This window comes from Phyllostomus discolor, chromosome 10, assembly GCF_004126475.2.
Source record: "Phyllostomus discolor isolate MPI-MPIP mPhyDis1 chromosome 10, mPhyDis1.pri.v3, whole genome shotgun sequence".
NCBI classification, from domain to species: domain Eukaryota; kingdom Metazoa; phylum Chordata; class Mammalia; order Chiroptera; family Phyllostomidae; genus Phyllostomus; species Phyllostomus discolor.
In genome coordinates, this window is record NC_040912.2 from 63,103,984 (window position 1) to 63,392,341 (window position 288,358).

The window sequence follows — 288,358 nt, forward strand, 5'->3', positions numbered from 1 at the left end:
ATATATACAATAGAATATTACTCAACCATTAAAAAGAGTGGAATCTTACCATTTGTGAGAACACTGATGTACCTAGAGGGTATTATGCTAAATGAAATAGGTCAGACAGAGAAAGACAGATACCATATGATTTCACTTACATGTGGAATCTAAAAAAAAAAAAAAATAAGCGAACAAAACAGAAACAAACTAATAGATACAGACACCAAATTGATAGTTGGCAGTGGTTGGGGGAATGGGCAAAGAAAAAGAAGGGATTAAGGTGTACAAACTGGTAGATATAAAAATAATCACAAGGATATAAAGTACAGCATAGGGGATATAGTCAATAATAGTGTAATAACTATGTATAGTGTCAGATGGGTACAACATTTATATAACTTCGTAACTATTATAAAGGACTAAGCACTACGTTGTATAGCTGAAACTAATATTGTATGTCAACTAAAAGTTTTTCCTTTTTATCCTGTTGTTCAAGTATAATTGTCTCCATTTTTTAAAATACACACACTATATGTATATATATATATATATATATATATATATACACACGTATATATACATATATATGTGATAATCATGAAATAAATAAACTTCCCACTTTTCCAATGAGGAGATTCAATTAAAGACTTTTGTTGGTCAGTTTGAACATACAGATACTTAGAGACTCAGGTTAGGTAGTCAAATGTCTTATTATAATATTTAAGATAATTATTTATTTGCCCACATTTACAAATGTATATTATATTAAAATAATAGAGTAATTATGAATATTGCTTTATTTATCTCTACTTTCATACATGTAATTTTTCATTTTTTTATATCCATCTTTGACCTTAATCTCTTGGTCATGACTAGAGAAAGTTTTAAAGTTTGTTTAACAATTTTTTCCATAAAATATATTTTTTACATTTATCTACAATTGTTTGTAATATAACATTATTTTTTAATTTTTGTATTATTGACCCTGGAAGCTATGTCCCAATAGATAAGACCCTTGAACTTAACATTAGAATATATTTTTATTGTTGCCTTGATTTCCAAACTATAATGTACACCATTATTTTTAACTTAATTCAACACCTAATGGGGAATAAAACTGCTAAATTTCTGTTCCTTCTTTTATAACAATCCCACCAGTTAACTTCACTGATTCTAAATCCAATAAAGCAAATTGCCAAACAGAACACTATGATCAAAATAAGATAACTGGGGAAGCACCTATAATATGAGATACTTTGTAAATGCTCAAATGTAAATCAACTAATTCTCTCCTTTTGAAAGATAATAGGAGATGAGAATCTTCTTATATTCGGATATGCACAGTGTATTCTTCCAAATAATTTAATTATTCAAGTATTATTTCACCTTCCTAATTATTGCCAAGATGACTTATTTCAAATTTTGCTTAAATATGTATATTTATATATATTTATATAGAATATTATGTTGATTATGCTGTTATAGTTGCCCCATTTTTTTTTGTCCATTTTATCCCCCTCCACCTTGCACCCTCCCTAACTCCAGCATTCCCCTGCCTTAGTTCATGTCCCCGGGTTGTACATATAAGTTCTTTGGCTTCTCCATTTCCTATACTATTCTTAACTTCCTCCTCTCTATTTTGTGCCTACCAATTATGCTTCTTATTCCCTGTACATTTTTTCCCCATTCTCTGCCCTCCTTTTCCCCACTGATAACCCTCCATGTGATATCTATTTCTGTTTCCGTTCTATTGTTTAAATAGATATATTATATATAATATATATTTAATATGCAATACACTATATGTATTATATTATGATAACATATTATAATAATAAAATATAATTATTATAATATGTTATATTAGTATATATTATAATATAATATAATAGATGGTATAATGAAAAATATATCATTGTAAATATATTTGTTATAAATAAAATTATAAATATATTTATATATTTGTAATTATATGTTATTATAATTATATATAAATATATAAAATATTGTATGCACATTATAATTACATATAATTATAATTATATAAATATAGCTATATATTATAAATAATAATACATTTAGTATAGTTAATAAATAATACATCATTATAATGTATTATATATTAGAATATGTAATATAATATAGATTAAATACATAAGTGGAACCTAATCAACAAATAAACAAGCAAACTATAATCAGAGACATTGAATTTAAGAACAATCTGACAGTAATCAGAGGGGAGGTGGGAGGAGATGATGGGGGGAAAGGGGCAAGGGATTTCAGGAACAGCTATAAAGGACACATGGACATAACAAAGGGGAGGTGGAATCAGGGGAGAGAGGGGGCTGCTGGTGTGGAGGGGGAGTGGTGGAGGAAAATGCAAACAACTGTACTTGAACAACAATAAAAATTTTAAGAAATGTTTAAATAGATATATATTAAATAAATAACAAATACATTCTTATATTCAATACTCAAAAGGTATTGAAGACATATGGTAAATGTTTTCATTTTTTCTCATCTGCCCCTCATTCAGTTTCCCATCTTGAAAGTTGCCAATATTTGGGTATTTTTTTCAGAAATATTATATATATATATATATATATATATATATATATATATATCAATGTCTGTGTATATTACTTTCTTTTTAAAATATTAACTGTCACAGTCTGTGCATATTAGTTTATACCTGACACTTTACTAACATTATATTTTGGAAATAATTCCTTTTTATAGGTTGTTTACAATACTTTGTTCTTATAAATGCTACTGCAACTAAAAATAAAGGACAACTTTCTTTTACCTGTATTGTTTTGCAAATAAGTATATATACCTATAGCATAAATTTGTGGAGGTTCAATCCTGTACTGAAAGGTAAGAACACTTGAAAATTTGAGAGAAGTTGGCATAATAACTTTTTTCCCAATAAACATTTCCATAAAATTTTATTGCCTTTCCCCCCTCCATAGAAGATAAAGGTTTTTGAAGGATTAAGTGGTAGAAGTTATGTTATTAATAAAACAAAATGCTGTATACTTTAGTTACAGAGTTGAAATTGGAATTCATGAACCAGAAAAAATACAACCATGTCTCTGAATATTTAATACTTAAGAAATAGCTAGAAGTTATAAGACAGCCATGAGATGGTCAACAGGTGCAATGAGCATTGGCTAATAGGCTTTTAGTCAATAGTTTATATAGAGTGAGAATTAATAACTTGAATATATGAGTCAAAAAGTGACTGAAGTATCAGGGGCAGATAATCGACACTGTCCATACTTCAAATCTTACTTCATCATTCAGTATAATTTTATAGTTTTCATGTAGATGACATTATGTTTTGTCATTGATACAATTTCTTAAGGACTTACCAAAACAATATCTAAGTGCATAGATTCAAATTGGCTAATGCATGAAAAAAATAGAAACATCATTAATCAGAATACTATTTACATCATCAGTTTGACTATCATAATTCCTGCTGCTAAAGGTAAGCTGCTTCAGCCCTGGCTGGTATAGCTCAGTGGATTGAGCATGGGCTGCGAACCAGAGCATCACAGGTTCGATTCCTAGTCAGGGAACATGCCTGGGTTGCAGGCCACGGCCCTCAGCAACTGCACATTGATGTTTCTCTCTCTCTCTCTCTCTTTCTCCCTCCCTTCCCTCTCTAAAAATAAATAAATAAAATCTTTTAAAAATAAACAAATAAATAAATAAAGGTAAGCTGCTTCAATTTATACAAGTTTGGGGGGTTTTCTTAATATTATAGTTTAATACCATAGCTCATATATTATAATATACTGATAACTGCAATCAAGTAATAGAAACTTAGACACTACTTACTTTTGTTTTCTTTTCAAGTACTATATAAAGTAAATTTTGAACAATTAATTTTTAATAATTCTTCCTGTTTTGAATATTTAGCTCCATGTTGTGGAATAAATTTTACATACAATAATATGCATATTTTCATTTAATTAATAAATTTAAATTGATCTTTTAAGTCTGTCACCATATACAAAGTACTTAAATAGTTTAGGACTTTTTTCTAGTCAAAATGGTCTCTATGTATGGAGAAAGGGGATAGAGGGAGTAACCATGCTCTTTGGATGTTGAACAAAGAACCAGTTAACTAACTGACTTATTCATCCTTTATCAAATAGTACAATACATCATTTCAAATCATGTGCACTTTAAAACCATATCTTCTGATTATAATAGTAATAACACTCCAGTTATTTAAGGAATACACACATGATCAAAAAAAGCATAAATCCCATGCAGTCTCACCCAACACATGCACTATTGAGCAGTCTGAGTATCATGGTAAATCTCTAGTCCTTCACTTTTTACCTATCTGAGAAAGACTTTGGTCCTGCTGTTGGTCAGAAGTAAATGTACTTCTGGCCAGAAGTAAATGCTGGACAGAAAAATACACATCACAGATCTCTGTGATCAGAATGAACAAAAAGAGGACAGGTGATGGCTGCTAAAGAAATTCCTCAACCATCTTGCTACAGATGACACAGACAAAAAGCCTCTGTTGGCATGGTTAGTCTATTGAGAACTCTCTTATCCTTGGCTCTAAGCTTGACCCTTTACCTTTATTTCCTTATTCTTCTTAGGTATCATCCTCTGTTAGACCAAAATCTCTGTTCTTTTTGTTCTATCTTTGATATTTTATTTTTCCTCTTTTATATAAAATCTGCTTATTACTTTTTCTTCTGTGAGTGGGCTCTGCCTAGCCATATACAGCTAAAAATGCAGCTTCTGCCTCTGGTTACTTGGCTAAATCTCAGCTTAACCCACTGCCTCTGATTTTGTCATTTTGACACCTCCAATTGGCCAGGGCTAAGCTCTGATTGGGCAAAACATTCTGAACATTCTAGAAAGCAGGAAAGTCTTAATAATCCTGGCTGTATGTATTTGGAGGTAATTTAACCAACAAATTGCTATAGGGATATTGGATAAAAACAAAATTCTGTCAAAAATCTTGTTTTTTTAAACTTAAAATATTCTTCAGATAATTCCTTAGTTTAAAGTGCTCTAAATTAATAAATATATTGGTCAATCACATTATTTTCATGCAGCAGAAGTCATAGTCATCAAGATATGGAATAGTTACATGAAACTAAGTTCTGCAGAAAAATAAAGTATTTTGAATATGTTTAATAAATATGTAGAAAATGTGAGACTTGAACTTGAAAAAACAAAATGTAGGAATGCTTTTATACCAATCAAATCAAAATTAAGTGTTCTCAAACTTTGTCTTTCCTCTTCTCTTTGATGAAATTCTACTAGGTTAGGTATTCCACTATGAATAAGAGGACATTGTAAACATTCAGGGGACTGACCTACTAGATAAGTTTTCCCTTTGCTGTTTGGTCCAGAGTCCATGAAAAATCAATGTTCTCTTCTCAGATAACATGCTTATTTTTATCTACATGAAACTCATTAATCTCCTTCCAATTTGGTATTTCCTTCTTCATTCCACTATCGTTCTCAAGGTAACAAATGATATTTTCATAAGTATGGCTAGTGATCAATATAGACAAGCTCTGCTCATTGATCTGCAGAAGACCTTTGATCTGGAAAATCACCAATTATGGCTGTTTAAAGTACATTCAATTGGATTAGATACAACAAAAAAGAACTGGTATCTACAGTGTTCTTTAATAGTTTTAAAACCTAGAAAGACACAAAGTTAAATATAAGGCCTCTTAAAAGATAAGGGTTAATTTTCATTCCTTCAATTTTAGATGAAGATTATCCAGCACATTCTACTTTATTTCTGAATTTTTATGGCTATGTAATGTGACACTCTTAAAAGAGACATCCCAGGTATAAGGTAATTGATGCTTTGCAGTGATTTTTCTGACAACCTTCAAATCCTAATTAATAAAAATAGACTCAGCTTAAATATTGATAGGCTAAGCATTAGTCTTATTTTAACGGGGATTTCTGGTCCCAGCAAATTAAGTCTTTAATGGTATGCAGGCTTCTTGGTTGATGATCTACTACATTTTTAGTGTTAATTTATGATTATTTTTATTGTCAGGCTATGACCAAATTTCAATTAGAAATGAGAATGTGAATTGTTTCTTGACTACATGAAACTATTCCACAAAGTACAATCTATATTACTTAATGTACAATGGTCTACACTACTTTAAGGACTAAAAATTATGAAATATGCAAAGATAAAAAAGGTAGAGAGCCCAATTGTGTATTTCTTTCTAGCTCATTTGTATCTCAGTGAAGTTCTAAATTCTGGTAAAGATCTAAAGTTCTAAAAGCTACCTAACTTGTGGTTTACAGCACAAGTTATAGAACAGAGAGACCTGGATTCACATCCCAACTCAACTCAACTCACTTACTTTGCTATCTATGCAACTTGAAAGATTATTCAATCTTTTTTCTTCTAGTTTCCTTGTGCATAATAATAACACCTATTTCATAGATTGTGAGTTTCAGAGAAATTAATACTTAATAACAATCTTAATATTTATAATTCTTTTAAATACTATTTTTATTTAATATTATTTAATAGTTATTTAATATTTTTATTTATTATTATTGATTGTGCTATTACAGTTGTCCCATTTTGCCCCCCTTCACTCCCCTTTGTCCTGCACACCCCCTCCCACCCACATCCCCCCCTTTAGTTCATGTCCCTGGGTCATACATAAAAGTTCTTTGGCTTCTACATTTTCTATACAGTTCTTACCCTCCCCTTTCTATTTTCTACCTACCCTCTATGCTACTTATTCTCTGTTCCTTTCCCCCCTCCCCCTCCCACTCCCCTGTTGATAAACCTCTATGTGATCTCCATTTCTGTGGTTCTGTTCCTGTTCTAGTTGTTTGCTTAGTTTGCTTTTGTTTTTGTTTTAGGTGTGGTTGTTAATAAATGTGAGTTTGGTTGTTTATATTTTTTTATCTTCTTTTTCTTAGAAAATTCCTTTAACATTTCATATAATAAGGGCTTGGTGATGATGAACTTTAACTTGACCTTATCTGGGAAGCACTTTATCTTCCCTTCCATTCTAAATGAATGGTTTGCTGGATAGAGTAATCTTGGGTGTAGGTCCTTGCCTTTCATGACTTAAAATACTTCTTTCCAGCCCCTTCTTGCCTGCAAGGTCTCTTTTGAGAAGTCAACTGACAGCCTTATGGGAACTCCTTTGTAGATACTTTCTCCTTTTCTCTTGCTGCTTCTAGGATCCTCTCCTTAATTTTAATCTTGAGCAATGTAATTATGATGTGCCTTGGTGTGTTCCTCCTTGTGTCCAACTTCTTTGATACTCTGAATTTCCTGGACTTCCCAGAAGTCTATTTCCTTTGCCAGATTGGGGAAGTTCCCCATTGTTTGTTCAAATAAATTTTCCACTTGTTGCTCTTCCTCTTTTCCTTCTGGCACCCCTATAATTCAGATGTTGGAATGTTTAAAGATGTCCTGGAGGTTCCTAAGCCTCTCCTCAGTTTTTTGAATTCTTGTTTCCTCATTATTTTCTAGTTGGGTGTTTCTTTCTTTCTTCTGGTCCACACCATTGATTTGAGACCCAGTTTCCTTCCCATCACTATTGGTTCCCTGTACATTTTCCTTTATTTCACTTAGCATGCCCTTCATTTTTTCATCTAATTTGAGACCAAATTCAGCCAATTCTGTGAGCATCCTTATTATCAGTGTTTTGAACTGTGCATCTGATAGGTTGGCTATCTCTTAGTCTCTTAGTTGTATTTTCTGCAGAACTTTGATCTGTTCTTCCATTTGGGCCATTTTTTTTTGTCTTGTCATGCCTGTTACGTATGAGGGGTGGAGGCTTAGGTGTTCACCAGGGCAGGGCAACCCAAGTCGCTGGGTTGTGAAGCTATATGTGGGGGAGGGGTCCGAGAGGGAACAATGGTGCTTGCTCCGCTCTCTGCCGGATTTTAATCACGTCGCCTGCTTCCCACAAGCAAACTGGGCCCTTCTGGTGCTGATTCCCAAGTAAGTGGGTTTGTGTACGTTCTAGGACCCTGTGGGTCTCTCTGATGAACTCTCCTGTGAGTCTGGGAGTTTCTCCCACTTCCTTAACCCCCACAGGTGTTTTCAATCAGTGGTTTGAGGCTTTATTTCCCCATGCTGGGTTGTGTGGTCCATCCCGCTCCCCAGTTGTTCTTCCATGTTTATTTGCGTGCCAGTGTGGGAATCCCCAGTCTGCAATCCACTGCCTCGCCAGTCCACCCACTGCTGCCTTGAAGGCCAGCTACAGCCTTGTACACCCTGCTCCACTATCTGCCAGCTCACTGGGTCTGCCAGCTGCCGCCTTGCTGGGAGTCCTCTCTGCCCTGCTGCCTGTCTCACCCCTCCTACCGGTCTGGGTGAATATGTCTTCTTTAACTCCTTGGTTGTTGGATTTCCATACAGTTCGATTTTCTGTCAGTTCTGGTTGTTTTGGTTTTTAAATCATTGTTGTCCTTATTTTGGTTGTGTGAGGAGATACACTGTGTCTACCTATGCCTCCATTTTGGCTGGAAGTCCTCTATAATTCTTATTTATTATGCAACTACTATATGATAAGTAATGTTCTATACATTTAAAATTATTTAATACAGCAACAACCCTATGAATTATGCACTCTTTTTCCATTTTATAGTCAAAGAAATAATTATAGAGAATTTAAAGCTATAAGCTAAAAGTCAAACTGGTAAATTGTTGGGTATTAAATATAAGTAGTCTAATTTCAGAGTGTTCCCTCTTCTACTACACTCATACAAAACATTTAGCATGGAAACTAGCACATAATAAGGTCTTAATAAATGTAACTGCATGTTAACATATGTAAATAATAACTATTCCAAATTCCAGAAACTATTTAATTTTTAGATGTAAAGAAAAATAATATCATCCCTAGCCTTAAAATAGTTGCTTTTTTGTATAAGAAAGAAGAACATGGTAGCAAATTCCAAAAGTCCATATCTCTCATTAAAATGTTTACTGTGAACTAATTTGTGAGGCAGATAAATTGCCTTTGATGCTCTTATTCACCTCTATCAATATTCACATTTTCTATTGCAGTTCTGTTCCCCCTAAATACTTGCCTTCTTTCTAATCTTTCCCTTTGACTAGAGATCAGATATTTTTTGATAAAGTGTTAAGAGATACTATATATTTTTTTCATCCTAAGCATTCATTAATCTCTTTTTTTAAATTTCATACAAACTTCATTCAGAAAGAATATCCTCTCCCACTCTCTTAGTTTCTCATCTATCTAGCTGTGTTGACTACTCTATGCTCCAGGGGTAACTTCAACATGCCAGAGCAGACATAACACGTGGACCAGTGAGAGGTTTGAGAATGGGGAATTGGAATGTGAGCTAATCATAGCCAATGAGATTGTGCTTGAATATCTGGAAACAAATAAGTTTGTTTTTCTTTTTTACTAGCCTTGAAGATGTGGGAACATAAAATTTAGAGCTGCTATGCCATGAGTAACCATCAAAAGGTACGTTTCTGAGTTGGAGTCAGTGTAGAAGAAATAGGGACAGATAAACTGGTCCTGGCGGTGTCATTTAAGCCCCTGCCTCAAGCTCTGTTTAGCGTTAGTTCTTATATACATTTTCATTATGTGATCCAATAAGTTTTCCTTATGCTTAAGCCAGTTAAAATTTCTTTCACTTCCAAGTCAAAGAGTTTTAACTGAGACAGTTTCTTTATGCTATAATAAAAAATATTTAACATTCAAAAAGATGAAGTTAGTAGTGTATAGATTTTTGGGGAGTGCATGTTGGAGCCTTATAGGACAATTGTGAAGGTAGCAATACTAATAAAATGAACTAATCCATTTCTCCATCTTTCATTTGGTCAGAATTTTTTTCAAGAATATCTTCATATCAGTAAGTCATCCTCAGAGTTTCTGCAGGCTTCTTGTTTTTGTTCCCTGGGGTTCAGTGGTAGTAAAAGAAGCACAGTTTTATACTTGGAGAGTTTATATCTTGCTCATTCTCAGGCTTACACTTTTAAGGGAGTATCTTTAAAGTATACCAAATGTTCCTTTTGATGCTATTGGCTACCCATTATCTGGAAAACTTCATGCCTTTAAGACTAGATAGTTTTCTTCCTGGCTATATTCCCTGGGCCTAGAACATAAGAAGATTAAAATATTCTGCAACTGTTTTAGGACATATGTGGGCAGATACAGAAAGATAATAAAAATGCCAAGAGAAGACTAAAAACCATTTACTGAGGACTGCAGAGAAAAGGGATGGGAAGAATCTAGGTTCTTACTGACAGCATATGGCTAATAAATTAACATAGAACTGCTCAACCACTGGACTTTTGATTCTGTGGATGCAGTAGACATTTTGACAGTGTTTTTATTTTGACTACCCCAAAATTCAATCCCCTTCCTCTACTAGGACATCCTTATCCTTATTAGGTAGTGCCACCCCTACGTTATAAAACAATAGTTGCCAGATACTTACTTTTCCATTTTCCCTGCAGTTCAGGCATAGGAATACAAACTAGATCCTGAGCCCAATTCTAATACGAGCCAATGACATTAAAGAGCACAAACCATGAGGAAGCACTTCAAGCAAGGGTAATGGAACTAGCAGTAGATATATCCACTTTTCCAGAGACAGCAGTATCCCAGGTTCAGCAAACTTTTTATTATTAGTAAAAGTTATATACCTTTCATGCACAGGGGTGATGACAGTGGTGTCTTCATGGGACGGGCTTTACAAGATAATTTTAGTTTTGTTCTTGGTTATATAACCCCCATCCCTGTTTTTCTGATCAACCTAGAGATTTTAAGTCATCCATTTAAGATTTTAAATCAGCTGAATTGATTTCTATTACCCATGACTCAGAACCTTGTGTGATACAGAGAGATAAAGCATTCATTAAAGTTCTTTTAAAAATGTGCCCTGGGCTGGTGTAGCTCAGTGGATTCAGCGCGGGCTGTGAACCAAAGTGTCGCAGGTTTGATTCCTAGTCAGGGTACATGCCTGGGTTGCAGACCATGACCCCCAGCAACCACACATTGATGTTTCTCTCTCTCTTTCTCCCTCCTTCCCTCTCTAAAAATAAATAAATAAAATCTTTTAAAAATGTTAAGCAGTTGGCTTCCTGCTGTTTTTGCAACTAAATAAATTTTTCAAAATTTTCAACTAATGTATTGAGAACCATGATTCTCTGATATCTTCAAGGCACATGCTGTTGTAGTTACGAAGAATCGAAGGTAGAAATCCAGATTAGGGAATCAAACTTTTTAGTTTTGATAGTAAAAATAAATAGGTGATAAATAGATAGACAGATTATGATTTTTTTTCCACACAGATGGTCACCAGGTTTACTTACACAATGGTATCTTAGGAAGAAATCTTAATATAGTTTTTATACAATGGAAGAGCTATGTATTATTACCTTTTTTCAAAGCCTTATCTAAGAAAGGCTAAATGCTCTTGGTTATAGCATGTCTTTAATGAGTTATTTTATTTTATTCTAATTTTGAGGTACTGCACTCTGAGACTTAACCAGCAGCTAAAACTGAGTATTGAAATCCTACTGTGATTTTCAGTTGATCAGAAAACACACTGAGCTCCCACAAAATGACTTATTTTTCTATGTTTATAACACAGAAGTGAGTGAACCCAGGATAAATAATATTTTCTGTTCTCTCTTAATTATTAGAATACAGAGCTAGCCCTGGCTGGCGTAGCTCAGTGGATTGAGTGTAGGCTGCGAACCAGTGTCGCAGGTTTGATTCCCAGTCGTGGTACATGCCTGGGTTGCAGGCCATGACCCCCAGCAACCACACATTGATGTTTCTCTCTCTCTCTATCTCCCTCCCTTACATCTCTAAGAATAAATAAATAAAATCTTAAAAAAAAGAATGCAGAGCTTGGGTTTAACAATGACACTGCACAGCTGATGCAACACTAGAGGACTAAGGGCAAGGACTTACGCATCAGTGAAAAAGACAGCACTTGCCATACTCTTCACACTTAAAATTGCACTGCTGTTTTTCCTGAGCCTCACAATTCAAGCTCAGACACTTTTTGTTAATACAACCCCCTTTTCTGATACAGAGGTACTCTATTTGTCTTATCTTACTCTTTTCTATATTGTAATTCACTTGCCTTGGTCATGTGGCTTAGAAATGAAGTGATATATATATATATCTATATATATATTTATATATATAGATATATATATACACCCACACTTCATATATATATATATATACTTCATATATGTATACATATACATATATATATTCACCTTTCAGCATTATGCCCACACACAGGCTTCTGTCTGGTATTTTATAACAAAAGATGCCACTGGATACTCAGGTAACTTTTTCTGTCCTTCATTGGATGTAGCTCATTGTTTTCACTGTAAAAAATAATTTCTAGACTACATTTCTCCAAATTCAAAACTATACAATTTTGCAAATGGAAAGTTCCTTTTGAAATGTGTAGGGACCTTATATCTGCATATGAAATAGTACTTGGAACCATCTTGCCTTATTTTCCCCCTTGTGACTTGCTATAATTTCAGAAGTATTACTTATACTTGTAAGTTAAGATACTTACTAATTTTCACAGGAAAACTACAGTTTCTTGTGAAATGTTTTTTATAGTTATTATTATAATAATTATTATTATAAAATTGAAGTTTAGAATTTCCTTCTTCATTGTCACTGTTTTATAACATAATTTCTATCACTATTCAGTACCTAAGAAAATCCCAGAAAAAATGGTAACTACAGTAATGTAAAATGAAGAAAAGATCTTGCTTTTCCTTAGAGCTGATTTTAAATGCATCATTGACAATATCACAGTCATTCACAGTACTACACTTTATTCAGGTGGCAGGTACTATTGCAAACGCAGAGCTCATCTGAGGGCTTCTTTTTTTTCCCTTTTCCTTTCTTTCAGTATCACAAAACTCTTCTATTCCACTAAAACAATGAATTAGAAAAAATATGAAAACAGCCTGAAGATGCCTATTTTGTTCTTTAACATATAATACTTCTATTGAGGGTTTGAAATAGAATATATTCAAGTGTCAGATGTATGGAATTGGACTACCATCCCTTTGAAAAGTTATATATTTTTCATTACTCTTCTGTCTATACAGAGATAAGTTCTTAAGATAAAATAGTTATGATGTTAGAAAGCACATTTATAAAATATTTCTTTTGATTCTAAAAATTCATTTTTAAAAGTTTAAATATAAATTATAGTTTATACATATATACAGCACACATGCATAATAAAGGCATGGGAATTATGTACCACATATTTAGAAAAGTAAGAAATAAAATAGTGCTCCTTTATTTAACATTTTAATGCAAAAGACAAAAGAGCAAGTTATTACTTTATTACATAAAAATTGTATTATCTAGTACAAGGGGTTGGCAAACTGAGGCCCACAGCCATGCCTCTGGTGTTTGCAAATGCACTTTTATTGAAGCACAGCCACGTCCATTCATTTACATATTGTTTATGGCTGCATCCCCCCACAATGGCAGAATTAAGTCATCGCAATAGAGACTAAAAGGTCTACAAACCCTAAACTATTTATCTGACCATTTAAAGAAAGAGTTTGCTGACCTTTCATCTAACATGTATATTTGTAAATGAACATTCCCCAAATTAAGAGGTTGAATGTGGTAGCTGTCACATTTTCTAGTAGTAAATTATAAATATATCTTTTGGGGGCTTTTCCTAGTTACTGAATAGTAAAAGAACTTATCTTAGAGAGCAGTGTCAATAAAAAAGAAAATTCTGAACTTCAATTTTGTAATTATTATTATCATGTTAATAACTAATAAACAGGCATGAGACTCAGGAACTAGAGCCAATGTGTAAAAGAGAAACATTATATCTCAGAATGCCTCAGCCATAGTATAAACCTCCACCACTTGAGATCTACTGTAGGAAATGTTCTATTAGACATTGAAGGAGTTAGTTATTCATCATCCCTACAATCTTAGTTCATACACTAGAGAGCACAAAGTGTCAGCCATTAACCCCAAAAACGTATTCTAATGTAAAAAGGCAACAAGACCTGTGCAAACTAATGGGAGGTCTACAGACTATTCTTTCTTGAAACTGTCTTTTTCTGAAGGGATGAATCCAAAGAACCAGGAGAAAGTATTTTCAATTAGCCTGCTTTTTGCTTTTCTACTTTGGTTTGATTCTGTTTATCCCATGAATTTTTTTAATTAATCAAGAGTTTAACACCACACCATTAAAATAATCTTTTGGTATTTAGCTCTTATGCAAATAGTGATGTAACCCCTTAAAAAACTAGCTCCATATATTTGCTTTTCTGTCACTGATTATTTGATATATAATCACTAATTATTTCCATCTCTTTACATACAATATTTTAAACTTCATGTCTTGGAATTGTTCATATATATTTTCCTAATAGTCACTGATCTCCATATGGGCTACTTAATAGTTATTGAGGAATAGAGTCATTCTTTTTTAAAGAAATTCTCCTTCTATTAGGCCTCTATATCTCCAATGAAAGCATTAAATTTGCAAAAATATGATATTGCTATTTTCAATATGTAACAGTCTTTTATGGTTAAAAATCTAATCTCTGTGTTTCTTTAACCTCATAACCTTATACCTCAACTTTGAGTCTGTGCTCCATTTAAAAATGCAAATGTTATTTAGTGCATATAAGAAAGTTCATCTCTGTTTGAAAATTGCATATAAATAACTCCAGAGGACTGGAAAGAAGCCTAGGCTAGAGTCATTGCATAAGGATTAGATCTGTATTACATTAAGCTCAGAAAGAGGGAATTTCATGAATTAACATATAGAGAACTAGTGAGGAGGTTTGAGCTACAATTTATAAACAATAGAGTCGTTAGCCAGTAAATGAAGCTATGTTGAAAAATATTTTCTTCACTATTGTCTTGATGAATTTCAAGTATCATACTAGTTATTCAGTATCAATATAGTCAAGTGATTAAAACAAAATGAAGTTTCTGCTTCTGCTCTGTAATACTGAGAAAGCTGATGACTTGAATCTAGGGTCTAATATTCATCCTGTTACAATTCTCCTGAAATGACCAAAGAAATATAAAAACAGCTACTAATCTGCATCAGTTGAAGGCACAAAGAGTTATCATTTCCATCATCAGAAGTAGCTATGGGTTTATGCCAAATTTGGTGCAGTGGAAATGACAAGGCACCAAGGCCGGCTCAAAACCCACCTCTAGATAAAGGGGTTCAGACTCTCAGGAAGTAATCAGATGTGCTGGCAGACCCATGACACCTTTTTAATTGGAAACATAATCATCGGAGGTAAAGATTATTGATAGGCAATGTGAGCATTTCAATGTGGGATCATTTTTATTATTTCAGATAATGAACATTTCAAATTAGGTGTTTGGGGGTGGGCCCAGCATTTCTTTGTTTTCCCAACAGAAATAATAATAATGATGGTAATAATAATAATAATAAATTTTATAGAGAGTTTTTCACATGACACATACTTTCCTAAATTCTTCATAGGAATTATCACACTTAATTCTCCCAGTTATCAATTTCATAAGTAAGTAAACTAAGGTACAGAAAGTTTAAGTCTGAGTAATTTATCCAAGATCAAATAATAAGTGAAGGAAACAAGATTTGTACTCTGGAAATCTGATTCGAGATGACACCTTTAGATATGGCCCTGTAGAGTCAACAGTGCCATCACCTATCTTGGCTTCTCAATAATACACAAGAAATGCCAATGGATATGCAATGGCTAGGTTTGCCAGATGTAGCAAACAAAGTATGGGATGCCCATAAAAAAGCAGTCTCACAATATCCCTGACTCTGGAGATTGGGCAGAAAGACCAGAGCACTTCATTCTGGTCTACCAGCTTCATCAAATAAAGAAGAAACTGCATAAAAGACTACTTCCTCTTCTGAAAAGTTCTGTATTTGAGTTTGTCCTTCACTTCTCTCTGGAAGCAAGGTTTTTATACTACTAATGTATGTTTGCATTTACCAGCCCTCCAGCTGAATATTTCACAGCAGAAATCTAAGAACAACTGAGAAAGTAATGTGGGGACCCAAAAAGATAAACTACGTTTATTGGCAGACTGCCAGCTGGATTTATCTCTCTTCTTTCAAGAATAAGTTAATACATAAACATCTAAGTGAAAATTGTAAAGAAATTCTGCAATATGAAAGACAGTATTCATTCAGAAGTGTTTACTTTTATTTTTTTAATCTAGAGAAAGTAGAAATAAGTGTTTGATAGTATCTACTTTTTAAACTATCAAAAATTCAATAAAACCAAGCATTAGTTGATCTCCTACTATGGGTGTGACATGCTCTGGTGCTATGAACTGAAACAAAGTCTGTGCCACCAAAAAAAATTTTTGTTAACTGTAATTGAAAAATTAAGACTTATTTAAAAATCTTTGTATAATATACAGATAATGTATTATAGAATCATATACCTGAAACTTATATAATTTTATTAAACAATGTCACCCCAATAAACTCAATAAAAAATTAAAAAATAAAATTAAAAAAACATAGTATAATACAAAAATCTTTGTAAAATAAACTTCCAGTAAAATAAATGAAATGTTAGGTACTGATGATTGTTGTGGAATGAATGAATCAATCGATTGATCAGTCAACCAAGCAAAAAATGAACAAGTAACTATACAGAAAGAATGAATTGGCATCCTATTTTCATTCCCAACTTATCTACAGCACCTGGAAAGCTGTAAACAACATTTCCTATACTCTTTTACAGCTTAAATTCTGAATAGCATTGGGTAACATTTAAAGTAAAAAATGTGGCAGTTGCCTCAATTCTACTGAAGCCAAGTCCATGCTATATATTGACAATAGCATTAATAGACAGTGTCTAGTGTCTGGTAAATATTTTTATAGATGTTGAGAGGCAGGGTGTGGTGTGTTTATTTTCTTTAACAGTTCTATGAACTACATGAGACCTTATACTATATCTCTTTGCCTTTAACTATCTGGAGTGTTATTCCATTCTCCACCCTTTACTAAGAGGAACAGATCACTTGTAGAACAAACACTTTTAGAAAATGGCAATATGGGATTGGTTTCCTAAACTAGTTGCATTTGAATGCAACAATGATCTCGTTAGCCTTTGATGGTAGGTAAATAGTGGCAAATAATTACTTAAATCATCACCATCATCAAAGGAAAGTTTGAGTCTCTGTTGCTGGTTGTGGGATTCATCAAACTAACAGACAGAAGCGTTATCAAGATGGCCCAGTCAGCAATTGGGACAGGTTGATTATATTGGATCTCCCCTATATGGAAGTGAAGGTGTGTGTAAAGTCTAGTGAATGCACTTGACTTAATATTTTAATTTTATTTTTCAACTATAGCTTACATTCAATATTATTTTGTATTAATTTCAGGTATACAGTGCAGTGTTTAGACAAACACTTTACAAAGTGCCCCCCCCCCAATATTTCTAATACCCACCTAGTACCATACACAGTTATTATAATATTATTGACTAAAATCCATATCCTGTACTTCACATCCCCATGACTATTTTGAAACTACTAATTCATACTTTTTAATCCTTCAATTTTTCCAGCTAGTCCCTCAACCCCTCTAATCTCTCACAACTATCAGTCTGTTCTCTGTATCTATGAGTCTGCTTCAGGTTTGTTTGTTCCTTTATTTTGTTCTATAGATTCCACATATAAGTGAAATCATATGGTATTTGTACATTTCCAAATGACTTATTATACTTAGCACAATACCCCCTAGGTCCATTCATGCTGTGCAAAAGGTAAAATCCCATTATTTTTTCATTCATTTTTATGGTCAAGTAATATTCCATTGTATATATGTACCACTTACTTCTCCTTTAATCAATCATCTACTGGTGGGCACCTTGGTAGCTTCTATATCTTGACTGTTGTAAATAAGGCTATGATGAATATAGAAGTGCATATTCCTTCAAATTAGATTTATTTTTTATTTCTTTAGATATATACCCAGTAGTAGAATCACTGCGTCATGAGGCAATACCATTTTTAATTTTTTGAGGAAACTTTGTATTGTTTTTCATAGTGGCTGCACCGATCTGCATTACCACCAGCAGTGCACAAGATTTCCCTTTCTCCAGTCCTTGCCAGCACTTGTTGCTTGTTGATTTATTGATGATAACCATTCTGAAAAGTGAGAGATGATATTTCATTGTGGTTTTAATTTGCATTTTTCTGATGATTAGTGATGCAGAGTATCTTTGCAGATGCCTACTGAGCATCTGTATGTCCTCTTTGGCTAAGTGTCTATTCAGGTCCTCTGCTCATTTTTAATTGAAGTGTTTGAATTTTGGTATTGAGTTGTATGAGATCTTTATAAATTTTGGACATTAAATCCTTATGGGATGTATTGGCAAATATATTTCCCCAGTCAACAGATTGTTTTTCCATTTGTTGATGATTTCCTTTGCTGTGCAAAAACCTTTTAGTTTAATGTAGTCCCAATTTTTATTTTTTCTTTTGTTTCTTGCCCAAAGAGCTATATCAGAAAAAAAATAGCTGAGAGAAATGTTCAAGATTTTAGTGCCTATATTTCTTTTAGGAGTTTTATGGTTTTGAGCTTTTCATTTAAGTCTTTAATACATTTTGATATAAGGAAGTGGCCTAGTTCCATTTTTTGCATGTATCTGCTCATTTTTCCCATCACCATTTATTGATTAGTCTGTCTTTACCCTGTTGTATATTTTTGCATCCTTTTTCATAGATTAATTGAACATGTAGGTGTGGGTTATTTCTGGGCTCTCTATTTGGTTTCATTGATCTGTGCATCTGTATTTATGCCAGTACCACATTGTTTTGATTAGTATAGCTTTGTAATACAGTTTGATACTAGGTTGTATAATACTTCCCACATTGTTCTTCTTTTTTAAGATTGTTGTAACTCTATAGGGTTTTTTGTGTGTCCACACAAATATTTGAATTATTTATTCTAGTTATGTGAAAAAGCACATTAGTATTTTGGTAGGAATCCCATTTAAGTTGTAGATTGCTTTGGGTAGTATAGACATTATAATAATGTTAATTTTTCCTATCCATGAGCACAGTACATGCTCCATTTATTTACATCTTCTTTGATTTTTTTTCTTTAATGTCTTAAAATTTTCTGAGTACGAGTCTTTTACCTCCTCAGTTAAATTTATTCCTGGGTATTTTTAGATGCAATTGTAAATGAAATTGTTTTCTTAGTGTCACTTTTTGGTAGTTGTGAATAAGATGCAACAGATTTCTGAGTATTTATTTTGCATCTTGCTATTTTACTGAATTCATTTATCAGTTCTAGTATTATTTGTTTGAATATTTAAGATTTTCTATATGAAATATCATGTCCTTTGCAAATATCATAGCCTTTGTTTTAAAGTTTATTTTGTGTGATAAAAATATTGAAACCCAAGCTTTTTTTATTTATATTTATGTAAAATAGATATTTTTATCTCTTTACTTTTAGTCAGTGTTTGTATTTCAATCTAAGGTGCTATCTTGTAGATAGTGTATATACAGTCTTGTTTTCTTACCTATTCAACTTCCCTATTTTTTTTATTGGAGTATTTAATCCATTTATATTTAATGTGCTTACTGATAGTTATGTATTTGGTGCCATTTTATTCTTTACAACTATATTACTACTTTTCTCTTTCTACTTCTTAAAGAAGTTCCTTTACCATTTCTTTTCATGAACTCCTGTAGTTATTTCTTGTCTAGAAAGGTCTTTTTTCACCTTCAATTTTAAATAATAGCCTTATTGTGTAGGGTAGTCTTGGTTATGACTCCAGTGTGGTCAATGTTGGACATTGTCTGTGACCAGCCCTGGGCTACCTTTTCAAAGCTACAAAGCCATCCATAGTATGTAGCTGCCTTTGCTGGGCTCCTGTGTGCATGTCAGTGGCCAAGCTATGCACCAAGGCTGGCTTCCACCAACATTGATTCCAAGCCAAGTCAGCAAAAAGCCCAAGGCATCCTGAGATCTACTTTAGCCTGCCAGTTTCCTGTTAGGCTCAATCCCTGAAAGTGCCTCTGTTGGTAAGTGATTTGTGTGAGGTAGGTTCTCAGTGAGTTGTCAGGAGGCACTAGTGGTATTCACCAAGTTGGTATAAATTTAAGCTCGATACCAGTGCTGGATCTGAGGCTATTCAGCAAATGTTTTAGGGCATACCATGGCAAGACACCACCCACCTGGGGCCCAGGTGAGACTGGGTCTCAGAGAGTCTTTAGGATGAGGCCCAAACAGACCAATATTTGGTCATGTGAAGGGAGGGCTCTGCACAGAAATCATGGTGTCAGTTGGGCATACAAGGGGAAAATAGCCTTATCTTAAAGCCACACAATTCAATCTCTTTTGACTTCTGCCTGGACCTCCTTAAGAGCCTTTCAAGAAAGTCCACACTTGGGGTCCAGGCTGAAGGCAGCCAGATGATTCCTCTGTTGTGAAAAAATTATGCAAAGCAGGGCCACTAGAAATTAGGAGGGTGGAGCTAATGGATTGTGCAGTAGGGAAGTGGTGTCAGGCCTGTACTGAGATGGAGAAAATGGCCCCACCTCAAAGCCACACAACTCAGTTTCTGACACCCCTTGAAACTTCCTTGCCTTCCTCAAGATCCCTCCAAGAAAGTCTACACCACAAACCCTGGGAGTTGACTCCTCAACTCCATGTGAGCTCTGCAGGGTGGGGCAACATGTACTCAGGAGGATGGGACTAGTGCATTCTCCCAGTCTGGGGGGAGTGCTTGACCCAGGAAAGATAGCAACAATGGGTGGCATAGGAGAAAATTCATCACAGGAATCCTGGAAGATGACCCTCCAGTTCTCTTCCTGGAGCCACAAAACCAGTCTTTGCTCTGCACAACTGTTGTCTGCTTCAAGCTGCTCTCCTTCTCTCACAGCCTGAGGTGAGTAGCCAAAACAAGATTTTGTGCACTGCCCTTCTGTCTTCCATCTCCCCTTGGCAGACAGAATCCCTGCTGATTTTCAAACTAGATATTATATGGGTTATTTTTCCTGGCTCTGATATCCCAGACAGGGGACCGCAGAGTAGAGTTGAGAATTCTCTCTCTAAGGGAGTCTTTGCCACTGAGATACACTTCCAGTTTCTCAGTTGCCACATGTGGCTGCAAGGTCAGCTTTTTTTTGTATCTCTGCCCTTCTTACAAGTCTTGGTGTAGCTTCTGTAGATCCTTCCTTTAAGACCTATGTTGAGCTAGTCTTCAGTTGGTTATTCAGGTTGATTGATCTATAATTTAGCTGCAATTTCCTGGGAGGAGGTGTGTGTAAATTCTACCTACTCCACTGCCATCTTGGAATCCCTCTGTACTCAATAAATTTGGTTGTGGATTTGCCTGCACTGCCTACTTTGTAAAACAACATTTTTGGACTCACTAAAGAATTTATTTCTATCATGGTATTACCACACAACACAACTGACTGACTATAAAATTCATTATATGAAGGAAATAGGAGAGACAGTGGGTTTACTCCCAATGAGTACATTATTTCTTAGCATGTACTCAGAAATAATGGGCCTTTTGTAAAGGTAGTATAGACTATTAAACACTGTAAGTCAATACCTTTCTTGGGAAGGATGTTTCCCTACATGATGATATATGTTTTCAGCTAGCATATGATATGTAGGTCTTTTTTCTTTCAGTTGGAACACACTGGTCTAAGCATGAAGAAACAAAAATGCTAATGCAACACTTCTTTTAGTACATTTAATGACCCACTTACAGTATTTTTGTTTCTCATTTCTATAACTTTGCTTCTGATGGTTTAGAGGTCTTGATACTCAAGAGATAAATACTTCCACCAGTAATACATCAACAGTTTTTGAATTGAAAGTTGAACCTGCCACCTTTCAATATTGAGCTACTCATGCCATTAGACCAACATACAGAAAAATGTTTTTTTGTCTTCTCTGGAGTTATTGATCCTAAAAATTAAAGGGAAATAGGTTTGCTGTTTTCATGTGGGTTATGAAGAAACATGTTTACTACTAAGAAAATACTCTAGAACATAAAACAAATCTGTCAGGTTCATTTAAATGATTTAATAGAATGGCACACAGGTTCAATAAAGACTTAGAAACCATAGTTGTGAAGGTTTGAGTCACTTCATCAGGTAAATAATCCCAACTCATTTGACATGCTGCCCAAAATATCCCAGGAAAGGGTTTTGAAAGGAAAGAGGTTATAAATAATAATTATGACCTTGTGATTAATTACAAAGGTAAGTACTAAAATAGCTATGCGTATTGTCTTCCATGTGTACTTACCTCTATAGCATTTTTTAAAGATTTTATTTATTATTTATTTTTAGAGAGGGAAGGGAGGGAGGGGTAGAGAGAGAGAGAGAGAGTGAGAGAGAGAGAGAGAAACATCAATGTGCGGTTGCTGGGGGTTATGGCCTGCAACCCAGGAATGTACCCTGGCTGGGAATCGAATCTGGGACACTTTGGTTCCCAGCCTGCGCTCAATCCACTGAGTTACGCCAGCCAGGGCTTATAGCATTTTTAATAAACAACTTATTTTACTCTTAATTTTCTCCTGTCATTTTATATGTGGCATGTTAGTGTTAGTTTACTTTGCAATTTTGTCCATAAGTTAAAGAATATGAAGTTGGAGCAATAATCGAACAAAAGAAGAAATAAACATCACTGATTTGTAAATATGGTAACTGATGAGATTTTAGATCTCTTTTCTTAGAGAGAAGATGAAAGAATTATTTGTACATTGAAAACTGCATCATTGCAGGTATTATTGCAAACTGCTTTATTGCAATTATATTGCTGCCATCTGAAAAATTATTTTGGAAAGAAGGATTTCAATGAAGTTGAGTAGCCAAGGTGGTAAATTGAGGTAGATATGATGGCTTGGTACTCAACATCCATCTAGATGCTTCTCGAGGCAGCTTCCAATATTGAAGATGCTAGAAAACTACACACACACACACACACACACACACACATTTTTTTTCAAGATCTTGCTACAGCATGGATGTCAGATACAGTATGATGAAATCTTGAAGGTGGAAGTGAAGCAAAAGATTTTTTTGTTTCTGAGGTTCCGGCCAAGATGGAGGCATAGGTAGAAACCCTTCACTTCCTCGCACAACCAAAAGGAGGATAACAACCAATCTAAAATCAATAAACAACCAAAAGCGCCAGAGAATTAAACGGCATGGAACTCTGACAACCAAGAAATTAAAAAATCAACCAGAACAACCAGCCTGGTAAGATAGACTGCTAGGGCTGACTCAAAAACTATAGTGAGGTGGCTGAGGGGTGGGGCTGGCTGCCCAGCTCAGCAGAACTGCACGAGAGGGACTGATTTAAGGGGAAAACTGAGACTCAGAGCTGACAGTGGGCTAAGGCTGGGATTGCCACTGCAGGAGATACTTCCAGTCTGACATGAGAGTCTGTTGGAAAATGAGCTAGAGATGAGCAGGCAAGCCAAGCTGTTCCCTCTCTGGCCCCTACCCCACAGGCAGGGCAGCAAAGAGAGTTGTCCTGCCCAGGTGAATACCTAAGGCCCTGCACCTTACAACTTATCAGGTGTGCCAAGACAAAGAAATAGGGTCCAAATGAAAGAACACAGCAAAACCTCAGAACTAAGTGATGAGGAGATTGCCAACCTATCTGATAGAGAATTTAAAGCTCTGGTAATCAAAATGCTCACAGAACTGATTGAGCTTGGTAAAATGAAAGAACAAATGAAAGATACCCAAAATAAAATAAAACAAAATAATCAGGGAACCAATAGTGACCAGAAGGAAACCAGATTTAAAGCAATGATTTGGGACAAAAGGATGAGATAAACATTCAACTGGATCAGGAAGAAGAAATAAGACTCCAAAAAAATGAAAAGAGGTTGAGGATTCTCTGGGACAACCTGAAAAGTTCCAATATCTGAATTATAGGAATTCCAGAAGGGCAAGAACAACAGCAAGAAATTGAAAACTTATTTGAACAAATAATGAAAGAAAACTTCTCCAATCTGGGGAAGGATATAGACTTCCAGGAAGTCTAGGAAGCCCAGAGAGTCCCAAAGAAGTTGGACCCAAAGAGGAACACACCAAGGCACATCATCATTAAGTTACCCAGTATTAAAGACAAAGAAAAAATTGTAAAAGCAGCAAGAGAAAAGGAGACAGTTATTTACAAAGGAGACAGTTACCATAAGGCTATCAGCTGATTTCTCAAAAGAAATCTTACAGGCAAGAAGGGGCTGGAAAGAAGTATTCCAAGTCATTAAAGGCAAGGACCTATATTCAAGATTACTCTATCCAGCAAACCATTCATTTAGAATGGAAGGGCAGATGGAGTGCTTCCCAGATAAGGTCAAGTTAAAGGAGTTCATTATCACCAAGCCATTATTATATGAAACATTAAAGAGACTTATCTAAGAAAAAAAATAAAAAATATGAACAATAAAATGACAACAAACACAACCATTAATGAATGAAACTAAAAGAAAAGAAAAACAATGAAAACAAAAACTAAGCAAACAACCAGAACAGAACAGAATCAGAGAAGTGGACATCACAAAGAGGGAGTTCAGTGGGGAGGGGGAAGGGAGAGATGGGGGGAATAGTACAGGGATGAAGAAGTATTAGTAGGCATAAAATAGATAGGGAAAGACAAAAATGGTATAGGAAACACAGGACTCAAAGAACTTATATGTATAACCCATGGACATGAACTAAGGGGGTGGGGAATGCTGGAAGGTTGGGGGTAGAGTAGATGGGAGATAAAGGGAGAAGGAAAATTTGGGAAAACTGTAATAGCATAATCAATAAAAATACTTAAAAAAAGAATCTGCAGTTTAGGCTGGGTGGTGTGGCTCAGAGAGTTGAGTGCCAGCCTGTGAAGTGAAAGGTCACCAGTTCCATTCCCAGTCAGGGCACATGCATGGGTTGCAGGGCAGTTCTCCAGTTGAGGGTGTGTGAGAGGCAACAGATCTATGTATCTCTCAAACATCAATGTTTCTTTCCCTCTTTTTCCCTCTCTCTTAAGGTAAATAAATAATTGAAATTTAATATTTAAAAAAGGGATTTTTCTGTTTCTATTAAGAACCATGATCAAAGAAGTATGTGATTTCTTTTCTGATGTACCATTAATAAAGATCCCAGTGCCAGGTCACCAAATTCATGGATGTCAAGACAGGATTGTGGCAACTGTTTTGCTATACAACATGCATAGTATTGATTTGGAATGGATAGCAAGGTGATTTTCTTTCTTTTTTTTTAATTTTATTTTAGTGTAGACCAAATTATTCTTTTTCTTTTCTTTTTTTTAAATTATTTCATTGTTGTTAAATTACAGTTGTCTGCATTTCCACCCCACCACTACCTCCACCCCAGCCAAACCCACCTCGCTCCCTTGCTTCTATCACCCCCCTTGGTTTTATCCATGTGTCCTTTATAGTAGTTCCTAAAAACCCTCCCCCCATTGTTCCCTCCCTCCTCACCTCTGGCTCTTGTTAAACTGTTCTTAATTTCAGTGTCTCTGGTTATATTTTGTTTGCTTTTTTTCTTTTATTGATTATGTTCCCGTTGAAGGTGAGATCATATGGTATTTCTTCCTCACTGCCTGGCTTATTTCACTTAGCATAATGCTCTCCAGTTCCATCCATGCTCTTGCAAAGGGTAGGAGCTCCTTCTTTCTCTCTGCTGTGTAGTATTCCACTGTGTAAATGTACCACAGTTTTTTGATCCACTCATTTACTAATGGGCACTTAGGCTGCTTCCAGCAACTACCTATCATAAATTGTGCTACTATAAATGTTGGGGTGCATAGGTTCTTTTGTATTGGTGTTTCAGGGCTTTTAGAATATAATCCCAGCAGTAGAATTGCTGGTTCAAAAGGCAGTTCCATTTTTAGATTTCTGAGGAAATCCCATACTGTTTTATACAGTGGCTGCACCAGTCTGCATTCCCACCAACAGTGCACTAGGGCTCCCTTTTCTCCACATCCTCTCCAACACTTGTTTGTTGAATTTTTTATGATGGTCATTCTGACTGGTGTGAGGGGGTATCTCATAGTAGTTTTAATTTGCATCTCTCTGATGACTAGTGTTGTTCAGCATGTTTTCCTATGTCTTGGAGCCCTCTTTATGTCCTCCTTGGAGAATTGTCTGTTCAAGATTTTCTCCAATTTTTTAATTGGGATTTTTGTCTTCCTGAAGTGCAGTCATGTGAGTTCTTTATATATTTTGGAGATCAAACCCTTGTCTGAGGTATCATTGGCAAATACGTTTTCCCATATAGGTGGTTCTCTTTTCATTTTGCTGTAGTTTCTTTAGCCATGCAAAAGCTTTTTAATTTGATGAAGTCCCATTTGTTTATTCTTTCCTTTGTGTCACTTGCTTTAGGGGACATATCAGTGAAGATGTTGCTGTGTGGAATGTTTGAGATTTTCCTGCTGATGTTTTCCTCTCAGGCTTTTATGATGTTACACTTATATTTAAGTCTTTTATCCACTTTGAATTTATTTTTGTTTATGGCATAAGTTGGTGATCGAGTTTCATTTTTTTGGATGTAGCTGTCCAGTTCTCCCAACACGATTTGTTGAAGAGGTTATTTTTGCTCCATTTTATGCTGCTGCCCCCTTTGTCAAATATTAATTGACCGTAGAGACTTGGGCTTATTTCTGGGCTCTCTGTTCTGTTCCACTGGTCTATGTATTTGTTCTTATGCCAGCACCAGGCTGTTTTGATTACAATGACCTTGTAATACAGTTTGATATCAGGTATTGTGATTCCTCCTACTTTGTTCTTAAGATTGCTGCTCCTATTTGGGGTTGTTTATGGTTCCATATAAATTTCTGAAATGTTTAGTCTATATCTGTGAAATATGTCATTGGTGCTTAATAGGGATTGTGTTGAATCTATAAATGACTTTGGGTATTATGGATATTTTGATGGTGTTAATTCTTCTAATCCATGAGCATGGTACATGCTTCCATTTGCTTGTGTCCTTCTTAATTTCTTTCTTCAATGTTGTATAGTTTTCTGAGTACAGGTCTTTTACTTCCTTAGTTAGGTGTATTCCTAGGTACTTTATTTTTCTTGTTGCTATATCAAATGGGAATTTTTCCTGAATTCTGTTTCTGATGTTCCATTGTTGGTGTACAAAATACCTTAAATTTCTGAATATTAACTTTGTACCCCATTGTTTTGCCAAATTCATGTATTAGGTCAAGTTTTTTGGTAGAGTCTGTAGAGTTGTCTGTGTACACTATTGTGTCATCTGCAGACAATGACAGTTTTACTTTGTCCTTTCAATTTGCATGCCTTTTATTTCTTTTTCTTGTCTGATTGCTGTGTCTAGGACTTCCAATACTATGTTGAATAAGAGTGGTAAAAACATGCATCCTTGTTTTGCTCCTGATCTTAGTGGGAAAGCTCTAAGTTTTTGCCCATTGAGTATGATGTTGGCTGTAAGTCTCTCTCATATGGTCTTTATTATGTTGAGGAATGCTCCCTCTATTCCTACTTTACTAAGTGTTTTTATCATAAATGGGTACTGAACCTTATCAAATGCTGTTTCTGTCTCTATTGATATGATCATGTGATTTATGTCTTTCGTTTTATTTATTTGATGTATTACGTTTATTGATTTCTGAATATCGTACCACCCTTGCATCCCTGGGATGAATCCCACTTGATCATGGTGTATGATCTTTTAACATATTGCTGGATGTGGTTTGCTAATATTTTGTTGAGCATTTTAGTGTCTATGTTCATTAGTGATATTGGCCTTAAATTTTCTTTCTTTGTTATGTCTTTATCTGGTTTTGGGATTAGGATGATGCTGGCTTCATAAAAAGAGTTTGGGAGTCTTCCATCTTAGATTTTTTGGAATAATCTGTGAAGAATGGGGGTCCACTCTATCTTAAATGCTTTGTAAAATTCTCCTGTGAAACCATCTGGTCCAGGGCTTTTCTGTGTTGGATGCTTTTGATTACTGTTTCAATTTCATCTGCTGTTATTGGTCTGTTCAGGCTTTCTGCTTCTTCTTCATTCAGTTTTGGAAGATTATATTTTTCTAGAAATTTGTCCATTTCACCTAGGTTTTCAAATTTCTCGACATATAGTTCTTTGTAGTAAGTTCTTACAATCCTTTGTGTTTCCGTGGTATTAGTTGTAATCTCTCCTCTTTCATTTGTGATTATGTTTATTTTGGTCCTCGCTCTTTTTTCCTTGAGGAGTCTGCTTAAAGGCTTGTTGATTTTGTTTATCTTTTCAAAGAACCAGCTCCTGGATGTTTTGATCTTTAGAATTGTGCTTTTATACTCTATGTCATTTAACTCTGCTCTGATCTTGATTATTTCCTTCCTTCTACTTGCTCTGGGCTGTCTTTGTTTTTGTTTCTCAAATTCTTGTAAGCATAGGGTTAGGTTTTTTATTTGAAATGTTTCTGTTCATTTTAGGTATCCCTGAACTTCTCCATATCTCTATGACCTTCTGTCTCAGGTTTGCCTTTGATCTTTCCCATAAGTTTTGAATTGTTGTGACTTCATTTTGATTTGTTTCCAGAAACTTTTTAATTTCTTCCTTTATCTGATTTTGACCCATTCATTGTTTAATAGTAAGCTCTTCAATCTCTATAAGTTTGAGTGTCTTGGGTTTTTTTCTTGATGTGGGTTTCTAGTTTCATTCCCTTGTGGTGAAAGAAAATGCTTTATATAATTTCAATTTTCTTGAATTTGTTGAGGCTTGTTTTCTGTCCTATCATGTGGTCTGTCTGAAAATGTTCTATGTGCATTTGAAAAGAATGTGTATTTTGCTTCTTTGGGATGAAGGACCCATATATATCAGTTTCATCTAGGGCATTGTTCCATGCCAGAATATCTTTGTTGATATTTTGTTTGGAAGATCTGTCCACTTTTGACAATGGGGTGTTAAAATCCCCCATTGTAATTGTTTGCTGTCAATATCTTTCCAGAAGTACTCCAAGAATTTCTTTATGTATTTGGGTGATCCTATGTTGGGTGCATATATATTTACAATGTTTGTGTCTTCTTGATGGATTATTCCCTTGAATATTATGAAGTGACCTTCTGGGTCTCTTTTTGTGGCTCTTTTTTGAAGTCTATTTTGTCTTATGAGTCCTGCTTCCCTGTTTTTTTTTTTTTTCCTATCCATTTGCTTGGAATATTTGTTTCCAGCCCTTCACTTTCAGTCTGCATAGGTCTTTCGTCCTGAGGTGGGTCTCTTGTAGGCAGCATATGTGTGGGTCATGATTTCTTATCCATTCCTCTATTCTATGTCTTTTGATTAGTGCATTTAATCCATTTACATTTAAGTTTAGTATTGCTGGGTACTCATCCCTTGCCATTTTTTTCATATCTATGTGCCTCTCTCTCTCTCTTTCTCTCTCTCTCTCTCTCACACACACACACACACACACACACACAGTTTTTCTTCCTATTCTTAAAGCAGACCCTTTAGCACCTCTTGCAGAGCTTGTTTGGAAGAGGTATATTCTTTAAGGCTTCCTTGGTACAGGAAGCTCCTTATTTGGCCTTCCATTTTAATGGAGAGCCTTGCTGGATACAGTAGTCTTGGTTGCAGGTCTCTGGTTTTCATTACTTGGAATATTTCTTGCCATTCCCTTCTGCCTTGAAGCATTTCCATTGAGAAGTCAGCTGCCAGTCTTATTAGGGCTCCCTTGTATGTTACTTCCTATTTTTCCCTTGCTACCTTCAGTTTCTCTCTGCCTTGGAGTTTTACCATTTTAATTATGATGTGCCTTGAAGTGGGCCTTTTTGGGTTCCTCTTGATTGGGACTCTCTGTGTTTCCTGGATTTATGTGACTTTTTCTGGCATGAAATTAGAGAAGTTTTATATCATTACTTTTTCAAACAGGTTTTCTATCCCTTACTGTTCTTCTCCTTCTGGTATCCCTATTATATGGATACTATTCTGTTTCATGTTTCCCTGCATTTCCCTTAACCCCTCTTCATTGTTTCTGAGCCTCTCTTCCTTTTTTTGCTCTTTCTGGGTGTTTTTTCTTACCTTGTCCTCCAGCTTGCTGATCTGATGATACTCTGCTTCATCTAGCCTGCTTTTGATTCCTTCTACTGTGTTCATAAGTTCAGAAATTGTATTCTTCATTTCCTCCTGGCCCTTGTTGATAGTTTCTATTTCCTTTTTCATGTTAATATAGTTTACAATTAGTTCATTGCAGTCCCCCTGTAGTTTTTGGTAATTCTCTGTGAGCTCATTGAGCTTCCTTATAACCATTGCTTTGAACTCAATATCTGATAGTTGACTTTCCTCTGTGTCATTTAGCATTCTTTCTGAGGCTTCCTCTTTTCCTTTCATTTGGGGATTGTCTCTTTGTCTTCCCATTGTTTGTGAGATGCTCCTTGTTAGCCTCTGCTTCTTCAATTGATCTGTTCTGACTGCCTGGGTTTATGGTGTGAACTTCTATGGTAGAATACCTGTGAGATTCAGTGGTACAGCCTCCTTGATCTGCTGAGTTCGCTGGTCTTGGGCTGTCATTTATGTTGGCTCTTTGTATGTCTTTGGGTTTTGATTGTTTTGCAGTCTTTCTTTGGTGGGTCCTTCCCTCCAGCTGGTTAAATGAGGGTCACTTCATCCACCACATCTTATATTCTGTTGTGCAAGTGTGGACAGGTTGTGTTGAAACTGCTTCTTCTGTGTGTACAGGTTTTAAGGCTTCCCTCTTGCTCTTGCTCTGTTTTTTGTTCTAGGTAATTTCTCTGCCATTTAGTTGTATTTCCAGATTGATCCTGGATTGAGGTTAGTGTGGCTTCCACTCCCTCTTTCACATTCTTCTGTTGTCATCTGTGGTGGTTCCTTTGTTGGTGGATCTCCTTTTGCAGTAGGTATACTGGTGTTCACAGCTCCCACATACTCTTTTTTATGATCAGTTGGAGGGGGAAGGCAAAATGGTTTAAGGCAATGGGAGTGTATTCTATAATATTTAAAGTATCAACCCCTGGAGAAAAGATAGGAGATCCTTTGTATATGTATAGTGTTAACCATCACATTTCACCAAACTAGCTACTTTTTAGAAAGGCTGAAAAAAAGATAAGACTCTTATTGTGGGAGAGAAGGATTGTGAGTTAGATCTAGAACACAGTAAGCTTGTGGGAGGTCAGATGATGAGGTAACGTGAGAGTAAAGGTTAAAAAATAGTTGTAGTGTGTGAGAGAATAGAGTTAACCACAATAGTAATAACGTTCTGGAAACAGTGAAGTGAGCTAAGATATGGGAGGGGTGCTGTCTGGTATTTACAACTGTATGGAACAGCAATTATGTACAATAGTAATGGAGTAACAACCATATGACAGAATCAATGTGATCTGAATAACAATAATAGGAAGTACAGGACCTAGAGTAGTGTGCTATTGGAACACAAGTGAATTGAAAGATGGAAAAGTAATAATATACGGAAAGAGAAAACAAGGGAAACCAGTCAAACAATGAAAATTAACAAACCAAGCAAAGAAGATAAACAGAAAGAAGAGAAATACAAAAATACTAATAAAACAAAAGATGTAAGAATAATGAAAAAAATAATAATGCAAATAAACAATAACTTGCAAATTCTCTGGAGTAACCAAGTGAAATTTGTCTAACTGTCTCAGTTGTTGGAATGACCCCTTTGGGTCCTACTCTGGTCCTTTCAGAACTCTAGGTTTTATTGCCTCACTTGTGGGGAAAAAAGGAAGGAAAGAAGAAAGAATAAAAAAGGAAAGAAAGAAAGAAGGAATAAAAAAGAAAGAGGGAAAGAAAGGAAGAAGGAATTTTTTTAATTTAAAATAAGAGCCTCCTGTTGGTTTCAAACTGGCCAAGCCAGTTCTGCTGCTCTTCCTGGCTGCAGCAGTCTGAGAGGTGATTGGTTTTGCTGTTCTCCCTTCCTGAGCCACACTCTTTGTAAGTTCCTAGCCTCCAGTCCATTCGTCTGTTCACTGCTGGGCCCCTAGTGCCTTCTGCACCCAGCATAAGCCTTCAGTCCACCAGTTGCGCTGTCCTTGAGATGCACCAATTAGGAGCAACTCACACACCACCTTCTTGCTCTTTGCTGTCCTAGATGCTAGGGACTCTCAGAGTCCCTTCAGGGTAGTTCAGCCCCCACCCCACCCCACTGAGTTAAGTCTTTCTGGGGATTGCTGACTCCCTGAGGCCTGCAGGTCTCCTCTGTGGGGGCATCCCTGCCTTCCTCTTAGAGAACCAGTCACCCTACAGGGCAGCGGGGCCAGAGTGGCTGCCACTGCATATGCAGGCACATGTCTCCTCTGCTGCTTCCTGCAGGGCCCAGGAGCTGGGTGTGGGGTGCCTCTAGGTGGTACAATTGGACACACTCCATCCTGGGATTGCAGGTGTGAGCACTCAGCCTCTGCTACTGGGGGGGTATGGGCAGTCACCAGGCCTTGGGGCCACATGTGTGCCGTCCTCAAGGCTATGGGTGTGAGTACTCAGCCTCCACTGCTGGGGCAGGACCGACAGCCACTGGTTCAAGGTTTTGGGTGCACACTGTCCCCGGGGCTGCGGCCATGAGCACACAGCCTCCACAGCCATAGCCGGAGTGCAGCCACTGCAGCCAGGCAGGGGTAGGGGTGCAGGAGGCACAAGGGGGTGATGGTGGGGTGCTGCTGCTGTGGGAAAATTCCAGAAACAGCCAGTAAGTGCTTCTTTTTCTCCTTTTCTTTTTGAAAAATTTCTCCTTTTCAAACCTGCTGCTCCAAACAAACACCTGTCCTCTCACACAGTCCAACTCTCCAACCAGCCTGGGGACCTGTTGGTCAGGGTTCATCATGGCCCAACTTTTCCCAGCAGCGTCCATGGTCTCAGTGGGTGCACACTGCCCCTGTGTATTTGCCACTTCATCCTTATTTGCCCCCTGTGACTTCAAGCATCCAGGTCCCTCCTGGTGCTGCTCAAGCCTTGTTTGGCAGAGGAGGGAGCTGTTGACCTGGCTCTCTCCCAAGAAACCTGCAGCAGACCCTGGTGGGTGCCAGGCTTGGAGCTGCAGATGCCCTGGTCCCTGAATTAGTCCCAGGGACCTTATTGTGCTGAAGCAATCTCTTTACCATCTGATTTTTCCACATCCTCTACAATTTTTGCTCTCAAATCTTTATATATGCTAGGATACCATTGGCTGTTCACTCTGTTCCCCAGAATATCGGCTAGGTGTTTCACCCATGAGCAGGTGGAGGTGGACTCCACTCCCACCTATCTCACCATCTTGTTTCCACAAGGTGATTTTCTGATGGTGGTTCTTTAGTGATTGATCACAGGGGTTTCAGATTATTGTAGTGTCTGCACAGTTCTGGAGCCTACAGCAGCTATGTTTCACATTACAAAATGGCTTTCTGATCAAAGAGGAAGTATCATCTCCCTGGCAACTAGGTTTTGCAGTGTGACTATAGGACTCAATTCTAAAATTTCAACCTACAATTTCTTTCTTGAGATATTCTGGCAGTTCAGTAAGCCATGCACCCTGCAATACCTTCATTTCCATGTAACCTAAGTAGACTAAAATCTGTTTTCTAAGTCAGCAACCAAAACATACAAAAGACGTGACCACAAAGATCAAGATGAAAAGAAAGGAAGCATTACAACAGACTGAAAAAAGGTATGTATAGAAAATTAGGATTGTAAGCTTAAAGTGAATTTTGAAAATGTAAATTGTCATTAAATGTAGTAAACTTTAAAAGCAGATACTGCAGAAAATTGAACAAGGATGTGCCAGACAAATAGGGAAAAGACTAAGACATTAAAATGATAAAAAAAACATGCTTATGCTACATGCACGTGTGAACACAGTAAATAAGTGGATGTTACATGTTACAAAAAACGAAATAAGAACTAAAATGAGGCAGTAATTATTATAATGGGTGAATCAGGAAACAAACTGATAAAAGCAAACAAATCAGAAAACTATAGTACTGCATGTATAGAACACAAGATCTTTGGAGATTCAGGTAAAATATCCTGATGGCATGTTATAATTTAAAGGTAAATAAACATTATTCAGACATCAAATTTCAAACAAAAATAATCTCTCCAATACCTCAAAATGAATAAATGACAGTTTTCATGAGAAGACAGAAATTATTTCACTTTATAACATCTAGTAACAATGCATGAAAAAATATATATAAAAATTTTGAAGAAAAATATTTTGAGCTAAAGTGTGTGAAGTCAATAAAAATAGCTTTTGATATGTAAGACCTCAGAAAGTATGCCACACATAGACCCTCCTGAAAGCAATTATTTAGAAGCCATTAACTAAATTAATTGATACTTTCTTGTATAATGTTTTAATTCCTTTAGCAATTTTTAAGCTACATATTTTCAGTTATTTTCTTAGTGGGTCCTCTAGGTTTTCTAACATACACTTAATTTGTCTTCTTTATATCTACATGAACTTAATTCCAGAGTGATATAAAAATATTACTTTTCTTTAGCTCTATTACCTCTCACTGTTTGTGTTGTTATTATTATACATTTCATGTTTATATATACTATAGACACAACAAATATTATAATATTTATTACTTTATATATATTTTTTATTAAAAAGTGAGTGAAAAATGAAGAGCAAGCACATACTTTTAGTTGGTACATGAGCCTTCTGGTTCTTTCCATTTGACCTGAAGACTCAAGTTATTGTTTGGAACCATTTTTTTTATTTTACAACTTTGTCCTTTCTTTTTTTTTTTTTTTTTTTAAGATTTTATTTATTTATTTTTAGAGAGGGAAGGGAGGGAGGGAGGGGGAGAGAGAGAGAGAGAGAGAGAGAGAAACATCAATGTGCGGCTGCTGGGGGTTCTGGCCTGCAACCCAGGAATGTACCCTGGCTGGGAATCAAACCTGGGACACTTTGGTTCCCAGCCCGTGCTCAATCCACTGAGCTACGCCAGCCAGGGTCTACAACTTTGTCCTTTCAAACAAGTTGCACTGTTATTGTTAACTATATTACATTTTTATATGTTTTAGGTTCACTAATAAAATTACATAAATATTTTTATGAAGTTTTCAAATTAGAAGAATAAATATTTGCTTAAAAATATCTAATTATTGACCTTTACTGGTGTTTTTTCAGTGTGTGGACTTAGAATATTATTAAATGAGAAATTATTACAATATATGGAATACACCCAAGTTTGCATTTATAAATAAGAAAATTTTGAAGAAAATGTGCCAAATTTTGTTTTTTATGTATCATTTCAAATTCTTTTCATCATTTTTATTTATACTTTAATATATTTCTCATTTATATAAAAATAAATGTGTTATTTTGAATTATACACATGTGCTGTATTACAGAGATTCTAAGGTGGTGATTTTTTTCAATGCCTTTAATTTTTTCTGAATATCCCATTCTGCTCACTTAATGCAGGACCACTGGAAAAAGCTGCAAAGTCTCAAGGCCGTAGTAGAATGTGTACTGGACTCCACAAAAATTTCATTCTTTATAATCATACCAGCCAAAGAATTTTCTTTCATAGAGAAAATTGTTGCATGTTAACAAGAAAAAAATGTTTTCTAAATAGTATGACAATGGGAGAACAATTTAAATTGAGATAAAGTGTGCTCTTTTATAAGCAGAATTTGAAAACTTTCCCTTCTCATTCTTGGTTTTTAGTCATAATGAAGGCTTATTTGTATAAAAGAAAAATCAAAACAAGTTAAATAGTTGTGACAGTTAAGCTAGCAGTTCCATGCATAAATGCCTAAAGGATATTAAGGAAACCAACCAAAACTATTTCATTGTGCTACTCTCTGAGGCTTCCTCACTTCTCCTCCTAGGAAGAGAAATAAATGCAACTGAATATCACAACTTAATAGGAAATAGAAATGTTCAAACTACTCCATGTCCCATGTCCACTTTAGTTTTTTGAATGATATTTTAAACTCTTACCTTGCATTCAATTTTCTCCCCGTTTTTAAAAAAATCAGCTTTCTTGTAGCACAATTTACATTTAATAAAATTAACTCATTTTAAGTTCTATGACTTTTCAAGTATATTTTATTGATTGTGCTATTACAGTTGTCCCATCTTTTTTCTCACCTTTATTCCCCTCCACCTTTCATGCCACTCCCACCAGCATTGCCCTTCTTAGCTCATGTCCATGGGTCATACATATAAGTTATTTGGCTTCTCCTTTTCCTGTAATGTTCTTAACCTCCCCCTGTCTATTTTGTACCTACCAATTATGCTTCTTATTCTCTGGACATTCATCCACACTCCTCCCCTTCCCCCTCTCCACTGATAACTCTCCATGTGATCTCCATTTCTGTGAATCTGTTCCTGTTCTAGCTGTTTGCTTAGTTTGAAGGGGCTGGAAAGAAGTATTCCAAGTCATGAAAGGCAAGGACCTACATCCAAGATTACTCTGCCCAGCAAAGCTATCATTTAGACTAGAAGGGCAATAAAGTGCTTCCCAGATAAGGTCAAGTTAAAGGAGTTCCTCATCCCTAAGCTCTTATATATTAAATGTTAAAGGGACTTACCTAAGAAAAAGAAGATCAAAACTATGAACAGTAAAATGACAACAAGCTCACAACTATCAACAACTGAACCTAAAAATCAAAATCAATTTCTCTTTTTGAGGTTCTAGTATGTTTTCAATCCATATAGTTATTACCTTCATGCCATTTTCTTTTTAAGATTTTATTTATTTATTTATTTATTTAGAGAGAAGGGAAGGGAGGGAGAAAGAGAGGAGAGAAACATTAATGTGTGGTTGCCTCTCATGCATCCCCTACTGAGGACCTGACCTGCAACCTAGGCATGTGCCCTGACTGGGAATCAAACCAGCGACTCTTTGGTTCACAGGCCTGTGCTCAATCCACTGAGCTACACCAGTCAGGGCACCTTCAGGCTTTTTAAACAAGTCTTACTTGTGGATAAACTTTTTATTATTATTTAATTATTTTATATAGAGAGAAAGGGGGAGAGAGAGGGGAGCGCTGATTTACTGTTCCACTTATTTATGCATTCATTAGTTGATTCTTGTATGTGCCCTGATGAGAGATTGAACCCACAACCTTGGCATGTGGGCATGACACTAACCAACTGAGCTAAACAGCAGGGTGTGGATAAACTTTTTAAACTTATCGTGTCTTCATTCATTTTTTAAATACATTATTATAATTGTGTTCCAACAAAGACAGGTTAGTAAAACTTAACTACCTCAATGTTTTTTTTTCACTTTTTTGATGGTTTTTGTATGCAACTTAGTTAAATAGTAAGCTAACCATGATACTTAGACCTCAAATTACAGCACTGTTAACTAGAGGCTACATTTGCTATAGTAACAATTGGGGAGCTATTTAAGTTAATGTAAGTATAATATATGCCTAATTATGGGCTCTATTTTTTTTTATTTACTTATTCTTAGAGAGGGAAAGAGAGGGAGAGAAACATCAATGTGTGGATGCCTCTCAAGTGCCCTCTACTGGGGATCTGGCCCACAACCCAGGCCTGTGCCCTCACTGGGAATCCAACCAGCAACCCTTTGGTTCACAGGCTAGTGCTCAATCCACTGAGCCACACCAGGCAGGGGTTATGGGCTCTATTTTTAAGAAAAAGGACATTGGTAAATGAAAATCTAGAATCTCTCTTCAGATATGAAGGAAAATTAGGCAACTTTAAAGAGATAGTAAATGGGGTGAAATTAAGTATTTTAATTTGTAATATATTAATTTAGTACCAGGGAATAACTTCATTGTGCCCTGATTACTGGCATAGGGGGGATGTGTATGTTCTCCTTTATAACTCTGTATTAATGAAATTGAAGATTGTGTGCTTTATGCAATGTCTGTTATGCAACACTGTGAAAGTTAGCTGGAAGTCTTATAATGCTGAATGAAGAAAAAAGGGAAACAAAGTTTTCTCCACGTTTTAAAAACCAGAGGTATTTTTTAGAAGTCATGTATGAAATAAACTGCCTATAAGTGAATGACTGCAATGCCACTTCAGTTTTTAGTGATAGAGGGATCTGTTTAAAATGCTCCAACATAAAAAATAAATCAGCTTTAATTAAGTGGTAAAGTAGCATTCTTTGATCGAAATGGGTGAGTTTCTGGCATTTCAATGACAAATATGTATGAAAAGAGTCGTATCAGCAGGGAAACCAAAATTGTTGAGGGCTAATCACTGTTAGGGTATGTTTTTGTATTTTCAAGTTTTAGTATTCTTTCATTTTTGACATTCATTTAAAGTTCTGAAGAGTATTTTGATATTGTACTTGATTCATCATCATTTTTGAAATTTCAAACTTCTTATGGAATATTTCTAAATAAGCTTTTAAAATAAGGCAGCTATCTACATGGTTGCATTATTAACTAATATGTATTTTATAAAATTTAAACATCTCTGAATGAATCAGAGCAATGCTCTATTTCTTTAGAGCAATACAACCATTTTTATAGGCATTTAGGCATTTTTCCTTCAGGTTTTTGTTTCCTATTACTGAATTCTGGACTAGAAGTGATATAGATAGTATCTGAACCTAGTGATATTTTTCCTGTGACAAATTTTACAAATATTTTCTGTCATTCCTGATAGATTCCCCAGCTCTTTTAGTTGGCACTACTTCCTGCTTGGAGTCAACACATTCTATTATCCCTCTTTCCCTAAAAGCACAAAGTTCAATTATTTTCAATGACTTAATTTTAAGTATATGTATTTTTAAGTGAAGGAAATGGTAGACAATTAAAATATAACTTCTGGTGTAAGAGGCAGCATTGGCAACAGAATGGAGCACTGGTCTAAGATATGCAAATATCTTATCTGAGTTCTATTTTTTAGAAAGTGGGGGTTCAACCACCCTGCATGCTCAAAAGACCTCTTGGCCTTTCTTTTATGCCCCTCCACCAATGTAGTATGTTTCAAAAGAAACCAATTATTGGGTTAAATCATCATCGTCTGGAAGAAACGCTAACATTTTAAGACCAGCACCAACATGTCTACTCATCACTGCATAGACAATTATGAGGGCTAGCCAAAATGTATATGTAATATTTTTTATTAATTTTATTGCAGTGGCATTGCTTAATAAAATTATATAGGTTTCAAGTGTACAATTCTATACTACCTCATCTGTATATTGCATTGTGTGTTCTTTGCCCAAAATTAAATCTCCTTCTGTCAGCATATATTTGACCTCCTTTGTCCTTTACTACCTTGCCTCACCTCAATTCCCTCTGGTAACCACCATACTGTTGTCTTTGTCTATGAGTTTTTCTATGTTTGTTTGCCCTTTGTTGCTTTCATATTTATGTATCACATATAAGTGAAATCCTCTAGTTCTTGACTTTTTCCATCTGACCTATTTCTAGTTTTTTAAATACCAGTTTGGCCCTGGAAAAGCCATTTCTACTCTCTGAGTCTACATTTCTATGTTTATAAAATGAAATTTAGTATATATTCACATGACTAAGATTATTTTGAGTATCATTGTTTATTTGAAAATATTTTTTAAAACTGTAAATTAAATTTCAAACATAAGTTGAAAATAAATTTTATTACAGCTTAAAACCACCTAGGCTAAATCTTGCAGAATACTATTGTATGATAAACTAAGTTTACAGCTCACAAAGTATGTCTAGGGTGTGCTTATGCAACACCAAAATATCTGGTTTGAAAGTGAATATTCATATAGGGCAGGGATCCCCAACCCCCAGGCCACAGACAGGTACCAGTCCTTGCTCTGTTAGGAACCAGATCACACAGCAGGAACTGAGTGGCAGGCAAGATAATGAAGCTTTGTCTGTATTTACAACCTCTCTCCGTCACTCCCATTACCACCTGAGGTCCACCTCCTCACAAATCAGCAGCGGCACTAGATCTTAGGAGGAATGCAAAACCTACTGTGGATAGTGCATGCTAGGTTGCATGCTCCTTATGAGAGTCTAATGTCTGATGATCTGAGATGGAGCTGAGGAGGTGATGCCAGTACTGTGGAGAGGCTGCAAATACAGATTATTATTAGCAGAAAGGTTTGACTGCACAGAGACCGTAATAAATCAGTCGCTTACAGACTTATATCAAAACCCTATCAAAGAGTGGCAAATGGCAGTTAAGCTGCATCTGGTGGCAGGCTTTATAGTGGCAAGTGAGTTGATATACATCAATTGTATGACTACATCTGACAGCAGGCATTAAGTCAGAATCTGACACTTATTTTAGTCTGTACATGGCCTGTGCATTATTTTATTTACCACTACCATCCATGCCTCTTTCCTTCACTGCACATTTGTCTCAGTCACAGTTATGGTAAGCCCACATGCTAGCCCTAGCATGTGGTGAGTTGTATAATTATTTCATTATATATTACAATGTAATGATAATAGAAGTAAAATGCATAATAAATATCATTATCTTTTTTAAAAAGATTTTATTTATTTATTTCTAGAGAGGGAAGGGAGGGAGATAGAGAGAGAGAGAGACATCAATGTGCGGTTGCTGGGGGTCATGTCCTGCATCCCAGGCATGTGCCCTGACTGGGAATCGAACCTGAGACACTGTGGTTTACAGCCTGTGCTCAATCCACTGCGCTACACCAACCAGGGCAAATATCATTATCTTGAATCATCCTGAAACCATCACACCCAGTCCATGGACCAATTGTCTTCCACAAAACAGGTTTGCTTCCACAAAAAGGTTTAGAACCACTGATAGAGGGTATATAAGGCCTGCCTAGTATCCAGCCATGTGAAATGAAAAAATAGAGCATTTATTGAAGATGATACAATATCCAAGAAACATTGTACACCGGATGATGACACTTTCATCCCCTTCAAAGTAGGCACCATGAGACCTCACAAGGTTCTTTCAATTACCATTAGCTAGCCCCTCATATTTTCCTGAATCTCATTGACAGTCTGAAATCCCTTCCCTTTCAGATGATTCTAGTTTTGTGGAAAAGCCAGAAGACTCAGGGTGCCAAATGTGGGCTGTAGGGGGCACTGAGCCACTTGTGTGATTTATTGTTTTGCCAAAAATCTCTTCAAGAGAGTGGGAACATTTTTATGATGAAGCTGCCAATCACCAACTGCCCATAACTGTGGCCTTCTGAATTATCCAAATAATTTCCTCAGAGGAATGATCAAACTTAATGCAAAATTTGATGCAGATTCATTGCTCTACTCACTTAGTCACTTTGACTGTGATGGTCTCACAGTGCACATGCTCACTCAACAGCGCTTACCGTTCCCAGTGACTAGTACAGTGAAGTTGTCATTATTCACACATGTGTATTCTGGTCTACTCTCCTTGGCTGCCAGGTCACATAGATGTCATACAAATCATTCTTGTATTAACAGTGGTTGGACTTTGTCCAGACAGACCTCGTATTTTCAAATAAAATTTCACCTGCTTACATATTTTTTAAATTTATTTTGTTAGTCATCAGAATTATTAGTAATTATGCAGTTATTAAACAGTTCAGTAGACACCTTCAAAATTAAAATCACTCTGGTAAGTAAGCTCTTACCATCAGAGATACTGTTGAGGACCTCCCTGCCTGGTCTCAGGAAGCTGTAACCCCCCGTGACTTCAGCTGAGTGAAAGACCTCCGGACCAGGAGCCACGAGGGAGACAAAACTTTTTTCCCTGGCATGAACACTGCCTGTTCATATGCCCCATCCCTTTTCATGCTCGAATGGCAGTCAATGACAGGTAACAATTCTCTTGGATAGAGAATGAATCTAAGACAGGCGCATTCACAAAGGAATAACAGGGACAAGACTCTTGGGGCTGTGGAAATAACCAGGTGATCAACATCAATCACCAATTTTGCCAATGCCTGAGTCCTTGAGAATCCAAGTCTCCCAGCTGCCTTTGTCTCCTCTGCCCAACTCAGGCCCATTGGAAGTAACAGGGGCGGTACAGTCCAGACCAGAAACGGCGGACCCCTGGGGTAATCAGGCCTAAGACATAGAATATGAAAGACCCTGTGAAATCTGCTTGCTGGAGGATGCTCTTTAATTAGAATATGAAGTCACAGGCAGAACACAGAACTAAGCTTTAAATCCTATAGTCTTTTTAAATGATAAAACCCCAAAATCTCTGGCTTAGGATCCCAGTAGGAAATCTGCCAGCACCTTTCAAAAGCTAACTATTTGTAATTTGCAAACTGTATTGGTATTCAAGAATAAAACTCTGCTTGTGCAGTGGGATGAGGCACTCCCCATGAGAGGGAGTGGACATGGCACCCTCCAGGAGAGAGGGTGGCCAAGGCACCCCCCACGTGAGGAGTGGCCCTTCTGTTCCTATTCCCCCAAAGGACCTGGTTGTCTCTGTGTATGTTTTTTCTCGTGCTTCGACGAACCATCTGCAGCATTCCATGCTCACTGCAGGCAGGTGGGCACACATCAAGATACCATCAGCTTTAATATGTTTACCTAATAACTGTGCTATTTCAATAAACAAAGAGAACTATCTGATATAGCAGGGCATTGGTTTTTTTAATAAGTGAAATGTAAATAAGTGATAATGAAAAACAAAAATATATTTGAATTTTGTAGAGCATCACTCTATCAATGGGTTTCTTTTAAAGAGGTTTTTACCTCTCCCACACTATGCCCCTTATTCTCTAAAATTTCATTGGTTGCACACATAGCAGCCCATGGCTTCTGGAGTTGTTGCTATAAATTTGGTGCTATAGCCGGTGTTTCTTTGTAAGAGCTACCTAACTGCTCCTGTAACATGATATTAACACCTTTGCAACTATAGATGAGCCCTTATAGTCAGGATCAACAACAGACAAAGGCTTTCTACACTCCCCATAATGAAAAGAAACACTGCTGTCATACTTCCATACTTAAAGGCACATTAAAACACTGTACCATAAAATGCATTACTTGCTCTATTAGAGCAACTATTTTTTTGGCATGAGGAAATTTTTTTTCTACATAGCATTCAGAGTAATTCTTTTGTTTTCATAGTACCCAGTCTGACTGGATACTTGAAAAGCCTGAGTTTTAACATGGTTAAAAAGGTCTAAATTGGACCTGGCTGGTGTAGCTCATTGGATTGAGTGCAGGCTGCGAACCAAAGCATTGAAGGTTCAATTCCCAGTCAGGGCACATGCCTGCCTGGGTTGCAGGTCATGATCCCCAGCAACCGCACATTGATGTTTCTCTATCCCTCCTCTTTCTCCATCCCTTCCCTCTCTAAAAATAAATAATAAAATCTTTTAAAAAAATAAAAGCTGAGAAGCAAAGTAACTTTTAAAAAAGGTCTAAATTGGTTTGGTTCACAATTTCAATGACTACTAATAAACAGACTGACAAAAATATGTTTGTTTCCACATGGAATAACTCATTTTACAAAACTCATTTTCATTTACTCTTATTTATTTCAGTGGTGAGTATATATTTAGTGATTTCCTCTTGTTGGACACATTCATATATTTTTAATTTCCTACACCTTTAATTTTTTTTTTATTTTAGCCTTTTTTTATTGTTTATGCTCTTATGGTTGTTCCTGCTTCCCCTTTTGCCTCCTCAGCTCCCCTCATTTACACAGTCAACTCCCACACCATTGTTTATGTCCATGAGTCATGCATACATTTCAATATGTTCTTTTTCTAATCCCTTCACTTTCTTTCAACCTTTCCCCAACCCTCCCCTCTCCTCTTACAGTTGTTAGTCTGTTCCATGTTTCTGTGTCTCTGATTCTATCTTGCTCATTCATTTATTCTGTTCATTGGATTTCAGTATAAGTCAGGCCATATGATATTTGTCTTTCTTAGACTGGCTTATTTCGCTTAGCATAATAGTCTCCAGTTCCACCCATGCTGTCACAAAAGGTAAGAATTCCTCCTTTTTTTACTTCCGTGTGGGATTCCAGTGTGTTGGGAACCACCCTGACTGGTTTTAGGAGCTGTAACCCCTCCAGGGCTAAGGCTGAGTGAGTGACCTTTGGACCATAAGCCACTAAGGAAACAAAGCTTATCTCCCTGGCAGGAGCACTGCTTCTGCTCCTTTTTTCATAACTGGCCCCCAATGCTTGATCGGTTAGCCAATGATGGGCAAGATTCCCCAAGGGTGAGGAATGACCTAAGACAGGCACAATCACATGGAGGCCCCAGGGAAGGACTTGGGGGGCTATGGAGAAAAGGGGTGATAGACCCTTGCCCTTCAGCTTTGACAAAGCCTGAGTTCTCATTCTGCCTGTGAGAAGTCTTCTAATCTCTTGGATGTCTTATTCCCTCTGCCTGATTTAATCCTAAAACAATGACAGAGGGTGGTGCAGCCCTGTGCTGGAAAGGGCAGGTTCCCCGGGTGATCAGGCCTGAGAAAAAATACATAAACCCCTGTGAAACCTGCTTCACTAAGAATGCTCTTAATTAAATGATAAAGGTCCAGGCAGGCAGGGAGTTTGCTTCCCAGAGTTTTGTGGCCCATTAACTAACAGACCCTGACTCAGAAAAGGCCCTCAGAGTTCTTTGTATGTTATTCTATTGTTTGATCCTTACTGCCTGACAATGATTAATGAACTTTACATATATTCCTGGGAAAATTAAAAGTCAATAAAAATCCTGTGAAGGTAAGGTAGGGGTGCTCTCCTTTGAGAGTGTGGCCATGCCGCTCCAAGGCACCCTCCCCTTGAGAGGGTAGCTGGGCCATCCCTTTTCCTCCACACAGGACTCGGTAGTCTGTGTGAATGTCTCATGTCTCATCCATGATGCCGTGGACACTGCAGGCTGGTGTCTGCATCACCACTGTATAAATGTATCACAGCTTTTTGATCCACTTACCTACTGATGGACACAGGCTGTTTCCAAATTTTGGCTATTGTAAATAGCACTACTATGAACATAGAGGTGCATATATTCTTTTGAATTGGTGTTTCAGGGTTCTTTGGATATGTTTCCAGAATTTCCTACATCTTTAAGTATGTTACAAAATTGCTGGATTCACAGATATCCTCACGTATTCTGGGAAATGAATGTTTATTTATAAATAATTTTTCTCTGCTTTAAAATCAGCATTTACTATAAGGAATTCTGTGGATTATTAGAATACTTGAAATCAGGAACTGATATACTAGCTTTCCTATTATACAAATACATTGAGTTATAAAATATATATTTAAAATTATACATTTATATTTTTAAATATTATCCCAATTATTATAGAAGTTTTAATCTCAGTCACTTTTAATGGTAAAAAATAATAGCTCTTAGAGCACTTTCATCCATGTTACTATAATAGACTGAAATATTATGGTCAATGTATAAAAGTATACTTTTAGATGAAACAAACACCAATAAAAATCATTTTCAATTCAGATTATTTTTCTACCAATGACTAATATCTTAAAATTTCTAATTTTCTAGACATTTTTCACTAAAAAGTTATCAAATACCATACAAATATAGCAGTCTCTTAGTAATTTCCTACAAAGAGCATCACTACCCAATATTGCTCCTTACACTTCTATAAATTAATCTCCTCTGGGAAAGAAAGAGATCTATTTCTGCTTGTTTACCCTACAACTACAGATTTTTAAGTCTTTCTGTAAGTTACATAAAAATTTTTGGAGTCTTATATTCCTATGGCCAAGAAAAGAAAGTATTAACATTTTTATCAAGTTAAATCAATATCATGTTTTCAAGCTAAATTCTAATAGTGATTTTGTAGTATTATTTTAGGTTTTAATATACTGAAATGTCAGAAATTAAAAATGGCTAACAGCCAAAATAAGTTTAAAGATGTTCACATAGACCTATTTACTGACTTATTTAGATGATGGAAATTACATAGTGTGAGACTTATAAAATAGCAAGACTTTTTCAAAAGAAACACTTTTAGAAATGTTTTACTGTTAAAGACATATATATAATAAGTAATAATCTATTTTACAACAAAACACCCTCATTCTTACTTTTTAAAAATCTATTTCTGTCTCTTGTGTGCATAATTTATCACAAGAGGTGAAAGATAAAAGACAGTATGTGACTCAGTGAAAATCAATTACAAGTGAAATCTTCTAAGAAGAAAAGACAGTCAAAACATATTACAATATTTTGATATCAATAGAAGAAAAAATGAGTTGACCTCTAATTATGAAATTATTACCTATTTATCAACTATTAGCCATTTCTTTCAAAGTTGCCTTTTAAAAATGTCATACTAATCATTATTATTAAGAAACATAAAATTAAGTTATTCAGATTGATATCTAGCTCTTTATACTGTATTTATTTGAAGAAATTTTATGCAAAGTGAGATCAAAGCTAGTTAATGTATGGGTAAATAATCTGTGGTGTAAATTTAGGAATATGAAATAGGAAATATTTTTCTAAAGTGTCAGTCATAATCTTTGCCCTGTTTTATTTAATAGTTTAATATTTACTAAAATGCTTTGAGAACAGGGTAGAAAGGGTGAGTAGTGTGAGTAAAATTATGTGAGAAGGGGGAGGGACAAAGCCTAAATGCTTAGGATCTGAAGTTGAAAGAAGGGTACAGAGGAGGAATATAACATCTTTGAAAATGCATTTTGCTCATTCCAAGCTCTTCTAAGACTTGATCAGCTTCTTCCTTCTCCTTCAAGAATCCATCTATGCTATTCTTGATGTTACACATGTCATTTTACCTTTAGCAAATATGGTTTATCTCAACTTACATGGAACATGTAACCATAGGCATACTCTCTTACATGGGTAAGTAGGCATTTTGAGTTGAGAATTAGAAAATAGAAGACTAACTGAAAGATGTTCTGATGTCAGATCCACAGAGGAGCAAGAGTAAAGGATCAGTATAAACAATAATATAAACAAGAAAGCTTATTGAAAACTTTTTTAAATCAACATTGAGCTACAAAACTTTGGTTGTTTAATAACATTTATTAAATACAATGCTCAAAGTTTTTAATTCAATTTTAAATAATTTTTGTATTTGAACCCAACATGTAGCTTTCCATTTATTTTTTTTTTTCAGATACCTGTTTCTTCTTATGAAACTTTCCAAGACACAAAATGCAACTTGTAAATAATCTTCATTTGGAAAACCCTCATGTGCACTCACAGATTACATACTGTTTTGATTGGGTACAACAAACATGCTACTCAATATGTAGATGTGTTTCAACTCATGATGACAGCTGCTATATGATTCATGAAGCTTATTGCTCAAGGCATTTGTTGTGGTTCAATATTCATATTTATATCAAAGATTTGTTGTGAACAAAGCAATCGAAATGATGTATCAGATGGTTACTGACAAATGGTTTTTTAAAACTATTCTTGTACTTTAAAAATAAAAACTCCATAAATATGTCAAAGTTCTATAAAAATAAATAGGTCCTTTAACAAGTAAACTAAAGTAAATGATGTTTCATTGTGTTTCATGTGCCATTTTAGTTATCTGCCAAACTAAAAGAACTGTCAACAAGATGGTTTGAAAATTTGCTTCAGAAAAATAATCATTCTCCATTAAGGAAAATTTTTTAAATTAAAAACACCAAATTCCTCTTAATTTCACCCAAGTCTGAGCTAAGTGCAACAGTCTGTTGCTCTTCCATGCACAAATGTCTGCATGATCTAATCAGTGAACAGTCATAGCACAGGAAGGATAACATGCTATTTAAACTTAATAACTACCTGTAAATCACTCCATCAAGGGAACATTTGTTAAAACCTTAATTATCAGAGAAAAAACATGCAAATTTCCAAAAGTAAAACAAGAACCTATTTCTAGGTTTGTCTTATAAAAACCCTGATTGGCCACACAAGAAGGCTCAGCTTATTGCTTAAGCAATAAATCTAATATTTTCAATGTAGAGAGAACACACTGTTGACCCATATTTCTTGGCATTTTTATCTATGATCAGGAATTGCTACAATCTATAATTTAAGACTGGGAGGAGGATATCTAAATAGTTCTACTTGTGTGATAGACTAAAAAAGAAAAACAGATCTATATATGCATAGTAATTAATAAGCACCTCCTTTAAAAATCACAAAAATGAATTTATATTGTTTTTCACATAGTTTTCATTGACCTCATGAAACTCATCCAGGATTTAAAATGGACATGGGAAAAAAAGTTAAGCATATAACTTTCCAAAATTTCACAGGAGAATCAAAGAGAAAGAAAAAGTTTTAAAGATTAAAAGATAGGAGACTTCCGGCAAGATGGAGGAATAGGTGGACGCACCGTACCTCCTCGTACAACTAAGATTAGAAAACCAATAATTTACAACAATAATTTACCATCAGAATAACACCCAGGTCCGGCAGAGGATTTATCTGAATGGAAGTCGGGCAGCCAAGAAGTTGAAGTAGACGCGTTCATCTGGACTGGTAGGAGAAGACGAGCCGGCGGGCGCAGGGCTGGCTTGGGTCGGCAGCGTGCGGAGGTCGGGGGAAGGTTTGGTGAGAAATCGGCACAAAAGCCATCGGGCGTGTAAAAAGGCAGCGGTGATCCCTGAGTACGCAAGCTGCGGCTGGCAGAGCCAGAGGGGCAGCGACTGTGGACCAGGGCAGAACTCGCAGCCCGGAAGCCCAGACAAGGGTCTGAGTCCAGGGGAACGGAACTACCGCCATTGTTTTCTCCTGCCCTGCTCCCGCTCCCGCCCCGCCCCCACATATAACGTCACAATCTAGCGACTGGGGTGCCCAGCCCTGGTGAGCACCTAAGGCTCCGCCCCCCACCGTAACCAGAGCAACCAGACCGGGAAAAAAAAAAAAAAGGAGAGACAGGGGAAAAAAAAAGAAACCATGTTTTCAACAGAGCAGATCAGTCCCCCAGGACTCATCCTTTTGAGCGACCAAGAATTAGCCAATCTATCAGATGCACAGTTCAAAACACTGGTGATTAGAAAGCTCACAGAACTGGTGGATTTTGGACGAAATTTAGATGAAAGAATGCAGATTACCATAAAACAGATGCAGGAAGACACGCGGAGGAGAGCCAATAGTGAAAGGAAGGAATATGAGTCTCAAAACAATACAGTGGACCAGAAGGAAGATAGAATCAACCAAGCAGGAAAGCATGATGAAATAAGAATTCAAAAAATTGAGGAAAAGATTAAGAGCATCCAAGACACCTTTAAACGTTCCAATATCCGAATTATAGGGGTACCAGAATCGGAAGGGGAAAAGCAACAGATTGAGCACGTATTTGAACAAATAATAAAGGAGAACTTCCCCAATCTGGCAAAGGGAACAGTCTTCCAAGAAATCCAAGAAGCTCAGAGAGCCCCAAAGAAGTTGGACCCAAGAAGAAACACACCAAGGCACATCATAATTACATTAGCCAAGGTAAAAATGAAGGAGAGAATCCTAGAAGCAGCAAGAGGTAAGGGGACAGTCACCTACAAAGGAGTTCCCATCAGACTGTCAGCTGATTTCTCCAAAGAGACCTTACAGGCAAGAAGGGGCTGGAAAGAAATATTCCAAGTCATGAAAGACAAGGACCTACATCCCAGATTGCTCTATCCAGCAAAGCTCTCATTTAGAATGGAAGGGCAGATAAAGTGCTTCTCAGATAAGGTCAAGTTAAAGGAGTTTATCGTCACCAAGCCCTTATTTTATGAAATGCTAAAGGGACTTATCTAAGAAAAGAAGACAAAGAAAAGACATGTATAGTAAAAGGACAGCAAACTCACAAATATCAACAACCACACCTAAAGCAAAACCAAAAGAAATGAAGTAAACAATTAGAACAGGAACAGAACCACAGAAATGGAGGGCACATGGAGGGTTAGCAGCAGGGGGGTGGGAGGAGGAGAGAGAGGGAAAAGGTATAGAGAATAAGTAGCATAGAATGTAGGTTGAAAATAGATAGGGGGAGGGGAAGAATAGTACAGGAAATGTAGAAACTAAAGAACTCATAAGTATGACACATGGACATGTACTAAAGGGGGAAATGTGGGTGGGAGGGGGGTACAGGGTGGAGGGGAGAGAAGGGGGGAAATGGGACAACTGTAATAGCATAATCAATAAAATATATTAAAAAAAAAAAAAAGATTAAAAGATAGAGGAAGGAATAATGAAAAGGTGTAAAGAAAGGAGTTCTGGGTTGTTTTTCCCCCACTCCAAAATATTGAAAGTAAAGCCTTCTAATTATCAAAACTGCATAGAAATCTGAATCAATTGCATCCCTTTATAAGTCCCTGGTAAATAATAAAACAAATGTACTCATTTTAACCTAAAGGGTTACTGCGAAAAAAACTAAATCGTGACTTGTTAAAGTCTGGAATTTTTGTACTGTTTTCCCATAATTTGTTCAACATCAGAATGTCAATAATTTATTTGTATAAAAGTGATTGCATAAACACACAGAAATATAGTTATCAACTGCCTTGCTTGTATAGATATGTAGAAAAAAGCTCATAAAAATGAAATGTCATATTCTTTTCAAGATAAAAGCCAGTTTTGTTCTCTCACTTCTAATTTCTTTTGTACAGAGTTTCATCTTCTTTTTTTAATGACAACTTATTTGTACTATCAGTTTTTCAAAATTGTATTTTAAAATATACAAGTTTGACCATGAACTAATTTCAACAACAACAAAAAAAACTGCCTTGGAAAGAAGGAAAAAAAACCCTACATTTCTACAGAACCCATCTTTATCACTCTAATTTGGATAATTTTATTTTTAGTCCAATTGGGGTTTGCTGATTGGGTCAATTTATCCTCTTACTATTGAAAAGACAACTCACTGAATATGAGAACATATTTGCCAATGCATCTGATAAGGAGTTCCTATCCAAAATTAATAAAGAACTTATAATACTCATCAAGAAAAGGACAAATAAATTAATTAAAAAATGGGCAAAGGACCCATACAAACATTTCTCCAAAGAGGATGTACAGATTACCAGTAGACATATGAAAATATGCTCAATGTCACTAATTAAAACTACAATGAGATATCACCTCATACCTGTCATATGGCTATCATCAATAAATATATAAACAATAAGTGTTGATGAGAATATGGAGAAAAGGAAACCCTCACGCACTGTTGATTGGAATGCAGACTGGTACAGCCACTGTGGAAAGCAGTATAGAATTAACTCAAAAAATTAAAAGTGGAACTGCCTTATGACTCAGCAGTTCCACTTCCTGGAATATATCTGAAGAAACCCAAAACACTAATTTGGAAGAATATATGCACCACTATATTCATAGCACCCCTATGTCAATCTCAGTGTTTTTTACAATAGCCAAGATCTGGAAACAGCCCAGGTGGCCATAAGTAGATAAGTGGATGAGAAAGCTGTGGTACATTTACACAATGTAATACTACTTGGCCATACAAATGAAGGAAACTACCTTTTGTGACAGTATGAATACATCTGGAGAGTTTTATAGTAAGTTTTATGGTAAGCCAGTCAAAGAAAGACAAGTACCATATGATTTCACTCATATGTGGCATCTAATTAACAAAATGAACTCACAAGCAAAATACAGACAAATTCAGAGAGCAGGCTGACAGCCATGGAAGGGATTGGAGGGCTGGATCGGTGGGGGTGGAGGGATTGAGCAAAAAAGAAAAATTCATAGACAGGAACAACAGTGTGGTGTTTCCCAGGGGGTAGAGGTAAAGAGAGATGTGAGGGGCATGGGGGAATAAATGGTGATGTTAGAAGATTTGGGGAATGTGTACAAGTGACGTGTGTAGAATTGTGCACCTGAAACCTATATAATTTTGTTAACCATCATCACCCCAATAAATTCAATAAAAAAGAATAGTCCAAATTAAATTAAAATGAATAAAAAAGATCTGAAACCAGTAATAATAGTCCATAACTTAGGAACAGAAACATTAAGAAAACATCTGCAGAGGTAGAGTAGTATCCTCTGATAGATTAAAAAAATAGAAATAAATTAAAAATTTCCTGCATTGAATGCCTGCCTTAAAAATTAATTTTCTTAAAGACAGCACCTATTTTACATTCCACCAAAATGAGTCACTCAATATTTAAGAATATTTTTTTAATAAATGTTATTAGCTCGTCCTTAACTCAAAGCTTTTAGAACCTATCATCTCTGAGATGTATACCCTCTGTTCATGATGATGCCACGCTGCTGCTTTTTTGTCTATTTTTTAAATGATTGAATCTTTTTCTCAAGTACTAGAATAATCCAATCACAAAGCAGTCCTACAGCAGTCATTTTAACTCTTTGAACAGTCTCTTCAACTGTATAATGAAAAAGTTGGTCTCTGAGACATCTTTCTGAACTACAATCTCACGTCTGTCACACCTATGCTATTATATCAGCCATTGAAACAATCAGACAGATCACCTGTATGTCCTTTATTGGAAGGGAAAGGACTGTCAGTAAAACAAAGAGACCAAAATTTATAAAACATCTGTTTAACCTAGTCACTCAAATTTAAAAATGTGCCAGTCAGCCTCGTGTATTTTTTTCACCAATTTTTTCATTAATTGACCATCAATTTAGTTAAAGTAGTTGAAGCAGGTGCAGTGCTGATTTAGCGTCAATCACAAGTATACTGATATGTCTATGTTGGTGCTAAAGGAAAATATGTACTTAACTGCTTAATAAATTATATTTGGAAGAAGAGTTATCATATAAACTTTGGGAGTAGCAGAGTAAAATTTTAATATGTAAATAATGCATTGTCTATTTCCTACTTCCATTATAGTATAGTTTCTGACTTTCAAATTGTTGTGTGACATGTCTGTGTTCTCTTGGCCAGGTGACGGTACATTTTTCAGCCTGTCAAACTTCCTGGTGCCCTTTTTTATTATACAGTATTGCTCTGTGCTTAGCCACTGTATCTTTTCATGCAGACACACTGTAGCTTCAGTTTAACACTAAAATTGATTTGCTAGGCGCTCCTTTGCTTCTTCACATTTCACATCTTCCCATTGAATTTCTTGTGTCAGGAGCACAGCACTGTCTTTCTACTTCTACTCTCAGAAATCTGAACTCTTTGAGTTCTCTGAATATTTAAATGGCTTTGTGACTGACGTTAGTGTTTCATTCTATAGTACTTTTTAAAATGTAATTCCATACTATTCTTTGCCAGTACATATTCAGTGCTTGTTTTCATTTGGATTCCTTCTGTTTAACATTGTTGTAATTTACTGGTCTTTTTAGATGACTTAATGGCAGGAGACTTTTTCTTTGTGTAAGAAGTGAAGATCCTGATTAGTATTTCCCCAGAAAACATATATTAAAAAACAAAACTCCATGATAAAATATGAATTTGTTTGAAGTTAATAGTTTAGTTTTTTATAAGAGGAATATATAAGGGAACAGCAAAAATTCAATATCTTTACACAGATGAGAAAATATGCTTTCATTTCTTTCAAAGTCAAAGACAAGAATGCAAAATGGTTCAGGCTTGAAATTATATGATTCAGATTGGCACCAAATCTCGGATGTTCTCAGGAAGATTCAAAGACCAACTGTTTAGGTCTTGTTGATAAGACACACTTATGGTAGCATATTGTTTTGAATGCTCATGTTGGGAAACTTCTTAAAGTTCAGGTGAGAGTTCAAACTACTCAAGTATAGTCATTGTGTAATAAAATAGCCAAGATCATTCATTCAGTCGACCTGATATCTACTCATCAAGGTGAACAAGGTAAGGAGGTATTGTATCTTACTCAAACATAACATGGTAAGTGCAGCATTCCAATCTAAAGGCAGAATTTTTCCTTTGAGTGAAACGATTAATGATCCCAACAAAAGAAAGCTGTTACGAGAGAGACCTCTAGTGGAAAAAAATGCAAGTGCCTTGGCAAGGAATTTTATTGTGTATGCTTCATCCCACACCTCCCCACGCCCAAGTGGAATTTGCATATACTCTTTAAGACAGTGTCCACAAAACAGCAAACTAATTACCTGGTTAATGTTTAGTACATATGATTTGCTCAAACAAATAATGCTTTTCTGAGCAGAGTCAAAGAAGTGCTTGAGGGACACTCAACTTCTTAGACATTACATTTTAGAAAACAAGTTAGAGGTATCTAAGAAGAAAGACAAGAAGATTTGTAAAAGAGGGCAATCAGAAATTGGAGGCACTGCATAATTTAGGAGCTAGACCTGTATTTGTTTCTTGAACCAATCCTTTAATTGTAGGTAATTTTTTGACATAATATTAAAGCACTTTTTATGTGGAAGGTGAGGCAGGGATTAGGGGGATTTTCCAGTTTTTCATAAATCATATTTTAATAATAAACATTAAAATATTAACTCAAAATTATTTTTAAGAAAAATAGTGAAAGTTGGTGATGTACAGAGTAAGATGGCACCATGAACAGTTTATTTAAAGAAAATGTTGCCTCTCAATTACATAGTATGTCATTTGACTAATGCTCTGTAGTTTTAAAATTATTTTTATCTGTTCTCTATAGAATTACATTTAATTCACCCTCTGATCTGTAAACAATTTTTACTAATTGTTAAAAATTTCTACTTTAAAATATTGATTATAGAGACTTTTGGCAAGATGGAGGAATAGGTGGACGTACCGTACCTCCTCACACAACCAAGATTAGAACAACAATAATTTACAAAATAATTTACAGTCAAAATAACGCCCAGATCCGGCAGAGGATTTATCTGAATGGAAGTCGAGCAGCCAAGAAGTTGAAGTAGACGCGTTCATCCTGACTGGTAGGAGAAGATGAGCCAGGCGGGCACGGGGCTGACTCGGGTCTGGCTCCGGTCGACAGCGCACAGAGGTTGGGAAAGTTTGGTGCGAAATCGGCGCGACAGCCATCCGGGGCACAAGAACGCAGCGGTGATCCCTGAGTACGCAAGCTGCGGCTGGCAGACCCAGAGGGGTAGTAATTGTGGACCAGGGCAGAACTCGCAGCCTGGGAGCCCAGAGAAGGGTCTGAGTCCAGGAGAACGGAACTATCGCCATTGTTTTCTCCTGTCCCCGCTCTGGCCCCGACCCCGCCCGCACATATAACGTCACAATCTAGCGACTGGAGTGCCCAACCCCGGTGAACACCTAAGGCTCCACCCCCCACCGTACTAAGAGCAACCAGACCGAAAAAAAAAAAAAAAAAAAGGAGACACAGGGGAAAAGCATGTTTTCAACAGAGCAGATCAGTATCAGTCCCCCAGGACTCATCCTTTTGAGCGACCAAGAAATAGCCAATCTATCAGATGCGCAGTTCAAAACACTGGTGATCAGAAAGCTCATGGAACTGATTGATTTTGGATGCAATTTAGATGAAAGGATGCAGGTTACCATAAAAGATATGCAGGAAGATATACGGAGGAGAGCCAATAGTGAAAGGAAGGAATCTGAGTCTCAAAACAATACAGTGTACCAGAAGGTAGAATCAACCAAGCAGGAAAGCATGATGAAATAAGAATTCAAAAAAATTGAGGAAAAGATTAAGAGCATCCAAGACACCTTTAAACGTTCCAATATCCGAATTATAGGGGTACCAGAATCGGAAGGGGAAAAGCAACAGATTGAGCACGTATTTGAACAAATAATGAAGGAGAACTTCCCCAATCTGGCAAAGGGGACAGTCTTCCAAGAAATCCAAGAAGCTCAGAGAGCCCCAAAGAAGTTGGACCCAAGAAGAAACACACCAAGGCACATCATAATTACATTAGCCAAGGTAAAAACGAAGGAGAGAATCCTAGAAGCAGCAAGAGATAAGGGGACAGTAACCTACAAAGGAGTTCCCATCAGACTGTCAGCTGATTTCTCAAAAGAGACCTTACAGGCAAGAAGGGGCTGGAAAGAAATGTCCCAAGTCATGAAAGACAAGGACCTACATCCCAGATTGCTCTATCCAACAAAGGTCTCATTTAGAATGGAAGGGCAGAAAAAGTGCTTCTCAGATAAGGTCAAGTTAAAGGAGTTCATCATCACCAAGCCCTTATTTTATGAAATGCTAAAGGGACTTATCTAAGAAAAGAAGATAAAGAAAAGACATGTATAGTAAAAGGACAGCAAACTCACAAATATTAGCAACCACACCTAAAGCAAAACCAAAAGAAACTAAGTAAACAATTAGAACAGGAACAGAACCACAGAAATGGAGGACACATGGAGGCTTAGCAGCAGGGGGGTGGGAGGAGGAGAGAGGGGGAAAAGGTATAGAGAATAAGTAGCATAGAATGTAGGTTGAAAATAGATAGGGGGCAGGCAAGAATAGTACGGGAAATGTAGAAAGTAAAGAACTCATAAGTATGACACATGGACATGAACTAAAGGGGGGAAATGTGGGTGGGAGGGGGGTACAGGGTGGAGGGGAGAGAAGGGGGAAAGGGAACAACTGTAATAGCATAATCAATAAAATATATTTAAAAAATATTGATTATATATATGAAAATTAAGATATGTTTTCTAGTTAGAGATATAACACTAAATCACAGAGAAATCTAGGTCTATTACTATGCTTAACAACTAGGTAATAATGTAACTTCTAATTTAAATTAGGACATCCAGTTTAGTTTAGAGAAACATTGTGACCCAGAGCTACATAACTTAAGAAAGTGCCAGAGGCATAATAAAAAAATTGGTAATTCAAAGGTATAGCGTTAACTAAGCACTGAAATATGGTTATGGTTTCTAAGAAAAGCATTTAAAAACTGTGGGACTAAATAGTTTTTAAATAATAAAGACTATTATTTTGCCTAAATAATAGTTTCCAAATTTCTCTTCTATAATAATGACAATTGTTATATATGGCTTTTAAAAAATCAGGCACAATATAGGTTTAGGTCTTGTTATTGTTTCAAGTGCATCATACAAATTGAGGAAAGGAGTGTTTTGTGAGGCTATTTTTATTTTCAGTGTCAGCCCCTAATTTTCTTATACATTTAAAATTTTCCCTATTGCCTTTAATAAAATTCTCTTCAATTTATCTTCAGGATGATGAAAGTTTGAAGCCTATTTGTGAGTCAAGTTATTCATAGACCTGATATTTTTCATGTTCATATATCTCAGTAAATGCTGAAGAGGATCTATTTTTCCATTCTTATCAAAGTCTGAACATCCCATAAAACAGGACATCATAGTTTCAAAGAAGTATGGTTCATGGATCTCTTTAAATGTGAGCTGGCTTCTGGCAGCCAGTTAAATGAGAATTGGTAGTCATTGTGTATAGGTTGTGTTACCAGAGAGTAACAGATATTATTTCCTCTAATTTGTTTCCATTTCAGAAGGAAGTTTCTTTTGAGAGAGGCAAATAGCTTCAAATTATGGAGGCTCTGAGTGAGATATTTTGTTTATATTTCAAAATAATAATAATGGCTAAAAGTATTATCCAAATATAAAAAACACATAAAGCAACATGCCTATCTCTACTCCTTTTTGATTCTTTAAAAAATAATAATAATCACACTCTTAGGTTGCCACATGTTCTTTAAATTACACATTTCAATTTATCGCTATTACTCTAATAATGTTGAACCCTATGTCTTCCAGTATGTGTACCTCTCTAATGGCATTCTTGCACTCCTTCTAAGTAGTTCTCACCTATGCTCCACGAAAAATTAATTTCCACAAGCACCTTAGGACATAAGAAAGAGTGAAGATGGAAACAAAAGTCTTCAGAGATTGCCAGAATTCTCATTAGAAAAGAAAAAGTCTCAATTCTGTCTCCTCAATTCTGTCTCGCCAAGGGGTTGAAATGCAAATGGCTTCCCTGTTACCACCTTGTGCCTGTAGGAGCTGCATGCCCATCCATGAGAAACAAGAAATAGTTCTGCAAATACAATTTTTCTTCTTATATTATGTCTTTTATGTCTGTATATTATGTCTGAAAAGAACCCTGTCTTTTTCATCCTTTTTTTTTAATTTTTCAATTACACTTGACATAGAACACTGGCCAGATGGCTCAGTTGGTAGGAGTGTCCTCCTATATAGCAAAAGGTTGTGGGTTTGGTTCCCAGTCAGGGCATATACCTGGGCTGCTGCAGGTTAGATTCCTGATCAGATTGTGTATAGGAGGCAACCAATCAATATTTCTCTCTCAAATCAATGTTTCCTTCTGTCTCCCTTCCATCTCTCTCCCTCCTTCCTTTTCTCTCTAAAATCAATAAATATATCCTCAGCTGAGAATTAAAAAAAAATAAACATACAATTGACATACAATACCATGTCTTAGGTGTACACCCCAGTAATTAGACATTATGTAACTTACTAAATGATCATCTCAATAAATCTCAATCTAATATATTTACTATGTTGTACTTGACATCCCCATGACTCTTCTGTTACTACCAATTTGTACTTTTTAATCTCCTCACCTTTGGCACCCAACCTCCTAACACCCCTTCAATCTGACAACCACCAAAATATCATCTGCATCTATGAGTCTGTTTCTGCTCTTATTATTTGTTTATTTTGTTTTTTAGATTCAATTGTTGGATGAATATGTATTTATTACCATGTTACTGTTTATATTTCTTTTCTTTTTTTTATTCTTCTTTAAGAACCTTTAACATTTCATTTAATGCTGGCTTGGTGGTGATGAATTCCTTTAACCTTTTCTTATCTGGCAAGCTCTTTATTTGTCCTTTGTAAATGATAGCTTTTCTGGGTAGAGTAATCTTCACTGTAGGTCCTTGCTTCTCATAACTTTGAATGTTTCTTGCCAATCTCCTCTGACCTGCAAAGTTTCTGCTGAGTGATCAGGTGACAGCCTTATGGGGGCTCCCTTATAGGCAACTAACTGCTTTTCTCTTGCTGCTTTTAAAATTCTTTCTCTTTAACCTTTGGAATTTTTATTTGATGTATCTTAGTTTGGACCTATCTGGGTTCATTTTATTTGAGACTCCCTGCACTTTCTGGGCTTGTATGTGCATTTATTTCACCAGGTAAGGGAAGTTTTTGGTCATTATTTTTTCAAATAGGTTTTCTTTTTTCTTTTGATTTAATCTTTATTGTACTTTGTTCTATTATTATTTAGTCCTCTTATATCCCTCTCCCCCCAGCAATCACTACACCATTGTCCATGTCCATGAGTTCTTTTTCCTTTCTCTCTTTTCTTCTTCCAGCATTGGTCTGATGTAAATGATGGTATGCTTGAAGTTGTCCCAGAAGCTCCTTACAGCACCTTCATTACTTTTTATTCATTTTTTTTCTGTTATGATTGGGTGTTTTTTACTTCCTATGCTCCAAGTCTCTGATTTGATTCTTAGCTTCATTTACTCTAATGTTAATTCTCTGTAAATTATTCTTCACTGCAGTTAGTGTATCCTTCATGTCTGACTGATTCTTTTTTAAGGTTTCCTTGTCTTTATAATGGTTTTCATATCCTTTTTATGTTGTTGAATTTCTCTCTAAGTTCAACTACTATTCCTCTAAGTTCATTGAGCATCCTTATAACCATCCTTTTGAACCCTGGATCCCAGATTGCTTGTCTCCACTTTTTTTTAGCTCTTTTTCTGGAGTTTTGTTATGATCTTTTATTTGGGACTTTTTTTCTCTTCATTTTGGCAGCCCTCTTGTGTGTATTTGTATATCATAGGTAGAACTACTAGGTCTCCCAACCTAGTAGAGTGGCCTAATGTAATAGGTATTTTATGGGGTCCAGTGGCAGAGCCTCCCTGATCACCCAAGCTAAGAATTCCAAGTGTGCCCTCTGTGTGGTGTGTGTATACACTCAGTTAATTGAGACTTGTTTGATGCTGGCACATCAATGGGAGGTTTTGACTCTCAAGACAATCAGTTGCAAAGATTGGCTGTGACCACTGAGCACTGACCGCTGACCACCAACCTTCTTCCTGTGTTCTTCCTGGAGCCACCTAGCATAAGCTACAAAGTGATCTCAAAGTAACTTCTACTTGTGCTGAGGCTAGAGGTGCATACATGAGGCCAAGCTACAAACCAAAGCCAGCTGTCTCTAGTGCCAGCCCTTGGGCCACTTAGCAAGAGATACAAGGTATGTTTAGGCCAAATGCTTCTTATTCCAGAGATTTTAAGAAAGTCTGAAGCATGAGCAAAGAAGGACTATTTGTATGGAAAAGCCACTGGACACAGTCTGGGTGTGAGTGCAAGTTTGTGGGGCACAGTGTCAGGAATCACCAGGTTGAGGGGATCAGGTTGATCGAGACTCAAATATGACAGTCACCTGCCAAATCTGTGGAGGAAGGCATCAGAAAAGGAAAAATGGCCTCTTCTAGTACTTTTGTCTGGGAGAAAGCTGCTACTCCAGTTCTAGCCCTGATGCCAGACATTTCAGTTCCTCCCTTTATGTCCCTGGTGTCTTTTGAGCTGCTGCCCCAGTACTTGAACCCAGCGGTAATAAGTTCAAAGAATTCTACCTGCAATCCTTTCAGAGGAATAACTGTGATTCCAGCAACCTCTGTCTCAATCACTCTTGTTTTAATTATTAATGTTTATAGACCTATGTTGCTCTTTTTGCTTCTCTTTTAGCTGCAAACAATGGGGAAGAAATAAGAAAGGAAGGAAGAGAATCAGAATCCTTTCTGTACTAAAAATGTGCCCCATTTTCAATTTTGCTTTTTCTGTTTGGGGCTGTATTTTTATCTACTCCATTTATCTACTCCTTATCTACTTGTTGCAACAAATTAGTTCAGGATTTATGATTTTTCACCATTCCAGTCATTCTTACCATTATTCTCATCCCACCAAGTATGCACAAGGTGTGCTATTATCAAAATATTTGGAAAGATTTTATTTGCAAACATATACAAGGTCCAGCACAAATAATGCCCCTTTTATTATAAAATATTTTATTACAAAATCATAAGCATATAATTCTGCATAACAATATCATACTCAAGCACAGCATATGGCATTTTAGGTGAACTGCTCAAATTAAAACTATAAATTATTACACCCATATTATTACCCTACCAACCATACTCAAGCACGTGTTACTTCTGCTGGATCCCATACATACCCCTATGTTCATTTCAACATTATTCATAGTGAGCAAGACATGGAAACAACTGCAGTGTCATTTGATAGGTGGTTGGATAAAGAAGTGTACATATATACAATGTAATACCACTTGGCCATAAGAAAAGATGAAATACTGTTATTTGCAACAACATGGATTGATTTTGAGAATATCATGCTAGGCAAAATAAGTCAGAAAGAAAAACTCAAAACCATATGATTTTACTTATAAGTGGAATATTAAATTGAAAGCAACAAATAAACAAACAAGAAAAATAAAATCTCATAGACACAGACAAAGTATGGTGGTTACCATAGGGAAGAGGGTTCTGAGGGGTAGTAAGTAAAGAGGAAAGGTGGTCAAATAGATGATGACATAAGAAGGTTGACTTTGAGTGGTGGGCACACAATGCAATGCACATATCATGTATCTGGGAATGTATACCTGAAACTTATATAATCTTATTAACCAATGTCACCCCAATAAATTTAATTTAAAATATTGTTAAAAAATAACCAATTCAGTCAAAAGCAAACAAATGTCTGTGGAACGGTGATCAATTGATCTGAGCTTCTCATTTCAGCAGCACTGCCAGTAAATAAGTCACTTTTGTAGGCCTCTAACTCTTCTGTGCTTTGTTTTCTCTATCTACAACATGAAGATATTGCCATTGCCCCTATCCAAATATTGATGTAAAGATAAAATGCTTCAAAGAAATACAAATACAAAGTAACATTATACATCTAAAAATAAATACAGAATCTGTAGGACACTTTTAGAATCCCTCTGCTTAACAGAATTGATGGCTGTATTTGAAATCCCTTTGGCTTAAATCCTATGTTCATTGCTTGGGATCTTTACTATGCTCACACAAATGACTGACACTGAATCGTGGGTGAGACTAAGCCAGACCTTCAATTGACGAATCAGTGGTTCCTTCCCTTTACCAATAAATAAGTTGTGGCCAATTAATGTCCAACACCATCTTCTACCCAATAAGTAATTTCATGTTCCAGATGCAATTACATGAAAGAGGACTAGGGTGTCTAATGCCTAATTGTTCTAGGGATTTTATCCTTAAGGAATTTCAGAGGGAAAAGGACATATAAGGTCTTCTGGTCCAGTCAACAGGAATGATTTAAGCACTTACTAAGCAAAGCTATTTCTGGCTTGTCAACAAGAACATTTCTAGTATGAAATACTCGGATCCAAGTTATAATTGATATCTTAATTAATTCAAGATTTTTTTCACTAGAGTTGAATTCTAGATTTATTTTCCCTTTCTCATGAAAAATCACAAAAGTCAGCCTATATGGATTTTTTAGAAGACCATCATTCCTACATTAAATATGGCAAAAGAGGAAAGGAAGGTCATTTGCCTATCTTCTCTAAAGGAATGTACATATAATATGGGCTTATCTTCCTCACTAGATATGTATATAAAGTATATCTTCCAACTAAAATTTTGATTTTATTTTTCTTTGTTCATATGGAAACATTCATAGGAATTTAAAAACAGCAGGTATCAATGTGATTTTAAATTAGTGTTTGCATATTGTTCTGCAGATATTTGTACAGAGAAAAGAAGAAATAGAGAAATTCCCAGATAGGTGATTAAAATAACACTTCTATAGCTATACAGGTATAATTTTAAGTTGTAGTATAGTATATTATGTATACAAACATATTCTCTAGTAGTTTATGAGTTTTCTGAGATAAAAAATCATATTAAGTTTTGTAACTAGAGTATCCTTAATTTATTCACTTGTGTATTTATTCAATGTTTATTGAGCACCTATTATGTACCATGAATAATCATATATATCAAAATTTTTGCAAATATGAATGTAACATGATCCTCACCCTAAAATAACTCATAGTCTAATGAAAATAAAATAATATTATATTATATACTTCTAGCAACTACACTACATGGTTTGAGAAGCACATTTACTTACCTGATATCTTTTGAACCTTAACAACTATCTGAGGATATAATTAGTCCCATTTTTATAGATGAGGAAGTTGAGTTTAACAGAAGTTAATTATATTGCTTCAGGTCACTCCATGAATCAACGGCAAATCATGGGTTCCAGACTTCTCACTCCAAATCCTGTGGTACTTAATAAATATTATTACTAGTCTAACAGTACAAGAAGGGATTGTTGAATTATTAATACTGTTGTATTATTAGTTGTCTCTCATGTTCTTCTGATCAAATAAAAATATTTGTAAGACATCTTCCTAAACATCTATATGAAATCAACTTCATAAATAAATTACATGGAATCAAAACTGAAACTCCTGATTTGACCAGATGAATTGTGAACATGGAATCCTTTCAAATAAATCTAAATATTTACATACCCTAAAAAATTTAGTGCCACGCATATGATTCAGTCCATTTCAACAGCCAAAAAAAAAAAAAAAGATGTTTTTGTGAAAGGCATTGCATGCAACAGAAGGTCATGTTATTACTTGCCCTCACAGTCCCAGTTAAAAAAAAATTATTCTACCAGACGTTGTTTCCTTTGTGACCTCTCCAGGAAAATATGATTCTTGTTAGTATCACCTCCTATGCAGTACAAGACTGATTTGGTTCAATCTAATCTACATATAGCACTGTGCCTGACAAGTTGCATTTGTATGTAAAAAGAAAAAAAGAATAATGTGTTACTCAAAAGGTTCTATTTTGTGGCCAGAGGGGTGGTGGGGTAGGGGAGTGGGCTGATGATGATATCTTGTGTGTACTAAAAAATATCTAAAAGAATCAATTAAGACAATCAGATGGTATAATATCCATGTTAATTAAGGACTAAATCAAACCAGATAAAAATTAGATATGTAGCTATCAGTTGAAGAATTATTTAAACAAAATGCTAGATGTCCTAAACATCAATATGCCAGATTATTTAAAAAATATTTTATTGATTGTCCTGTTACAGATGTTCCAGTTTTTCCCTCCTTGTCCCCCTCCACCAAGCACCTCCCATTCCTTCCAGCCAGCAATACTCTCCCTTAGTTCATGTCCATGGGTCATGCATATAAGTTCTTCAGCTACTCCATTTCCTATAATGTTCTTAACACTCCACTATTCTGTAACTACCAATTTGTACTTAATCCCTGCACCTTTTCCCCCACTTTCCCTCTTCCTCCTCCCAACTGGTAACCATCCAAATGATGTCCATATTTATGATTCTGTTTCTATTCTGCTCATTTACTTAGGGCTTTTTTTGGATTCAATTGTGGATAGTTATGAATTTATTGCCATTTTAATGTTCATAGTTTTTATCTTCTTTTTTCTTCAATAAGTCCCTTTAATACTTCATACAGTAATGGCTTGGTGATGATGAACCTCTTTAACTTTACCTTGTCTTGGAAGCACTTTTTCTGCCATTCTATTCTAAATGATAGCTTTGCTGGATAGAGTAATCTTGATTCTAATAGATGTATAAAGTTCTATGGATGTCATTTTGACATTGGGCCTATTTATTCTCAGGTATACCTGCACCAGAAGCAGAAGCATCTCTAGACTATGTGTGAGTCATTAAATATGGTGAAATAGGAAAGGAAGGTCATTTGCCTATCTTCTCTATGGGAATGTATATATAGTATGGGCTTATCTTCCTCACTAGATATGTATCTAAAGTATATCTTCCAACTAAAATTCTGATTTTATTTTCTTTGTTCATATGGAAAAATTCATAGGAATTTAAAAATAGCAGGTATCAATGCGATTCCTGCTATTTTAATGTTCATAGTTCATAATTTTAAAAAAGCAGGTTAAATTTTAAAAAGCAGCGATTCCCTTCTGCTTTTCTAAATTCCCCAAAATTCAAGTTTAGGATAGGATAGTGTTTAAGATGATTGAAAATACTATGATATTAGAGTACTTGAGTATCTCTAACTGAAGACCAGAAAACTAAAATTCACAAATCAAGTATAATTCTACTGCAGTGTATCTGTCCATTTATTCATGCATCCATCCATCCATTCATTCATTCATTCTACATATTTTTATAAAACATTTAATCTGGGATTATAAAAATGATAAGTCATAACTCTCCCTGTAGCCACCCAGAATCCACAGTTTGATAACAAAAGAAAGACAAATGCAGTTGTCTCTTTCAATGAAAGCATATTAGTTAATATTGAAGAAAAGAGTCAAAATGAAGATGAAGATAGTCAAGTCACTTCATGAGGGTATAATCCCAAAATGATTATTAAATCTTAAAAAAAGAAGGCACTGAAATGATTCATCTTTAGCCTTGCAACACCTGAATTAGTTGCTGATTCATGGAAGACAGTAAATATTGAGTGAATGAATGAATCAATGAATGAAATAAACGCTACAGAAATTCTCAAAGAATCCAAAAGAAGTCATTCTCCACTCCAGTGAATAAATGTTATTAATAAATGAAATGAAAATACAGGCTGATGCTCAAAGGACAGTTTTCTTGTCTCAGTAGCTTGACTTCACACTGCATTGCTTTATTCATCCAACCACCTAATTGTTTCATAAGATGGACTGGGTGAGAAATGAAGAAAAGGCAACCTCAGATAAGATATGCCTTGGCCTTCAGAGGGGCTAACAGTCCACCTAGTTTCAATATAGTTACCTGATTTTTGGCATTTGATTTTAGGACGTTTAGTAAGGTCTGAGTTTTTTTACCCACATACCAAACATATCACCTGTTTATGCGTATCCCATATGATATCACTCTGACATACTGTAAACATGATAGCATATTTATGGCACTTGGAAAAATAAGCAAGAAAAGGAAATATTATTATACCAAGCTTTGGCCAAAAATCTTTATAGTTAACTAAACTTAGTACCACCACTGTATCCAGAAATGTTCTGAAATGAACTTTCTATTTTGAGTAAATTTGATCTAACAAATGCAACTATTCACCGAAAAACTTACAGATTCCTCAAAAATGTATTATTTCCTGTTTCAAGATGTATTACCTTCTCTACAAAAAAGTCTTTACTATAGTTCTAATTCTATGCAATTAATACTGAAAGGCATATGGCTCACTTTCAAGATATTGGGATGTAAATAAAGGACTGAAATCTAAAGGTTTCAATTGAATTTAGGCTGCTTTCTCTCTGCATCTAGCAGAATGACAGACATGGGCTCAACTTCATTTTTACCAAGCAATCATTGATAAGAGAAGTGAACATAAATTGGGGGGATTAATTGAAGTAGAGGACATATGGAGAAAAGAGAAATAGGATGCAAAAAAACCCAAAACATTGAAAGTGGGTCAGGTGTAAGCTTCTTCACTAGCAGGAGGTCGTGATGGATCTCCAAGCTCCTTGTCCTGTCCTGATGGTTTGGGAGGCAGGCCTCATATTTAATATTTGAAAGTATAACAGGGCAAGTGGTGTATTATATAGGTTATTCAAAATCATACAAAAAGTAGCATTTGGTCATTTTAATTATTATTAAAAAGCACAGGTTACAGTGTACTAGTTTTGCTTCAAGTTTTCCCTTTCATTTTCTCTGAAAACAAGCAGTTGAAAATATCCCTTGGTATGTATTGCTTAAATGCATAGCCCCAGTTTATCCAGCTAATCTAAGTCACATCAGCAATAAATATTAAGTGTGAATTTTTTCTCATTAGGTTTTATGTGTGTGTGTACACATTCAATTTTATTGTAATAAATGAATCTTAATGTTTAAAACTGAGCATCTGCTTTCTGTCCCAGTAAGACCAAAAGAAAATTTAAAAATAAACGAACAAAATTACAATATAGAATTTCATTCTATATCTGTGAAATATGTTATTGGTACTTTAATAGGGATTGCATTGAATCTATAAATTGCTTTGGGTAGTATGGACATTTTGATGATGTTAATTCTTCCAATCCATGAACATGGTACATGCTTCCATTTATTTGTATCATCCTTCATTTCTTTCCTCAGTGTCCTGTAGTATTCCAAGTATAGCTCTTTTATCTCTTTGGATAAGTTTATTTCTAAGTACTTAATTTTTCTTATTGCTATGTTGCTATAGTAAGTGGGATTATTTTCCCACTTTTCTTGTTCCTATAGAATGTCAATTTCAAATGTGATCCTACAGGTTCTGCTGATTCTCCCATCAAGTGGCAGGGCTCAAGTCACCATTAGGAGAGAATTTTGTTTAAAAAATGTCATTTTAAAATGTTAGGATGTTCATCAAACATTACAATTAAACATGCCAAAGGAGAAAGCATGTTGTCAAAATGCCCACCTAAGCCATGAAAACATCTTAAACCCACCCTTTGCTGATCTTCTATTACCCAATTTTTTATTTATTTTTCTTTTTTTAAACAAGAAAAGTAGACAGATACATGTTGATAAATGGTAACTGCCATATTCACATAGAGACAGAGTGTGATCTCTAAGCCCATAATACAGAGAGAGAAGAAAAAAATAGAACTCTATGCACTACTATACCCCCTAGCTTCCAGCAGAACTAAGGGAACAGAATTTTCTTTTCTCCCACAGAGCACAGTAGTGTTCATTTCACAAATATTTTGTTGAGACAGGAAGAGGAAAAAAATAAATTTGGAAGAGAAAGGGGCAGACATTCTTTTCCCAGTGTATTTCCCCCAGAATAAGATGAGAACCATGATATAAAAAAGAGAAGACACCTCAAAAAAGGGGCAACTGAGTACAAGAGGAAGAAACAAAAGACTTCAACTTTCTCCCAGAGACTGGAGCAAATTATAAAAGGAAGTTGGATTCCATCAGATAGTGTTCCATGGGTCTTCTTCATCTTCCTCTCCTTCCCCTCCTCATCATTAGGTTTTAATTTGTTTTTGATATCTTTATTAATGCATTTAGTTGACTTGTTTTTTAAAAGTTAATGATAAAAGAATATATTGGGTTGACCAAAAAGTTCATTTGTTTTTTTCTGCATGATGGCTCTGGTAGCACTTGGTCTTCTTTAACTCCATTCAAAACAATTTTGTTAGATTGTATTGTGACAGATGTCATATCAGAGTGCATTAGAAAAGTATCAAAATCATTAAATTTTTGTGTAGCCATTTTAATATTGAAGATGGAAGAAAGCAAGTGACAGTTTCAGCCTATTATGCTTTATTATTTCAAGAAAAGTAAAAATGCAATTGATATGCAAAAAAGATTTATGCAGTGTATGGAGAAAGTTCTGTGACTCACTGAATGTATCAAAAGTGGTTTATAAAAAAGTTTCATGCTGGAAAGATTTCTCAGTGAATGATTCTTCAAGGTCAGGTAGACCAGCTGAAGTTGGTAACGATCAAATCGAGACATTTATTGAGAAGAATCAGTGTTCTACTATGCAGGAAATAGCCAACATACTCAAAATATACAAATCAATAAAGTTATTGGTAAAAATGTAAAATACATCTTTTATTTTGTGGAAAAAAACATTAAATGGACTTTTTGGCCAACCCCATATAATTAAGTGCAACTCACTCACTGTTCCTTAAAGATTTAGAAAATTAAGTTCACATGTTCACATGTAAAAAAATGACAGAAAAAATTCCACTGCCTAGAAAAATCAAAGCATAACTGCTTTGCTATCTCTTCCAGCTGACCCACACAGAGGAATTCTCTTCCATTGTCTTCATGAAGTGAACTGGTCTTGTAATATTATAAACATAAGTTTTCCTTTTTCTTAGCATTTACTAAAGATGTTTAAAATAATCTTGAGCTACTTCAGCAATGATGTACTGATGCATTTTATGCCTTTTGTTAGCTATAATATTAGTCATTTTAGTACATCAAGCCCTAATCTTCAAGTCTGTCAGTCCAATTTTGCATTACAAATCATTTATAGTTTTATAACTGTCAGTTCCAAGGACATCTGAAAAAAGATGGATTTATGAAAGGTTACTATGCATTATAAGAAAGCTGAGAATTAGCATGACTTTGTAACGGTTTTTATGAATTGAGAAGCAGCCATTACTGGCAATAAAGTGTTTTCTGCTTTCGTAATGTATCTTCATTTAAATATTAAGGGTGAAAATGACCTTTAGCCTTGAAGATCCCTGTGACATGGCAATGGCCCAATGTATTAGCTGTCAATGGAGTGCTATGGCCTGACTCTCTCAAGGCCCCTATTTGTGGACAGTGTTATAATAACCCTTCCATTAGGCATCCCCAAGGCAAATAACCTCAGCTTTAACAGAGTCACTTTACAATTCCTTAGAGTAACATTAAGAGACTGCCTGGTTTATGTCAGTTTAAGATCAACTGCTCTCTGCATAGGTTCAATTCTGTAAATTTTAAGTAGCCATAGTTATTTCAGAATTATTTCATACATGCCTGCAGGTAAATAGTAGACACATAGAATATAGAAATAACCCCATTTAATTTTTAGCCAACTTTTTTAGAGAGGAACTAAATCTAAATAGGCTTGAGAATTTATATTTCAAATGATGTTTTTAATCTGTGTACATATTATTTTTTATGAAAATTTCACAAAGTTGCTGCTTATGGCATAGACAGGATTTGGAGACATAAAATCACAAGTGAAAGAGATAATAGAATGTTTACCAGGAAGCAGGCATAGCTCCTTATGTATGTCCTAGGGGTAAGTAATTGTTAGAATACCAAAAGTGTTGGGTTTTTTTTTTCTTTTTATCCTGATTTTGTCTGTCTCATGCTATTTTACCCAGGTAAGTAAATCTGATATGCTCAAATGAAATGCTTGCATTTACATAAAAATTACTGCTTTTCTTATCTCTAGATTATTACTAGTCTCAAACTTAGTGGAAAAACTGGTATCTAAAGACATGTTTATTCTGTAAAAAATAAGGTCAAACTGCCCTAAAATGCTTTGATAAAACACAATTGTCATGTTGAATCTTAAAAGAAATCTCTAAATATGATTTGAACGATTCAAATGTTTCACCATGAAACGAATTTATTCTGTCCTCTGAATCCACCTTTTGTTTTTGGGTGTCTGTGCCTTCACTTGTTAAAAGAAATTAAGCAAATTAAAAAATAAACAAATCCATTGGTAACTGTAAATTACAACTTAAGGCTAACTCTCATTGCTTTATTTTCTTTGTTAAATAAAACTTAATAAATTAGTTTGGTTTGAAAATTTTATTTTTAAAACTAATAGAAAATTCAACAACTGTTTACATAGTGCCTACAATGCATACAATGTATACATAGCTTCAGATAAGTATATACATCTTCAATGTTATTTCAATTCTTACAGTAAAAATCCAGGCAATTTTTAAAATAAAAGACTAGGAAAATAAACTATATGTTTAGTACCTTCCTTTGCCTATTGATGCTAAAAACACTAAAGTATAAATAAAATTTGGTTGAATTTAGTTTTGTCCCACATCAGGTTAGCTGTTTTAAGAAAAACAAAGCTGAAATAATACCATGTGCTAAAACCCCAGTGCTCATAAACAACACTTAGCTTTTTTGATTCACAGTGAAATCACAGTTCTCTATTTCTTGTTCCCTCTGTCTGTGACATTGCATGAAAGACCATAGGACAATACATGCCCTACAACATAATATAGGATGTAATTCAAAGGATTCTATTGATGCTATAAATCACAAGCAGTTCTGCTGAAGCAGTTTACGAATAGCAGTAAAACACTAAGTCTGGATCATATCATCAGAATTATGTAGCATATGCAGATATTATTATTTGTAATTGGGAATAAAGTATTACAAAACACATATATGGAAATCATGTTTTTCTTGGTACTTTCGGGCTGCTTTTACTAAAGAATAGAAGTTTTGGCTAAAATAAGAAATCCAGGGTTGTACAATATCTGTCATTCTTGAGAAAGCATCAGTGTGCTCTGAGAGTAGACTATAATAGTTAAAATATTCTGACAGGTCATATATAACACAATTGCTAGAAGCACAAAAGACTATCTGCATATGGGCTACCAGAGAACTTGATAAGGTTAATTAGTACATAATCAACGAGACATAGCACCACAATGACTATGACAGTATGAGTTTAAGAGTGTAAAAGATCAGTCAACCTGGTAGTAAACTCTACAAGGAAATTATAACTATAATGGACTTATTTTTCTGATGAATTGACTGTGGGGTTTTTTTTAGACATATAGGCCTACTGAAGCTCTGAAATAATCTTAAATTACAAGTGTCTTTCCTGGGAAACTAAAATGACAATAGCAATGCTTCAATAATTCTGGTCACATTTTTGATGATAAAGAGGAAATCTAGCATTCTAGCCTGTTTAACTGTAAACTTCTCTTGTTATGAATAAATTGTCCTGGTAGATGTTTTTAAACCAAGTGACTAAACCAGACGTGACTAAACCAGGTGGCCTGGATTGATGCCAAACAGTTCTTCCATCTGATTTTTTTTTCCTCAAAGAAACTAAAATATCATATATTGGGCTATCACAAGTAATATCAGAATATTGTAGATAGGCCTTTTTTTTTTATTTCCACAAATGAAGTCATTCCCAAGCAATATTCTAAAATAGGTTAAGGTTTGAGCATCACCTCTTTCTCTCTCAGGCATTGACCAGAAATGGCCATCAATCCCCAATTTACCCCTAGTTTCCCAAGAGTCAAACAAGGCACTCCAGAATTATTCACCAGATTATCACCTCTCAGAACCATGTCCTATCAAAAGACTTGTTGCTGTCATATTTCCCTTCATGCAGAAAGAAATTTATTTTAATCTTATTTCTTCAGAACAAGAATAATAATTAATTTACTAATAAACTATTTGCATTTATTTGCAAAGGTGGTGTTTAATATGAGTAGATTATTTTCAAGTGACTTTCTGGGAGCAAGTTTAGAGTAAATTCATCCAAAAGTTTAAACATGAAGGCAAATAAAATGGGCAGTTGATACTGTAGCAAACTATTGTTAGCATTTAATTTGAATTGAGGGTCACTGAAGTCCATTACTCTAAATAAATATATATATATATACACACACACACATACACATTTGGTGAGTATGATTATATATATATAATGTATATATTATACAAACACATATTACCTACACATAATACAAATGTAAGTGTACATAAGTATGTAATCTTAATATCACTCAGAAGAAAGAATTTTTATAGTATGGATATCTAGAGTCATACCACATTTCAGATAACAAAAGGAAAATTTATAACACTGTAATGTCACTAAGAACAAGATTTCATAAATCAGGTTACCTAGGCTCCAATTCCTATTAATTGTGTGACTTTAGTCAAGTTTCTTAACTTCTTCATATCTAAGTTTCCTCATAGGGTCATTGAGAAAGAAGGTTTAGTAATTAATTTATATAAAGATAGTAATGTCTTTAAGATAGTAATGTTCTTTAAGACGGAGTTTTATTAGCCAATATCCTAAAATAAGTACACAATTTTTTACAAAGCAAATTCTAGTTTACCACATTATTCATTTTGAATGTTATCCATTTTTCATAAATGTATTCATCCAACTGATTTTTAAATATCCATATGCTATGTGCAATGCTAGATGATATGAAATACAAGGGGGACCAAAAAAGGGGAATTATATTCTGGGGGGTAGACCCCTTATAGTACAGGCTTCTGCCACTAAATGAGTATTTGAGGAACCCATCTGTATCAGTGTACCAGTTGGCATTGTTGTGACAGGCTGCATTTGGCTTTAGTGAACCTTTTGAAGACTCAATGTATATCCCTATTTTGTTATGGGTGATCTATGAGCAGGCACACCAGCCCATTCCATGCTGAGTGTTCAGCAGTTTTTGACCAAAAATGAGATGACCACCATCCCCTAATCTCTCTAGTTACCAGATCTTACCCTGAATGACTTGTCATTTCCCCAGATGCAAAATGGCCTCAAAAGTACACGTTTTGCCAGTGTAGAAGAGGTGAAACAAAGAAAGGCAGAAACACTAAAAAGCATCAAAATTGATGAGTACAAAAACTGATTTGAGCAGTGGAAAAATGTCTTGATAGGTGTATTACATGAAATGGAGAGTATATTGAAGGTGACTGAAGTTTAAATATATAAAAATAAATACACAATTTTTTATAAATAAATTCCAGGTTATTTGGGATTCCCTCACACACACACAACAAGTTTTAAAACCTTTTTTTCTCAACAAACTTAAAATCTATTATCCATTAAACAATAAGATAGATGAGGTCTGTCCAGAAAATATCCATCCATTGTTAATATAACAACGTTTTGTGTGACATTGCTGTAACCTGGCAGCCATAGAGAATGGACTGGAACATGCATTTGGACAATGATGATGACTTCACTAGTAATTAGTGGTGGCAGTAGACGCTGTTGAGTGGGAATGTGTACTGTGTGACCATCTCATTTAAAACAACTGAGCAAGTAGAGCAAAGAATCTTCATCCAATTTTGTGTTAAGCTTGAACATTCCTCAGAGGAAACCCTTCAGGTGATTCAGAAGACTACAGCTGTGGGCAACTGGTGTTTGGCAGCTTCATCACAATAACACGCCCACTCATGCATCATGTCTCATCAGAATTTTTTTCGCAAAACATTGAGTAGCCCAGGTGACTCAGCACCCTCTACAGCCCAGAATTGTTTTTTCTCAAAATAAAAATTACCTTTGAAAAGGAAAAGATCTCAGATCATAGATGAGATTCAGGAAAATATCATGAGGCAGCTAATGGCAACTGGAAGAACTATGTGAGGTCCCAAGGTGTCTTTTTTGAAAGGGACTGAGGCATCATTGTCCTACATACAATGTTTCTTGTATCTTGTGTGTTTTTCAATAAATGTCTCTACTTTTCATGTTACATGACTGGATACTCTCTGGAGTATATATATTTTATATATATATAATCCAAAATGGAAAGTGATAATAAGGCCATAAAGAAGCAGTGATAAGGTTTATGATAGTTTATACAGTAAAAATAACTTCTAAGCTACAGGTTAATTCTTTCTTAATTTAACAGGCATAAAATTGTATTTCATTTATTTTTAAAATTGAAATTTGAACAACAGGATAACACACTATTTAACTGTATTTTTGATGTTTCTCATCAAAAATTTACTATTTTTTTTACCTAAAAAGGTAAATTTACCTTTTACCTAAAAGGTAAATTTTATTTACCTTTTTATTTACTGACCCTCATCTACCCTTATAAGGTCATTTATTTACCTATGAGAGTGTAGAATTGTTAGCACAGGAAAAGAAACAGTTTTTTTAACTAGCTTCTAAATTCAAAATATATGTATTTTTGCAGAAATAAAAGTATTTGGAATATTATTTTTGAAGTCATTTTCTGCTAAACCAAATTCTGGACTGTCCCTGGATTGGCTCATATTGACTTTTTAAAAATCTCCTGTTTACCAGTAAATTTTTCCTGCTACCTCACATGTCTAACAATAATGGATTATATTCTAAACATTTTAAATATATACTAGAAAAAAACTCTGGGTTATGTTATTTTCTTCTGGAGAGTAAAAATAGTTTGGTAAAATGTTAAATTATCAGAAGGTAAATTGCAGCTGTCAAGACTTGGTTTTAGGCTTTATTAAAATGAGTATGATTCAACTTTGCTACTACTCCAAAGGCATATTTATGACTTTTATAACATAGTTCTTACTCACAGGACATAAACATTCTTAGTTTAAACTATAAGATGTTTACCAAGAGCTCTCCACTTTGAGTCCAAACTTTAATTTCTGTTGACACTCTGCTTTCTGAAACAGATTGGAAAAATATTCATCATAGGACTGTGTAATGTACTTAGGAAGATCTTGCCTCAGTGAGAAATATTTAGCCCTAGATGGCCATAATTCCATCCTTCCAAAAACCATAAGTAAGACTTAAAAGAATCAAACTATTTCCAAGTAATTCAACTATATTTCAGAAGAGACATCCAGATGAGTGAGCTGGAAAGTACCTCTTTCCCAGTTGAATCTTAAAATGGCTACAACCTCAGAGTCCAAAGATACTGCTAGTATCTGGATTATTGACCCACAGATACTGTAGGATAATAAATGCTATTGTTTAAACCATTATCTCCTGGTATAATTTTTCTATGTAGCAATAGATAACTAACGCAGGAGGAAACTTCCACAACCTGAAAAAGGGCATAATTGAAACATCTCTGTCAAACTTATTTAATGGTAAAACTCTAAATCTTTTCTCCCTGAAAGATCAGGAACATATAGCTTTCACAACTTTGTTCAATTCCCACTGTGAGCTCTAGCCAATGAATCAGTCAGGCAAAAATAAATAAATAACATTCCACAATAAATAAATAAATAAATAAATCCACATTGAAAAAGATAAGTAAACCAGTCTTTATTCACAAAAAAACATAATCAAATGTGTAGAAAATCTGATGGATTCTATAAAATAAGCTACTAGGACTAATGGCAAGATTATCAAATTTATTTTAAAAATTTACAAAAATTATATTTCTATATATTAGAAATAAAGAAAACATCATTCATAATAACATCAAAATAAAAAATAATGAGGGGTATATATGACAAAATATATGTAAGATTTATACATTGTAAACTGCAAAACTGAGAAATTACAGAGGACTTAAATAAATGGAAATAATAATATTTATGGGTCTGAGGGCTTAATATCAAGATTCCATTTCTCCAATAATTGATTCATACATTCAGAACAACCCCAATTAAAGTCTCAGCTTCTTATTTGTAAAAACTGACCAGCTAATTCTGAAATTCATAAAAAAATGTAAGAGAAAAAAATTCTCAAACATACACTAGTGTGCTTTTACAACTTGTTATAAAGGTACAGTAATCCAGAGAGTGTGGTATTGATGTAAATTCATCAAAGAGGTCCATAGGACATAATAGAGGTTCATAAACACACCTGAAAATATATGGACAGTTGATTTTCAACAAAATGCAAAGACAAATCAGTGGAGTAAGTTACTGAAAAAAAGACTACCAAACAAAATTTCTTTGCATTCCTATGGGATCATTTGCTTTTCTGTAATGCATGAATAATTTACATTGCAATTAATTTTCTGCCAGTTCACTTCAACCACTTAAGAATTCTACAATCAGCCCTGGCTGGCATAGCTCAGTGGATTGAGCGCGGGCTGGGAACCAAAGTGTCCCAGGTTCGATTCCCAGCCAGGGTACATTCCTGGGTTGCAGGCCATAACCCCCCAGCAACCGCACATTGATGTTTCTCTCTCTCTTTCTCTCTCTCTCTCTGCCCCCTCCCTTCCCTCCCTAAAAAAAAAAAAAAAAAAAAAAAAAAGAATTCTACAATCATTTTGTTGATACAAAATCAAAGTTACAAGCAACAGAAAAGCACCAAGTTTTTCCTTTTACATTTTTCCAATTTTGAATACTTTTTCTTGAATCATTAATTTTTATGACTCTACCAAAATCAAAATGCCCCCATCATTGCTACTTTAATATTGTACTAGCTAATAAATTTATATTTGTAAAGTGAACTAAAATATATTAGTATTATAAAGGAAGAAAAATGTTTTCAGAGATTGTCTATACAGAAAATCCAAAAAATCTACAAAGGTATATTATAACTAAAAAAAAAAATACAGCAAGATTTCTGGATTAAATGTCAATACACAAAGATCAATTGTTTAGGCTGACCAAGAAAAAAAAAGATAAAAGACTTAAATTACTAAAATCAGGAGCAAAAGAGAAATCAGCAGAAATATTACAAAACTAAAATGAATTAAAAAAGAATACTTTGAACAACTGTGGACTAACTAGTTAGAAAACCTAGATTAAATGGAAAAATTCCAAGAATCACAGAAATCAATAATGTAAAAATTGCATCTGTCATGGAGTAGAAAATTTAAAAACAAAGCTATAAACCTAATAGAAATGTACAAGATCTAGAAAAATATTACAAAACATTTTAAGGCACAAAATCTTTCATAGAGGGCATGACTTGACATATTAAAGATATAAATTTTTCCAAATTAATCTTTATTTTTTAAATTAAAAACTCTGGACAACTCACTCTTAAAGAAGGCACATGAAATTTCTCTTATAACAAGCTACTCAAGTGCAAAGTAGGAGTGGATGTCATTATAAGTTTATTTTTATATTTTTAATTATATTTTATTGATTATGCCATTACAGTTATGCCAATTTCTTTCCCATTGACCCTCTTCACTGAGCACCTACCACTCTCTCAAGCAATCCCCTCACCATTGTTCATGTCCAAGTGTCATGTATATAGGTTCTTTGGCTACTCCATGTCCTATACTGTACTTTACATCCTTACGGCTATTCTGTAACTCCCTATTTGTACTTCTTAATCCCCTCATCTCTTCATCCATTTCCCCATATCCCCCTCTCATCTGGCAGCCATCAAAATCCTCTCCATTTCTATGATTCTATCTCTCTTCTTGTTTGCTTAGTCTGTTTTTTAGATTCAATTGTTGATAGATATGTATGTATTGCCATTTTACTGTTAATATTTGATCTTTCTCTTAAATAAGTCCCTTTAACTTTTCATATGATAATGGTTTGGTGATGATGAACTCCTTTAGTTTTTTCTTGTCTGGGAAGCTCTTTATCTGCCCTCAATTATAAGTGATATTTTTGCTGGGTAGAACAATCTTGGCTGTAGGCCCCTGATTTTTAAGACTTTGAATATTTCTTGCCAAGCCCTTCTAGCCTGCAAAGTTTCTTCTAAGAAATCAAATGACAGCTTTATGGGATTAACCCTATAGTTAACTAACTGTTTTTTTCTTGCTGTTTTTAAGATTATTTCTTTATCTTTAACCATCGGCAATTTAATTATGATGTGTCTTGGAGTGGGCTTCTTGGCATCCATCTTGTTTGGGACTCTCTGTGCTTCCTAAATTTGCATGTTTATTTACTTCATCAAATTAGGGAAGTTTTCTTTCACTATTTTTTTTCAGATAGATTCCTAATTTCCTTCTCTTTCTCTTCTCTTTCTGGCACTCCTATGATGTGAATGTCAGAAAACTTGAAGTTGTCCCAGAGGTTGCTTATATTATCCTTGTTCAGGGGGATTCTTTTTTCATCGTGTTGTCCTGATTGGTTTGGTTTTTGTTTTGGTTTTTTTTTTTTTTTACTTTCTTGTGTTCTATATCATTGATTTGATTCTTGACTTCATCCAGTCTCCTGTTGCTTCCCTATAAATTATTCTTTATTTAAGTTAGTGTATCCTTCATTTCTGACTGGTTCTTTTTTATGCTGTGAGGGTCTCACTAAGTTCCTTGAGCATCCTTATAACCAGTGTTTTGAACTCTGAATCTGATAGATTGCCTATCTCCATTTTCTTTCATTTTTTTCTAGAGTTTGGATACTTTATTTTATTTGGGCCATGTTTCTTAGTCTCTTCATTTGGCAACTTCCCTGTGTTTCTATGTATTATGTAGAGCTGCTATGACTCCCTGTATTGGTAACATGGTCTAATAAACAAGGCTTGGTAACATGAGCCACAGTTGCTGTTGGCAGATCAATGGGAGGGATTTACCCAGACCAGCTGCAAGTGTCAACCACTTACCATCAATCTCTGCCCTCTGTGGAGGATCAGCTGTGCAGAGGCAGGGAGGTGGTGCTCCAACATGGTCTGTATCTGTCCACTAGTTGCCTAGGCCCTGGGCTTTCCCACGTGTCACAGGCCAAGGTCAGCCCTCAAGGTGTGTTTTGCCCAGAGTCGCCCTGTCTGAGCTATAAAGCAATCTGAGATGGCTGCTACTTATGCTGGGCTTGGAGATTTCCAGCCCAAATTAATCTTTGAATTAAATGCAATTTTCTGAGTTTTTCAAGATAGCAGCAGAGTAGGTTAATCTTACTCCCACCTCCTTCCACAACCAAGTTGGAAATGCAACTAAATTATGGAACACTGACCTTGAATTAACAATTAAATACTTCTGAAGAGGAGACTTATAACCAAAGAAATGCAGAAGAAGCCACCTCAAGACTTGTAGGAAGGGTGGAGACATGAAAGGGACTGGCCCAGCTCCCTTGAGAAGGCAGCTGAGATAAAGAAAGAATATCTTAGTTGCAGCAGGTTCCCCATGAAAGGTGTGATGCTTAAACACCAGGCCAGGCTCCCCAGGTCGTTCTGCCTTGCCCAAAGTATCAGAGCCAGGAACAGGCACCAACCTAGTGTATGGCCATAAAAAGTGGTGGAGTTTCTGTCCAATAAGAGGCAAAGCCTAATGGAAACAAAGGCACTTTTTTAAAGGGCCAATATACAAAATTTTATTTGCAGCCTCTCTCTCTGTGCTTTGTTAGGGGAAGGGCAGTGGAGATTGGAGTTGCATGAGGAGGGTCTGGGGTTTGTGGCTTTGGGGAGAGTTATAAAACAGCCATCAATACAATAGAGTTCCAGTACTGAGTCATCCTTTAATACTACAGCAGCCATCTTTCTAGGGCAGAGTAATTTCTTTTACGCAGCATCAGTGTGGGAAAAAGCAATTATCCTACTCTCTGAAATTTCCCTTGTGTGGTTAGTAAACCCTGCTGAGGAATCAGCAGCATAGGCTGGCGTGTAGAAGTCTAGGAAGACTCAGAAGGTGTCAGTGACAGGCTTTGGGTTGGGCCATTCCCTCCACTTTCCCATGAACCTGATGGGTGCTTCCCCCTATGGATAATAAGATAGAAACAACCACCCAGCTTCTGGGAGAACCAAACTCTATGTTCTGGAGGCCGCATCTGCTTAATTAGTAGGGGTTCTTCTCTTCCAAGGTCATGGAAAAAATTTGGGAAACACTCAGACTATGGTTCTGGGGCAAAGAATCACACCCACCATATTCCTGGAAATCTGAATGGCACCTCTGCTTCAGAGAATATCCAAAAACCCTATTCTCCTGATCCCACAAGAGTTTTCAGTGAATGAGCTTTTTCATTGACTAATCCTAAAAGCCAGCTGGCAGGCGGAGACAGGAGGCAGACCTCTGGGTGCATTGTGATATTTGCCCACCAGCCGCTGGGATCTGGTGCTGGTAAAAACCATCTTTAAAGTTGAGCTTGAACCTCCCCATATGCAGCTAAGCCCTGCAGAAGCAGCCAAAACCTGTCGATTGCTTGTAGCTTCAAACAGGTTGCTGAAGGTGAGGCATAGACAGTGTCTGTCATTGGCTTACATCAGAGTCCCTCCCAAGAGACCCGCAACCACCACACCAAGTAGCCAATTTCAGACAACATCAGAGAAGAATCCAACAAGCTTCACAAACAGCATATGTAAAGGAAGATTGCAACAGGTACTAACATTTGCTGAGGTGAACTCCACACTTGTTTTTTATTATTTTACTTGTTTTTTCTTTTCTATTTTTATCTTTTCTTATTTCATTTTTCCTTATCTTTTCTTCTTGTTTTTCCATCCTTCTATTCTTATTATATTTTATTTTCTTTATTTCTTTTCATATTCCTTTTCTTTCATGTTTTTCTTCTCTTATTCTGTTTTTCTTATTCCTTTTTTCTTTTCTTATTCTTTTTTCTTTTTTTTATTCTTTTTTGGTTGTTCTTTGGTTTTGTGTTTTGTTCTGTTCTGTTCTGTTCTGTATTATTTTGTTGTGTTGGCCCCTATATAGCAGCTTACATGCCATGGTTGGGGTTGAACCTTAAGTCAGCCAGCCTGAAAATAGAACCCTACCATGAATAGATCAATAGCAAACAACACCCAATTATAAAAGGAAGGCTTATATGACCCATACAAAGTACAACTCTAGCAGACATTATTCAGGGGATCAGGGTGGCTACACCACTGGATCCCCATAATACCTACTACATAGGTCACCCAACTAAGACTGGGAGTCATAGCAGTTATATCTAATACATAGAAATAAATACAAAGAGACAGTCAAAATGGGGATACAAAGAAAAAAGTCCCAAATAAAAGAATAGAAAAAACTCCAGGAAGAGAGCTAAATAAAATAGAGACAAGCAATTTATCAGATACAGAGTTCAAAGTTATGGTTATAATGCCCTAGTTGGTTTGGCTCAATTGATTGAGCATCACCCACAAACCAATAGTATAGATAGCATTCTATTCCCAGTCAAGGCACATATCTAGGTTGCAGGTTCAGTTTCCATTTGGGGTGCATATGAGAAAGACAACAAATCTATGTTTTTCTCTCTCACATTGATGTTTATCTCTCTCCCTTTTGCCATCCCTTTCCCTCTCTTTAAAACCAAGGATAAAGATAAAAAAAGTTATGGTTATTATCTTGCTCAATAGCATCAAAGAGGATATAGAAATCATGAAAAAAAGGAAAAGTTGGAAATGAAAAATCACATATCTGACATCAGAAGTACACTGGAAGGAATGAAATATAGGTTGGATGAGACAGAGGATTGAATCAGCAATTAAGAGGACAAAATAGAAAAAACACCCAGTCAGTGCAGTGAAAAAAAAAGAATAAAAAAAGAATGAGGATAGTTTAGGGAAACTTTTGGACAACGTGATACATGACAACATCCTCAGCATAGGTATAACAAGGAGAAGAGAGAGAAAGAAATAGAGAACATGTTTGAAGAAATAATAACTGACATATTCCCTATCCTGGTGAAGGAGACACACAAGTCCAGGAAGTGCAGAAAGTCCCAGACAAGAACAATCCAAAGGGTATCATACCAAGAGACATCATAGTTAAAATGGCAAAGGTTAAAGACACAGTGAGTCTTTAAAGCAGCAAGAGAAAAGTAGTTAATTACCTACAAAAGAGTTCTGTTAAGACTGTCAGTGATATCTCAACAGGCCAAAAAGGATTGGCATGAAGCATTACTTTATCCAGCAAGGCTATCATTTAATATTGATAGCGAAATAAAGAGCTTCCCAAAAAAGCAAAAGTTAAAGGGGTTTTTCTACACAAAACCAGAAATGTTACAAGAAATGTTAAAAAGGAGTAGGAGGAGAAGAAGAAGGAGAAGAAGGAGGAAAGAAGAAGGAGGAGAGTGGGGAGGAAAGGAAGAGGATGAAAAAGAAACAGAGGTAAAACAATGAAATGGCAATAAATACATACCTATCAATAATCAATTTAAATATGAATGTATTAAATACTCTAATCAAAAGACATAGGGCAGCTGATTAGATAAGAAAACAAGACCCATATATATGTTGTCCACAAGATAACCACCTAAGAATAAAAGATACACACAGATTAAAAGTAAAAAAAAATGGAAAAATATTTTATACAAATGTAAATGAACAAAAAGCTGAGTAACAATACTTATATTTTAAAAAATAGACTTTAAAATAAAGTCTATAGTAACAGACAAAGAAGGACACTACATAAGGATAAATGGAGCAATCCAACAAGAGGATATAATTCTGGTAATCATTCATGCTCCCAAGTAGGACTACCTAAAAACATAAGTAAATCTTGATGTACATAAAGACAAAGATTGACAACAATGCAGTCATGTTAGGAGATTTTAACATCTCTTCGATATCAAGGGATAGATCTGCCAGACAGAAAATCAATAAGGAAATAGTTGTTTTAAATTACATACTAGATCAAATAAATTTAACTGATATCTTCAGAGCATTTACACTTCATTCAGAGAAGAATATACATTCTTTTCAAGCACATATGAAACATATTATAGGATACAACACATTGAGTCTCAATAAATTTAAGAACATTGAGCCCTGGCCATGTGGCTCAATTGGTTGGAGCACTGTCCCATAGGGATAAAAAGTTTCTAGTTTAGATTTGTGATCAGGACACATACCGAGGCTATGGGTTTTATTCCTGGTTGGAGCAGGCATGGGAGACACAGGATTGATGTTTCCCTTTTGCATTTCTCTCTTACCTGTCTCTAAAATCAATAAAAACATGTCCTTGGGTGACAATTAAAAAAATAAGAAGATTGAAATAATATCACACACCTTCTCTGGCCATAATGGTGTGAAATTATAAATCAACCCTAAGAAAAAAAATGAAAAAAAAAAAAAAAACCCACAGTCTTGGAGGCTAACTAACATGTTACTAAATCATGAGTGGGTTATCAATGAGATCAAGAAAGAATTCAAAAATTACCTTAAAACAAATTGAAAATGTTTCAACAACCCCATTATCTATGGGACACAGTGAAAGCAGCCTAAGAAGAAAATTCATGGCATTACAGGCCAACCTGAAGAAATAAGAAAAAACTCAAACAATGTAATGTCACACTTGAAGAAACCAGAACAACAAAGTCCCCAAGTGAGTAGAAATAAGAAAATAATAAAGATTAGAGCAGAAAAAAAACAAAATAGAATCTTTAGTAAATGCACAAAAAATCAATTAAATCAAGAGCTGCTTCTTTGAAAAGATAAACAACATAGACAAATATTTAACCAGACCATCAAGAAAAAAGAGAAAGGACCCAAATAAATAAAATCAAAAAGAAAGAGGAGAATTAACAACACCACAAAGGGAATTCATAAGATTGTTTTAAAAAATTACAAATAACTGTATTCCAACATATTGAATAATCTTGGAGAAATCAATAAATTCCTAGAAAAAAAGTCTATCTTCCAAAGATTAATCAGAATCAGAGAAAATGAATAGAGAGATTACAACTAGTAAAATTGAAGCAGTAATCAAAAAAACTCTCAACAATGGAAGTCGTGGACCAGGTGGCTTCACAGGTGAATATTACCAAACATTCAAAGAAGAACTAACATCCATCTTTCTCAAACTATTCTAAATAATTCAAGAGAAGATAAAACTTCCACACTCATTTTATAAGGCCAGCATTTTCCTAATTTCAAAACCAGAAGAAGACACTACCAAGAAAAAGTCATAGGCCAATATTCCTGATGAACTTACATGTTAAAATCTTCAACAAAATATTAGCAAATAGCCTAATCCAGCAATACATTGAAAAAATCATACACCATGATCATCTGAGGTGTATTCCAAGGATGTAAGTTTGGTACAGTACTCACAAACCAATAAATATGATACACCATAAAAAATGAAAGATGAAAACATGAGCATATCAATAAATGCAGAAGAATCATTTGATAAAATCCAGTGCCCATTATGATAAAAACTCTCATCAAAATGGGAACAGAAGGAATATACCTCAACACAAGAAAGTCCACATATGACAAACCCACAGCCAATATCATACACAATAGGCAAAAAGTGTAAGTGATTCTCTTAAGATTGGGAATAAGACAGGGATGTCCACTTTCAACTCTTTTATTCAACATAGCACTGAAAGTTCTAGCCACAGCAATCAAACAAGGAGAAGAAATAAAAGACATTCAAATTGGAAAGGAAGAAGTAAATCTCATTATTTACAGATGGCATGATATTGTACACATAAAACTCATAGATGAATTCAGAAAAGTAGCAGGATACAAAATTATTGTCCAAAAATCAGTGGCATTTTTATACATCACCAATGAACTATCAGAAAGAGAAACCAAGAAAACAGTGTCATTTACTATTCAAATAACAACAAAAATAAGTTACTTAAGAATAACTTTAACTACTGAGGTAAAAGACCCATACATGGAAAACTACAGAACATTAAAGAAATAAATTGAGGAAGACAGGGAGCAAGGGATGGGATGGGAAGAGGAGGGCAAAGGGGGAAAAATTGGGACAACATAAAAATAAAAATTATTTAATAAAAATAACAAATAAGTTGAAGCATATGCTGTGTTCATGGATTGGAAGAATTAACATCATTAAAATGTCCATACTACACAAAGCAACCTACATATTCAATGCAATTCATGTTAAAATATCAATGACATATTTCATACACCTAAAACAAATATTTCAAAACTTTGTATGGAACCAAAAAGACCCCAAATAGACTCACCCATCTTGAGAAATAAGAACAAAGTTGGAAATATCACAATACCTGACACATCAGTCCACTGTAATAAAAACAGCCTGGTACTGGCATTACAACAGGCATATACATCAGTGGAAAAGAACACAGAGTCCAGAAATCAAGCACCTATATGGTCAATTAATATTTGACAAAGGAGGCAAGACTAACAATGGAATAAAAACAATTTCTTCAATACATTGTGATAGAGAATTGGATAGATATATGCAAAACAATAAAACTACACTGGCAACCTACACCATACACTAGAATAATCTTGAGATGGATAAAAGACAAATATAAGTCACAAAACTATAAAAATCCTAAATCCTATAGAAAAAAGGTAGGTAGTAAAATCTCAGACATTTCTTTGGGAAATATATATAATATTTTATATCCTTGGGCAAGTGAAACAAAAGAAAAAATGACAAGTGTGACTACATCAAACTACAAAATGTCAGCATAGCAAAAGAAACCATCAACAAAATAAAAAGGGAACCCATTCTATGGAAGAACAGTTTTTCCAATAATATATCCGGTAAGGGATTAATCTCTAAAATATACAAAGAATTTACACAACTTAACCAAAGAATTCCAAAACCAAAGAATCCAATTTAAAAAATGGGCAAAGGACCTGAATAAACACTTCTCCAAAGAGGGTATACAGATGGCCAAGAGACATATAGAAATGCTCGAAGTCACTAATCATAAGAGAGATGCTATTTAAAACCACATTGAGACCTGGCTGGTATGACCCAGTTGTTTGGAGCATCGTTTTGTAGTCAGAGGGTTGCAGGTCCACCTTCAAGTCAGGGCACATGCCTAGATGGTAGGTTCGGTCCACCAACCAGACGTGTACAATCTCTGGTCTGGACGTGAACAGGAGACAGTTAATATATGCTTCTCTCTTGCATTGATGTTTCTTTCTCTCCCTTCATCCCTCTCAAAAAGCAATGAAAAAATGCCCTCAGGTAAGAATAAAAATAAATAAATAAAAAACACAATGATATATCACCTCATACCAAAAGAATGGCCAACATCAATAAATCAACATACAACAGGTGCTAGAGAGGCTGTGGATAAAATGGAAACTTACTGCACTATTGGTGGGAATGAAGACTGGCATAGTCACTGTGAAAAAAATATGGAGTTTCCTCAAAAAATTAAAAACTGAACTTCCTTTGACTCAGTGATAATACCTTAAGAATCCTGAAACATCAGTTCACAAGAATATATTTACTCCTATGTTCACAGCAACATTATTTACAATAGTCAAGATTTGGTAATTGCTCAAGTGCCCATTATTAGATGAGTAGATAAAAAAGATGTGGTATATTTACACAATGGAATACTATGTGGCCATAAAAAGGAAGGAAATCTTACCTTTTGCAACAGCATTGATGGACCTGGATCTTACTATGCTAAGTTAAATAAGCCAGTCAGAGAAAGACTAATACTTATCTCACTTATACGTGAATAAAATGAACAAAATAAACTGACAAATCAAATAAAAACAGAGGCTTGGATACATGGAGCAGGCTGAGTCATCAGAGGAGAGGGTGGATATGGGACTGGATGAAGTAGAATGAATGGATTAGCCAAAGAATATATATGTATAAGCCATGAACACAGATAACTGTGTGGTGATGGTCAAAGGGAAGGAGGAGTGGGTACTGAAAGGAGAGGGGCAAAGGGTTAGAATGGGGACATCTACAATAGTGTCAACCATAAAAATAAAAAATACAATCATAAAATAAATATAAATGCAATTTTATTAAAACTTTGTACATAATTCACAAAACCAGAAAACAGTTCTTTAGATTCACATGATGCCCTGTAAGTAGCAAATAAAATTCTCAAAGAAGGGAGTAGGAACATATGCCTTTGGATATTAATGATTATTTTAAACTTGGGAGTAAAGCAGTGTGGAACTGGCAAACATATTTAACAGATAAACAAAATGGAGGATAGTACATAGAAAAATACTCAAGTATTTATCACAACATAGTGCATTACAATCATTTTAGAAAGCAGTTATTACTTAATAAGTGATATTGGTTTAAGTTGGGATAAAAAGATTTGATCATGACTTTGTTATATATACAAGAATAAGCATAAAAATAATTTTATTTAAATGTGTAAATTAAAATTTATGCTATTAAAAAGTAATATGTAAAATATCTTCAGCAAGAGTACAAAAATTTTGTAGACAAGATATATAAAACACAACTCAGAAAGAATAATTGAAAAATTTGTCTATATCAAAGTTGAAAATTTGTTTTAAAGAAAAAAGAAAAAACAAGCCACAGACTAAAAAAACATATCTACTATAGTATAACCAGGAAAGAATTGACATCCAGAATATATTCAGAATCCTTATAATCAATCAAAAAATAGTTTTAGACTTTTAGTCAAGTAGGTGCTATGAGTAAAAGCTGTGCTTGCCTCCTCCCATGAATGCATCAAAATTACAACTGTACTACAGAAAAACCATCATTGAGAACCATCTAAGGACTAGATAAACAGCAATCTGATAACTACAGATATACATGGTGGAGAGCCAAAACAAGCAGGCCCCATACCATCAGAGTGCTGAGTGAAAAATGGGAAAGATATCTCAGCTGATGGGGTCCCTCCTGAGGACCAAGGGATCATAGCCCCACAAAGATTCCAGTATCAGAAAGAAAAGTTCCCATAATTTATGGCTGTAAAAACCAGCAGGGGTTGTGGCTTAGTCAGATGGAGGGCTCCTGGAATCTCAGGTGTTCTTAGAGTCCTCACAAAGATTTATTCACTGAAGACAGACTCATTCACTATGAGCTCCATTGTCAAGGACGCATCTGAAAAAGCACCTGGACATATGTAAAGAAACTGAACTGTCTGGATTCAGGGCAAGGGTTGGAAGGGCAGCTTTCTCTCAGACAGAAGTGCTGATAGATGACATTGTTTCTTGGTTAATACCAAACCCCACTCAGCCTGCAGGTGCAGGCCCACTCCAAGTTTGAATCTCTATCAACCTGGCTAAACTAACTCTATTTGTCTCACTTTGGTGATTTGCTGAGACTTCACCCCACACAGCTTGTGAATTAACTTCAGCCCCTTCCATTGTTTTTTCCATACAAACAGACTGTCTAGGTTCACACTGGGGACTTTCCTAAAATTTCTCAAATGTTCATAAACCCCAAAGAAGTAGAATCTGGCCTCACCATGGTCTGTACCTCTTACTAAGTGGCTCCAAGTCCAGAACTAGGGGCAGGCCACTTTGGTTCTCAGCCTAGCTTCTCCCAGGCATCTCCAAGCCCAGCACAAGTGGCATCTTTTGAAGATCACTTTGTAGCTCACACCAGCGGACCCTGGGCTGGGCACAGGCAGTGGCCAACCTTGACCTCCATTTAGACTTTCCTAAAAGGCACCAAAATCAGCACAGCAGGTGGCTAGATTCAGATGACACCAGAGACTTCCCCAATCATCTCCACAAATAGCACATCCAAGAGGCAAGTGCAGGAGACACAAGAGCCCCAATAAAATGAATCCTACTCTATGGAGTCAGCCCCTGAACAATAGCATCTCTACTTTAATCAAGGCAATTCCTCACAATCAATCAGCCTGTGGGGCAATCCCTCTCATTGAAATGCCAACAGAATGGAGGTTTAACTACCAAAGGTGGGAACACACAACCCACACAAGGGACACACCTGGAGTACCTGGCTCAGGTGACCAAGAAGACTGCAACTCCTATGACAGACATCTACTCTAACAAGACTGAGAGATGTAGTGAATCTACCTAATACACAGAAAAAAAGCACAGGAGTCAGGAAAAAGAGGAGACAAAGAACATATCCCAAACAAAACAGAGGAATAAAACTCCAGAAAAAGTGCTAAACAACATTTAGACAAGCAATGTACCAGACGCAGAGTTTGGAGCATTAGTTATAAAGATGCTCAGTGAATTCAGTGAGAACTTCAACAGAGATAAGAAACAAATAATGAAGGTAAGGAAAAATAAAACTAACCAGTCAGATATTTAGAATAAATAACTACAATACAAAGTACATAAGAGGATATCAACAATAAAGTAGGTAAAGTAGGTAAAGTGGAATATCATATCAGCAATTGCATATCAGCAATCAGCAGGGAGACAAGGTAATAAAAAACACACAAATAGGACAACAAAAAGAAAAAAGGTATCAAAAATAGGAATAGTTTAAGGGGCCTCTGGAAAAAAATTTAGCACACCAACATTTCCATCATAGGAGTACCAGAAGGAGAAGAGAGAGAGAAATGAATTGAAAACCTATTTGAAAAAAAAATGATGAAAAACTTTCCTAATTTGAAAAAGGAAATAGACACACACACATCCACGAAATGAAAATAGTTCCAAACAAGACAAGCTCAAAAATGCCAACACTAACACACACAATAATTAAAATGCCAAAGATTAAGGAAAAGAGAGAATATTAAAAGCAGGAAGAAAAAAGCAGTTAGTTACTTACAAGTTTTCCTCTCATAAAAATGTCAGCTGATATCTTAACAGAAACTTTGCAAGAAAAAAGAGATTGGCAAGAAATATTCAAAGTGATGAGAAGCAGGAACATACAACCAAGATTACTCTACCCAGCAAAACTAACATTTAGAATTGAAGGGCAGATAAACAGCTTTATATATAAGAAAAATCTAAAGGCATTAATCACCATCAAACCAGTATTACAAAAGCTGTTAAGGGGACTTCTTTAAGAAGAAGAGAAAAACACTAAAAGGTAGAAATAATAAAACAACAATAACTACATACCTATCAATAATTACTCTGAATGTAAGTGGATTAAATGTTCTAATAAAAAAACACAGGGTGGCCAAGTGGATAATATGACAAGACCTTTACCTATCCTGCCACTTGGTTTGAAAGACAATACAGACTGAAAGTAAAGGAAGAAAAAAATTATGCTAATGGAAAAAATAGCTGAGGTAGCAGTATATATATCAAACAAAATATATTTTAAAACATAGGCTGTAACAAGAGAGAAGAATGAACCAGTAATCCCATTTCTGGATACTTATCTAAAGCAATGCAAAATACTAATTCCAAGAGGCATATGTACCTTTATTGCATATTATTCATTGCAGCATTATTTATAATAGCCAATATGTGGAAGCAACTTAACTATCCATCAATTAATAAATAGACAAAGAAGTATATAGATATATATGATAAAAGAGAAAAGGGAAGTATATATTATACAAATAAGCATTATACATTATATGACATATATAATTCATTATTATAGTATAATATATTAATTTATTATATATCAATAAATTATATATTATAAATTATTATGTACAATGGATTGATTATTACTATATAATGATACATTGATTTATTTTATATTATATATTGTATTATATATATTATACAAAAGAGAAAAGAACCACATAAACAAAACTAGAAATAAAAGTGGAGAAGTTACCATACACACTGCAGGTATGCAAAGGATTATACTACATAGAATACTGTGAAAGAATATATGCCATCAAGTTCAATAAACTAGAAAAATAGGTAAGTTCCTGGAAATATATAACCTTATTAGACTGAATCATGAAGAACTGGAAATGTAAATAGACCAATCAGCAGTGAGGAAATTGGAAACAACCAGCAAAAACTTCACAAAAAAGTAAAATTCCAGAACTGGATGGCTTCACTAGTGAATTCTATCAAACATTTAATTATTTGAAACTATCCTTCTAAATTCTTTTAAAAAATTGAAGAGGCAATACATTCTAACACATTTTATGAAGCCAACATAACCCTTATACTAAAGCCTGGCAAGAATAACAGAAAAAAGAAACTACAAAACCAATAATTTTGATGACTACAGATGAAAACAATCCTAAACAAAATAGCAGCAAATCAAATACTAAAATACATTAAAATAATGCATCATGATCAAGTGGGGGTTTATTCTGGGAGCACAGGAATAGTTCAACATACACAAATAGGTCAATATAATACCACACCTTAACAAAAGAAAAGATTAAAATATTATGATCATATCAATAGATGCAGAAAAAGCATTTGACAGGATACAATATCTATTTATGAATAAAATACTCAATGAAAGAAGTATAGAAAGAAAGTAGGTACTTTCCAACATAATGAAGGTCGTATATGACAAATTGTTAGCCAATATCATACCAATGGTGAAAAACTGAAAGCTTTTCCTCTAAATCAGGAACAAGACAAGGATGACCACTCTTGTGATTGCAATTAAACATGAAACTGAAAGTCCTAGCCAGAGCCATCAGGCAAGAGAAAGAAATAAAGGCAACCAAATTGGGAAAGAAGAAGTAAAAATGTCATTTTTACAGATGACATGATTCTGTACCTGGAAAACCCTAAAGACTACATCAAAAATAAATGTTAGAAACAATAAACAAGCAGCATGTTGTAAAATCAAGGTACAGAAACGCCTTGCCTTCCTATATACTAACAATGAATTTCAGAAAATTAAATGAAAAAAAAATCCTTTTGTAATTGCAACCAAAAGAATAAAATTCTGAAAATAGAAATAGACTTAACAAAGGGTGTGAGAACCTACATACTGAAAGCTACAAAGCATTATTAAAAAGATTTAACAAAGACACAACCAAAATGGAAACATACTCCATGTTCATGCATTGGAAAATCAATATAGTTAAAATGAACATATTACCAAAAGCAATATGAATATTTAATGCAATCCTCATAAAACCCTAATCTCATTTTTAAAAGAAATAATCAGATTTTATGGAACTGCAAAATATCTGAATAGCCAAAGCAATTCTGACAAAAAAAAGAACAAAGCAGAAGGTAACACACTACCTCACTTCAAATTATACTACAGGGCTACAATATTTTTTAAAAAAACATGGTATTGTCAGAAAAAACAGACACACAGATCAATGGAAGAGAACTGAGAACCCAAGGGGGAAGAAAGATCATGTATATGGGCAGATAATTTTCAACAAAGGATCCAAAAAGGTGAGAGGAAATAAAATCTTTTCAATCAATAGTGCTAGGAAAACTAGAAAGCCACATGCAAAAGAATTAAACTAGGTTAAAATTTGTCCCCACGTACAAAAATCAATTCAAAATGGATCTAAGAGCTAAATATAAGATCTAAAACAATAAATTACATAGAAGAAAAAATTGGTACTAAAGTTTGGACCTTGGTTGTAGTGAAGTTTTCATGAATTTGACTCCAAAGGTAAGGGAAGCAAAGGTAAAAATAAATAAACAAGATTACAGTAAACTAAAAAGCTTCTGCACAGCAAAAGAAACTAAAAAGCTTCTGCACAGCAAAAGAAACCAATAACAAAACAAAAAGGCAACAACCAAATGCGAGACAAATATTTGCAAACAACAGCTCTGACAAAAGTTTAATATCCAAAATATATTAAGAAATAATAAAACTCAACACCAAACAAATGAACAATCTAATTAAAAATAGACAGAGGACGTGAACAGACACCTCTCCCAAGAAGACACTAAAATGATCAAAAGATATATAAGAAGATGTTCATCTCCACTAGCTTTTAGGGAAATGCAAACCCAAACTACAGTGATATGCTACCTCACACTTGTCAGAATGGATATTATCAACAAGCCATGTAATAATAAGTGCTGGACAATTTGTGGAGGAAGGAAACCCATTCCCTGCTGGTATGAATGTAGACTGGCACAGCCACTATGGAAAACAATATGGCGATCCCTCAAAAAATTAAGAGTATAGTTAACATATGACCCAACAATCCCTCTCCTGAGTATGTACCTGACAAACTCAAAAACATATGTGTGCAAACATATATGCACTCCTGTTTTCATTGCCACATTATTCACAATGGCCAAGACATGAAGACAACCAAAGTGTCCTTGAATAGGGGATTGGACAAAGATATAGTACAAATATATGGTGGAATACTGCTCAGCTATAAGAAAAATTGAAATACTTCCAGTTGCAACAACATGGAAGGACCTTGAGAATATTATGCTAACTGAAACAAATCAGTCAAGAAGAAGCTAAGAATCATAAGATTTCACTCATATGTGGGATATAAAACTGAAACTTGTAGACACAGACAACAGTGTGGTGATTACAAAATGGAAGAGGGTGTGGGAGGTAGAAGGTGGTAAGGGATAGAGAGGGCTTAATATGTGGTGATGGAAGATGACTTGACTTTGACTTTGACTGACTTTGAGTATTTAGTCATAGAGGTGTGCACTCAAAACCTGTATGATCCTAATAACAAATGTTACCGCAATAAATTTAATAAATTTTTAAAAAAAAAATTACTAAAACTTTTATGAAACCTGCTTTCAGTGACTTAGAATAGCAGCACTGACAGCAAAGTCAAGGCAGGAGGCACTTCCAGTAAGAATCCTCTCCTGATCTCCTATGTCTTGGTTATTCAGGCCTCCTATGTTATCCTGTATTTAATTGTGGGTGCACTGATTTATCTTCTCCACCAATGAGTTGGTGTTTTAAGGATAAGAACTAAGGAAATCTTTTTTCTGTCAAGCCATTAATAGAATGTAAATATTGGACAACCGACAGGAAACTCGGAGATGTTTGATAAATGGGCAAATAGAAGAAGCTACATTTTCCCAGTGATCCTCTCAATTTTGTCATTCAGAATCACTTGCATTTCTGTGAATATCAAGTGAAAAACTTTTTAAATTATATAAGTCAAATTGTTTTTACTAATAGGAGAAGGAATCTACTTATGTTTAGGGGGATGCACAAAGAAGTGTAACCAAATTCTATGTTTGAAAAGAAGAACTGTCTCTTTTACACACCAAAGTTTCCTCATGCACAGATCTCCAAACTGAAGGAATGTAGCACATTTATTATGAGTCCCTAAGACATGGAACCATGGCATTTCAGATGGAGAATCTCTCAATCTCTGCTCCTGTCTTAAACATTAACTCATGGGAGTCATGATCTGCTGCAGGTGACGGGTCTCACAACACACGGCCAAGTCTGTCAGAAGGTTAGGTCCCTTAGTTCTGGTGTATCTTTTCATATGTTTTTCACCTACCCAGTGACAGAATTCCCACCCAAACTGTTTCAAATATTAAAGGAGACTTTTAAAAACACAGAACTTAAAAAGACATGTTATAGTGCAGGATTTAGGTGACACTAGGTAGCAATCCAGGAATCTTCTCTAGAATTCTGAAAGCTCCTCTCTCTTTACATATGTCAGCTTTGTCCTTGGGCTGACATTCCTGCCAGATGACTAGATGGCTGCCAGAAGTAACTCATACCATGTGCTGCTTTATTCACAAACATGGAGAGATAGCAAACAAATCACTTGACAAAACTATTAAACAAAAGTTCTGAGCCTCCTGAACTTGGACTATCCTTGAACCAATTACGTTAAAAAGGAAAGCCAGGAACTGGTTGTATGCCTGGATTACCTGAACCAATCCCTACCGAAGTAACCACACTTGAAAACTTGGTATGGAATCAATGCTACCAAATGGACACAGCTGCTTCCCATGGGGAAAGGACTGGAAAAAAACATGGTCTGTGCCATTCCTACTGTTGAAGAAGGCCCAAATGATTCTTCCAGCATTCCAATGTTTAGAGTGTCCTTTTGCTATACTCATAGTAAAACCTTCTATTTTTGAGTCATCTCTACCTGCAAGGTATGTGGCAGACAAAGACATTCAATACATAAAAATGACTTGAGTCAGCAATTACCCTCAGCACCAAGTACTAACCATACTACTTCAATTAGTACAGGAAGGAGAAGTGGTGACTAATAACTTGCCTATATCCTAACTGGTAATAATCTAGTCACAATGAAATTGGAAAATACATGGTTTAACATTGCCAAACACATATGGCCATAATTCCAGTCCACCAAGTAAATCCAAGTAGTCATTTCTTATTATGAGATGAGTCTGGAAGATTAAGATGTACCAGGAAGAAATGCAGGTGATACCTGTAGAACTAGAAGACTCTACCTGTCTCTACTGACATCCTTCTATTCCTCAGACAGGTCAAGATGTTTTTGCAGTGAGATCTTTTAAATATTTGCTTTCTCTACTACTGACCTGGTCCTTTGCACAGTTGTTTCACTCCATAGCTTTGTGTCCCCATTAAAATGTTACCTATCTGTGATGTTCTTCCTGATCACATGTTCAAAGCATGTAATCTTCACTCTCATTGTCTATCATATTAGTGTTGGGAACCGCCCTGACTGGTATCAGAAGCTGAAACCCCCGCCTAGGCTAAGGCTAAGGGAATGCCCTTGGAACTGTAAGCCAGCAAGGAGACAAAAGCTTATCTCCCTGGCAGGAATGCTGCTTCTGCTGCTTTATTCATAACTGAACCCCAAAAAGCTTGGTCGGTTAGCCAAAGACGGGTAAGATTCCCCAAGGGGGAATAACCTAAGACACGCACGATCACTTTGGGAGGCCCCCCAAAAGAAGGACTTGGGGGGCTGCAGCAAAGGGGGTGATGGATCCTCGGCTTTGACATAGCCTGAGTTCTCATGTCTGGGAGAAAATCCCCTTATCTCTTGTTGCCTTAGTTCCCCCCTGCTCCACCTAAGAATGAAACAACGACAGGGTGGTGCAGCTCTGTGCTGAAAAGGGGGCGGGTTCCCAGGTGATCAGGCCTAAGAAAGAACATGTAAATTACTGTGAAACCTTCTTTGTTTAGAATGCTCTCAGTTTGAATGAGAAGGGTCCTAGAAGGGAAGTTAGTTTGTTCCTCAAAGTCTTACAGCTCTTTTACACCCACTCAAAATAGACCCTCAGACTTCCTTGTTTTCTATGGTTCCTTACTTCCCCTAATGAGTACTGTACTTTACCTGAATTATATGCAAAATGAGCCCAATAAAAGCAAGTATGGACGGTAAATCGGTAAATCGGCAGGCTCCCCACTAGAGGGCATGGTCATTTCGTCCCTACTTCTCCACAGAAACTAGTTTGTCTCTGTGCATGTTTTTTCTCGCATGTTTTCATCAAGCCCTCCACAGCATTCCGTGATCACTGCTGGCCGGTGACCCACACATCATATTAGTGTCCTTTATTTTCTTTCTAGGACCAATAGTAAGTGCCTCAGTGTATTATATATATATTTATTATATATAATACGGAATATATAATATATATATATATATAAGATATTTTTATTACATAATATAACATATTATATATAATAACATGTTACATATAACATGTTGTTATATAATATATTTATTTATAAATATATATTTATAATATATACAATTTATTTGAATGAATGTTTGATAATAAATATTACCATATTTCATATACTATATATTGTTTATAAATGTGTATTTTACTAATATATAATTTTATTGTATTTAATACTAAATATAATGATTATTTAAAATAGTTATTAGTATATTGTATTATTATATTAATATATAAAACATTATATAATATATATGTTCATTTATTAATATAATGTTTATAATATGATTTATTTATAAATAATATGTATTTATAGGTATATATTTATATAATATGCTGTTATATATATATGTTTATATAATATTATATATTATACATTATTATATAAATGAATATATAATATAGGTTATAGTGTATTATATAAGTAAATATATAATATATACTTATTATATGTGTATATATAAAATAACAGGAAATGTATGTATACCAGCATGGAGACACTGGACAAAGACAATTCACTTCTGCATGAGATGGGGCCAGCCTACATGATACTCATACACTATTCAGAAATAGTGTACAATGTAAAACTTATAAATTGTTATTTCTGGAATTTTCCATTTAACATGTTGAATTACAATTGACCATGGTAACTGAAATAGCAAAAAGTGAAACTATGAATAAGGGAGACTACTGTAAAAACCTAATGTTCATTTAAATTTTTTTGACATAGTTATATGCTTTAAAATTTTTTAAAAATAGAAAGATATTTAGTGAAAATATTCTCAAGTCTGCTACTTCTTAAAAGCAAGTATTATGTCCTTTTGTATCTGTCAACACTTTATTTTTGCATATATAGCATATATATTGTACATTTCTATTTTCCTTATTACCCAAAAGGAACTATCCTATACATACAACTCAATACTCTGTATTATTATTTAGTAAAAGGAAAAATTTATGAAGAACTTTCCAAATCAAAATACTGAGTTTTCTTCCACTTCATGTCTCATTACAGGGACATAGTATTCCATTTTATAGCTGTACCATAATTCTCATGTTGATGGACATTTTGTATAATTTCAACACCATTTTTATGGGATAGGCTCTTCACCATGATTTGCAGTTCTTCCTTTATGTTTAATTCCAATATGAATATGGGCTTAATTCTGTCCTTTGAACTGTCTGTTTATTCATGACCCATACCACAGATTTAATTAGTAAGACTTTATGATAGGTTTCAATCTGGTAGCCCTCATCTTCCTTAATTGCTCTTCTTTTTCAGACATTTCCTTTTCAATTTATTTATCTTTCCTTATACAGTTTAATATGAACTTGTCTGATTTATGAAATTATTAATATTTATAAAATTTAAAAGTTAATTTAGGGAGAATTGAAACCTTTATTATATTGAGTCTTCTCATTCAGGGATATAGTATACCTTCTTTTTTCTTTTTTTTTTTTAAACCATTGTTCAAGTATATGTGTCTCCATTTTCCTCCACCGCTCCCACCTATGCATGCCTCCCACCCTCAATCCCACACCCCTTTGGCTTTGTCCATGTGTCCTTTATATATGTTTTTGATGACCCTTCCCCTTTTTCCCACCCTTATCTCTTCCTCCCTCCCCTCTGATTACTGTCAGTTTGTTCTTTATTTCAATGTCTCTGGTTATATTTTGCTTATTTGTTTGTTTTGTTGATTAAGTTCACTTATAGGTGAGATCATATGGTATTTGTCTTTCACTGCCTGGATTATTTCCCTTAGCATAATGCTATACATTTGCATCCATGCTTTCATGAAGGGTAGGAGTTCCTTCTTTCTTTCTGCTGTGCAGTATTCCATTGTGTAAATGTACCATAATTTTTGTATCCACTCATTTACTGGTGGGCAACTAGATTGCTTCCAACACTTGGCCATTGTACATGGTGCTGCTGGGAACATTGGGGTACATAGGTTCTTTTGAATTGGTGTTTCAGTATTCCTAGAGTATAATCCAAGAAGTGAATTGCTGAGTCAAAACACAGTTCCATTTTAGTTTTTGAGGAAGTTTCATACTGTTTTCCACACTAGCTGCACCAGTGTGCATTCCCACCAACAGTGTGCTAGGGTTCTCTTTTCTTCACAACCTCGGTAGCACTTGTTTGTTGCTTCTTTTATGATGACCACTCTGAATGATGTGAAGAGGTGTCTTGTTAACATTTTAATTTGCATCTCTCTGATTGCTAGTAATGCTGAGCATCCTTTCATGTGTCTCTGGACCCTTTGTATGTCCTCCTTGGAGAAGTGTCTGTTCAGTCCCTTTGTCCATGTTTTAATTGGGTTGTTTGTCTTCCTGGAGTGGAGTCTTGCTAGTTCTTTATGTATTTGGAGATCAAACCCTTGTCTGTGATATCATTGGCAAATTTATTTTCTAATATGGTTGGATCCTTGTCATTTTGCTGATCTTTTCTTTAGCTATTCAGAAGATTTTTATTTTGATGAAGTTCCATTTATTTATTCCCTTCCTTATGTCCCTTGCTCTAGGGGACATATTGGTGAAAATATTGCTGTGTGGAATATCTGTGATTTTCTCATCTATGTTTTCCTGTATGATTTTTATGGTGTTGTGACTTACACTTAAGTCTTTTATCCGTCTTCAGTTTATTTTGGGGGAAGGTGTAAGTTGCTGATCAAGTTTCATTATTTGCATGTAGCTGTCCAGTTCTCCCAACATCATTTGTTGAAGAGGCCATTTTTACTCCATTCTATGGTTCTTCCCTGTTTGTTGAATATTAGTTGACCATAGAGACATAGGTTTATTTTGGGGCTCTCTATTCTGCTCCACTGAACTATGTGTCTGTTCTTTTGCTAGTATCAGACTGTTTTTGCTTACCGTGGCCTTGTAATATAGTTTGATGTAGGTATTGTGATCCCTCCTACTTTGCTCTTCTTTCTCAAAATTGCTGCATCTATTTGGGGTTACTCATGGTTCCATATAAATTTTAACATGTTGTTCTATGTCTCTGAAATATGTCATTGGTACTTTAATAGGGATTGTATTAAATCTATAAATTGTTTTGGGTAGAATGGACATTTTGACAATGTTCAGTCTTCTAATCCATGAACACTATATATGCTTTTATTTGTTTATGTCTTCTTTAATCTCTTTCTGCAGTGTTCTGTAGTTTTCTAAGTATAGGTCTTTATCTTCTTGGTTAGGTTTATTTCTAGGCACTTTATTTTCTTGTTACTACATCAAATGAGATTTATTTCCCTGATTTCTGTTTCTGATATTTCATTGTTGGTGTACAAAAATGGCTTCAGTACTGAATATTGACTATGTATCCTGCTGCTTTGCCAAATGCACTATTATGTCGAGTTTTTTGGTGGTGTCTATAGGATTTTCTATGTACACTATCGTGTCATTGAAAAACAATGATAGTTTTACTTCCTCCTTTCCAATTTTAGATGCCTTTATGTTTCTTGTCTGATTGCTGTGGCTAGGACTTCCAATAGTATGGTGAATAGAAATGGTCAAAGCAGACATCCTTATTTCATTCCAGATCTTGATGAGAAAGCTTTTATTTTTTGCCCATTGGACTATGATATTGGCTGTAAGGTTTTGGTATATGGCCTTTATTATGTCGAGGTAAGCTCCCTCTACTCTCACTTTGCTGAGCATTTTTATCATAAATGGGTGCTGTGTCTTACCAAGTGTTCATATGCACATCATGTCCACATCTGTTGATATGATCATGTTATTTTTTCTTGCCCTTTTAAATATGATGTATTATATTATTACTTTGCAAATATTATAACATCCTTGAATTCCTGGCATGAATCCCACTCGATCATGGTGTGTGATCTTTTTAATAGATTGTTGGATGCAGTTTGCCAATATTTTACTGAGAAGTTAGTGTCTATGTTCATCAGTAATATAAGCCTGTAGTTTTCTTACCCTTGTTGTGTCTTTATCTGGTGTTTGGATTAGGATGATGCTGGCTTCATAAAAAGCAATTGAGAGTCTTCCCCCTTCTTGGATTTTTTGGAATAGTCTAAGAAGTATAGAGGTTAGCTCTTCCTTAAATGTTTTGTAAATTTCTCCTGTGTTACCATCTGGTCCAGGGCTTTTGTGTTCCAAAAATTTTTTGATTACTGCTTCAATTTCACCAGCTGTTTATCTGTCTGTTAAGCCTTCCTGCTTCTTCTCCTTGAGTTTTAGAAGATTATATTTTTCTAGAAATTTGTCCTTTCACCCAGATTTTCAAATTTCTGGTATATAATTCATAGCAATGTTTTAGAATACTTTGTATTTCTGTGGTATCTATTGTTATCTCTTCTCCTTCATTTCTGATTTTTTAATTTGGCTCCTCTTTTTTTTTCTTGATGGGACTGGTTAAGGCTTGTCAATTTTGTTTATCTTTTCAAAGAACCAGTTCCTGGATTTATTGATTCTTTGGATTGTTCTTTTGGTCTGTATGTCATTTAATTCTGCTCTGATCTTGGTTATTTCCTTCCTTCTACTCACTCCCTGCTTTGTTTGTTGTTATTCCTCCAGTTTTTGTAGATGTTGGGTTAGTTTGTTTATTTGAAATGTTTCTGTCTTTTTCAGGTAGGCATATATTGCTATGAACTTCCCTCTATGGACTGCTTTTTCTGTGTCCCATAACTATTGGACTCATGTTTTCATATTCATTTGTTTCCAGAAGCTTTTTTTATTTCCTCCTTGATCTCATAATTAATCTATTCATGTTTAATAGCATGCTATTCAACCTCCACAAATTTGAATGTTTTTTGCATTTTTTTTCTTTTGATGGTTTTCAATTTCAGGCCCTTTTGGTCCAAGAAAGTACTTGAGATTATTTTAATTATCTTCAGTTTTTCAATATTCTTGTTGATATTTTGTTTGGAAGATCTATCCATATTTGACAATGAAGTGTTAAAATCCCCTAGTATATGTGTGTTGCTGTGTATATATTTCTTGAAGTCCATCAAGATTTTCCTTATGTATTCAGAGGCTCTTATGTTGGATGCATATATGTTATAATGTTTACATCTTCTTGACAAATTCTTCCCTTGAGTATTATGAAGTGTCCCTTCTGGGTCACTTTTTATAACCTTGTTTTGAAGTCTACTTTGACTGATAAAAGTAGTGCTATCCTGGCTTTTCTTCCTGTCCTTTGGTTCGAATATTTTTTTCCCAACCTTTCACTTTCACTATTGTAGGTCTTTTGTTCTGAGGTGCATCTCTTGTAAGCAGAATATATGCAGGTCATGTTTTCTTATCCATGCAGCTATCCTATGTCTTTTGATTGGAGCATTTAGTTCATTTAAATTTAAGGTTGTTATTGACAGGTACTTATTCATTGCCATTTCATTCTGTTTGTATTCCTCCCTCTCTCGCTCTTCTTTTTTCTTAAAATTGTCCATTTAGCATATCTTGCACTGATGATTTGGTGGACATGTATTATTTCAACCTTCTTTTGTCTGGGGAGCTCTTTATTTGGCCTTCTATCTTGATTGAGAGCTTTGCTGGGTAAAGTAATCTTGGTTTCAGGCCTCTAGTTCTCATTACTTGGACTATTTCTTGCCATTCTCTTCGGTTTAGAGTATTTCCATTGAAAAGTCATCTGCTAACCTCATTGGGGCTCCCTTGTATGTTACTTCCTGTTTCTCCCTTGCTGCCTTTAAGATTCTCTCTTTGTCTTGAAATTTTGCCAGTTTAATTATGATGTGTCTTGAAGTGGGCCTCTTTGGGTTCCTCTTGATTGGGACTTTCCTGGATTTGTGTGACTTTTTCTATCATCAAATTAGGGAAGTTTCCCATCATTACTTTTTCAAATAGGTTTCCTGTCACTTCCTCCTCTTCTATTCCTTCTGGTATCCCTATTATATGGATATTGTTACATTTCATGTTGTCCTGCAGTACCTTTAGTTCCTCTTTATTCTTTTTAGTCTTTTTTTTTTCCTTTTCTTGCTCTTGTTAGGAGTTGTTTCTCTGCCTTGTCCTCCTGTTCACTGATTCAAACCTCTGCTTCATCTATCTTACTTTTGATTTCTTCTCCTGTATTCTCCAATTCAGAAATTGTATTCTTCATTTCCTCTTGGCTGTTTTCATAGTTTCTATGTATTTTTTCATGGTGATATAGTTTCCATTTAGTTCCTTGTATCTTCAGTGTAGTTTTTGGTAATTCTCACCGAGCTCATTGAGCTGCCTTATAACCATTGTTTTGAACTCAGTATTTCATAGTTGACTTGCCTCTCTTTCATTTAGCACTTTTCTGTTGATTCACCTTTTCCTTTCAATTGGGTTTTCTTTTCTTTGTCTTTCCATTATTTGTGAAACTCTTTTTATTTGCTTCTGCTTCTTAATTGATCTCTTTTGACTCCTGAGTTTGTGGGGTGAATTTCTATGGTATGAGAACTGTGAGATTCCGTGGTGCAGTCCCCTTGATCTTCTGAACTTGATGCTTTTGGGGTGCCCTTTATGCCATTTATTTTGGTGTAACTTGGTTTTGATTGTTGTTGACTCATTCTTTGGTGGGTCCTTCCCTCCAGCTGGTTGACTGAGGTACACTCTGACAACCAGGTCTTGTATGCTGTTGTGCAGGTGCTACCAGAAGAAAACCACACAGCCCACGAACCAACGTCCCCTAAAACTCTCCCTGCAATTGCACTATCAACAGCAAATGGACCAGTGTTAATAAGGGTGTTAGGAGATTAAGAGTATTATATGTAAATAAAGGAATAAACCATAGTACAAATCTAGTGACTTAATATGCACAAACTTGATGGACAAGAAATGACATGTTTAAAAAGCTATGCCAGAAAGAAACTATCGCAAGTCATGGAGAAGACCATGGTGGATTTTGTCTGTATCCTCTAGTATTTAGCACTATTTTTCTTTCTGGATCCTCCTCTGGTGATAATCAGATGTTGACCCCATCTGACCTTAGCAGCATGCTCTGAGATTGCCAGGGATCTACTGTGTGTGGCTATCTCCTTTATGTGTTGTCTAGTCACTTTGCACTCAGCAGTAGGGCTTAAGCCCCATAGAGTGAGGCAGAATACCTCTTGGGGTTGTGGCTATTGTTTCCTATCAGGCTGCTGCCACTCAAAGGGGAGTCGTCTGCCTAAGTAGGATGACTGCTGCCATTGGGTAATGATAGCACTCGGATCCTGTTGGCTATTCTTTCAGTTCCGTCCCCAAAGTATCTGTCCCCAGTCTCTCCTCAAGCATCTCTAGTCCACTCTGGTACACACACACCCCCCCCCAACCTTTGCCAGGATATACTGTCTGTGGCTGGCTTCTATGGTTGCTAACCTTGTCACTGTGCACTCAGCAGTCAGGCTTACAAACCATAGAGCCAGGGCAGAGTCCCTCCTGGGGTCAGGGCTATTATTTCCCCTCAGGTGCTGCCTCTTGGAGGGGAGTGGTATGCCTGAGCACAATGGCTGCTGCCAAATGGGTGATAACTTACCACCAGGATCCTTGTGTCTACTTCCTGAGCTCTCTCCCCAAAGCTTCCAACCCCAGCCTCTCCTCAAGGGTCTCTAACACACTCTGCTCCCGCCTTTTCAGGGAGCCCAGGGTAAATGCTGTAAATTAAAATTTGTGTGTTGACCCTTTAAACAGGTCTTTGCATCTCCAGCTGTAGATCTCTGGCAGAGAGCAACCCTGCCACTTTTTGCTGCTATTTGTTATCTGTGTACTTTTTGGGCTCTGGTGCTTTATGCTGTCTAACCCAGCTTAAAGTTAGATCCCACACTTCTCAGGGGGATCCAACTGGTTGCTTAATTATTCCTCTAGCACTTCAGCTGCTACTTGTGGTTGCCTAGACAGCCTTCTCGAGTCTCCACAACACTCCTTACTAGTCAGGTTGCACTGAAGGTGATTCTTCTGTCTGTCCGAGGTTATAAGTCTCCTCTCTCTCTCCCTCTCTCTCTCTCTCTCTCTCTCTCTCTTTTTTCAGTTGTTAGTCCTGGATATTTTCTTCACAATTTAGTTGTAATCCCAGATTGGTCCTGGAGGAGGTTAGTGTGGTACCCATTCACTCCTCCACTATTTTGCCAACCTAGTACACTTTCTACTTATTCAGTTTCCATTTCACATTAAGTTTCTTAAATAATATATGTAGAAAATAATAAAAGAGGCAAGATATTTTGGTCACTGTTCAGCATTCATAGACAGTGAGGAAAAGGTACTTAATAGAGGAGTCTACTAATGTCAGCATAAGGTTTAAAACTACATGCTTAACACTTAAAAAAACTTATCCCCTGCTTGGAAAGTAGAGTGTGAGTAATGACAGAGCTATTGGAACAGTACCTTTTTTCACCATACAAGTATAATGGCTCCTTCTTCTCCCCTTCCTTCTCTCCTCACGCTCCACATGCAATGCATTCATGCACACATATACATACTGAAAATATATGCTTTCTTACTCCAGGTATAAGAGAATTGACACCAAGTACCTCTGACAAAGGGCCTGAATAACATGGGGTTTGTGTGATAAATGAGATTTTATGACTAATTGCTCCAAATAAATTTAAATTTTCTGACCCAAAAAGTTATATTTCATATACTGAAAGCATTAATTGAATCTACTGAATTAGTAATAGGAAGCTTATAATAGGATACAGAGCATGGGTCCACTGATAATAGGAGAATACCTGTAGGCAGGATGGGGGCAAGGGACATCAGAAAGTACAGTGTTTTAAAAAACACCTTGCATAACAAAGGCAAAATTAACAGCCATACCTTCCTGAAAAATAGAAAGCTGCTACCCAGGGCAGATTATGTATGTGACTGTGAGAACATGCAGTGACTCATGACATAGCCAGCGGGCAGATGCCCTCCCCAGATGCCTGTGCATCACTGGGAACTCTTGCCCTGATTAAAGATGGCAGCTGAAAGAGGGTCAAAGACACTGGGAAACTGACAAAAATTGTGGACACTAACCCAGCATAGGAAGAGCTAGTTTTGAGGTCATATAGGAAGTTCCAAGCTGAGCATTTAAATTAGGTTAGGCTGAAGGTAAAGAAGGAGCCACAAGGTCTATCTGCCTGGAGGTGTGGCTGGAGAAAATGACCGGCAGAGCTGAGGGAGTTGTAAGTGCCCACCAGGCCAAGCACAGACATGTGAGAGATGCTTGGAGCTGAACTATGACTGGGAATTCTAAGTTGCAGGCTTCTGCTTCTCTGAAGGCCATACAGAGAAGTCACCCCAGATCCTGAAGGAGGGAGCTGCTGTGAGAGCATGGCTTCTCTGAACCAACAAGTGCACATTCCAGAAAGGATGGAGACTATTTGCATGACCAGCTAATAGAGAGATAGATAGGGGAAGTTCTGAGCATGATTGAGAGCTCTCAGCCTCCCCCAAGGTTGGAACCTGTTAATAAAAATCTGTTTCGCCCTGGCTGGTGTACTCAGTGGATTGAGCGTGGGCTGGGAACCAAGTGTCCCAGGTTCGATTCCCAGCTAGGGTACATTCCTGGGTTGGCAGGCCATAACCCCCAGCAACCGCACATTGAATGTTTCTCTCCCTCTCTCTCTCTCTCTCCCCCCCTCCCCCTCCCTTCCTTCCCTAAAAATAAATAAATAAAATCTTTAAAAAAAATCTGTTTCCTTCAACACTAATTATTGAGTCATGTAGATCCAAGGCACCAAGTGGCCAAGCCTCTGTTTGTACAGTTACAATCTGACTGGTTGCCTTTGCTTAAATAATACTCTCCTTCTCTATCTCACATCCTCATCTTCCACCAGGCTAGCCCTACTTGCCTTAGGGTATGAGTTACATGAAACTGATCCAGATGCCCTGACATGTGCTTCCATACTACCCTGATTCTGCTAGCACAGCACTTACTGAAATTTATTTAAAAATTATGTTTTATATTATCCTAAGCAACAAACACTGTTCTTTGAGGAAAACAGTGAATGAATTAATGAATCAATTCTACAGTAAAAGATTTCTCTACATTCATTGTTGCAACATTTGATATTCTTTTCATTTAGATAAGCCAAAGAAGACACAATACTTATCTTACTGCAGTTGAAATAACTGACAAGAAGAGATAGGAGACTTATTTCAATGAATGTTCATAGTCTTGAGTGAGCACTATTTCATTATCTGAAGAATTTGACAATTCACACTTCCCTTACCTATAATTAATCATATAATCATTTATTAAAGAAAAAACATGTTAAGCAAGACACTGTGTTAAGTATTATGTGATGTAAAGAAAGCTAAGGAATAATTTTGGTGTCCAATGCCCATCTATCTAATGAGGAAGGTAATCTATGCATTGCTACAAAAACAGAAATACAAAGATTTTAAGAAGTAGCTAGCTGCTATAGTCAGCAAGGACCATAATGATGGTAACTGTTGATGTGGATGATGAGAAAAATCTTGAAGTAGGATTGTTAGACTAAATTGTTGCAAGTCCTAACTAATTTATTGATTTTGGGACATGTGTAAAATATGTAATTCATCTATATCTCTAATCTACTTTCTATATTTACCAATGAATAAATAGGAATTTCATAGCATAATGAATAAAGTCTCAAATATCTCCCTCTTCCTGCCCTTAGGAATATCAGAAAGGGTTTTATACAACTACATACCTCTTTCAACATAGAATGATTATAAAGTCTTGAAGAACATCACACCCTACTTGTTCCTTGTAATTATACAAATAAGAATTTTGGAAGAGAAAACCACATAGTTCAAACATTATTCTTCTTCACAGATATACACAGCATCACTTTTCACTTGTGTAAGCAAATAAATATAATCTTGACTATAGTATTGTTTGCAGCACTTTAATTTTTTGGAACATAGCTTTTATTCTATAATAATGCTTGACTGTTTCATATGCAGTATTTCCAATCCACTTTTCCTGGAATGTGAAAATTTTAACAAAATGTTAGCATTTGCAGGCACCAGATGTTTTGACATAAGGAGAAGCAATATGTAAATTTTAATCCATGCTAGAAACAATAGCCTGCAGGCACTTTTTCTTATTATGTGAATTATATACTTAACCATAATGTGATAGATTCTATCAAAATCATCATCATCCAGAATGCTGTACACTGGTCTTTCAGACCAATGAAACTGATACATATTTAACCAGATTGCTGTACATTACTTAATCAATAAGCTTTCTTTATTTTACTATTTAACAACCCAATAGCTAGAACTCTGCAGGTGATTATAACAGAAACAACTTTTTAGGTTGATTTTAATACTCTTTCTGATGGTCAATACTTGTGTTATATCTAAATGATTTATAGCTGTATAAATCTCTTATTTTAACAAAAATATTAAAACCTGTTACAATTTTCTTTATCATTTCCATATTTTTAACTAATCTCGGTGTCAGGCGTGTGCATGTGTTTCTAATTGAATTGATTTGGGGATAGCTCCAAATGTTTCCTAGACATAGGTCCAAACAAATAATAACATACTCTTTTACAGAGTCCTTTATAATATCAAGATATTAGAAAACTTTTTTATAAACTCCTAGATGGGCCTATAAGGCATGTACACACACACACACACACACACACACACACACACACACAAAGAGTCAACAATCAAGCATAAAATTTGTCCAATCATCCAACTTTTCAGCCTATATTGTGTCAAAAATCATCCTGACTTATTTTTACCTGCATTAGATTGGTTATTTCTTTCCACAGAGAAATTATTATATGGATTAGTATTTTTGGCAATAACAATGCCTTAAAAACATGCATGTTATAACTTTTAAAAAATGAACATATATCTGAAGTAGAACACCATCTTTATAGTCAACTCAGAGTTGTACTGTTTTATTTATTAATTTTGAAACAAGTAAGCAGAAAAATTAATAAACATGGTATTACATATTAGGAAGTCTTAAAATTTCACTGAAATTCTTATTAATTTAATCATCAAGGGACACGTCAAATCAATACCAATTAGCAGCTTTAAAATGTTTTACATATTAAAATACATCATTCTATTTATCCTAGATTGTCTGGAGACCATCTACTATATTAAAATATTTTGTTGAGTTTCTTAATGATTTTACTGCTACCATTATGCCTGTTAGCAATTTTGCAACATTTTGATAAATATTTTCCATAAATCAAAACCATAACAGAATGGAGAAGCAGATGGCAAGATAGTATATTAAGAAATGTAACAATTATTTTCATGAACAGGAAAATAATGGGTCATCATTTTCAGCATGTGTTATGCATTGAGCAGTTGTCAGTTGTGAAGTCTCATGGCTGCTAAGTATACTTTCAGATGATTAACCCACATTCTGTATTTTCTAGTACAGTCTATATGCAAAGGCAGAACCAAAAGTATGCTAAATGTTCAGTTACTCTATGCTTCTATTTTAATATAAGCAAAAAAAAAGTTGGTACATTTTTAAAGTATGTGTCCAAAGATTAATATATGTATTAAATCAGTGCTCTTTTTCTCAGAAAATAAGAAAATTTACTGTGTTATTAAAAAGGAAAAATAGCAATGATTTCAAATTTGCAATCTTACTATGCTAAAAGTATTATTTCCGTCTAACCAATGTTAGATTAAAATTATACATATTTTACTTCAGCTAGTAATATATGTAAAATGGTATTTGAGTTAAAGATTTTAAACTAGTTTGTTATTTTATGATTAAATAATTGAATTAATTTTATCCGTGTATACTACAAGCAATTACCATGCAATTAAATAAGATCTTTGATTTTAGTTTTTAAACTTTAGTAGTAATGTATTAAAGGATGATGTATTATGTAACTTCTTTTTTAAATTTCATTTTATTGATTATGCTATTGCAGTTGTCCCATTTCCCCCCTTCATTCCCCTCCACCCTGCACACCCTCTCCCACACACATTCCCCCTCTTTAGTTCATGTCCATGTGTCATAAGTTTGTTGGTTTCTACATTTCCCATACTATTCTTGCCCTCCCCCTGTCTATTTTCCACCTACCATCTATGCTACTTATTCTCTGTACCTTTTCCCCCTTCCTCCTCCCACTCCCCTGTAGCTAAGCCTCCATGTGATCTCCATTTCTGTGATTCCATTCCTGTTCTACCTGTTTGCTTAGTTTGTCTTTGTTTTTGTTTTAGGTGTAGCTGTTAGTAATTGTAAGTTTGCTGTCATTTTACTATACATTTTTTAATCTTCTTTTTCTTATATAAGTCCATTTAAAATTTCATATAATAAGGGCTTGGTGATGATGAACTCCTTTAACTTGACCCTATCTGAGAAGCACTTTATCTGCCCTTCCATTCTAAATGAAAGCTTTGCTGGATACAGCAATCTTGGATATAGGTCTTGCCTTTCATGACTTGGAATACTTCTTCCCAGCCCCTTCTTGCCTGCAAGGTCTCTTTTGAGAAATCAACTGACAGGCTGATGGGAACTCCTTTGTAGGTTACTGTCTCCTTATCTTTTGCTGCTTCTAGGATTGTCTCCTTCATTTTTACCTTGCTTAATGTAATTATGTGTGCCTTAGTGTGTTCCTCCTGGGTCCAACTTCTTTGGGACTCTCTGAGCTTCCTGGACTTCCTGGAAGTCTATTTCCTTTGCCAGATTGGGGAAGTTCTCCTTTATTATTTATTCAGATAACTTTTCCACTTGTAGCTCTTCCTCTTCTTCTTCTGGTACCCTTATAATTCAGATGTTGGAATGTTTAAAGATGTCCTGGAGGTTCCTAAGCCTCTCCTCATTTTTTCGAATTCTTATTTCATCCTTCTTTTCTGATTTCATCCTTCTTTCCTTCTTCCTTCTGGTCCATTCCATTGATTTGAGTTCCAGTTTTCTTCCCATCACTATTGGTTCTCTGTGCATTTTCCTTCATTTCACTTAGCATAGCCTTCATTTTTCATCTAATTTGCAACCAACTTCAACCAATTGTGTGAGCATCCTGATCACCAGTGCTTTGAACTGTGCATTTGACAGGTTAGCTATCTCTTTATCACTTAGTTGTATTTGTTCTGGTGCTTTGATCTATTCTTCAATTTGGGCCATTTTTTTGTCTTGATGTGCCTATTATATATGAGGAGTGGAGCCTTAGGTGTTCACCATGGTGGGTCAAGCCAGTCACTGGGTTGTGACACAGTATTTCAGGGAGGGGTCCCAGAGGGAACAGTGGCACTTCCTCTACTCTCTGTTGGATTTCAGTCACTTATACTGCTTCCCCCCAGCAAACTTTGCTTTTCTGGTGCTGATTCCCATGTAGGTGGGCTTGTGTACATTCTAGGACCCTGTGGGTCTCTACAACGAACCCTCCTGTGAGGATGGGAGTCTCTCCCAGCACCTCAACCCCCACAGGTGTTTTCAATCAGTGTTTTGAGGCTTTATTTCCCTGCACTGGGACCCTGGGTTGTGCAGTCTATCTCACTCCCTAGTTTTGCCTGTTTTATCTGCATGCAACTGTGGGACTCTCAGTCTACCAGCTGCCTTGTGTGTGTATGCCCCACTCCGCAATCGCTGCCTCGCTGGATGTGTTTGCTGCCACCTCATGCCTGTGGTCCGCCAATGGCTGCCTGCACATCCAGGGTCAGTCAGCTGCTGCCTTTCAAGCCCAGGGTCCGCAAGCCACTGCCTTTTTTTTGCCGCGACCCCTCTCTGCCCAGCCACCCGCCCCTCCTACTGTTACAGAACACAGGCGGGGAGGTGGGTAATTATTGGCCCACCCAGGGACGCCAAAAACTGTTACATAGCACACCCACACACAGGGCCAAGGGGGGTTACTATATACTATTACCAAAAGAAACCCTCCACTAAGTTCGATTGTCCACAACCTTAGGAATGATATTTCTCAATGCCAGAGATTTGTGAAAAGGAAATGAAGTATTTATTTAAAGCTATACAGACTTAAAGTAGTGACCTAATGTCCTCATTAAAATATCAAAGTCCTTTTGGATACGCACAGATTCCCACAGTGCTTCCTTCTCCCCCTGCCCTAATTTGGGGTACTGTATCTCAGGAAAAGAAGTAGAGGTCTGTGATTCCAGCCGTGGGCACCATCAGCTGTGTTGCCCTCCAGGCAAGATCTCTAATTAATCCAAAGCCATGTGGCACTTTCTCACGGCCTACTGGGAAGAGTTCTTTCACCCTTCTTCCAGGCAAAATTTCTCCTGCTTCCAAGGCCACGTGGCCAAAGGGAGCACCCCAAAGATGCGTGGTCCTCTCCTACCAAAGATGCAGGGGTCCCCACTCTGGACAAAACTGCATGGTTCTTCTCTCCACTAAAGCTGTAGGGGTCTGCACTCTGGCAAAACTGCATGAATCTCTCCTCTATTGCCACAGCCACGTGGTCCTCTCTACCGGAGCTGCAGGGGTCCCCACCCTGGCCAAAACTGCATGGTTCTTCTTGGCAAAGCTGCAGGGAGGGGGGTCACCACTCTGCCAAAGCCAAGTGGTGATTCTCTGCTAAAACTGCATGGTGGTTTTCCCTACTAAGCTGCAGGGGTCCCCACTCTGGCAGAAGAGCATGGCTCTCTCCTCAATGGCTGCCATGTCTGTGTTTAAATCCCCATGCCAGTCTTCCTCTGTATCCCCATTTCCGACTCCTCCTACAATCAGTTACATTTGCCAGCATTCCTGTATTATTCTGAGTTCACTGGGCTGCCATCATGAGTCTGGGCAGGGGTGGCCCCTTGTCATGGAGCCAATCTTCTCCAAGCTCTCACGCAGACACTGCCTCCCAGTTATATCTTGGGGGGAAGTTCTTTCTATCCCCCTGGCTCAGAGCATGGCCACAGCTATTTAGCATATCTATGCAACCAGTTAAAGGTTAGAGATATGTTAAGTGACCATGCCATGGATTAGCTACAAAGCTGTAGCTGCACAAAACAGCTCTGCATGTTCCTGCTCCATGTGTCCCTTTCCCCAACTCACACCTGAGGAGGGAAGGGGTGAGGATATCCTAATATTTCCTGGACACCTTGAGTTCTGGACCCCATTCCAAATCCTTATTTGGGGCCCCCCTCTTGGCTGCACCCTGTATCACTACCAGTCTGGATGAATGTGTCTATTTTAACGCCTTGGTTGTCAGGCTTCCATACAGTTCAATTTTCTGTCAGCTCTGGTTGTTATTTTGTTTCTAAATTGTTATTGTCCTTATTTTGGTTGTGTGAGGAGGCACAGTGTGTCTACCTACACCTCCATCTTGGCCAGAAGTCTAGAGTATATTATGCAACTTCTTAATATATAATTCAGTAAAGTAATAGTCTCCCCCTTTATTTGCATGTTTTATATTTTTTTTTGTTATATAACCACCAGCCTTAAATAAAAGTTATTTCTGTGGAAAAAGAAACAGAAGTATGAATACATGGAACAGAATGACAGCTGTCAGAGGGGAGTGGGGCTGACTGGCTATAAGCAGGTAAAGGAATCAGCCAAAGAGCATATATGCATAACCCAGAGACACAGACAACAGTGTGGTCATGCCCACAGGGAAATGGAGGGGCAGGGGCTGAATAGAGGCAGGCAAGGGCAGGTAAAGGGGCACATCTATAATAGTGGAAACAGTAAAAATAAATTTGAAAATACCAAATTTTTAAATAAAATGGTAGTGCAGGAATGGGAGAGGTAGCATTTCAGACACAAAAGTCTTTAAATTTATTCTTGAAGCCTGCTGCGTAAACGCAGAAAGGACATTTTACTGAGGATTCCATCAACAGAAAACACAACATAAATCACTTGCATATGCAGAAATACAGGCACATATCCTTTTATAAGAAGACAAATATTTCCCTTTTATGTATAAAGCAGTGGTTAGTAGTAGTTCATCATTAAATTGGTTAAATACAGTAGGAGGTTTTCTTTTTTTATCAAAATAACTATTTTCCAGTAATCCTCTATACATTAATTCTTTATGAACTTCACAGAAGAAAAAAGTAGAACAAAACTATATAATTTTTAGTTTCTTTGTTAAAAATTAAAATCATAGAAATGATAAAATATTGGTGTAAGCAATGAATAATGATTACAGGAAGGTTATATGATGCATTAGATCAGCAACACTCTAAATGTGTTTAGTGTTTATTAAGTAAATGTAATAAAATCTCTCTATGTTTAACTTGCACTAACTCAGATTGACATATACTTGTCAACATGCAGGGCCCTGGAAGAGCAAATGTTGTAATTTCATGTAGCACATCCAGGCTATACCATCAATACTGAAACAAAATTCAATCCTTCAGGTGTTTTCAAGAAACACAGATAGCTGATCTAGTGCTGATAACACAGAAAAATGATTAATTGATTCCAGTTTTCATCTATATCTTAGATATTTTAAGGTCAGTAAATAGCCTAGAGATATTCTAAAAACATTAAAATCATTGAAAACATTAGTTCTACCACTTATTTAAATATCTGAATTCTACAATATCAACAGCAAAAATCATTTTCATAATATTTTGAAGTACAAGAAAATGACAATATGATGCAATCTATCAAAACAGGAAAAATATATTGTTTTACATTGTAAAATCTAACTTTTCCTCTGACATAAAGGTAAATGAGTAAACTAAATCAAGAACCTTATTGTGTCTAATTTTTAAGAGCTATTAAATATTTTATTTACAGTTATGTGAGAGAAAATATGAGTTAAAAAAGAAGGAGCAAGAAGGCTATTTACCAATGTCCACAGCTCATCTCATTATTTATTATTTAAAGCTTCTGTGCCCACATAAACAAAGTTATAGTCACTGATATCACCATCTGTATACTGAGGAAATGTGTTGTGTTTATATATTCTTCAGTTATGGGAAAAGTTCAAAAAGAAAGAATTAGAAAGAAATTATGAAGATCTATTTCAAATCATAGGAGACCCTTGTTAAGATCATTGGGAGATGGAAAGGTTGCTTAGTGTAAATCCATGTAAAGGTGGCCAATGTTTTATAATAAATAGAGAGACTAGATTGGATGCAACATTACCTTAAAAGATACCAAAAAATATTGGAAATAAAATTACTTAATCTTATTTTTCACAAAGTTCTTATTATCATTGCAATTATGCATTAATTATTTGAATGAACAGGCTTGGTTAATAGTGTGTCAATAGTCCAGTAATAGTTATTGCTTTTTTTGACAAAATTGTTTGATAAACAGTATAACTCTCTCCATCTTAATATGTCTAATTTCTGCAAAAATATTCTAGACAATGAATTTTCCCAAGGATCACTCATGATTCTTATTTACTCAAATAATTTTGCTTTTGGATTTACATGTTTTTACTCTGTTATTTATTTGTATCATTCAAAATTTTACTGTCAGATGCTTACAACATTTAGTAGCCATAGAGAAACTGACCCATAAATATTTAACAAATATATAGCAGGAGTCATACATATATAATGGGGTGTTTGAAAGGGGACTATTTTATAACTGAACAACTCCCTCAGTAGATTGTCTAATATTTGGTACACTTTCAATTTCCTATGAAACCTCATCACTATTGGTGTTGGGATAATGATATTCAGATAACAAGGGCTCCCTCTTCCATCATTATATACAGTATTAACTATGCACTTAGCTCTTGATGAATACAACTATAATTGTATAGCTACAATGCAATATATGAAAGTATCAGAGTTGATGCAGGGATTCCACACCTGGGATCCAAGGAGACATTCAGGGGGTCCTTAAAACCTCTTGGTGCATGCAAATTCTTGATTGTATATACAATTTTATGTTTCTCTATGGAGAGGGTCTATTTGTGACACAGTGCCACTCTTTACTCTGCCTTTCAAAATCCATTATCCATTTTACAACCTCCTAATTGTTATTATAATCTGAGAATAGCAAAAAAAAAATATTCGTTCTTTTTCCAGGTCTCTTTTGTCCAGACTGAAAATATATCCTGTGTCAAGTTCTTACAATTAGCTATGATAATAAAAATTGGGTTTCAGGACTGGGTAGTAGTATTTTGGATAGAAAATGATGATGAAGGAATGATATCACCAGTATAAGTCATCTCAAACTATAAAGAAAAGAGAATTATTGATAATATGAGAGCAAAAGTGGGATTCTATCCAGAATGATATGTTTTCCATGGGCTGAGAAACATATTGTTTCTCTATGATTTACAATATTAAATTATCAACTCAGATAGTAAAGTAGAATTTTATCATAAAGTTTAAAGTATACCTCACTGCTCTCTTTTACATGCCATAAATCATCTATCTGTCTTTAATGACTACTCCTATAAATTAAAATTATTTTTCCATCTGAAATGATGAAACTTGATTATCTAAACTCTGAGGTAATGCTGTAAGCTAAGCTAGAGATAATTATTATACCATAAGAATGTAGTATTTTCCCTCTTTCATCATTTATCTCAAATTTTGTGATGGTGTATTTTCCATGTAATACTAAAAACTCTGAAAGTTTATCACCAAGTTAATGCATGAAATATTGCATTTCAATCACATCAATAATTTACAGAAATATTTTAATTTTTAGACTTCTTCCTAATTAAAAAATCTATTTCCACTATGTCATTTTTATTCTAGTTTTCAAGGGCTTTCACAACCTGTTGCCAATGTTACCTTTCAGAACTCCCTAACAGGCATCTTTTAAGGTGGCCAGATGAATGTTCTATTTCTAATAATGTTACATTAAGATACTTATTTATTTTCATTTTTATCATTCAGTTGATTTTTTGCTCTATCTTCCCTCTCTTTCACTCAATTTATGCTTCCAAATTAGTTAAATTCTGTTCTTCACATAGATCTTTGTGATTCTCCAGACTTTATTCATTTTCATTTTCTCTGTCTGTATCTGTACCCTATGCTGATCCATGTAGGCTTGAATTCTATATATTGTTTATAATTTTTGTTCTTTTTCATGTGATCTTGATAACTCCCTGAAGAGAAAGACCATACCATCCTGCTTATCTGTTGTATATTTTCACAGGACACTGCAGTTTTTAGTATCCCTCAATAATTACACATTGATCAGATTACCATTCATGAAGGTCTAGTACAGAGCAATATATCTGGTAAGTAAATTCTCATTCCTAAAATAAGTTCAAGAGAGAAAAATTTAAGTAAAGCATTATAAACATAAATATTCTTAATAAATACTAACAACAAAAGTCAATAGAGTACTCTAAGTACTTATGAGAACAGAACTTTAATTCAGAGCTGGATATAATAAGAGCTCTGTTTCACAAATTATTTTGTCACTTGGCAATATAATTCTCAACATTTTGTCAATCTGAAGTAAGAACATATCAACAACTAAGTATTGTACATTCAATATTGGACATAGTGATAAATTTTAGATACCTGACAAACTGTCATAGTAGCAGGATTTTTTAAAAAATAGTTCATTTGCTGAATGATTACCCCAAATCTCTTCTTGATTAAAAAAATAAATTTAAAATGTGATTTCTAATGAAGAATAGAAAATCAGAAGAGTGAAAGAAAAAAAATATTACCTGCATTATATGCAAGTGTATGGAGGTATATCTGTGTGAAGTCATAAAATTCTAATCCATATTCTTGAGAAAGGTTATTCTGAACAAGGCGTATTTCCATAAATATGCAAAGAAACTTTTAGAATGCATGTAATTAAACAGACTAGCAAAATTAGGATATAATTTTAGAAACCAGTTTTGATGAATTTTAGGGACCAGATTTATTTTGAAATCTTTTAATGTTTATTGTAGATTCACTTTTCAATTATGAACAACTGACAGATTATCTATCTTTATAATTATTTTTCTCAGAAGGTTGAACTTTAAACAACATGTTCACCAGGTAGTAGAGAAAGGAAATGAACTTCCAAATCTATTGATCAAGATTCTTGTAAACCGTTTTAAGAGTTGAATAGGAAGGAGTTGGAAGTGAGTAACTAAGAAAATGTTTGTATGTTTCAGAGGTTTACCCTTTGCAGTCTGTTACAATAATACATCCAGTAAAGAGCTATTTCTTATGTTGTACCTCTTTCCAGAAAACAAAATGTAAGTAGATTTAGGGTCTATAGTCAGAGAAGAATAATATGTTTTAGCCTTCAGTAATTCCTCAATACCATATTTCCTCTTCCTGTGAATTTATTCTACTGTTGTTTTTAATCCACCACTTTTTCATGAATAATATATTATTTAAAAAAAAATGAAGCCAAAGCAATACATGAAACACAGATATAATTGCACAGCACCAGAATAGAATTGTTTCCTAGTTGATGAGTGGACTGCGTTTACTTTTTATAACTCATCACCATCATCTGAGCTAAAACTGCTTCTCCTACTGCTCTCTTTGGAAACTACAGAGGAAGTGGCAGATAGCAGAGGATCTGTTCCTAAATGACATATTGTGTCATCCAGTAGCATATCATCCAATGTTTGTTCTTCTTTCAAAGCAGCACTGAATGATAAATCTGTGAAGTGTGACAAAGGATCAGAGAAAGCCATAGCTTGATCACAGAGTCTGGGGCTTGTTCCCTGAGACAGAGTCAGTTGTTGGCAATAGTCTACTGAATTCTGTTCAAGATGAGTCTGTTCTTTGGTGGCATGAGCACCTAAATCAACTCGGTCCAGTGAAACCAGGGTTGGAAGACCATTAGCACGAGCCTGTATTTCTAGTTCCTGCAATTTCAAACAAGAATAATCAAATAATGACTTTGAAAGGGGACTTAACACTAGAGAATAAATCAGAAATGAAACCAAAATATTTCCAAGTATTCAAAATGAAAAGTAATACAAATTATAAATATTCTGGCAAATAATAGAATCTGATGTTTTTATCACCTAAAAAATAATACTCAGAAAAATATGAAAAAAATTTTTAAAGTCCATATCCTTGTCCTTTAAAGGAACACACTATGGTCCCATAGTAACTCAGACTCCAATACAGTCATTTGGAGAGGGTAAAAAATCTTCCATTTATTCTTCCAGATTAATTTCTCACTATATTACCATTTCATGGAAACGAAGTAAGTGCTTTACCTGGCCATAAGCATACTCACATAAAAAACCTGATAGTTATGAAAACCCATATTTTAATATTTTTGTCACATGAACAGATGAGGAGTGACTTAATATAAACTTGCACAATATGCCTTGAGGCAATGAAATCCATAGCAATGTTACTAAAGAAATAAAAGGGGTAAAGGAGAATTTAGTGTCCAATATTATCTAAAGAAACAAATGTTCTACTTTATTATTTTTTGTCTGAAATAATATTATGTGTGTTTATAAAATTGATTCAATGTTTTGCATTTTGCTATTAGTTGTTGTCATTCCTTATGTATTTTTTGTCATCTTGATCCTAGATTTCAAATCAAAACTTAATTGAAGCAATCCAATTCATAAATGTCTAAAACACAAGAAATTTATCCTTCAGAAGGATAATAATTATTAATAAGAAAAAATAAATGAGACCAATGAATAAAACTGATGACAGGTAAGTCATATTTAAGCTACGTGGTTCATAGCAACATTCTTATAAAAACCTGAATCCGGAGTAGAAGCCGCCTGTTAGCTTGCTCTAATTTCTTCTGTCTGTGTTCTAATTCTCGAGCTCTCTGTTGTTCTTTTTGTAGCCACTTGATGTACTCCACTGATGCTTTTAGAATGGTTCCTTTGTTCCAGCGCATATCACTGTAGAAGGAAGAGATAACCTTTTCACAATTGTGCATGTCAGCAGAATTCATAAGAACTTACAAAATCTTTTACATTAATATGAAATAATGATTTACATGACTATTATTCACTCTTAGATATTATTGCTTCTGAATAGAAATTTTAATAGAATAGTTAAGGAGCCCTTATATAGTAAAATTAATCCCAGAATGAAAATAAGTGTCAAAAGAAAGTAATAAAGTGACTTTTTGTAGGGAGAGCTAAATGCAATATCATGATTCTACCATTACAGTTTTTATATTTTTAGTGAAAATTGCTTTTATTATTAACTCCAAGATTAAAATCTATGTGCTGTATTTCTGCATTAATGAACTAGGAAATGTACATTACTGAGGACTTAAGCCTAAATTTTTAAAGATCATTTCAAATGTACCAATCTTTTAACCTACTTTCTAATAAGTTTGCTTTTATGCTTCTAAGAAAAAAAAATAAGGTCCCTCTTGAATGTTGATCCTGAGTCATTGTGAAACAAAACCAAATTTGGTAATATCATTTTATGCAACAGAGCAAACCTTTCTAGAATTATTAAGCAAATATTTCTGCACAGAAAGTATTAATACTTTTTAAAAGGCTAGATACCTATTTTTAAATAAATTGAATATAAGTAAATACAATTAAACATTATCAGATAATCTTTCAGTCTACAGTATAGAAAAAATAATAAAACATTTTTTGAGATAGGAGAATGATAATCTGTAATTACAGAAAAGGCTACTAATTTTAATACCTGAAAACACATCAGTAAATTTAATACTATATGAGAGTAAATAATATTTTAGGAGAATGAAGCCAAACTATTTGCTAAAAGTTAACTGAAGCTATTGGGAAACCTAGATGAATTTCCAATTTATAGTCATGAGGTGTTTCAAATACAGCAGAAAGTAAGAATGTAGGACAAATTTAAAGAGACTGCATTGCATCTATTTTTTAGTTTACATGATCTTAATAAAATATCTTGAACTTAATATACACAGGGTCCAGCAGAAGTAATGCCTGCTTGAGTGTGGTTTGTTGGTTGGTAGGGTAATAATATGAGTGTAATAATTTATAGTTTTAATTTGAATATTTCACCTAAAATATCATATGGGTTTTTTGAGTGTGATATTGTTACATTACAGAATTACATGCTTATGATTTTTTAATAAAAGATTTTGTGATAAAAAGGGACATTATTTGTGCCAGACCCCGTATATACTTATTAAGTGATCAGAAGTGGAAACATATATTTTAAGAAACAAATCTGCTTTGCATATGCCTCATTGGAAGTTCATGTTAGATAACAATTTCCTTACCTTTAACAAATTAAGTCTATCTGCATTTTTCTACCAGCAGTTGAAAATGTTTATCAGTGACTGGATAAGCCTTCTTCTACTGAAATACACCAAACTATTCAGTGTCTTGCACAACTGTGAAAAGGCTTTGTCAATTGTCTAAGGCTAAAATAGCTTTTGGTTCCATTTATCTCACAGTGACTTATCTGATGGTGAGAAGGCCAGGAAAAGAGTACTTTTGTCACTAAATCAAGAAGGTACATGTATTTGAAAAGTGTAGTGAACTTCTGAATTAAAACTCTAACAGGTAGGGAGCCTTTGAGTCATAATTTTGTTTTATTTCTTCTCATGAGAAGAAAAAGTTGGACAGAAAGACTAAAATGAAAAAAATATAACACTAGCTAACTTTCAAGTTTAAAGCACTGTTTACTAATATGTAAAAATAAATCCTCAAAATGGTGGTAGAGACCACACAATGAGTCTTCCTTCAGTTTCTACACGATACAATTTTAAAATTTTTAAGTGATCACTCTACTTTAAAGCCACTTTAATATATAAAGTTTCACATGCTCAAACTTATATTAACTGGTTTTCTCAAAATTAGGACTATATAACTGAAAACATCAATAAGAAATTCAACAGAAGCTTAGTCGAGTCAAATAAGGTAATACAGAGCATCCAAAGACCTGTTCTAGCCCAGGATTGGGCATGCCAAGAGAAGCCATGCACAGAGCTCTCCACGAAGAGAAAGAAATTCAATAGCTTCTCAAGTCCCCTTTGCTCTGCAAACTAGCTGATAGGAGTCCTTCTGTAGCAGGTGAAGGGGTGAACGGGCAGCAAGAAGGTGGTGAACTCATTAATGGAAACTCTGTATTGTGCTGTGGGGAGCTAAGGATACTAACTTCCACTGGAGCTGAATCACAAGAATCAACAAGACTATGGGTGTGATATAATAAAGGAAGAGTTCCTTTACTTGAAGTCTTGTACATGAAAGAAATGAAAGTAGAAAGAATGATTTATTGTGTTTTTCCTACTTTTAAAATATGGCTTGCATATTTTCAAATTTTTCAATATAATGAAGCAAAAATAAAGGTCACTTAAAATCTAAAAACATAATAATAAAATAAAAATACATATAAAGTTTCTCCTGAATATATTTGAAGTTTTCCAAACTCATTAATAAGATGTAAGCCTTTCTCCCAAGACAATTTCAAGCAGCTAGGCATTCAAAACATCACATACGACAGTAACACCAACACATGCACAGGGACATTTAACAAATTAATGTTTATACTAACTTTCCATTTTTTACAAAATAGTTTTCTTTGAAGAACTTAAAATTTTCTGGGAGATTTAATGCATGTAGATTTAAAGCAAATAATAAAAATGCATACATTGTAGTAGAAGTGTGGCCATGCAAAACTATTTAAAATACAGTTTATTGTCATTTTAGGAGTTCACATCCACTATAAAGCATTAAAACATAACAAAAAAGAAGATGCCATGACAGGTTTAATTTCTCTTGCTTAGACTAATATTTAAAAAGTTTTATTATTAAGCCCTGGCTGGTGTAGCTCAGTGGATTGAGCATGAGCTGTGAACCAAATCATCACAGGTTCGATTCCAAGTCAGGGCACATGCCTGGGTTGCAGGCCACAGCCCCCAGCAACCGCACATTGATGTTTCTCTCTCTATCTCTTTCTCCCACCCTTCCCTCTCTAAAATAATTAAATAAAATCTTTTAAAAAAAGTTTTATAAGGTCTCATGTACTACCTCAACCATCATTCATACATAAAAGCAGGTTAAAATTACAACTATAGAAAAAATAGTAAAAAAACCCCCTGTACCCTGGCTGGCATAGCTCAGTGGATCGAGCACAGGCTGCAAACCAAAGTGTCGCAGGTTCAATTCCCAGTCAGGGTACATGCCTGGGTTGCAGGCCATGACCCCCAGCAACCGCACATTGATGTTTCTCTCTCTCTCTATCTCCCTCCCTTCCCTCTCTAAAAATAAATAAATAATTAAAAAAAAAAAACCTGTAATCTGTTTTGTAATTTAAAAAGTTGAAAAGAGCAATTTTATAGCATCAGTAGAATAGTTTATGCTGATACTATTTTATATTTCTACTAATATATTTTTTGTAACTATGATTCATAAAAACCTCATATAAATTAGACCACAACCACTTATCTGCAGAAGGTCTTCATTTTTTGTGTTTGTTAGTTTTGTTTGGTTTTATTATTTACCAGTGGTCAGGAGATTGTCCTTCCCTCATAGTTGTTGTTTTTTTTTTCATTTAATTTTCTCAACCTGTATATTTTAACTACGGATATTCACTCTATTATTTCCTCTTCTGACCTTACTATTTTGACCTAGCAAAGAAATATAAATTTCTGAAGTTTTTTGACACATAAAAATGGCCACTTCATAGAACTGAATATATCCTCATGTATTAGCCTTCATTTCCTAAGCCAACCAATAAGTTTATTCTAATCATGAGCTGGAAAGTTCCTCAGAGTTCAACTGCTTCACAGTTCCTGCTATTTGCCCAAGAGCATGTGATATTTAGAAGATGAGCCCCAGATCTCTTCACTCAATTCAGTAATCTTTCTGCAAATTTCTGGCTTTTCTACTTTTTCAAAAGTATCTGCCATAGAAATATGTTTTCCATTGTGACTGAGTGCATAAAATTGCAACAAATATTTCACAAGTTATTACTATCCCCTTTATGTGCAATAGTAATATTTTTGATGTTTGCAATGCTATTTTTCCTTCTTTATTTAAAAATGCACAATCTGCTCCTTTTCATTGATTTCATGATCTATTTTATGGTAAACAATTTGAAAAATTCCATTCTATTATTTTATGGTCTGATGTATACCCTTTTTTTAAAAAAAGAGAAACTGATCTAATGCATTTTAATGGTCACAGTCATTTATTCAGCAAATTAGTCTTATTTTTTGACCCACTTTTTGTAAACTTCATCACTGCCATAACATGGTGATAATTTTTCAGTGCGAAACTTAGATTTCTGGCCAAGATGGTAGCATAGGTAAATATGGTATTCACACCTTCCCACAACCACATCAAAATTACAACTAAACTACAGAACAACTATCATCACAAACCACCTGAAATCTATCTAAATGGAAGTCCTACAACTAAAGAATTGAAGAAGAAGCCACATTGAGATGACAGGAGGATAAGAGATGAAAAACAGGTGAACCCATGCTCATATGTAGCAGATAAAAATCAGGAGAGAGGCCCCTGAAGAATGAGGGGTCCTAGCCCCCACACAAGGCTCCCAAGCCTCGGATTTTAGTGCTGGGGTAAAACGTCCCCATAACTTCTGGGCGTAAAAAACAGCAGAAATTGAGGCCAATTGAGATGGAGTGCCCTTGGAGTCCTAGGCAGTTCTTCCTAAAGGGCCTACAAACACTTATTTGGACACACTTCCTATGAGCTCTAGTGCTGGAGCAGTGGTTTGAAAGGCACCAAGAATATATGAGGCAGAACTGAATTGTCTGGCATCAAGGCCAGAGATGCCACTGTGAGGCAAAAGTGCTGGCAGAGGCCATTGTACCTTTGATGAGACATGTCCCTACAGAGCCAGCAGGTTGGTGCCATATAGGAGTTTCCATCTTGGCTCACACTATTCACCCAACCATGGTGATTCCCTAAGACCATGCACCACCAAAATGTCAGGCCCACCCAAGCTTTTTCCAGTGGCTTTTCATATGAGTGGCCCATCTTGCCTCACACTTAAAGTTTTCCTAAAATATCTCAAACAAGCAGCATCTGGCCTCATTGTTCCATACCTCTCGATAAGTGGCTTAGTCTCTCCTCAGAACTTCCAAGCCCAGCACAGATAGCAGTCATTTTATAATCACTTTGTAGTTCAAGCTGTGTGGACACTGGACAGAATACAGGTAGCTGCTGACTTGGGTCTGCACTTCCTGCCAGGCCCCAAAGCCAGTGCACCCAGTGGACAACTTCAGACTATGTTAAAGCACCACACAATAACTTCCACAAACAACACATTCAGGGGCAGACTTAGCAAAGTAAGTCCTCCTCCATGCAAGGGCTGGAGGGCTATACAGCTGATCCTCCACTGTAGTTGGTGGTCACAGCCATTCCATGCAGCCTACTGGCCTGGGGATAAATCGCTATTATTGATGTGCCAGCAGCAAGAAAGTTTCAATTACAACAGGAAAGTATACATAGCCCACATGGGGAGGCTGTGCTACTAGACCCACAGGACACCTACTACCTTAGGACACTCTATCAAGCCTGGAAAATGTAGTACCTCTACCTAATGCATAGAAATAGCCCTAACTGATATATCTCAGTGGACTGAGCACAGGCCTGCAAACCAAAGCATTGCTGGTTCAATTCCCAGTCAGGGCACATGCCTGGGTTGCAGACCAGGTCCCCAGTGGGGGGTGTACAAGAGGCAACAACACATTAATGTTTCTCTCCCTCTCTTTCTCCTTCCCTTCCCCTCTCTCTGAAAATAAGTATCTTTTAATAAACACAAGGAAATAAACACAAGGAGGCTCTTAAAATGAGGAGACAAATAAACATGTCCCAAATGAAAGAACACAAAACTCCAAAGAAGAACTAAACAAAATGAAGACAAGCAATCTATAGATAGTGTTCAAAACATTAATTATAAGAATGCTCAATGAACTGAGAGGGAGAATAGTTGAACTCAAAGAAAACTTCAACAACATAAAACCCATAACAAAGAATCAGTCAGAAATTAAGGATACACTAACTGAAATGAAAAATAATTTACAGAGCATAAACAGTAGGGTAAATGAAGCTGAGAATCAAATCAGTGATTTGGAATATAAGAAAACAAAACCACTCACTCAGAATAGCAAAAAGAAAAAAAATCCAAGAAAATGAGGGTAGTGTAAAGAGCCTCTGGGATAACTTCATTCACAGAATGGGGGTGCCCTGAGGAGAAGAGAAGGAGCAAGAAATTGGACAATCTATTTGAAAAAAATAATGACGGAAAACTTCCCTAACTTGGTGAAGGAAATAGACATACAAGCCCAGGAAACAAAGAGAGTCACTAGCAAGACAAACCCAAAGATGCCCACACCAAGACACATCATAATTAAAATGTCAAAGATTAAAGACAAAGAGAAATTCTTAAAAGCAACAAGAGAAATGCAGTTAATTATTAACAAGAAAGCTCCCATGAGACTGTCAGCTTTGCAGGCCAGAGGGATTGTGAAGAAATATTCAAAGTGATTAGAAGCAAGGACCTACAACCAAGATTACTCCATCTAACAAAGCTATCATTTAGAATCAAAGGACAGGTAAACAGCTTGCCAGGCAAGGAAAAGCTAAAGGGGTTCATCACCACCAAACTAGTATTATATGAAATGAATCTAAAAAAATAAATACATAAGCAAAGAAGCAGAACAGAAATAGACACATAGGTGCAGATAATATTTTGACGGTTACTAGATGGGATGCTTGCAGGGATGGGTGAAAAAGTTGAAGGGATTAAGAAGTATTAATGAGTTGTTGCAGAATAGTCTTAGAAATGTAAAATAAAGCATATGGAATATAGTCAATAATATTCTAATAAAACTGTACATGGTGTCAATTGGGTACTAGATATACTGAGATAATTACTTAGTAAAATATACAATGTCTAATCACGGGGGGTGCATACCTGAAACTAATACAATATTGTAGGTCAACTGTATTTTTAAAATATTTTAAATTTTAAAAATACTAATAAAATATAATTATGAAAAAAAGAGAAAGTTCCTTACTCTATTTTATCCACACACTCTGACTCCCATTGATTCATTTTCTGCAACTTTTTAACAAGATTTTATTTATTTATTTGTTTGTTTGTTTGTTTGTTTATTTATAGACAGAGGGGAAGAGAGGGAAAAAGTGAGGGAGAGAAACATCAGTGTGTATGCTCTCACCCACCCCCTACTTGGGACTGGACCACAACCCAGGCATGTGCCCTGACTGGGAATTGAACCAGCAACCTTTGGCTTGCAAGATGGCACTCCATCCACAGAGCTGCACCAGCCAGAGCCATTTTCTGCAACTTTTATATTATCCATAGTAGCATCTGAAAATTCAATAAATGAAATTACAATAATTTCATAGAGTAAATGGCTACTATTTAAGCCCATATACCCAGACTCTACTTCTCAAGTTAAGTCAATTGGAAAAGGCTACATTCTGGATTCAACCATGAAACTCACATTGGTGCCCCCCATAGAGGGACACAGAGTGACAGATCAGGCTACAACAATCCAATGGATAACATGTATTGAAACAGAATTGGTATTGGATGTCTGGAATATCACAGCTGGCAGGGAGTTATCTCTTCTGTCTGTGCTATGTGGACAGATTCACATATACACATATTCAACATCTAACTGTTTTTAATTAGACAAAAAATAAATATAATTTGCCTACATATAAAATAATACAGTTAATGTAAATACTAATCACTCTTTTTCAGATCAATAAAGAAGAGAAACACACTTAATGATTATAGTGAGTTTTCTCAATGGTGGTCCCATTCAGGGTAAATAGATTTTCCATATTCTAGATTAGAGGATTTTTATGGTGTTATGTCTTATATTTGTCTTTTATTCATCTTGAGTTTATGTTTGTGTATGGTGTAAGTTGGTGGTCAAGTTTCATTTTTTTGCATGTAGCTGTCCAGATCTCCCAACACCATTTATTGAAGAGTCTATTTTTACTCCATTTTATGCTCCACCCCATTTGTCAAATATTAATTGACCTAGTAGATACATGGGTTTATTTCCAGGCTCTCTATCCAGTTCCATTAGACTATGTGTCTGTTCTTATGCCAGTACCAGAGTATTTTGATTACAGTGGCCTTGTAAATACAGTTTGATGTCAGGTATTGTGATCCCTCCAGTTTGTTCTTCTTTCTCAGAATTGCTGCGGCTATTTGGGGTCACTTATGGTTCCATATAAACTTTTGAAATGTTTGTTCTTTATCTGTGAAATATGTCATTAGTATTTTAATAGGGATTGCATTGAATCTATAAATTAGTTTGGGTAGTATGGACATTTTGATGATGTTCATTTTTCCAGTCCACACAGTATATGCTTCCATTTATTTGTGTCTTCCTGTATTTCTTTCTTCAGTGTTCTGTAGTTTTCTGAGTACAGGTCTTTTACCTACTTGGTTAGGTTTATTTCTAGGCACTTTATTTTTCTTGCTGCTATAGCAAACGAGATTTGTTCCCCTGATTTCTGTTTCTGATATTTCACTGTCGGCATACAAAAATGGCTTCACTTACTGAATATCAATTGTGTATCCTGCTGCTTTGCCAAATTGACTATTATGTTGAGTGTTTTGGTGGTGTCTATACAATTTTCCATGTACACTATCATGTCATTGCAAACAATGACAGTTTCACTTCCTCCTTTCTAATTTAGATACCTTTTATTTCTTTTTCTTGTCAGATACTGTGGCTAGAACTTCCAATACTATGTTGAATAAAAGCGGTGAAAGTGGACATCTTTGTCTTTTCCCTGATCTTAGTGGGAAAGCTTTTAGATTTTCCCACTGAGCATGATGTTGGCAGGAGATTTCTCATATATGGCCTTTATTATGTTGAGGTATGCTCCCTTTACTCCCACTTTACTAAGTGTTTTTATCATGAATGTGTGGTGTAATTTATTGAATGTTTTTTTCTGCATCTATTGATATGATTATGTGATTTTTGTCTTTCCTTTTCTTTATGTGATGTATCATATTTATTGATCTGTGAATATTGTACCTTCCTTGCATCCCTGTAATTAATTCCACTTGATCATGGTATGTGATCTTTGTAATGTAGTGCTGGATGTGGTTTGTCGATATTTTCTTCAGGATTTTGGCATCAATGTTTGCCAGCGATATCGGCTTGTAGTTTTCTTTCTTCGTTGTGTTTTTATATGGTTTTGGGATTAGGATGATACTGGCCTCATAAAAGAAGTTTGAGAATCTTCCCTTTTCTTGGATTCTTTAGAATAGTTTGAGAAGGATAGGGGTTAGCTCTTTCTTAAATGTTTTGTTAAATTCTCCTGTGAAACCATCTAGTCCAGGGCTTTTGTGTTCCAGGAGATTTTTTGATTACTACTTCATTCTCACTAGCTGTTATTCATCTATTTCAGGTTTCTGCTTCTCCTTGACTCAGATTAAGAAACTTATATGATTCTAGAAATTAGTCCATTTCACCTAGGTTTTCAAAGTTTTGGCATATACTTGTTTGTAGTAATTTCCTACAATCTTTTGTATTTCTATGGTATTGGTTATAATTTCTCCTCTTTCATTTCTGATTTTACTTATTTGGGTCAGGCCTGTCACTTTTTTTCTTGATGAGACTGTTTTAAAAGCTTGTCAATTTTGTTTATATTTTCAAAGAAGAATATTTTTATTTTGTTTTTATTTTATTTTCCTTTTCCTAAATTTATTGATCCTTTGAATTGTTTTCTTAGTTTTTATGTCATTTAATTTTGCTCCAATCTTGATTGTTTCCTACCTTCTACTCATTCTGGGCTTTGTTGTTGTCCCTCTAGCTTTTTTTAGATTCAGTGTTAGGATGTTTATTTTAAATATGCCTATCATTTTAGGTAGGCCTGTATCACTATGAACTTCTCTCTCAGGACTGTCTTAGCTGTGTCCCATAGGTTTTAGACTGTTGTGTGTTCATTTTCATTTGTTTTCAGAAACTTATTGATTTTTTCCTTGACTCATTATCCACCTATTCATTATTTAATAGCATACTATTCAGTCTCCATGAATTTGAGTGTTTTTGAGGTTTTTCCTTGAGGTTGGTTTATAGCTCCAAGCGCTTGTGGTCTGAGAAAATGCTTGACATGATTTCAATTTTCTTGAATTTTTGGAGGTTTGTTTTGTGTCCTATCATGTGATCTATCTTTGAACATATTCTATATGCATTTAAAAAGAATGTATATTTTGCTTCCTGGGATGAAAGATTCCATACATACCAGTTAAGTTGTTTTCATGTAATGCATCATTTATGCTGTTTATGTTGACTCTCTGGATGTAATTGGGTTTTAACTATTGTTGGGTATTCTTTGGTGGGTCCTTACCTTCTGCTGGCTGACTCAGTGTTACTTCACCCACCATGTATTGTATGTTGTTGTGCAGGTGCTGTCAGAACAAAACCACAAAATCCAGGAAATAAACCCACATCCTCAAAAATAACTTGCACCCCCAATACCACTATCAACAGAAAATAAACCAATATTAATAAGGGTGTAAAGAGATTAAGGCTTTATAACAAAGGAGAGTGAATATGAGATGACCTACTGAAAGAAAAATGATTTTGAGGGGTTAGAGGGAGGAACACTACCAAGAGTTGAAAATTTGAGAAATGCAAAGAGAGAAAGTAAAATTTACACCATAAATAAAAAAGGAATGAAGAAGGTAGAGTGGAGTAAGAGAAGGGAAGCATATACTATTAGATTTAAACAGAAAATAAAATAAAATAAAATATAAAATAAAAAAATAAAAATAAATTAAAAAGTGAGAGACAGAAATAAAAAGGAAGAAAAAGTAAATAGATAAAAAGAAATAGGAACCACCTGTCTGGTGTAGCTCAGTGGATTGAGCGTGGGCTGTGAACCAAAGTGTCGCAGGTTCAATTCCCATCAGGGTACATGCGTGGGTTGCAGGCCATGACCCCCAGCAACCGCACATTGATGTTTCTCTCTCTCTCTCTATCTCCCTCCCTACCCTCTCTAAAAATAAATAAATAAAATCTTTTAAAAAAATAGGAACCATATTGGAGAGAAAAATCCACCACAGCACTATCAACAACAAATGAGCTGATCCAAGATGGCTGAGTCATGAGTAGAAGTTACAATAACCTCCTCCCAGGACCAAACTAGAATTACAACTAAATTGTAAATAAACCACCCAGAACAAATGACTGAATAATAGTGAGAAAGAAGCCTTATAACCTCAGACAGACAGAAGAATCAGCTTCAGCTCAATGTGACTGGTAAGGAGTGCAGTGGAGACATAAGAGGGCTGGCTAGGCACCCACAGGGGGCAGCTGAAGTGCCAGAGGGACATTTAAGCAGCTGGTTGGATCCCTCAGAGAAGTGTGGAGTCTAAACCCTAAGCTGGAATCCCTAGCCTAGAACAACAGTTCCTGAAAAGTACTCAGATAACATCCAGCTGAGAGAAGGGGCAGGGTTGCTCTCTGCCAGAATTGGATGGCTGGAAAAGCAAAGAGCTGCCTAAAGGGCAAGCACATACATTTTCATTTGCAGTTACTTACCCTGGGCTTCAGCAAAAGGGAGGTGGGGGCAGAGTGGACACTTGAGGAAAGACGGGGGGAAGAGGCTTTGGGGAGAGAACTGAGAGAGTAGCTGCTGGGATCCTGGTGCTGAGTCATCCTCCAATACTGCAGCAGCCAGCCATCTTGCTCAGACAGACCAGCCTCCTCCAAGTGGAAGCAGCTTGAGAGAAAACAATAGCCTGACCCAGGAGGGATTCTGCCCTGCCCTGTGGTGCTTAAGCCTGAGTGCAGATTGACTAGATTAAAAAGTGAAGGAGTCAGCCACAGACAGTAGATCCCTGGAAGTCTGTAACAGGCTGCCTAAGGTCAGATAGGGACATCACATGACATCACCAGAGGCTGATACAGAAAGAAAAACAGTGGTAAATACTAGATGCTACTGAGATAAAATCCACCATAGTCTTGTCCATGATTGGCGATATTTTCTTTCCTGTATACCTTTTTTACATGAATTTCTTGGCCTTCAAGGTTGTACATATTAAGTCACTAGATTTTATACTATAGTTTATTTAAGTTCACATATTTTGTTCCTTTCTTCTCTTACCTCATTTTACTTTCTTCTTTCCTCTTATTATTTTCATTTTAAATTTTATTTTATCTCATGCTATGACTTGCTTCCATTCCACACTCTTGCTATTTCCCCCCTGTCCAGCCTCTCAAAGCCAATTTTCTTGTTAATGGTCATCTCACATTTCTTTTTCTTATTCTTAAAATACCTGTGTTCTATCTCCATGTTCAGCAATCTTTGCTTGTTGATTGTGGATAGGGTAGTTGTTGTATCATTTTTTTTATTTTTATCTTTAGATCTTCACTAATTTTGTATTTCAAATCTCAAATTTTACCATTCCCCTCTCCCACTATTTTTTTCATCTCAAATTTTAATTTTGTCGTGTCTTAGCCTGCTTTTTTTCTTTCTGTTTTTTCTTTCATCCTGCCCTTTTTAAAATTTTTTCCTTTTTCTTTTAATATCAAATATTAATTTCTCCTTGTATTATCCTGGTTTTTATTCCTCACTCTTAGTATTCCCTCTCCCTCTGTCATCTCAAAATCACTTTCATTTCCTTTAGACATCACTTAGGCCATTCTTTCTTTTTCTTATTCCTATCCCCCCTATATTAATTTTAGTTCAAACATCTTGTTTAACTCCTTTGTATATATGATACCAACTTGGCTAAAAATTTCATTACAATAATCAATTAGTGGTTGAAATCTATAAGCATGTTTTTTATAATTCTATTTTTCACTTGCATGTCTCTAGAATCTCTGAAAATCTGGCATTCCAATGTTCATGCACACACAAATCTTACATTTGAAGAATTGTTAGAACCATAAGTTGAGTACAGTACTAAGTGTCTTAGACATCATGTGCCACTATCAATAAGTCTGTCAATATTGGTGTCATACAGAAAGACCCACTATAAACTGAAAATAAATAATTTACTTATTTTTTACAGCTCAGAAGGACAACTGTTAGTGACAACTTTGATGCTTAATGGCTTTCAGCCTTGAATAAATATTTTAAAATAAAATCAGAAGTAGATTTATCTCTACCATAAGCTGCTTAATTTTCTAGTTATTAGTCCTCCTAGATCCTCCTTCCCTCCCACCCACTTTTTGGGGTATTAAAACCATCACTTTATTATAGAAATGGTTATTGAACTCACGGATCATTAGACTTTGGAATAAGAGTACCAAGCTCCTTGATTCGGTAATTAATATTATACCTTCTTCTTCTTTCAACTATTAAAAAAAAGAAATATTTATTATTCTCATTAAAGCACAATTCATTTTTATATAGATGTAAACTTTCTTAATAATTTTTAAAGAACAAAAAAATTTCATTTAATCAAAAAATATTTCTCAAAATAAAATAAAAATTCAAATATATTTTATTCTAAAAGAATAATAATATATTATTCACAATGTCTTAAAATATTTCCTTCTGAATACATGTTTTTCGGTATTTAAAATGCCATATAATATTTACTCATACTGAAACATATATATTTTTTATATATATGCATTTTGTCAGTCCATACGGATTACAAATATCTGAGGACTTAACTCTTCTTATATACAGCCCTGAAGGCCTAACACAAAGTTTGGCACATGGTAGGTATGTGTAACCAAGTAAACTATGACCTTTTTGAGGGAAGGAACTGTTTCCTCCTCATTTTTGTATCTCCAGAGGGTTTGGCATATAAGAAAAGCTAAATAAATATATGTCAATTAGAATGTAAATATGTTCTTTTAAATTTTTCAATTATATATAGAACAGTGTTTTTCAAATTTTAGTGTATATTAGACATGCCTGAAATTGTTAGAATATATATGTACCCTACTAATAGAGATTCTGATTTTAGTAGGTCTGGGTCAGGGTCCCAATATTTGCATTTATAACAAGCTTGCATATGATTCTGATGTTCACTTTTAAAGATTTCTTTAAAAATGATTATGCTTGAAAATTAAGATCATTACCAGAAAGAAGAAAAGACATGAAAGACATTCAATGGTCTTTGCAAACCTAAAATATATGTATGGATTTGATCTTCAGGAATAATAATTGGAATTCCTTTGAAATTAGAATATAATTTATTCTTGATGCAGTTTACTTCCCTTCTTTATTAATTCTATTTTCCCTGTGCATGTGATTCAAAGAGCATGACACCACATTAAAAAAAATTGAAAAGAAAATAAAGATAAAGCTGATAGAAATACATATATATTTCACAGTTAGAATGTATTAATAAATCTATGTTCACACATACTAACTCCTATATTATAAAATAGATTTTTAGGTATAAAATGAGGCCCTGGCAAGGTAGCACAATTGGTTAGAGCATCGTCCCAATACACCAAGATTGCATGTTCGATCTCCAGTCAGAGCACATACCAGAAGTAACCAATAAATACATAAATAAGTAGAACAACAAACTGATCTCTCTCTCACGTGCTCTCTCTCTAAAAATCAATAAATAAAAAAAATTAAATATAAAAGGAAGAACAGCTATGAAGTATATTCAAAAACTTATCTCAAAATAAGGGGTTGTTTTAGTCCTAAAATATTTCCCCAAAATCTATTATTTAAATATAAATAATAAATTTACCTTGTAAACTATCAGAAGTTTCTACTCTACTCTTCTTAAGTTGTGCTCGATACATGTTTAATGGCTAATTATAATGAGAGCTTTGGTTTCTCAATGTTTTCATACCTAGTACTAGTTATTTGTAGAGAAGTCAATTTTTAGAAATTATAAGATGTCACGTGTGATTTCACTCTTCACAAAGTTGTTAATATATTCGATCATTTCTGCCTTTGGATACAGGCAAGAGGAGTCCCTATCTAGGACCTCATACTTAAGAGGAACTATGCTTGCCTTCTTTCATCATACGCATCTCCACTGAGCAAGGCAGCCACAGAGCCAGGCTGATCCCTTCTAAAACACACACATAAGGGATATCCTCTCAAACATACTGAGCCTACTGCTAGAGCTTACATAGGCCACTTCTCAGGTCCATCTTTCTGAGGGAAGATCATAACACCAGTGTGCTCACCACTAGACCCAAGATATGGACAAGGAGCAACTGTTTGCTTACATGTGTATGGAGCATGAATGTACTGGATCAAGTAGTCACACTCACACCTAAGACCACTGGCAACACAGAATGAAACATAAGGTGAAAAGACAAGTGAGTATTGCCCCACTCTGACATTCCCATTCAGAATTCCAAGGATCTGAGAATTCTGAATTCACAGCTGGCCTTCCAGTCCTTAGGAAGGATAGAGTATACTTATTTTAGTACTCTCCAACTTGAGTCATAACTTTTAAATATTTAGATATCTGGTAAGTGGGACTTCATCTGTCTTCTTGTCACAATCTTCACAAACTTTAGGGGTTATCCTAGATTCAACATATTTAAAATGTGATATTAATTTTTTTAGCCATGATATCTCCAAAAAGCAAAATCACTCAGTAAGGGAATCCAGATTAGAAAACACTTCAATAATGGACATACAAGGCACCTATCATACTTTATCTCAAATGACCTGTTTTTTAAGCTGCAGAAATAGAAGAGAGAAGTAACAAACAAGGAGAGTAATGATAAGCAGTCTAAAATAAAAGAGAAGCCCTTAGTTCCTTACTGTATTAGTTCTTTCTTTTTTTATTGTTGTTCAATTACAGTTGTAATTCCCCCCCTACTACTCTCCCCTGCCCTACCCACCCCACCTTCCACATTCAATCCTACCCCCCTTTGGCTTTGTCCATGGGTCCTTTATATATGTTCCTTGATGACATTCCCCCTATTTTCACATTATCACTCTCTCCCCTCCTCTCTGGTTACTGTCAGTTTGTTCTTTATATCCATGTCTCTGGTTCCATTTTGATTGCTTGTTTTATTGATTAGTTTCCACTTAGAGGTGAAATCATATGGTATTTGTCTTTCACCACCTGGCTTATTTCACTTAGCACAATGCTCTTCAGTTCCATCCATGCTGTCATGAAGGGTAGGAATTCTGTCTTTCTTTCTGCTGTGTAGTATTAATTCTTGCTATCAATAATTAGCTCTCCATAATCATGTTCTACTTATAATGTGGATATAAGCTTCTTGGCTCTACCACTAATGGCTATCAGAATTAGATCATTTCCCTTTCCACAACTACCCTGAGGATTGCCATAACCTTGTGTCAGCTGTCTCCTCAGAGTCACATAGGAAACTAATTATTCTGTGACATACACCAGTGAGTATGAACAGACAGATGAAGGTGTTACAAGTGCAGGTAGAATCAATTTCAGCTAATTACATGTAAGGAACTTCCTGGTTTATTTAGAGAATTAAATTTTTATCTTGTTTTATTCTTTTCTCATTTTTTGATTTGGCTCCCAGAACAAAAAGTCTTCATAGTCATTTATCCAACCTCACTTGGGAGTTAAGCACTTGAGACACAACCAAACATTATCAAGCTCAACATTCTTGCTAAACAACTTCCTTTGCCTATGTTTCTTCCTCTCATGTGACCTGTTATCAGAGTTAAACTGACCCCTAGGAAGGCATCAGGGTCTTTTCTTTTTTTATGTTGGAATTCAGCAATCCCTCATAAGCAATACTTTTCAGATAACTTATTAGGAAAGAAAGAACAGATTGACAGAAAGATAAAAACCTGGAGTTATGTTTCTTGCTATTTAAATGGTGTACAATTCATTTGCATGATGGAATACTATGCAGCAGAAAGAAAGAAGGAGCTCCTCTTCTTTTCAATGGCATGGATGGAACTGGAGAGCATTGTGCTAAGTGAAATAAGCCAGGTGGAGAGAGACAAACACCATATGATCTTACCTATAAGTGGAACCTAATCAACAAAACAAAGAAGCAAGCAAAATATAACCAGAAACATTGAAATTAAGAACAAACTGACAGTAGCCAGAAGGGAGGTGGGAGAGGATAATGGGGGAAAAAGGGGGGAGGGTTTTCACAAACATCTATAAAGAACACGTGGACAAAACCAAAGAGGGTAGGATCAAGGGTGGGAAGTGAGGATGCCTGGGGTAGGGGGGAGTGGTGAGATATAAATGGAGACAACTGTACTTGAACAAGAATAAAAAAAGTTAAAAAATAAATGGTGTACAATTTCTAAAGTCACTTTAAACCTTTGAGCCAATGAATCACAATAGAGTTCAAGTGTAACTAGGACACAGGTGGCAAACAAACACAAGGCCCTTGGGCCGAATCTGGCCCTCCACCTTGTTTTAAGCAGCCTACAGTGGCACTGCTGGGTCCCTTGCCCCTAGTTCAGGAGTAGTTACATTTATACAGCCCTAAAATTACATTTGGCCCCTTGAAGGCAACTGTGAGGATGATGTAGCCCCTGGTAAAAATGAGTTTGACACTCCTGCACTAGGTGAAGTCATCTCCATCACATGCAACATTCTTGAGAGAGAATGATCAAGGAGAGAATTTGAAAAGTTTCAACTTGTGAAAGTGTATAGCTTTTCTGAGATTTTATATCATTTAAATGTCTCTGAATAGCTCAACTGGTGAGATGTACTATTAATTTTGGTCATCTGACCTCAGAATACTTGTGGAGACACAATAAATAACAACACATTTTAACCTCCATGATTTCTATTGTATTACTTTTGTTTGGAAAAAAAGAAAAAGAAAAATGTACTCACTGAGGTTGTGGTTGTCCTTTTTCTGTCTCTCTTTTGCTAAAGCTCGAGTGTCAGTTTCTGAGAAAAGGGAGATAAAACAATTCTTAGTTCTACTGTGTACCCCTTTAATCAACATAATTCAAGAATACTAAGTGAAATAAAATATTACTTGCTCCAAGCAATATAGTATTTTTACGCAAATATTTAGATATTGGAAGAAAAGTACTCTTTGAGTAAGAGGCAATGGCAAGCCCTTTAGACTTTGAGTAGTAAAAATCAGATTTCTATACTGGCCCTCCATTTAATAGCCTTCTGATTTATTAGGTAAATTCTCAGTTGCAGTCTCTTCATCTGTAAAATTGGCACAATATTGTGATGATTAAAAGAGGGACAGTGCACAGCAAATGTTTAATAGCTCAATTATTATTATTTTCAGAACTTTAATATTATTCAAACCTAACTTTTATAAACTATATTTACACCCCCACACACACACAATCTTTACCTGAGGATATGTTTTTGATCTTTTCAGAGAGAGAGAAAAACATTGATGTGAAAGAGAAACATCAATCAGTAGCCTCACATATGTGCCCTGACTGGGGATAGAACCCATGACCTAGGTATGTGCTCTGACCAGGAATCGAACCCACAACCTCTTGTGTTTGGGTTGATGCTCCTAACAACTGAGCCACCCAGCTGGAGCAACAATCTACATTTTTCATAACTAATTATGATACATAAATTATAGGATTTGGAATTAAGTACATTTCTTAGATATTACTATTAAACAATACCAGTAAATAACACATTATATGCTATTTGGTTGTGAACATTTGTGATAGTCATCTTCCAACATGACCCACAATGATTCTTATTCATAATATTCACACACTTGTTAATTCCCTCTCATATTGAATAAGGCTGACCTGTGAAGTCAATAGAATATTATATAAATGACTGGTGTGGCTTCCAAAAATAGGTATAAATGACATTTTCAGCTATGAATTTGGTGTGTCTTGGATCACCAGTTGTCATGTCATGATGAAACTTGAGTAGCCCTATGAATGTCCACATGTTAAGTACCAAGGTCACTCTCCAACTAGCAGCATTAACTTTCAAGACCTATAAGTGAACTACCTTGGAAACACATGCTCCAGCCCATTAAGGGTCAAATGTATGTATCTTTAGCAAACACTTTGACTATAGCCTTATGAGAAACTCTGAGTTAGAAGCAATTTTCTAAGCTACCCCTGGATTTCTGACCCATAAAGATTATTTGAGATAAGTATTATTCCAAGCTATCAAGTTTTGAGGTAATTTTTTATAAATTAATATAGTGTCCCTTCAATTCTAATTTTTAAAATAGGTAATATAGAAATACATTTATTTAAATGTGTTCATTTCAACTATGGGCATTAATTTTGGCCTAAATTATTTGAATGCATAAATATTTGTGCATTATTGATTAGACTGTGTAAAAATTATTTAAAAACAATGTTTGGCCTCCAAACTAAAAATGTGTAATAGACATTTCAACTTAATTTTATTTTATGCAAATGAAGGAACTAAAACTGGACTTATAAGTCAAGAAATCCTTATTTGATCCATTTTTCCCTACTCAGCTTTATGACTAGAGAACAATAACTCCTCTGACTCTTGATTTCCTCATCTATATCTTGAAGGAATTTTACCATGTCTCTAATGCCTTTGAGTTATAATAATTTTAGAATATATTATTGAAAATTGAGAGGTTTTCACTCACTTGTGAAAGTTAAATGTAAGTCCATCATAAAATTCATAAAGCAAGCTAAAAGAGAAAATCAAGTTGTTTGTTTTATATCAAATTTTACATATAAATGGACTAATTTTTCCTAATCTATTAATCTATTATTTTGCAACCATATTAATAAATTACATCATTTAATATTAAAATGAACCTATGTTAAGAAGTTCTCAAGCTGTTTTATACATATACATGTTATATATATGCATATGTATATATGTGTGTGTGTATAGAGAACATATATGTATATTTGCCCATTTTCTAAAATAATAAATCAATTCAGTTGAACTACAAGTTATACTCTAAATCTTAAATGTCTTCTATTTTAACTGACAATTTTGATATTTAAAATTTTTTGTTTATCTTGATAATACATCCTACTCATTTTGTATGCAGTTGACTAAAAAAGGATAAAAGGGTAAAAGCAACATTACCTGTAATTTCTCTTTTCACTGATAGACTCCTTGGACAGGAAGCATTTGTAAGACCCATATTAACTGATGATATTCCCTGCTCACTACTATAAGCATCCAAAATACTGCCAGATAACTTTAGGGAAAAAAGAAAGAAAAGGTCAATTAATCTTTCAGTGGACATTGATGTATTTGGCTATATATTTTAAATTTGCCACTTTAAAAATTATAATAAATATTTTAATCTTAAATAAAAATGAGTATGCATTGACTTTAAAATATGGATTTTAAATCCTCAATATGGATGCTTGTGGAAATGTTTAAAAAAAGTTATTTGTATGTAAGAAAAAAAAAGAAATTAGTTTACTCATGAAGGAAAATTCTGATTACAATTTACAAATTTATAAAAGTTTGATCTATCACATTACCTGGGTATAAATGAATAAGATTAGATATATCACTTGGATGAAAATCAATATACATATTAGCAACGCTGATAAGAATATCATAATTAGGTATAATGGTTGAACATTTTGGAAACTTTCTTAACACTATCAGTGCTACCGGCCACTCACCGTCAAGAAGTGTTTTAAACTGTTAATTGAGAAACTCCCTTTTCTCACAGGAAGGCATACTTTTTTCATTGCACACCTAATGTTCTAGATTTTTATAATTATTCCAGATGGTAACAAAAAGTAGCCTAAAACTACTTTTGCCTGTACTAGATATAGGTTACATCTAATTATAGCAGCATCACAATTCTTTTTTTAAAGATTTTATTTACTTATTTTTAGAGAGGGAAGGGAGGGAGAGAGGGAGAGAGGGAGAGAGAGAAACATCAATGTGTGGTTGCTGGGTCTGTGGCCTGCAACCCAGGCATGTGGCCTGTGTGGGAATCGAACCTGCGATGCTTTGTTTCGCAGCCCGCACTCAATCCACTGAGCTACGCCAGCCAGGGCTCAACATTACAATTCTTAAAGTGCTGTTGGGAACAATTTTTCAGATAGCTGTTTTCTATATAATTCAAAATTGTACCAATTTATCACTTAAAATGTACATATTGATTTGATTTCTCATGAAAATTAAATTTAAACAGTATAGTTTAAGTTAATATTCATTATTCCAGAACAAGCTAAGTTCAAAATGTGTGACTTGAACATTTGAAATATTTCTATTCTATATATCATTATTTCATTTATAGACAGTAAACCAGGAACTGAATAAGTAGTAACTTTTTTCTTTCTTTAAGGACCACATACAACTAATGAAACAAAGCAACAATCAGTTTATTACAAAAACTAACTCCTTATTCCAACTTTTTGTAAAATTTTGATTCAAACCAAAGAAATTTTTTGATACTTATAAAATCAGACTGGAAATAAATATGAAGAAAAGACAAATGAAGATAAAAATTAACTTCTGAATAATAATCCATTAAACTATATATAATAATGTATATTTTTCAGAGAAAAATGTTAAAAATACAGTGGAAATCAGGTTAATCTGTAAGTGCATGTGCATATTAATAGAGACATTATAGAATACATATGTACTCTGATGTATATTTATAAATATTACCATATTTTTCGACCATAAAACTCACCTAGGTTTTAGAGGAGGAAAATAGGAAAAAATTTTTGAAGCAAAAAAAATGTGGTAAAATATTTAATAATGCCCTGGCTGGTATAGCTCAGTGGATTGAGCACAGGCTGTGAACCAAAGGGTCACTGGTTCGATTCCCAGTCAGGTGACATGCCTGGGTTGCGGGCCAGGTCCCCAGTGGGAAATGTACAAGAAGCACCCACACATTAACATTTATTTCCCTCTCTTTCTTCCTCCCTCCCCCTTCTCTAAAAATAAATAAGCAAAATCTTTAAAAAATATATTCAATAACATAAATAACATAATATTTCACCAATATAAATGTAAACAGAACCCAACAGCAGCATTAACAACCATTATTCCTCCCAAATTGGGGTGGGGGTTGCATCTTATAGTCTGAAAAAGACAGTAGTTCTTTTCATGTTTACTCTATTAGGAATCTTTATCTTTGTTTTATATAAACTCATTATTTTAAAAGGTATTTGCACTTCATGCATCTTGGAAGGGAGCTACTTAAGTCAGAAAATTTTTTTCAATGTTCTCATCTGAAAAATAGGGACAAAGTTGATCATATTGGATAGATGATAAATGTTAGTATTAGAATAATACAATTAGGGAGAAATTTTAAAAGCAGTTATTTCCTTAACTTGTGAGTCATTTAGTCTTATTTATAAAAATAAAAAAGTTTCCAAGATCTTTTTGGAAAACCCTATTGGTTATAACCTGAGGTATCACCATCCTAAATTATACATTTCTACTATACCTTTGAGAAATAGAATGGTTGTGCCAAACAAGAAAACATGCACTAAGAGGGAAGGAAGGGGGAAGGAACTAGAGAAAGGGCACTTTTCCTCTGAAAAGCTGGAATTCAGACGGATTTCAAAGCAGCAGCAGCAAATTGCAAAAATGTTTAAGAAGAAAAAGAGTCATATTACATATACACTGGAACAATAAAATGATAGATTCTTAACATACTATTTTGCTGGGTCCATATTACCTAGTCAAACTATACCTAATCAATGATTTTAGCCTTAGAAATGGAGCTAAAATTCTGATAACAAATCTAATCTTGCTTCTTCACCATGGGTATATTGCATCTTCTACTGACCTTGGTTATTGTCTAATTTATGCACTAAAAGCACAATGGTTAATATCCTATTTAATTTTATGCTGTAAGTACTACTCTATTTTATGTAAATGGCTAATCATTTTTTGAATATCATTACATGGTTTATTTCAAAGTATCACACATTTCATATAATCTAAAGTGCCTTTTCTCCATTAAAATATATACAAGTATACTGTTAGGGAAAATTTAGATATTAAATATGCATCTGAAAGGTCTTACAAAGAAAAAGTATATTTAGTTTTCACAAAATTATTAATATAATTCACTTAGGCAATGAAGTCTATGTGTTTGTTTTATAAACAAGTTGGCAAATGGATATTTTATGAAGAAATATTTATTATTCTGGTTTAAAAGAATAATAAATATTATTCTTTTCAGTAAATCCAAAGCTTCGACTTGAAATAGTAGAACATATCATTAACAAAAAACTAATCAATGGGCAATGTATTGATGTTTCTCTCACACATCAATGTTTCTCTCCCTCCCTTCTCTCTCTGAAAATAAATAAATCTTTTAAAACATTAATACATATAAAATAATTTATTATAAAATATTTTCAACAAGGTAGAACATTCTCCTCAAGACATTGCTTCTTACCAGTAGAAAAGATAAACTCATTATCTAAGAAGTTGCTTTGAGGAGAGAAGTAATTTACAGTGGTTTTCATTGTCTACATTTCTTCACCGCAAATTTTATGCACATTTTCACTACTGAGATCATAGAGATTGAAAAACATAGGGATCTGACCTTCCCACATATACTTGCCTTTCATAGTAGCCAATATTTCCTGAAGAAAATGAGCTCACAGATCAAAATATCATAACAACGTGCAGCAAAAGATGCCCCTGCTGGTGTGGTTCGGGGGATTGCATGCAGGCCTGTGAACCAAAGGGTCACTGGTTCAGATCCCAGTCAGGGCACATGCCTGGGCTGTAGCCCAAGTCCCCATTATGTGCTACTCAAGAGGCAACCACACACTTCTCTCCCTTTCCCTCTCTAAAAGTAAAATAAATAAAAAATTTAAAAATAACATCAAAAGAAGCAATAAAAGTTAAAATCTCATGAAACAAAGTTCTTAAATTAGCCATGTAGATTCTTTAAAAATATATTTTAATAATTTAAAATATACAACAAAAACAATTAAAATAAAAATCTCCAAAATTATCAAGCAAAAATAAAAAGTATGAAAATATAATACTTAAAAAACAAATCTGTAAAAGAAAAAAATAGCATAATGTATACACTGAGAAGAGAATAAAGGAATTAATAAGTTATAAAACCAAATTAACCTCTCAGGAGGATGAAGAAACAGATCAAGAACTAGAAGATATAAAATAAAATATAATCAGTACAGGAGATAGAATCATTAGAATTAAATACAGAGATTAGCATCTCAGAGAAAGAAAAATAAAATGGGAAGGAAAAATATTTTAAGAAATAATGGAGATACATTTCTGAGAATCAATACTAAATAAAAAATGAAAGTCTTTTTTATTTTATTTTTTGTTTCTTAATTTTTTATTTAAAAATCAAAGGGCTTAGGAATGACAATGAGCCCTAACAAGTGTGCCTCAGTTGGTTGGGTGTCTTACTGCAAAGCAAAAGGTTACAAGGTAACCATTTTGATTCCTGCTCAGGGAACATGCCTAGATTGTAGCTGGTACCTGGTTGGGGAAAGCTCGAGGGGCAACAGATTGATGTTTCTCCCACACATCAATGTCTTACTCCTTTTTTTTCCCCACTCCCTTTCTCTCTTTCTAAAAAGAAATATATTAAATCTTTAAAAGAATGACAATGAAAAATGATATGGAAAAACCTGAGCCCAGACATATTTTATAAAAATGTATACCTATACAATGATAAAGAAAAACATGTAAAGGCCTAAATAGAAAAAAAAATATTATGTCCAAAATAGCGAGAATCTGATTTACATAAGATTTTTCAATAGTAAAATTAGTTGAAAGAAAAAAGTAAGAAAGGGAAGGGTCATCAAGGAACATGTATGAAGGAGCCATGGACAAAGATAAAGGGGAGAAGGACTGAGAGTGGGGTGTGGGTGAGGTGGGGAAAAGTGGTGGTAGGAAAATGGAGACAACTGTACTTGAACAACAATAAAAAGTAATAAAAGCAAATGAATTTCAAAAAAATTAAAAATTTAAAAGTAAAGAACTTAAAACACAGTTTTATATCCAGCTCAAATGTCATTCACATATTAGACCATGATAAAAATATTCTTAGAGGCATTAAATACTTAAGAATGTTTATCCAAACAGACTAACATTGCAAACAATTTTGGATGAATACCTAAGTGGAAGGATATATTTAAAGGATATTTTCTTTTTTTTTAAACTTTTTACACTATATAGACATTGAAGAGACTATGTTCAAAGTTGCTTAGTGCCTTTTTTTTTAAGATTTTATTTATTTATTTTTAGAGAGGGAAGGGAGGGAGATAGAGAGAGAGAGAGAGAAACATCAATGTGTGGTTGCTGGGGGTTCTGGCCTGCAACTCAGGCATGTACCCTGGCTGGGAATCGAACCTGGGACACTTTGGTTCCCAGCCCGCGCTCAATCCACTGAGCTACGCCAGCCAGGGCTGATATTTTCAAAAATATAAAATAAAATGACCAAATATATTGGTAAAGTATTTGTGGTCTAAAAAACGATGAGAAGAATCAAGTTCAAAGATAAAGTGAAATAAGCCAGTCAGAGAAAGACAAATACCATATCATTTCACTCATATGTGGAATGTAATAAACAAACTGAAGTAACAAGAAAAATGGGGACAGACTCAAAGATTGAGAACAGGATGACAGCTACTAGGGGGAGAGGTAAGTGGGGAGAGGGATTGAGCAAAAAGGAAAAAGGACTCATGGACACAGGCAACATTGTGGTGACCCTGCTGTGGGGAGCAGAGTATAAGAGGACTAAATGGTAAGGGAAAAAAATACTATAAAGATTAAACCAAGAAAAAAAGAATTGTTGTTTCTCAGTGAAAAAGGTTGAAAACGCACACTAGAACATTTCACCTGCTTTCAGGACTCCCACCAGCCTAGTTGTGTGTTTGCAAAGGGACAGCTGTCTCATAATAGATGCATGAGGAGCCTTTGAGAGCTGACATAACTGAAAGACAAGTTTGTGAATAATTTCAAGATGTAGGGACATTGATGAAGGGATGGTGCACTGAGAATCTATTTCCAGTGGAGTCAGCTCCAGAGGTATAAGGAGTGAACAAGCATTACAGTTGGCCTGGGACTGATGAGTTTCCCAGGATGGGAATTAGAAGCTTTGATCTAAAACAGGGAAAGTTCCAGGCAAACTTTGGCAAGCTGGACTTCCCAGGCACAGAGCCCTTTGGTCCTAATAACAGATTGAAACAATAAAAAATGCATTTAAGGCACACAAGTTTCAAAAACGTGTGCAAACAATAACCAAGTTTCATTGGTCCCTTGGTCTAAAGTTGCTGAGAAGCAAATGAAACTCTCTCACTATGAAAATAAAAAAAAGCTATAGTGACGTAGCTGGTGTAGCTCAGTTAATTGAGAACCAAAAGGGTTTCTGGTTCGATTCCCAGTCAGGGCACATGCCTGGGTTGCAGGCTAGGTCCGCAGTGGGGGCCATGTGAACAACAACCACATATTGATGTTTCTTTCCCTTTCTCTCTCCCTTCCCCTCTCTCTAAAAATAAATAAATAAAATCTTTAAAAAAGAAAGATAAACTGAAATATATAACCATAAAGATCAGTCTATTAAAATCAGTATGATCTATTAATATCAGTATGATTGGGTGGAGTAGTAAGGAACTTAATGGATGTGAAATGGTGAAAAAAAGTACTAAGAAGAAACATTAAAATATGGGACACAAATAATAAAAATGAAACAGGTAAAAATATATCAATAATAACAATCAATGTAACCACTTCAAATGCCTCGGCTAACAGGTTGAAAGTCTGGGTAAAAACACAGTATTTAGATATATGTAGCTTACAACAGACACATTTGCATAGTAACAGGAAATACAGAGGTTAATAGAAAAAATACAATAAAGATTAAATAAAATATAAAAATATTCATTCTGGAACCCCCAAAATTACAAATTAATTAATTAATTAAAGTTAAAAATGGAAATCTATATTCAACAAATAATAACCACAGTAAAACTGATGTAGCTATTAATATCAGAAAAAATAGATTTTTAAATTACAAAAAGCATTAGGAATAGAGAATATCACTATATAATAATAAAGAGTTCAATTGTCAAAAAAAAGCATAGCAATTAAAAGTCTGCATATACCTAATAAAATAACATCAAAGTATATGAAACAAAATTGAACTACAAGAAACTAATAAATTCACAAATGTAGTGGGTGATTTCAACACTTCTCATTTATGAGAAGCCAAGCAGACTGAAATAATCATAATGGTACATAAGATTTTATTTTGTTTCCTCTGTATTGAATTTATTGGGGTAACACTATCTAACAAAATTATATAAGTTTCAGGCACACAATTCCAACAAGATTGACAAGACTGATTTAAAAAAAGAATACTTCATTTTTTTCTTAAAGATTGTATTTCTTTATCTTTAGACAGAAAGGAAGGGAGGGAGGAAGAAAGGGAGAGAAGTATCAGTGCGTGGTGGCTTCTGACATGTCCCCTACTAGAACCTGGCCCAAAACCCAGGCAAGTGCCCTGACTGGGAATCAAACCGGCAACCCTTCGGTTTGCTGGCTTGCACTCAACCCACTAAGCCATACCTGCTAGGGTAACAAATAATATTTTAAGTTAAAGGAGCATATAACTAGAGTGCAAATTGAAATGTAAAAGACATTTTTCCTACTAAGTTCAGGAACAAGGATGCCTACTTTCATTTCTATTCAACGTAAAAAATGGAACTTCTAGTCAGAAAAACTAGGCAAGGAAAGAAAATGAAAGTCATCCAAATTGGGAAAGAATAAGTTAAGTGATCTTTGTTCACAGATGGTATAATCTCATATTTAGAAAACCCTGTGATTACACACGTGTGCACAGATGAATGTATGCACACACACAGCTATTACTGCTAATAAATGAATTGAGCAGTTACAGGATATGAAACCAACATACAAGAATCAGTTACATCTTTTTACACTAACAATGAACAATCTGAAAATAAAATTTAAAAAACAATTTCATTTACAATAACATCAAAAAGGTAAAATATATAGTAATAAAGTTTCCCAAGGAGGCAAAAGATTTATACACAAAATACTAAAAAAACCTTGCTGAAAAAATTTAAAAAGACATAAAAAGTGAAAAGACATCTCATATTCATAGATGAGAAGACAATGTCATTAAGATAACAATAGTACCTATAGTGATCCACAGATTCAAATCAATCTCTGTTAAAATCCTAGCAGCTGTTTTTGCATAAAAGGAAAAACTCATAGTAAAATTTATATGGAATCTCAAGGACCTCCAAATAGCAAAACCAATCTTAAAAAAAATAAACAAACTTGGAGAATTTGCACTTCAAAATTTTAAAACTTAAAAAAAAAGCAGTGTGGCATAAAGACAAACATATGGACAGATGGAGTTGGAAAAAAAGGCCAGAGGGGTGGGAGAGAGGGATAAGGGTGGAAAGCAGGGGAAGGGGCTAGTCAAAAAGTATGTATGAATGGCCCATGGACATGGACAACAGTGAGATTGACTGTGGGAGCAAGGAGTTGTCTGGGTAGAGGAGAGCTAAGGGAGGAAAATTGGGACAACTGTAATAGAATAATGTTATTTTTTTTAATGAGGCCAGAAATAAACCCTTGAATATACAAATATGTCAAGACCATTCAGTGGGAAAAATCAGTCTTTTTAACAAATAATACTGGGAAAGCTGAATATTCACATGCAAAAGAACAAAAACTCTTATTTTACTCAATATACAAAAATTAATTCAAAAGTGGATCAAAGACCTAAAAGGAGAACTAAAACAATGAAACTTAAAAGCAAGGAAATATTGGGGTTAGTGATCATTTTGGGGGCACGATACCAAAATCATAGGCAACCAAAGAAAAAGATAAAATGGACATAAAACTTTAATACTTTATACATTAAAAACACTATCAAGAGAGTGAAAAAGACAGCCTATACAATGTGAGATACTATTCGCAAATAACATATCTAATAGATCAATATCCAAACTATATTATTAAAAAACTTCTACAACTAACCCACCAACAACTCAATTTAAAAAAAAAAAAAACAAAAAAAAAAACACGGTAAAGGACCTGAATAGACATTCCTTAAAAGAAGTCATACAAATGGCAAAAAAGCACATGAAAAGATGCTCAACATCACTAGTCATTAGAGAAATATGAATCAAAGCCACAATGAGATAACATTTTCCAGTCATTGAGATGGCTTATCAAAAAAAAAATTTCCACCATTAGCCATGGTGGAAATCAGTATGACACTTTCTCAGAAAATTCAACTTATAATTACCATACGACCAGCAATTCCACCTGTAGTTATATGCCAAAAAAAATTAAAAACAGAGACTTAAAAAGATACTTACATACCAATGTTTGTGCCAACATTGTTCACAGTAGCCAGAAGGTAGAAAAAAAACTGTCTACTAATAGATGGGTGAATAAATGAAATATGTATGTACATACAATAGAATACTATAAAACCTTAAAAAGAAATAAATTCCCAATACATGCTACTACATGGATGAATCTAGAAAACATTATGCTAAGTGGAATAGGCTGACAGAAAAAAGCAAATATTTTATGATTCCATTCATAAGAGGTACAAATTAGGCACAATTCATATAGACAGAAAGTAGAAAAGAAGTTACTAGGCGCTAAGGGACAGTAGGAAATGGGTATCTATTGTTTAACAGATGCAGCTTCTGTTTGCAATAATGAAAAGACTTGGGAAATAGATCATGGTGGTTGCAGAACATTGTGAAATTGTCACTGAATCATACACTTTAAATTGTATATATTGGCAAATTTATGTACATTTACCACAAATTAAAAATGTTATGAGATATAACAATAATTTGACAATGATTATAAATGCTTAGACAAAAAAGCATAATATTTTTGAAAAATATTATTTAGTAGAACTGAAGAAATAATTAATAGCTTAAACAGTATTTTGGTCATTGAAGATATCAAAATAAACTTTGAACATATTGCACAAAAAATCTGAAAATGATGTTTTTATGAGCCAAAATGTTACATTTTCAAGAAAAATATTATCCCAATTTTGCACAAATATTTTTAAACAATAGACACAAGAGGGAATGTTTCTCAAATTCCTTGAAAATGAGTCATAAAAAGGCATAAAAAAGAAAAATTATAAGCCCTTTTTACTCAACTATAAATTGTAAGGAAAATTGCATTAGCAATATGAACCCAAGAAAATGTACACAAGATAATTTGCTATAATCAAGATGGGTTTCTTATAAATACAATTTATGATATTAAAAGAGAAAAAGAAAAATTATGATCATCTCAATAGATTCATACAAAATTATCTGATAAAATTCAACCTCATTTATAATAAAACTCAGTTTTTGAGATTATACTTTTCCATAATTGTAGAAAAATATAGCTTTACCTATTTTAAAATTACTGTTTCCCCTGAAAAAATAAAATCTAGGTTCAAAATTATTGTAGAAACATCTAAGTAAACTATGAAAATGTTCATATATCCATTTAGCCTTGTCAGGCCAAAATACTAAAGGACAGCAAAAGTAATCTGACCTAAATTCCACATATTTTTCCCACTGTTTTGGCCTATTCCATCTCTATATACTATGTTCAATCTACCACTCAGTTATTTCTTTTTCTTTTAAATCATGTATCAGTTTAAATTTTCTTCTCTATTCTTGCATCTCAAGATCCTCAGGGCCCTAAGCCTGACTTATATCCCTTTATCTAATATCCATCCATTCTTCTTAGTTAATTCCCAATTGCCCCTCCCAGCCCAGTTCGTGCTTAAAAAGTAGAACTTCTGCTTTCTTCCAGCTCAAAATCTAAAATCTAAAATATTTTCCCTTTAACTCATATATTAAGGTCAAATTTTTTTGTCTAGCTTTTAAAATCTTATTACATGTCCCTACATTATCTAGCCAACATTATTTACCACTATTTTCAATTTTTGAAAGGTTTCTTATCACCACATACACATAACCTAAGCCACAGCTTCCAACAACAGATTGCAGGCTCCATTGGGAGATAGAGAGTAGAGAAAAGAGTGTTGCCATGAGGAATCTATAAATTAAAATTTAAAGATAATAAAATATAATATAAAATGTAAGCATTATCATAATCTTAGATCTGTCAGACACAGGGGAATTTTTACTTCTAACCCTATTGTGGAAGGGTCCTTGCTTTAACACTTTTAATGGTAAGAACTCTTTGAATACCCAAAAATGTTGAAATCCACTGGACTATATTTTTCTCCATTTTATTCTTTCCAATTGATATTTTCTGTACTTCAAATGTCCTCAGTCACTTATTAATTACCAAAATCTAACCTATCTTTCAGACTCAATTTAGGGCCCAAACCATCTCTAACACTCTTCCTCATGGCGGCCTGGTTTATTTTTCCTTATCCAAACATTGTAAGACTAATAAACTTGGCCATATTTTTAAGAATTTAATTTATATATTTATTGTTTTACCCCTATTTATTTATATTCACTCAGCAAGAGAGAAGGTACCAGAGTATGTATTCACTATGTTCCTGAAAATTGATTATTTATCTGAAATCCTGAGAATTTTCTTCAGATATATGTGTGTGTACATATATACATATGTATTATATATATTCTGTATTTGTGAACATGTGTGATACAGCTATATCTCAAATAATCTCATTATAAATACATATAATAAAAAAATCTAATAGATATACATTACATATTATATGTTCAGATATTTTTTCAATATAAATAGCCAAAAAAAAGTAAAAACCCTAAACCCTTACATACATATGTGTATATGCCATATCTATATATCTATATTATATATTTAATGTGAATTTTATGGGAAATTGAGAGAAAAAAAATTTGTGTTGTTTGGATCCTTTGGTTTTATGTGAAGACATTCATCGTGAACCTAAAATGGTCAAAATGAGCATGAAACTATTAGATAAAATAATTATAGACAAAAAAAGTAGATAAACTCAAGGCATAAAGAGGGAACACTGTAGAGGAGCTTGTACCATACATGTATGAATACTTAAAAAACTGACATTTAACTATTATTTTCTGTCCTTTTGTGTATTTATTCATTTAAATGTAGTAAACTAGATTTTTCCAGTTTTAAGACACACGCAACTGATCTACCCTCTACCTTTACTTGGATTGCTAAAGTAAAACTATGAGGAAGTAAAACTATGAGGTTTGAATAATAAATGTAGAACAGAGAGGTCCCACTGAATTGTTATTATTTTTTGTTCTATTCTGAGCAAATAAAAGTAATACATGGAGCAGGAATGGGAGACCTCTTGTTCTTGACTGGCTTGTAATGCAAATAGACAAAGATAAAATACAAAACAGAATGTTAACTTATAAAAACTTTTGCATCATATACTTTAGATGCATATAATCTATTTAGTATTAAACTAATAAAAGTTATTAATTTAATGCATACACTGCAATAAATAATTAGTGAAACTGTCACTTTTTGATAAAATAGTTACAATAAAACATTATTTTATTTTTAACAATTTTTTTTACTAAATAGACTTTTTTAAAAAGGCTCACTACATCCTAACCACTAAAAACTACCTTGTCAGTAAGCAACTTTTTAATACAGCAGATTATATATGACATATTTCAAAGCTCAATTTCTACATTTCATATTTCACTATGAACTATTAATTTGTAGTTTTATCTCAGTATTTAAGGTGGTTTCATCTCCAAACATTGAAAGAATGGCAAAATGCACTTGCTCACCAGTTTTAACTTTGAAGTATCTATAACCTTCACAATAGCAATGGTTTTCTCTTTCTCCTTCATCATTTTCTTTTCCTTTTAAACTTGCAAACAATAACCAGGAGAGCTGCACAAAAATGTCTGCACTAAGGTGAACTTTGATTCTTCCTTGGACTTTAAGACTAATCTGGTCTAGATTGTGACTGAGAAAAGCTTGTTTGTTGATGTTATTCAGTCCTTTCAAGTTCCAACCAAGCACATGGGTTGTTAATATTTACTCATTCCTCATCTCTCCAGTGATCTTGAACTACAATAGTTTACTGAGATTGCCAAATGCCACCATAATGTACAGACACCCGATTGAAAAATACCTATATATGATAAAAGAAATGAGTTACTATGCACTACCATGTCATTGAAAGGAAGGAGTAAAACTATACCAATTGGTGAAAACTATAGGGAAACATATCTAAACTCAGAGGTTAAACAATCATTCAGCTAGAGTCAGAGAATTAGATCAGTCTAATGTCCCTACAAATGCTAAGATTCTATAATTTAATTAAATGGCTTCATTCTGAAGCTGCAGGCATAGCACAGTGGTTAGGATTGTTGCATATGGAATCATACAGGACTGGATTCAAACCCCTTCCCTGCCATTCACTAACTATATAAACTTGAGTGAGCTGCTAAACATTTCTAAGCCTGTTTCCTTATTTATAAATTATACTAGGTGATTATAGTCTGTATCTCATAGGTTTGTTGTGGTGATTAAATGCAGTTTTTCACACAAAATAATCTTGTGCACAATCCTTGTCACATAACAAGTTCCTAAGACATAGTAGCTATTATTGTTGTTGTTATCCTTGGTGCTACTATTTTTTCCACTAAAATAATTATGAAATAATAACATATAATGAGAAAACTTCTTCAATAATCTGTGTGAATTTTATAGTATGTATTTAATATATACTTGCTTAGCATCTATGATGGACTAGGCACTTGACTGGATGCTGAAAATAAAATAATGAACAGGTCACTGTTCTAGGCTCCAGAAACAGCAGTGAACAAGACAGACAAAAATCACTATTTTCAAAGTGTTTATATTCTAGGTATGGGAGCACATAACACATAAATAAATAAAATAATAAGGATGATAGTATTTTGGTAATCAAGTCATAAATGTCAGAGGAAATTAAAATGAGATACTGATTTAGGGAGTGATGGGCTAATGTTTTCTAGTAAGGGTGATTGTGGATAGACTCTCTGTCAAGGTGATATTAACTAAGTATCTGAAGCATAAAGAAGCTTCCATGCAAAGATCTAAAACAAAAGTATTCCAAGACAAAAAAAGGAAAGTAAGTAATCCTAAAATGATAATATGCCATCATGTTCAAGGAGCAGGAAAAAGACTATCAAGGCTAGAGCCAAAAGATAAAGGGAAGTGGTGACTAGGATAAAGTATCTGGATTATATTCAAGCATTTCAAGGGAATTAATAACATGTTAAGCAAAGAGAAACAGGATCTGATTTTTGCTTGGTGGATATCATTCTGGTTACTGTGTGAACAGCTATAAGGTGTTGAGAAGTAGCAGGAAAGTTAGGTTGGAGTTTGTTTCTGAAGTTCAAGTTAGACATGATAGGGCATACTGAAGGGCATATTGAATAGATGTGCAGGTGTGGAAGAGAGAGGGGAAAACAAATGGCTTTGGGGGCATTGAAAATTAGCAGAAAGTGGGTTGGGAGGAGACAAAGCTTTTTAGTCATATTAAGTATGAGATGATGTTAGAAGCACAAAAGATGTCAAGTAATCAGTAGGATATATGAGTCTAGCATATAGGGGAGAAACCTAGTCTGGAATGGGTTGGGATCACCTATAAGATGTACAGATACATGAGAAAAAAAGTCTAAAGTCTGAGCCTGGAGGCACTTTAGCAATTAGACATATCTTACAGAAGAAAGAATTCACAAGATTGTGTAAACCCAGATGATGTAAAGCCACAGAATCACAGATAGTACTTGCAGGAGACAGTGGTCAAACACGACAAATGCCACTGGGAAGCCAATTCAAGTGAGAATGAAGAATTTACTATTGGCTTCTGCATTCCTTGGTTTTAAGAGCCCTTTTAAAATTGTGAGGACAACAGCTCCATAGGAGAATAGAGAGAGGGCAATGAGGAAATAGAGGCAGGTGAAAATGGAAGCAATGAGGTTTTTTTAGGGGAAGGGGAGTCATGAAATTGTGCAGTGACCAGAGAGAAAATGTATCCAAAGGGATTTGTTTGATTTGGTTTCATTTTGGGGGAGTCTTATTAAAGACTAGTGTAATGCTGCTACTTATAATCCAATAAATCTGAACAGACTGGTAATACAGGGGGAGCTGCTGTTTAAAGAAGGAAATTTCTTGAGAAGGTAAGAATGAGTGGGATCTAGGATACAAATAGTTGAGCTGGTTTTAGATTATGAGCTGGGACAACTATTCTGTTATGTAAAGAAGGGATGTGCCAGAAAAAATGAAAACATATACAAGTGCTGTGATAGAATTGGTAATGAAAAGCTAATAAATCGATTCTAATCTGATTGCATATATTTGAAATATGTGGTGAAAGAGAAATTAGCTGAAAAATGGAGAATGGATGAGGGATCATGGAGATTTGAAGAGAGAAGAGAAGGTATTTAAAAGTTATCTTAATTAATGGGAATTTTAATCCAAGGAATGGCAATAGTATTTTCTGTGAAATTTTGGTGATGAATTTGAGGTGAAAACCCCAATGAAATTTTGGTGATGTATTTGTGATGAATAATATGAGCAATGAGGTGAAATTTTATCCATTCACTGCTTAAGTGAAGATGTGGAATAAGATAAGTAATAAGTTTAGCTTGGGTTAGGATTTTGTCAGGAGAATACATGAAGAAAACAGAAAACATATCAAGAGTGTCTGTAAGAGAACTGGTTATAGTGCTTGACCAAAGACTCTAGACAGGTTAAAGAAGGAAGTTTCAAAAGTCTGTGAGTGGAAGTAATACCTATTGAAAACAGTGATAGAATCTATTGATATGGAGTATCCACACCTTGTACAATTGGTGAATTTAGAAGACTAGAAAAAATAAAATGTAATGATCAAAAAATATAAAATAAAATTGTTACAGGATACAGAAATTGGTTTTAATGAGACCTAGGATACCATCATATAAGGGATGACTAAACGGGAAAAGAAAAATACCATTTACACTAAGGAGACTGAAAGACTGAATGGTTAAGCAAGGAGTTGATAAAAGCATAACTAACTTGCTTAAATATTTCTTGCTCTTTGACTCTTTTCAATCCTGTTTACTAGTTGTTGCAGTTAGAACTAATTGACAGGTGACTAACTCTGTTGATCAAGTAGAAATTGAGAGGTAACTTTCCCTTAATTATTCTGAGCCTAGTCACTAATCTAGTCAATTCATTTCTGAGGCAGAAATGCCTGGGCTGAATGGATCTGTAAAAGTTTTGAACTATTTTATTCAACCTAGATTAATAGGAATAACCACCACAGGTGATCCAAGTTACAAGTCAACAGCTTCAAAGTCTCCCACCAACAGAAGTTACAACATGGCTCTTAGTTAAGCCTATGTGCAGTGGTCTCGGATAAATCTTAGCTAAGTGATATTTTAGGTTTTATGCTTAGGGCACACAGCAAAGGAGCCAAAAATTGTCTAAGAACACATGCAATAGATAGCCCCAGAGATGTTGCATATTTCTGTGAGAACTAGAGAACATATACTTAGAAAACTCTCAAAAGTAGGTAAAAATTAGTCATAATTATTAGTAGTAAATCTCACTTTTGAAGCTTACCATAATGGATAGCTGTTGTCCATATGACATTAGAATTCATTCACATTTATTTTATATGAGCAACCCCTATGCTCCTGGTTCTCACACAATCTAGGTAATTTGGTGTGTGGGGCTGCTCAAACCACAGCTCTAGGGTGGGCCCAAGACCAGAGAAGTTGGATTAGGTATATATAATTTATAAAAGTTGCTCCAGTAGGAATTATCCAAGGTATTTAACTAGAACTACAGGGGTTGGGGAAGGGGGCGGAGCTCTCCTTCTCTTTGGTTGCCAAGCCTAGCTGAATGTATCCATTAGTTGTGATAATCAGAGGACCCTGACATAATAAGCTCATAAAATAAAGAAAAAAATCCTACATAATATAAAATCCATAGGTAAAAAAAATTCTCCAAGGACAAATAAGCATTTCTTTACATTTCTTCACAAGTTTTTTATGTTGTTCCTCAATTTACCTTCTGGGCAGTAAGTAGCTAAGTTCCATTATCCTACAACATCATAAAGAGGCAAAAAGTCTTTCACTCTCTTGGGTCATGTTTAAGGACTGAAAAGAACTTCCCAGAAGGCCCAGCAGCCTGCATAAAATGCCAGAATTACAGCACAAGCCCATTCTTAAAATAATATCTGGCAAGAGAAATAGAGCCACAGGAATTAGCTTATGTTATTAATCAAACACTATGTCTTCTTTGTGAAGGAGTGTATGTCTGAAGAAAAAAATGTACCATAGTCTTTTTATCTACTCATTTACTAGTAGGCAAAAAAAAAAAAAGACCATGGTACATTTCTACAGTGGAATAGTACACAGCAGAAAATAAAGATAGAACTCCTACCCTTTGTGACACCATGGATGGAACTGGAGAGCATTACGCTGAGTGAAATAAGCTAGTCAGTGAAGGACATACACGATCTCACCTCTAAGTGGAACCTAATCAACAAAACAAGCAACCAAGCAAAATATAACCAGAGACATTGAAATAAAGAACAAACTGACAGCAACCAGAGGGGATGAGGAAGAAAGATAATGACAGAAAACAGGGAATGTCCATCAAGGAACATGTACAAAGGGCACATAGACAAAGCCAAAGGGGATAGGTTCATGGGTAAGAGGTGGGGATGGTTGGGGCAGAGGGCCAAGGTAGGGTAAAAATGGAGACAACTATACTTGAACAACAATAAAAAATAAAATACCACAAAAAGTAAATTTTAAAAAAGGAAAAAGCATTTGGAAGGACAAACTGTGTCCATAGCTAAGGATAGGCTATGATAGTGTCTACTCAATGGCTGGAAATAAAGACAGCATAGAAGAAAACAAAGGCAAAGTTATGGAGAGATGCCCACATACAAACAAGGTCTGTCCAGAAGGTATCTAGCCATGTAATGTGAAAAAACAGAGATATTTATTGAAGAAGACAGAAGATACAAGAAACATTGTACATAAGACCCCCTTCAAAGGTAACTTTAGTTGGGAAAAGCCAGAAGTCACAGGGCACCAAATCTGGGTAATAGGGGGCTGAGTCACCTGGGTGATTTGATGTTTCACCAAAAAACTCCATGGGACGTGATGCATGAGTGGGCGTGTTGTCATGATGAAGCTGCCAAACACCAGTTGCCCATAGCTGCAGTCTTAAGGAAAAAATTATCTGAGTCTGGTTGTATGATCTCATCTCCCTCTTGTTCTCATACATAAGGTCTGTCCAGAAGGTATCAGCCATGTAATATGAAAAATAGAGATATTTATTGAAGATACAAGATACAAAAAACATTGTACATAGAACAATGATGCATCAGTCCTACCAAAGTAGGTACCTTGGGCCTCACACAGTTCTCCTAATCACCATCAGCTGCCCCACTGTATTTTTCTGAATATCATCAATGGTCTAAAATCTCATCCCTTTCAAAGGTGATTTTAGTTTTGGAAAAAGCCAGATGTCACAGGGTGCCAAGTCTGGGCTGAAGGGAGGCTGAGTCACCTGGGTGATTTGATGTTTCACCAAAAACCCTGCACAAGATATGATGTATGAGCAGATGCGTTGTCATAATGAAGCTGCCAATCACGAGTTGCCCATAGCTGTGGCTTTCTGAATCATCTGAATAGTTTCCGTGGAGGAATGTTCATGCTTAATGCAAAACTTGATGCAGATCCATTGCTCTCCTCGCTCAGCCATTTTAAATGAGATGGCCACACAGTACACATGCTCACTCAACAGGCATTACCACCTCCACACCAACTAGTACAGTGAAGACATCATTCATTGTTCATGTACACGCATTTAGTCCACTCTCCTTGGCTGCCAGTTTACATCAATGTCATGCAAACCATTTTCATTATATTAACAATGGCTGGACTTTTTCTGTACAGACCTCATATTTTAGGTAATTCCTTTCATGTTTAAGCCCCACAGAACCAGGTTCTGCCATCTCCAACCAATAGTCCCCTGGCTAATATGCTAACTCAAAGCATTCCTCTGAACCTAGCAGGTTTTATATTTATCCACATGAACTAAAATAATCTTTCATGGTTTCCTATCTCTGGTCTTATCTATCTTTATATCTACCCTTAAAATCTTAACCATCTTCATAACTATATTTCAAACATCATCTTTTCATGAAGCATTTCCAAAAAAATCTAATTTTGGTAATGGTTTCTTCTTTACTTAAAATGAAGAGCAACTATCTAACCAGCATTTAAAATATACACATGTAATCTACTAAGATTTGATATAAAACAGATTTGGAGATAATTATTTTAATTATTCTTATAATACAGAATAAAGAAGCAAAGAGAGGTTATATGTCTTGTACAATGTCTAAATTAGAACTTGGGTTTAACATCAAGATTCATACTCTTTCCCTCCCTGAGTCTCAGGTGTGCCTCACTGCACCACCCCACTATCATGTGGTCTCTTGACATGTCCATTTTACCTCACTCAAAATTTCCTTTTCTATGGTGCAAAATTTCCTTTTCTATTATGCTTTATACATAGTAAGTATTAAATAAATATTTGGTTAATTGAACAGCTTGGTTTGATATATAAATAAAAATCATCAATGATTACTGATCAGTTAACAGTAAATATTTCTTTATATAAATACAGATAGGTCAGTATTATGTAACTTTTAAAAAATCTGGCCCTGGCCAGGTGGTTCAGTCTGTTGGAGCATTATCCCATACACAAAAAGGTTGTGGGTTTGATTCCCAGTCAGAGCACTTACCTAGGTATAGGGTTCAATCTCTACTCATGGTTCATATGAGAGACAACTAAGGGATGTTTCTCTCACATATTGAAGTCCCTACCCCTGCTCTCTCTTTTTCCCTTCCTCTCTTTCTAAAAATATTAATAAAAATATGCTCAAGTAAGGATTTAAAAATGTATTCTGAATATCAAAAGCAAATCCCCAATAATCATTGACAACAAATTGTACTGTTATTCTATGTAGTCTCTGGAAAGCAAGATAATTGGCAAAAAAAAGTTTTCAATATATAGTTTCAATGAAGTAAGTACTGCATCCAAGGAAAAGTTAGCAGGAAATAAATATAATTTCCTCTAACCCATAGTGAAATGCTGGTTAAGAAAATAGCACCCTCATTCTATGAAATTAGACTCAGAAAGCTAAGCTTTAAACCTCATTTCATCTTTGTCAGGTAAAATTAGTATTAGTGACTTTTTATAAAATAGAGGTTCTGCGCATCAGAAAAAAGAAAAGAAATACTTCTCTTTAAATAGTCTATTTGGGAACTAATAAAGAAAAAAGGGACTTTTCCCCCAATTTTTTAAAGATTTAAATTAAAGACTTCCATCATTAACATACCCCAGTTCATTGATTTACTGATGAACAGTATCCACATTATGCAATAATGTCAGTATTCACTTTCTTTAAGTAAAAATGTTTAAAGTCACACTTTAAAATGTGTCTTTAAAATGTGTAATTAAAATGTTTCATATTTTTTCATATTTTCTGCAAAATCTAAAACCATAAATAAATCAAATATAACTTTTCAAAATGTGTGAGAAGAACTTACACACTCTTTACAGATAATTTTAGTGGTTGATAAATGAGCAATGTGAAGGCAACAGCAATAAAATAGGGAATAAGATACCATCCCTTCATTGCCTGTTATTCCAGGAATATGTGCTAATACCAAGATATATGTCTATCCATTGCCTTAAAAGAACATTCTGTCTTTCTTCAGTTCATCTTTAACTTCTAGTTATTCTCTCAAAGTAGAGTTATACTTTTTGTGATAACAATCTTTTTTTCTTTATTCTACAAGTTGTAGAACATCTGAATATAATAGCTATTAGTCATGGTAAATTAAGCAAAATTCAGTCATGAGTTTATGAGGGTGTCTTATTATGTGTGGAGCTTCAAACAGAAAATCTGAAGATTAAATCACTCATAGAAAATACTATAGAACATTAGACATATAATTAAATGAGTGTTTATAGAGATTAGAAAGATAGATAGATGATAGGTAGACAGATAGGACAGTTAAAGCCTTATTACCTATCTTCCTCAATAATATTATATAATCTTTTTTCTGCACCAAGAAATATTTTCTAATATTCTTCTATTATCTTTTCTGTTTCAAAAATTCAGAAGAAAACACCATTTACTAAGCAATTTAAATTTATTCTTACAATCAGAAGCTTTTTTATTTGATATTTTATTTTGAAAACATATAAAGTTTATATTCCTTTTCATTATTATATGGAAAATATAATAGTTGAGTGAGTCATTTAAATTCTAAAATGCACACATTTAGTTAAATCATATTTACATATATTAATTTGGGTAATTTTATACATGATTATCTATTTGAGTAATATTTCATTAACTATTCTATTGTGCAGAAATGGCCATAGCATTTCAGGGTGCAGTTTAAATAACGTTCATTCTTCTTTCCTGATACTTAAATTAGCCTTTGGCAAATCTAACCAACAAAAGAATGAAAGCATTTTATTTTTCCCAATAAATTGAATTTAAAAGATCTTAGGAAAATGATTTTACTATGTACTAAGACATTTTTTGGTAATCAGAAGCTTTTATTTATTTAAATCACATCAACCTTCTCAGGTCTAGAAATACTTACTTTTCTTTGCATTAGCAGAGGAGAGTCTGTTCCTTCCTCTTTAAAACTTGATTCCATACTGCTTATATCCTCAATAGCATCTTCCATCTAGCAAAATACAGCACATTTAGAATAATGTGTATAATAATGGGTATAATGATAAAAGTTGTGCTTCATCCTGAATTTAAAGACAAAAATTTTAGTAACTATTATTTTTTTAAATATTCAAAGTTATATGTATATAAAAACCTAGAATATTTTAGAACTCAAAATGATGTAATCTTGAAACAATTTGATTTCTGTTGCTTTTTCTTGCATTTATTTCTACCTACTGGCAGATAATAGTTGGGCAAATGATCCTGGGCTAGTCCCTTGAAAATCACTATCACCATAAATACAGTGTTTTTCATGAAGTAACTCAAGCCATGGTCCATATCTTTAAATTGTAGGAAGAAAACTTTTCTTTTAAAATGTTTCAATTGAAATCTAAGTACTAACCAGGCCTGACTCTGCTTAACTTCTGATATCAGATCAGATCAGCTGCATTCAAGGTAGTAGGACCATATTTGAAAAATAAGAGCTAGTTTTTTGAAAAGATAATCAAGATTCATAAACTTTTAACCAGACTCTTCAAGAAAAAAAAGAGATAGCTTATTTTGCTCATTAGATTCCACATATATGTGAAATCCATACCATATGGTTATATGGTATTTATTTTTTTTCTGACTGGCTTATTGAACTTAGCATAATAGTGTCCAGGTCCATCCATACTGTTGCAAAAGGCAAGACTTTCTTCTTTTTTACGGCTGAGTAGTGTCCTATTGGGTAAATATACCAGTAATTGTTTTATCCACATGTCTACTGATGGCCAATTGGTAAAGGGATTGGACACAAAAAAACAACACTCATAGACAAACACCAGTATGGTCATAATCAGAAGAAAAAAAGGAAATGGTAGGATCAGGAGAGTATAAATGAGGGATAAATAGTGATGGAAAGAGACACTACTTGGGGTGGTGAACACACAATACAATATACAGACGATGTACTACAGAATTGTACACTTTAAACTTACATAATTTTTATACAATGTAATCACAATAAATTCAATAAAAATTAATTTAAAAAAGAAAAAAGAGGACCCAAATAAATAAAATAATAAATGAAAGAGAAATAACAAATGACACCAACAAAATGCAAAGATTGTAAGAAAATATTATGAACAACAACATTCCAACAAAATGGGCAACCTGGGGAAAAAAATGAATAAATTCCTAGCAACACACAATCTTCCAAAACTGAATAAGGAAAAATCAGAGAATCTGAATAGACAGACTGAAACTAGTGAAGTTGAAGTAGTAATCAAAAAACTCCTAAGAAACCAAAGTTCTGGACTGAATGAATATACATGTAAATTTTACCAAACATTCAAAGACAAACTAACACTTATTCTCAGACAATTCCAAAAAAATTCAAGATCAGGTAAGACTCCTAAGCTCATTTTACAAAGCCAGTATTATCTGAATCCCAAAAGCAGATAAAGACACTACAAAGAAAAAAATATATAGGCCAATATCCCTGATGAACATAGATGCTAAAATCTTCAACAAATATTAGCAACCTAAAAACAGCAATAAATTTAAAAAATCATACATTACAATCAAGTGGAATTTATTCCAGGGTGCAAAGTTGGTATAATATCCACAAAACAATAAATGGTGTTACACCACACAAACAAAATGGTGTATAAAAGCACATGATCATATTAACAGATGAAGATAAAACATTTGATAAAATCCAGCATCCATTTATGATTAAAAAAAAAACACTCTCAGCAAAGTGGGAACAGAGGGAACACACTGCAATGTAATAAAGGTCATATATGACAAACCCACAGCCAATATCATACTCAATGGGCAAAAACTGCAAATGTTCCTCTTAAGAGTGGGAACAAGACAGGGTTGTCTGATTTGCCTTCTTATTCAACATAATAGTTGAAGCCATAGCCACAGTAATCAGACAAGAAGAAGAAATAAAAGCCATTCAAATTGGAAAGGAAGAAGTAAAATTGTCACTATTTGCAGGTGACATGATACTGTATGTAGTGAACCCTAAAGACTCTACCAAAAGCTTACTAGAACTGAATTGATTAAAGTAGCAGGATACAAAGTAAATATCCAGAAATCAGTTGCATTTTTAAACACCAATGATGAACTATCTGCAAGGGAAACTAAGAAAACTATCCCATTCACAATTTCTTCAAATGTAATAAATACCTAGAAATAAATTTAACCAAAGATGTAAAATACCTGCACTCAAAATTATAAGACACTGAAGAGACAAACTGAAGAAGCTACAAGTGAATAGAAGCACATACTGTGTTCACGGATAGAAAGAAATGACATCATTAAAATGTGCATACTGCCCAAAGCAATCTATAGATTCAGTGCAAGTATCAATCAAGATACTAATGGCGCATTTTGCAAAACAACTATAATATTCCAAAAATGTATATGGAACACATAAAAGAGCTTGAATAGCCATACCAATGTTAAGAAAGAAGAAAAGAATTGGAGAAATCATGCTACCTGATGTGAAACTAAACTGTATGAACATAATAACCAACACAACATGATATTGGCATAAAAATAGACATATGGATCAATGGAACATATTAGAGAGCCCATAAATAAACCCACAACTTTATGGTCAATTAATATGTGACAAAGGAGACAATAACAAACAATGGAGAAAAGACAGCCTATTCAATAAATCATGTTTGGAAAATTGGACAGAAACATGCAAAAAGTGAAACTAGACCACCTTCTTACACCATATAGAAAAAAAACCTCAAAATGAATTAAAGACTTACATCTTAGACTTGAAACAATAAAACTCCTAAAAGAAAACATAGGCAGTAAAATCTAGGATATATCTTATAGCAATAATTTTTTTCTGATGTACATCCTCGAACAAGAAAAACTAAACAAATGGGACCACTTCAACTAAAAGCTTTTGCACAGCAAAGGAAACTATCAACAAAATGAAAAGACAGACTACTACATTTGAGAACATATTTGCCAATACATCTGATAAGGGGTTAATATCCAAAACTAACTTAAAAGCTTACAAAACTCAACACCAAAATAATAATTCAATTAAAATATAAGAAAAAGGGCCTTAACAGACACTTCCCAGAGACGACACAGGTAGCCAATAGACATATAAACACATGTTAAATGTCACTAATCATCAGAGAAATGCAAATTACAACCACAATAAGGCATCACCTTACACCTGTCAGAATGACTACCATCAATGAATCAACAAAAAACAGTAAGTGTTGATGAAGATGTAGAGAAAAGGGAACTCTCATGCACTGTTGGTAGGAATGCAAATTGCTGCAGCCACTGTAGAAATCAGTATGGAGTTACCTCAAAAATTAAAATGGAACTGCTTTATGTCCCAGTGATTCCACTTCTGGGAATTTATCTGAAGAAACCTGAAACTAATTCAAAAGGATATATGCCATTCTATATTTATTGCAGTGTTATTTACAATAACCAAGATTTGGAAGTAGCCTAAGTGCCTATCAGTAGATGAATGGATAAAAAATGTGATACATTTACACAGTGGAATTCTGCTCAGCCATCAAAAAGAAGGAATTCTTACCCTTTGCAACAGCATGGAGGTATCTGGAGAGTATTATGGTAAGTGAAATAAGTCAGTCAGATAAAGACAAATACCATATGATCTCACTCGTGTGTGGAATCTAATGAACAAAATGAACTAATGAGCAAAACAGAGAAAAACTCATAGATGGAGAGTAAGCTAAAAACTGTTGGGGAGGTGGGTAGCTGGGTTGGGAGAGTGGAGGGATTGAATGAAAAAGAAACAAGGAAAAAAAACTCATGGACATGGATAACAGTATGGCACAGCTAGGGGAGGGGTTAGGGAGAGGGGGTAAGGGTAATAAATGGTAACAGAAAGAGGTTTGATTTAGAGTGGTGAACACAGAATACAGTGCACAGATGATGTGTTGTGGAATTGTGCACCTGAAACCTGTATATTTTTTCTAGCCAGTGTCATTCCAGTGAAATCATTAGAAAGGAAAAAATGTTTTGATTGCATCTTACAGGTATACAAATGTAAGTGGTCAAATACAAGTACAACTAACTGGAAACACATTCAACTTTACAAAATGACAAATAATAATGGAAAAAATAACAACAAAACTAATCATAGATACCTTAAACTGTAACAGTAACAAACATTTATGTAGTGTTGGAGATATGCTGGGCACTGTTCTATATACTTTACATACATCAGTTTATTTACTCTTCATATTAGCCCTATGAAGCAGATACTATCATCATCTCCATTGTAAAGATGAGAAACTGGGAGAAAAGGAAGTTTAATAATATGTTTCAAAATATGTAGCTAGTGAATGACAGAGGTAGGACTGAAATCCTGGAAATTTGGATCTATAGTCCTAATTTATTTATTTATTTTCTGCAAAGTTCTTTTTTTTATTGCTTTTTCCTATGTTCTTCCAGAAAGCAATACAAAAACAGATGTATCTGGTTTTGTGGTTAGTTATTTCTTAAAGTCTCAAAGTTTATACTTTACTGTCTTGTGATAGGTAGTCTGTGATTTTAGTCATGGTTCCTATAACACATACCTTAAGTATAGGGACCCAAGTTGTGAAGAGATCAAAATATTTGTCAAATATTCTCAGCTCTTCATGAAGTTAACCCAGTAAGAAAATAAAGATTTTATTCTTTAAAATCACGTCTAGTACTCCTACAAGCCAATCAGAGCAACAGACCAGGAATCACTTTTTAAAAAGGCATTGCAGTTTAAAATACAGCTGATGACAAATTCTACTCCCTTTCTCAACTCTTTCTAAAATTGATTTATTTCTAAGTTATAGAAATAACTTAGCTGAAGATTTACAAAGCTATGTTTTAAAATACCTTGCTTGCCAGCCTCTTCTCTTTAGCTTTACTAGCTATCTTCTTTCTCATTATGTTCTCTTTAGTGAAATTTTAAAATATAAACACAATGAGTGTGAAAATACTGAATTTATATAACTGTAATACTGTTAATCTCCCATGATGTACAGAAACAATAAAAAATATCTCTGGGAGATATACAAAAATATTTTGTGATTTTGTTATCTTCTAAACAAAATTTCTGAGAATTTAGAGCATCAAATGTTCAGAGACACCTACTAAGATAGTCCCAAAGGTTATATGCCAAAAAATTGAAACACTATTCATATGTTAATTTAACAAATATTTATTGAACAATATTTATTTCAAGATCTTGTAAATACTGGAGCTATAAAAACAAGCAACACAAAGTTTCTGTTCTCATGGAGCTCAAACTCTTTTGAGGAAACAGAAAATAAGCAGTTAATAGCAAAAACTAGTTTGAAAACAATTAAAGAAGGAAGTCAATATAGTTTAATGGGAAGAAATGTTGCTTTAGAAAATTGTCACACAAGGATTTACTGATATTTGAACACAGGCACGAATAACATGAGGAAAGGTAGCCTTTGGAAATAAATCAAAAAATTATGAAGACCCTAAAGTAGGAACAAGCTCAGACTATTTGAGAAAGAGTGAGAACGCCAACAGAAATGGAGTAGAGTGAACAAGGGCAACTGAGGTTTCAGTCAAAAAGTAGGCAAGAAAACTACATTGTAGAAATCTCTAGGCCAGTGCTATCCTACAAAAATTTCTGCCATAATGGGACTGTCCTATATTTTGTTGTTTATATAGCAGCAATTAATCACATATAGCTACTGAGGCTTGAAATGTGGCTAGTGTAACTGATGAACTGAATTTTAATTGCATTAAATTTTAAAGACTTTATTGAATTTGAATTAATTTAAAATTAATTTAAAGAGCCACATATGGATAATGGTACCATATTCAAGAGTATAACTCTAGACCACTGTCTAAACTTTAGATGTTATTCTATGTGCTTTGAAAGATGTTCCAACAATCTAGGATAATAAATATGTGTTTTGTTTCTTTTGGTTAGTCCAGTCTTCGAAAGTTTTACAGTATGTTATTTATTGTTACTGAACTCAAATTTTAATTTCATAACATTTCTTTCATTCACTTTATGCCATTAAGAGGACAACAAATTTTTTTTCTGAACAGATATGAAGAAGACCTGAAGAGAGAAGGATGGTAAGAATAACTTATGGTAAATATTTTTCTTTGAGGTACTGCTGGTAGTTTCACAAACAATTACAAATAAGTCATTTAACCTTTTATATTTCCTATAAACTTACAGCATAAATAACTCAATCTCTTGCATATCTAATTTTTCTTCTTGCCTATAAATATGCTTAGGTTTCTCCTATTTCAGAGGGAAATCTTTCTTCCCTACATGTGATAGTTCATCCACCTAAGAGTCTCTGTCTTTGCTTTTAACACCTCTACCTTATTTCTGTTATCCACCAACATTACTAACTTTTTCTCTAATTTACTGAAGAAGTTGGTTCTTCTATTACCCAAAATTGATTTAAAGATCTAAAGTATAGTCCAAAATTTTGTTTCACATCTTCCAAGAATCTTCATAATTAATTCATCCTGGAATCCAATTGATATTTTTAAAAAGATAACAAATACAACATTTTGAATTAGAAGAAATGATTAACAGCTTAGATAAAAGCACAATTACAAATCTGCAAAACAACCACCCTCAAAGTAATAAATGATGATAATGAAATACACAGAAAAAGAACATATGATTTTGACAAAAATCAAAATGTCAAAAATAGACACAGAAAGTATGAGGTTCAAGGACAAAGGAAAATGTTTACAAGGTTCAAATGATTTTTTTAAGAAAGGTCTACAAACACTAACAATAAAGCCTTTCAACATCACAGGGTACAAAATAACAATGCGATAATATTTTAAATATTAAAGGTAAAGGACTTTGAACCTAAACATTTACAAACAATTATATATCCTTTAAGTATATGGTGTGATAAAATTTTTCTTAGGCATACAAATTCTGAAGTTTTAAAGCAAAAAGACATTTTAAAAACACTCAGAAGGCAATTTAGTCAGGTGATAAATACAACTATGAAATAAATACAAAATATAAAAAGAATGAGTAAGCTACAGTAAAGATTTTGAGATCTAAATAACAAGTATATACCACAAGATCAGTCCAGCAAAAGTCCAGCCATTGTTAATATAATGAGAATGATTTGCACAACATTGATGTAAACTGGCAGCCAAGGAGTATGGACTGGAATGTGCATGCATAAACAATGATGCTTTCACTGTACTAGTCAGTGGAGGTGCTGATACCTGCTGAGTGAGCATGTGTACTGTGTGGCCACCTCCTTTAAAATGACTGAGTGAGGAGAGCAATGGATCTGCATCAAATTTTGCATTAAGAATGAATATTCCTTCACAGAAACTATTCAGATGATTCAGAAAGCCACAACTATGGGCAACTCATGATTGGCAGCTTCACCACAACAGCATGCTCGCTCATGCTTGACTTCTTGTGCAGAGTTTCTGGTGAAACATCAAATCACCCAGGTGACTCAGCCCCTGTATAGCCCAATTTGGCACCCTGTGACTTCTGGCTTCTCCCAAAACTAAAATTACCTTTGAAAGGGAAGAGATTTCAGACTGTCAATGATATTCAGAAAAACACAATGGGGCAGCTGATGGTGATTGGGAGAACTATGTGAGGCCCCAAGGTGACTACTTTGAAAAGGACTGAGGCATCATTGTCCCATGTATTATGTTTTTGTATCATGTTATCTTCTTCAATAAATGTCTCTAATTTTCATATTATATGGCTGGATCCCTTCTGGACAGACTTTATATATGAGAGCAAGAAGGAGATGGGACCACACAATCAGACTCAGATAATTTTTTCCTTAAGGATATAATATAGATATTTCTAAACAATGATATAGATAGAAAACATATAACTATGTTTCTTAAAAAATTAAGAGTCATGAGAGAGACAGAGAGAAAGAGAGAGAAACTTAATCTGTCCAATGGTGTATAGGAAAAAGAGATGGCAAATAAGAAAACAGTATAGTAATTTTAAAAAGACATGAGAGAAAACTGAAAACATAGTGGAAAGTTTAACTACAAACATGAACAAAAGGAAAGCTAGAGTAGCAATTTTACTATAAAGCCATATAAAATTCAAGGTTAAATTTTAAAGAAAAAGTAATACCATATGATCAGAAATGCATATGCACCTAAAAATACTTATAGTAACAACTATCAGAACTCAATATATAAAGCAAAACTCTAGGTGAATATTTTAGCTCGACACTCTCAAAGTTATAAATCTGAATTTAACCTTCTCTTCACCTATTCTCTAGGCCACAACTTGGGTCTTGTCATCTCCTAAATTACTCTATTTCTGAAATCTTAAATTTTATTTTTATTCATCAAATGTAATCTTATAGTTAGATCCAATCTAGACCCTCTAGCAGATAAATTGGATAAACTTCACAATTTTCATGTTATGATTCTCCATGCCTTTTCCCTATTATCTTTCACTATTACCACCCCAAATATCTACAAATTCAATCTCTCCCCCTCCTGTTAACTCTAAATCCAGGGTGAAATGGCTCTTGCCCACCATCCTACTAAAATTCCTTTTGTTGCTTTTTAATTCAACTTCTTTTTTTAGTGAACTTAATTTTTTTTTAATTTTATTGTTGTTCAAGAACAGTTTTCTGCCTTTTCCCCCCAACTTTCAAATTCAACATATATCCATCACTCCTTATTCTACTAGAGTCAATTGCTACATTTGAGCCTGTGGATGATTCTCTCCTTCTTTAACTCTTTCTTTGGCTTCAGTGACACCACACTGGTTATCTTTTTACTTTATCTTTATGGCCCCTCCCCTCTGACCATCCTTAAATGGTGGTGATATCCTCAATCCCATACATGGTTCACCATTCTCTTAACTAGGTTCATGCTCTCCAAGGACTCTCTCTCTAATTTCAATTTTCAAGTACCACCTGCATGCTGACAACTTCCAAATCTCTTCCTCCACTCTAGATTATTTCTCCTCAAGGCAAACTTGGATATCTATCTGTCACCAGCATCTTCACAAGGTGGTCTCACAGATACCTCAGTCCTAACATGTTCAAATAGAGGGTCTTATCATCTCTCATTGCACTATAGAAAAAAACTCTCAACTACAGGCTTCTTCTCCTACAAAGCTGACAGACTGATATCAAACTCAAATATGATTATGTCATTACAGCCCCCACATTTAATCCCTTTAATGATTTGGTGTTGTTTAACATAAAGTACCAGACTTTCTGTGATTTGTCTATTGCCTACTTCTCTAGTATCTCCTTTAACCACCATCTGCTTCTCACTTTCCACTCACCTCATGCTGTTTCCCATCTCTATTCTTGGTTTATGCTATCTCACCTGGCTCCATATTGCACTAGCCATTTTCCTCCATTTCTTACTGTTGACATACTTCTGATAAGAATAGCACTTCTGTATTTCTACATATACATACCATTGCCCTTTCTACATATTATAATTATTATTTTTCTCTCCTCTTAACTTAGAGCACCTAGAAAGTACAGAAGATAAAAAAGGACAATGAATAATAAATGTAGGACATGCTCTGAAAATGCTATGATAAGTGCAATTTTTATCCATATAATGATATAGCTGTAACTATACAAACTCAGAGAATAGGCCTTAATTTCAGAGAACCACCCGGGAAAGCACCATAGAGAAGAAACCTGAAATGAATTTTCAAGGGATTTGGGATTTTCCAGACAAATGGTGGAGTATGAATGAATAGTTGGGGAAGAACAGGTGTTAAAAAAGGAAACACTGTGAGAATCATATGGCTGAAGCCAACAGGGCTAAACCATAAGTCTGGGTCAAAAGGCAAGGCTTAAGTGTGGAAAGTCCTGTGTGCCATGAATACAAATTTGGGTTATCCTGGAAAGGCCATGTTATAAAATGCTTTTTTTGATTTTATATTTCATTGTTTCAGAGACCTTTAATCACCAAGATATTCCTGATTCCAACTCCAAAATCTTGAGTCTAATGATCCTCTCACAGACTTATTTCTGTGATAGCTACGACTTCTGGGGTGTTCTTTGAATTCACAAAATGCTCCTAACGTCATAGGAAGACAAGTTTAGGAGAAAGAAGCACCAAAGTGACAACATCAACCATCACCTGAGCCACCACATTGCCCTTGTATTAGGAATTTTTAAATGTAAGCATCAAAACAATTCTTTAAGATATAGAAATGTTAATGAGTGAGGTTAAGAATTGAAACCCCACAGCTAGGAGGTGGTAGCAGTAATGTCATGCTGTGTGACTCTAAAGAATGCAGTTTCTGCTTAGTTACTTGGACTCCTAGCACCAATCAAAGAATATTGGAAAATTGCAAATCATATGGTACATTTTAGGTATTAAAGATAACAAGAGTGTAAATAATGGCAGTATGTGAAAATGTGTAAGTTACAAATCAAATTCAAAGAGAACACAAAATGATTAAAGCTATAAAGACTGGTTTGAACTATGACTTAAAGGATATCAATGATGGAAGAGACTTCTATATGCACATTTTGTAGTTAAATGATTTTTTAAAGAAAAATTTTGTGCTCATTGCCCTTAGACTACTCTAGGGATTTTTTATCCTTCCAAGCCATGCAATTCCTTATGACTGATACCACCTAAAAGACTACAAAGATCACATTAATTTCCTTTATAATGTACAAACTTATTATTTTTTAAAAGGTAAACTGTGTACTTAAGGAATAAAAATACTTGCTAAGAAAAACTGAGAAGACTGATATATGTTAATTGTCCTTTCTTATTTTTAGAACACATATATCATAAGAAATATCATTTTCTGAGTTTTGCCTAGAATTGACTGGCATATGCATATCCTTTGGGATTTGTCTTTTCCCTTTAGAAATCAATCTTCTACACAAGAAAATGAACTTTGAAAGGTGGTTATAAAATAAATTGTATTGAATTACATCTAATATTTACTGTACAGATGGTTTTTGTCCTACATATATTTTATTATATTCACAGAATGAATAGAAATTCTAGTTTACATTTTAAAGGGGGTGGATATTCTATATACCTACTATTGAAAAGTTTAAGTAAATATACATGTAGAGATTTATATCCCATTTTGGGTTTCAATGAGTCCTGTTTTGTGGTTGTTTTATATTTTGTTAAACAAGTTACCAAATCCTTATTCTTTTCCTTTTTTCAGATTAACATAAAATTTGAACACACAAAAGAACCTTCCTCTATCACTTGGAATTCAAATAATGGAACTGAGCATTACTCTTTTGTACCTGGAAGCTACAGACTTAATAACTGAAAGGCAGTGACCCAAAATCAGTAATATCCATCAGGAATGTAGATTGGTAGATTGAACTTGGCGGGGGGGCGTCATAGGACCATAGCTCCATCTAACAAATCAAGTGAAAAGAAAATAGAAAGCTTAGTGATTAATGTGGCTTTTCTACATTGTGATAGTAAAGGAAGTCATTTACCCAGTTCTAGTTGTTTTCCTGTTCTATTCATTCTTCATCATTTTTTGAAGGCTTATGTACAAGTCAGTCACAATAAATATAAATTCCATGAAGCTACATAACCTCATTTATTTCATATCATCAGTGGCTCTAAATTCCTCTTATTTACTAAACAGTAGGCAAGTATGTTTTGAAAAAATAATCAATAGTAAAATTTCCATATATAATTCCATAAAATATTAGGTCCAAGAAGATTATTAGTCTTATTTTAATGAACATTTCTAGAGCACATATTTACTATTTAAACATTTTCTGCCTACTTCATTCTAATGTGTATTTAAGATATATAACTATGATAAATATTTTGACAATTTATTAGAAAACCTTTAAAATTAAAGCTAAATATTCTTGAGAGAGGATCCAAGTTGGTTGAAGTTTACACTCACCTCTTCACTAGTGAAAAATTACAACTAAATTATGGAAGAATCAGCCTAAATAAGCAGTGAAAACTAGCTTAACAGAAGTCTTATGATCAAGGATTTACAGAAGAAGACACATCAAGATTTGCAGGTAGAGCTGAAACCAAAAAAAGTCAAAAACATAAAATGGTTCAGACTCTGGAGGGATAGTTCAGCTGTGAAGGTCTTCCCTCAGGAGTGAGAATTCTCAATCCCATAAGACTTTCTAGCCAGAGGAACTAGAGCCAGAAAGAAAAGCCCACATAACATTGACTATGAAAATAAATAGGGATTCCACTAGCCAGGGTGGGATGACACCCTGCTAGAAACCCAGGTGCCCTCTTAAAAGGATAAGCCCAAAGTCTCATTCCCAACCACTCACTCTGGGTGAGGAAAAGGAAAGCAGCTAAAATCAAACTGGAGTCATACAGGGAGACATTGGTAGGTTGGCTTTGCAGAGAAGGCTGAGGGAATAGCAACCAGGGTCCCTGTGCTGAGGGTCTCTCCTATACCACCCAGAGATGCCATCTTTACTGCAAGCACACCCCTTCATATGACACCAGTCTGGGGAAACATACTAGCTACACCCTCCTGAGTCCCTGTGGCCCCAGCCTGTCAAGCTTGTGTCCTGTGAAGAATCTGCAGGCTGCAGCCATCTTGGGCCCATAATAAAGACATTCTTTGAGGGCCCTTAAGGAGGCCTGGGGAAACTCAGGGGCTATTAGAGACTGAGTTGTATGGATCTAGGGTAAGGGCCTTTTTCCCTTTCTTGCCTGACAGGTCACACCATTCTTATGCAGAACCTTTCCTTCACACTACCAAATTTTGGTCTGGTTTAGCCTGATAAACCCTATCGACCTCACTGTGATCACTCCCTGAAACCCAGACCTGGCACAGAAGTCTTTGGGCACCAGGTGGGAGGGGGCTACCCATACCGTACCCTACAATAATTGCTGAATGGCCTCAGACCTAAGTTTGAATCTGTATCAACCTGATGATCTCCACTAGTCCCTACCTAGTAATTCATTTAGAACCTACCACATGCACTCATACCTCCAGAAGCTCTTTAAGGACTGAGCCTAACAAGCTGCTGGCAGGCAGAGGTGGATCTTGAGGTACTTTGAGCTTTTTGCTGGGCTGGCCTGGACTCAGGGCTGGTTGAAGCCAGCCATGGTATGAATCTTGGCTCTTCCCATATGCAACCAGGCACAGCAAAGGTAACCAAAAACTGTAAATTGCTTCGCATCTTCTAATAGGTAGCCCAGGGCCAGTCGCAGGCAGTATCTGACTTGACCTCCACCATTGTCCCTCCAAAGAGGCCCCAGAACCTACACATGCACCATCAGGCAGACTTCAGACCACATCAGAGCATGACCCAATTAGCTCCACAAATGGCACATATAAAGGGAAAATATCAGCAGACACCATACACTGCTGGGGTTCATTTCATTCTGTGGAGTATTCTCCTACATAGAAGCTTGTACAATGTGATTCAGATCAATCTTCACAGTCAGCCAGCCTGAGAGAAAACCCAATCCACAGACATACCAAAAACAATCAAGACACAACTATCACAGAAGGGCTTACATAACCCACACAAAAGACATTCTGAAAGTACCTAGCTCAGGTGACCAGGAAGACTATATGAATGAGTCCCACAGGGTACCTACTACCTAAAACAACCATACCAAGACTGAGAAACATACCAGATGTACATGACACACAGAAACAAATACAGAGATATCTAAATGAAGAGACAAATAAACAGGCCCCAAATGAAAGAACAGAAGAAATCCCCAGAAAATTAACTAAACAAAATGAAGGCAAACATTTTATTAGAAACAAAGTTCAAAACAATGGTAATAAAGGATGTTCAAGAGACTTAGGGGAAGAATGGATGAACTCAGTGAAAACTTAAAATAGTATATATTAAGTAAGCAAAATAAAAAGATAGCAACCATAAAAAATGAACCATTCAGGCCATCATAAACAAAGCAACAAACAACAAGTGTTGGAGAGGATGTGGAGAAACGGGGTCCCTAGTGCACTGTTGGTGGGACTGCAGACTGGTACAACCATTATGGAAAGCAGTTTGGAACTTCCTCAGAAAACTAAAAATGGATCTGCCTTTTGACCCAGCAATTCCATTGCTGGGACTCTATCCTAAGAACACTAAAACACCAATACAAAAGAACCTTTGCACCCCGATGTTCATAGCAGCACAATTTACAATAGCTAGGTGCTGGAAGCAACCTAGATGCCCATCAGTAAATGAATGGATCAAAAAACTATGGTACATTTACACAATGGAATTCTATACAGCAGAAAGAAAGAAGGAGCTCATACCCTTTGCAACAGCATGGATGGAGCTGGAAAGCATTATGCTAAGTGAAACAAGCCAGGCAGTGAAAGACAAATACCACATGATATCACCTTTAACAGGAATCTAAACAACAAAACAAAACAAACAAAAAACTAGCAAAATATAACCAAAGACACTGAAATAGGGGATAGTCTGACAGTGGCCAGAGGGGAGAGAAGAGGGAATTTCAGGGGGGAATGGGTAGGGATTACAGGAACAAATTTGGAGGACACATGGACAAAAACTAAGGGTGGGGGGTAATGGGGGGAAGGGGGGAGGGTAGGGGGGAGGGGCTGGAACGGGAGTAGGGGGGAGAAAACTGTACTTGAACAATGATTGAAATTAAAAAAAAAATGAACCATTCAGAAATGAAAAATTGAATATTTAAAATAAAGAATAAAGAACCAAAAGCAGACAAGATGAAACAGAAGACTGAATCAGTGATTTGGAAGACAAAGTAGCAAAAAAAATCCAATTAGAGCAGCAAAAAGAAAAAAATAAATAATTAAGGATAGTTAAGGGACCTTTGGAAGAACATGAAGCATAACAACACCCACATAATAGGAATTCCAGAAGGACAAGAGAGAGATCAAAGGATTGAGAAACTATTTGAAGAAATAATAACTGAAAACTTTCCTAACCTGATGAAAAAAAAAAAAACGCAAGTTCAGGAAGCATAGAGAGTCCCAAACAAGATTAACCCAAAGAGGCCCACACCAATAAATATTCTAAGTGAAGAAAAGCAAGGACCTACAATCAAGATTAGTCTCCCCAGCAAGGCTGTCATTTAAAATTGAAGGAGAAATAATGAGCTTCACATGCAAGAAAAAGAGGAACATAGGTTAAAGAATAAAATAGCATAAACTTGTACCTATCAATAATCACTTTAAATATAAATGGGTTAAATGCTCCAATCAAAATAACATAGGTGGCTGAATGAAAAAGAAAACAGATCCACATGTATGCTCCCTACAAGAGACCCACCACAAAACACAAGATATGCATAGACTGAAAGTAAAGGGATAGAAAAAGATACTTCATGCATATGGAAATGAAAATAAAGCTGAGGGTAACAATAATTATATCAACCAACATAGACTTTAAAACAAAGATTATAAAAGGAGACAAGGAAGGCCATTACATAATGATGAAGGAGTCAACCCAACTAGATTGTAAATATTTATGCACCCAACAAAAGGACACCTAAATATGTAGAGCAAAACTTGATGGACATAAAAGGACAAACTGCCAGTAATACAGTTACAGTAGGGGATTTTGACATACTATTGACATCAAATGATAGATCTTCTAGAAAGAAAATAAACAATGACCTTAGATGACACACTAGATCAGATGTATTTAAATGATACCTACAGGGTATTTTATCCCAAAACATCAGAATATACATTCTTTTAAAATGCACATTGAACATTTTCCAAGATAGACCGTATGGTAGGATACAGAACAAGTTTCAATAAATTTAAGACTGAAATCATATCAAACATCTATTCAGACCACAATAGTAGAAAACTAGAAATCAAGGGTCTAGTCAAAGAACATGTATAAAGGACCCATGGACATGGACAACAGGGTGGGGACTGACTGTGGGATTGGGAGGGTAGGTTAGGGTTAGAGGAGAACAGTGTGGAAAAATTGGGACAACTATAATAGAATAATAGAAAAATAAAATAAAATTTTATTATCTAAAGAGAACAAAACTAAAAACATACAAACATATGTAGGCTAAATAACATGTTACTAAACAATGAATGGGTTAATAATGAAATCAAAAAGGAAATCAAAGATATCTTGAGACAAAACTGAAAATACAACAATTCAAAAAGTCATGGGGCCCACCAAAATCAGTCCTAAGAGAAAAATTCATATCAGTACAGGCCTACCTGAAGAAACGAGAAAAATTTCAAATACATAATGTAACTTTATACCTAAAAGAACTAGAAAAATAACAAGAAACAAAGCCCAAAGTAAGTAGAAGTCAGGAAATAATAAAGATCAAAATGAAAATAAATAAAATAGAGTCTAAAAACCAATACAAAAGTTTCATGAAACCAGGAGCTGGTTCTTTGAAATAGATTGGTAAACCTATAATCAGACTCATCGAAAAAAAGTGAGAGAGAGGGGGGCCCCAAATAAAACAAAAAATAAAAGGAACAGTAACAACTGACACCATAGAAATACACAAATTATAACAAAATACTATAAACAATCATATGGCAACAAATTGAACAATCTGGAGGAAATGGATAAATTCCTAGAAACATAAAATCTTCCAAATGAACCAAGAAAAAACAAAAAAGCTGAATAGACCAGTTTTAAGAAACAAAATCATAGCTATAACAATAAAAAAAAACCTCCCAACAAAGAAAAGCTCTAGACCAGATGGCTACACTGGTGAATATTACCGAACACTCATAGAACACCTCTCCTTCTCAAACTATTCCAGAAAGCTCAGGAGAAAGCAATATTCCCAAGGCCATTTTACAAAGCCAGCATTATCCTAGTTCCAAAACCAGGTATGGACACTATTAAGAAAGAAGATTATAGACCAATATCCCTGATGGTCATAGATGCTAAAATCCTCAACAAAATATTGGCAAAATGAATTCAGCAATGCATCAAAAATATTAAAAAACATTATCAAAAAGGATTTATTCCTGGGATGCAAGGTTGGTACAATACCCATGAGTCAATTAATATGATACAACACATACAAAATTAAAGGACAAAAATCATATGATTGTATCAATAGATGTAGAAAATCATTTGACAAAGCCCAGCACCTGTTTATGATAAAAATTATCAACAAAGTGGGAATACAGGGGACATACTTCAACATAATAAAAGCTATATATCAAACCCACAACTAACATTATATTTAATGGGGAAAAACTAAAAGTGTTTCCATTAAAATCATAAACTACACAGCATGTTCACTTTCACAGACCACTGGAAGTTCTGGCCACAGAAATCAGGTGAGTAGAAGAAATAACAGGCATCCAAATTGGAAAGGAAGTGGTAAAATTGTCATTATTTGAAGGTGACATGATACTTTATATAAAGAACCCTAAAGATTCCACCAAAAACTAGAATTGATCAATGAATTTAGTAATGCAGTAGGATAAAACATAAATATTTTGATATTATTTGCATTCTATTTTATTTTAAGTATATTTTATTGATTATGCTATAACATTTTTCTCAATTTTTTCTTCCCTTTATCCCCCCTCTACCCTGCACCACTCCCTGCCCTCCAGCATTCCTGCCCCCCCCACTGAGTTCATGTCCATGGTTTGTACATATAAGTTATTTGGCTTCTCTGTTTCTTATACTATTCTTAGCCTCCCTCTGTCTATTTTATGCCTGTCAATTATGCTCCTTATTCTGTGTAGCCCCGCATTCTTCCCCTCCCCCGCCCCACTGAAAACCCTTCATGAGATCTCCATTTCTGCTTCTGTTCCTGTTCTAGTTATTTGCTTAGTTTTTGTTTTTTAGGTTCAGTTGTTGATAGTTATGATTTTGTTGTCATTTTACTGTTCACAGTTTTTGATCTTCTATTTCTTAGATAATAAACTATCAAAAAGGGAAACTAAGAAAACAATTCGTTTACAATTGTTCAAAAAAGAAAAAAATACCTAGGAATAAATTTTAAAAAGGAGATAAAAGACTTGTACTCAGAGAATTATCGAATTTGAAGATTACAATCAAATAAGATAAAATAAATAGAAACATATATCATGTAGTTGCATAGAAAGAATTAATGTAATTATAATGATTATATAATCTAAAGCAGTCTTTAGATTCAACACAATCTCTATCAAAATGCCAATGATGTATATGACAGAATTAGAATAAATAACCCAAAAATTCATGTGGAACCACAAAAGATTTCAAATAACTACAGCAAACTTGAGAAGGAACAAGGTGGAAGTATCATGCCACCTGATATCAAACTGTACCACAAGGCTAGTAATCAAAATAGCATGATAATGTCATAAAAAGAGCCACATAGATCATTGCAATAGAAGAGAGCGCCCTGGAATAAACCCACACCTATATGGTTAATTAATACATATTTCACAAAGGAAACAAGAACAACATGGATAAAAGCAGTCTATTTGATCAATGGTTTGGGGCAAATAGATAAATACATGCAAAAAATGAAACCAGACCACTTTCTTACACCATATACATGAGAAACCTCAAAATGAATTATAGACTTAAATGTAAGAATCAAAACCGTAAAACTCCTAGAAGAAGACACAGTAAAATCTGTGACATTTCCCTCAGCAATAGTTTTTCTGTTACATCAGATCAGGCAAGGAAAACAAAAGAAAATAGAAACAAATGGAACTATATCAAACTAAAAAGTTTTTGCCCAGCAAAGGAAACCATCAACAAAATGAAAAAAAAAAAAAAAAACTAAACTACTGAATGGGGGGAAGATATTTGCCCATGATACATCTGATAAAGGGTAAATATAAAAAACTCAGGTTAATTCATACAACTCAACACACAAAAAAAAACCCTAATCAATTAAATATGAGCAGAGAACCTGAAAAAAACACTTCTCCAAAAGGACATACAGATGGCCAGTAGATATATGAAAAGACTCTCAACATCATTGCAAATTAAAATCACAATGAGATATTTCCCCACACCTATAAAAATGGTTATCATTTTTTTACCGTCACCTGAGGACATGCTTATTGATTTTAGAGACAGGGAAAGGAAGAGAGAGAGAGAGGGAGAAAAACACTGATGTGCGAGAGAAACACCAATCAACTGCCTCTCACATGCCTTGACCAATCACCAAACTGACAATCCAGGCATGTGCCCCGACTGGAATTAAACCTGCAACTTTTTTGTTTATGGGTCTATCCTCCAACCAAGTCACACCAGCCATGGCAGAACGACTATCATTAATAAATCAACAAACAAGTGTTGCTGAGGATGTAGAGAAAAAAGAACTCTCGTGTACTGTTGGTGGCAATGCAGACTAGTCTGGCCACTATGAAAAACAGTATGGAGGTTCCTCAAAAAATTTAAAGTGGAACTGCCTTATTACCCAGTTATTCCACTTCTGGGTATATACTCCCCCCAAAATCCAAAAACACTAATTTGGAAAAACATGTACCCGCCATGTTCACTGCAGCATTATTTACCATAGCCAAAATATGGAAGCAACCCAAGTGCCCATCACTAGATGATTGGCTAAAGTAGTGGTACATACATACAATGGAATATTACTGGGTCATTAATAAAATAATGAAATCTTACCATTTGCCACAGCATGATTGGATGTAAAGGCTATTATGCTAAATATAATAAGTCAGTCAGAAAAATACAAATATTATATTATTTCACTTACATATTAATCTAAAGAACAAAATAAATAAACAAAACAGAAACAGACTCACAGGTACAAAGAAAAAAATATTTGTTGCCAGAAGAGATGTGGGGTAGAAGACTAGTTAAAAAAGGTGAAGAGATTAAGAAGTACAAATTGGTAATTACAATATAGTAACAGGAATATAAATTATAGCATAGGGAATATAGTAAATAACTGTACATAGTGCCAGGTCAGTACTGGAAATATTAGCAGGAGCAATTTTTAAATTATAACATTGTCTAACCACTGTGTTGTACACCTGAAACTAAAGAAAAAAACTTTATTAATGAAGATGATCACCATACAGGGTCTATATATAGGTCCCATAACTAAGTATTTCATTTGTATCAATAAAACCCAAATAACTTCAGAATAAATTTTTGATTTATTGTCAGTAAAGTGGTGAGAGTTGGTTCCAGTATGGGCAATGGACCCATAAGTCATGCAGTGGTTACTGAATAGTCTATTTGAGAAGAACTGTGCTTGACTCTCAGCTGCAGTTTGTTTGTTTTATAAAAGAAATTCTTTTAATTTTTCTTTTTATAACAAAGACCTTTCCATACCACACCAAAAAGCTAAATCTTAACATATATTACTGTTAGTGATTATTTTGTCTTACACTGATACACGAGTATTGAAATGAATTTTTATATTTGTATTATGCATAATTAATATGTATATAAATTATTACAAATTTTAAAAATTAAGACATCTTTTGGTAAATGAATTTGTAGTTGGATTTTTACTGTAAAAAATGTCAACTTTAATTTCTTTGAATGCCTTTTTTTTTAAAGCTCATTATATATTTTCATAAGCAGCTATTAGACATACATGCCATTCCACATTGTCATCTTCTTTCCCAAGAGTTAGCAATTTGGTGAGTGGATCTCCAGCCAGGACAGTGTCACTCTTGGAAGGTGAGTGTCCAGGCTGTACCACAAGCACACTTCTTTGTGTTGGAGGGTAGGACTGTTTAAAAGTCTGGTTGACAATCTTGTGGTCAAGGGTCATGAAGGGTTTTACTTGCTGTCTCTGGACTTTCTGTACCTGAGTCCTCCCAGGAGTTTCCAGGTACTGGGGGACCTAAAAATAGAAAACAAAACATTGCAAAATGTAGTATCATATTGTATTTCAAACTTCTGTTTTCAACAACTGAATTATGACAATAATCACTATAACATATAGTTGCTCTCAAATTTATGACCTAAAGTTTACTAAAATATATTAAGTGCTAACCATGTTTTTAATCATGTAACCTTCAAAATTACATGCAACTAAAACAAAGTTTGGAATATATATATAAGTAGTGATACTTTTTTCAGGGTCTAAATAGGAAAGGCTGAAATAATACAAGGAAAGTTACAGCCAATTCATTATTATTAGTAATTTTTACATATTTTTAGATTCCTTTATATTACAAATCTAAATATTCTATGGGGTATAATCACAACTATCTTTTAGATAAAAATTTAAAAATTATCCAGGAGGGAACAGAAAGAATATATATATTTTCCTTCTGGAAAAAAGTCCAATCATTGTTAATATAATGGGAATGGTTTGTACAACATTGGTGGTGAAACCTGGCAGCCAGGGAGAGTGTTCTGGGATGCACATGCATGAACAATGATGACTTCACTGTACTAATCAGTGGGGGCTGTACATGTTGTTGAGTGAGCATGTGTGCTGTGTGGCCATGGCATTCAAAATGACTGAGTAGAGCAACAAATATGCATCAAATTTTGTGTTAAGCTTGAACATTCCTCCACAGAAACTATTTGAATGATTCAGGAGGCCTCTGCTATGGGCAACTGGTGATTGGCAGCTTCATTACAACAATGTGCCCACTCATGCATCATGTCATGTGCAGAGTTTTTTGGTGGAACATCAAGTCATCCAGTTGACTCAGGCACTCTACAGCCCAGATCTGGTGCTCTGTGACTTCTGGCTTTTCCCCAAATGAAATCACCTCTGAAAGAGAAGACCTTTCAGAGCATTGACAAAATTCAGGAAAATATGATGGGGCAGCCGATGGCAATTGGGAGAACAGTGTGAGGTCCCAAGGTGCCTTCTTTGAAGAGGACTGAGGCATCATTGTCCCCTGTACATTGTTTCTTATATCTTGTATCTTCTTCGATAGATGTCTCTATATTTCATATTACATGGCTGGATAGCTTCTAGACAGACCTCATATATATACTAAGTATTACATGTGATTCTTTGTAGGTGGTAAAAATCTAGGTGATTGTTTTCACTTTTCTACATTTTCCAAAGTTTCTATACTAAGTTTATTTTAATATATTAATAGTCGTATTGCTAAAAGCTTCCATATTTATTTTTATTTTTAATTTATTTTGTGTTATAGTTTTCAAAGTACCATGTACTCCCCCATACCCAACTCTGCCACACAATCGCCACATTGTTGTCCATGTTCATGAGTCTTTTTTCCTTTTCACTTGATCCTTCCACCCCCAACTCCCACCAAGAACTATCAGCCTCTTCTCTGAGTCTGTCTCTATTTTGCTTATTAGTTTAGTTTGTTCATTAGATTCCACCCACTAGTGAAATCATATAACAACAACACTTGGGCAGAGTCATTATGAATACTGAAAAAAGCATACAGAATAAGATGTAACCAACTAAACAACTGTCTGATATTTTGAAACTCCTTTTTCAAAACATAGGCTTAAAATGCTCTGAATCTTCAGTCTAGCTACCATAATTAACAATATACCATTATTTATATGAAGACAATTATAAGCATTTTCAAGCTTTCCCTTTAAAAACATCTGAAAGTAATATTGTCTGTCAGTCCTGTTTATATTAATTATGCTGTGATATGGATACATTTTCCTCAAGCGACCTATATATAAACCTATTTAATATTTTTCTCATGTTAAACAATAGTAAAGATTGCTGCACAGTGCTTATTTTTTTTATTTCCACTACATAAACTACTCCTTAAAGCCCTTAACAAGCATTAGCCCAGATAAATGGCATTTACAAAGTATTTTGCACTTAAATTAGCTGGTTTGGGGTATGATATTGTAGTAGTTACTTCAGTTTAATTCAGCTATGCTGACAGTTTTATCATTTTAATTTCACTAGTATAAAATAATTTTTCAGTCATATAAAAAAGATTAAGATTGGTAATAAATATTATACATATTACTAATTATAGTGCTATAAACTTTAAAGTTGTAAAATAACATTGCATTAAAATGCCATGGGTATTTTTAGGGTAGCTGTTTCAATTAGCCTAAATTTTAAGTCAATTCTTCTTAATCTGTATACATTTAAAAATATACATTATAAATACATTTTCATATTCTCAAAGCTGTATCATTTATACAATGTAAATGAATACTAAAATATATGTTGTATCTACAAATGGCAAGTATCTCTAATGAGAAAAGTATTTTGAATCAGAATTTATAACATTGGCTAATTCATTTTTCACTTTTCATCCACCAACTGTAAAAGCCTTCATTAGAGTACTTGTATTTTGTGTTATATCAAGAATACAAGAGAAATCATAGATGTGATCCCAGGGCCTGAGAAGTTTTCCATCTATGGCAGTATTAATATCACCTATGGCAAAAGCAACAATCATGGTAAAAGTATGCAACAGGTATCAGACACTGTGCTGAACAATTTACCCACACTACTTCATTTTATCCTTGTTACAACTTTAGGATATAGGTATCACTAGTATTTCCATTGCAGCATATAGATGAAGCCACTGAGACTTAGAGGTTAAGTGCCATGCCAGTTATCACTCCTCAAGTAAGGGATGAATCCAGAATACAGAGCCTGCCTTCCTTAACATTACACATATTGGCTCAGTAATGTATACAACAAATTAAAAATTTGATTTTTTCCACAAAACAAGAGTTTGAAAAATAATCAGAAGAGAAAATGGTTATAAATCAGGTGTTGGAAGGAGATGGCTCTATGCATTGGAGACCAAAGGAAGGAAATCTCAAATGCAAAAAAATTAAAATGAGGATATCTTACTTTAATAAAAATAAGTGTCAACAATAAAAAATAAAATTAAAAGGAAAGAGAAAATGGCAGCGATGTAGGTGGGAGGTAAGCCCACTTGCTCATGCACCCAACTGGAACACTTAGCAGATCTAAATAAATGGAGGCATATAACATGCTTATGGATTGGAAGAATTAACATCATTAAAATTTCCATACTACCCAAAGCAATTTATAGATTCTACACAACTCCTATTAAAAATACCAATGACATATTTCACAGGTATAGAACAAACATGTAAAATATTTATATAGAACAAAAGAAGACCCCAAATAAGCACAGCAATTTTGAGAAAGAAGAACAAAGTAGGAAGGATCACGATACCTAATATCAAATTATATTACAAGGCCACTGTAATCAAAACAGTCTGGTACTGGCATAAAAATAGACACATAGAAAAATGGAACAGAATAAAGAGCCAAGAAATAAACCCATGTCTCTAGAGCCAATTAATATTTGACAAAGGTGGCAGGAGTATAAAGAATAAAAACAGCCTCTTCAACAAGTAGTGTTGAGAGATCTGGACAGCCACATTAAAAAAAAATGAAATTCAACCAACAACTTGCACCATACACAAAAATAAGCTCAAGATGACTAGAAGACTTAAATATAAGTCACAACACCATAAAAGTCCTAGAGGAGAACACAGGCAGGAAAATCTCAGATATTCCACACAGCAATATTTTCACTGATATGTTCCATAGAACAAGGGACATAAAGGAAAGAATAAACAAACGGGACTTCTCAAATTAAAAAACTTCTGCACAGCTAAAGAAAACATCAGAAAAATAAAAAGGGAATGAAACATATGGGAAAATGTATTTGCCAATAATACCTTAGACAAAAGTTTGATCACCAAAATATATAAAGAACTTACATGATTCCGTACCACAAAGAAAAATAATCCAATTAAATAATAGGCAAAGGGCCCTGGCTAGTGTGTCTCAGTGGATTGAGTACCTGCCTGTGACCCAAAGGGTCGCCTGTTCAACTCCCAGTCAGGGCACACGTCTGGGTTGTGGGCCAGGTCACCAGTAGGGGACACACAAGAGGCAACCACACACTGAAGTTTCTCTTCTTTTTTTTTCTCCCCCTTCCCTTCTTTATAAAAATAAATAAATAAAATCATTTTTAAAACATTGGCAAAGGACCTGAACAGATACTTCTCCAAAGAGGGCACACAGAGTGTGCATAGATGAATGAAAGAATGCTCAGCACCACTAGCCATCAGAGAGATGGAAATTAAAACCACAATGAGATACCACTTCACACCAGTCAAAATGGCCATTATAAACAAATTAACAAACACCAAGTGCTGGCAAGGTTGTGGAGAAAATGCCAAACTGGTACACTGTTGGTGGGAATGCAGACTGGTACAGCCACTCTGGAAAACAATATGGAATTTCCTCAAAAAGCTAAAAATGGAACTACCTTTTGACCCAGCAATTCCACTGCTGGGATTATACCCTAAGAACCCCAAAACACCAATTCAAAAGAACCTATGCACCCCAATGTTCATAGCAGTGTTATTTACAATAGCCAAGTGCTGGAAACAGCCTGAGTGCTCATCAGTAAATGAATGAATTAAAAAACTGTGGTACATTTACACAATGGAATACTACACAGCAGAAAGAAAGAAGGAACTCCTACCCTTCACAACAGCATGGATGCAAAGGTACAGCATTATGCTAAGTGAACTAAGCCAGGTGGTGAAAGACAAATACCATATGATCTGACCTATAATTGGAACCTAACAAACAAAACAAACAAATTAGAAAAATAGAATAAGAGACATGGAAATAAAAAACAAATAACCAGACAGTAACGGGGGGGGGGGGGGGCAGAGATGTAATGGGGACAGAAAGGGAAGGATCATCAAGGAATGACCCATGGACAGACACCAGCGGGTGGGCAAATGATTGAATGTGGGAGATGGAGATGGGTAGGGAAGGGGGAGTAATGGAAGGAAAATGGGGACAACTGTAATTGAACAACAATAATAAAAGTTTAAAAAATATTATCTAATTGAGTTTGGATAACAAAATATTAAAAAAAGAAAGATGACAAAAAGTTGGGAGATAGTCACAGAGTTAGTTGTGAAAAGGAACTCACAAAAATACCTTCTTTTCTCAAAGGAAGACTACCATCGCCTCTTTAGATCACTCTATACAGAGACAAACTGAGATATAAGATGAAGCCACCTCTAATTCTGCCTAAATTTATTGGTTATTTATAGGAAATTCTAAATGTTTAGCAGGCAAAAGTGAAGAGTATCTTGGACCCAACCTATACAGCACCTGCAAACTAAGCAAAAAGAGTCTAAAAACGTAGTGAAGCACAGAAAAAAATCAATGGAATGTGATTAAACTACTCCCCAGAAAAATCTCTGTTCTTTTCCAGTCATGGACCGATATCAGAAAAATGAGACAACTAGTTGTAAATATCAGTTAAAATCATACGCAGCCAATTTAAAACACTTTTAAATTGCCTGAGATCCAAAGATGCATTCACAAAGTTATCCATTGCATTTGTTTACTGAAGGACCTAGTATTTGGTTGGATGGAGTAAATGAAATTAGAGACTGTTATTGTTCATTTATTCACTTATGTAAGAAATATGTTTTGAGCACCCAGCATGTTTGCAGAGTAATACAATTAAGGTAGAAGAGACATAACTGGAGTGTTTGCTTTCAAAGAACTTGTAGTCTAGTCATAATCTAGACAGGGAAGAAACATATGTGATTTCCAAGAGCAAGCACTGTGTTTATCTTGCTGGCTGCTATACTGCCATCATTTCCTATGCATACCCCAGATAATGGTACAGAGTGTGCTTTTTAAAATATGTGTCTAAGCCCTGTTCGGGTAGCTCAGTTAGTTAGAGCATTGTCTAGATACACCAAGATTGCAAGTTCAATCCCCCTGCGGTCAGGGCACATACCAGAATCAACCAATGAATGCATAGATAAGTGGAACAACAAATCTCTCTCTCTCTCTCTCCTCTCTTCTCTTCTCCTTTTCCCTCTCTATAAAATCAATACATAAACCTTTTTTAAATATATGTCTGTATGTATTCAATGAATGATTGAGCGAATGAGTCATCAAAGTACAGACTGACTATAGTGAAAACAAAGTGCTTCGGGAATCCACAAGAGGAACAGATGAACTATAATCAGAATATCAGTCCTAACCTAGAGGACTGAAGCAGCTATAGATTGTTATTTGGTTCATTAAAATGTCACAGTTTAAGACCATGAGTATCATACTTCCAGAACTCTGAATTATGTCTCAACATTATCACTCTGCTATTGGAAACTAAATATAATGGTGGTCAGTTGAAATCCAAGGTTTTTTCTATGTGCAGAAATATGTTTAATTTCACTTAAAATAATTTATTTTTAGTCTCCCTATTTTCTGAAACATTGTAAATAAATAAGAAGGGTGAATGTGGTGAGAGTTATTTATACCAGAAAATGTAGGTAGAAAATTAATTTGTAATTGTGTATACAATTTACCCATGAGCATCCTGTCAGCCAAGGAAAGTGAAAAAATGTTTTAAATTATTAGGTTAGAACTTGTGAAAAGGCAGATATTTGGCCATTTTTTGATCCACACAATTTCAGTTCCATCTGATTCAATCTAATATACATCTTACTGATGATATATTATACCAGTTATAAAGAGAGAAAATTATTTTTAGGAATAGTATCAGAATTTATAAACTAGGTTTTTTGATGTTTTCAGTGACATATGAACAAAATTTCAACAGCAACTTTTACAAATATGCAACAACATTCTTCATATGCCCATATTTTTAGATATAAAAATATACATTCATTGTCATAAGGTAAGTGATCTAGAAAATGTACTCTGACTTTATTAACAGGTGCTGTCAGAACCTGAGCCACAGGTTCTGGCTTAGGGAGAGGAAAGCAAGATTATGCAGGCAAAGGCAAGGGTGGTTCAGTCATGAAGAGGATAATCTGGGCCATGCACTGTAACATCCATTATATTTACTCTTGATCAAAGTCCCAAAGAATAATATAAATCAGCTCAAGTAAAAAGTCCAAATACATAATTTGGTTCTGATCTGACTGATCCTTTGATGGTACTTACACAGGCAGAGACAGCAGTGTTTTCCAAGCCAAATTATCATGCAGATTCTGTATTTGGATATACAAACCCAAAAGATCACCTGGTTAGATCATTACCTCACTATCAATTGTCTCACTAGACTTCAGATAGAATCACATTTTTTAACTTAAAGATCCATTATTTTAAGTTACAAAAATAAAAAACTGAGCATAAAAAGTTTAACTTTTTAGGCCCTGGCTGGTGTGGCTCAGTAGATTCAGTGCCAGCCTGCAAACTGAAAAATCGCAGATTCAATTCCTAGGTAGAACACATGCCTGGGGTTGGGGCCAGATCCCCATTTGTGGTTGGGTGAGAGGCAACTGATCAATGTTTTTCTTGCATATCGATTTCTCTCTCTCTCTTCCTCTCTCTCTAAAAATAAATTTGAAAATCTGTTTTTTAATTGTTTAAATATATTTCTTGTGCTACTATATGTGTCCCACCCCCCCCTTACTCCCCTCTGCCCTGCACCCTCCCTCCCACCTGTAATTCCTGCCCCCTTAGTTCATGTCCATGGGTCGTACATATAAGTTCTTCAGCTTCTACATTTCCCATACTATTCTTAACCTCCCCCTGTCTATTTTGTACCTACTATTTATGCTTCTTATTTCCTGTACCTTCTCCCCCATTCTTGTCCCACCTCCTCCATGCTGACACCCTCCATGTCATCTCCATTTCTGTGATTCTATTCCTGTTCTAGTTGTTTGCTTAGTTTTTTTGGTTTTTGTAGGTTCAGTTATTGATAGTTATGAGTTTGCTGTCATTGTACTGTTCATAGTTTTTTATCTTTTCCTTAAATAACCCCATTTAACATTTCACATTATAAGAGCTTGGTGATGATGAACTCCTTTAACTTGACCTTATCTGGAAAGCATTTTATCTGCCCTTCCATTCTAAATGATAGCTTTGCTGGATAAAGTAATCTTGTATATAGGTCTTTGCCTTTCATGTCTTGGAATGCTTCTTTCCAGCCCCTTCTTGCCTGTAAGGTTTCTTTTGAGAAATCAGCTGATAGTCTTCAGGGAACTCCTTTGTAGGTAACTATCTCCTTTTCTCTTGCTGCTTTTAAGATTCTCTCCTTATCTTTAATCTTGGGTAATGTAATTATTTTGTGCCTTGGTGTGTTTGTCCTTGAGTCCAATGTTTTTGGGACTCTCTGAGCTTCCTGGACTTCCTGCAAGTCTATTTACTTTGCCAGATTGGGGAAGTTCTCCTTCCTTGTCTGTTCAAATAAATTTTCAATTTCTTGCTCTTCCTTTTCTCCTTCTGGCACTCCCATGATTCAGATTTTGGATCATTTAAAGCTTTCCTGGAGGTTCCTAATCCTCTCCTCATATTTTTTAATTTTTGCTTCTTCATTCTATTCTGGATGAATATTTAGTTTCTCCTTTTGCTCCAAACTACTGATTTGAGTCTCACTTTCCTTCCCCTCACTGTTGGTTACCTGTGCATTTTTCTTTAATTCACCTTTCATAGCCTTCACTCTTCTATTTTACAACCATAATCAACCACTTCTGTGAGCATCCTGATTACAAGTGTTTCAAATTGTGCATCTGATGGGTTGGCTATCTCATCATTGCTTAGTTGTATGTTTTTCTGGAGCTTTGATGTGTTCTTTAATTTGGGCCTTTTTTTTTTTGGTCTCAGCATATCTGTTACATAGTAAGCACTGGAGCTTTAGGTGTTCACCAGGGCTGGGCAAACCATGTTGCTGCATTGTGGTGATGTATATGGGAGAGGGATCCAAAAGGAAACAATGAAGCTATCTGGGCTCTCTGCTGGCTTTCAATCACTTCCTCTGCTACCCACAAGCAAATTGGGCCCTTTTAGTGCCAATTCCCAGATGGGTGGGTTTGTGTACATTCTAGTACCCTGCAGGTCTCTCCAGTGAACTTTCCTGTGAGGCTGGGAGTTTCTCCCACTACCACAACCCCCACATGTTTCTTCTCAGTCAGAGGTTTGAGGCTTTATTTCCCCATAATAGAACCTTCGGTTATACAGTCTGTCTCACCCCCAAGTTGTCTCTCCTGGTTTATCCACATACAAATGTGGGACCACCCACTCCACCAGCTGCCTCCACCTTGCCACAAATCCTCTCCACCTGGGATGCCCATCTGCACCCATCCTACTGGTCTGGGTGAATATTTCTTCTTTAACTCCTTGGTTGTCAAACTTCCATAAAGTTTGATTTTCTGGCAGTTATGGTTCTTTTTTGTTTTGAAATTTGTTGTTGTCCTTTTTTTGGTTGTTCAAGAAGGCACAGCATATCTACCTATACCTCTATCTTAAAATCCTTCTTTAAAAAGTCTTTCTAAAAATATGATTCAAATGTAGTTTAATACCCATATTCTGATAAAGATATGTTGGCCTTTTAAAAATTAGAAATACAATTGTGGATACCAGAGGCAAAAGGATGTGGGGCAGATTTAAGATGATAAACAGGGTCAAATATATGGTAACAGAAGAGGATTAATGTAATATACAGATAATATATTGCAATATTATATATCTGAACAATATATAATCTTCTTAATCAATGTTACCCCAATAAATTTAATTAAAAAAGAAATATATATATTGGTGAGCTATTAAAATGCTTAGACCCTTTCATAAGAGAACTGGGACAATATGCTTAATGGGTAATCTGAAGTAATTTTTTTAAAAATTAGAATCACACAAACTCCTACAAGTACTAAGTGCTAAAGGAAAGGAGTTGGTCAGGAAGAAAAATATCATTTTCAAGAGTATAGAAAACACAATCATTGGGAAATCAATCACAAATACAAAATGTATGTATCTGTGGTTTTTATTGGTTTCATTTTTCTATTTCTGTTTTTGGACTAGACTAGATATAGGAATTCTGCCTTTTGAGAGATCTGATGGAGCTCCATGAGAAAGCAGCATAATACCATAGAGAAAAGTCAGATCTCATTCTCTGACAATAGCAGTTGAAGCAAAAGAATACAATTTAGAGTATCAGATGTCTGATGATGTTGTTTAATCATAAAGTTTAGATCAGTCTTAGAAATTTTCTACTCTATAAATTGGCAAATATTTAGTTAAAAGTTAATTAATACTAAAAAAATATTATGTGGTCCTATTTGCATTTGAATTTAAAATTTCCTGCTAGGTAAAAGAGTTGAGGAGTAATGTGCACCAACCAAGCAGTGCTAACTAGAAAGACCTCGAAGTTCTCACGTGGAGTGATTTTTACATAGTGGTTTTCAAATTATGCTCCTATATACATGAATTCATTCCTCCAATTTACTTTTTGGTATTCTACATTTTAGTCTTCTGATCTAATTCTTACATGGGTTTCAGATCCCTTCCATTGGATAACAATAGGGAGAGAGTGTATTGTACAAGGAAATTTTCAAAACAAATGGATAGTTGTACTAAAAAAAAACTTTGGAGGACTCCACCAACCCTGTGATTTTCGATGTATAAGGTTCTACATATCATATTTAATATTTGTATTATATCTACTTAAATATTGTCATATATTCATGTTTATGCAGGCTTGTGCACATTTTTTTCATCTTTAAAATGTTATCTTTTGCTGAAGAAAGTGTAAGGTGATGGTAAAGCTGTCAGGTAATTGTTTCAACATTTGCTCAGTAAACAATTAATAATAGTGCGCTCTTTCTTAAAGCCAGTCCCAAGGGAAATTCATTCCTTTCCAGAAAGCAGGTGTGTGACCCATGTTTCACCATCCACCTGAAGACCACTTATCTAAACTGAGGGCACAGAACCTGGGAGGAGATGAGACAACTTCTGGTACTAGCCTTTTGAAACTCAAAACTAAAATGTAATGGCAAACATCATGTAAGCAATTATATCAATAACAAGACTCTAGCATCATTAATTTGATTAGCCAAACAAATTAAACAAACAAACATGGGCACCTGCTTAGTAAGCATGTATAAATATCTGCAAGGGCATAAATGAAATATATTCAGCAAGAAATAAATTTCTTCTAAATATATTAAGAGATGATGGTAAATAAATACATACACATTGGTATTAAACACATACACACATCAAAAAGAAAGACAACCCCATTCACTGCAACAGTGTTTCATTTTGTTAAATTGGTACTAAGCTTGAATTTAATAAATGAAGTAAAGGCTTGGACTTTGCATGTGAGTAATAGGTTACCATTAATTATGTTCCATATCACAGGTACATAATAGAAAATCTATTTTGGGGGACTTATGAATCTACTATCTCCTAGCTATCTTCTCATAAAAGCAATATGACATTTGTTAAGGTTCCGTAGTAAAGATTAATAACTCATTTCTTCAAATCTTTTTTATAGCAGTCTTCGGGTATGATATACCCATAAATCTCATCTTGACTAAACCTAAGATTATATAGTTGAGCTTGTCTGATTGAGATATAACTATTGAACAAAGTAGGGCCCAGTTTATCAAAAGTTTTACTTAGGTTTCTGAATAAATGTCAGCATATTTCAACTGAGTATTGTATAATCCAAAGTTATCTGATGGATAATAATATAAAATATGATTGTAATATATGCCCCTCAGTCTTAATCACTAAATTTGGATAATCCCAATGGTATACTTTTTAGAAAAGACCCACACTTAAAAGACTGTATGAGGCATGAATACTATTAATCAGTTTTTCTAATTCAATAATATTCTAGCAGTAAAAATGCTTACACTCCACAAGCACTCATATTTGCACTATAAAGTCTAAGATTCCCTTACAAATCCCTTACAATTAATCCAGCTCCATCTACTGCACTGATTTTATTTTAGTATTTCAGTAAAATTTATATATTTAAAAGAATTACATAAACCAGCTACATAACTGTGGTTTATTTAATCTGATCTCTCCTATTTTCTAGTGCTTACCACACATTAGGATTCATGCTACTAAGTTCTAGGAATAAAATTATTAACAAAACAGGCATAACCCAATCTCTAAAGAGTTCATAGTCTACTAACAGAGATAGATAACGTATCATTATAACATGATGTAATAAGCCCTATAAAATCAAAAGTTGTCACAAAAATCAAGCATAAAGACCCACATACAAATAGGAACAAATCATTCAAATAAAAGTCAGTTTCTGGAAAAAAATGAAAGAAAGCAAGATAGTTTCTGCTACTAATTTCACCAATTCATTCACTTAACAATATATGTATGCTTATATAGCCTAGCCACCTGGACTGGTAAATATGGTGAGCAGTCTTTCTCCTCAGGAGCTCATGGAAAGGTGAAAGAGACATATTTTTAACCAAACCATCACACAAGTCACTATGAAGTTTCAAGTGCTCTAAGTGATAGGAAGGATAGATATACATGACTATGAGCAGGTACAAAAAGATTAGACAGAAATTAGGGATAATTTCTCTGAAGAAGGAATGACAGGGCTGAATCTGGAGAATGATAAGAAACTAGAGGAAGATCACAGAAAAAAAAAAAAACATTGTAGGGAGATGAAACAGCATGTGCAAAAACCCTGCTGGGAGGAAGCCAGATGAGAAAAATGCATTGAAAGGAAATAACTGGGAGCAGAGCGTTTAGAGTGTGTTAGAGGTTAGGGAAGCCAATAGGACCAGTTTATGAAATCCTTTATTATATAAAACTGTCTTATTTTCTTTATCACAAGGAAGCAGACATAGTAGTTTGGTTGGGTGAATTTTAGAAGTATAAAATGAGAAAGTCCAGGAAACAAGGGCTGCTGTACTAGGGTTAGTGTAGCTGGATTCCAGGGACGTTAAAAATTGATTAAAACTGTTACCTGAGTTTCTGGCTTAAGTGACTAAATGGATAGTGATGCACTTAACAGAAAAAACTTGGTTGTTTTTTGGAGGGGGGCATAGAATCATAAATTTGGTTTTGAAGATATTCAAGAAGGTATATGAAATGTGAAGTTGGACATATGGGTCTGAAACTCAGAAGTAAGGTATCTACCATCAATAAAATTTATATGACATCTATACTTAGGTGATATGAGATTATCATTAGAGGATGTGCAGAATTCTATGAGGAGAGGGCCTAGAACTGAATAGGCTCAACTCCCAAGTTCTAATTACACATATGAAATCTATTCTGATTCTACACACTATTTTCCCTTAGGTCCCACTGTTTTTTTTCACACATTTTTCAAATGGTTATTTGTTGTGTGTGTTACATTGTCAGGTAAATCTTCCTTAATAATTATTAGTTTGCCCTTTTTCCAAAATTAGTTATTCCTTCTTCTGATATTGATACAGCAGTATTTTCCTAGTTCAGCTGCATTACAACTCTTACATTACCAGTCCTCAACTTCTTCACTGCAGTCCCAAAATCCAAAAATCTCTGAAAATCAGATTTTAAAAAAATTGGTGTAGTCCCTGGTCAGGTAGCTCAGTTGTTAGAGCATCATCCCAATACACCAAGGTTGCAGTTTAACCCTTGGCCAAGGCACATACAAGAAGCAACCAATGAATGAATAAATAAGTGAAACAACAAATCTGTCTCAAATCAATATATAAAAAGATTTTAAAAATTATTGCATACCTAAATGGTGGCAAAATCAGATCCAAAATGAAGTAAAGCTATTTATACAGCCTTATCCCATTTAGAGTAGATATCCATTGCTGTAGATATATTAAGGTATTTGATTTGGAATGCTGTCTTTGGAACCTCTATGGCAGTGTCAAGGAATAAACTGTATATGTACCATATTAGCTTTTTTTCGCCTTTATTTTATTTTTTTGTTTTAATAACATTTATGCAATATAATCTGAGGCAATAGGAAAAAAGTTTATTCTAATATTGTTTTGGTTACTCCAGTGATCAGATGAAGCTTCAAATATGATTTAACTTTTCTATGATTCAGATATTTCTCATTTCTTTTTAAAAATATTTTATTTATTTATTTTTAGATAGAGAGGGAGGGAAGGAGAAAGAGAGGGAGAGAAACATCAATGTGTGGGTTGCTCTCACATTCCCCCAGCTGGGGACCTGGTCCACAACCCAAGCATGTTCCCTGACTGGGAATCGAACCAGCAACCCTTTGTTTTACAGGCCTGTGCTGAATCCACTGAGCTATACCAGCCAGGGAAGATATTTCTCATTTCTCCCATATTCTTCATTGTTGTGTTGAGGGAAAAAGATCTTTAAACAATAATCAAAGGCAATCTCTTTTCTAACTTACCTTTCTCCTATAAGCAATCATATGGTTTACAATAATACATGTATAAGAATATTCATTGATGTTTTATTTGTAATAACAAAAACTTGGAAGCAAAGTAAGTTGTGATATGGTTATTAAATTATATATTACATAATAATGAAAATAGATTTATTTTCCAAGTAATAAGAATAAATCATATGTAAATCATAAATAAGAATAAATCATACACATATACATACAACAATGTTTTATTTGAAGCTCATATAATGATGTAAGTCATTTAAGATTGTCCTGTATTGCCTTTTAACATCAGAAATATTGTGAATTCTGAAGATAGCTAGACCTAGGTTTTTGAATAATAAATTTTATAACTCATTATTTACTGGGTGAATGTCATATAGAAAGGACTATGTTATATGCTTTGCCTATGTTATTTCATTTAAATTCATAATATCATAAATAAAAATTGAAATGGGCTTTCACAATTAGTTTTTAAAATGTCACTACAATATTTGTTTTTGTTTTCAAAAATTATAATGTATTCAAAACTCAAATTTAAATTGAGCACATGCTATCTCTTGATAGCATAAAAAAAAACTAATGAGATATGTCCTTTCCAATTCAACACACCAATTCAATGAATGACAGATGTATTCTTACATTAATAAGAATGAATTATCCAAGTATAACATCATATTTTGTATTATTAGACATATCTGTATTTAGTGTTTATGGCTATATTTAAATAAGTTAGTACTACAGTTTGTATGCTTTTTAGAAGTTCCCTATACAATTCAATTGTTTCCTGTAAGTATGGAATACACAAGTTAAATACTTAAGTTAGATTCAGTAATATATCTTAAATTGCTGTTAATAAAAATGATTATCTAACTGAATGTTAAATCATTAATATTTATTAGGAAGATTTTGTAAACAAAGGACGTGTTGCTTCAGAAATCAAAAATTGTGTTTAGATGATGTTTTATACTTCATAGTTACTTTCAACTTAAACCTCTCATGTAATGCTTAAATGTATTAGTTTTCATTCTTGGTATAGTGACATTTGGTATAGTGACATTTCCATTACAAAGTTGTGAGTATTCTTTCAAGGATGCAGTAACTAGAGATGCAAGACTTATTTCTTTAAAAGGTCCTATTTCAAATATGTTGGAGAGTCATCAATTGTACTTTTTAAAAAATTTACATGTTGTAGATTAGAACCAAAGCCATAAATAAAATATCTGGAGTAAAAATCCAAGCTTGCCAACATTAATTGCCATTTCTTGTAACATTCTGTTAGAATTATATTATATTTCTATTTTTAATTATCTAATGGTTATTTACGGATAATACCAATAGATTATCAATATATGCAGACTTTGTAAGAGAAACTGGTCACTTAATATAATTAAATTTGTAACAAAGAAATTCATATAACTTTGTAAAAATAAAAGGATCATAAATGTTTATTCCTCAAAAAATTCCAAACAGTCCAAATGATTTTATACTAACTTATACCTGAAAACTTTAAAAATTAAAAAAATATATTTACCTTATGAGTTGATATATGATCAATTAATAAAGTCATTTTATCATAATTGAATATCATTAAAGCTACAGTATTCTAATCTAACCATTTCTAAAGAATATTATTGGGGCATTTTAGGTCGTTAAATATTAAAATAACCTGGCTGAAAATGAGACCTTGAAATTATTCATTTTGATTGACAGAAGAAATTGGCTTTGTTTAATAAGTACATATATATCACTCAATTTCTGGAGACATTACTACCTTTTGAGGTGGGAAGGTAAAATTTATATTGTCTTTATGTATTGGGAACCACCCTGACTGGTTTCAGAAGCTATAAACTCCACATGGCTAAGGCTGAGTGGGCGACCTTCAGACCAGAAGCCACTAAGGAGACAAAGCTTATAATCCTGGCAGGTGCACCACTTCTGCTCCTTTTTCTTCACCCTACCTGGCCCCCAGTGCTTGGTTGGTTAGGCAATGATGGGTAAGATTCCACAAGGGGGGAACGACCTAAGACAGGCATGACCACGTGGAGGCCCCAAGGAAAGATTTGGGGGGCAACAGCAAAAGAGGATGATGGACCCTTGCCCCTCAACTTTGACAAAGCCTGAGTCCTTATTCTGTCTGAGAGAAGTCTCTTCATCCCTTGGCTTCCTTACTTCCCCTGCCTGGCTTAAGCCTGAAACAATGACACAGGGCAGTGCAGCCCTGTGCTGGAAAGGTCAGGCTCCCTAGGATGATCAAGCCTAAGAAAGAATATGTAAAATCCTGTGAAACCTGCTTTGTTTAGAATGCTCTCAATTAAATGATAAGGGTCCAAGAAAGAAGTGAGTTTGTTCCTCAAAGTGTTATAGCCCTTTAGCTATCTGACCCTGACTCAAAATAGGCCCTCAGAGTTCTTTGTATGTTATCTATTGTTTAATTCTTACTGCCTGACAATGATTAATGAGCTTTACCTGTATTCCTGTGCAAAATGAACCTAATAAAAACCCATTAAGGAAAAGGCTCTTGGCCCTTCTCCTTTGAGATATTGGCCACCTTTTCTCCCCAAGCAGATCATGTCTTGGTAGACTTATTCTCATCTGTGGCAGTTGGAGGGTCCCTGTGGGTGGAGTCCCCCTACAAATATGACAATTTTTTTGGCTCTATGTTTTAAATGTACCTGTTATTACATCATCTACATTAGTCAACTTCCTTAAGTAAATATGCCTTCTTGTAGAAAAGTCCTTCAGTTATATAGTTGTAAATTTACCTTACCTTTGACACTGAAGAATAATCTTTTAGAATCAAGTAAACATACTTAAATTTTTTTATTGTTACAGAAAGCACATTACCATGAAACAGTAATTCATCAAGAAAACCATTCACAGGGACCTCATGGACTAGTTGAAATCTCAGAATTAAAAATAACAAGTTGACTCACTGGTGTGGCTCAGTGGACTGAGTGCTGGCCTGCCTGCAAACCAAAAGGTTACTGGTTCCATTCCCAGTCGGGGCATATGCCTGGGTTGGGGACCAGGTCCTCAGTCCTCAGGCATGTGAGAGGCAACCATACATTGATGTTTCTCTCCCTCTCTTTCTCCTTCCTTCCCCCACCCTCTTTAAAAATAAATAAATAAAATATTAAAAAAAGAAAAAAGCCCTGGCTGGCATAGCTCAGTTGATTGAGCACGGGCTGTGAACCAAAGCATCACAGGTTCAATTCCCAGTCAGGGAACATGCCTGGGTTGCAGGCCATGGCCCCCAGCACCCGCACATTGATGTTTCTCTCTCTCTCTTTCTCCCTCCCTTCCCTCTCTAAAATAAATAAATAAAATCTTTAATAAAATAACAAGTTGAATCAAACATTTCAATGATTTGTATATGGACTTTAATCTTAATTTTGTAGGTGAATACTGAAGCTCAAAAGATTATCAGACTTACAATCATACAGGCAAAAACAGTGAACTCAACTTCTCATCTTTTGATTACAAATAAGTTGAACTGCAAGTTATTTATTATTAGCTCACAAAAAATTATCTTAAGTTTACTCCAGTCAACACTATTAGGAAAAAAGTATCCTATATCCAAACATAAATATGAAATAATCACCTCTACTCTCTGATGAAAAAACTTTTGGAGTTGATTCCCTGTTCTTAATAGAGTTTGATTTTATTAACTTATATATATTTTTTTGTTTTATTTTCTGTTTTATTTCATCTGTTTGATAACCATCTTATGCTGCAAGATCTGGGTTGTCCATACAGTGTGAGACAATGTTATAATGAAAACCTACCATCAGCAAATATTAACTCTAGATAAGTCTTACTTTAAGGTGTTTTGTTCCACATTAGTTTCTAGATCTATTTATTAAATAGACACTATTCGGAAAAGTTCTTGTCCTTTTACCATGGGAAAATTTTAGTTTCCTTATACCATCTTTACTATTACCTTCATGATCCTTTCCTAAAAATCTCTTTTTCTTTTTTTTTAAAGATTTAATTTATTTATTTTTGGAGAGGGAAGGGAGAGAGAGAGACAGAGACAGACAGACAGACATCAATGTGCAGTTGCTGGAGGCCATGGCCTGCAACCCAGGCATGTGCCCTGACTGGGAATCGAACCTGCGACACTTTGGTTCGCAGCCCGCACTCAATCCACTGAGCTACGCCAGCCAGGAGAAAATCTCTAACTTTTTCATATGAGAGAAAGTTTGGATAGGGAGGGAGGTGAAGGCAGAGATTATTATTTTCAGATTGGTTTGTTGTACATATATCATGTTTATTATATTTAGTATTTTTAACTTCTTGCTCTGAGGAATAAATTTAAGAAATGAACAAATGCATATAAAATTTAGCAAGAATTGAAATAAGCCCAGAAGAAAATTTTAAACTTTTAACATTACCTTCCTTGTGAAAGTCAAAACCATAATTAGGACAGGATTCTGAAAATACAAAACAGTGAATCCAATCTCTTATCAGCTTATTAAAACATATGGTATGTGAATATATATGTCATTGTCTATTTAAGCATAAAGAAATCCAAGATAGTGTTGGAGTAAGTAGAAGCTATACTTATCTCCTTCTGGAATTAAAACTAAATATAGAACAATCATCCTAGATAACCAGCTGAAGAATAGCTGAAGAGAAATCTTATAACCAAAGGTATACAATAGTGGTCACATCAAGACTGGTAGAAAGGGCAGAAGTGAAAAATGGCTGGCCCTGTTACCATGGACAGCCACTAACTTTCCAAAAGGATATCTCATCTCTGGAGAGTTCCCCCTGAGAAGCATAGTGTCTAAACCCCAAACCAGGTTCCCTATCCCAGAGCACCAGAGCCAGTGTCCACATGAAATGTGGCTGTGAAAAGCAGCAGGGTTTCTGTCCACCAAAAACAAACAGGAATCCACTAGAGGCACAAGCACTGTTGTAAAGAGTCAAGGCACAAAATTTTGTTCACAATTTTGGTCTCTGGTGAAGGGAAGGTGCAGAGGACTAGGGTAGGATGGAAAGTCTGGGGTTTATGACTCTGAGGAGACAGTTTAAAGAATACTTGACAGGATCCCCTGTGCTGAGACATTCTACCATACTACAGATGCCATTTTTCTTGGGTAGAGCACTCTCTTCCATGTGGCATAAAACTAGTGGAAGGCAATACCCCTACAGTCTGGACTGCCTCTCACCCAACCCATATGGAGTTTATATCTTGATGAGGAGTACAGCCAGAGGTTCTTTCAGTGACAGAGCCTAAAGCCTAACAATAAGCCAGCAGGTATAGGCAGGCAGAGGTGGATCTTAGGTTGCCTTGGGCATGCTACAGAGCTGCCCATGGACCTGGTACTGGTAAAAGTCAGCACTGAAGTGAAACCTGGTCCTTCTTGCATGCACTCAGGCCCAACAGAGGCAGTTACAAACTGTGGGTCACCTGTAGTCCAAACAGGTTGCTGAAGGGAAGTCACAGCATCTTATATTGGCCTGCACCATAGTCCCTCCCAAAAGACCAAAAACCAGCACACCTAGTGGTTAGCTTCAGACAACAACAGATAATAATTCAATAAGTTTGAAAAACACATATCCAAAGGAACATTGTAGTGACATAAAACCCTGCTAAAGCAAATTTCACTTCATGTGGTCAGGACCTGCACAGCAGCTCACAGTGTGTGATTGAGGTTGAGCCTCACAGTCATCTGGCCTATAGGTTGATCCCAAACACAAATGAGATAATAGCAATCAATACTTAATTACAACAAAAAGGCCCATATAACATAAAAAAGGAACATTTCTGGTTCAGCCACTCTGGAACCCACATGAAAACTACTTCATAAGGCCACTCTCAGAAGACTGGGTGTCATAGAAGATCTAATACATGGAAACAAATACAAAGAAACAGCCAAACTGGGGGGACAGAAAACAAGCCTCAAAAGAAAAACAAAGAGGACATTCAAAGGCCAGTATGATGGCAGAGGAGTGAGTGGAAGCCACACTAGTCTCCACCCAGGACCAATCTGGAATTACAGCTAAATTGTGGAGAAATTACCCAGAAAAAACAACTGAACAATAGTGAGATAGAAGCCTTATGACCTCGGACATACAGAACAACCAGCTTCGGCACAACCTGTCTGGTAAAGAGTGTGGTGAAGACTCAAGAGGGCTGGCTGGGTGCCCACAGGTGGCAGTGCCAGAGGGACAATTAAGCAGCAGGTTGGGTCCCCCTGAGAAGAATGGGGTCTAAATGCGAAGCTGGGATCCCCAGCCTAGAACACCGATGCAAAAAGTGCACAGAAAACAACCAGTGGTGAAAAGCCACAGGCTTGCTCTCTGCCAGAGGTAAACAACTGGAGAAGCAAAGAACCATTTAAAGGGCCAACACACAAATTTAATTTGCAATCATTTACCTGGGGTTCTGGGAAAGGGGTGGGGCAGAGTGGACTAGAGAGGCTTGAGAAGAGACTGAGTATGGCAGCTTGGGGGAGAGAACTGAGACAGCAACCCCTGGAATCCCAGTGCTGAGTCATCGCCCAAACAGTAGCACCCATCCTAAGGCAGATCACTCCCCACTGAGAAGCAGCAGGCTAAAGGGAAACAGTAGCCCCAACCTCAGCAGGAATTCTGCCCCACCCTATGGGGCTTATCCCTGACTGCTTCTAATCTAGCAAAGTGATTAGATTAACAACTAAAGTAGACAAACATAGACAGCAGACCCCTGACAGTCTCAGAGCAGGATGCCTAAGGTCAGATGGGGTCAATATCTGATATCACCAGAGGTGGATCCAGAAAGAAAAAAACAGTGGTAAATAAGAGAGACTACCAAGACAAAATCCAGTGTGGTCTTCCCCATGGTTAGTGATATTTTTCTTTTCTGCATAGCTTTTTAACATTCATTTCCTGTCCAGAAAGTTTGGGTATATTAAGTCATTGAATTTATATGATAATTTATTTCTCTTTTTCTTATAATAGCCTTAATCTCTTTACACCCTTATTAATACTGTTTCATTTGCTGTTTATATTAGAATTGAAGGGAGGAGATATTTTTGCAGATGTGTGTTTGTGCCCTGGGCTTTGTGGTTTTCTTCTGGCAGCACCTACACAAGAGCATATGAGACCTGGTGGATGGAGTCACCCTCAGTCAACAAGCTGTAGGGAAGGACCCACAAAAGAATGACCCAACAATAGTCAAACCCAATTACATCCAGAGAGCCAAAATAAATGGCATAAAGGGCATCCCAAGAACATTAAGTTCAAGAGATCAAGGAGACTGCACTACTGAAACTCACAGGTTTCCTACCATAGATGTTCATACCACAAACTCAGGGAGTCAGAACAGATCAATTTAAGAAGCAGAGGATAACAAGAAGAGTCTCACAAACAATGGGAAGACAAAGAAACAATCCCCAAATGAAAGGAAAGGAAGAAGTCTCAGAAAGAATGCTAAATGAAATAGACACAAGTCCACTATCAGATATTGAGTTCAAAGCAATGATTATCAGGAAGCTCAATGAGCTCACAGAGAACTACCAAAAACTACAGGGAAACTACAATGAACTCACTGCAAAATATATGAACATGAAAAAGGAAATAGGAACTATCAAAAAGGGTGAAGAGGAAATGAAGAATACAATTTCCGATCTGAAGAACACAGCAGAAGGAATCAAAAGCAGGCTAGATGAAGCAGAGGATCAAATCAGCAAGCTGGAGTACAAGGAGGAAAAAAAACCAGAAAGAGCAATAAAAGGAAAAAAGACTCCAAAAGAATGAAGAGGTGTTAAAGGAATGGCAGGAAAACACAAAACATAATAACATCCAAAATAATAGAGCTATCAGAAGAAGAAGAGCAAGAGATAAAAACCTGTTTGAAAAATGATGGAAAACTTCCCTAATTCATGAGAAAAGGTTACACAAATCCAGGAAGCACAGAGGGTTCCAATCAAGAGGAACCCAAAGAGGCCCACTCCAAGACACATCATACTTAAAATGCTAAAATTCCAAGACAAAGAGAGAATCTTAAAGGCAGCAAGAGAGAAATAGGAAGTAACATAAAATGGATCCCCAATAAGGCTAGCAGCTGACTTCTCAATGGAAAAGCTCCAAGCCAGAAGGTAATGGCAAGAAATATTACAAGTAATGAAAACCATGGGCCTGCAACCAAGACTACTCTATCCAGCCAGGTTCTCAATTAAAATGTTAGGCCAAATAAAGACCTTTCCAGACAAAAGAAGGCTCAAAGATTGCACCTCCACCAACCAGCACTGCAAGATATGCTAAAGGGACTCCATTAAGAAAAGGAAGAAAAAGAGTGAGAGAGAGAAATACAGGTATGAAGGAAGTAAAATGGCAATGAATAAGTACCTATCAATAATAACCTTAAATATAAATGGATTAAATACTCCAATCAAAAGACAGAGTAACAGAATGGATAGGAAATCATGACCTACACACATGCTGCCTACAAGAGACCCACCTCAGAACAAAAGATGAACACAGACAGAAAGTGAAGGATTGGAAAAATTATTCCAAGTAAATCAACAAGAAAAAAAGGTAGCAACACTCATATCAGACAAAACAGACTTCAAAACAAAAGTCATAAAAAGAGACCCAGAAGGACACTTCATAATACTCAATGAAAGAATCCATCAGGAAGATATAAACACTATAAACATATAGGCACCCAACATAGGAACACCCAAATATGTAAGGAAAATCTTGGAGGACTTCAAGAAAGATACTAACAGCAACACAATTATAGTGGGGGATTTTAATACCTCACTATCAAAGATGGATGTATCTTCCAAATAAAATATCAACAAAGATAGAATGGCATTGAACAATGTCCTATATCAAATGGACTTAACTGTATATATAGAACTTTTCATCCCAAAGAAGCAAAATACACATTATTTTCAAATCCACATGGAACATTTTCATAATGACCACATGATAGGACACAAAACAAGCCTCAACAAATTCAAGAAAATTGAAATCATATCCAGCATTTTTTCCAGACCACAAGGGACTGAAACTAGAAACCAATCCCAAGAAAAAAACTCAAAAACACTCAAATTCATTGAGATTGAAAAGCATGCTATTAAAAAATGAATGGATTAAAAATGAGATCAAGGACGAAATAAAAAATTTTCTGTTAACAAATGCAAATGAACTCACAACAGTCCAAAACTGATGGGATACAGCAAGGCAGTCATGAGAAGGAAGTTCATAATGATACAGGCCTACCTAAAAAAGATAGAAACATTTTAAAGAAACAACTTAACCCTATATCTATGAGAACTGGAGGAACAACAACAAAGATAGCCCAGAGTAAGTAGAAGGAAGAAAATAATCAAGATCAGGGCAGAATAAAACAACAATGAGACTAAAGAATCAATTCTAAGGATCAATAAATCTAGGAGCTGGTTCTTTGAAAAGATAAACAAACTCAAAAAGCCTTTAAGCAGACTCATCAAGAAAAAAAGAGAGAGGAGCCAAATAAACACAATCAGAAAAAAAAGAGGAGAGTTTACAAATGATACAGAGATACAAAGGATTGTAGGAAATTACTACTGGGAACTATATGCCAAGAAATTTGAAAACCTAGGTGAAATGGACAAATCTAGAAAAATAATCTTCCAGACTGAATAAAGCAGAAAGCCTGAATAAATCAATAACAACTAATGAAATAAAACCAGTAATCAAAAAACTCTGGGCACACAAACACCCTGGACTGGGCAGTTTCACAGGAGAATTTTACAAAACATTTAAGGAAGAGCTAACCCTTATCTTTCACACACAATAGCAAAAAAATCCACAAGAATGGAAAACTCCCAAACTCGTCTTATGAAGTCAGCATCATCGTAGTCCCAAAACCAGATAAAGACACAACAAAGAAAGAAAAACACTGGCCAATATCAATGATAAACAATGACACTAAAATCCTCAACAAAATACTGGCAAACCACATCCAGCAATACATTAAAAAGATCATACACCATGACCAGGTGGCATTCATCCCAAGGATGCAAGGATGGTACAATATAAGCAAATCAATAAATGTAATACATCTCATAAACAAAAGGTGAGACAAAAATCACATGATTATATCAATAGATGCAGAAAAAGCATTTGATAAGGTACAGCACCCACTTATGACAAAATCACTCAGCAAAGTGGGAATGAAAGAAGCATTCTTCAACATAATAAAGGCCACATATGAGAGACCTACAACCAATATCATACTCAAAGAGCAAACACTAAAACCTTTCCCACTAAGATCAGAACAAGACAAGGATGTCCGCTTTCACCATTTCTATTAAACATAATATTGGAATTTCAAGCCACAGCAATCATACAATAAAAAGAAATAAAAGGCATCCAAATTGGAAAGGAGGAAGTAAAACTGTCACTGTTTGCAGATGACATGATAATGTACATAAAAAAATCCTATAGACTCCACAAAAAAACTACCCAACCTAATAAGTAAATCTGGCAAAACAATAGGATACAACATCAATATTCAGAAAGAGAAGGTATTTTTGCACACCAACAATGAAATATCAGAAACAGAAATCAGGAAAAAAATCCCATTTCATATAGCAACAAGAACAATAAAGTACCTAGGAATAAACCTAACCAAGGAGGTAAAAGACCTGTACTCACAAAACTACACAACACTGAATAAAGAAATTAAGTAAGACACTATAAATTAATGGAAGCATGTACCATGTTCATGGATTGGAAAAATTAACATCATCAAAATGTCCACACTACTCCAAGCAATTTATAAATTCAACACAATCCCTGCTAAAATGCCAATGTCATGTTTCACAGAGATACAACAGACACTTCAAAAATTTATATGGAACCTTAGTCAACACTGAATAGCTGCAGCAATTAAAAAAAAAAGAACAAAGTAGGAGGGATCACAATACCTGATATCAAATTGCATTACAAAACCACTGTAATCAAAAATGTCTGGTACTGGCATAAGAACAGACATATAGACCAACAGAACACAATTGAGAGCCCAGAAAAAAACTCAAGTCTCTACAGTCAAGTAATATTTGACAAAGTGGTCAGAAGCATAAAATGGAGTGAAAATAGCCTCTTCAATAAATGGTTTTGGGAGGCCTGGATAGCTACATGCCAAAAAAATGAATATTGATCACTAACACCATACATAAAAGCAAATTCAAGGTGGATAAAAGTCATGACATCACAAAAGTACTAGTGAAAAACATAGGCAGGAAAATCTCAGATATTCCATGCAGCAATATATTCACCAATATGTCCCACAGAGCAAGGGACATAACAGAAATAATAAACAAATGGGATCTCATCAAAATAAAAAGCTTCTGAACTGCTACAGAAAACAGCATTAAAATGAAAAGAGAACCAATTGTATGGGAAAACATATTTGCCAATGATACCTCAGGCAAGGGTTTGATCTCCAAAATATATAAAGAACTCATATGACTGCACTCTTGGAAGACAAATAACCCAATTAAAAAATGGGCAAAGGACTTGAACAGATACTTTTCCAAGGAGGACATACAAAGGGCCCAGAGACATATGAAGAGATGCTCAGCATCACTAGCCATCAGAGAAATGGAAATTAAAACTACAATGACATACCACTTCACACTGGTGAGAATGGCCATCATGAACAAATCAACAAACAACAGGTGTTGGAGAGGATGTGGAGAAAATGCCACACTGGTGCACTGTTAGTGGGAATGCAGACTGGTGCAGCTACTGTGGAAAACAGTATGGAATTTCCTCAGAAAACTAAAAATGGAACTGCCTTTTGACCCAGCAATTCCACTGCTGGGATTATGCCCTAAGAACCCCGAAATACCAATTCAAAAGAACCTATGCATCCCAATGTTCATAGCAGCACAATTTACAATAGCCAATTGCTGGAAACAGCCTGAGTGCTCATCAGTAAATGAATGAATCAAAAAACTATGGTACATTTACACAATGGAATGCTATGCAGCATAAAGAAAGAAAGAGTTCCTCCCTTTGCAACAGCATGGATGGAGCTGGAGAGCATTATGCTAAGTGAAATAAGCCAGGTGGGGAAAGACAAATACCATATGACCTTACCTATAAGAGGAACATAATCAAAACAAACAAGCAAGCAAAATATAACCAGAGACATTGAAATTAAAAACAAACTGACAGTAACCAGAGGGGAGTTGAGAGGTGATAATGGGAGCCAAATGGGGAAAGGTTTTCAGGAATATTTATAAAGGACAAAACCAAAGGAAGGTAGGATCAAGGGTAGGAAGTGGGGATACCTAGGTTGGGGAGGAGTGGTGGGAGGGAAATGGAGACAACTGTGTTTTAACAATAATAAAAATAATAATAAAATAAAATACCAAAAAAAGAAAAGAGAAACAAGACAAAATTCCAGAAAAAAATAGCTAAACAAAATGGAGGCAAACACTTTATCAAATATAGAAATCAAAATAATGGATATAAGGATACTCAATAGCAAAAAAAGAACATAGAAACCATAAAGAGGGACCAGTCAGAAATGAATAATGCAATATCTGAAATGAAGAATAGACTAGAAAGAAAAAACAGTATGTTGAATGAAGCACAGGATTGAATCAGCAATATGGAAGACAGATAGAAAATACACCTAATCAGTGCAACAAAAAGAAAAATAGAATTTAAAAAATAAGGATAGTCTAAGGAAACTTTGAGACAGCATTAAGCTAGTGACATCTGAATCATAGGGTACTATAAGGAGAAGACAGAGAGCAAGGGACCAAGAACCTGGTAGAAGAGATAATAACTGAAAATTTCCCTAAATTGATAGAGAAAGACACACATGTCCAGGAAGTGCAGAGAGTACAAAACAAGATGGGCACAAAGAAGGTTGCCTCAAGAAACATCATAATTAAAATGGCAAGGTTTAAAGACAAAGAGAATCTTAAAGCCACAAGGAAAAGATGGTTAATTACCTGCAAGGCAGCTCCTATAGAACTGTCAGCTGATTTTCCAACAGAAATATTTCAGGTCAGGGGAATTGTAATGAAACACTGAAAGTAATGAAAAGCAAAGACCTACTTTACCCAGCTGGGTTATTATTTAAAATTGAAGGAGAAATAAAGAGCTTTCCAGACAAGGAAAAGCTAAAAGAGTTTGTTACCAGCAAGGCAGTACAAGAAATTTTTAAAAACTGGGTTGAAGAAGAAGAAGGAGGAGGAGGGGGAGGGAGAGGGAGAGGAGGAAGAAAAAGGAAGGAGAAGAAGGAGAAGAAGAAGAAGGGGAAGAAGGAGGAGGAGGAGGTGGAGGAAGAGGAGGAGGAGGAAGAGGAGGAGGAGGAAGAAGAAGGAGAAGGAGAAGAAGACAAGGAGAGGAGAAGGAGGAGGAGAGGAGAAGGAGAAGGAGAGGAGAAGGAGAGGAGAAGGAGGAGGAAGGGAGGAGGAGGGAGAAGAAGGAGAAGGAGAGGAGAAGGAGAGGAGAAAGAGAAGGAGAGGAGAAGGAGGAGGAGGAGGAAGAGGAGGGGAAGAAAAGAATGCTAACTAAAAGAATAAATGGCAATAAACACATACCTATCAATAGTCACTTTAAATGTAATTGACTTAAGTGTTCCAATCAAATAACATAAGGTAGAAATAGATAAGAAAGATAAGTGTAGATATGTATATTATATACATATATATGTATATAATCTTGCTTTCTTATATCTTATAGACAGTATGTATCTATGAGATACCCATCTAAGAATGAAAGATATACACAGACTTAAATAAAAGGGATAAAAAAGATATTTCATGCAAATGGAAATTTTATAAAGCTAGGGTAGCAATAATTATATCTGACAGAACAGACTTTAAAACAAAGGCTATATAAGAGGGAAAAAAAGGAAAGAACATAATAATAAAGAGAATAATCCAACAAGAGAATAAAATCCTGGCAAATATTTATGCTCCCAACATAGGAGAACCTAAAAATGAAAAGCAAATCTTAATGGAAATAAAGACAGAGATGGTCAATAATACAGTCATATTAGGGGATTAACATCAAATGATAGAGCTTTGAGACAGATAATCAAAAAGGAAACAGCAGCCTTAGGTCAGAAGGATGTGATTGATATCTTCAGAGCATTTGACTACAAAGCACCAGACTATACATTCTTTTCATGTGCACATTGAATAATTTGTAGGACAATCCATATGGTAGGAAACAAGAAAAGTCTCAATAAATTAAAGAAGATTTAAATCATAGCAAGCACCTTTTCTGACTATAAGTGCATGAAACTATAAATCAATCACAAGAAAAAAAAACTGGAAAACACACCAAGACATAAGGTTAAATAACATGTAACTAAACAATGAATTAGTAGCAATGGGTTAACAATGAGATCAAGAAAAAAATCAAAAGATACCTTGAAACAAATGAAAATTAATACACAACAAACCAAAACTTACTGGGACACAGCAAAAGCACTTTTAACAAATAAAGTTATAGCACTACAAGCCTATCTCAATATATAAGTAAAATCACAAATAAATGATATTACTTTACTCTTAAACTTGAAACAAAACAACAAATAAAGCCCAAAATGAGTAGTAAAAAAAGAATTAATAAAGATCAGAGGAGAAATAAATAAAATAGATTCTTTAAAAAAGGAATAAAAAAGGTCAATAAAACCAAGAGCTGGTTCTTTGAAAAGATAATCAAGACTGACAAACCTTTAACCAGACACATGATATATATATATATATAGAGAGAGAGAGAGAGAGAGAGAGAGAAAGAACCCAGAAAAATAAAACCAAAAATGAAAGAGGAAAAGTAACACCTGATATCAAAGATATATATAGGATTGTAAGAAAAATATTATGAACAACTACAAAAATATGCCAACAAATTAGACAATCTGGAAGAGATGGATAAATTCCTAGAAATGTACAATCTTCTAAAACTGAATCAGGAAGAATCAGAGAATCTGAATAGACAGATTAAAACTAATGAAATTAAAGCAGTGATCAAAAATCTAATAAACAAAAGTCCCACATCAAATGGCCTCACAGGTGAATTTCACCAAACATTTAAATAACTAAGAACTATCCTTTTCAAAGTATTCCAAAAATTCAAGACAAAGGAGAATTCCCAAACTCATTTTATAAGGACAGCATTATCCTAATTCTAAAACCAGGTAAGATACTACAAAAAACAAAAATTTAGGTGAATATCCTGATGAACATAGATGCAAAACTTCTCAATAAAATATTAGCAAACATAACCAAAACAATACATTCAACAAATCATATACCATGATCAAGTAAGATTTATTCCAGGAGGCAATGTTGTTACAAGATTTGCAAAATAATAAACACATATACCACATAAACCAACTGAAGGATAAAAACCACATGATCATATTAATAGATACAGAAAAATATCTGATAAAATCCAGCATCCATTTATGCTAAAAAAATTTATCAAATTGGGAATAGAGAGAACATAACTCAATGTAATAAAGGCCATGTATGACAAGCCCACAGCCAACATCATACTCAGTAGGCAAAAACCAGAATTATTTCCCTTAAGATCCAGAACTAGACAAGGATGTACACGTTCATCATTCTGATTCAACATAACACTGAAGTCCAAGCCAAACAATCAGAAAAAGAAGAAATAAATTACATCATTATTAAAAAGGAAGATGTAAAACTGCCACTATTTATAGATGGAATGATACTATATAGTGAGAACCCAAGATTCCACCAAAAATCTACTAGAACTAATAAATGATTCCATAGTATAAGTAGGCAGGATATAAAATAAATATCCAGAAACCAACTGCACTTATGTACAACAATAATGAACTATCAGAAAAGGAAACTAAGAAAAATAATTGTTTTAAAGGTGACAAAATGCCTTGGAATATATTTAAACAAGGATGTAAAAGACCTGTATTCAGAAAATTATAAGACACTGAAGAAATTGAAGAAGATTCAAATAAGTGGAAGCATACATTGTATTTATAGATAGGAAGAATTAACATCATTAAAATGTCCTTATTACCTGCAGAAATCTGTAGATTCAATGCAATTCTTATCAAGAAACCAATGGTATATTTCACAGAACTAATACAAATATTTCAAAATTTTATATGTAAACCATGAAAGAACCCAAATAGCAAGGGTGATCTTGAGAAAGAGGAATAAAGTTGGAGGATTCACTGTACCCAATATCAAACTATACTACCAGCCATAGTAACCAGAACAGCATACTACTGGCATAAAAATATACATATAGACCATTGAAACAAAATAAAGAGCCCAGAAATAAACTCATGCCTTTATAGACAGTTAATATTTGACAAAGGAAACAAAAACATACAATGGGGTAAAATAGTCTATTGAATTATTAGTGTTGGGAAAATTAGACATATATGTGCAAAAAAATTAACCTAGACCACCTTCTTATACCATACACAAGAACAAACTCAAAATGAAATAAAGACTTAAATGTTAAACTTGAAACCATAAAACTCCTAGAGGAAAACAGGCAGTAAAATCTCAAAATTTCATGTTGAAATATTTTTTCTGATGTGTCTCCTCAGGCAAGGCAAACAAACAAAAAAGCATATGGGACTACATCAAACAAAAATGCTTTCTGCATAGCAAAGGAAACCCATCAACAAAATGAAAAGACAATCCATTAAATGGGAGAACATATTCACCAATACATCTGATAATAGGTCAATGCCCAAAATGTATAAAGACCTTACAAAACTCAACACCAAAAAATTAAACAATCCAATTTAAAAAATAGGCAAAAATTCTGCAGAGACACTTCTCCAAAGAGGACATAGAGATGGCCAATAGGCATATGAAAAGATGCGCAACATCAACAATCACCATAGACATGCAAGTTAAAACCACAATGAGATAACACCTCACTCCTGTCAGAATACCTATTATCAATAAATCAACAAATGACACCTTTTGGCAAGGATGTAGAGAAAAGGAAACTTTTATGCACTGTTGGTGGATGCAGATTGGTGAAGCCACTGTAGAAAGCAGTACGAACTCACCTCAAAAAATTAAAAATAGAACTTCTTTATGACCCAGGGATGTCACTCCTGGGAAAATATCCAAAGAAACCCGAAATAGTAATTTGAAAGAAGATATGCCACACTATGTTCATTGCAGCATTATTTACAATAGACAAAATTTGGAAGCAGCCCAAACGTTTATCCGTACACGAGTGGATAAAAAGGCTGTGGTACATTTACACAATGGAATAATACTTGGCCATACAAAAAAAAAAGAGAGAGTTTTTACCCTCTGAGACAGCAAGGATGGACCCAGACAGCATTATGCTAAGTGAAATAAGCTAGTTAGAGAAAAATAAGTACCATATGATTTCACTCATATGTGGAATCTAATGAACAAAACACAGCTAACAACAAAATAAAGAAAGACTCATAGAGAGCAGGCTGACAGCTGTCATGGGATAGGGGAGCAAGTCAGGGATGTGGAGGACTGAGCAAAAAAAGAGAGAGAAAGAAAAAACTCATGGACACAGGCAATGGTGTGGTGATTGCCAGGGAGGAGGAGAGGTGAGGGAAAGTGGATGAGGGTATAGAAGAGTATAGGTGAAATAAATGGTGCTAGATGGAGACTTGACCTGGGGTGAAGAAGACACAATACATTGTACAGATGATGTGTTATAAAATTGTGCATCTGAAACCTGAATACTTTTGTTAACCAGTGTTACTCCAATAAATTCAAAAAAAAAAGGAAAAATAAAATAACAAAAAGTCCTTTGTAAGAACGTTCTTTTATGTCAATTGCTTTTGAGAAATAAAAAAAAAATCAACATGGTAGTTAATACTATAGCTTTGAAATATGTGAAAAATATTTTACTGTCACTTCAGCGGAGATGACCCAGGATTATATTTTCCATTTTATTTTGTAATACACTAACCAATTAAAATAAAACTTTTTTCATTGAAAACTAAATGGAGAAAATGAAAATTTATTAGAAAATATATTGTTTTTAGCCTTTTAAACATTTATCAATTATTTGTATTTATTTTGTGATATGTAAAATATTGCCTTCTTCACCAAAGATATCTACATATTAATCCCCAGAACCTTGGATATGTAAGTTTACATTATAAAAGGGACTTTTTAGATGTGATTAAAATAGAGTTGTAGGTGAGGAGATTATTTCAGATTTTCTGGAAGGGCCAATGTAATCTCATAATCTCAAGGGAGTGTCCTTATAAGAGGGAAACAGGAGGGTCAAAATTCAACAGAAGGAGATGTGACTCTGGAAGTAGATGTCACAGTGATAAACAATGAGCCAAAAAAATGCAAACAGTCTCTAGAAGCTGGAAAAGGCAAGGAAATGGATTCTCCCCTGTAGCCTCCAGAAAGAAACTAAGCCCTGATGGTGCTTTGATTTTAACTTAATGAAAGTGATGTCCCCTAAAACTATAGGATAATAAATGTATCCCTAAGGGATTTATAAGTCCCTAAGTTTGTGGGTTTTTATTACAGCAATGATAGGGAGCTAATATGTATTCCTTTTTAATTTAATTCCAATTTTTATTTTCTCATTTTTTAAAAATTGTTGTTCAAGTACAGTTGTCTCCATTCTTATAGGAATTTTGCTGGTGGCTTTTAAGAAACACCCTGCATTGAAATGCTAGTAGTATGGGATTTCCCTATCATAGCTGAAGTCACTTGAGGAAAAACCTAAATGAAGTCAATTCTCTAACCTAACACCTTTAATTAACTGCACGATGTTACTAAAATGTTCCAGTAATACAAGTTATAAAAGCAAAATGTTCTTCCTTTCTTTCTTCCTCCCTTCTCTCTTTTCTTTATTTCTTCCCTTTCCTTTATTTCTTTTTCTTTCTCAGAATGATCTGAAGAAAGTATAGGTAAGGACAGATGAAAATAGAAAACTAGATTGAAGCCAAGTTTGTAAAAAGGAATAAATATCCTCCTAAGCTTATAGCCCTGGAGTGCCATAAGATGCTTTTAGTAGGATAATAATATGATCAACTACTATTTTTGAAATATCCTTCAGGTAGCAATATGGAGATTGAAAAATGGAATAACCAGACTGGGCACAAGAAGATTTAGGAGTTTTCAGTAATATTACAGGAGAGAAGAATTAGAGGGCCCAAGCTAAGGCAATAGTATTTGATACTGGAAAGACAGATCAGATATTAACTTCTAACATAGAGGAATTAAACCAAAAACATGTATAGGACTTCTGATTGATTTATAATATAGTAAAAAGAAAGAAATATGCATATTTGACCCTTCAGTCTGAGAGGCAAAGTTCTGGAGAAGATGGTATTTACAAAAATAAGAAGTAGAGGGAAAGTTTTAAGGAGTAATTTCACTGAAATCTGAGTACCTCCTAAGAAGGGGAGCTGATAAAGAGATGTATGAGTTTAGAAATACAGATTTGGTTGCCAGCTTAGAAGCATTGAATTAGGGTTTCAGATAAAACCACACAGGATGAAGAACTAAAATCAAAAAGACAAAATATCAAGTCAAGACCTCTGAGGACCATCAACATGAAATACACAGGAAAGACTAAAGGAATCTCAAAAAAGTATTTTAAAAATTACTATAGAGTGACAGGACAAAGACAACGCCAGACAGTTTCAAGGGAAAAAAAAAAAAGTGGTTAAGTTCAATGTCACAGGGATGTGGGAAGAGAAAGAGCAGAAGATATTGCTGGCAGACTGGGAAGTAAATGGGTCACTGGTCCAGTTCCTCATGAGAATTATCTGAGACTTAGAAGGGAAGTCACTCTTTAGGGACAAGAAGTACATTGTGAATTGTAAATGAGACCTCAGGGCTCAGCATTTGGCACTTTTTCTTATCTCTCTACACTCTCTCAGAGGAAGCATCTGTTCTCAAGGTTTCAAATACTACCTACATCCCTGACTCCCAAATTTGCATTTCTGTTCCAGTTGGCCTATGAGGATAGACCCCAGAATGCAGTGGCTTAAGGAGTGAATTGAAGGTGCCACAAGACTCTGTACTAGGCACCTTCTCCTCTTGTCTACATGGATGTTATCATCTATTCCCACAGTTATAAAACCATTTACATACTAACATAATATAAATCCTAAATTTTCTCTCTCTGTAGGATATATATATATTAGAGGGAGAGGGAAAGAAAGCCAGAGAGAGAGAGAGAGAGAGAGATAATTTACAAATATCTCAAAATTTAAATTTAATGTCCAAATACCCCCAAACCTGTTTCTCTCCAGTCTTCTCCAAGTCAATCAATGGCATCATTATTCATCCAATTTTTGAATTCAGAAACTGAATAGTCTTCCTTGTATCTTTCATTTTCCTTACCCACAACATATGATCAACACTGTACATGCTAGGTCTCAAATGTATCTCAAATAGATCTATTTTTATCTTTACTACCAGCACTCTAGTCCAAGAGGCCATTATCACTGTGAGTCCTCTGCTACTGATCTTCCAGCTTCCTTCATTGCTCTCCTCAACCATTCTTCATATACCTTCAGAATCATATACCTTTTAAAATCATAAAATAAATTATCCTCTCTCCTGCTTAAAACCTTTCAATTGCTTCTCATTTTATCTAGAATACAGTTCAGTTTCCTTATTATGGCCTACAATTGGATAGGTGGTCCCTGACCTATTCAACTTCATCACATGCTGTTCTCCCCCATGCTCACTTTGGTCTAGCCACAATGAACTTTTATTTTTAGCTATTGTAACAAGCTAAGCACTATCTCCTCCTACCCTTAGAGCCTCCAGATATGCTTTTATTCCTACCTGGAATGATTTTTTTCTTGGATTCTTTAAAATATTGACATCTTATCTCACAAGACTTGATTTTAATGTATTCTAATCACTTTGTTTAAATGATTTTCCTAATATGTTCCTAATATTTTCCATTTATAAATCCTTTATAGTGTTGGCATTTTTCTAACTAGTTTTCATGTAATTATTTATTACCTATGTTTTAACTACATTATCTAAGCTGTTTTAAGACAAAGACTTTGTCCCTTTCATTTAAAATTAGACATCCAAGCCCTGGCTGGCATAGCTCAGTGGATTGAGCACGGGCTGCGAATCAAAGTGTCGCAGGTTCAATTCCCAGTCAGGGTACATGCCTGGGTTGCAGGCCACAACCCCCAGCAACCATACATTGATGTTTCTCTCTCTCTCTTTCTCCCCCTCTTCCCTCTCTAAAAATAAATAAATAAAATCTTTTAAAAAATAAATAAAGTGATTTCCTACCTTAAAAAAAAAATTAGTCCCTGGCTGGTGTAGCTCAGTGGATTGAGCGTGGGCTGGGAACCAAAGTGTCCCAGGTTCGATTCCCAGCCAGGGTACATTCCTAGGTTGCAGGCCATGACCCCCAGCAACCAGCACATTGATGTTTCTCTCTCTCTCTCTCTCTCTCTCTCTCTCTCTCTCTCTCTCTCCCTCCCTTCCCTCTCTAAAAATAAATAAATAAAATCTTAAAAAAAAGTTATAAAAAAAATTAGACATCCAGTACTGCACACAGTGCCAAGTATATGGTAGGTCTCAATACATAGTTTTGAAATAAAAAAAATCAGTGAATTTGAACAAAACCTTAAGTAATAATGACTACCATATACTGGATGCTTACTATATGCCAAGAACTATTCCAAGCATTTTACATGTATTAAATCTTTAATCTTCCCACCAATCTTAGGGGGCAAGAACTATTCTCATCCCAATTTCAATGATGAAAACACTTAAGCAAAGAAAAGGTAAGTAATATTCCAAAGGACACACAGCTAGTAGTGCCAAGATTTGAACCTAAGAAGTGTAATTCCACAGTTTACACTCTTAATCAGCTTTAAAATTTTAGAATGCTTGAGCATAAGAAAAGAAATTGAGAGGGACGTTAGCTATTATAGTTGATGCTAGGGTTAAATGGGAGTGTTTGTATGTTTGTGTGTTTGCATGTATGTATATAAGTGGAGAGACTTCATATTTACATGTAGAGGCTAACATTTAATTAAGGAGAGGTAGAAGATACAAGCAAGAAAGAACAACTGATTAAGTAGGTGATTGACAGAACAGGTGTTGAGTGGAATCTAAAGCAAGGGGCCTATTTTGGCAAAAAATTTTTCTTATGAAAAAGGAAGAAAATGAATGTGTTTTAATAAAATATTTTTAGATTTCTGGGAAGATATTTGAAAAATTCTTCTTTTTTAATTAGAGTTTCTCAGTAAAGTTGTACGTAAATGCTAAGATTGTGGGCAGAGGTGATGAAGTGTATGTTTTAATGAGAAGAATAAAATGTACAAAATCAACTAAATGGAATGGAAAAGTAGTGGAAGGCCCAGATAAGACTGAAAATCACTAAGTTGCAAAGGCCTCAATCTGAATATTCTCCTGGATTGTTATCCTTGACAGCTGCCTGGAGGCTGAGCTAAGCAGCTGCACTGGTCAATAACAGTCAGGTATAACAGAAAAACAATGGGGCAAGAAATAACTTTACTTGTGAGCACTGAGTGAAACAAGTGGGGTAAAAGCTGGATATGGAAGGGACAAAGACACAAAGACCAAAAGGTGAGGAAATTGATTAACAAATGGATAAGAAGACTCAGACCAATGAGAAAGTATAAAGATTGCAAGAACAAAGAGAATTGGAAGGCTGAAAGCTGTGGTCTCAGCCCAGGACACTGGCTCATCTTCTGAAACTTCCTGGCCCTGGGAAACAAGGTGCTACACAACCCACCTCCATTGACTTTTATAACATTTTTATCCTTCTCTTTAATTGCTCACTAATCCTCTGCCTTAGAAAACCATTCATGATTCTCATAAATATCCATGCATGTTAACTTGACCACTTGCTTGGTGGTGGTAAAAATTTTACCATAAAAGATTTATTGGCAACATATACTTGTCTATTCACCAGGCTTCCTCTTCTCAGTGGGAAATTATCTCCAAATATTGCAGCATCAAACATGTTTTTAGTACTCTTCTTACTATTTGTAGAAAATTTTACAATGACAAAATGGTAGGCATTTTCTTAACTTTATAATGTTTTCATGAGACTTAATCAAAAACCAGGGATTCAGAAGATGGCAGCTGAATGGGTGGAAGCTGGGCCCACTTGCTTATAACCTCAGCAATGATTCTTGGCTGATCTTCCAAGTAATGTGAATAGTCAATGGAATCTCAGCTGACATGAATTTTTGAAGCCAAGGAGTACAGAAGATGCTTTGCACCATCCAGTAAGAGATTTTGCACATTGAGTGGGAAATGCCCTGTGTGAGCCAAATGCAGGAGGAGAGAGATCAGACAGAAAACACAGCTTACTGGCTTCCTCCCCTGCTGGAGTAGGGTCGTGGTCCCACTAAGGGAAACCACCAACTCTAATCAGTAGAGACATGGAAGGACATACAAAGTCTGGGAGACTTAGACTACACAAACAGTCCGTAGCTGCAGCACCAACCAGAAGAGTTCCAGAGAGAAACTCCATCTCCTAAAACTGTCAGAGGCACTGGGAAGGCTGTGGGCAGCCATGACTGAGGGAGACTTTGTGCTTTTTGGGGAGGTGGAGCACATGGAGAACTGGCCAGAACTCAGTGCTACAGTGTGGAGGCCACATAGAGACTCTTTAAAAGGGGAGCTGAGGTGAGCCTAGGCAGGGACCCTGTACTCACACATGTGTGCAATGGCTTTGCCAACAAATAAACAAACCATAGTGAAAGCTCAGTTCAGTCCCACTGAGTCCAGCTGCACAGGAAGAACAGAAAGTGGCATGGCAGAGGGATTGTGGGATCCGGTGTGACATGGCTGGTGAGAAGAGGGCTGCACAGAGCAGAGAGTCAGGCCTGAGTCTCCTACAAAATGACAGGCTGGGGACTAGACAGCCAGGAGCCAAATGCCTGAGATTCATTGTAGACAGGCGGGTGCCCTCACAGGCAGGTGTGCCCAAACTCTACCTGTGGGGTTGCAGGTTCTGCAGATCAGTGAGGCCAGGCTAGTAGCCCCATGCTCAGTACATATACATGGGGGAAAGAAGATGATCTAAAAAGGCCCTTTCTGAACTTTTATTAGATGCTCTGAGCTACGCTGTTTCCTCAGGCCCTGATCCACTGAAACCAGCAGAGCAGAGAGATTAAACAAAAGGGGTGTTCAGGGACCCTGCCCAGCCTCAGCTCTCATACAGAACTGCCATCAGTGCCAAGCAGGGGCAACTTTACAAAGATTGGCCTCTCGTAGGAAATGGACAGCTAATTCATCACAAATGATACATTACTGAAAATGATCAGGGACAGACCAAGACAAGTTGTGGTGCAGGGTGGGGAAACACTCTCACCATCTTTCCTGAAGGCTTAATAGCACATACTGAGGGAGATCTAGGGATTCCACCCTCCTGATTGCACCAGATACCCTCTCTGGGGCAGGGGAAGGTGGTACTGGCAACACATTCAGACTTTAGATGAACCGGTCCTGGGCCCTGTGCTAATGGAAAGCTGGCAGAGCAAACAGTAAGGCCCAGCTGAAAGGAGACAGTCACAGACTATGGATTGCTTGTAGTTTCAAACAGGCTGGTAGGACAAGACTATGATATCATCTGACATTACCAGGAGCGAATCCAGAAAGAGAAGACAATGGCAAATACTTGACTTGGCTGAGATGAATTCCATTGTGATCTTCTTCATTATTTCTGGGGTTTTTTTTCTCCAGCATAGCTTTTTAACATATTTTTCTTTTTCTTTGAGTTTATACTTATTACATCACTATGTTTTTATTTTAGCTTATTTCAAATTTCATATTTTACTCCTTCCTTCTCTTACTCCCTTTTGCCATCTTCTTTCCTCTTATTATATTTTTATTTTATATTTTCTCTTTTTATACTGTTTTTATTCTGCACTCTAGCTATTTTTCCTCCCTCAAGCCTCTCAAAAGAATTTTTCCTGTGATTATTCATCTCGCATTCTTTTTCCCTTTCATGTTCTTACTCTCTCTCCACCTTTATTAATTTTTGCTTGTTAGCTGCTGATATGGTGGTTGTTGTTGAATTTCTTCAATTATAACCCTAGAGTTTCACTAATTTGTATTTCAAATCTAAAATTTTATTGTTCACTTCTATTCCATTTTGCCTTCTTCCTGTCATTTCTTTCTCTTTTTTTTTTTCATTTTAAATTTTATTTTTTCCTTCTCTTAGCCTGGTTTTCTTTCCTCACTGTATCCTCTCAAAATCACTTTTCTTTCCTTTAGAATATCATAATCTTGTTTTCTTTTATTTTTCCTTCTTTAAGATGGAATTCCCTTTCCACTTTTATTAATCTTTGCTTAGCTGTCATTAGTATTGTTAGGGTGAATGATGTTTTTCTTTATTTTGTTCCATTTTCATTTTTTTAATTTTTTAACCTGATATTATACTCTTCCCTTTTCTTACTCCATTTTTCCTTCTTCCTTCCCTTTTTTATTTACAATATAAATTTTATTTTCTTTACTTCTTCACCTTGTTTCTATTCTCTACTCTTATTATTTTTCCTCCCTTTACCCTTTCAAATCATTTTTCTTTGCATTAGTCATCTCATATTTGTTTTTCCTTTCTTATAATAATCTTAATCTCTTTCCACTCTTACTAATATTTGCTCACTTGTTTTGATAATGTGGTGTGGCTGGGGGTTAATTTTGGGGGCATGGGTTTTACTTACTAGGTTGTTTTGTTTTCTTCTAGCAATATCTGTAAAATAGCATACAAGAGGTGGTATGTGGTGTGAGTCTCAGTCAGTCAGCTGGAGGGAAGAACCAACCAAAGTATGACCCAACAACCACCAAAACCCAATTATGCCCATAGAGTCCCCCCCAAAAAAACAGCATAAGGGGAATCCCAATAGCATCCAGCTCAAGAGATCAAAGAGACTGCACCACTGAGTCCCACAGGTCTCCTACCATAGAAACCCACCCCATGAAGAAAGGGAATCAGAGCAGATCAATCTAATATGCAAAAGCAAATAAAAAAGGCACCTAAAATGGGGAGACAAAGAAATATACCTCAAGTGAAAGGGAAGAAGGAACCCCAGAAAGAGTGCTAAATGAAATGAGGCAAGCAATATACCAGACATAGAGTTTGAAATAATGGTTATAAGAATGCTCAAGGAGCTCAGTGAGGACTGTAAGAAACTCTGTGGGAGCTACAAGGAACATAGTGGGAACTATATCAGCATAAAAAATACATAGAAAAAATGAATAAGAGCCAGGAAAAAAATGAAGAATATAATATCTGAAATGAAGAATACACAAGAAGGAATTAAAAGAAGTCTAGATGAAACAGAGTATCAAATCAGCAAGCTGGATGACAAGGCAGAAAAAAATTCCAGACAGAGCAACAAAACAAAACAAACAAAAAAGACTCATAAAGAAAAAAGATAGTTTAGGGGAGATGCATGAAAACATAAAACACCATAATATTTACATCATAGGGATACCAGAAGGAGAAGAAAAGAAGCAAGGAATAGAAAACCTGTTTTAAAAACTAATAACAAAAAAAACTTCCTTAACTTGGTGAGGTAAAAAGTCACACAAGCCCAGGAAGCACAGAGGGTCGCAATCAAGATGAACCCAAAGAAGCCAACTCCGATACACATCATAATTAAAATGGCAAAATTCAAAGACATAGAGAGAATTTTAAAGGCAGCAAGGGAGAAACAGATAGTAACATACAAGGGAGCTCTGATGAGGCTAGCAACTAATTTCTCAACAGAAACACTGCAAGCCAGAAGGGAATAGCTTCCAAATAATGAAAGCAACAGCCTGCAAACAAGACTACGCAGAAAAGCTCTCGTTTAGAATAGAAAGCAAAATAAGGAACTTCCCAGACAAAAAAAAGTTAAAAGAGTACATTTCCACTAAACCATCATTACAAGAGATGCTAAAGGGACTGCACTAAGAAGAGGAAAAAAGAAAGAGAGAAATACAGATACAAATGAAAATGCCAATGAATAAGTACCTACCAGTAATAACCTTAAATGTAAAGGGATTAAATATTCTAATCAAAAGATATAGGGTAACTGAATGGATAAGAAAACATCACCCACAATATTCTGTCTACAAGAGACCCACTTCAGAACAAAAGATCTACACAGGATTAAAGTGAATGGTTGGAAAAAATATTCCAAGCAAATGGACATGGAAAAAAAAAAGCTGGGGTAGCAATACTTATATCAGACAAAATAGATTTCTAAAAACAGCCATAATAAGAGACAAAGATGGTGATTACATAACACTTAAGGCAGTAGTCCAACAAGAGGATTATAACCGTTATAAACTATATGCACACAACATAGAAACATGTAAATACATAAGGAAAATCTAGCAGACTTTAAGAAGGAATAGACAGCAATGGTCATCATAGGGTATTTTAACAACCCACTGTCAACAATGGGTCTTCCAAACAAAGAATCAACAAGGGTCTTGTTGCATTGAATTACATTCTAGATTAAATAGACTTAGTTGATATATATGGGACATTTCACCCCAAAGAAGCAAAATGTACACTCTTTTCAAGCACATATGGAACTTTCAAAGATAAACCACATGGTAAGACACAAAAAGAACACCTCAACAAATTCAAGAAACTTGAAATTATATCAAGTATCTCAGATCACAAAGGCTTGAAATTAGAAACCAACCTCAAGGGAAAAACTTAAAAACTTCAATACATGGAGACTAAATAAAATTTTATTAAATAATGAGTGAGTTAATAATGAAATCAAGGAAGAAATCAAAACTTATTGGGAAATAAATGAAAATGAGCACACAATACCCAAAACCTATGGGACACAGTAAATGCAGTCCTTAGAAGGAAATTCGAAGAGATACAGGCCTACCTAAAGAAGACAGAAAATCTCAAATAAACAGGTTAACCCTACATCTAAAACAACTAGAGGAACAACAACAAAGAAAGTGCAGAGCAAGTAGAAGGAAGGAAATAATCAGATCAGAGCAGAATTAAATGATGGAGAGACTAAAAAAACAGTTCAAAGAATCAGTGAATCCAGGAGCTGGTTTTTTGAAAAAGATAAACAAAATTGACAAACTTTAGCCAGATTCATCAAGAAAAAAAGAGAGAACCCAATTAAATAAAATCAGAAACAAAAGATAAGAAGTTACAATCAACACCAGAGAAATAATGATTGTACAAAATTACTACGAACACCTATATGCCAAGAAATTGGACAACTTGAGCAAAACAGGTAAATTTCTAGAAACATACAATCTTCCAAAGCTAAATCAAAAAGAAGCAGAAAGCCTGAATAGACTGACAACAACTATGTAAATGAAGCAGTAATCAAAAACCTCCAGGCACACAAAAGCCCTGATCCTGATGGCTCCACAGGAAAATTTTACTAAACATTTAAAAAACAACTAATGCATATCCTTCTCAAGCTATTCCAAAAAATTCAAAGAGGGAAGCCTCACAAGCTCCTTTTAAGAGGCCAGTATTACTCAAATTCCAAAAACAGGAAAAGACACAGCAAAGAAAAAAAACACAGACCAATATTTCTGATGAATATAGATGTTAAAATCCTTTACAAACTATTAGCAAACTGCATACAAAATACATGAAAAAGTTCACACATGATGATCAAGTGAGATTTATCCCAAGGGTGCAAGGATGGTACAATATTCACAAATCAATAAATGTAATACACCACATAAACAAAATAAAAGTCAAAAACTACATGATCATATCAATGGATGCTGAAAAAGCATTTGATAATGTATAGTACCCATTTATGATAAAAAAAACTCATCAAAGTGGGAATAGAGGGAGCATACCTCAACATAATAAAAGCCATTTACAAGAAACCTACTGCCAACATCATACCTAAAGAGCAAAACTGAAAAGCTTTCTCCTTAAGAACAGGAACAAGACAAGTGTGTCCAATATTACTACTCTTATTCAGCATAGTACTGCAAGGTCTAGCCACAATGATCAGACAAGAAAAATAAATTAAAGGCATCCAAATTAGAAAGGAGGAAGTAAAACTGTCATTGTTTGCAGATGGCAGGATAGTGTACATAGACAACCTCATAGTTTCCACCACAAAACTATTTGACCTAATAAGTAAATCAGGCAAAAATAGCAGGATACACTGTCCATATTCACAAATTAATGACATTTTTGTACTCCAGCAATGAGCTATCAGAAAGTGAAACTAGGGGAAAATCCCATCCACTATAGCTACAAGAAAAATAAAGTACCTTGGAATAAATTTAACCAAGTAGGTAAATGACCTATATTTGGAAAACTACAGAGCACTAAAGAAAGAAATTGAGGAAGATACAAATAAATATGCCCTGTTCATGGATTGGAAGAATCAACATCTTTAAACTGTCCATAATACCCAAAGCAGTTTATAGATTCAATCTAATTATTATTAAAATCCAATGGTATATTTCACAGAACTAGAACAAATATTTCAAAAATTTATATGGAACCATCATGGAAGACCCCAAATAGCTTCAGCAATCTTGAGAATAAAGAACAAAGCAGGAAGGATCATAATACCTCATATCAAACTATACTAGAAACCCACTGTAATCAAAATGGCCTGGTACTGGCATAAGAACAGACATATAGATCAATGGAATGGAATAGAGAGCCCAGAAATGAACCCATGTCTCTAAGATCAATTAATGAATCACAAAGAGGGCACAGACATAAAATGGAGTAAAAATAGCCTCCTCAATAAATGGTGTTGGGAGAACTGGACAGGTATATGCAAAAAATAAAATTAGACCACCAACTTACACCATATGCCAGAATAAATTCAAAAGGAATAAAAGACTTAAAAATAAGTTGTGACACCATAAAAGTCCTAGAGGAAACATAAGCAATAAAATTTCAGATATCTTATATGGCAATATTTTTGCTGATATATCTCCTAAGGCAAGGAAAATAAAAATAAATAAACAAATGGAGCTACATAAAATCAAAAAGCTTCTGTATGGCCAAAGAAACCATCATCAAAATGAAAAGGAAACTGAGTATATGGGAGATCATATTTGCCAATAATACATTGGACAAGGGTTTGATCACCAATATACATAAAGAACTCATATGACTCAACTCCAGAGCAACAAACAATCCAATTAAAAAGTGGGCAAAGGACATGGGTAGACCCTTCTCCAAGGAGGATATACACATGACCCATAGACATATGGAAGAAATGCTGAGCATCACTAGACATCAGAAAGATGCAAATTAAAACCAAAATGAGATATCACTTCACACCTGTCAGAATGGCCATCATTTATTAATCAACAAACAAGTGCTGGCAAGGATGTGGAGAAAAGGGAACCGTAGTGCACTGTTGGTGGGAATGCAAACTGATGCAGCCTCTGTGGAAAACAGTATGAAATGTTCTCAAAAAATTAAAGATGGAACTGCCTTTTGACCCAGCAATTCCACTGCTGGGAATATACCCTAAGAATCTCAAATCAGGGACTTCTGGCAAAGATGGAGGCATAGGTAGTCACACCGTGCTTCTTTACACAACCAAGATAGGGACAACAACAATTTAGAAACAGAATAACAATGAGAACTGACAGAAAATTGAACTGTATGGAAGTTGGACAACCAAGAAGTTAAAATAGACCCGTTCATCCAGACCAGTAGGAGGGGTGGAGTTGGGCAGCGGGTGCAGGTCAGGATGCAGAGAGCAGAGTGTTGGGACTGGGTGCGTAAGGCATCTGGAGCACACAAGACTGCAGCAGGTGGACCCTGAGCACTCAAGCAGGCAGCTGGCAGACCCCAGCCAAGGGCTGGCAACTGGCGGACCCAGCAAGGCAGGAATTGTGAAGCAAGGCACTGCGCACAACCCAGGATCCCAGCACTGGAAAACAGAGCCTCAGGACATTGGTTGAAAACACCTGTGGGAGTTGAGGCACAGGGAGAGACTCCCAGCCTCATAGGAGAGGTCCTTGGAAAGTCCCACAAGGTACACAAGCCACCCACATGGGAATCAGCACCAGAGAAGCCCAGTTTGCTCGGGGGAAGCGGCAGAAGTGACTAACATCCGACAGAGAGCAGAGCGGGCACCATTGTTCCCTCTCAGACTCCGCCCCCACATACAATGTCACAAGCCTGTGACTGAGGTTCCCTGCCCTGGTGAACACCTAAGGCTCTGCTCCTCATACATAACAGGTGCAACCAGACCAAAGGGAGAGGTGGGGGAAGATGGCTCTAACAGAAGTGAAAGCTCCACAATCAGTACTTTTAAGAGACCGAGAGATAGCCAACCTATCAGATGCACAGTTCAAAGCACTGGTGATCAAGATGCTCACAGAATTGGCTGAATTTGTTCGCAAATCAGATGAACAAATGCAGGCTATGATAAAAGAAATGAAGGAAAATGCACAGGTAACCAATAGTGATGGGAAGGAAACTGGGACTCAAAACAATAGAGTGGATCAGAAGGAAGAAAGAAACAATCAAACAGAAAAGAATGGAGAAATAAGAACTCAAAAATATGAGGTGAGGCTTAGGAACCTCCAGGACATCTTTAAACGTTCCAACATCTGAATTATAGGGATACCAGAAGGAGAAGAGGAACAGCAACAAGTGGAAAAGTTATTTGAACAAATAATAAAGGAGAACTTCCCCAATCTGGCAAAGGAAATAGACTTCCAGGAAGTCCAGGAAGCTCAGAGAGTCCCAAGAACTTGGACCCAAGGAGCAACACACCAAGGCACATCATAATTACATTACCCAAGGTAAAAATAAAGGAGAGAATCCAAGGAGCAGCAAGAGATAAGGAGACAGTTACCTACAAAGGAGTTCCCATCAGACTGTCAGCTGATTTCTCAAAAGAGACCTTGCAGGCAGGAAGGGGCTGGAAAGAAGTATTCCAAGTCATGAAAGGCAACGACCTACATCCAAGATTGCTGTATCCAGCAAAGTTTTCATTTAGAATGGAAAGGCAGATAAAGTGCTTCTCAGATAAGGTCAAGTTAAAGGAGTTCACCATCACCAAGCCCTTATTATATGAAATGTTAAAGGGACTTATCTAAGAAAAAGAAGATAAAAAACATGTACAGTAAAATGACAGTAAACTCACAATTATTAACAACCATACCTAAAACAAAAACAAAAAGAAACTAAGCAAACAACTAAAACAGGAACACAGCCAGAGAAATGGAGAAAACATAGAGGGTTATCAACAGGGGAGTGGGAGGAGGAGAGAGGGAGAAAAGGTACAGAGAATAAGCAGCATAGATGGTAGTTAGAAAATAGGGGGAGGGCAAGAATAGTATGGGAAATGTAGAAGCTAAAGAATTTATGACACATAAACATGAACTAAAGGTGGGGAATGTGGGTGGGAGAGGGTGTGCAGGGTGGAGGGAAATGAAGGGGGCAATGGGACAACTGTAATAGCATAATCAATAAAATAAAGGCATAGAAAAACTGGGAAAAATGTTAGATTTAACAGTACACAAAAGCAAGCTCTGACAATGCTAAGTCAGAAGAGAAGAGACAGAATGTATTAAATGTGTTTTCTAAAAAAAAAGAAAGAAAGAAAAAAAAATCCCAAATTACCTACTCCAAAGAACTTAAGTACTTCTATGTTCATAGCATCACTATTGACTATAGCCAAGTAATGGAAACAGCTTAAGTGCCCTTCAATTCATCAGTGGATCAAAAAAAAAAAAGTGGTACATTTACACAATGGAATACTATGCAGAAGAAAGTAAGAAAGAACTCCTACCTTTTGTAACATTATGGATGGAACTAGAGAATATTATCCCAAGTGAAACAAGCCATTCTATGAAAGACAAATACCATATGATCTCACCTATAAGAGGAATTTAATGCACCAAATAAACTAATGAGCAAAATACAACTAGAAGCATGAAAACATGGAACAGAATGACAGTGACCAGAGGGGAGGAGAGAGAGTGATAATGTGGAAAGAAGGGACAAGCAAAGGTCAAAGAACATGTATAAATGACCCATGGGCATATACAATGGTATAGAGATCAACTGTGGGGGCAGGCTGGTGAGCCAGGTAGAGGAGGGCAAAGGGGAAAAATTGTGATTTAATTTAAAAATATTAAAAAATAAAATAAATAAAATAAGATATGGACCTAAATTCAAGAAATTGACATTAAGAAATAAATAGAAAACTATAACACTGGGCAAAGTTCAAGGTATATTCTATAAAAGTAAGCCCAATATTCACAATAAAATGTTATGAACACTAAAGAAAAACAGTGATGATGGCATAAACAATTTAATTTTTAAACATTTCCACTATTTTAATAACTTTCACCATCAGCATCACAGATTTTGTGTCTTCTCTGTCATTGAAATTCCATTTTTTAAATATGCAGCCACAAAATTATATGGAAAGTAGACAATTGGCATGGAGTCCAGAGATTAAAATGAATAAGACTTATAGAATAGTGTATTTTATACAGTATTTTACAATTTACACAGCATTTTCTTATCCACTGATCCCTTTTGTGATCTCTTATTTGATCCCTTATGATATGACCCCCTATTTGACACATTTTATTGATGAGTTCAGAGAAATTAATCAACTTATTAAAGTAGCACAAAGTTAAAAATTAATCCATCCAAGCCTGCTTATCTATGCTATGGTGCTCTTTTTAAAGTAAAATCTATGTGCCCTGGCTGGTGTGGCTTGGTGGATTGAGTGCCAGCCTGCAAACCAAAGGGTCAATGGTTCGATTCCCAGTCAGGACACATGCTTGGGTTGCAGGCCAGGTGCCCTGTGAGCACACAAGAGAAAACCACATTGATGTTTCTCTCCTCTTTCTCCTTCCCTTCACTTCTCTAAAAATAAACAAATAAAATCTTTTAAAAAATAAAATAAAATATAAGCCAATAATCATAGTGTTACCAATGGCACACACTGCTGGTAAGTATAGAAAAATTGCTTTATGTCAGGCACAGAGCTCAAAGCACTGTAACTGCCACAACAAGCCAGTGAGGTGACCAGCCTTATTCTCTATTTACTTCACCTGAAAAAAATGGAGATGAAGCATAGGTAAAAGAGCTCTGAAGCAAAGCAAGATTTCAAATCCTTACTGGTCTCACTACTGAGTTTTGTTTCTTCATTGGGATGATAATTAAAATGAAGCTGTCTCAAATTAACAAATATTTTTAAATGATAATACCAGGTGCTGAAGAAGGAACAATGCTACAGACACCAGCAAGACTTGCTGCTAGGCAGTTAAATTCATATGTTTTTATAGCCTAAGGAAATAATCCTCAATGTGTACAAGGTATGAAGCATTAAGATAATCACTGAAACCTTATTGATGATTCCATAATGTGGAGAACATATAAATTTTAAATAGTATATATCCTGTGGCCAATTTATAGCAGTCTTCAAATTGTGAGATTTAACTTCTTACTTTTACTCAGGTCAAAGGGCTTTATTGCTAAAAATAATCATAAATGACTAAAAAGCAAAAACTTTGAAAGCAAGGCTGAAGTAATTTTCTTTCCTTCCACTATTCAAAAAATTTTTAAAAATGAATGATACATTAAATGACTCTGATACAAGAGAAGCTATGACTATTAAGTAAGCTATTTTGAGAACAGTGTCATCATTTTATTCATTACTGACACTCTGGCCCTAACTTCTATCTAATCTTTCCATTGAACTTATTTAATAAAAGTAAATGAAATAGCATCTAAGTCCTGAATATTTACAAAACACTTTCATGGAAAAAGTTGAAATTTTAGGAGTGTTAGAAAGCAGTTCATGGATGTCATTCAAACAATAACAGGGTATTTCAAATTATTGATGTAAACGCAGTAGGATGCTCAACCAATGTATGCCAAACCGTTTAACAATGTGCTTATAGCAAGCAATAACCTTGGTATATTCTCGCTATAAATGTGAGAATAAATCATTATGTCTATCTTTATAGTGGTATTTTATCTTGACCAAACCTGGGAGCTCATTTCAAAGTAAATTTCATAAAGGAACATAAGCATGGATGTATAGAAAGGGGTTTCTTTTAAAAAGCTGCTAAAATAATAGTAGCAACCAGATCCTCTTGCCTCATCAAAGGTTTTGTTTGGTGTTTTGTTTTAGTGGGTCTTTTTGTCTCAAATTCTTTTTTTTAGTAGAGCTACTGTTAGTAGCAAGGTAACATTTCCTTACCACAAGTCATTAATAACTGAAGTAGTAATCTGGTATCAGAGAAGTCATTTGCTGTCATACATCTATTATCAAACCTTCAGAAGGGTAAGTGAATATGATGCCTTTTAGTACTTGGCCAAGTTAGGATAGAGTTTCAGTCTTATTGAACTCTATATGTGCACAGAGAAAATGTGATTGTTTTGTAGCCTATAAATATATTGTGAGCCCTAGCAAATGGAAAGACATCTCACTCTTAAAATTCAAATGCTGCAATGTGTCAGTTTTGAACTTCTTACTGGTCCCAGGAAAATAGGTAGTTTCAAATATAAGTTATTTAAAGTAGATTCTGGTATACAGATACCCACGTCCTCCAAAGTTAAATTTTCCAGGTAAGTTGTCTCCAGTCAATCTGACCACTTACACCTGACAGGCAAGCCAGTCAAATAAGCAGTCACAATGGGCCAAAAATCTGTCAAAATGGTTTGCCTAACTAGTGACTACTTTTTGAGTGACTGAGCAGTCAAGTTCATCAAAACAGTCAAACCAGACTTTCCATGTATACACAGCCTTAGCCCTTCCTGTTTTAGTAGGTATGCCCTGTTTATATATTTGAAAAGAGTTTCATTAAATTACATTGTTTAAGAGATACAAATCAGTTATGAGCAACTAGTGTGATAACTGGAGCTCTCTTCATCATTGATTCTCAGCTTCAACACTGGGGAGAAAGGGCTCACTGGGTCTCCCCGAGAGTTACAGAAGGGAAGCAAGGGGGAGAGGCAGACAAGAGAAAACACCATGGGAGCAGGAAGGAGCCATAGGCCCAGTTTCCAACAATTCTTGGTGAGAGGACTGAGACTTGTGTCCTGGCAAGAAAATGGGCTAGTTGTACTGTTTGAGATTAGATTAAAACCCTTAGAAAGAACTCAATGTAGGGTTTGGTAACATAGATATCTCTGTTGATAATGGTTTTTGTTCTTAATATGAATAATAATTTTTGTCAGTAGAAAGAGAAGCATTAAGAATCTCCTTAACTGATTTAGAAATGAGGGTGAGGGTGATTTCATTTCTTGGCTTACACAAATGATAACCTTGCACTGCAGTTTGATTTTTCAAAAGCATTGGTAGAGCAGCAATTGGGATTGCAGATTTGGGAATTAGTCCACCTAGCTTAAAACCTGAGCTACTCCTGTGTGTCTTTGGGCCAAATATTTCCCACACATGATGTCAATACCCTTACAATGAGTGCAATAATACTACTCAATTCCTAGGACTGTTCTGATTAGTAAATAACATCATAAGAGCACAGCACTTTTAATAAGGTAGGGTAAGGGGGACTTGCTGTACAGAGGTATGTGACTGCAGGAAGATGGTCCAGGTCAAGTCCACCATAACTGCCAGAACATTTTATTTGAATAGTTCATTTTTATTGTATTTTTCCCATTACCATTTATCCACCCTATACCTCTTCTACCCCTACCTACTCCTTCTCCCCTCCAATATCACTACAGTGTTAATATTTTTATAGAAAGTACTAAACTTCTATACCAGCATCTTATGTTTGTTGATCTTACTCCAATTAATAGTGTTATCATTTAATAACTGTATAATTTATAATAATGACATTAAGGCATATGGCTAAAGCTTCTAGGACACTATCTATGCAAGCATTGAGATACATGTTTTACTTTCACTTTTGCATTTAATAACCATAAAACCCATGAGGTATATCAGGTTTACATAAAGAAACTGAGTTTTGGATTACGTGAGCTATCTGGGATCAATAACTGGTTCTGACAGAGCTTGTTTTAAAACTTAACCATCTGCTTTAAGACCTATGTCCCATTCTAATTTATGTTTCTATAAGCCTATAATGTAACAAATATTTAATTAATAATAACTTATATTTCTTGTTTTTCTAGCAAAGAGTAGTCGATACTGCAGATTTGGGACTTACCAAAGAGAACTTGTCTGTTAAGTCTCTAAAGGTATCATAAGTAAATCAGAGAAGCCAAATGATTGAACACTGACCTATCATATCTAGAGCACATGTTCTTTCCTCCTTCTATATTGCCATTTTTTGTTCAAAAGAATAAAGCAAAATGTCTAAAATATAAAACTCACATATTTCAAAAGACATGGGTGGAGCTGAACAAGACTTCAAAGACTGGTCAATTCAGAATATAAAAAGTACAATGTCTCATTAACTGAAGATAGCTGGAGCATCAATAACTTACAAGTGACACAATTGTTGTGATATCAAACAGTTCATACTGTTTCTTGGTTGATTATTCTGTCATTGATAGAGGTTGTAATCTCAGACAGTAACATTAAAAAAAAGCCCTAAAAACTCCAAAGGAGCATGAACAAATGATGCCTAGGGGAAGAGCCCAGGCTTCTGACTAAAACTCAACATAGAAGGTTGTAATCCAACATACAGGATTAACATTCTCAGGAGACTTGCCCTAAGTCAGTTCATCCGTCTGTGATGCCTTATCCTCTAGATGGAAATAAAACAGTGAACTCTCTTAAATATGCCCTATGGCCTGATTAAAGATTGAAAAGGTCTCTAAAAATCTACAACATTCCCAGGGAAAAATGCTAACTATCATTATCATTATTACACCAAATGCCATAATTTGGTCTCCTCAGATTCCTTTTTTATGTAGATTCCATCAAACTCTGACTTTGACTTTTTGCCTCTCTGCCCAATCTCCAAAGACAAAGCAAAGGGAAATGTTGAGGCAATTAGTGGAAAAATGGAAGCAATTAATTCCCTTTTTTACTGGAGACCTGGCCTCCGTGAACCAGTTTAACCAAAAATAATCAATGACCTTTCTCTGACCAAACTGAAGCAAATCTACTTGATATTTGTCACTGGTTATCCATCTCCTCCTTCAACATTAATGAGTCTCTTCACTTTGCCCCTTTCTTTTATGAAATAGAGCCATCCATTCTGGTCCTTTGTTACATCTGCAATTGCTATTTTGCAAATGTAACATAGTCAAAGACCTCATTATCCATATATAAGCATAGGAACATTTTTAGCATAACGGTGCCTTCTGATTTTCCCCAAACCTTCTTTTTTTACTGTTTTCCCTTCTGTGTTATAAAGATAGGCTCTTGTTCAAAATGAATTAAATAAAACAACAAAGACAAAGTTTAAATTTAAAAGTGGTCAAAAAAAGAGTGTACAATTTACCTGTGTCTAATACCACACATACCAAGATTGGAGTCCCTGCTGCATACTTACTCACTGGTTGCCTTGGGAAAGTTACCTGTCCTTCAAAACCTCACTTTTCTGAGCAAACATAAGAGCTTTTGCCTCAAGGTTATTGTCAGGCTCAAATGAGATGATATATGTAACGTCTTTTAGTACCCAATGAAAGCTCAATGTTAAGCTACTATCAACTGGTGAAGAAAGAGAAGGGAAAAGATTTCATGTAATAGAGCTCATATTGATACTCATTACAACTCTTCTAAAATGGACTGCTACTCGAGCAGAATAGTTAACATTTACTGATTCCCACTTATCCTTCAGTAAAGGACTTAATATTTTAGCTAATGCATTTATTTTTATAAATTCTTTCCAACTAATATATTCTGAAATATCTTTGCTTGCTATTTTGTTGTGGTGGTGGTGTTGTTTTATCTTTAGACAGATATATCTTAAACAACTGATGAAGTTTTGTCATACATTTCACTGTGTTCAGTAGGACTAAATATAATCGAACTTAGATACAAATTAGTGCAACCTGTGCTTCATGTTGAAACAAATTGAAATGCAACTAATTGGAATAACTTTTTAGAATTTATGGAAAAGTAGAGGCCCTGGCTGGCGTAGCTCAGTGGATTGAGCGTGAGCTGCGATCCAAAGTGTCGCAGGTTCGATTCCCAGCCAGGGTACATGCCTGGGTTGCAGGCCATAACCCCCAGCAACCGCACATTGATGTTTCTCTCTCTCTCTCTTTCTCCTTCCCTTCCCTCTCTAAAAAAATAAATAAATAAAATCTTTAAAAAAAAAAGAAAAAAGAATTTAAAAAAAAGAAAGAAAAGAAAAGTAGAGATAACTTATAAAGAAAAACAAATCATAGGTTACTGGCCAAATTATGCAAAAAATTGCCTCATTCTATACTTCATTTTGCTCTGAGAGTTCTGACTGAAGGCAAAATCCTCAGATACTGTTTTCAGGAGAGGATACATGAAACAGTAGCTCCTGGATATTTTTCATGCTCTGAAAATCTATCTGAAATGTGAGATCAGGGATCCTAAAGGAAAAGGAGAGAGGTTCTACATTTAGGCTCTGAACTGGATTTCCGATTTTAGAGATCCCACAACCACTGTAAGTTTAGTATCCTAGGAATAAATTCAGAACTACTGTTTAGGCACAGGGGACCTAAACTTGAACATCATCAGACCCCTTCTTCACATTCAGTCCAGTCCTTCACTCACCACACTATATACTGGATATTAATTTAACTTAAAATATTCAGTAAAACACACGAGAGAGAGACAGAGAGAAAGAGAGACTTACTCAAAATCACATGGCAAGTTAGTAGCAAGCTAAAAATGCTGAACTGACTTCCTATTTCACAGTGTGTTATATCAGCATTAAACCAAACAACCACAAAGAAATCACTGAATCACTGACAAATATTTTCTTGGCCCACTGCTTTGGGAGCTAGTCCACGTTCAGTCTAAATGCTTATTTGCACACTAAAAAAAATGACATAGTACACCATATTTTTAGCAAAATAGATGTTTTTTGTTCTTGCCAAAAGTACATACACTTTGCAAAGTATTACCCAGGGATACATACTTGTCCTTGCTTTCTTAAAGCAGGTACACTCTATAATCAAACCTAAAACTTAGGACTCTAGTCTTTCATCCCTCCAGTATGTGTTCCAAATGGCCAGAGTATCTTGCTAAAATGCAAATCAGACCAAGCTACTCCCTTTGAGAAGATACCAAGATAAAAGACTCCTGAATGTGCCATGCTTTCTGAACTCTCTGCACATGCTAGTTTTTGGTTGATGCTTTTCTGCTACCCTGTGTCTGCATAGAGAATAGCTAATTATTTTTCAAGATGTACTTCAAACTATCACATCTTTGAACACTTTGCAAAAAATGGAGGCTCATAACAATTCATACATACTTTTATTATATCACTTTCCAGTGTAATTAATTGTTGAAACGCAAGTTGTTCATGGGCAGGTAACATATTTACATATCTAGTGCACTACCTGGTACACTCCATTACATATACACCATCAACTTAAGTAAACTATGTAGTTATTAACTAAGCAACTGATCACGGCAAAATCGCGCATTTTCTACATTCTCCAGAGGATGATATTGCAATCATCTTACTGTGCAGACTCAATTCCTGTCTGGTTTTCTACACTTAAGAGTGGATATTATCAGAGTTTGCCAAATACTATAACCCCACATATCTACAATAAGCATTCAAAAGGCAAATTTTTTTAATAAAAGTGATGGATGTTTTAATATTTGAGAGCAGAAAGTATAGAAGGTTGTTATGGGAAGAACATTTAATGATAGGTATAATTCCGATGGAACGAGAAAATCATCCATTATATGAAAAGTATCTTTGCACATTTGAAGGACAATAATAAGCTACAGAAGAGGAAAAGTGATTGATAAATGGAGAGAAACCTCTGAAAGTATACTCTTAGTTATAGATTAGATGCTTCTTAGGCTAAGATTAAGAAACATAAAAGTTTACCAGAATTTAAATCTGATGGTAAAAAAATGCTGCTTCCAAAGCTGTCGCAGACCTCAGATTGTTTAGTAGATTCAAATCCATTTAAATTTGCACAGGATCAAAAGGAGCAGAGAGTGTAAACATCTTACCTGCTGAAAAATTCCCTACAGGCACTAACTGAGATTATTACCCTGCAGATTTTCAATGTAGTAGCTACTGGTTTAATTTGGGGGGAGTGAGGAAAGATGTTTGAGAGAATGACTTTTGGCTAAATGGAAAAGGATATAGCAAAGCATATGATTAAACAGAAAGTTCTGGCTCAAACATTTCGTAATTGAAAATACAACTAAGGAATCTGAATGTCTTTTCAGAACTTTACTTCTCATGTGCACATAGACTTTTGTATTGGAAACATGTTCATACAATAAAAAATAAAGAAAAGAAACCAAGACAGGAATGAAAGGATTTCTCTGGCCCAGCGGAAGAAGCTAGAAAGTGAATCACACTCTGTTCTAGTATGCAAGCTCAGCAGGAGCATTTCAGGAAAGGCAAGAGATGATTTGGAAATACTCTCCATGGTACTCTTAGGAATAAATATAAGGAGGCATGGGAATCCTTATTAAAACTCAGTTTCTATTTCTGCATTTCCATTAATTGCCTTTTTAAATTCTGTTTTTGAATTCTCAGCCTTTCAAAACTGAAGAGACATTGTAAAAATAAAAAGAGCAACCTAATGGGTCTTTAAGATCTTTAAGCTCAATTCTCACTCTATCCTGAGAAGCAACTATAAATTGAGAACAAGGGATTTCACCTGAGGAATTCCACAATATATCTTACTATTTCACCTTTCAATAATATCAATTTCCCCAATTTTCCTGAAGTTTAACATATATTACCTGTAATACATATTCATGTCATTTTATTTTTGTCAATAAGTGGCCAAGCCTTTTTAAACTCTAATAAATACAATTTAATAAAATCACAAATTATCTATCATCCACAAAGTTCCCATAGGCAAAATAATTTCTGCCAAATGTTGAATATCTCCAAGCACCTATACCCCAAACCAATTAACTGAATGGTAATTCATAATTATATAAAATAAATGCTTCTGTACACATAGTTTCTTGTTATTCACTTCTACAAAAACTGTTAAGCTCTCTCTCGAAGATTATATTTTTGAAGACATGTGATTCTTAACAGCTTTCCTTATACATCTTCTGCTCTATGCCTCACAGACTCTTCTTTCTGAACTTAGTAAACATAATCAGTAAAACTGTACAGGAACTATATTTTGGATTATAATTTTTTTTTTGTTTGCCACATTATAGAAGATTGGCTTGTTTCAGTCTGGCAATGTGACTCAGCTCTGTATGGAAAACCTACAGAAGTGAAGTGGTGGGCAGGAGCCAAACCTTCAAATCGAGGTTTCCCATGGGAATCAGGCCTAGAAATTCATACAGACTGTATGGCTTGCTCTTGCTAAAACTTCCGTCACCCTAGTCTAAAATAACAAATGTATATGGTCTATCTTCAGGGTAATTTCCGAAGCCTGTGTGAATTTTCCCAAGGTTCCCCTCTGCATGTTATTTTCATTTCCTTGATTGTACCTAAAATGTAGACAATAATATTCTGTGTAATAGATAACAACGCTTTCTTTGATGTAAGACCCAAGAAAAACAATAAAAGCCTATCTAGGCAAGGGTCGAGGCACTCCCTCTTGAGAGAGTAGCCATACCGTTCCCTTTTTCTCCACAGGATTGCTGTCTCCTGTGCATTTATTTTCTCTTTCAGTCCCAACAGGTGAACTCTGCTGGGTGGAGTCCACCACACTACATGACAAAAAAATTTGCAATCTGCTATTTTGTAAACATTATCTCTGAATTTGCTATTACTCCATTGCTTAATTTCATTTTTTTTTTACTATAAGAATTAATTAAGTTTATCTCTGTGAAAAAATCTGGCATGTCTAGCTGATTTTATATCATTTTACTTGTAAATTAATAAGAATTAAATGATTGCATTTTACACATGCACACATTTATTATTTTATCTATAGCCATCATTATTCCCTTTTGAATATATTTCATTAGCTTATTTTAAATTATTGTGTAAAATATTTTATTTTTTTCAGTTTCTCCTTCCATTATTTCTCCTTTCTAGCCATTCAAACCACTGTTTTCAAATATTATTTTCTACTTCCACTGTGTTAATTACCATAATTTCTAAAAAATGTTATTTATGCTAGAAATGTATACCATATTTAAAGTGCTCATAATTATTTTGGCTATCTAGAACTTACAACAAACCCGTATGTCACAGTCATTAAAATAATTAGACTTTTAAAGACCTTTCTCAGCTTGTTTTATTTTTCATGTCATCTCCAAGTTTCAGTTCAACAAAATTCTACTGCTTTGAAATGAAACTGAAAATTAAAATAATAATAATAATAATTAAAACCAAAGAAATATATACAATGAAAATCATATGGGTTTCATTCATTTTATAGATTATTTTTATACTGGAAATGGATATCACAAAAATTAGTCTTCTTTAAGACAGTTTCCACCCTAAAGAGTAAAATATTTAATATTAATTCAAAAGCTACAAAAGTGTATAAAGCTGTAGTCAGACTCATCTAAAATAGAAGTAAAGCAGAATTATATGAATAATCTTGATAATGAACTTTACATTCTGTTTCACTTTTCTTTGTTGACACAGTCTCTGAACAGGGAAGAACTGTGAAGTTTATTTTAGTCTCTTAGATGTTAAATGAAGTTACTAGTAAGTTACTAATAAGTTCCCTGAAATAAATTAAAGGTCACCTCAGGCTTCTTTGTCTCAAAATGTTATTTCTGATTAAACATTTTAAGATAATATTGATAGTATAAGATTACAATTCATATAAACAAATATACATATATAATACATATGCAGATAGGAGTGTGATGTTTTCAGATACATAACTCAAGTCCCTACGCCAACTCTAATTATTGCAATTGAAATCCATTACTATTAAAATTTTTGCTTTGGGATACTTAACATCACCTAAACAAACTTTCTGGATCCAAAACTTCATTAAGAAACTCAAAATAATGTTTAACCCTGGACAAATAGCATATGCTAATGTACTATCTGGTGTTATTTCTGCTATGAACAGTAATATTTTCCTGCATTTAAAAGCCAATGACATTTGTGTTTCAAAGACAAATACCATAGGATCTTACCTATAAATGGAACCTAATCAACAAAACAAACAAGCAAGTAAAATATAACCAGAGACATTGAAATAAAAAACAAACTGACAGTAACCTGAGGGGAGTGGGGAGGGGGAAGGCAGGGGAAAGCAGGGGAAGGGTCCTCAAGGAACATATATAAAGGACACATGGACAAAGCCAAAGGGGGGTGGATTGAGGGTGGGAGATGGGGGTGGGTGGGGCAGGGAAAAGTGGTGGCAGGAAAATGGAGACAACTCTACTTGAACAACAATAAAAATTAAATAAAAATAAAAGCTAATGATACATATTTTGCTAAAATATAAACAGAAATTAATACTTATTCAAAATAACACATAAGATGCAATAAAATGTTAAATCATGTTTTCATTTAGTAAATATTTGAGAATGTTACACTGGAAGGAGAACTAAAACAGTGATTTCCCTATCTTTATTAAAATAAGATGCTGAGTTTTAGATACATTTTATCCAAATTACAGCAAATCACAGTTGACTACTTTAATATCTGGATACCTAGTGATCATGCAAAATAAAACCGTAATTATAAGCAAGCCACACATATCAAAGTAAAATAGATATTGATTAAACTCAGAACTTGTTTAAAGTACAGAAGATTAACCTGTCAATTTAGTTACCTACCAGCAATGATTGGATTCTATCAGTGTTATCACCTCTACAAACAGCACCATAGAATAATCCCTCTTCCCATAACATAAGCACCATGCCAAACAGATAAGCAGAGTGAAAGATCTGATCATGAATAACTTGGGCTAGTTGGAATCCACTTACTAGAGGAAAGAGAAAAGAGAAGTGGCTCACTAGGGCATTTCCTGAACCTTGTTTGGAATTTCAGTTAAGGAAGAAGAAATGACACAGCAGTTTCAAGTAAAGGAACTTCCTTTCTTTTATCTAAAATATGTTACCAATTTGAGAAAAAGCACTCCAACAAAACTACTGCACCACAGTACTGTGGCCACAGTAAAAGCTCTCATTTCATTTATTACCCCATAAATAACATTTCTCCCAGGATACACACAAGTATTATGTGATTTTTATCAAAAAGGACTTAAGATCCCACATTTATTGCAGCATGTTCAGTCTTGAATTTAACATTTTTTTAACAAACTGACCTTCACCACTTTTCACTTTTTAAGAACTTTAATTTTATTTAGAGTAGTATTAGATTTTGAATTTTTATTGAAGGCCATCAAATTTCCCATGTTTCATATAATCACATTTTCCTTACATATAGTTTTGCTCTCAATGTGACCCCAGGATAATATTTATCTTGTCCAAGAATATTTTATCTTCCTATGTAGATGGAAGGTATACAATTCAGCTTATAAATTTTATAATTTTTATTTTCATAACCCAGTATTTTTAACGAATGTGAACACCTATTTACTCACTGCCTTTACAAAAGAAACTTCTAAAGAAGTCTCATTTTACATATTAGTTATCTGCATAAACTTATAAAATCTAAAGATATAAATTTCTTCCCAAACTATAATTTGTGCTGTGAAAATCTGCCTTCATTCTGTATTACACCATTTGTTTATTTTACCTATATTTAAAAACAATATTTAAAAACAATATATGTGAAGCAAAATGTTCATGTTAATTACTGGTTTCATGGAGAATTTCTCTTGCCTTTTTGTTTTAAAATATCGATCATCCTACCCAAGTTACAGATGAGCAGAGTGGATTCTGCCATGCTGAGGGCAGCCCTCTGACAAACCTTCCACTGCAGACTGTTGGAAGACAAACTCTCATTTGCTGAAATGATGAGGGATGTGGAAATACACTCAGAGCACCAATAGCATCTTCTCTAAGTACTTAGAATCAATCCTGTCACACAGTAGACAGTACACATTAAATACTAAGGCTTAATGTTTTTTAGATTAACCTCTCCATCAGAACTAATACCATATTTATTTATTTATTCATTCATTCATTTATTAATAAATTTCTATTGAATATCTACCACATATCAGGCACTGGGAGACTAAGACAAACAGTTATAGTTATTACCCTGAAGGAGATTAAAATCTAATAGAATTTGGAAGATAAATTACCTATGGTTTAAATTAGTTAAAGAGAGAAACATAGTAATATAATGGGTAATTATGAAATAACAAAAATAATATAAGAAATAAAAGGATTATTTTCTTATATATGATATTAGGAGAAAAAAAGATATTGAAATAAGACATGCCATGAAATAGCATTGTTTGGTTTCTAAAGTCAAACAATTTGGATGTACTAAAGTAATAAATAATAAATAACATCTAAGTCACATAATGTTTAAGTTAAAAGTATTAACAGTTCATACAGGAAAAAACTGCTTCTTACGAAGTGGCAGCTTAACATACTTTTTGAAACTGATTTAAAAAATAGTTGTACAAGTAAGTAAGAAGCAGACCACAATATAGAATATTAGCCCTTCGAAAAAGAAAAACAATAAACTTGTTGTTATTCAGGTTGCTTTTATAGAAGTCTCAATACCAAAGGTTATTATTAAAATGCTTTATTGGCAATTGATTTTATACTTACACACCTGGTATTCTGAGTCTTTATGCCCATAACTATGCCTTTAATCTTACCAGCAAGTAGCCAAGGTAAAGACAATCATTAATTTACAGAAAACTTCCAAACTGTTAAAACTGGAAAAATTCATATTTTTTTAAAAAGAATCAAGTAAGTCAGTCAAAGGAAAAGATATTTCTCTTTTAAGAAGTTTGGAAAGTAAGTCCAAGATCAACAGTACCAAAGAAAACAAGCAAATAAAATCAGATGTGAATATATAATTTATATGCCACTCATGGATATGAATCATAATTTCAGAGGGATTATATTATAATAAAGTCACTTGGCAAATAATTGATATTGATTATTCAAAATTCTGGTTTCATTATCAGTTTTGGGAAGTTCAGAAGTTAGAAAGTGAATGTTCCCTGTGTTTACACAGCTGCAGACTCTGCCTGAATAGTACTTTATGATAAACACTGAATGTCAAATCTGATCTTAAATTCCAGTATCTTTTAAGAACTACATACATTTAATATATAGGAGCTGATCTCACTAAAATACTAACGTTGAAACTTATCTAGATTACAACTATTTCACTAGCACACTACAGTATTTGTAAACTTTAAATATATATTTTAAAACTGCACTTAAGTTTTATTCTATCAAAATTAATATGTCCTTAACAAAAAGCACACCAGGTGTGAGGGCTGTGGAACACATGTAAAATGTGCACATCACTATATACTTGTAATAGTAGTACTTTTTCACTTCTGAAATGCTCTTTGTCTACCTCAGTGGCCTTAAGAAATTTCAACCCATTAACCCACCTGTGTCAGCAGTAATGCATGGACTTATCATTGCTCCATGAGAAAAGGGTAAATTCAATCAAGAGAATCAAATGACTTTCCTAAGTTTGTTCCTAACTCAGTTTTGAAGAACTAGGAGTCCCTAGAAACCTTAAATACATTAATGTAATTTAATTATTCAATGATGTCAAGGGCTTTAAGAATTCTCTAGAGTTTATGTTTAATCCTGACATACACTAGAGTATTAAACAGTCAGCCCTTCTGAAATTTATGAAGTAGGCAAAATTTGTCTTTAGCATGCACTGTCTATGTCCTTTTCTCTTTTGCCAGACAGGTGCCACAATACCGTATCATCTCCCCACTTTGCCATTGTCTACAACTATTTTTAGAAAACTCTATAATTAATTCATTATATACTTCATTCACTAAAATATAAATGACTGATGAGACATAAAATATTCTCCCTCCCAAGCACATTTGCATTTGAAAGCTTATGAATCTTTAAGGTAAAGAAGGGAAGATATATTTAAAATTGAGAAGGGATTATTATATAAAAAATTTGGGAAATCAAAAATATTCCATGGAGACTGTCATCTAATCTGAACACTGCTATACTCAGACTAGATAGTGTATTATCCATAACATATATAAAAGTATAAAGCTTTTTCTTTTGCAATGTTAGGATCTTCCAAATGAGATGGCATCTCCCATGATTGACACTGCAACTCCCTAGAGATTAGAAAAATGACAAGACTTCTACAGTCTGCCAGAATTGTACAATTGCTCTCTGTCAGACAGGGGAGGATAGGCTATGCTGTCATAACAAACAACTTGTAAAAAACACAAAATATTAAAAACAAAAAATGTTATTTTATACTCTATACATCCAGTATGGATTGGTAGGAGAGCTCTGTTCCACATAGTTACTCATGGACCCAGGATCTAAAGGCCCCATCTCCACACCACTGAGACAGGGAAACAGGAAAAGTAGAACTGCACACAGGTTCATAAAGCTTTTGCAGAAAGTAATACGCATAAATTCTGTTCATTATTCATTAGTTAACACTGTTAATGGCCATACCTGCATCAAAATAAATTAACCTGCAATTCTACCATGTGTTGAGAAGAGAGGACTAAGATATTTGTTACTAGGACCAATAATTATAACACGGTTTTAATAACCAACTTTCCCAGGGAAGAACTTTTTAGTAAAGATCAGTTCTTCCATAATGTCACCTAAGAAGCAAATTCAGTCCATGCAATAATAAGCTCTGAGCTTTATTCAATGATTTTACTATAGATACAGACAAGAAGGGGCAGCAGGCACAGGAAAAAGAGAAGGAGCAGATAAACGAAGAATGAAAGAGGATAATTTGGATTTTCATGATTTAGGGAGACAAAAACTAAACTAGAAGACAACTTCTATGTAAGAGTATATGGGCTTATCAGTGTTATGATATTTGTTCTTAAGATCTACATTAAACATACCTTCCAGAATTTATCTGTGAGGGGAGTATAGTTTATTTGCAACTGGAGCATCTTTCAGAGGAGCACATTTCACAAATTTGAATTTTGCTACAAGCAAACATAAAGTTTTCCTGAGAAAATTATATGAAAAATAACAATTATTTTTATTATTTTATTTTTTAAATTCTCACCTGAGACTATGTTTAATGATTTTTTTAAGAAAGAGAAGAAGGGAGAGAGAAAAACATCAGCCTGTGGGAGAAACATTGATTAGTTTCCTCCCATATGCATCCCCAACAGGGGATAGAACTTGCAGTCTACATATGTGCCATGACTTGGGATCACACCTGCAACCTTTTGGTGTAGAGGACAATACTTCAAAGAACTGTGCCTCCTGGCCAGGGTCAATACAGTTCTTTTAAAGGAAGAAAATTTGGAAAGAATAATAGAATCAGAGATAAAAAATAAAGAAATATATAGAAATATCTTTCATGTTGTTTTTTTTTACTCAGAGATTTAAAAAATACTCCTGCATATGTAAGAGTCGTAAGAGTCATTAATGAGCACTTCTTGTTTTAATTTGTAATTATTAACAAATATTTAATTATTATCTCTAGAGCTGCACTGATTCTGTATGTCAAATAAAAAATTTCCCAGCCCCCTCTCCTACTGTTTTTTTTTTTACTCAAATTTTAATTATGCTGTGTTAGCCTTTTTTTGTCTTTTTCCTTTTTGTCTTTCTTCTATTTCTCTTTCATCCTGCCCCTTTATTTCTCTCAATTCTTTTTTTCTTCTTTTCTTTTACATCCCAAATTTTAATTTTTCCCTCAGTCTAGTTTTTGTTCCTCACTCTCAGTATTCCCTCTATCATTACAAAATCACTTCCCATTCCTCTAAACATCTCTTAGACTTTTCTTTGTTTCTTTTTCCCTCTTATTTCCATACCACCAATGTTAATTTCAACTTGTTTGTTGTTGATAGTGCTCCAGTGGATCTTTCCTATTTGGTTCCTATATATTTTTTAATTACATACATTTGATTTTTGTTATTGTTCAACTACAGTTTTCTGCCTTTTCGCCCCACCCCTCCCCACCACCGCAACCTTCTGCACCTCTCTCCCCTGTTTCCACCTGTGGAGGATACCATTCTGCAGTACCCATCTCCGCTGCAGATGTTCGTTGAAACATGAGAAAAACATACACAGAGAAAACCAGGTCTTGGGGGGGAATAGGGACATAAGGGCCACTCCTCACATGGGGAGTACCTCTGGCCACCCTCTCTCCTGGAGAGCACCGCTTGGCCACCCTCTCTCCAGTGGGGAGAGTGCTCCATGTCCATACCCAAGCAGATTTTTATTGAGAATACAGACTTAGTTTGTGGATTCACAGTCTGGCAGAAAAGATCAAAAGATGTAAACAACTTACAAAAGTGGGGACAGAACTCCTGCTGAGATTCCTGGGCAAGGGTTGTGGTCTTTAACATATGAAAGAGCTACAGGTTTCAAAAGTTTCCTGCCTGTGCTTTTAAATTCCAAGATAATAACATCCTCCAGCAAACAGATCTCACAGGATCTTGCATATTCTATGTCCCAGACCTGATTACCCCGGGGGGTCTGCCATTTCTGGTCTGGGCTGTTTTGCCCCTGCAGGCCTGAGAAGACAAAGGCAGCCAGGAGACTTGGATTTCTCACATCCAGGAGCAAAGACTCAGGCTTTGACAAAGCCAAAGAGGCAGGGGTTGATGTCGATTACCCCTTCATTTCCACAGCCCCTTCTCTCAGGGGATTCCCACGTGATCGTGTCTGCCTTAGATTCATTCCCTTTCTTAGAGAATTGTTACCCATCATTGACTGCCAATCATGCCAGGGAAATAAGTTTTTTCTCCTTAGTGGCTCCTGGTCCGGAGGTCTTTCACTCAGCCTAAGTCACAGGAGGTTACAGCTTCCTGAGACTAGGTAGGGCTGTCCCCAACATCACCTCCCCTTGTTATTGTGCATGTGTCCTTTATAATTGTTCTGTAAACCCTGACTCTTATCACCCATTACCCCCCTCCCCTCTAGTTACTATCAGTTTCTTGTTCATTTCTATGTCTCTGGTTTATTTTGCTTGCTTGTTTGTTTGGTTGATTAGGTTACACTTAAAGATGAAATCATATGGAATTTGTCTTTCATGGTCTGGCTTAATTCACTTAAGAATAATTCTTTCCAGATGCATCTATGCTTTCACAAAGGGTAGGTACTCCTTCTTTCTTTCTTTTTTGTAGTGTTCCACTGTGTAAATACACCATAGTTTTTTGATCCATTCATTTATTGATGGGCACCTAGGTTGCTTCCAATGCTTGGCTATTGTAAATGGTGCTTCTGTGAACATTGGGGTGCATAGGTTCTTTGAATTGGTGTTTCAGTGTTCTTAGGGTATAATCCCAACAGTGGAATTGCTGGGTCAAAAGGCAATTCCATTTTTAGTTTCTTGAAGAAATTCCACACTGTTTTCCACAGTGGCTGCACCAGTCTGCATTCCCACCAACAGTGTACCAGGGTTCCCTTTTCTCCACAACCTCTCTAATACTTGCTGTTTGTTGCTTTGTTTCTGATGGCTATTCATAAACAAAGCAACTGGTGTGAAGTCGTATCTCATTGTGGTTCTAATTTGCATTGCTCTGATGGCCGGTGATACTGAGCATCTTTTTTTTTAAATATATTTTATTGATTATGCTATTACAGTTGTCCCATTTCCCCCTTTCTCTCCCCTCCCCCCTGTACTCCCCTCCCTCCCACATTTCCCCCCTTTAGTTTATGTCCATGTGTCATGCTTATGAGTTCTTTAGTTTCTACATTTCCCGTACTATTCTTGCCCTCCCCCTATCTATTTTCAACCTACATTCTATGCTACTTATTCTCTATACCTTTTCCCCCTCTCTCCTCCTCCCAACCCCCTGCTGCTAACCCTCCATGTGCCCTCCATTTCTGTGGTTCTGTTCCTGTTCTAATTGTTTACTTAGTTTCTTTTGGTTTTGCTTTAGGTGTGGTTGTTAATATTTGTGAGTTTGCTGTCCTTTTACTATACATGTCTTTTCTTTATCTTCTTTTCTTAGATAAGTCCCTTTAGCATTTCATAAAATAAGGGCTTGGTGATGATGAACTCCTTTAACTTGACCTTATCTGAGAAGCACTTTTTCTGCCCTTCCATTCTAAATGAGAGCTTTGTTGGATAGAGCAATCTGGAATGTAGGTCCTTGTCTTTCATGACTTGGAATATTTCTTTCCAGCCCCTTCTTGCCTGTAAGGTCTCTTTGGAGAAATCAGCTGACAGTCTGATGGGAACTCCTTCGTAGGTGACTGTCCCCTTATCTCTTACTGCTTCTAGGATTCTCTCCTTCGTTTTTACCTTGGCTAATGTAATTATGATGTGCCTTGGTGTGTTTCTTCTTGGGTCCAACTTCTTTGGGGCTCTCTGAGCTTCTTGGATTTCTTGGAAGACTGTTCCCTTTGCCAGATTGGGGAAGTTCTCCTTTATTATTTGTTCAAATACGTGCTCAATCTGTTGCTTTTCCCCTTCCGATTCTGATACCCCTATAATTCAGATATTGGAGCATTTAAAGGTGTCTTGGATGCTCCTAATCTTTTCCTCAATTTTTTGAATTCTTATTTCATCATGCTTTCCTGCTTGGTTGATTCTATCTTCCTTCTGGTCCACTGTATTGTTTTGAGACTCAGATTCCTTCCTTCCACTATTGGCTCTCCTCCGTATATCTTCCTGCATCTCTTTTATGGTAACCTGCATCCTTTCATCTAAATTGCATCCAAAATCATCAGTTCTGTGAGCTTTCTGATCACCAGTGTTTTGAACTGCGCATCTGATAGATTGGCTAATTCTTGGTCGCTCAAAAGGATGGGTCCTGGGGGACTGATCTGCTCTGTTGAAAACACATTTTTCCCTGTCTCTCCTTTTTTTTTCCCCAGTCTGGTTTGCTCGTGTTACGGTGGGGGGCGGAGCCTTAGATGCTCACCCGGGCTGGGCACCCCAGTTGTTGGATTGTGACGTTATATGTGGGGGCTGGGCGGGAGCGGAGCGGGATGGGAGAAAACAGTGGCGATAGTTCCATTCTCCTGGACTCAGACCCTTGTCTGGGCTTCCAGGCCAAGAGTTCTGCCCTGGTCCACAATCGCTACCCCTCTGGGTCTGCCAGCTGCAGCTGCGTACTCAGGGATCACCGCTGCATTCTTGCGCCCGGGATGGGTGTCGCACCGATTTCGCGCCAAACTTTCCCCCGACCTCCGCGAGCCACCGACCCGAGCCAGCCCCGCCCCGCCCAGCTCGCCTTCTCCTACCAGTCCGGATGAACGCGTCCACTTCAACTTCTTGGCTGCCCGACTTCCATTCAGATAAATCCTCTGCCAGATCTGGGTGTTATTCTGATAGTAAATTATTGTTGTAAATTATTGTTTTTCTAATCTTGGTTGTACGAGGAGGTACGGTGCGTCCACCTATTCCTCCATCTTGCCGGAAGTCCGATACTGAGCATCTTTTCAGTCTCTGGACCTTCTGTAGGTCCTCCTTGGAGAAGTGTCTGTTCAAATCTTTTGCCTATTTTTAATTGAGTTGTTTGTCTTCCTAGAGTGCAGTCATGTGAGTTCTTTATATATTTTGGAGATCAAACCCTTGTCTGAGGTATCATTGGCAAATAGTTTTCCTATATGCTTGGTTCTCTTTTCATTTTAATGCTGTTTTATTTAGCAGTTCAGAAGTTTTTTATTTGATGAGATTCCACTTGTTTATTATTTCCTTTATGTCCCTTGCTCTAGGGGACATAGCAAAAAATATTGCATTGTGGAATATCTGAGATTTTCCTGCCTATGTTCCCCTAAAGGACTTTTATGGTCTCATTACTTATATTTAAGTTTTTTATCCACCTTGAATTTATTTTTGTGTATGGTGTAAGTTGGGTGGTCAAGTTTAATTTTCTGCACATAGCTGCCCAGGTCTCCCAACACCATTTGCTGAAGAGGCTATATTTGCTATATTTTATGCTGGTGCCACTTTTGTCAAATAATAATTGACTGTAGAGACTTGGGTGTACTTCTGGGCTCTCTATTCTGTTCCATTGGTTTAGTGTCTGTTCTTAATGCCAGTACCAGTCTGTTTTGATTACAGTGGCCTTGTAATACAGTTTGATATCAGGTACTGTGATCCCTCCTACTTTATTCTTCTTTCTCCAAATTGATGCAGCTATTCCAGGTTGTTTATGGTTCCATATAAATTTTTGAAGTGTTTGTTCTCTATCTGTGAAATATGCTATTGGTATTTTAATAGGTATTGTATTGAATGTATAAATTGTTTTGGGTAGTATGGACATTTTTATGATGCTAATTCTTCTGATACATGAACATGGTATACGTATCCATTTGTATCTTCCTTAATTTCTTTCTTCAGTGTTGTGTAGTTTTCTGAGTACAGGTCTTTTACGCCCTTGGTTAGGTTTATTCTGAGGTATTTTATTTTTCCTGTTGCTATATCAAATGGGATTTTTTCCCTGATTTCTGTTTCTCACATTTCATTGCTGGTACACAAAAATGCCTCTGATTTCTGAATATTGACGTTGTTTCCTGCTGTTTTGCCAAATTCATTTATTAGGTCAGCAGTTTTTTGGTGGAGTCTATAGCATTTTTCTATGTATACTATCAGGTCATCTGCAAACAATGACAGTTTTGTTTCCACTTTTCCAATTGGATGAATTTTATTTCCTTTTCTTGTCTAATTGCTGTGGCTAGGGCTTCTGATACTATGATGAATAGAACTGGTGAAAGTGGACAAACTTCTACTTTTCCTGATCTAAGGGGAAAAGTTTTAGTGTTTGCCCATTGAGTATGATGTGGGTGGGCTGTAGGTCTCTCATATACAGCCTTCATTAAGTTGACCAATGCTCCCTCTATGCCCATTTTCTGAGTGTTTTTATCATAAATGGGTGTTGTACCTTATCAAATGCTTTTTTAGCATGTATTGATATGATCATATGATTTTTGTCTTTGCTTTTGTTTATGTGATACATTACATTTATTGATTTGTGAACATTGCACCATCCTTGTATCCCTCGGATGAATCCCACTTGATCATGGTTTATGATCTTTTTAATGTACTCCTGGATGTAGTTTTCCAATATTAATTATTTAATATTTTTCCTTCCTTCTTCTTTCTCTCTCTCATTTTATTTTATTTTATACTATTTCAATTTCTGTTTAAACCTAATATTATATGCTTCTCTTCTCATACTCCGTTTCCACACTCTTCATTCCCTCTCTTTATTCACGAGGTAAACTTTACCTTCTTTTCTTCCATTGCTCCAGCTCCCAACTCTTATTACTGCTCCTCCCTCTACCTTCTCAAAATCATTTCTCTTTCAGTAGGTCATCTCATATCTACTCCCTTTATGTATAACAGTCTTAATCTCATTACACTTTTATTAATACTGGTTCATTTGCTATTAATAGTGGTATTGTGAAGGGGTGTTATATTTGTGGATGCAGGTTTGTTTCTTGAGCTCTGTGGTTTTGTTCAGGCAGTGCCTGCACAACTGCACACAAGACATGGTGGGAAAAGTGACCCTCAGTCAAATAGTGGCAGGAAAGGACACCCCAAAGAATGACCCAACAACAATCAAAACCCAGTTACATCCAGAAAAGCAACATAAAAGGCACAAAGGACATCCCAAGAACATCAACTTCAGGTGATCAAGGAGACTGCACCACTGTATCTCACAGGCCTCCCACCATAGAAGTTCACAACACAGAGTCAGAAAGTCAAAACAGATCAATTTGAGAAACAGAAGCAAACAAGAAGAGTCCCACAAACAACCCCAAATTTGTTTCTTTGTGGGAAGACAAAGAAACAAACCCAAATCTAAAGGAAAGGAGGAATCCTCAGAAAGAATGCTAAATGAAATAGAGGCAATTCAAATATCAGATATTGAGCTCAAAACAATGCTTGAAAGAGGGCACAATGAATTCAGTATGAACTACCAAAAACTACATGAAATTACAAGGAACTTACTGAAAAATATATCAGCATAAAAAAAGGACATAGAAACAATCGACAAGGGCCAAGAAGAATAGAAGAATATAATTTCTGAATTGAAGAATACACTAGAAGGAATCAAAAGCAGGATAGATGAAGCAAAGGATCAATCAGCAAACTGGAGGTCAAAGTAGAGAAAAACCTCCCAAAAAGAGCAAGAAAAAGAAAAAAGACTGAAAAAGAATGAAGAGTGGTTAAGGGAAATATACGATAACATGAAATATAATAATATCCATATAATAAGGATACAGAAGGAAATGAAAAGGAGCAAGGGATAGAAAACCTGTTTGATAAAGTAATGATGGAAAACTTCCCTAATTTGATGAGAGAACAAGCCACACAAGTCCAGGAAGCAGAGAGGGTCCCAATCAAGAGGAACACAAAGAGGCTCACTCCAGGACACATAATTAAAATGGCAAAATTTCAAGACAGAGAATCTTAAAGGCAGCAAGGGAGAAATAGAAAGTAACATAAAAGGGAGCCCCAATAAGGCTAGCAGCTGACTTCTCAATGGAAAAGCTCCAAGCCAGAAGGGAATGGCAAGAAATATTCCAAGTCATGAAAAAGAAAGCCCTGCAACCAAGATTACTCAGCAAGGCTCTCAATTAAAATTGAAGGCCAAATAAGGATCTTCCTGAACAAAAGAAGGCCCAAAGAATACACCTCCAACAAACAGCACTGCAAGATATGCTAAAGAGACTGCTTTAAGAAAACATCAGCAAAATAGAAAAGAGAACCTGACATTTACCAATGATACCTTGGACAAGGGTTTGACCTCCAAAGTATATAGAGAACTCATAGGACCCCACTCCAGGAAGATAAACAACACAATTAAAGAGTGGGCAAAAGGCCTGAACAGATACTTCACTAAGGCGGACATACAAAAGGCCCAGAGACATATGAAAGGATGCTTAGCATCACTAGCCATCAGAGAGATGCAAATTAAAAACACAGTGAGATACCACTTCACACTGGTGAGGTATGGCCATCATAAACAAATCAACAAACAATAAGTGTCAGCGGGGTTATGGAGAAAAGGGAACCTTAGTGCACTGTTGGTGGGAATGCAGACTGATGCAGCCACTGTGGAAAACAGTATGGAATTTCTTCAAGAAACTAAAAATGGAACTGCCTTGTGACCCAGCAATTCCACTGCTGGGTTTATACCCTAAGAATCCTGAAACACTAATTCAAAAGAACCTATGAAACCCCCGTGTTCATAGAAGTACCATTTACAATAGCCAAGTGCTGGAAGCCACCTAGGTGCCCACTGGTAAATGAGTGGATCAAAAAACTATGGTACATTTATACAGTGGAATACTATGCAGCAGAAAGAAAGAAGGCACTCCTACCCTTTGGGATAGCATGGATGGAACTGGAGAGCATTTTGCTAAGTGAAATAAGCCAAGCAGTGAAAGATAAATACCATATGATCTCACCTTTAAGTGTAACCTAATCAACAAAACAAATAAGCAAGCAAAATATAACCAGAGACAGCGAAATCAACAACAAACTGGCAGTAACCAGAGGGTAGGGAAAAGGGAAATAACATGGGAAAGAAGGGAAAAGAACATAAATGAACATGTATGAGGTACCCATGGATGGAGCCAAGTAGGGCGGGATTGAGGGTGGGAGGTTGGCATGGATAGGGTGGGAGAAAATGGTGGTGGGAGAATGGAGACAACCTTTTTTAAACATCAGTAAAAAACCGGAAGACAAACAAAAACTTTCCTGCACTTTCTAAACTTTCTTCACCTTTTCTTTGTCACTGAAACTAACCTGATATGATTTTACCCAGATATACTGTACTCCATGAGTGGCCTCTGCACTTAGAAGAATTCTGATTTTTACGCCAAATGGTAAGGAATTAACATTGGATTATTTAATTTTATTTTGACAGAGTTCAAATAGCAACATAAATAGATACACTGTTGGGAACCACCTGCCTGGTGTCAGAAGCTGTAATCCCCCATGGCTAAGGCTGAGTGAGAGACCTTGGGACAATAAGCCACTAAAGAGGCAAAGCTATCTTCCCAGCAGGGACACTACCCCTGCCCACTTTATTTCACCTTGCTTGGCCCCAGGCAGATGACTGGTTAGCCAATAACAGGTCAGATTTCTCAAGGGAGGGACGACCTAAGACAGGCATGGTCATGACAGGGCCATCAGGAAAGGACTTGGGGGACTATAGAAAAATGGGGTGATGGACCGTCACCCCTCGGCTTTGACATAGCCTGAGTCCTCATTCTACCTGTAAGAATTATCTTAATCTCCTGGGTGCTGGCATCCCCTACCTGACTTGAGCCTGAAACAATGCTGGAGGTTGGTGCAGCCCTGTGCTGGAAACGGGGTGTTTTCTGGGGCAATCAGGCCTAAGAAAGAATGCATAAAATCCTGTGAAACCTGCTTTGCTAATACCACCAGTTTAAATGATAAGGGTCCAAGCATACGATGAGTTTGCTTCCCAAAGTTTTATGGCCCTTTTGCTATCTGACCCTGACTCAAAATAAGTCCTCATAGTTCTTTGATTGTTATTTATTGTTTGATCATTACTGCGCGGACAATGATTGAGCTGTACGCTGTATTCCTATGCAAACTAAACCCAATAGAAGCCCATTGAGGAACAGGCTCAAGGCCCTTCTCCTTTGAGAGATTGGCTACTTTTCCTCCCAAGCAGATCATGCCTTGGTAGACTTATTCTCATCTGTTGTGGGCAGAGGGCTCTATAGGCGGAGCTGCCCCCACCCCACAATACACTATCATGGCTTAGGAAATTTAGAGTGGAATACATTCCTTGCACATACAGGTTTCCTCCAAGGAAATGTTAATATTGAATTTCCCAGAATACTTAGTTTATGTTGCTTGAATATCTGTCTCCTGTCATAACACTGAAATGAGAAGGATCTGTTGTATTTGCTACTGAAACATTTCTGAGAATGTAAATAACTGGGTATATCTAGACTAGCATGTAAACATACTAATTACATGGGTGTAAGTTTCCTTATCTTTTAATATAGCATTTGTAAGTATTACATGTCCCATATGATACTGGTTTCTTTCATTGTGCTTTCAACTAATGAGGAAAAAGGAAAAATTTTTTTAAAGAATTGAAAAGATATCTCATTAAATGGTAGAGTTGGCTAACTATTATAAAATACAAACACAACTCTAGTTACATATCAGATCTAGAATTCAGATAATTTAGAGCCTGTGTATTGTGTGCCAGGAGCTGTACTACATGTGTTCACTTGCATACATAATGGAATGCAGTGATTTTTTAGAATAAATATAAAGTTAGAAGACTGTAAAGTTAAACCCCTTAAAATCTTTTTATGTTTAATTAAAAAAAAAGAAAGATGGTAAATGGCAGTGATCATGGTATATCTGCAAAACTATGACAAGGAACAATGTGCTCAGAAGTCATTATTTTCTCCTATGTGTAGATCTTGCTAACCATGTAGAAAATTGTCTTATTGAAACTGAAAGCAGGAAGAGTTGAGCTTTGAAAAACCCCCAAATCTGCTCTGATCAGTGTGGTTTAGTTGGTTGGGCATCATCCCACAAAGCAAAATGTCCACAGTTCGATTTCTGGTCAGGGCACATGCCTGCATGGTGCTCCTATGAGAGGCAATCAATTGATGTTTCTCCTCACATCAATGTTTCCTTCCCTTCCTCTCTCTCTCCCTCCCCCCTCTAAAAATAAATTTAAAAAAATTTTTTAAAACTCCAAAATCTCCCAGGCTTTATGTTTTCTGTTATATTCTCCCTGTTTAGCATGAGAATTCTGAAGCAAATTTAGACACACAGGCATGCATGCACACGCATATACGTAGGTTGGTGAATCAGACTCCCCTTGGTAGAGCTTCTTGATCAGCCAGTTCTTGAAACAAGGGGCAAGAGATGCATCTCTTAAGCAATATATACACCTACAACTCTTCACCCACTGGCAAGCTCATATATTATTAGAGAAATGTACCAGGTGTGACAAGCAAGGAACAATAGGGATAGTGGTATACAGTAAACTAAATTTTAAAGACAAGAAAATACAAGGTAAAGTATCAGAAACAGCAGTTAGATTTTAGAGGTACATGTTAACAATTCAGAGAATATAGATAGCACAGCACTGCTTATGAAGAACAAACAACTAAATGTGTTACATGGGCTCAGGGAAACATTCACAGTATAGACAAGTTTGTCCAGACATTGACAAAAGATAGGTAATATGCAATAGGCACTACCCCATATCACAAGTAAGTTTGGAGTTTTATGACTAATATAATTTAGTTCTGAATGTTAAGGGTTTTTATTTTGTTTTCCAGCTTTGAGAAATAACTGACAAATATAATGGTATTTTTTTAGTGTAGAACAAAATGATTCAGTAAACATATACATTGTGAAATGATTATCACAATAAAAACAATTAACACATCACATCACAAAATTCACTTTTTTTTATATGGTAATGACACAAGATCCAGTTTCAGCAGATTTCAAATACATGATACCATATTATTAACTATAGTCTAGTTGAAAGCAGACTTAAGCTAATAGTTCACCCTATAGTAATGTTAAACTTGAGTATGGATATAATAAGTAATCTACAATGGCTTTTTATTAAATGTAATTGACACAAAATCATTTGAAAGCATGTGTGTGTGTGTATATATATAGATATATGTGTATATATTACATAAACACACACCAAATTTTAAAAATGCAAGACTCATTCAGAAGTTAACTAGGGATGATGAAGAAAGTGAATAAGAACAAATCGATATCTATGCAAGACTCTTCTCCCTCCAAATTCCATTAATGAGGAATTCCTTCCCCATTCCATTCAATAGGAAGTAGCTATATAGACCTCAAAATGATAACTTGAATAACATATTTTGGCTAATTTTAAAGTTAATGATTCATATTTTTCAGAAATCTAAAATAAGCTTTTCTTATAATTAGAGAGAACACTATAATATATGAGAGAATTGCTGACATTGATAACTACTTTGTTACTAAAACTTGAAACTTTATTCATTAACTCACACTGCCCTGACTTCTCATGTTTATGCAGAACAGATTTTTTGGAGGAAAAAATAAAGGTACAATAACATCTAAGGAAATCATTAAAGAACTAGTGGCAACATCTTAAGGCTTTTATCAAAGTAGAGAGGAATGCATTAAAGCAACAATATATGGAGCTTACATGTGATCGACTACTAAGTTTAACAGAGTGCCTTATGAACATAAGTGGATATAATGATTTTTTATAACAATACCTAATTCTAAAATTCCTTTTATGAGTATAAGAACATTATTTTTTCAAGACAATTCAGAAAAAACACCAATATTTCATTAATAATAGATGTCTCACACACTACAAACAGAGAACTAAAATGTTTGAAAAGCTATATGCAGTGTAGGTGAAGGTTATACAAAAAGGAATAAACTTATAATTTAAAAAAAGTCATTTAAAAAGTCCCTCATGAAATTCCTATGAGAAAATGGTAGGGATAACACATGAATTGTTTAAAATGGAGTCATAGCACATAAGGGTTTGAGTAAAAATAGGGAGCTCTTCTTTAACAAATCTTGCCAGGCAAGCTATGATCAAAAGGGAGCAGAAGCAGAAAATGGAGTAAAAATAGCCCTCTTTAACAAATGGCGTTGGAAGATCTGGACAGCTACATGCAGAAAAAAATGAAACTCAATCACCAACTTACACCATACACAAAAATAAATTCAAGGTGGATAAAAGACTTAAATATAAGTCATGAGACCACAAAAGTCCTTCAGGAGAACATAGGCAGGAAATTCTCAGATATTCCATGCAGCAATAGTTTCACCAATATGTCCCCTGGAGCAAGGGACATAAAGGAAATAATAAACAAACGGGATCTCATCAAAATAAAAAACTTCTGAACTGCTAAAGAAAACAGCATTAAAATGAAAGAGAACCAAGCATATAGGAAAACATATTTGCCAATTATACCTCAGACAAGGGTTTGATCTCCAAAATATATAAAGAACTCACATGACTGCACTCTAGGAAGACAAACAACTCAATTAAAAATAGGCAAAAGATTTGAACAGACACTTCTCCAAGGAGGACCTACAGAAGGTCCAGAGACATGAAACGATGCTCAGTATCACTGGCCATCAGAGCAATGCAAATTAGAACCACCGTGAGATACCACTTCACACCAGTTGCTTTGTTTATGAATAGCCATCAGAAACAAAGCAACAAACAGCAAGTGTTGGAGACGTTGTGGAGAAAAGGGAACCCTAGTACACTGTTGGTGGGAATGCAGACTGGTGCAGCCACTGTGGAAAACAGTATGGAATTTCTTCAAGAAACTAAAAATGGAATTGCCTTTTGACCCAGCAATTCCACTGTTGGGATTATACCCTAAGAACACTGAAACACCAATTCAAAAGAACCTATGCACCCCAATGTTCACAGAAGCACCATTTACAATAGCCAAGTATTGGAGCAACCTAGGTGCCATCAATAAATGAATGGATCAAAAAACTATGGTTTATTTACACAGTGGAATGCTACAAAAAAGAAAGAAGGAGTACCTACCCCTTTGTGAAAGCATAGATGCATCTGGAAAGAATTATTCTTAAGTGAATTAAGCCAGGCCATGAAAGACAAATTCCATATGATTTCACCTTTAAGTGTAACCTGATCAACCAAACAAACAAGCAAGCAAAATAAACCAGAGACATTGAAATTGAGAACAAACTGACAGTAACTAGAGGAGAGGTAGGAGGGGATAATGAGGGGAAAGAAGGGAAAGAGTATCAAGAACATGTGTAAAGGACCATGGACAAAAGCAAAGGGGGGTAGGATCAAGGGTGGGACATGTGTATGGCTGGGAGGGGAAGGTGTGGGGAAATGAAGACAACTGTACTTGAACAACAAAAAAGAAAGGAGAAAAAAGAAAATAAATGCAAACTATGCAACAGAGAGAAAATGAATGTAAGAAAATGAATGTGCATAAATAAATGTAAAAAATACAAATTTGGCCCTGGCTGGCTGTAGCTCAGTGGATTGAGCGCAGGCTGCAAACCAAAGTGTTGCAGGTTTGATTCCCCGTCAGGGCACATGCCTGGGTTGCAGGCCATGACCCCCAGGACCGCACACTGATGTTCTCTCTCTTTCTCCCTCCCTTTCCTCTCTAAAAATAAATAATAAATCTTTTTTAAAAAATTACAAATTTGAGATATCTATTCACAGTTATCAAAATGTGTTAAAAATAAAACCATTTCTTGTTCTTAAAAAATGTGTTGAAATACAATCTTACCTGCAAATAGTAGGAAAAAAGGAAAGGAAACCTAAGTGAAAATTCATGTCTTAATATTTAATGTAGTGTGACCATTTCAGACACTACTAATAAGAAATATCATGGGAAGTTACCAAGGAATTCTCTTATATACTGGCAAATGCAAGGTCAACTTCTTATACATAGTCATTCTCCTTATGGATTATTTTATAACTCAATCACTGTTGAGCTTTTTGGGTAAAGAAGTAGAATGTATGGGTGGGAATGGTAATGCTGTAAAGGAAGACTCTTCTTGGTTCTATAAAGTCCTGTCCTGTAAATGTGACTACAAAGCCACTAGTATCCCATTTGGGGATTCTCAGCTAACACATAATGCCTAATTATTTTCTCAAAAATAAAAAAGTACTCTACAATCTCCAAAATTATATCATTTAAATTTATGGCACAATTAGAATCTGTCATCCAATGTGAATGATGTAAAAGTTTTACACAGGAGTTGTGAACTTGGGCCAGTAAATATTAAACAAAACAGTGACTTGCCCCAAAGCAGACAGATATAGAATTCATTAAGTATTCTAAAGTTCTCCTATATACATTCTTTGTCACAGCCATAGAAAGTCTTATGTGCTACCACACAGGCTAATAATGTGTTCAATCCTTCTGATATTTTAAGGTATTCATAAAAAAAATCTATTTAATGAGAGTAGTCTTTACTCTTAATTAGTACCAATAGTATAACTTTTTTTAGTCAAAATAACATACTGATTACAGGCTCTGAAAATAAATTTAAATACTTGGAATATTATTTTTTTCACAGTCAAGAATAGATGTGACTAACTTACACTTAATTTGTAATAAAAAATGCAAATGTAATTTATGGTCTTCTGGCTACTATATCACCAAAAATATCTTTCAACTTCTTAAGTGGTTTTGTGTTCTCTATTTTTTGGTTTTTTGTTTTTTTGCAAAACAATATTTGGGAAGCATATTTAAGGGTTAAAGATTAAGTGATAAGTGAGTCACTGGTTCCTGGTAAACAGCTGGATGCTGAGCATCATTCCCTCCTTGCACATTTTCACTGCTTACACCTATTGTTTTCATGCATCCGACAGCTGTCTGGTTTTAGGCTTAGATGCATAACCTGTAGTTCCACCTGGAACTTGCCTATGTGAAATGCAAAATACTTAACTATGACAGATCAGCAACTGTGAAGAGGTTTCTCTTTTCCAAATTTATTTCTTCTGGGCAGCACTATTTACTTCAGTGGAGGGTAGACCAAATTAGATCCTACCAATTATGTAAGGAATTGAGTGGGAGAAAACTGAGCAAACTAGCAACCCATTTCCAATGTATCCCAGTGTTATTGCAGTATCACCTATAAACTGGCACCCTATGATGCTACACAGTTGGTTGGATCCTTAATCTAACACAAGTATCAAAAAGAGGAGAAATCATTGTGCTTATGGTAATTTATGTGAAAATTTTCTCTGATTTCATAAGCTCAAAGAGGGCAGAAACTTGTTCATCTTAATCACCATTGTACCCCATTACGAACTTTGTGCATAACATTTAATTAGTGCTTAATAGCTCTCCACTGAATGGATGAAATTGGCAGACATTTGACATTGATTATGTTCCTGATACTTTAAGTATAGCTAAAGTTGTCCATTTTTGTTACAGAAAGATATATATACAAAAAATTAAAGAATCTAGGGCAAAATGCTGTGATTTATATTTTGAAGGTGGTGGAAAACTACTGTTATATGCATAGACTTTCACATCTATAAGAGAAATAAACAGTAATACAATTCTTCAAATTTATGCCTTAGAACTTTCTTACATAAAACCACTTTATTACAATAAAAACAAAAGTGTTGAACACTCTAACTTATGTATCAATAACTGCGCTAACTACTGCACAAGAAGAAATGAAACAAGCTTGTGAGGCAGTTCTGTTATATTCCCCATATTAAAGATGAGAGAACTGAGGCATAAAGTTCTAGTCAGTAACCAGAGTCATACTGGAGGCAAAATTCAAGCTCAAAAATCTGGCTCAAGCTGAATTCTTAAGATTACACAACATAACTTCTAGTAATGAGATTTTGGGTGATACCTCTCAAGCTAAACCTGCATAAGCCACTCAAAGGAATTGTTATTTTAAGAACCGGGCAAGTAGCATATTTTGTATTAATATATATCTGATGACAATTACACCATGGTGTTTTATAATTCAGGTGCATGTGTGTATGTAGTTATCTACATTAATATAACCTAGAGGAGGAGAAACACAAAATGGAGCAGTATTAATAATAGTAAAATAGCTGCAAACATTTATTGACTATTTACTACACACTATATGCTGTGTTCAGCATTTTCATGGATTATTGGTTTAATTCTTCCTCATTTTTTGACAGGTGCTACTATTTGTTATCCTCTACTTTTTCCAGATTATAAAACTAAGAATTGGTAAATTGATTTTTTGAAACATTAAGCAATCTTCGGAGCCCATGCAAAGGATGTGTGGTATGAGAGGAAGGGAGAAGCCAAGTGGTTTGTGCTGAGAAACTGTAAGGTTGGAGCTGCTGTTTTTTGTGATGGGATAATCTGCTGGAGAAATTAGCAGTGTGGACATGTTAACTTTGTGGTGCATATTGTATATCCAGACGCAAACAAACAGGAGGGTAGAAGATGGAGTGCACAAATGAGGGAGGTTGCTCACGGCCAGTGGCACTGAGAGTCACAGTGAAAGGAGGAAAGCCAAAGTGTGTGGACAGACTCAGAAGGCCTGAGAAACATTGCTGTGAAGTTTTTGAGTTTTTGAACATTCTCTCCTGATGGCTCAGATTTCCTCAGTGAAGTAAAATTTAAGAGTAAGAAGAGGCATTCCAGGTTAGTGAAAAAGGAGATGTGTGAGACAGAGATGGAATGAGTCTTAAACATGTAATTGGATTTCTGGACAGCAACCAGGGCCCATTTAAAGATCACAGTAACTAATTTAAAGTGAAACTGGACAGCCTTTATTTTGACTTTTTTCTATCTACTTTATATGTGCATGTACAGAATGAAGTTGAATTTAAATAATATTGAGGTTTTGCCAGACAAGAATGGTGAAGAAAGAGATAGACAAAGGATTTGAGAGTGTGAATAAGAGCATTATGATATTGCCAATGGTGATAATGTTAATGATGGTGACAATGATAACAAAAGCTAATCTTATTGCATGCTATGTACCAATAGGAACTAAGGTTCTAAAGAAGGTTCTAAGCATATTATATAAATTGTTTTTATTCACAATAACCTGGTGTCCATGTGTTTTATTATTGTCATTTTATAAATCAGGTAACTGAGGAAGAAAGATTAAGTAAATTACCAAAGATTATAGCTAATAAATAGTGAAGGCAGGATTTAATGCAAGGTATTCTGGCTCCCTGTAACAATAATTCTATATTCCATGAGGAATGTACAATCTGTTGAATAACCCATTGATTCTTGTACATTCTGAGTGAATTAAGAGCTTGAAAGTAAAGTAATGAAATGGTGGAAGGATCAGTAAACTGTAGACCTCAATGGAGGAAAAAAGAACAAATGCTAGAGTTGGGGGTCTTTGATGATGCAAAATAAAAATACATAGTGTTAGTTATAGAGTGAAATTATTAAATTTAACATAATGAGTCACTTCAGGCCAAGATGGAGGCATAGGTAGACACACTGTGCCTCCTTGCACAACCAAAATAAGGACAACAACAATTTAGAAACAACAAAAAAAAGTACTGACAGAAAATAGAACTGTATGGAAGTCCAACAACAAAGAAGTTAAAGTAGACAACATTCATCCAGACCATTAGGAGAGGTGCAGTTGGGCAGCTGGGTGGAAAGAGGTCGTGGCAAAAAAGAGGTGGCTGGCAGACCCCGGTGCTCAAGGCGGCAACGGGTGGCCCCAGTGAGGCAGCAGATCATGGAGGGGTGTGCAAGGTGGCTTGTGGAAACAGGCAGCCCCCACATTCAAGTGCAGATAAACCAGGCAAAAACTGGCAAGTGAGACAGACCACACAACCCAGGGTCCCAGGGCCCAGAAATAAAGCCTCAAAGCACCAATTGAAAACACCTGTGGGGGTTGAGTGCTGGGAGAGACTCCCATCCTCACAGGAGAGTTTGTTAGAGAGACCCACAGGGGCCAAACGTACAAAAACTGACCCACCTGGGAATCAGCACCAGAAGGGCCCAGTTTACTTGGGGGGAGTGGTGGAAGTGACTGAAATCTAGCAGGGAGCAGAGCAAACACCACTGTTCCCCTCTTGGACCCCTCCCCACATACAGTGTCACAACCCAGTGGACTGGGTTGCCCTGCCCTGGTGAACAACTAAGGCTCTACCCTCATATGTAACAGGTATGTCAAAACAAACAAACAAACAAAGTGGCCCAATGAAAGAACAGATCAAAGCTCCAGAACAAATACAACGAAGCAACAAAGAGATAGTCAGCTTATCAGATGTATAGTTCAAAGCACTGGTAATCAGGATGCTCACAGAATTGACTGAAGTTGGTCACAAATTAGATGAAAAAACGAAGGCTACCTGAAGTGAAATAAAGAAAATGTTCCCACCAATAGTGATGGAAGAAAACTGGGACTCAAATCAATGGAGTGGACCAGAGGAAGAAAGAAATAAGTAAACAGAAAATAATGAAGAAACACGAAGTCAAAAAATTAGGAGAGGCTTAGGAACCTCCAGGGCATTGTTAAACATTCCAACATCTGAATTATAGGAATACCAGAAGGGGAAGGGGAAGAGCAACAAGTGGAAAAGTTATTTGAACAATAATAAAGGATAACTTCCCCAATCTGGCAAAGGAAATAGACTTCCAGGAAGTCCAGGAAGCTCAGAGAGTCCCAAAGAACTTGGACCCAAAGAGGAAACACACCAAGGCACATCATAATTATATTACCCAAGGTAAAAATTAAAGAGAGAATCCTAGAAGCAGCAAGAGATAAGGAGGGCATTTACCTACAAAGCAGTTCCCATCAGACTGTCAGCTGATTTCTCAAAAGAGACCTTGCAGGCAAGAAGGGGCTGGAAAGAAGTATTCAAGTCATGAAAGGCAAGGACCTACATCTAGGATTGCTCTATCCAGCAAAGCTTTCATTTAGAATGGAAGGGCAGATAAAGTGCTTTTCAGATAAGGTAAGTTAAAGGAGTTCACCCTCACCAAGCCCGTATTATATGAAATGTTAAAGGGACTTATCTAAGAAAAAGAAGATAAAAAACATACACAGTGAAATGACAGCAAACTCACAATTATTAACAAACCATACCTAAAACAAAAAACAAAACAAACTAAGCAACAACTAGAATAAGAACAGAGCCACAGGAAATGGAGATCACATAGAGGGTTATCAACAGGGGAGTGGGAGGAGAAGAGAGGGGGAAAAGGTACAGAAATAAGTAGCATAAATGGTAGGTAGAAAATAGATGGGGGGGTGGGTAAGAATAGAATGGGCAATATAGAAGCTAAAAACATATAAGTATGACACATGGACATGAACTAAAGGGGGGATGTGGTGGAAGAGGGTGTGCCGGGTGGAGGGGAGTGAATGGGGAGAAAAGGGACTATTGTAACAGCATGATCAATAAAGTATATTTAAAAATTAACATAATGAATGATGTGACTATATTTGCAGTGGGTCTAGGAATATACTCACATGAAAGTATGATTAATGTAGCAGTGTCCAATAACCCTGGAGGAAAAGGATCAAGAAATTAAGAGACCAAAACTATTGGAGATATCATCTGCAGAGGTATTGAAATCACCAAGACAGAACCAGTTGTAGGAAGAATGACATGTGTGCAAGGGCTAAATGTAGAGAATAAAGGGGATTGACACTGAGGTGGTGACTGATAAATAGACTTGCTCAATTAAAAAAATAAAATATTAGGATCCCCAAAGACATTATAATTTCAAATAAACACTGAATTTTTAGTAAGTTCCAAATATTATATGATACTTATGTAAACCAAACAAATTATGTGTGTTCATCTAAAGCCTCAAACGGAGTTAGGTGTCTTATGTTTTATCTGCCAAACCTACTAATTAATCCAGCATCTGAACTTAGATTTGTTTTACTCACAGACTGATTTCCTAAACTTGATATACTTTATCACTAGTATTATTTCAAATAAGTAATGAATAAGTCTTACAAGGTAAATATTATATTGCTACTTTACTAATGAGAATAAATTAATTCCATGATCTTAAATATTTTATTTATATGAATACATAAACTATATGGCACTTTATAAAACAAAAAGTATTTTAAAAACATAAACTTCAAACTCAATTTTTTATCACCAGTTATATGTATAATAAGATCTCAATGGCCCAGTTCCCCAATTATCTCTTGTTAATTTAGTTTAGCAAGTAAAGCCAATTTATGATGACAGGAAAATAGCTATACATTATCACAAATGACCTTTCATTTTTGACATAAATGAAAAAGGGTTTCCTCTCAGTAATTCTGTAGTCATATTTAAAAACAAATTAGCATTGTGGTTGAAGTTATGCTTTAAAAAGCAAGAGGCCCCACAGTTTGGAATCAATGCTATCATAATATTATTTAAATGTGGTTCTTTTTCTTTTCCAATGCCGTTGTTAGGCTATTTCATCTTTAATTTAAATTCTTTATTCAGTTATGTCAAAAATTCAAAAGATATAGGAAGATATGTGTATAGAAAGAATAGAAATCTAAATAATTCCCAAAGAAGTAACATACAAATATTTTTTAAAGATTTTATTTATTTATTTTTAGAGAGGAAGGGGTGAGAGAAAGAGACAGAGAGAGAGAAACATCAACGTGTGGTTGCTGGGGGCTGTGGCCTGCAACGTAGGCATATGCCCTGACTGGGAATCAAACCTGTGATGCCTGGTTCAGAGCCCACGCTCAATCCACTGAGTTATGCCAGCCAGGGCTAAACATACAAATATTTTAAAATACTTTTTTTATATGCTAGCTTATAGTGTATTAGGATTTTTAGCAATTTGATATTATGCATTTTTCTGCAAAGCATATAAGTAATGTAGGAGTATATATTCATTATCTAATGCAAGAATATTTGTAATAAGTGTTATCTATAAAAGTAAAATTCAAAACTTTTAAAGAGATTTTATATTTACATTAAATGTTTATTTTTCAAAGTAATTTTACAGACATTATCCTAATGATTTCACAATTCTGTGAAGAGGATAATATAACTATAATACTCTCGTTTGCAAGTAAGAAAGTCAAGTATTAACTGAAAGCTAAAACATGGCAACTAACAAATAGCCAATTTAACTCAAAGATCAGATATTTCTATTATTGTTTCTTTAATTTCTTTACTATAATAACCTACATCTTCAGATGCTCCTATCTAGTGCATATTGAAGCATTTTGTTTCTCTTGTTATAAATATATAATTACTAGCTATAAAGTTCACTTTATAATTATTGTTTGTATATAGTTGAAATCTCACTAAAATGGTTTATAAAAAATATTGTTAAGAAAGCACAAACTGAACGTTACTATAGTTGACCAAGACACAGTAAAAAGGACCATTTATCCTCCTAAAAGAAACAACCGTAACACAGAGAACATATTTGAAACACAAGCTTTCAAGAGACTAGACATCAAAAAATGAAAGAGAATGATTCCTGAGAGACAAGAAACATTCAAGGGAAAAATAAGCTCAATTATTTCCCTAGCTTATGTCAAGACATTTTCCAATTTTTGGTACAAAGAAAGTAAACCCAGGCAGAAACTGGCACACTCCAAGAGTGGAGAAAGCTGATATGAGTTAACAAGAGACCAAAGTGGTTAAAGTTCTCAACGCAAGTATAATGGGGACAAGGGGTTGGGGGAGGGCTGCAGAGAAAGAGCTCCAGATATCATTAAGTGTCCCTCTCAAATATCCAGCTAAGTATTTATCAGTGCATTTGTCTGGGGGAAAACCCCCAAACCAGAAGAACAACCACCTTAAGTGAAAAAAGGTAACAGCCATACTGGAAAACACATGGTTCAAAGACATGGAGAACACAGAAGGATCTTGCCTCAATTATGAGGATACTTGCCGCTAAATCTAGTGTTGCTCTGGTCCCATCTAAAGAATTCTTAAACACATAAGAGAACTTCATTGTGCTCTGAAGCTGCAGTGGAGGTGGGGCACAACTGGGGTACCTTTCTGAAGGTGAGGGCTAGTGGTTTGTGGGCAGGCATGACAGTTTATCTGCTGACACAAACTGGGCATTCTGGAAACAAAATCTGTTTTACCAGTTGCCCCAGGAGATCCCAAAAAGAGGAGAAATCAGTATTCAAGAAATGGCCTTATGAAAGGGGAGCAGGACAAGCTTAATTGACTCCTAACTTATTACCCCAAAGGGAAATCATATGCCAAGCTGATCTCTGTGGAGTAGGTTGAATCTGTGAACAACCAGGATACCCACTGGAAGAGGAAAACCCATCAACAAAGGAACCACACAACAGATAACAACAGAAGAAGGTGAAGGAGGGGAGTGGAGGAAGTCCACACTAATTCAACCGAGGACCTATCTGGCAATACAACTAAATAGTGGAGAAATTACCCACAACAAACAACTGAACAAGAGCAAGAAAGAATCCTCAAACCTTGTATACATAGAAGAACCACCTTCAGCACAACCAGCCCTGACCTGCACAACACAATACAAGAGGTGGTGGATATAGTGACCTTCAGTTAACCAGCTGGTGGGAAGGACCCACAAAGAAAGAATCAACAGCAATCAAAACCAAAGACATACAGAGAGCCAACATAAATGACAGTCCAAGACCAGTGATCTTGGGAGTTCAAGGAGACAGCAACACTGAATCTCACAGGTATTCTACCATAGAAGTTCACACCATAAACATAGGAAGTCATAACAGATAAATTTAAAAAAAAAAAAAAAAAACAGAGGCTAACAAGAAGAGTCTCACAAACAATGGGAAGACAAAGAAACAATCCCAAATGAAAGGAAAGGAGGAAGCCTCAGAAAGAATGCTAAATGAAATAGACACGAGTCCACTATCAGATATTGAGTTCAAAGTAATGGTTACAAGGAAGCTCAATGAGCTCACAGAGAACTACCAAAACCTACAGGAAACTACAATGAACTCACTGAAAACTATTTCAACATGAAAAAGGAAACAGAAACTGTCAACAAGTGCCAAGAGGAAATGAAGAATACAATTTCTGAACTGAAGAACACAGTAGAAGGAATCAAAAGCAGGCTCGATAAAGTGGAGGATCAGATCAGCGAGTGGGAGAACATGGTAGGAATAAAAACCCGAAAGAGCAAGAAAGGAAAAGAGGCTCAAAAACAAAGAAGAGGGGTTAGGTAAATGCAGGACAACGTTGAAATGTAATAATATCCATAAAATAGGGATACCAGAAGGAGAAGAAGAGGAGCAAGGGATAGAAAACCTATTTGAAAAAGTAATGATGGGAAAAAAACTTCCCTTATTTGGTGAGAGAAAAGGCCATGCAAATCCAGGAAACAGGAGAGTCCCATCAAGAGGAACACACGAGTCACACTTCAAGACACATCATAGTTAAAATGACAAAATTTCAAGTTTAAAGAGAGAATCTTAAGGCAGCAAGCAAGGGAAAAACACAGAAGTAACATACAAGGGAGCCCTGATAAGACTAGCAGTTGACTTCTCAATGGAAAATTCTCCAAGCCAACGAGAATGGCAAGAAATAGTCCACTTAATGAGAACCAGAGGCCTGCGACCAAGACTACTTTATTCAGCAAGGCTCTTAATAAAATGGAAGGCCAAATAAGGAGGCTTCCTGGATGAAAAAAGCCTCAAAGAATATACCTCCACCAAACCAGCTCTGCAGGAGATACTAAAGGGACCTGCTTTAAAAACAAAAATAGAAATCAGTGAAAGAGGGAGGAACACATGTACGAAAAAATGGCAATAAATAAATACCTATCAATAATAACCTTAAACATGAATAGAGCAAATGCCACAATCAAAAGACACAGAATAGCAGAATGGATAAGAAAACATGATGGACACAGATTGCTGACTACAGGAGACTGACCTCAAAACAAAAGACCTACACAGACTGAAAGTGAAGGGCTGGAACAAAAATTCCTAGCAAATGGACAGAGAAAAAAAAAAATTGGACTAGCAATACTCATATCAGACAAAATAGAAGTCAAATAAAGAACCATAAAAAGAGACCCAGAAGATCACTTCATAGTACTCTAGGGAAGAATCCATCAAGAATACATAAACATACAAAATATATATGCACCCAACTATAGGAGTAACCAAATACATAAAGAAAATCTTGGAGGACTTCAAGAAACATATGGACAGCAACACAATTATAGTAGGAGATTTCGACACCCCACTGTCAAAAATGGACAGATGTTCCAAATAAAATATCAACAAAGATATTCTAGCATTGAACAATGGCCTAGATCAAATGGACCTAACAGATATACATTAGATCCTTTCACCCCAAAGAAGCAAAATACACATTCTTCTCAAATGCACATGGAACATTTTCCAAGATAGACCACATGATAGGACACAAAACAAGCTCAGCAAATTCAAATAAACTGAAATCATATCCAGTATTTCTTCAACCACAAGGGCCCTGAAACAAGAAACCAACCTCAAGGGGGAAAATCCCAAACACTCAATCTCATGGAGATTGAATAGCATGCTGTTTAAACACTGAATGGGTCAAGAAGGAGCTTAGGGAAGAAATCAAAAAGTATCTGGAAAACATGAAATGAACTCACAACAACCCAAAACTTATGGGACATAGCAAAGGCAGTCCTGAGAGGGAAGATACAGGCCTACCTAAAAATTCTAGAAACATTTCAATAAACAACCTAATCCTACACCTACAAGAACTCAAGGAGCAATAACAAAGACAACCCAGAGCGTTAGTAGGAAAGAATAACCAAGATCAGAGCAGAATTAAATGACAGGGAGACTAAAAGCACAATTCTAAGGATCAATGAATCCAGGAGCTGGTTCTTTGAAGATAAATAAAATTGACAAGCCTTTAAGTAGGCTCATAAAGAAAAAAAGAGAAAAACTCAAATAAACATAATCAGAAATGAAAGAGGAGAGAATACAAATGATACCACAGAAATACAAAGGATTGTAAGAAATTACTACAAAAAACTATATGCCAAGAAATTTGAAAACCTAGGTGAAATGGACAGATTTCTAGAAAAATATAATCTACCGAAACTCAATAAAGAGAAGAAACAGCCTGAACAAACCAATAACATCTGAGGAAGTTGAAACAGTGATTAAAAAGCTTCCAACACACAAAAGCCCTGGAACAGACAGGTTCACAGGAGAATTTCAGAAAGCATTTAAGGGAAGTTAACCCCCATCCTCCATAGACCTGTTTTCAAAAAATTCAAGAAGATGGAAGACTCCCAAACTTTTTATGAAGCCTGCATCATCTTAATCCTAAAACCAGGTAAAGACACAACAAATAAAGAAAACTTCAGGCCAGTATCAATGATGAATATACACGCTAAAATCCTCAACAAAATATTGGCAAACCTCAGCCAACAATACATTAAAAAGATCATACATTGTGACCAAGTGGGATTCATCCCAGGGATGCAGGGATGGTACAATATTCGCAAATCAAAATGTAATACATCACATAATCAAAAACAAAGACAAAAATCACATGATCACATCAATAGATGCAGAAAAGGCATTGATTAAGTACTGCACCCATTTATGATAAAAACACTCAGCAAAGTGAGAATAGAGGGAGCATTCCTCAACATAATAAAGACCATATATGAGAGGCCTACAGCCAACATCATACTCAATGGGCAAAAACTTAGAGCTTTCCCACTAAGATCAGGAACAAGACAACGTTGTCCACTTTCACCACTCCTATTCAAATAGTAATAGAATTCATCGCCACAGCAATCAGACAAAAAAAAAAAAAGAAATAAAAGGCACCCAAATAGGAAAAGTGCAAAACAAAACTGTCATTGTTTGCAGATGACATGATAGTATACATAGAAAAGCCTATAGACTCCACCAAAAAACTACTTGACCTAATAATGAACTAAGCAAAATAGCCAGATACAAGTCAGTACTCAGAAATCAAAGGCATTTTTGTACACCAACAATGAAACATCAGAAAGAGAAATCAAGAAAAAAAATCCCATTTGATATAGCAACAACAAAAAAATAAAGTACCTAGGAATAAACCTAACCAAGGTGGTCAAAGACCTATATATACTCAGAGAACTATACAACACTGAAGAAAGAAATTAAGGAAGACACAAACAAGGGGAGCATGTACCATGCTCATGGATTGGAAGAACTGATATCATCAAAATGGCCCACACTACCCAAAGTAATTTACAGATTCAAAGCAATACCTATTAAAGTACAAATGGCATATTTCACAGGTATAGAACAAACATTTCAAAAATATATATGGAACCCTAAGCAACTCCAAATAACTGCAGCAATTTTGAGAAAGAAGAACAAAGTAGGAGGGATCACAATACCTGATATCAAACTGTATTACAAGGCCACTGTAATCAAAACAGCTTGGTACTGGCATAAAAACAAGCACATAGACCAATGGAACAGAACAGGAGAGCCCAGAAATAAACCCAAGTCTCTATGGTCAATTAATATTTGACAAAGGGGGAAGAAGCATAAAATGGAGCAAAAATAACCTCCTCAACAAATGGTGTTGGAAGATCGGACAGCTACATGCAAGAAAAATGAAACTTGATCACCAACTTACACCATACACAATAAAATCAAGGTGGATAAAAGACTTAAATACAAGCCATAACACCATAAAAGTCCTAGAGGAAAACATTGGCAGGAAAAGCTCAGATATTCCACACAGCAACATTTTTACTGATATGTCCCCTAAAGCATGGGATATAAAAGAAAGAAGAAACAAATGGGACTTCATCAAATTAAAAAGCTTCTGCATGTCTAAAAAAAATAGCATTAAAATGAAAAGAGAACCAACTGTATGGGAAAACATATTTGCAAATGACACTTCGGACAAGGGCTTAATCTCCAAAATATATAAAGTACTCACATAACTCCACTCCAGGAAAACAAAAAAACCCAATTAAAAAGTGGGAAAAAGGCTTGAACAGACACTTCTCTAAGGAAGACATACAGATGTCCCAGAGACACATGAAAAGATACTCAGCATCACTAGCCATCAGAGAAATGCAAATTAAAACTACAATGAGATACCACCTCACATTGGTCAGAATGTCCAACATAAACAAATCAATAAACAAGTGTTGGACAGGATGCGGAGAAAAGGGAACCCTAGTGCACTGTTGGTGGAATGCAGACTGGTGCTGCCACTGTGGAAAACAATATGGAATTTCTTCAAGAAACTGAAAATGGAACTGTCTTTTGACCCAGCAACTCCACTACTGGGATTATACCCTAAAATCCCTGAACCACCAATCCAAAGAACCTATGCACCCAATGTTTATAACAGCACAATTTACAATAGCCAAGTGCTAGAAGCAATCTAAGTGTCCATCAGAAAATGAGTGGATCAAAGAACTATGGTAAGACACACAGTGGAATTATATGCAGCAGAGAGAAAGAAGGAGCTACTACCCTTTGGGACAGCGTGGATGGAACTGGAGAGCATTATGCTAAGTGAAATCAGATAAGCGGTGAGGGACAGATACCATATGATCTCACCTTTAACTGGAATATAATCAACAAAAGAAAAAAGAAAACAAAATATAACCAGAGTCATTTAAATTAAGAACAATGTAACAATAGCCAGAGCAGGGAGGGGAGAGGAAAGTGGGGGAGAAGGGTTTTCAGGAACTACTATAAAGGACCCATGGAGAAAACCAAGGAGAGGGTAGAAGCAAGTGAGGTATGGGATTGGGAGGAGGGGTCGGGGGGGGGGGGATAAAATACAGACTACTGTAATTGAACAACAATAAAATAACTTAAAGTAAATAAGAAATTTTAAAAAAATTTAAAAACTTCAAAATTTTTCCAAGTAACTAAATTGTGTCCTGAAACAAAATATACTTCTTCTTATATTTAAGTATATTTTATTGATTATGCTATTACAGTTTTTCCAATTTCTATCCTTTATCCCACCTCCACCCTGCACCCCCCACTCTCCAGCATCCCCCCCCACCATTAGTTCATGCTCATGGGTGTACATATTAGGTCTTTGGTTTCTCTTTCCTATACCATTCTTAACCTGTCCCCATCTATTTTATGACTTTCAATTAGGCTTCTTATTCCCTGTACCTTTTCTCCCTATTCTTCCCATCCCCCTCCCCACTGAAACCCTCTATCTGATCTCCATTCCACTGGTTCTATTCTTACTCTAGTTTGCTTAGTTTTGTTTTTTAGGTTCAGTTATTGATAGTTATAGTTTGTTGTTACTTTACTGTGCATTTTGATTTTCTTCTATTTCTTAGATAAGTCCCTTTAACATTTCATATAATAAGGGATTGATGATGATGAACTCTTTGAACTTGACTTTATCTGGGAAGCACTTTATCCACCCTTCCATATTCTAAATGATATCTTTGCTGGATAGAGTAATCTTGGATGTAGGTCCTTGCTTTTCATGACTTGGAATACTTCATTCCAGTCTCTTCTTGCCTCAAGATTTCTCTTGAGAAATCAGCTCATAGTGTAATGGGAACTCCTTTGTAGGTAACTCTCTCTTTTCTTCTTGCTGCTTTTAAAATTTTCTCTTTATCTTTAATCTTCGGTAACTTAATGATGATGTGCCTTGGTGTGTGCTTCCTTGGGTCCAACTTTTTGGGGACTCTCTGAGCTTCCTGGACTTCCTGGAAGTCTATTTCATTCACCAGATTGAGGAAGTTTTCCTTCATTATTTGTTCAAATGAGTTTACAATTTCTTGCTGTTGTTCTTCTCCTTCTGGCACTCTTATGATTCAGATGTTAGAGCACCTAAAGTTGTCCCATAGGTCCCTAAGCCTCTCCTCATATTTTTTAATTCTTCTTTCTTCATTCTGTTCTGGCTGAATGCCTATTTCTTCCTTTTGTTCCAAGTTGTTCATTTGAGTCCCGGTTTCCTTCCCTTCACAGTTTGTTCCCTGTATATTTTGCTTTATTTTACTTTGGGTAGCCTTCATTTCTTTCTTCATTTTGCAACTGAGCTCAATCAGTTCTGTGAGCAGTCTGATTACTAGTGTTTTCAACTCTGCACACATAGGTTGTCTATCTCCTCATCACTTAGCTCTTTTTCTGGAATTTTGACTTGTTCTTTCATTTGGGTCATATTCTTTCTCTTGGTGTACCTGTTATGTTGTAATGGGGTGGAGCCTTAGGTATTCACCAGGGCAGGCCAACCCTCTTTGCTGTCTGTGGGGGAGGGGTCAGAGAAGGGACAATACCTCTCAGTTGTTCTACTCTAGCCCCATTTTTCCTCAAACTCTCCTACAAGACTGGGAATTTTTCCCACCATGGCAACCCCTGCAGTATTTTGCAGCTAGCTTGAGTCTTTAGTTTCTTATCAGCCAGCTCCACCTCACCCATGTGGTCTGTCACCTTGCTGCATCCTCTCTGCTTGGCTGCCTGCCTGCCTCCCATCTCCACCCTTCCTACCAATCTGGATGAATATTTCTTTAACTCCTTGGTTGACAGAATTCCATGCTGTTTTACTTTCTGGCACTTCTGGTTGTTTATTGTTTTTAAATTGGTTGTTATCTTTCTTTTGTTTTTATGAGGAAGCCAAGTGTTTCTTCCTACACATCTATCTTGGCCTAAATTCTAGAAATTCAATAATTTTATAAGAATACAAAAATATTCAGCATCCATTAAGTTAAAATTCACAATGTATGGCATCCAATAAAATGTTATTAAACAGGTCCAGCTGGGCAGCTCACTTGGTTGGAGCATCCTCCCACACATCAAAAAAGGTTTCAGGTTTGATTCTGGATCAGGGCACATACCTACCTAGGTTGTGGGTTCAGTCCCACTCAGGGCACATGTGGGAGGCTATTCATTGATGGTTCTCTCTCACATCAATGTGTGTGTGTGTGTGTGTGTGTGTGTGTGTGTGTCTGTTCTCTTTCAACTCAATCAACATATCTTTGGGTGAAGATTAAGAGAAGTGTTGTCAAACATACAAAGAACAGAAAAACTCAATCTATGAAGAGGAGAAAAATCAATAAAAATATTCCAAATGGACAGAGATGTTAGAATTTTAAAAACGCATAAAACCACTATAAAAATTGTATTGTGTATATTGAAAAATTATGTAAGGGAATATAAGATATAAAAAAGACTCAACTGAACTGCTAGATATGAAAACTACAATGTATGAGGATGGAAAGTATTCTGGATTGAAATAACAACACATTAGATACTGCTAAGAGAAAGAAAAAAATTAGAAAACTTAACTCATAACAAAATAAATAATCCAAAATTGAACACAGAATAAATCAAGAATAGCAAAAATGAAGATAAACACACTGTCAATGAGCTGTGTGGACAACTTTCAGTGACCTAAAATATGTGTAATTGTAGTCCCAGATTTAAGAAAGAGGAGGAAACAGAAAATACATTAGGAAAAGTAATGCAAAAAACTTTTTAAATATAATGAAAACTATAAATTCATAGATCCAAGAATCTCAATTAATCCCAAGCATTAAACTTCATTGCATATAATTACTAAATTATTCAAAGTCAGTGATAAAGACCAAAATCTTAAAAGTAACCAGAGAAGAAAATATGTAATGTCCAGGGTAATAAAGATAAAGATGACAGCATATTGTTATCAATGAAGATAGTGAACTAGCATCACTAGTACCGAAAGATAAAAATGGTAAACATAGATTTCCAAACTCAACAAAAATAGATTTTGAAAATAAAAGTGAAATACTTTTACAGACACACAAAATCTGAAAGAATTCATCACAAGCAGACCCATATTATAAAATAGGTTAAAGGAGTGAGAGTTCTAAAAATAGTAACTTATGGGTGAATATATATGACTATTCTTATTTAAATCTCACAAAAGATAATTTACTATTTAACAAGAAATAATAATGCAATATAAGTTTAATATTTGTAAAAGTAAATTAATGAAGAATAATTTGGTTCCAAATTATTCTCCAAAAATGGAGAAAGGAGCAGTAAAAGACTACTATTATATGGCTCTAATATATCAACTGAAGGTAAATTGTGATAAGTGAAAGATATAAGCTATAAACCCTAAAGTAATGATTAAAATAACTAAACAAAGAGATACAGTGAATAAACTAAAAAGGAGATAGAATAGAATCATGAACACTATTTATTTAATTTGACTAATACAAAAGGGGGCAAAAAATGGAAAATGGAGCAAAGAAAAGATGGAGAGAAAAATTGAAAACAAATATTAAGATGAAAGATTTGAACAAGAAAATTAATAACCACATTAAATGCAAATGGTCTTATTGTCTCAGTTTAAAAGGCAGATTGTAAGACTTTATGAAAAAAAGTATGACCTAATTATATGCTTCTTACAAAAGTGCAGTTTAAAATAATAACTAGTAAATAGGATAAAAGTGAACCCATGTAAAAAACTATACCATGTTAACACTAATGAAAAGAAAATTGAAGTGGCTATATTAATATAAGTTTAAGTAAGTTCTAAGCAATGAATATTAGCAGGGATAAATAAGGTCATTATACAAGAATAAAAGTGTCAATCATTTACAGAATGTAACAGTTTTAAAATGATGCACCAATGATGGAAGTTCTAAATACACAATAGAATAAAATAAGAAACAAAAATAATTACAGTTTCAGTTAGAGATTTTAATAACCCTCTCTCAATAATTGATAATAATTGATAAAAGACAGAAAATCCATAAGAATATAGAAGTCTTCAACATCATCAACTAACCTGGTCTAACTGATATTTATAGAACTCCCCCACCCAACAACAAATACAAATTATTTTCATTTGCACATGAAACATTTAACAAGGTACACCATACTTATAGAAAATATGTTTTCTGTGTAGTATAATTAAATTAGAAATCTAAACAGAGCAATCTCTAGAAAATCACCAAATATTTAGAACAAAATAATATACTTCATAATAACCCATGTTCCAAAAAAGAAATCAAAAGGGAAATTAGAAACTGAACTAAAAGGGAAATCTGAACTGAATGAAAATGAAAATAAAACAGTTAGATATGTGAGATGCTAGAAATGCAGTACTAAGAAGGAATCTTTACCACTAAGTGACTCTGATAAAAAAGGAGGGGGTCTCACATCAAGGACCTCAACTTTTACCTTAAGAAACTAGAAAAATAAGCCAGATTAAATTCAAAGTAAGTAAGAGAAAGGAAATGATAACAATGAGAGTGAAAATAATGGAATAGTAAATAAAGAAAAATCAGTGAAATGTAAATCTGGTTATTTGATAAGGTCAACAAAATTAACAAATGCCTGGCTAAAATGATCAGAAAAATAGAAAATACAAATCACCTAATAAGGAATTAAAGATGTACATCACTACATAAACTAGATATTAAAAAGATAATATGTTCATGTTAAAAAAACTTTGCTTCAAAAACATCAAAACATTTTAAAAATCTAAATGGAATATTTTTAAGAGACAAACAAAATTTCAAAAATAAATATATAACCTGAATCAATTATATCCATTAGAGAAAAAATATGTAAAGTTAAAAGCCTTCACTAAAATAAAGTTCCAAGGTCATGTGCCTTTACTAGTTAATTTTACCAAACTTTTTTAAAAATATATTTTTATTGAATAGGCTATTACAGTTGTCCCATTCCCTCCCTTCATTCCCCTCTACCCTGCACACCGTCTCCCACCCACATTCCCCACCTTTAGTTCATGTCCATGTGTCATAAGTTCTTTTAGCTTCTACATTTCCAATACTATTCTCGCCCCCTCCCCCTATTTTCTACCTACCATCTATGCAACTTATTCTCTGTTCCTTTTCCCTCTCTCTCCTCCTCCCACTCCACTGTTGATAAACCCTTCCATGTTTTCTCCATTTCTCTGACTCTGTTCCTGTTCTAGTTGTTTGTTTAGTTTCTTTTTGTTTTTGTTTTAGGTATGGTTGTTAATAATTGTGAGTTTGCTGTCATTTTACTGTACATGATTTTTTTATCTTCTTTTTCTTAGATAAGTCCCTTTAATATTTCATATAGTAAGGGCTTGGTGATGGTGAACTCCTTTAACTTGACCTATCTGAGAAGCACTTTATCTGCCCTTCCATTCTAAATGAAAGCTTTGCTGGGATACAGCAATCTTGGATGTAGGTCTTGCCTTTCATGACTTGGAATACTTCTTTCCAGCCCTTCTTTGCCTGCAAGGTCTCTTTTGAGAAGTCATCCGACAGCCTTAAGAGTACTCCTTTGTAGGTAAACTCTCTCCTTTTGTCTTGCTGATTTTAAGATTCTCTCTTTATCTTTAATCTTGGGTAATGTAATAATGTAATTATGTGCCTTGGTGTGTTCCTCTTTGGGTCCAAGTTCTTTGGGACTCTCTGAGCTTCCTGGACTTCCTGGAAATCTATTTCCTTGGCCAGAATGGGGAAGTTCTCCTTTATTATTTGTTCAAATAACTTTCCACTTGTTCTTTCTCTTCTCCTTCTGGTATTCCTATAATTCAGATGTTGGAATGTTTAACAATGCCCTGGAGGTTCCTAAGCCTCTCCTAATTTTTTTTGACTTCTTGTTTCTTCATTCTTTTCTGTTTACTTGTTTCTTTCTTCCTTCTGGGCCACTCCATGATTTGAGTCCTAGTTTTCTTCCATCACTATTGGTTCCTTGTGCATTTTTCTTCATTTCACTTAGCATAGCCTTCATTTTTCATCTAACTGTGATCACATTCAACCAATTCTGTGAGCATCCTTAATTACCAGTGTTTTGAACTGTGCATCTGATAGGCTTGCTATCTCTTGTTGCTTAGTTATACTTCCGTGGAGTTTTGATCTGTTCTTCCATTGGGCATTTTTTTTTTTGGTCTTGTCATGCCTGTTGTGTATGAAGGGCGGAGCCTTAGGTGTTCAACAGGGTGGGCAATCCAGTTGCTGGGTTTGTGACGCTATATGTGGGGGTGGGGGTCTAAGAGGGAAACAATGGTTGCCTTGCTCCACCCTCTGTTCAATTTCAGTACCTTCCACCGCTCCCCCAAGCAAACTGGGCTTTCTGGTACTGATTAACATGGGGTGGGCCTTGTTACACATTCTAGGTCCCCTGTGGGTCTCTCCAGTGAACTCTCCCATGAGGCTGGGAGTCCTCTCCCTGAGCCTCAACTCCCCACAGGTGTTTTTCAATTGGTGTTTTGAGGCTTTATTTCTGGGTGCTAGGACCCCTGGGTTGTGTGGTCTGTCTTTCTCCCCAGTCTTGCCTGGTTATCTGCACACAAATATGAAACCACCTGGTCAGCCAGCCATATTGTGTTGCAGTGCCTTACTTCACAATCACTGCTTCACTGAGTCTGCCAGTTGCCACCCCAGGCCCGGGGTCTGCCAGCCACTACCTGTGCATCCAGGGTCTGCTCGTTGCCATTTTGCACTCCCAGAATGCCTTGCACTCCCTGTGCCAGCACTTTTGTGCCTTGACCCCTCTCCACCAGCTGTCTGACTCTGCCCACCTACAGTGTGGGTGAATGTGTCTATTTTAACTCCTTGGTTGTGGGCTCTCCATACAGTTCAATTTTCTGTCAGTTCTGGTTGTTAAAGTGTCGTTGTCCGTATTTTGGTTGTGTGGGAGTTCACAGTGTGTCTACTACACCTCCATCTTGGCCAGGAAGTCCTAATTTTACCCAAACTTTTAAGAATAAAGAATATCAGTTCCATACAACTCCTTCTAGAAATTAAAAAATAAGGAATTCTTCTAGTCATTTTTAGGAGGCCAGTATTACCAGGAACCAAAACCAGATTTTATAACACAAGGAACTACAAATCAATAACACTTCTGAACATAAACACAAAAATATTAACGATTTTAAAAATCTATTCAACAATATATCAAGTAGAAAAACTACTCATGATGATTGGATTCTATGATTATGTGGTTGAACATTGAAATATCAGTGTAATTCACCATATTAACAAAACTTAAGAAAATGATATATCTTATCAAAGACATCAAAAAAGCATTTTTACAAAATAAAATATCTACTCAATATAAAGCCTCAGCAAACTCAGGAAAAAAGGGAACTTCTTGATTCTGATAAATAGCATTTTATGGAAAAACATCATACTTGAATGAAGAATGAATGCTATGCCATGAAAATGAGAACACAAAGATGTCTTCTCTCTAAACTTCTATTCAATATTTTGCTGAAGTTTCTAGCAAATTCAATGAGGCAGAAAACAACATAAAAGACATCTAGATTGGAAAGGAATAAGTAAAATGTCTTCTTGGATGGCATATTACTATGTAAAACTTTCCAGTTGATTTACCCAAAATGCTACCAGAAACTAGGCAGACCAGAAGCAATGACCCAAGCTTTCTAGACAGCTCACCACTGCTGCCCAGCCCAGCACTGCTGGCTGCACAGAGTAGGAGTGGCTGTAGATCTGTTCAGGACAAATAGGCTACTGGGGTGGCCAGAGAAGGCCTGGCAGGTACAGGCTTCAGAAAACAGCACAGTAGAAACAGGAAGGCTGGAGACTGAAGATCACTGGAGGAAGCAAGGACAGCATGCTGTCACCACCTTGTATTATAATAGAGCAGAGGGAATCTTCCAAATACCATCTGGGAAAGATTCAGAGAAAAATTTATCTAAAATTGTCCAAGGCCCTGAAAGGAGGTGGTCAGCCCTGACCATAGGATACTATGTGATTTGGGGGGACAGGGAGTGCATGGAGAAAAGAACCTCCAGGGACCCGTGTGACAGCATGGGGGCCATAAAGATATTCTTTTAAAAGGGGAGCTGGGACATACCTGAGGCTTGACAGGGACCCCACCATGCAGTCCAGTATGCATGGGCAGGACATAGCAGCCTTACTAACCAAAAAACTCAGAGTCAGAGAAAACACCAAATGGGGAAGAACTGACTCAACACAGCTTGCACGTAGAGGACAGAGCAGTGTAGAGAATTCAGCCAAACCTCCTGTGAGAGAGAGACAGGCTTGGGTATGGAAGGCAGGACCTGAATGCCTGAGATTTGTTCCACACAGCAAGAGCCTTTCACAGACAGGCAAACCCAATCCCCACATGTGGGGTAACAGACTCAGCCGAGTAGAGAGGTCAGGTCCAGGAGTTTCCTGCTATTGTGTACATTTCTTCAGGGGAAAGAAGAAAAAGGCCCTGCACCAGACACCACAAGCTACACATCTCCTTGGGTGCCTATTTACTAAGCCCAGCAGAGCAAAGAAAATAGAGACAGGCAAAAGACACTATACTCTCTCCTGCAAAGCTGTTTAACATTTGTTTCATATCCTTCAAGTTGCGCATGATAAGGCATGAGGTTTTATAACATAATTTCAAATTTCATATATTGTTCTCCCTTTGTCTTACCCATACTACCTCTTTCCTCCTTTTTCATTTATTTGTTTTAAATTCTATTTCTCTCTTGCTATGACTTGTTTCTATTCTGCACTATTACTATTGCTCCTCTTTCTAGCTTCTCAAAACCATTTGTGATTGTCATTAGTCAGTTCACATTCCTATTCCCACTCTTAAAATACCCTTATTCTCTCTCCACCATTATCAATCTTTGCTCATAGGTAGCAGATAAAATGGTTGTTGTTACAGTTCTTCAATTTTATTTCTAGACAGTAACTATCTTTGTATTTCAAATCTCAACTTTCACTGTTCCCTTCTCCTACTCAATTTTGCCTTCCTCCTGCTCTTCCCTTTTTAGTTTTAAACATTAATTATTCCCTGTCTTAGCTGGGTTTTTACCCTTCACTCTTTATATTCCTTCTCTATCTGTCTTCTCAAAGTAACTTCTCTTTCCTCTAGACATTTCTTAAGCTCTTCTTTCTTTCTTTGTGCCCTCTTATTCCACCTATATAAATCTTATCTCACTCATTGTTGATATCTCTGTGGTGGAGATTTTTCTGCAACTAGGGCCATATCATATATATATCATATGATACACAAATATATGTGTTGTGTGTGTATATATAGATACATATATATATATAATGTTATCTGTTTCTTTCTCTAGACATATATTTATATATTTTATTTGCATATCAGTTATAACCTAACACTATGTGCTTCTTCTCTTCTACACCATTTCGCCTTCTGTCCTCTCTTTTTTAGTTATAAAGTGAAATTTATTTTCTTTTCCACTTTGCCTTGTCTCTATTCCCTACTCTTATTATCAGCTATCTAATACTCTCCCAAATCTCTTTTTTTCAATTAGTCATCTCATATTCATTTTTCCTTTCTTATAATAGTCTTAATCTCTTTAAATCTTTATTAATTTTGGTACCTTTGCTATTGATAGTGTAATGGTGGGTGGTGGATATCTTTATGTGTATGACTCTGTTTTCTAAGCTGTTTGGTGGTTTGTTCTGATAGCCCCTGTCTAACATTATACAAGATGTAGAGGGCGGAGTGACTCTCAGTCAGTCAGTCAGAGGGAAGAACCTACAGAAGAACAACCCAACAACTACCAAAACCCAAATACAACCACATAAAAGGCATAAAGGTCAGCACAAGAACATCAAGCTCAGGTGACAAAGGAGATTGCACCACTGAATCCCACAAGTCTCCTAACACAGAAGGTCATATCATAAAGACAGGGAGTCAAAGCAGATAAGTCTAACAAATAGGAAAACAAAAACAAAAACAAGAAGAGTTGTCCAAAATGTGGAGACAAAGAAACAATCTCCAGTTGAACCAAAAGGAAGAATTCCCAAAAAGACTGCTAAATGAAATTGAGGCACCCAAATTATCAGACAAGGAATTCAAAATAATGGCTATAAGGATGCTCAAGGAGCTCAGTGAGAATTTAAAAGAACTCTGGGAAAACTTCAAAGAACTTACTGCAAACTATACAAGTATGAAAAGGGACATAGAAACTATCAATAAAAGCCAGACAGAAATAACAAAGACAATATCTGAAATAAAGAACACAGTAGAAGGAATCAAAATCAGATTAGATGAAGCAGAGGATCAAATCAGCAAGCTATAAGACAAGGTAGGAAAAATTCCCAGAGGAAAACAATGATAAAATACTGAAAAAGAGTGAAGAGGGGTTAAAGGAGTTGCAGAACAATATAAAATGTAATAATATCCATATAAGAGGATATCAGAAAACAAAGAAGAGGAGAAAGGGACAGAATACCTATGTTAAAAAAAGTGATTATAGAAAACTTCCCTAACTTGATGAGAGGAAAAGTAACACAAGTCTAGGGAGCAAGAGGATCCAAATCAAGATGAAACCAAAGAGGTCACCTCAAAGACACATCATAATTAAAAGGCAAAATTCAAAGACAAAGAGAGAATTTTAAAGGCAACAAGGAAGAAACAGATAGTAACATACAAGGGGGCTCCAATAAGGCCAGCAGCTTTTTCAACAGAAACACTACAAAAAGGGGAAGGGTTTACAAGAACAAGTACAAAGGACACATGGATAAAAAACTAGGGGTGGGTGGAAATAGGAGAGAGGAGGGGAGGGTTGGGTGGGTGGGCTGGAATGGGAGTAAAAGACAGAAAACTGTACTGCAACAACAATTAAAATAAAATTTAAAAATAAATAAGTAAATGAATAAATAAATTGTATTTAAAAAAAGAAAAGTAACACTTCAAACCAGAAGTAAATGGAAAGAAATATTCCAAGTAATGAAAAGCAAAGGTTTACAACCAAGACTACACTACTCAGCAAGGCTGTCATTTAAAATAGAAGGTGAAATAAGGAGTTTCCCTGACAAAAGGAAGATGAAAGAACACACTTCCACCAAACCAGTATTGCAACATGCTAAAGTGACTGCTTTAAGAAGATGAAGTTATAGGGTGAGAGAGAGGTAAAAAGGGGTAAAATGGCAATGAACAAGGACTTATCAATAATAACCTTAAATGTAAATAGATTAAATGTTCCCATCAAAAGATATAGGATAGTTGAATGGATAAGAAAATATGACATGACCATATGCTGCCTACAAAAAACCCACCTCAGGACAAAAGACGTACACAGACTGAAAGTGAAGGGTTGGAAAAAATATTCCAAGCAAATGGTAGGGGGGAAAAGCCAGCATAACAATACTTATATTGGACAAAATAGATTTCAAAACAAGGCCATAAAAACAGACAAGGTCAATTCATAATACCAAAGGGAACAATTTATCAAGACATAAACACTGTAAACATATACGCACCCTACATAAGAGCACTCAAATATATAAGGAAAAACTTGGAGAACTTCAGGAAAGATATAATGAGCAACACATTTATAGTAGAGGATTTAACATCCCACTGTAAACAATGGACAGATATTCCAAAAAATCAACAAGAATATCATGTCACTGAATGACACCCTAGATAAAATTGAGTTAACTGATATATACAAAGTGTATCACCCCAAAGAAGCAAAATATACATTATTTTCAAATGCACATAAAACATTCTCAAAACTAGGCTACATGATAAGACACAAAACAAGCATCAACAAATTCAAAATAATTGAAATTATATTAAATATTTCCTTGGATGACAATGGCTTGAAACTGAAACCAAACTCAAGGAAAAAACTCAAAAATTGTCAAATTCATGGGCACTGAATAACATGTTATGAAACAATCAGTGGTTTAACAAGATCAAGGAAGAAGTCAAGAAGTTTCTGAAAGCAAATAAAAATGTAAACACAACAAACCAAAACTTATGGGATGCAGCAAAGGAAGTCCTAAGAGGGAAGTTCATAGCAATACAGGCCTAACTAAAAAAGACCCATTTCAAATGAATGACCCAACCCTAGATTACAAAAACTAGAGGAACAACAAAAAACAAAGGTCAGTGTAAGTAGAAGGAAGGAAATAATCAAGATGAGAGAACAATTAAATGACATAGAGACTAAAAGAACAATTCAAAGAATCAATAAATCCAGGAGTTTGGAAAGAAAAGTACAGGTATTTTGGAAAGAAAAAAAAATGGCAAACTTTTAACCAGACTCATCAAGAAAATGAGAGAGAAGACTCAAATAAAACCAGGAACAAAAGAGGAGGTTACAACTGACACCACAGAAATACAAAGGATTCTAAGAAATTACTATGAACAACCTTATGCCAAGTAATTTGAAAGCTTGGGTGAAATGTACAAATTTGTAGAAACAGATAACTTCCAAAGCTGAATCAGGAAGAAGCTTGATAATAATTAGTGAAATTGAAGTAGTACTAAATAATCTCCTGGCACACAAAAGCCCTGGACCAGGGATAATTTTACCAAACATTTAGGGAAGAGCTAACCCTTATCCTTCTATTTACCACAAACAATCCAAAATCCAAAAAATAAGAAGAGGGAAGACTCTTTCCCTCTTCCAAACTCTTAACTCTTCCAAACTCTTTTTATGAGACCAGCATCATCTTAATCCCAACACCAGATAAAGACACAATAAAGAAAGAAAACTAGAGGCCATTATTGCTGATAAACATACATGCTAAAATCCTCATCATAATATTAACAAACCACATCCAGCAATGCATTAAAAAGATCATACGCCATGATCAAGTGGGATTTATCCCAGGTGCAAGGACAGTACAATATTCACAAATCAAAAAACTCAATACATCACATAAACAAAAGGAAAGACAAAAATCACATGAGCATATCAATAGATGTGGAAAAAACATTTGAGAAGATATGGAGCTCGTTCATGAAAAAAAATACTCAGCAAATTGGTAGTAGAGGGAGAATATTTTCAACATAATGATGGCCACATATTAGAAGCCCACAGCCAACATCATGCTCAATGGAAAAATACTAAAATCTTTCTCTGTGAGCACAAGAAGACAAGGGTGTTCATTTTACCACATCTATTCAACATATTGGAAGTTCAAGCGACAGTGATGAGACAAGAAAAGGAAATAAAAAATATCCAAATTGGAAAGAAAGAAGTAAAACTATCATTGTTTGGAGATGACATAATGGTGTACATAGAAACCCTTTTATAGTGTCCACAAAAAAAAAACTACTCAACCTATTAAGTGATTTTGGCAAAATAACCAGATAGAATATCAACATTTAGAAATGAAAGGCATGTCTATACACCAACAATGAAATAGAAATTAAGGAAAAAATCTCATTTACTATAGCAACAAGAAAAATAAAGCACAGGAATAAACTTAACCAAGGAGGTAAAAGACCTGTACTAAATAAAATACACACTAAAGAATAAAATTAAGGAAGATACAAGAGAGTTCCAGCCAAGGTAGAAATATAGGTAGAAACCCTTCACTTCCTCGCATAACCAAAAGGAGAATAACAATGAATCTAAAATCAATAAACAACCAAAAGCAGCAGAAAATCAAACTGCATGGAACTTCAACAACCAAGGAATTAAAGAAAATTTCAACCAGAACAACCAGACTGGTAAGGTGGCGGACTACATGGGCCAAATCAGAAAAACCACTGTGAGGCGGCAGACCAGGCAGGCGAGGCTGGCTGAAGGCAAAACTGAGACAGATTTGACTGTGGACTATGGTGGTTGCCATGGTGGGAGAAACTCCCCATCTCACAGGAGAGTTCACTGGAAAACGGGCTAGAGCTGAACAGGCAAGCCTCATTTTTCCCTCCCTGGCCGCTCACTCACAGATAGCACTGCAGCACAGCAAAGAGGGTTGCCCTGCCTGGGTGAGTACCTAAGGCCCCACCCCCTTACAACTTATCAGGTGTGCGGAGACAAAGAAATATGGCACAAATGAAAGAACAGAGCAAACCTCAGAAAGAAAACTAAGCGATGAGGAGATAGCCAACCTCTCTGATGTAGAATTTAAAGCACTGCTAATCAAAATGCTCACAGATCTGATTGAGCTTTGTTGAAAAATAAAATTTAAAAAACCCACAAATGAACAATACCCAAAGGGAAATAAAACAAAATATTCAGGGAACCAACGGTGAAAGGAAAGAAGAGCCAACAGTAAGGAAACCAGGACTCAAAGCAACGATTTGGAACAAAAGGAGAAAATAAACATCCATTCCAAACAAAAAGAAGATAAAAGAATTCAAAAAGTGAAGAGAGTCTTAAAAACTTCTGGGATAACCTGAAATGTTCCAATACCTGAATTACAGGGGTGTCAGAAGGAAGAGAACAAAAGCAAGAAATTAAAAACTTATTTGAACAAATAATGAAGAAAAACTTTCCCAATCAGGCAAAGGAAATAGACTTTGAGGAAGTCCAGAAAGCCAAGAGAGTCCCAAAGAAGTTGGACCCAAAGAGAAACACACCAAGACATATCATCATTAAGTTACCCGAGATTAGATATAAAGAGATAATCCTAAAAGAAACAAGAGGGAAGGAGAGAGTTACCTACAAAGGAGTGCCCATAAGGCTATCAGCTGATTTCTCAAAAGAAACCTTGCAGGCAAGAAGGGGCTAGAAAGAAAAATTTTGAAGTCATGAAAGGCAAGGGCCTACATCCAAGATTACTCTATCCAGCAAAGCTTTCATTTAGAATGGAAGGGCAGATAATGTGCTTCTCAGATAAGGCCAAGTTAAAGGAGTTCATTATCACCAAGCCATTATTATATGAAATGTTAAAGGAACTTATCTAAAAAAAAAGAAGATAAAAAATATGAGCAGTAAAATGACAACAAACTCACAGCTATCAAATGAATGTAAAAGAAAAACAATGGGAACAAACACAATGAAAACAAAAACAATGTAAGCAAACAACCAGAACAGGAACACAACCAGAAACATGGACATCACACAGAAGGATTTCAGTGGGGAAAAGGAAGGGAAGAATAGGGGGGAAAAGGTACAGGGAATAAAAAGCATAATTAGTAGTCATAAAATAGATGGGGAAAGACAAAAAATGGTATAGGAAACAGTGGACTCAAATAAATTATATGTATAACCCATGGACATGAACTAAGGGGGGCAATGATAGAGGGTTGAGGGGGGCAGCGTGGAGGGGGGATAAAGAAGGGAAATTGTGAAAACTGTAATAGCATAATCAATTAAAATATTTAAAATTTTAAAATAAGCTTAAAAAAAGAAATTAAGGAAGATACAAATAGATGGAAGCATATACTATGTTCATGTATTGGAAGAATTAACACCACTAAAATTTCCACACTACCAAAAAGAAATTTATTGATTCAACTCAATCCCTATTAAAATACCAATGACATGTTTCAAAGACATAGAACAAACATTTCAAAAATTTATATGGAACTATAAACGACCCTGTATAGCTGCAGCAATTTTGAGAACAAAGAACAAAGAAGGACAGATCACCATATGTGACATCAAACTGTACTACAAGGCCATCGTAGTCAAAACAGTCTGGTACTGCCATAAGAACAGATGCATAGATCAATGGAACCTAGTAGAGAGCCCAGAAATAAACCAAAGTCTCTATGGTCAATTAATATTCAACAAAGGGATCAGAAGCATAAAATTGAGTAAAAACAGCTTCTCCAACAAATGGTATTGAGACATCTGGATAGCTACATGTAAAGCAAATATGAAACTCGATCACCAACTTTCACCATACATAAAAATAAACTCCAGATGGATAAAGGAGTTAAATATAAATCATGACACCATAAAAATCCTAGAGGAGAACACAAGCAGGAAAACTGCCAATATCCCACCCAGCAATAGTTTAAACAATATGTACCCTAGGGCAAGGGATATAAAGTAAAAAATAAACAAATGGGGCTACATCAAACTAAAAACCTCCTCACAGCTAAAGAAATCATCAGCAAAATGAAAAGAGAACCAACCATATGGGAAAACATATTTGCAAATGATACCTCAGACAAGGGTTTCATCTCCAAAATATAT

At 35.3% G+C, this 288,358-nt stretch overlaps 1 protein-coding gene across 2 annotated transcripts; it reads right to left on the bottom strand.

Annotated features, from left to right (window-relative positions):
* Window positions 1-116,636: 116,636 nt before the first annotated feature.
* Window positions 116,637-239,973, bottom strand: TFEC (transcription factor EC). Of its 2 annotated transcripts, XM_036010827.1 has the most exons (8): window positions 239,847-239,973; window positions 180,586-180,837; window positions 160,001-160,087; window positions 138,441-138,555; window positions 136,245-136,301; window positions 131,736-131,811; window positions 118,270-118,417; window positions 116,637-117,403 (listed from the first exon to the last, which is right to left on the bottom strand). In XM_036010827.1, exons 1-8 carry the CDS (start codon window positions 239,928-239,930, stop codon window positions 117,023-117,025), a joined length of 1,200 nt encoding a protein of 399 aa, XP_035866720.1. In that variant the 5' UTR covers window positions 239,931-239,973; the 3' UTR covers window positions 116,637-117,022. The 2 variants fall into 2 exon arrangements, with proteins under 2 accessions (XP_035866720.1, XP_028381783.1); XM_028525982.2 differs by lacking the exons at window positions 160,001-160,087; window positions 180,586-180,837; window positions 239,847-239,973 and adding an exon at window positions 151,100-152,150.
* Between the last annotated feature and the right edge of the window lie 48,385 nt (window positions 239,974-288,358).

Bases quoted from the DNA above. Each gene is read 5' to 3' on its own strand.
- TFEC (XM_036010827.1), bottom strand. From the start codon at position 239,930: ATGGTGCTTATGTTATGGGAAGAGGGATTATTCTATGGTGCTGTTTGT. The intron at 138,556-160,000 runs GTAAGTATTTCT...TTTTCCCTAAAG, and splicing joins CTCTGCTAATGCAAAGAAAA to TTATCTGGCAGTATTTTGGA. The intron at 118,418-131,735 runs GTGAGTTCAATA...TTCCTTCTACAG, and splicing joins ATTCCAAAGTCTAATGATCC to TGATATGCGCTGGAACAAAG.